Source organism: Delphinapterus leucas, chromosome 20 (genome assembly GCF_059928025.1).
Source record: "Delphinapterus leucas isolate spDelLeu-1000000601 "Yukka" chromosome 20, BTC_Dleu_Yukka2, whole genome shotgun sequence".
Classification (NCBI taxonomy): Eukaryota; Metazoa; Chordata; class Mammalia; order Artiodactyla; family Monodontidae; genus Delphinapterus; species Delphinapterus leucas.
Window position 1 is genome coordinate 3,916,190 of NC_143148.1, and position 260,977 is coordinate 4,177,166.

Sequence of the window (260,977 nt, forward strand, 5' to 3'; positions counted from 1 at the left end):
CCACTCCCAAGACTCTAAAACCAGCCTGGAGATCCGGCCCTGGGGCTCAGGCCCTCTGCGTGGTCCCCTCATCCCCAGGCATCCCATTCCTAACTAGGGGCTGGGGGTGTCTCCTCTCACAGGCTGGTCAACACTAGGGTGGTCCAAGTAAAGAGAGCCAGATCCTCTTCTCCGTGTGTCCGTGTGTCTTTCCTGCCCTCAGTCTGTCTCCAAGGGCTGGGAGAGGGGAGGGGCAGGAGTGTTCAAGAGAAGAGACTCGAGACCAGATTTCTGGGTTCCCAAGAGGGCTAGGGGTGAATTTCTCCGTGCTGCCTGCTGAGAGCCTGGGCACCCCACACCTGGATTCTCAAATAAATCAGCAAAATTTATGGATTGGCTAACAGGTTTGGGGCACTGAAACTGACCATAACATGGTAAAAAAAAGTTCTAGCCCTCAAGGAGAATTACAATTTAGTGAGGGGGCGGGGCCTAGACTCCTGGGTCTGAGGGAGGAGGACGTTGGGTTCCGAACTCTTGTGTCAGAGGGAAGAGGGGCTGGGGGCCTGGACTCCTGTGTCAGAAGGAGGAGGGTTTTGGGGGCCTGGACACCCATCGGGGTCTGAGGATGGAGAGGTTGGGGGTCTGGACTCCTAGGTGGGAGGAGGGAGGGTCTGGATTCCCAGGCCGCCAAGATGGAGGGGTGATCCAGCTGGAGCATGGCCCGCCCCAGCCCTCACGCGCCCCGTTATCTCGAATCCTGGGCAGGGAGGGGAGGGGGCAGCAATATATTTAGTCTCTGTCCTCGCCCTTTATCTCAGTGTCCTCAGTGAGGCTTGAGCAGACCGGACGAGACAGAAGCCCCAGGGGCCTTCAAGGTCACTCCGGACGCCCCCTCACTGACCCTCCAAGAGCCCCTTGTCCCCTGCTCTGCCTTCCGCAACCCCTGGCTTGAGACTCAGCATGGCGGACCGGTGAGTAATTGGTAACCGGGACTCCTGAGAACCGAGGCAGTGGCGGATAGGGGGGTGATCCCTCGGGTTCCTGTGAGGGGTGAGAGCTGCGAGGTTGGACTCCAGGCCTGAGAAGGGAGGTAGGGACAGGACTCCTGGGCATCGGAATGAGGTAAGAGTCTGGGAATCCGACCCATAGGAGCCGAGAAGCGGCAGCTGGCGGGCCGGACCCGTCGGTTAGAGGGGCCTCTGGGGTCCCTTAGGACACGGCGTGGACAGGACCCAGGCCTACCATTGATCCCCTTTTCCTGGTTTCTCTCCCTCCAGGAGCGGCGATGCGGTGAGAGTCGGCGTGGGCTGGACCCGCCTGGCCGGGGAGGGCGCTGCCGGGAGGGCTCTGGGGCGAGACGCTGCAGCCCTGGAAGACTGCATGGAGAGGGGCTGGGGAGGGGGGTCCATGTGATGACTCAGTTCCGTTCCCCAAATCCCAGGCGGAGGACCCGCCTCCCGCGCCACCCCCTGTACGACGCCGCTCCTCAGCCAACTACCGCGCCTACGCCACGGAGCCGCACGCCAAGGTGAGGGCGGGGCCAGCGCGGTGGGCGGAGCCGGGCGGGACTTCGCAGGATCTGGATTCGGATTCTTAGGTTACCCGCGGCTGGGGGAGGAGAGGCGGAGCCAGGGCCTTTACCGGACTTTGGTCGTGGGCGGAGCCCAAGCGGATGAGGCGCTTCAGGGGCGGAGTTTATCAGAGGGCTGGGCTCTGTTTGGTGAGAGCTTGCCTATGGGCGGAGTCCCGCTGCCCGTGGGAACTGAGATTGCTTAGAGATGGTGGAGGGAGGTGCGTAGCCAGAGACAGCACATTGGTGGATGGGAATGAGGGGCGTGGCTTCCCGTAGACTGAAGGCTGGAGTTGGAGGCGGGACTAAATCTGGACCTGGCTTGAGGGGGCGGGTTCTGAAGCTCCTCCCGGCGTCCTCCTTCGGATCCTCCTCGCTCATCCTTCCTTGCTCTGTCTCACCCCGGCAGAAAAAGTCTAAGATCTCCGCCTCGAGAAAACTGCAGCTGAAGGTGCGATGCGCCTGGGGAGAGCGCCTAGGTGTCTTCAGGGGGCGGGGCTTGGAAGTTGGGTGGGGCTTCGGAAGAGCAGGTGGGCGGGAGGCCCTGAAAGGGAGGGGCGGGGCCTTGGAATGATGGACATCAACCTTGGGGGGTTCAGGTCTCTGGAAGCAGGCCTGGGATTAGAGGGCGGGGCCCGGCGGGGGTGGCTATCCCGCTCTGTCCTCATCCCCATACCTGTGCTGCCATACCCGTCGTGCCCTCCCCAGACCCTGATGCTGCAGATTGCGAAACAGGAGCTGGAGCGGGAAGCAGAGGAGCGGCGAGGAGAGAAGGGGCGCGTTCTGAGCACGCGGTGCCAGCCTCTGGAGCTGGCCGGGCTGGGCTTCGCGGATCTGCAGGTACCGGCTCCAATCAGGGACTCCTGCCTAGCCCGGCATCCGAGGTTCCTACTGTCCGGTCTTGCATCCCTTAGGACTCAGGGGTACAGTTACTATGCCCCCTTTCTGCTCAGGACCTTCGGGTCCAATCTCCCAATTCTTACCCTCAGGAGTTCAGAAATGTGGCCTGCAGCTGCCTACAATCTCAAAACCCAGAGGTCGGTTCCTCCAACCCACTCCAGTCCAGATTCTCAGAACACCTGGCTCTGGAGTTCTGCTTTGTTCGCAGTCCCCCAGGGTCTGGCTTCAATCTACTCCTCCAGGACCAGATGTCCAGGTCCCCAGCTCCTCCTCCCTCAGACCCCAGGAGTCCAGAACCCCAGCCTTCCCCCCACCACGCACACTGCATTCCTCCACCAGGACTTGTGCCGACAGCTCCACGCCCGTGTGGACAAGGTGGATGAGGAGAGATACGACGTGGAGGTGAAAGTCACTAAGAACATCACAGAGGTGGGAGACACTGGGCCGTCTGGGTCGCTTCAGGATAGGAGGTGATGCCTGGGGCTCTGGTCTCAGCCTGGACCCTTGGCAGCTGCTTATGGCTGCAGACACCAGGAGACCCAGGGCAACTCTGTGAGCCTGGCAGGGAGGGGGCAGAAGGATGAGTACCATACGGTCAGGGAATGCTGTTCTAGGCAGAGGGAACAGCACATGCAAAACCCAAGAGGTGGGAAAGCGGAAAATATGTTTGTGAAAATGTGTGGCTGGAGCCTCAAGTGTTGGTAAGTGAGTTCAGGTGTGTGCCAGGGAACTGTGAGATGCATGTAGCTGGACTGGGATGTGTCAGTAGTTTTCAGAGATGAGGCTGGGGCAGATCAGGTTCCAATTTCAGGGTGGGGAGCTTGGATTTTGTCTCGAAGGTGGTAGGAGACTAAGCTAGGTAGAACCTGGATCGGGATAGGAGGGAAGTGCAGGGTGGAAGAGTGAGGCAAGGAGGAAGTGGAAGGAGGGGTCTCCACCTCTCTTTATGGCTGCTACCAGATCGCAGATCTGACCCAGAAGATCTTTGACCTTCGGGGCAAGTTTAAGCGGCCCACTCTGCGTAGAGTGCGCATCTCTGCGGATGCCATGATGCAGGCACTGCTGGGGACCAGGGCTAAGGAGTCCTTAGACCTGCGGGCCCACCTCAAGCAGGTGAAGAAGGAGGACACGGAGAAGGTGAGTGTGGCTACAGGTCCAGGAAAGGGGGTGCTTAGGGGAGAAGGTGTGTGTGTGTGAGCAATTCTAGGGACTAGCCTGAGGGCAGGTGGCAGTTGGAGTTGTGGGGAGAAGTATCTGGTAAGGGTCTTCCACAGGAAGTACAGGAGGGGCACAGGAAATGCAAGAGGAAGACAGAATGTAGAAGCAGAAGACAGGAAGTGCATTAGGGAGAATGGAAATGGCAAGGAGTCAGGAAGTGCATGATGTCTGCAGGATGTTTGTGAGAGAAAAGGAGTGCAGGAGGGAGACAGGAAGTCCAAGAGGGAGACAAGAAGTGCAGCAGGGAGACAGGAAGTGGGGCAAATTGGAAGGGATCTTCTGAGGGGACAAGAAGTGTTCCAGAACCAGACTGTGTGATGGGCATCCAGAATAGAGTGGCCCAGCAGGCGGGAGGGCAAGTGGAGGATATCTGAGAGCCTGTAGACCAGGAAGACACCCTAACCTCTGACCCATTCCTCCAGGAAAACCGGGAGGTAGGAGACTGGCGCAAGAACATCGATGCGCTCAGTGGAATGGAAGGCCGCAAGAAAAAGTTTGAGGGCTGAGCCGGCCTGTGCACAGCCCTGGCCCTGGCCCTGAGGATGGCCCCGAGGAATAAAGCTTCTCTCTGAGCTGGGAGTGGCTGTGTGTCTATTACCAGGGGCGCTTAGGTGTGAGAGAGGCGGGAGAACTGAGGGCCAGGCTCCCCCAAAGCCACAGCGCACATCAGGAGCAGAGCTGGGTCTCCACGTGGAGCTGCACAGAGGTGCCGAGACCAGGGCCCAAAGGCAGACACACAGAGACACGGACAGACTGTCAGCGACCCCGGAAGAGACAGCCAGGCAGAGACCCAAAGGGAGAGGAAAAACAGGTGGAGATTCATGGGAAGAAGTGCACAGAAAGGGGAAACAGACAGATATACACAGAGAGACAGAGAAGACCTCGCCCTGGAAGAGACAGAAATAAGGACCCACAGAGCGAGAACTGCAGATACAAAGAGACACCCCCCCACACACCACACACACACACAAGAACTAGAAAGATAAAAACAGAGCTAAAGACACAGAAACCGAGTCACAGAGAAGCACAGGGACACCTGGAGACACAGACCAATAGCCAGACATCAAGAGAGGGAGATACGCAGAGACACCCGCGGAAATGCAGAGAGAAAAACTGGCGGCACAGAGACAGGCAGAGTGAAGAACTCAGAGACAGAGATGCAGAGAGAGCCCCAAAGCCAACCCCTGAGAAATGCATAGAATGAGAAATGCGGAGAGAGACAGACACTGGCACGGAGGGGTGAGGAAGCCCCTAGAGTTCAAGGTTGTGGATTGGCTGGGAAGGGGGAGGGGCTACCAAAAAAGATCAGTGTCTGATGGAGGTGGGGAGTGTGAGGTCCTGTGGGCCTGACACACCCCCTCCCCCTCCCCTCCTCCTCCCCCTCACACACCTGTTTCCCCGCTTTAGCGCCTGTTGTCACCAGGGTGGAATCCTGGTGGCAGACAAAGGGATGGGGGTGGGGAGGGGGGGACAGAGAGATGGACAGAGACAGAGGTGGGGAGACAGAGAAGCTGAGACAGACACACACAGAGAAACACAGACGAAGAGTCACAGAGACAAAGGAGAGACAGAGACAGGGAAACGGGGTATGGGAAGTGGAGGCCCAGAGAGACACAGAGAAAGGGACCCCTTCATGGAGCGAGAAGGGGTCCCTTGTACCCTTTTCATCAATAAGCATCCTCCAAGGGGCTTCGGAGCATAGTGTGCCGTGTGATCTGGGAGATGTGGAGCCCGAGGGTGGCCTGACCCAGCCCGGGGTTCCTGGACAATGCTTTTGGGATGGAGGAGAGGCCTTGGAACAGCCAGGAGGTGCCTCTATCCCGAAAGTGGAGCCAGAGTGGGGGCAGGGCAGCCTCTGAGTGTGAGGAAAGGAATTCTCTACCCCTCCCTCTCCCCCTGGGGCGGGGCTGAGCCTCCCACTATAAACTGGGGGTGCTTCAGCCTGCCCAGCAAGACTGCCCCACCGCTCACACCTCTGCAGACGCAGCCTCAGGTAAGGGTCCCAGAGGAACTGGGGATGGAAGGGAACGTATTAGGACTTGGGGGTTACAGAAGCTGGGAGTGCAGGGTTTGGGTGTCCCAGAATATAACACCTTAGGACCTCAGAGGTCTGAGTCTGAGGGAATCTCAGAAACTGGGAGTCCCTGGGCTTGGATGACAGACAGTCTGGGTGTCAGAACTGGGGGGCAGTGTCTCAGAATCTGACGATTTAGGAATTGAGGTCGCAGAATCTCATGTCTCATGATGGGAGGTATTAGAATTTGTAATGTCATATTTGGGGGTTTCATGAATCAGTCCCCTGAGTTTATGCATCCAGATTTTGGGGTCTCACAGTCCTGAGGTTTCAGAATTTAGGGAATGTCAAGACCTAGGGGGTCAAGATTTTAGGGCACGCATAATCGGGAGTCTCGACAGTTGGAGTCTCAGAATCTGGAGATATGAGGAGTTACTGTTTTTCAGAATTCATAAGTTGGGGTCTCTCAACCTGGGTGCCTTGGGGATCTCAGAGATTGGGGAGTGTTAGTATTTAGGGGTCAGGATGAGGTCTGGGGACAGAAGCTGCTCTTATGTGTCCTGTCTCCTCCATGGCAGTGGGTGAAGGTGAAAGGAGGCGACAGGTGGGCAGATAACCAGCCAAAGGGGAGGGGACCTGGGGTGGGAGAGGGCAGCGGGTATGATTAATTCTCCTAGAACCCCCCCTCCACGAATACTTCTCAAGAGATGTCCTCGGTGTCACCCTCTACGACATCCCCCCAAAATAGACCCTGGGGGTGGGGCAGCTATTGTCTTCGGACCACTGTCCCTTCCCAAATACCTCCTCCTAATGCCTACTCAGATCAGGTTCCTACGGACTTGTCATAAGACAAAAGGGGACAGCTGTGGTCAGGGGGCGGGGGCTGCAGCCTTGGGGCTCTGCCCGGACCGTATCTCCCAATGCGCTGTCTTCACCCTCGGTTTAGGAGTCTTTAGGAGTTGGAGGTCCCCAGCCTCTCCTCCCTCAGACCCAGGGGTCCAGACCCCCAGCCCCTCCCCCCTCAGACCCAGGGGTCCAGGCCCCCAGCCCCTCCTCCCTCAGGCCCAGGATCCAGGCCCCCAGCCCCTCCTCTCCCTCAGACCCAGGACTCCAGGCCCCCGGCCCCTCCTCCCTCAGACCCAGGACTCCAGACGCCCCGCCCCTCCTCCCTCAGACCCAGGATCCAGACCTCCAGCCCCTCCTCCCTCAGACCCAGGACTCCAGGCCCCCGGCCCCTCCACCCTCAGACCCAGGACTCCAGGCCCCCGGCCCCTCCTCCCTCAGACCCAGGGGTCCAGACGCCCCGCCCCTCCTCCCTCAGACCCAGGATCCAGGCCCCCAGCCCCTCCTCCCTCAGACCCAGGATCCAGGCCCCCAGCCCCTCCTCCCTGGGACCCAGGGGTCCCGGCCCCCGGCCCCTCCTCCCTCAGACCCAGGATCCAGGCCCCCAGCCCCTCCTCCCTCAGACCCAGGATCCAGGCCCCCAGCCCCTCCTCCTCTGGACCCCACCCCACTCCGCCTGTTCTCTGCTTTTCATAGGTCGCAGCAGGACACCAGGATGTCGGACGCCGAAGAGCAGGAATATGAGGAGTGAGTGATGCTGGCAGGCGGGCTGGGGCCCTGGAGCGGTGGAGACACCTCCCACCTCCAAGGCGCCTAACTCTCCCCTCCCTCTTTCCTTCCCTCCCGGGTCCTCAGGGAGCAGCCTGAAGGTGAGTGGAGAGTGGGATGGCCTTGGGGGGGAGGGGACGTGGGGACACCTTGGCGCATCTTAGCCCACCCTGCCCTACGCCCACCCTCCTGGTCCGCACAGCCCGTGGTAAAGCTCAGTGGGCCCACTTGCAGCTGAGGCCCAGAGGGGTCCCCCCGTCTAGATGAGACTCGAACCTGAACGCGGGTCTCTGCGCACTCACGCACTCTTCCCCCCATCTGAAGCCTCTGCCGTCCCCCCCCCCGGGCTCTTCACGCCTCCTCTTGTCTCCCCCACCCCTTCCAGAAGAGGAGGCTGCTGAGGAGGAGGAGGAAGGTGAGGCCCTGGACTCCGCAGGTCTGGAGCTGGACGCGGCACCGGGGGGCTGGTGCGGTGGGGACGCTAGTCCACGGGGTGCAGGCTGGGCGGGGGCGGGGATCTCGATGGTCTCGGCCTCAGCTCCTTTAACAGCCTCTCCCCTCTCTCCCTTCTCTCCCCTTCCCGCATCCGGGCATGGCTGCTCCCCTCCCCCGGCTCCCCAAATCCTAGCTTCTCCTCCCGCCCCCTCCCCAGCCCCCGAGGAGCCGGAGCCGTTGGCTGAGCGAGGTAACCGCGGCTGCTTCGCTTCCTGAGGCCGATTTCGGGGGTCCTCAGGGCCCTGACCTCCAAGATGACTCCCTCCCCGCTCCCGTAACCCGTCCCCGTAACCCGTCCCAGGCCCGGTCCTTTAAGCCCCGGAGAGCTCTCGCGCTCTCCAGTGGCCAAGAAGGGAAACAGCCTCGCAATGGCTTTAACCCGTTCCCTTCCTTCTTAAAGGGACCAACACCCAAGCCTTCTTCCCCAGTCTGGAGGAATACTTATAGAAGGGTTGGATGTTTGCGGAGAGGCACCCCTCCTCCCTCATCTTCGCCTGTCTGTTACTTGTCTCCTTCATATACATTCAAAGGTTGGGGCGTGGGTTGTAGAAGGGACTAGCAGTGGGAGTCTGTATTCCTCTGTCCCCAAGGGGGAGGTGGCTGGGGACACAACTCCCGGGTCACCGAGTGAAGAGGGGGCTTGGGGCCTCCCTGCACTGCTAGATCTTGATGGAGGGCAGGAGCTCTGGGTATGTAGAACGAGGGTCTGAGGGTTTGTTTGTTTTTTCTCCTTATGGTCTGGCGGTTTGGACACCTGGGTTCCCAGAGAAATGGGAGGGGGATCCCCACACCAGTTCTGAATGTATATCTGATGCATGTGACCCTCTCCCTCCTTTATGGCCACCCCGATTTCCCTTATCCTCTTCCCCCCCCATACCCTTCCCCCAGAGCTGCAGGAGAAGGGAACTGGGCTTGTGGGGACCACGGCTTGGAGGCAGGTCCCTCCTTTGGATGTGTCATGCCCACCCCACGAACTCTTGCTAATTATCTTTTTGTATCCCTCCACCAGAAGAGGAGCGCCCCAAACCAAGGTGAGATCCTGGGGGGTGGGGCTCCCAATCATGTCCTCTTAAATATATCACCCACCTCCAGAGATAGGCTGCAAGAAAGGCAGAGAAGGGGAGTGGGGAAATGGAAACATAGAAAAGGACAGTGACTCCTCCTTTCCACAAACATTTCTGGTGAACTTCCCACTGTGTTTGGCAAGAGTCAGACTCTTGCTGTCCTGTTGGTGTAACAGACCCAGATACAGCAATGGTAGTGCAGAAGAGGGCCCTATCTGTGCCCTAGGATATCAAGGAAGGCTTCCCAGGGGAGGTGATGCTGAGTCCTGAGGGCGGAAGAGTTTGCTAGCTGAAGGAAGTAGAAGGGAGATTGTAGATGACGAAGCGGAGTGGTGTGTGCAAGGTCCAGTAGCTGGATCTTGGCCAGTGTTTCAGGGAACAGTTGCAGACACAGGTCATTCTGATGAGAAAGATCCAAACTAGGCAGACCAGGGAAGACTGTGAGAGCTCACCCTGGAGGGTGTGACACTGGGGACAAAGCTTGGAGATGCAAGGAGGCAGCAATCGAGCATGAGATGCAGAAATTCTCTGGGACACCGGGGAGCCATGGAAAGGTTCTGAGCAGAGGGGGCCAAGGATCAGATCTGGCTGAGAGCACAGGGGCACATGAAAGCACAGGTGTGCTTCAGCGTCAGGGAAAGCTTGTTGGAGGAGGGAAGGTCTCAGGGGTGGAGTATATCAGGGGAAGGGCATTGTAGGGCAGAGCAAACAGAGGCAAGGGGGCACAAAGGCACATGACATGGCCAGGGAACTGTAGGATGTGGTGAGTTTTCAAGGGGAAAAGGCCTAAGCTGGAGCAGAGGGCATAGGGTAGAAAGGGGCCACAGACTGAGAGACCCACAGGTTGATGAGCTCAGTTGGGGCAGGGTGTGTGCAAAGGCAGGAAATGTTCAGGAAGCATCTGTTTACTGGAGTCTGGGGTTTGGGAGAGAGTCTGGGCTGGAGACAGAGTTGGTGAATCCTCGGTAATTGATGATAATCGAAGTCACAGGAGTGAATGACATTAATCACAAGAGTGTCCCACGAATGAATCAAAGGGCAAAGCTCTCTTAATTTGGTTAATAGAAATTGTTGCTTTTTATTAAGCCAGGAAAGATGAAGCATAATTTGTTTAAAATTCTCTTTGATCATTGAGTGACCAAAAAAGGAAATAAAGAGTCAAATATATGAGGGATTTTTTCATTCCTTAAGTTAAACTTTAAAGCTGTATTTAAGAAATCAAATCTTACAAAATCCTGAAAGGTTTTGGTAACGATGATGATAATTTCAAGGAAATTAATAAAATAGCTATTGATTTTAAAGTGTATTTTATTCAATAGTTTTGGTATCTTGCCATGGAGGATACTAGCCCAGCCTAGCAGAAAAGTGCAATATGTAGAGCGTATTTTGACATTTTAAAAGTTATATTCCATAACCATTTTGAAATGCTGGGCAAACATAAAAAAAAATCCCATACAAAGTTATTTGCATTTAATTCAATTAATCAGGCAATTTGAAAGCTAATTGATTAAAACACTGTAATATGATTGAAATTCTGTAACACTTTAATGTTATTTTTACTCTACTGTGAAAAGTTTTTTATACGATATACACACCCTAGTTTATTTTTGCGTCTTAGTGTGGACTTATAAATTTACTACAGGTATCTTGAGCCAGGAACACAATCAGGTTTCAGGCCAGTTTGATACTGGCTCTTCTTAATTTTCATATGAGTGTAGGACTTCAAACCGAATGTTATGTCAGTGGGACTGTGCTGTCTGTGGAAGTTAATAAATGACATGATCATTTTCTTCAGACTGGAGGGAGAGTGATAAATAAGATTTGGAGTCATAGGATACTGATGTACAATTTAAGGATTAAAGTTTCTTATAAATCAATTGTGAACAATGAATTATTAAAAAATGTTGACTTCCTAGTATAAAACTGCAAGAATAAAAATAAATTCTCCAGCTTAAAAAAGAAAGTAAGAAAGAAAGAAAGAAACCAAAGGAAGAGAAAATTCCAAGAAGTGGGAGTGCCCAGGGCAGTCCCCCAAAGCAGCACCACCCAATACAAATACAATGCAAGCCACATATGTAATAACTTAAGAAACAATTTTTTTTTTTACTAGCAGCCTTTTAAGAAGTAAACCCAAACAGGTCAAATCAATCCCAATAGCGTATTTTACTCAACCCGTTATAGCCAAAATCTCAGAATTTCAACATGAATCCATATAAAACGTTATTAGTAAAATATTTTACATTCAGCAGGGAGGTCAGACTACTCAGTGTTTCTTCTCTTCTGTCCACTCAGCCGGCCCGTGGTACCTCCGCTGATCCCCCCAAAGATCCCAGAGGGGGAACGTGTGGACTTCGATGTAAGTAACAGACATCTCATCCCAGGAGGAGCTGCTAGCCTATAGGGTGCAAATTAGGAAGAGGTGCCCCTCCCTAGCCACTGTTTTTTGTTTGTTTGTTTCCTACCCGCTTCTTTTGGAATTGTGTCTTGGCAGCCCCTTAGTTTAGTGTCAGAATACGATGCTTTGCTGCCATCTGCTGGAAACACAGTGCATGGCAGACGTCTGTCCCAGCTGTCAACCCCACCAATTCTTTTTTTTTTTTAATTTATTTTTGCCTGCGTTGGGTCTCCGTTGCTCCCCGCGGGCTTTCTCTCGTTGCAGAGCGAGCGGGGGCTACTCTTCGTTGCGGTGCGCAGGCTTCTCATTGCGGTGGCTTCTCTTGTTGCGGCGCACGGGCTCTAGGCGCACGGGCTTCAGTAGTTGTGGCTCGCGGGCTCCAGAGTGCAGGCTCAGTAGTTGTGGCGCACGGGCTTAGTTGCTCTGTGGCATGTGGTATCTTCCCAGACTAGGGCTCAAACATGTGTGCCCTGCATTGGCAGATGGATTCTTAACCATTGCGCCACCAGGGAAGCCCAACCGCACCAATTCTTGCTGCAAAGGGCTCCCCCTCCTGATGCTTCTCAGAAGTGCTGAGAGGTTGGCACCCTCTTGGGGCACCACCTGGGGAATGACCGTGCTCCCACCCTCTGTCCCCTAGGACATCCACCGGAAGCGCATGGAAAAAGATCTGCTGGAGCTGCAGACGCTCATTGACGTGCATTTTGAACAGCGGAAGAAAGAGGAAGAGGAGCTCGTGGCGCTAAAAGAGCGTATTGTGAGTCAAGGGAGGTGGGGTTCCCCAAATTCTTCTCCCTCCTTCCATCCTTTGGGCCTTGGGAGATACGTTCCCGTCCACTACAGACCCAAGGCTGAAACTTTTGGGAAAGTACCCAAGTTGGTGCCCATCACCACTCTTGACCTACCCTGGGAAGTGATAAAGGGGGTGCGTGGTGGTCCCTGCACCCCCTCATCCTTCTCTCTCCCCCAGGAGCGGCGCCGGGCGGAGAGAGCTGAGCAACAGCGCTTCAGAACCGAGAAGGAGCGTGAGCGTCAGGCTAAGCTGGTGGTGGGTGTTTCCCCTCCTCCCAGAGCCCAAATGTTACTTTCTCAGCTGGACACTGCAATTTTCCACTCATGACATTCTCTGTGATCCCATAAAAGTCCTCATGCTGTATTATTCAAGGGTCTTTCTGTTGGAAGGGACAGAAACTCCAACCCAAACTGAACTTAGCAGAAAGAGAACTTTATTGGCTCATATAACTAAAAGGTCTAGGGCATGGCTTGCTTCAGGCATGGCTGGATCAAGGGACTCAAATAATATCACAAAGACCCAGCTTTTATCTTCCCATCTTGGCCAATATTTCTGTGGACAGTGTGTCCAGGAGGGTGAGCAACTCATCCTGGTTTGCCTGGTACTTTCCTGGTCTGAGCCCTGAAAATCCTGCATCCCATCAGTCCCAGGCAAACCAGATGGTTCCCAGGCAGGGGTGGCAAACGGCCACCAGCAGCTCTGGCTTAAACTCCTCTTTTCTCTGTCTCCTGCACAAATCCTGGGATGTTTTCAAATTGTTCACCTGTCCACCTTGGAGTGAATCACTGGCTAGTTGGGAGAGAGTGGCTAGAATGCTCCCATTGGTTTAACCCTTGAAAACATGACCTGATTTGGCATCAGGAGTGGCTCACTCAAACCACTTTTTTTTGTTTTTGTTTTTGTTTTGCCACGCTGCGCGACACGTGGGATCTTAGTTCCCCTACCAGGGATCGAACCCATGCCCCCTCACAGAGTCTTAACCACTGGACCAACAGCAAAGTCCCTCAAACCACTTTATTTATTTATCTATCTATCTATTTATTTATTTATTTTTGGCCGTGTTGGGTCTTCGTTGCTGCTGGCGCCGGTTTTCTCTAGTTGCGGCGAGCGGGGGCTACTCTTCGTTGCGGTGCGCGGGCTTCTCATTGCGGTGGCTTCTCTTGTTTCAGAGCATGGGCTCTAGACATGTGGGCTTCACTAGTTGTGGCATGCAGGCTCAGTAAGTGTGGCTCACGGGCTCCAGAGCACAGGCTCAGTAGTTGTGGTGCACGGGCTTAGTTGCTCCATGACATGTGGGATCTTCCCGGACCAGGGCTCGAACCCGTGTCCCCTGCATTGGCAGGTGGATTCTTAACCACTGTGCCACCAGGGAAGCCCCCTGAAACCACTTTTAAAGAACAGGAAATGGGTGGTGTGGTACGCAAAGGACTGGTCTCCCAAAGATGTCCACATCCTAGTTCCCAGAGACTATGAATATGGGAACCTGCCTGGCAAAAGGGACTTTGTAGGTATGGTTAAGTTAAAGATCTTGAGATCAGGAGGTTCTCCTGGATTTCCTGGGTGAGCCCAGTGTTATCACAAGGGTCCGTAAACAAGGGAGGACCTTTGAAGATGGGGGAAGTGGCCCTGAGCCAAGGGATGCAGGCGGCCCCTAGAAGCCGGAAGAGCAAAGGGAGTGAATCTCCCCTAATGCCTCCAGAAGGACCCAACCCTGTCCATACCTTGACTTAGCTCATGAGACCCAATTCAGACTTTTGACCTGCAGAACTATAAGCTGATAAACTTTCATTGTTTTAAGCCACTCTGTTTGCAAATTACAGCAGCGAGAGGAAATTAATTCAGGTGGGGAATCCTGGGCAAGTGAAATACCATCATGCCCATCTCACCTGCCTCTCCAGTGGGGATGGGGCTTTGGTCTGGACAAGCCACTAATTCTGGAACATGCAGTGCAGACTTTCTGGATGTGGTAATGCCTTAGTGAAGGCATTCTAGAACCTCTTCCTCAGGCTCAAGGCCAAGAGCCTCTTTACTGCCCCAAGCCCCCCGACTCCCATCACAGGTTACCTTCCATGACCCTCTGAGGACAGTCATTCTCCTCTCATGAGACTAAGGAAGAGTAAGTCCCAGAGAGGGTACGTGCCTGCACTGAGGTCACACAGCAAAGATCACCATTGGCCATTTCAGGCTGGAGCATGCAGAAAAAAGCAAGCACGTCCCTCCACTAGTTTAATATTTTCCTTGGGGGTGGTATATAAAGTCTCAAAGAGGAGGAAGGACTTGCAGGTGGTCACACAGCCGGGCCTGGAAAGGTGAGGAAGGGACCGTCAGCATCCTTGCCTGTTCTGATATTGACCTTGTTTTATGCTTGGGTCTGATTGATCCCTTCTTCACTCAGTGCAGAAGAGGGCCCCCTCCCACGTGCCCATCTCAGACCCCCTCCCCTCTCAGTCCAGGGTGCTGGAGGGAGGCCCAGGAATTAACCCCTTTCTTCCCACAGGAGGAGAAGATGCGGAAGGAAGAGGAAGAGGCCAAGAAGCGAGCTGAGGATGACGCCAAAAAGAAGAAGGTTCTGTCCAACATGGGGGCCCATTTTGGGGGTTACCTGGTCAAGGTGAGTTCAGCCTGCTAGGGCCTGAACAGGAAACGGGTAGTGTGGTACGCAAAGGACTGGTCTCCCAAAGATGTGGGAGGAGGGGCTGGGGCCCGGACCCTTGGGTCGGACGGGGGAAGCACTGAGGCCTGGACCCCTGGGTCTCTGGGGAGAGGGGCTGGGGTTCTGGGCTGAGGGAGGAGGGGGCTGGGGCCCGGACCCCTGAGTCTGAAGTGGGAGGAAATAGGGGCAGGACTCCTGGGTCTGCGGGGGGAGGGGCTGGGGGCCCGGACCCCTGGGTCTGAATGGGGAGGGGCTGGGTGTCTGGGCTGAGGGAGGAGGGGGTTGGGGGCCTGGACCCGTGGGTCTGAGGGGGGATGGTCTGGGCGGTCTGGGCTGAGGTGCTGGGGGCCTGGATCCTTGGCTCTGAGGGGGGTGGGGCTGGGGCCGGGACCCCGGGGTGTGAGGGGGGAGGGGCTGGGAGTGTGGGCAAAGGGAGGTGGGGATGTGGGCCCCGACCCCTGAGTGTGACGGGGAGGGGTTGGGGGCCCGGACCCCTGGTTCTGAGGGAGGTGGGTCTGGGGGTTCTGGGCTGAGGGAGGATGGGCTGGGAACCCGGACCCCTGGGTCTGAGGGAGGAGGGGCTGGTGGGCCGGACCCCTGGGTCTGAGCGGGGAGGCGTTGGAGGCCCGGACCCCTGGGTCTGAGGGAGGAGGGGCTGGGGGCTGGACTCCTGGGTCTGAGGGAGGAGGGGCTGGGGGCCTGGATCCCTGGGTCTGAGCGAGGAGGGACTGGGGGCCCGGACCCCTGGGTCTGAGCGAGGAGGGCTTGGGGCCTGGACCCCTGGGTCCTGATGTGCGGAGCCATCCGGTGGACCCATCCCCTAGTTCACGATGTCCTTTTCAACCGTCAGGCAGAACAGAAGCGGGGTAAGCGCCAGACAGGGCGTGAGATGAAACTGCGCATCTTGTCGGAGCGTAAAAAGCCTCTGAACATCGACCACATGGGAGAAGAACAGCTCCGGTAGGTGGGAGGGGCCTGGGTATGAGACAGGCAGATAAGGGGACGCCTGACCCAGATCCGAGTGGGCGGAAGCCCTGGTGCTGTGTGCCTTTGGGCAAGTGTCTCTCCCTCTCTGCGCCCCTGTAGACTCCCCTGTGGAATGTTTCACCGATATAGGCCCCACGTTTTGTGGGTGCCGAGACCTGTAGAGTCTGGGTGATAATACGGAAGCCAGACAACAGATCTGACCAAAATTTAGGAGATGATGGTGTTTTGATGGCCCCTGGGAACTCCGAATGGGCCCCATCTTTTACGTGAATTAAAGCCAGATGCACTGGCAACAGTTTTACAGCCACATCTCTTCTGGGTGGGGCTCTATCTTGCCCTTCACAGCTCACTGTCTGCACAGCCTGCATCCCGTGGTAAAGCCACCTGAGGGGAGGCCGGGGAGGGTCTTCCCTTCAGGGCCCTCGCCTGCGTCTTGACATTATCTGGCCCAGGCACAGAGTTTAAAGTCAGAAACATCCACCACCTCATAGGCAGCACAGTGATGGGGTTTGGAGCTCAACATCTGAAACCACTTGCCAGGGGCTCAGTGCCGGCTTCACCACTTACAGCTGGGTGATCTGAGGCATGTGGTTTACCTTCTGTGAGCCTTGCCTACCTCACTGGTAAAATGAGGCGATGATGACAAAATCTACATCAGGTCAGTATGGCAGCAGCAGCCCCCTGTGGAGGGCTTACAACCCCATGAGGTAGACACCCTCAAGCAACTGGAACATTAAAAAACAAAAAAAGAAAGAGCAACCCTAGGCACAGAGAGGTTAAGTAAGCTTTCCAGGGTTGCACACCTTGCAAGTGGGAGAGTGGGGATTTGAACCCAGGCAGTCTGGTGCGGTAGTCTGTGCTCTTCATCACTCTTTTACAAAGTGGTGTGATGGTAAGTGTTTAACAAGTGGATCTCCAGGGCCTAAAAGTCCACATCTTAGCATTTGTTCATTTCCACGGTGTAAATACTCCCACCATGCTGATGTCAAACTACCAGCGTGAGAACTGTGCACTCGGAGTCGGAGTCGGGAAAGGATGCGCGGATTTGGCTCCAGCCCAGCACTGGCGATGTGCCGTCCTTCCCCAGTCACATTATCACAGGGCCTAGCACTAAATAACATGTTGTGAAAGTTCCTTCTTCCTCCTCTTTCCTTCCCTCACCACACATCCACTCATAATGTGGATCTACTAATATTTTTTGAGGATCTCAAGTTATTTCAGTTTTATTTATTAGATAGAGGTCATATGATGGTCTCTAAAATTTTAAAGTAAAACACACCATGGAAGAGACAGCCTTTGAAGACCATTAGCTGGCAAAAGACAACAAAGACTGCTAGTAAGAATAAAAAGAATGATAACAACTAGCTTTGTCGAGTGTTTAGCACGTGCCAGGTACTTTATACCTATTCTCTCATTCTATAACAGTTCAAGGCAGTAGGTTTTTAACAGTTCGGAATAAGTCTGGCCTCTAATAACTGAGATCTGACTATAGCAGCCTAAAATATAGAGGTTTGTTTTCTCACATAGAAGAAATCGGTAGTCCATAGCTGGTATTTGAACCAAGGCTTTCTGACTCCAGGGCCTAGGCCCTTAACCATGCTCATTCTCCCTTAGAGAAACATGAGCTCTCTGTTTTGGATATGGAGAAGTGGGCAGAGATTTTAAAACCCCTTGCTGCAATTCACTTTGAATATCGTGGCCTCAAATATTAACAAAATGGCACCAATAATGTCGAACTCAGAGACTCGCTGTGTGGCTTTGAACAATTCCCTCAACCTCTTTGGGCTCATGGCCTGGCCTGGCTCCCTTCCATGATAGCCCTTCTGCCCTGCCAGGGAGAAGGCCCAGGAACTGTCGGACTGGATCCACCAGTTGGAGTCCGAGAAGTTTGACCTGATGGAGAAGCTGAAGCAGCAGAAATATGAGGTGAGACCCATCTCTGCTGGAGGCCAGGCTGGGCTGGGGATGGCTGGGTGGGGGGCTGGGCTGGGGCTGGGTAGGGGGTGAGCAGCCTGTCCCTTCGGCTGTGCCAGAATCTCCCCCCTGTCTCTGCAGATCAATGTTCTGTACAATCGCATCAGCCACGCCCAGAAGTTGTAAGTGTGAACCCGGCCCTGAGCCCCACACCCTCCATCTGACTCTTGGGACCTCTCTTTCCTTTCCTCTGGCTGTCCCTTACTCTGAGTTTCAGTTCTCCACCCCTTCTTGGGGGCTCTGTCTTTATCCCTCTTTCTCTGGGACGGTCTCAAAATGTGTCCTTTCCTCTCCACCCTCCAGCTCTCTTCTGGGGTCTCAATCCCTGTTTCTAGGTCCCTCTAAATCACTGTTTCTCAGGGCGGGGGTGACCTTGCCCCCGACCCCGGGGATATTGGGGGATGTTTCGAACCTGTTTGGGGAGGGGGATGCTACTGGCACCTGGTGGGTGGAGCCCAGGGCTGCTGTTCCACGTCCTACAACGCACAGGACAGCCCTCACCACAGAATGATCCGGCCCCCGAATGTTGCTGGTGCTGAGGTTGAGAAGCCCGGCTTTTCCTCTGTTTCTTGTTCTGTCTCCCCTGTGTCTCCTTCCCTCCCTCCCTCCCCTCTGCCTTCTGTTCATCTTCTCTCTCCATCTCATTTTCCATCTTTCTGTCTCTTTCACCCCAGCCTCCCCGACCCTCTCTCAGTCACTCACCCTTTCCTTCCCCCATCCCTGTACCCATAAATATTTATCAGTGCCCATATGAACATCCTGAGCTCACCCACTGACATCAACTCCTGCCCGCCTGTGGGCCTGTGACCACTAATCACGCCACTCCAGGCAGTGAACCCAATGAGAAGGCACTTGCCGGCCTCTTCCTCTGGCGGGGAGGGCGGGGATTTGGGGGGATGGACTCTCTGAATTGAGGACAGGGACCCATCTCAGAGGTGGGTCAGGGAGGCCTTCCTTTCTGACACCCCTCCTTTCCTACAGCCGGAAGGGGGCCGGGAAGGGCCGCGTTGGAGGCCGCTGGAAGTGAGGATCTGGGCACTGCCCCCCCACCCCCTCCAGGCACCCGGGAGCCCTTGGAGTGTGTGTCCCATCTGTGGCTTGAAATAAATGCTCCCCCTGCAGCACCTGCTGTTCTTTGATTGTTATTATTAGAATCTTCAACAATCATGACGGTGATGTGTAAGGTTGAACCCTCACACACAGCCGGCAGGAATGTAAAATGGGGCTGCCGCTTTGGAAAACATTCCAGCAGTCCCTCAAAAAGTTAAACGTAGAGTTACCATAGGACCCAGCAATTCTGCCCCAATAGAACTGAAAATCTCTGTCCTCACAAAAACTTGTACAGGAATCCTGGCAGCATTACTCACGATAGCCAAGAGGTGGAAAGAACCCAAACGTCCGTCCACTGGTGAATGGATACAAGGGAATATCCTTCAGCCATAAAAACGAATGAGGCTCTGACACAGGCTACAATGTAGATGAGTCTTCAAATCATAACGAAAGAAGCCAGACACAAAAGGCCACGCATTGTGTGATGCCACTGATAGGAAATTTCTAGAAGGCAAATCCATAGAGGCAGGGAGTAGAGTCGTGGTCTCCAGGGCCTCAGGGGAAGGAAGGAATGAGGGGTTATGGCTAAAAGGAATGGTGTTTCTTTTTGGGGGTGATGGGAGTGTTCTGGAATTAGACAGTAGTGATGGTTACACAACCTTGTGAATAGACTAAAAAAACAAACAAACCCACTGATCACACTGCTATATATAAGATAGATAACCAACAAGGACGTACTGTAGAGCACAGAGAACTATACTCAATATTTTGTAATAGGGTGGTTCAGTGGTTAGGATTTCACTGCCGAGGGCCTGGGTTCGATCCCTGGTTGGGGAACTAAGATCCCACAAGCTGCAGGGCGTAGCCTAAAAAAAATTTGTAATAACCTATAGGAGAAAAGAATCTTAATAATAATAAATAAATATATATATATAATAACTGAGTCACTTTGCTGTACACCTGAAACTAACACAACACTGTAAATTAACTGTACTTCAATTTTTAAAAATCCTTAAATAAAGGCACTGTGGCTCTTGAAAACAAAGCAAAACAAAAACAGAAAGCCAAAAGTGGATAAACCTTAAAAAAAAAAAAAAAAAGAAAAACCGCCATCGGAAAAAACAAAACAAACAAACAAACAAAAAAAACCTGCCATCGGGAACCGAGATGCCACCCGCCTTTCTGTTCTGCGTCGTCTGTGAGGTCACAAATGGGTCGCAATATGATTTCTGGCTCCGGGACTGCTATCCCCTTTGTGTCCATCCCGACGGTCTCCAGGCCTCACGGGATTTGTAGTTTATTATTATTATTATTATTATTATTTTTTGCACAAGCCCAGGGACTTCAGAGTGGGCAGGGCTGCTCTGACATCCCTTGGGAAAAAAGAATCTTACTTCTGTTTGGATTTCAGCGCCGTTATGCTGAAACGTTTGCGCTTTTTATGGGTCTTTGTTCCGGTCTAAAAGTGCCTGCCTCTTTCCCAATGAGGATTTAAGCGCAGAGTGCTTAACATAAGGATTATTTCATGCTTTATGGTGCTATGTATGAGGCAATTCACCCTCCACATCTGTTCGATCTCCTCGCCCTTGACTACAAATCCCAGCATGGCTTGCGAGGATGTAGAGCCCGGACTACATTTCCCAGCGTGCTCCACGTCCCAAGGAGACAGTAGCAGGGAGGGCCAGTGAAGGCTCTGGGGGAGCTGTCATTGTGGACCCCGTCTCTTCGGTTCCTTTCCCGATGTGACCCAGGGGTTCTATCAGGGACTTGGGGTGCTTTGGGACTCTGCCTAGGACCAACTGTGCCTTTAGGGGCGTGGCCCCGAGGACTACGTTTCCCAGCGTGCCCAGCGGCCGATCGCCGTGACCTTTGTACCGCAATCTTTACTTCCCAGCATGCCCCGGGAGGTCACCCAGGGATTGTCTTGGTCTAAGGGTTGCGGACAAAATTTCCCGTACTGTCCTGACGTTTCCCACGACCTAGGGAATCCATTCATTCATTCATCCAAAATACTATTTCCGATCGCGTTTTATTAGGCTCAGTTCTTGGCACTGGGAGCAAGTAGTGCACACGGAAGACAAAAATTCCTGTCCTCCTGGGGCTTATTTCTAGATGAAGCGAGCAGACTTTTCGGACTTTTAGTCCTTTTAGGACTCCCGGGCTGTCAAGTCCATTTCCTACTAGGTCCCCAGGGGACAGTTCTTCGTCCTTTTGATACTGTGAACTACATTTCGCAGCATGCCCTGTGGGGCACACCTGTAGCCTTTAGACTCCATTTCCCAGCACTCGCAGGAGAATCCTCTCAATCATGTTTCCTTTCGACACCTCGGAGCTGCGAACTTCCCAGTGTGCCTCGGGGCCGATCGAGGCCGGAGTGTTGCCAAGAGCAATTTCCGCTTATGGACTCTATTTCCCAGCGCTCCCCGCGGCCTTCCGTGAGGCGGTTGCCATTCGCCTCTCCAGGCTGAGGACTCCATTTCCCAGCGCGCCCCGGGACGGCGGGGTGACGTCACGCGCCGGGCGGGGGCCAGTGGATCCTTGGGCGGCGCGGGGCGGCGCGGGACGGTGCTGGGCGGGCGGTAGATCCCGGCGGCCCGTGGGCGGGCGGCGGCGGCTCAGGGCTCGGAGCTCGGCGCTCGCTCGCTCGTTCGCTCACGGGCTGGCGGTGCGATGTCGGGCGAGGATGGCCCGGGTGCGGGCCCCGGGGCGGCGGCGGCAGCGGCCCGCGAGCGGCGGCGGGAGCAGTTGCGGCAGTGGGGGGCGCGGGCGGGCGCCGAGCCGGGCCCCGGGGAGCGGCGCGCCCGCACCGTGCGCTTCGAGCGCGCCGCCGAGTTCCTGGCGGCCTGCGCGGGCGGCGATCTGGACGAGGCGCGCCTGATGCTGCGCGCGGCCGACCCCGGCCCGGGCGCCGAGCTCGACCCTGCTGCCCCGCCGCCCGCCCGCGCAGTGCTGGACTCCACCAACGCCGACGGCATCAGCGCCCTGCACCAGGTCAGCGCCCCCGCCCGGGCCCGTCCCGGGGACCTGAATCGCCCTGGGTCTGCGCCACCTCGAGCACCCTCCCTCCCCTGTCCGAAGTCACCGTTACTAGTCCTGGTCTGCGCCGTTGCTGCTGCTCCGGTCCCTGCCATCCCGTGCTGGCCCTCTTTTCCGCCCACCCACCTCGAGCTCCCTTCTTCCGATCCTGAGACACTTGAACTGACCCTGGTCTTTGCCACCCTGCGCCGCCCTCTCCCTGGACCCGAGCCATTGTTGACGGTCTCAGTCCAGTCCCTCCTAGTCTCGTCACTTCGCGCTGCTCTTTCCCGACCTTGAGCTCTCTTTACTAGTCTCGCCTGTGCCACCTCCACCGGTTCCACCTCTACTTTGTCATCTAATGCTGGACCTCTTTCCTGAGTCGGTGACACTTACAGCTCTACCGGTGCCCACAGTTTCCCCCTTCCAGGCAGGTATCACTTTCCTGGAGCAGCATCCTCCTCTTTCTTGGGCCTGTGCTGCTTCCCCCCTTGGTCTCTGGGCTGGGCCACCTCTTTGGCTAGGCCCAGGGCCTTCCATGCCACTTCTTTCATCCTTGGTCTGTGCCATCTGTTGCTGTCTAAGGATGCTTTTTCCTGAGCCCCTGCCTTCAAGGCTCTGTATTCTTTTTTTGGCCGTGGCTGGCAGCACGTGGGATCTCAGTTCCCTGACCAGGAATCGAACCCATGCCCCCTGCAGTGGAAGCTCGGAGTCCTAACCACTGGACCCCCAGGGAATTCCAGCTCTGTATTCTTGAAGGGGATGCTCCCCGGGTCTGGGTCACCTCATGCTGTCTCCCCGACCCCCTTCACCCTCATGGCCTCTTCATTCTCCTTCTGCGGGCTGTGCCACCTCTTGTCTCCCACTGTAGGCCTTCTCTCAGGGATGTGTCTTCTTCTCCAGGCACCTCCTCTCTGCCTCTCCTCTTGCCTTGGCCAGACCTGCATCATCACCCTTTTTTTCTGGGAACACTCAAAGCACCCACCTCTATCTGGCTTCGGGACACCTCTCTGTCCTTTGGTCACCTTGCTTTCGCTGCCTGGATCCCCTCCTGTGGATTTGGGCAGATTCTTTCTCCCGCAGCATGTGCCATTTCTCCCAGCCCCCCATCATATCACCTTCCCAAGGGGTCTAGCACCCTGTTTCTCCTCTCTGTCCACCCTGGGGCCCCCATGCTGTTCCAAAACACTCTGATTGCTGTCTCCAGGGTTGCTCTGAACTAGGGCCCCCCAAATGTCCCACAACTAGAGTTCTCTCTATTTCTGCGTGCTTTTATCACTCCTCACCCCCCTCCAGTGGGACCACCAGGCACAAGCCACAGAAGAGCTCTGTCCCCTCCCTCTGTCCCTGAGACTGTCTGCCTCCTAGTCTCCTCGAATTGGTCCAGTCCCCAGCCCTCTTCTGTGCCGGAACCGCTAGGGTTTGGTTACTTTGGGGCCCAGAGAGGACCCTGGGAAGGAAACCTTGGAAGGGGGCAGAGGAGTGGGGTGGAGGCAGGAAGAGGCCCACTTCTTAGGTTCCCAGGAAGAGGAGAGGCTCAGCAAAGCAGAGTAGTCCTGAGTTCTGATCTCAGTTGCTCGACTTTGTGATCTCGAGTTAGTGTCTTTTCTCTCTGTGCCTCAGGTTTCTCATCTGTTAATGGGGCCAGTAGTCAGCCCCTCCCTGGCAGGGCTCTGGCAAAGGAGGAAAAACACCCTTCAGGAAGCGGCTGTGGGCATCCAGTTGGGGAGTTGCAGCCCCTGGTCCAAGTACTACCCCTCCCCCCTTTCCCTTTCCCTACCTCCAGGCCTGTGCCCTGCAGAGGCCCTAGTGCTCTCTGGGACATTTTCCTCCATCTAGAGGAGGGCCTCAGAGCTTGGCACGCCCAGGAAAGGGGCCTCAGGTTTCATTGTCCCCCTTCCTCCGCCATCGTCCCTGCCCCTGGCTCCCCTCGACCTTCCCGAAGGGGTTCTTGGCCCTGCGTTGCAGGCCAAGGCCCATTCCCCGCTCTCTCCCTTGGCCCAGACCCTGCAGAAGACCACCCCGGCCTGGCCTGTTAGGTGGGATCCCTCTCCCACTCCCGCTACAGGCGAGCACTCGGTAAACGCCCTTGCCAGGACTTTGCAGGAGGCATGAAGGATTAGGGCATCTGAGGTTCAGAGAGGGGAAGTCCCCGCCTAGGGTCACACAGCCAGCAAGCAGGGGTGCTGGGGTTTGGGTCAGGTCTGGGCGTCTGGTGACCAACTCGTGTTGGTTTGCCCAAGACTGGCCTGGTTTTAGCACTGAAAGTCCCAGGTCCCAGGAAACCCCCAGACAGGCAAACCGGAGCAGTTGCCCACATTATCTGGGTGAGTCCTGCGGCTGTGGTTTCTGTTCTGCATGGAGCAGGTCCCCAGGCATCAGCTCCCTGCTCTGGTCGGGTCCCTAGGAGTTCTCGAGCCTCAGCCCCAACCTCAGGCTGGTTTGTCAACTGCTAGACGAGGCTGGTATATTCTACCCCCTCCCTAAAATTACCTTGTAATTAGTGGCCAGGGGTCTGGGGTCTGGAATAGGAAAGACTGTGAGCCAGGATTCTTAGTTCTCAACAGGAAGGGGTGGGGGAGTCTGGACCCCTGAGTCTGAGGGAGGGGGGGCTGGGGGCCTAGATTCTTGGATCCCTGGTGCCCAGGCCTCAGGCATCTTTCACATGGATGCCTGTGCCCGGCCAGGTCCTTGAAAGGGAAAGGCCCATCTCTCTCCTTGCCCCCCTCCCCCATCACCATGACAACCAAATGGAAATAAACGGAGCCCAGAGTTCATCCCGTTCCCAGGGCACGTGTGGCCCCCCTTTCACAGCCTGAGTTTCCATGACTTCATGCTCTTGGCCCTTGTAGCTCCCTCCCCCTTCTCCAGATGGATGGTTTTGGAGAGGTGAGGGAGCTGGAGGTTAACCTACCCTGAGGACCTGGGAGTCCAGGTCCACTCCTGTCCCTCAGCCCTTGCTCAGGTCCCAGCGCCCACCCAGTGTCCACATGCGCCCGGGGCTGAATCCCTTCTCTGGCCCCCACTTGGTGTGAGTGCTTGTCTCCTGGAGCTTTGATTCTTCCTCCATCAAACAGGACCCTGACAGCCGTAGGATTGGGGAAGATGCCCGTGCAAGCCCCTTGGTGCAGCGCCCTGTGCCTAGGAGACCCTCGGTGCAGGGGAGCTGCCTCTCCTCAGGCCCCAGGTCCCGGGCACACACTAACTCGGTCATGTCTCCCAGTGGAGGAGGCCTGCCCGGGACCCTCACTCTGTCCCAGGTTTCCAGGGACCTGGTGACTTTACCAGTCCTGCACAGCCTTGGGCCCCAGGGGTCCAGCAGTCTCCCCTCCAGGTACAAGGCAGGGCCATGGTCAGTTCTTGTAGAGTATCTGTTGGATCTGAGGGAGGGGCTGGGGCCCTGGACCCCTGGGTCTGAGGGAGGAGGGGCTGGGCCTCCTCCCTTCGGTTCATCACTGGAAGCCCCATCCTTCGGCGGTGACTGTGGGTGCGTCTCATCTAACAAGCACCGTTCAGGATTCCTACACCTGGGTGTGAAGCCCCCCTCTCTTCTCTGTCCAGTTCCTCCTCTCATGGTCTCCAGTAAGCCCCAGATGCCTGGCTGACCTAAGCACTGGGAAGCCGGGGGGTTTTAAACAGCTGGGTGGCTGGAGGGGCCTCCGGGGACAGGGTTGGTGCTTTCTAGAGCCATCTGGGTCTTCTCCTTGATTGTCAGGGCCGCTTGGCCCTGCATCTGCCTAGCGGTCCCTGCTGGGGGTCCTGCCGGCAGGGCATGCAGGGTCTGGACCAGGTGAAGGTGACAGCCTGTCCCGCCCCCAGGCCTGCATCGACGAGAACCTGGAGGTGGTGCGCTTCCTGGTGGAGCAGGGTGCCACGGTGAACCAGGCAGATAACGAGGGCTGGACACCCCTGCATGTGGCCGCCTCCTGTGGTTACCTGGACATTGCCAGGTGAGGCGGGGAGGGTGGGCGGGGCCTGATGAGAACGGGCCCGGACCCCTCCGCTCTGACCTCGCCCTGCCCCCAGGTACCTACTGAGCCACGGGGCCAACATCGCCACGGTGAACAGTGATGGGGACCTGCCCCTGGACCTGGCCGAGTCTGACGCCATGGAGGGGCTGCTGAAGGCGGAGATTGCCCGCCGAGGTGGGCCTCGGGGGCTGCTGCGGGGCGGGCCCTCCGTTCCCGAGGACCCTGACTCTCTGGGCCTCAGTCCCTACATGGGAAGCGGGGTGTGAGTACCTACCCCCAGGGTTATCCAGAGTAATTGGAGGAAGTGCTTGGCACAGAATAAGAGCGCCAACCACTGTTGGCCTGCACTGTCACTTTATCCTCGAGTGACTGAGGAAGTTGAGGTAGAGGCTTGTCCAGGGATTCATTACGTGATTGCAGGTGATCTCAGGAATTTTACTGGGGTGTGGGTAGGGGAATGCACAGGCTTCTGGGGAACTGGTCTGTCCCGTGCTCAGGATCACTGAGCCCCAGTGTCCTTAATATGGGGCCCAGGACCCCTCAAAACTCTGTCTGGCCATGCTCATTTTTCTAGGGGGAGTGTGTATTACTTCTAGCAGGTTCTCACCTTCCCCCTGCCCCGCTACAAATAGCCGTCTGGGGCCAGTTGGTGTGCAGTGTGCGTGGCTGAGCTGGGGGCGGAGGACACGGGGCAGGTCAGGTGGGGGATGGCCAGCAGCTTCACCGCTTCACCCAGTCTCCCGCCGGAGCCCTGGGTCACAGCCCAGCTGTGGAGGTGACTGTCTCATCCGCAGAGCGAGGGTGGCGGCAGCAGTGCCTCGCGGGTGGTCAGGGCTCAGTGGGTGGGAAGGTGTGAGCGCAGGGCCAGTGGGCCTGGCAGGTCTGGAGGGCTGCACAGGAGGTGCGGGCAGGCTGGTAAAAAGTAGATGCCGGGGCGTCCGAGGTGACACCCAGACTGCTGGCTTGGCTCTGGGTGGGAGGGACAAGGGCCCGCCCTTGGGCAGCTGTGTGTCGGTGGTCGTGAGAGCCACGCAGGGTATGGAGGTGCTGGTGGGCGAGCCGAGGTGGGCAGCTGAGGTCCAGGAGCCCTGCTTTGGTTCAGGTGGAGGGGAGTGGGAAGCAAAGGAAAGACAGAACCGGGGTTTTCTCCCTCCCCTTCTCCACCTTTTTATCTCAAAAAACCTCAAACTCAGAGGCAGTTTTCGATAGCAGTCCGATGAGTGCCCACATGACCTTCACTGAGATTTACCAGGGCTTTTCAGCAGCCTCATGGAGATACAATTCACAGTGTGTACAGTTCACCCTTTGGAAGTGTACGATCTGGTGTTTGTTTGTTTTTAGTGTGTTCACACTAAATGTTGTGCATCCATCACCACATCGATTTTATTTTATTTTTAAAATTTTTATTATTTTTAAAAATTTTATTTTATTTATTTAGTTTTGGCTGCGCGGGCTTCAGCAGTTGTAGCATGCGGGCTCGGTAGTTGTGGCATGCGGGCTCTAGAGTGCAGGCTCAGTAGTTGTGGCGCTCGGGCTTAGTTGTTCCGCGGCATGTGGGATCTTCCCGGACCAGGGCCCGAACCCATGTCCCCTGCATTGGCAGGCAGATTCTTAACCACTGTGCCACCAGGGAAGTCCCCACATCGATTTTAGATGATTTTGATCACCCCCAGAGAAATCCCACACCCCTGAGCTGTCATCCCCAGCCCTGCATCCCTCTCATTGGCTTTGTGTCTCTAGATTTGCCTATTCTGGACGTTTTGTATAAGTGGAATCGTAAAGTATGGACTCAGGGGTTTTTCACTTTTTGGCATGATTGCCCGTGCTCCCTCCCTCTCCTCTGGGGGTGGACCTCCCTGGGTCTCTCCCTGCACCTGGTTCTCATGTCACGTCCAGCTCCCAACACCTGGATCAGCCTTCGCCCTCCTCACCCCCCGTTGTTTCACACACGGCTCCCTCAGCTTGGACCTGGCTGTTTCTTCAGTTCTGCAGTTTTGGAACTTCTCAGCGAGTCCCTCCGGGAGACAGGCTCTGTCTCTCTGCCCCGTTACTGGTGATGTTAACCTGGAACCTCGTTCGGGGGGTTGCCCAGGTGACTCTACCGTGGAGGCATCTTCCTCCCTTTGTAGTTAAAAAGTAGTCTGAGATGGGGATGGACACATAATACACTAATGTGTATAAAATAGATAACTAATAAGAACCTGCTGTATAAAAAATAAATTAAATAAAATTTAAAAATAAAAAAAAAAAAAGTAGTCTGCAGGGCAATGCTTGGAGGCCACCAGGGGGTGGGTGATCTCTCGGACATCCTGTGTGTTTCTGCAGGAAGTGCCCAGAGCTCACATCACCTTCTCACAGCAGCCCATGTTCCCCTTCTGCGGGGCGAAGGTTGGGGGATGTTGGCTTGTAGGGCCGACCAGGCACAAAGGCCTGTGGTCCTACTGGGAGGCCCCTCTGCTGCACTGCTGGGGGTGGGAGGCACCTGCCAACAGCACTGCAGCCACCGCCTCCGGTGTCGGGTGGCTCCTGCCCCACGGCTCCGCGATGCTTGCCTTCACACGGAAGCCTCAGCGGAGCGTGGTCGGCAGAGTCTCTGCATTTTACCACAGTTTAAAAAAGAAGGGCTTCCCTGGTAGCGCAGTGGTTGAGAGTCCGCCTGCCGATGCAGGGGACATGGGTTCGTTTCCCGGTCCGGGAAGATCCCACATGCCGCGGAGCGGCTGGGCCCGTGAGCCATGGCCGCTGAGCCTATGCATCCGGGAGCCTGTGCTCCGCAACGGGAGAGGCCACAACAGTGAGAGGCCCGCGTACCGCAAAAAAATAAATAAATAAAATAAATAAATAAAATAAAATAAAAAAGAAGACAATTTATGGCCTTAGGTAACCGCGGTCTAGGAGTTACATGGACTTGAGGCGTGGTTTGATCGAGGTGCACGGTAAAAAGAACCCCTCCATCACTGCTGAACTCTGTATTGACTTCATTCTTAGACAGCTTCTCTCCGTGAGGCATTGATTCTTAGCATGGCTGCTAGCAGTGCGGGCTGGTGCCCCAGCGGAGCTAGAGCTCGACTCCTCCGTAGCCCCATCCACAGTCCTCTGACTGGCGCTCTTAGGGCCGCCTTGGCCACAAGCTTGCCCCTGAGCCCGTCACGGTGGCAAGGAGGATGGCCAGGCCTGGCGAAGTGGCCACCCATGGAGCCGGGCTGTGGGCTCAGCCACGTAGGCTGAAAGCAGGGGTCAGGAAAAGGCAGAAGTCTTCACGGAGGCAGGAGACTGGATGCCTGCAGGTCCAAGCAACAGCTCCACCGCAGATGCTGTTCCCACAGCCCGGGCCGCAGGGACACAGTCCAAGCACAGGACTCTCTGGCTGCTTGCTCAGAAGGGCCATGGTCGGACCCACAGGGACTTGGAACTGGGCAGGGAGGACACGTAAAGTGTTTCTGAAGCATTTGAAGCAATCACTTGAAATCCTAACATCAGGACAGTGGCCGTGGGGCAGTTACTCTCAGAGACGGGCAGCTCTGACAGTCAGTTCCGGTGATGGCAAGGCAGAGCACTCTTATCTCTGGCTGGCAGGAGTGCGGGTGATTCCAGCCACCGTGGGAACCAGCTGGACAGCATGGATTACAGCTGGAGATCCACATTCCCAGTGTTCCAGCACTCCTAGGCCACCCGATGGAGGCTTCAGTGTTGAGAGGATGTGGCCAACACCCAAGGGCGAAGGGATCAGTCAGTAATCTATAAATGAGTGATCCAAGCAGTGGTCGGCAAACGTTTTAGGCAGTAAATTTTTTTTTTTTTTTTAGCCACACTACATGGCATGTGGAACTTCCCCGACCAGGGATCGAACCCAGGCCCCCTGCCCATGGAAGCTCAGAGTCTTAACCACTGGACCACTGGGGAAGTCCGTAGGCAGTAAATATTTTAGGCTTTGCGGGACATGCTGTCAGGTTGCAACCACTCTACCCTGCTGCTGTGGGGGGGAAAACAGCCAGGGAGGATATGTAAATGAGTGGGTGTGGCTGTGTTCGGATAAAACTTTACTTACAAACACAGGTGGCTGTCCAGAAGAGGCAAGTCCGCAGTGACAGGAAGTGGATTGGTGGTTGCCAGGGGCTGGGGAGGGACTGCTTAATGGGGTACGAGGTTTCCATTTGGGGTGATGAGAAAGTTGAGGTACAGATAGGGTCAGTAGTTGCACATTGTGAAAGTCCTAAAAGCCACTGAGTAGTATGCTTTAAAATAGTGAAATTGGGCTTCCCTGGTGGTGCAGTGGTTGAGAATCTGCTTGCCGATGCAGGGGACACGGGTTCGAGCCCTGGTCTGGGAAGATCCCACATGCCGCGGAGCAACTAGGCCCATGAGCCACAACTACTGAGCCTGCACGTCTGGAGCCTGTGCTCCGCAACAAGAGAGGCTGCGATAGTGAGAGGCCCGCATACCGCGATGAAGAGTGGCCCCCCAAAAAAACAAAACAAAACAAAAAAATAAAAATAAAAAAAAAAGACTGGCCCCCACTTGCCGCAGCTAGAGAAAGCCCTCGCACAGAAACGAAGACCCAACACAGCAAAATTAAATAAGATAAATAAATAAATAAAATAGTGAAATTGGTAAATTTTATGTTAACCAAACTGGTGGCCCGCACGTGCAGGCTGTAGTTTGCCAACCCCCATGAAGAGCTCTGTTAATAAACATGGGCAAATCTCGGCAAAGAGCAAAGTTGCAGAAGGATGCGTTTGAACACGCAGGATACTAACTGTGGTTGCTGAATAAAAGATTGGCAAACTCTGCCCTTCCCTGCCTGCAGCAAGGCGCCTGCATCTATAATAGGACTGAATGTAGGTGATTCCCTTTGAGGAGGTCGGGGAGGAGAGAGGGAGGGGGGGGTCCCTGAGTCCCTGGCACTCTCCTGGCCTCCACCCCAGCCTGGGCCTGCGGGATGGGCCTTAGCCAGCCAGACATTCCTGGAATAGCTGCCCCTGGGAGTCCCCGCCAGCCAGGGGACCCTAAGGTAATCCATTGGAGTTTAGTCCGAGTGCCCAGGTGCCACCGGGTGGCGCCAGTGCGCAGCTGGACCTGGACAGATTTGGTCCGGGCGGGGATTGCGTTTCTGGGATCCTCCGGGTAGCCCCGGGGCAGCATTTCCAACCTGCAGTAAGGGTGTAACCAGTTTCACGTTCAGGAAAGCAGATTCATGATGGTGGTTACCTCTGGGGCCGCGGGGAGGGGCACCCTGTCATTGCCTCTGTTGCCTTGTACTGCTGTAAGCCAAGCGGCCGTACACCGCATCTTCGCCAGTGCTGTCCAGTGGAAAGCCAGAGTCAGCCACAAGCGTAATTGAGAATTTCCAAGTAGGTGCGTGGAAAAACAAAAACAGTTGAAGTTAATTATAGTAATATAGTTATTTAATCCAGTACGTCCGAGACATTATCATTTCAATATGTAATCAATATGAAAAACTATGCGTGAGCTGCCGCACACTCTTTTTTTCTGTGCTTCGAAATCCAGTGTATTTTACATTTACAAGGCGTCTCAGTGGGAAGTAGCCACAGTTCAGGGGCTCCGTAGCTGCACGTTGCTGACGGCTGTTGAGCAGGGCGGCTCAACTCTGTGCAGCGCTTGGGTGAGTGAGAAATTTCACAATCGAAAAACTAACAGCCAGTAATACACTTCCCAGGAGAGAGAGTACACATTCCCTAGAAGGGACTGTTTTTGACTCCCGTCTCAGTAGGTCATAACGTGCAAAGTACAGATTCTCAGTGACAGTCTAAAGGTAATATTCCAGCCTCACAAGGCTGCCCGTTTTGATCCACAGTCAACTTACGTTTAAAGTCATAACTTGCCTTTTGCATCCATAAATGCAGTACAGTTTTCCATGAGACCAGTTGACTACAGTGAAATTGGCGAGTGAGGAAGCATGGTTGCCTCGCACAGATGGTGCAGGTGACAGCAGGGAACAGCAGCTGGTGGGAAGGTGCCGCTGCCCCAAGGTACGGGCACTGTTTAGTGGCTTTTTGCCTGGTTTATCCTACTCATGAGTGATAACGGTGACAAAACACACAAAGATGCTGGGCTAAGGACTGTATCTGTAGTGATAGGAAGTGTAAGATGTAAGATTCCTGCGCCCTCCATCCTCCCAGCCCCCAGCAGTGACTCAGAGACCCTTAGTGGACCCCAGGGCTTCACGGAGCATGGTTGGGAAGTAACAGAGCTAGTTCAGAGCTAGTCCTCCCAGAGGAGGCTCAGAGCAGAGGGACCAGGCCAGGTGCCACTCTGTGCTTCCTGGGTCTCAGGATGGGAGTCCCACCTGTCCTCCCTTCTTGTCCTCCCAGGTGTGGATGTGGAAGCAGCCAAACGGGCCGAGGAGGAGTTGCTGCTTCACGACACAAGGTGCTGGCTGAACGGGGGCGCCATGCCAGAGGCCCGGCACCCCCGCACGGGGGCCTCTGCCCTGCATGTGGCCGCCGCCAAGGGCTACATCGAAGTGATGAGGTGAGCTGGGCCGGTGTAGACCCTCCCTCTTCCCCTGCCCCTTGCACTGGGCCAGCCTGTTGCTTCTCACTGTCTTACACCTTCTTGTGGATTTTGTCCCTTCCCTCCCTTTTCTAATTTATGTACCTAAGGCCATGCATTTCCCTCTAAGTACAGCCTTAGCTGCATCCATAAGTCTTGATGTGCAGGCTTCTCCCTGTCCTTCAGTTTAAAACGTTTTCCAACTTGTAGTCTTCCTTGACCCAGGGATCACTTAGAAGTATGTCGTTAATTTCCAAATACATGGGATTTTCTGGTCGTAGTTGAATTACATGCATGCCTCATTTCATTGTGCTTCGCCAATAGTGTTTTTTTGAAGATTTGTGGCAACCCTACGTTGTCAGATGAAGGTGAATGTTTTTTAGCAATAAAGTGTTTTTTAATGTATGTACATTTTTTTAAAGACATAATGCTGTTGTACACATAACGGACTTAACTTTTATATGCACTGGCAAACCAAAAAATTAATGTGACTCGCTTTATTTCAATATTTGCTTTATTTCTGTGGTCTGGAACCAAATCCTCAATATCTCCGAGATCTGCCTGTACTCACTTCCTGGCTTACTTGCACTGTGGTCAGAGAACAGGTTCTTTATGATTCCAGATTTCTGGAATTCATTGAGGTTTGCTTCATACCCCAGTCTGTGTAAGCTGGAATGCTTCATAACCCAGTCCGTAAGCTGGAAAAGAATTGTGTTGTTAAGTACAGCGTCCTATATAGGTTATTAGGTCCACTTTGTACTCATGCTATTTAAATCTTCTGTATCCGTAGTGATTTTTCCCCCCATCTGCTTATTCTCTCAGTTGCTGTGAGAAGTGCAGTAAAATGTCTCACGATGATTGGATTTTTGCTGTTTCTCCTTGTAGTTGTGTCAGTTTTTGTGCTGCATATTTCGAGGCCAGGTTATGTGGTGCATCTGTATTTTAAATTGTTGCAGCGTGTACTCTCTGCTCCTCATCCTCGCCTTGGTCTTGTCCATTTCTGAGTGCCTCACCCCTTCCTGTCAGTAGTTGGTTCTACTTCTTATCATCAGACTCCCCTGTTCTCTCTTTATTTTTTCCCTCTCTCTCATGTGATGTTATACTTTCTATTTAGTATATAAATGGAGTCCAGATGAATCTCTCCATCTCTGCTCACCTCTGTGTTAATGAATTTTTAGAAAGGTCTTCCAGGGGAATTCCCTGGTGGCCTAGTGGTTAGGATGCTGGGCTTTCATTGCCGTGGCCCAGGTTCAGTACCTGGTCGGGAAACTGAGATTCCGAAAGCTGCACGGTGCGGCTGGGGAAGAAAAAAAAAAGGAAGCTTTTCAGTGAGGAACTTAAGATGACGCCTAACAGCTCCAGGCTCATGTCCTGGCTGCTTCCCCTAATTCAGAGGTAGAGTGCCTCGTCCTCCGTAGTTCCAGCGAAAGTCCTGGGTCTGATACTCACTGGGCTACCTTGCACACCTGCTCATCCCAGGGCTGATCCCTGTGGCAAGGAGGGTGGGACACTGTGAATGGTCAGGCCCGGTGATGTGCCCAGCCCTGGAAGCTGTGCCCTCTTCTACCCGTGGCTTCCACCCCTGAGTCTCAGGTGGCTGCTTCAGCTCCTGCCATTGAATCTGTGTCCCAGCCAGCAGGAAAAAGCAGGGGGAAAAAGGAGCAAATGTCCATTTCTTTTAAAAGAACAGTCCAGAAGCGGCGTACATACTGAATACTGACATCCCATTTGCCAGACCCTTCTCAGCTGGCCACTCCTAGCTGTGAAGGAGACTGGGAGATTCTACTTCAGCAGGCAACCCACTGAAAGCTGGGTGCCATTTTTTTTTTTTTTTAAGAAGGGTCTTCCCAGGGCAGGGGCCCTCATCTTCATTCAGGGCTCTGCAGTGGCTCCCCACCTATTTATCTATTTATTTATTTGGCTGCACCAGGTCTTAGATGCAGCACACGGGATCTAGTTCCCTGACCAGGGATTGAACCCAACCCGGGCCCCCTGCATTGGGAGCACAGTGTCTTAACCACTGGACCACTGGGGAAGTCCCTGGGTGCCATTATTAAAGGTGGAAGGAGAGTGGATATTCATGGACAGCCTCATTCTCTGCCACAGAACTGAAACGCTTTGGCCTTAGAGATACTCACTGACTGTAATTTCATTTCCTCCCCTTAGTATGGGTTTATAACCGGATCTATGGACTGCATTTTTGGAAGAATGTAGCTGACATTCTCCTCGTTAAAGATGAGTGGCAGGGTAAAGGTGTACATTTCTTTGATGGTATTCACTCAACACTTACTGAGCACCTGCTGTATGCCAGGCCATCTTTTAGGTACTGGGGATATAGCAGCAAACGAGACAGATCTGGGCCCATGTGCAGTTCGCAGCCTTGTCGGGGAGGCAGTCAGACAAGTGACTGAGGAAGCCGGTCACATCACATGGCCCTGAGTGCTCAGAGAGGGGTCCTCAGCCTCCACCCTGGTGACGTGGGGCTGGATAACCCTGGGGGCCTGTCCTGTTCATGGGGGTGGGACACTGACCTCCACCCACTAGGTGCCAGGAGCCACACCCCACCGCAGTAACGACAACCAGGCACATCTCTGGGCGTTGCCCAACGTCCCTTGGGGGTCAGCGTCGTCCCCAGTTGAGAACCACTGGTCCAGAGGGATATAAACAGGGCAGTGGGGGAGAGCAAGTGTGGTGGGGAGGTCCCCTTCGAGATTCGGGGAGGAGGTTGTGACTACCGGGGAGGAGGTTGTGGCGCGTGCTTGGGGGAGGAGCGGACGCCCACACGGCTGGAGCAGAGTGAGCTGGGGGGCCCCACAGAGGTGCTTTTGTTTAAAATAGCTCCTTACAAGGTACCTCGTCTCTCCGCCTTTCCCACCTTGCTTCAGCTCTTTCTCACTGACACGGAACCTAAATGCAGTTCTCTAAAAGCAGGCGTGTCTACCCTACGCTGAGTTTGCAGAATTGCCCTGGACCAGATCGTGTGGTCTAAGGTGGTGATTATCTCACGGGAAAGAACCGTCTAAGCCAGGGGTTCTGTCTCGGCACTGGTGGCATTTGGACCAGATCGTTCCTGGCTGTGGGCCCATCCTCTGTGCTGCGGGATGTTTAGCAGCATCCCTGGCGCCGACCCACTGATGCTTCTGGCTCCCACCCCTACGTTGTGACATCCAGAAACATCTCCAGACATGGCCAGACGTCCCCAGGCGGCTATGTGGTCCTGGTTGAGAACCGCTGCTCTGAGCCAGAGGGGTCCTGGAACAGTGCTGCCCCCAGGCCGCCCCTTCTGGGGTCTCATCCTTTCTCTAGGCTTGGGTGCTGGGAACCCCTGCCCTCACCTCCCCTGGAGCTGCCTCACAACCAGGGGTGACGCTCAAAAGAGTTGAGCACTGCAGGTACAAGAAGCAGGGTTCCAGAGGCCACCTGCTAGGCCAGGGGAGGAGTCAAAGCGGTGGCAGAGAGGGTCACTTCCGGGAGGGGGCGCCTTGGGGCCATGGCGCTTCACCCCCTGGCCCAGGACCGTTTTCAGTACTGTCACAGGTGGTACTGCCACCACAGCACAGCTGGCCGACCTTAGCTCTTGGCCCCGAGCCCCTGTCCTGGTCCTTGACCTGAGCCTCCCTGGCCCCCAGGCTGCTGCTTCAGGCCGGCTACGACCCGGAGCTGCGGGATGGGGACGGCTGGACGCCCCTGCACGCCGCAGCCCACTGGGGCGTGGAGGACGCCTGCCGCCTGCTGGCGGAGCACGGCGGGGGCATGGACTCGCTGACGCACGCGGTGAGGGCCGGTCCGGGGCCCCGGGGACGGTGGGGGGTGGGAGGGCCTCTCCACCAACTCCTCACCTGCCTTTTCACCTCCCCACCCAGGGGCAGCGTCCCTGTGATCTAGCGGATGAGGAGGTGCTGAGCCTGCTGGAGGAGCTGGCCCGGAAGCAGGAGGACGTGAGTGTCTGTCTGCAGCCAGGAGGGAGGGCCTCCACGTCCCTGGGGACCTGCTCTTCCCTGGACGGTGACCTGGGCCCAGTGGGGATCCAGGAGGAGGGGCAGAGCTGGGTACTAGGGGGAGGCGGGGCCTTGGGCCCCGGGGGACCTTGGGACGCAGATGGGAGTCATCTATCCAGGCTTGGGCTGGGCCTTGTCACCCCTGGGACGCCCCCCCCGCCAGCACTGGGCCAGGCCTTGTTGCTGGAAAAACGCAGAATGAAGGGGTGAACGGTGCGGACTCGGGGTCTGAATCCCAGCTCTGCCATGGATTTGCTGTGTGAGCTCAGGCCAGTCACTTAACCTCTTTGGGCCTCAGTTAACTCATCTGTAAAATGGGGATGGGCGCACTTTATGAGTTACATGTTCTGTTACGTGGAGTACGTATTATGCTATGAGTGGTACATATGTAACTAAACAAAAGCATTCAGAGCCCTGCCTGGCACACAGTAAGCACTCTTAGGTGGCAGGAAACATCTCCTGAGGCCTTCTGGGGGCCAGGCCCTCTGCCTGGAGCTTCTGGTGAGTGGCAGGTAGACAGGACCAGACCCCCGTGTTTACAGCTTGGCTGTGGCAACATTGAGGGAGACGGTCCTGTTTCCGGCTTGGCGGACTTGGGCAGCTTCCTGGGGACCAGGGCTCGCACACTGTTGAGGGAGCAGTACGTGCAAAGGCTCAGGGGTGGGGAGTCGTATGGTATCCGGAATTTGGAGAGGGGCCGACCCTGAAGGGCCTTGAATGCCAGGGAGGAGCAGTGTGACGGTGAGGAGGCTGGGGGCTCTGGGAGGGCGTTTAGTGGGTGAAGCAGGGTCTCTGAGAGGTGGGGGCACAGACGAGGCCTGGGGGTGTCTGGGAAGGGAGACCTGCAGCACAAGGGGTTTGCTAGGAGGGGCGGGGGAACTGCTGTGCAGGCTCCGAGGTGTGAAGACACAGCAGTCGGGGAACTGCGCCCTGAGATGCCATTTGGGGGCTGGGCCTGACAGCGAGCCTTAAGGGAGGAGGCCGGGCCTGGCAGCCCGTGTCCGGTGTGCTGAGGGGTTGGGGAGAAGTTTGGGTAGCTCGCCCCTGGGAGGTAGAGGCCAGGAAGCCTGGGGGCCCCTGAGTACTGGACGACTCATTTGAGACCCAGGGCGCCATGTCTAGGAAAACTCAGCCAGTGCACAAATCATCTCATTCCCCCCTGTACCACCTCCACCCCGGCACAGTTGTATGTGGGACCCAGGAGGGTCTGCGTGTTCTGCCCCTCCCCAGTGGCTCCCTTCCCCCTTTCAGCTTCGGAACCAAAAGGAAGCCTCCCAGAGCAGGGGCCAGGAGCCCCAGGGGCCCTCCAGCAGCAAACACCGAAGGTAGGGGAGAGGCGCCTGGAGGGTAGGTGGGCTGGAGGTTCCCCAGGGCTTGGACCCCAACGCCCTCCCCTTCCCACCAGGAGCTCTGTATGTCGTCTGAGCAGCCGTGAGAAGATCTCCCTCCAGGACTTGTCCAAGGAGCGCCGGCCTGGTGGGGCAGGGGGGCCCCCAATCCGGGACGAGGATGAGGGAGAAGAAGGCCCCTCAGGTGAGGGGCTGGGGGTCTGGGGTCCTGAATCTGGAGAGGAGGGGGCTGCGGGAGGAAGGGCTGGTGCTCAGAGACCTCTCCTGCTTCCTACACTGTAGAGCCACCCCCTGCAGAATCCAGAACGCTCAACGGGGTCTCCTCCCCACCACCCTCTAGCCCTAGGAGCCCCATGGTGAGTCTGGGTTCCCGGAGGCCGTGCTGGCCTGGGAGGTTGTGGGGGGCGTAGCCATAAAGCCTGTGAACCTCTTGTCAGGGCAGGTGGGGTGAAGACTACAGTTCCCAGAATCCTCTGGGACAACTGACTGCCTTTTCCTGGCTGTGCCTGTCCTCCCCACCCCCCAGTTGTAGTTTGTGATGGTCCTTTTGGGGGTAACACTTGAAGTTCTTGAGAAGTAGGACCCGCTCCCTGTAACTGATACCCTTCCCTTCTCCAGACCCCCGACGAGGCCCCCTTCTCCACGCGCTTTGGCCTCCAGAAGACGGGGAGCTCTGGGGCCCTAGGTCCTGCGGAGAGGCGGGGCGCCGAGGGTGCCTCGGGGGCTGGGCTGCAGCGCTCCGCCTCCTCCTCGCGGCTGGAAGGAACCTCCACTCAGGTGAGCAGGGTGAGGGGCAGGGGACCAGACCCTGCCTAGTCAAGGAGAATAGCCCCCTCCTCTCCTCTCCCCGCAGGCCAGGGAGCCCCGTCTTGCCAGAATTACCCCCACCCCCTCCCGGAAGGTGCCGGAGTCCTCTGCCCCGTGAGTCTGGCGGCCCGGGTCCCGCCGGGAGTGGGGCAGGTCTGGGCCCCTGTCTTGTCAGCCTTTGCTCTCTGGGGTCTGGTCCCTGCCTCCCACTCTTGGCCTCAGTTTCCCTTTTGGTGCATTAAGTAAAAGCTCACAGTAAAACTCCAAGGCCACCGTGATCCGGCCTCCGGCGGCCCCCACCCGCCTCTCCAGCCCTCCGCCCTCCTTTCTGACGCGGGCTCGCTCCTGCCCGGGCCCTTCACTGTGGCTCCCCACTCACCCCCACAGGGCTTCCTTCCTCCCTCTCTCAGGTTTGTTTGAATGTCAGCTTCTCAGGGAGGCCCACCAGCCCCGCTGCACTCACTGCCCCAGCCTCCGGACACGCACACCTCCAGTCTCCTGTCCTTGCTCTGTCTTTTCTTCTCCAGGGTGCTTCATCCTTCTGACGTATCGTGTGGTGTCCTGATCTTTCTGTGGTTATCCTCTCTTTTGCTTGCATCTTTTCTGCTCAGATCTGACTCATCGGGGCAGAGATAATTTGTTTCTTTTTCTTGTGCTTCTTGCTGTATGTGTGGTGCCTGCCACGTAACGCAAGCTTGAGTAATATTTGCTGATTGAATGCATTCACACAGGTCTGAGATCTCCAGGCCTCCTCCTCCCTTGGATAACTCCACTCCTGCCTCCAGGATTCCGGAGCCTGAATCCCCAGTGAAGCCAAATGTCCCCGTAGCCTCTGCAGCGCCCCCAGCGGACTCCCGCGACCGCCGGAGGTGAGGTGAAGAGGCCTGGGGGCAGGAAGCAGCTGTCTCCCCAGCTGGGAGACAGCTGCCTTACCCAGGAGTCCCAGGGTTGGCGCTGAGGTCCTCTGGCCAAACTTGACTTCCCCTGAGAGTGTCAACCATGGGATGGGACAGGGTCCAAAGGAACCCTCTCTGAGGTCGGGGCCCTTCGCTCAGGTCCTACCAGATGCCTGTGCGGGATGAGGAGTCTGAATCTCAGCGGAAAGCTCGCTCTCGCCTCATGCGCCAGTCTCGGAGGTCCACACAGGTGTGGGATGGGGGCCTGGACCCCTGGGTCTGAGGGAGGAGGGCCTGGGGGCCTAGACTCTGTCCTGAAGTGGCTGGGCCCTGAGTCCTGGACCCCCTGACTGCCCCCTTCTCCGTGCCAGGGTGTGACTCTGACAGACCTTAAAGAAGCAGAGAAGGCTGCAGGAAAGGCCCCAGAGCCAGAGAAGTCGTGCCTGCAAAGCCTGGTGAGAGGGTTCAGGTGCCCGGGCAGGGGGTGGTACAAGATGCCCTCGTCCTCTGACCCCCGCGCCCCTCTCCCACAGGACCCTTCCCGGCGACCCCGAGTCCCCGGGGTCGAGAACTCTGATGGCCCTGCCCAGAGAGGTGAGGTCTGGTCTCTGGGAGGTGGTCAACCTGGGCCCACCGAGCCTCCTGCTACAGTCTTACTGTTTTCCTGGGGGTTGGGCCCAGAGACCCTGACCCTGCAGAGGGGACCCGTCCACAGATCACTGGGCTGACTCCTGCCCCTCCCCCAGCAGAGGCGCCCGAAGGCCAAGGGCAAGGACCACAGGCCGCCGAGGAGCACCGCAGAGTCAGCAAGGAGTGGCGGGGACCTGCCGAGGTGCGGGGCGGGGCCCAGGCGGGCCGAGCTGGGGCTGTGGGCCGGCCTTGGAGGTGGGCTGGGGGTGGAGCTAAGCTGAACCCCACCTCCGCCCACAGGGGGAGGAGGCGGAGCCGGCGCCTGCAGACCGCAGCCCAGGATCCAGGTACAGGGTGGGCAGGAAGGGTTTGGGCTGTCTGTGGGGTCGTGGGCACGCCCCATGACGCCCTCCTTGCCCTCACCCCAGCACTCCCGAGGGCGGCCCCTCTTCTCGCAGGCAGCGGGACCTCAACCCAGAACCAGAGCCAGAATCAGAAGAGCCTGATGGAGGCTTCAGGAAGGTTCGCGATCCCACCCCACGATTGTGCCATTAACCCCCACTTGCTGGTTTTTATATACCTGCCCTCCTGCCCCCTACTTAGTGGCTCTGCCTGACCGATCCAGGCATCCTGCTCTTTTCCGGCCCCACCTGAGCCACAGTCACCCCCCTTCCCCGCAAACATGCGGCATCTCAGCCGGCAAGCCTGACCCCCGTGTCCCTCCTCCTGGGGCCCCCAGCTGTATGCAGAGCTGCGCAGTGAGAACGAACGACTTCGCGAGGCCCTGACCGAGACCACACTGCAGCTGGCGCAGCTCAAGGTGGAGCTGGAGCGTGCCACGCAGGTGAGGACGCCGCGGCCCTGGAGGTGGTGGGAATTGGCTGGCGTGCCAGTGCTGGCTCCGGATTCCTGGGAGGTAGGGCCAGAGCGTCGAGGGGAGGGGCCTGAGTGGTGGGGGTACTAGGACCCTTGGGAGGAGGAGCGTGGGCAATGAGGGGCGAATGAGGGGCAGAGCTAAGATCTCGGAGGCGGAGCCTGGCCCAAGAGGGGCTGGGTTTGTGGTCCTGAGCAGTGGGTGGGGAGGTCTGGGCCAGCCAGGAGTCTGCCTTTCCCCCTCTCACTGCTGGTTTCCCCCTTCTGGCCATTGCGGTTTGGATGCTTCTCTGAGCCCTGCTCTTTTTGTGTCCTCACCAGAGGCAGGAGCGATTTGCAGAGAGGCCCGCCCTTCTGGAGCTGGAGAGATTTGTGAGTAAGGGTGGCTGGAGCGGGGCCAGCTGTGTCCCCAGCCTTACAAGCTCAGGCGGGTCTGGATGAAGAGGGCCACACTGACCTTCTAACGTGCCCCTCTGCCCGTTCCCCGCCTCTCTCAGCCATACTTGACCTCTGGCCCTCCCCGACCCCCGGTCCCTCGTCCTCACCTTCCCGTTTATTCCAGGAGCGCAGGGCCCTGGAGCGGAAGGCAGCGGAGCTGGAGGAGGAGCTGAAGGTGAATGCTAATGGGGAGCTGAGGGCAGAGCGAGGGTGGGCAGTGGGTGCAGCCTGCCCAGGGCCACCTGGCTGACCCGTCCCACCTCGCAGGCCCTGTCCGACCTCCGGGCTGACAACCAGCGACTCAAGGATGAGAACGCAGCCCTGATTCGCGTCATCAGCAAACTCTCCAAGTGACTCTGGAGGAGGCCCTTCCCCCGCACCCATATTTATACAGCTGCTTCTGCCACATGCACCCCTTCCTTTGCGTGAACACGAGTGACAGGGCTCCCGGGGAGTCTCTGAGAAGCCATAACCTCCCCTCGGGACCTCCAGACTGGGAGGGGAGTACAGAGTCCCCAGGAGCCAAGGGGGGCCATCCGAAGCCAGGATGGAGGCGGAGGCCGAGCCAGGTAGGGGGACGTCGCTGAGGGGGGACTGGGGCTGGAGGCGGGACCAGGAAGGAACCGAGGACCAAGAAACGCCAGGACCAGAGTGGCCGCCCAGAGGTCCCCCCTCACGTGTGATGCCACCCTCATCACCCCTCCCACTCGTGAACAGGGATCCGAGAATGTGCCAATAGTCCCTCCGGCCTCGGCCAGGTGGGCCTGTATATAGGGTCCGTGTGCAATAGGGAGGGATGTCTTCTATTTTTTGCTGCCCCCTCGCGGCCCACTGTCTGGGGCAGGGGGAGAAGGTATTTTCGAGATAAAGCACAGGCACCACAAATAAAAGTCGTGAAGTTGCCACTCAGTGGCTGCGTCCTTGGCTGGAGGTGGGGCACTGCTTCCCATTCCCGTGCTGGGGCTGTGCCTGCCCGTCACGGGGTGGGACAGGGCTTCAGGAAGAGCGGCCAGTTGGAACAGAGGTCCCAATCCAGGGCCCACGTGGTCACAAGTTGGCTTGGTACAGAGCAGGAAGGGTCAGCCGGGCGAGGGGTAGGGGCTGTGAATATTGGGTTGGGGAGCTTGGGTCTTGCCATCACTGCTTTTGAAACAAATTTGAGTCAGTTGCCAACATTTAAAACTTGGGGTAGTTCACATATAAAAGTCCGGGGTTTTGACTTTCCTGAATAAACAGGACTCTGACAGTGCGAGCTGTTCGGTCCTGCACGGCCGCAGTTGGCTGGAGCCAAGTAGGAGCTATCCTCCAAGCTGGGGCATTCATTCATTCACTCGCCCACTCATGGTCCTGTTCTCCTTGCCTGGCCCTGTCCTACGTGTTGGTGGTACAGTATTGCATGAGACAGGGAAAGATCCCAGACATTTCAGGAGGAGAGGCATGAGGCACCCAGTGACAAAATAAAGGCGTTGCCAGTGGTAGTGCCGCGGAGAGAAAGCAGAGGGGGCGGCAGGGGTTAGGGAGGCTGGTGTGCGCGTGTGCAGGAGTGCGTGCCTGGCGGAACACTGATTGGCCCAGAGGGGGCGTGGCAGACCACGGGGGTCCGGGATTGGTCCAAAACTGGGGCCTGTCTGATGGCAACCCCGAATGTCAGGCTGTGACATTTTGTACAGGGTGGTCAGAATAGACCTTACTGGAAAGCTGGCACTGGCAGGTACTTGAAGGCGTCTGGGAACGAGCCATGTGGGTATTTGAGGAGTCTTCCGGATGAGAACAGCGTGGGCAAAGGGATAAAAATGTGCCTGAAATGTAGGAAAGTAGCAGGGGATGAGGTTGGAGAAGTAAGGGCTGGCCTCGTAGGAGTGTGGCCCTGGTAAGGACTTTTTTTTTTTTTTGGCTGTGCTGCGTGGCTTGCGGGATCTAAGCTCCCCGACCAGGGATTGAATCTGTGTCCCCTGCAGTGGAAGCGCAGAGTCCTGACCACTGGACCTCCAGGGAAGTCCCAGGGGAGAACTTTTGTCTTGGGGAACTGCTTGCTTCTGTGGTTCTTTGGTTAGAAACAGGGGCCGGGGCACCAGGCAAGAGGCTGAAAGACTATTAGACACCTGCTGGGGCTGAGAGTATTCCGGGTGAAACGAACAGCATGAACTGAGGCGTGGAGACGGGAAGAGGGAAGCAGAGCACTGTGCTCGAGAAGCTTGTACGCTTGGCAGGCTACAGGCCCTCAGCTGCCGAGCCACATCTTGGATTTTATCTGGTGGGACATGGGGAGCCTGGGGAGGTGTGTGAGCAGGGGAGAGGGTGGGGTTGAGAAGGGAAGGGATCTCGGAGAGATGATGTGTCTGGTTCCCGAAGGAAGCAGAGGCGTGAGGGCGGCAAATAGGGGCTGAGGATCAGCTCCTGCCTGCCTGGGGCTGTGCCTCTGGTTCCTTCCGATCTGGTTTTGGAGGGCGCCATCTGGTGGCTCGGCTAGAAGCTGACTGAGCTCCGGGGGAGAGGCCAGTAGGAATTGGTTGGGGTGGGGAGGGGAGCTTGTTAGGGGACATTCTGGGGAAGCAGAAGCGTCCAAGCTGAACCAGGTTGGGATCCAGAGAAAACCAGTCCCAAACCAGCCTCGCCAGCCACCCAGATGACGGGAAAAAGTTGCTGGCTGGCCAGAGGGAAAAGGAGCTGTTGCTGAGGAGGTAGGAAGCTTCCTGTTAGGCCGTCGTCTCACAGGATGAAGAGTGGCCGGGAAGCCTGTGACACATTCAGGAGGCAGCCACTTCTCCGTAGCTGGACCCCTGGCTGGAGGTGGAGAACAAGGTGTAAAAGTGGATGCTGGGAGACTAACCTAGGGGATGAGGGCAGGCTTTTCCAAAGAGGGTATTTGAGCTGGGTCAGGACAGCTGAATAGGATTTCAACAGGCAGAGAATCGTTCCAGCCAGCAGAAACCAGCCATTGTTAGAACTCCAGTGGTTGAAGGGGTTTGGGGAGTGTGTGGAGAAGGGCAGGACCAGAATGCACTGGGGATGAGGAGGTGAGGACGAGGTTGGAGATGTAGGGACCAAACCACTCAGGGCCTCGAATGCCAGGCTATGGGGCTAAGACGGCGACGGGGAGCCAGAAAAGGATTTTGAGCAAGGGGTGGACTGGGGCCTCGGGTGTTCAGAAGATCCCTCTGGAGTGAACTAGAGGACAGACTGGAGGCTGGGAGGTCAGGAGGAAGCCTGAGTTGGGAGGATTCAGAGAAAGAAACTAAAGAGAGTGGGGACATCTGCTAGATTCCTTTCCTGTGAGGCTGTTGCTGGGGTGAGGGGCAGGTTCCTGGCCCCTGGTACCCGGGTAGAAAAGGGACAGCAGTTGACATCGCCTGCTAAGAGGAGGCTGTTTATAGACTGGGTAGCATTATCACAATACACAGGGCTCCCGAGCGCAAGCACTTGCCCTAAATTGTCTCAGTGCCCGTTCTCGGCCAATACGAGAGCACTTCTTAGGAGACTCCATTAAGGACGGGCCGATTTATCTAACCGGACGGGATAAGACCAAGGCTGGAACAGGTCGGCGATCCCTGGAGGGATCTACTTCCGTTGGTGGGGGCAGTCTGCAGAGTCCGTTCTCCCGCGGGGCTGCTTCCTGGAAACTTAGCGGAGGGGCGGGGAAGGATCAAATGACTTCCGTTTCCACCTCGTCTTCCATCCTCTTCTTTTGCTTCTTCATTACCGCCTCCAGCTCTGACACTTTCTCTTTGTCCTGGAGTGGGGGTGGGGGTGGAAAATCAGGACCTTGGAGGCAGAGACCTCAGCGCCCTCCCCAGTCCGGGCTCGAGGACGAGCGCCCGCCTCACCTCCAGCAGCGAGCGCTGCACTGTGATCTGGCTGTACACGCGCGCCCCCTCCTCGGGGCTCAGCGCCCGAAACTTATCTTTCTGCAGCGAGAATAGCTGCGCGCCGCTCAGTGCGCCTAGCGCGGCCACGGTCCTGAGCAGGGGCATCCAGGGCACAGTCAGGCCTGTTGGCCAATCACGGCTCAAGTCTCCTCAGCCCCACCAACCACTTTACGCCCGCTTAGCCCTTTGTCCAATCTGAGCAGCATTCTAGCTCTCAAGCCGGGGGGCGGCCGCTGCTGATGGCTCCTGAATCCCCATCCACCAATCATAGCGCGCCGTGGGGGTGGGGGGGGCCTGCCTTCCAAGGGAGGCGGGGCTTCCCTAGAGACTCCAATCGGAGCCTGGAAAAACATGCCAATCACAGCCCGACAGTCACAGTTGCTATCAGACAGACCCCCGTTTTGGACCAATCCCGGTCTCCCGTGGTCTGCCATGCCCCCTCTGGGCCAATCGGAGCGCTCCGCCCCTAGCGCCGGTATCTCAGGGTCCCCTAGCCGGCACCTGCCACACTCACCCTGAACTAAAGCCCTTGCCCTGCAGCCAGGCGCGGACCTCCGAAGCGTTGGAGCGCGGGCTGAGCTGCGGCTCCGGGGCGCGGAGCTCCGGGGTGCGGGGCCCCGGGGCTGCGCGGCTGGGGCCTGTGAGGCCCTGGGCCAGGCGTGCCTGCAGCTCCTCGTTGATACTGAGCATCTGGGAGAATTTCTCTGCAGGCGGGAAACCGGGAGGGAGGGGGGACTCAGGGCGAAGGGCCCTGGGCTCAGAGGGTCGGGGACCTCCAGCGTCCTCGTGATGGGTCGGGACTCCGTTTACTCTTTCTGAGCCTCGGTTTCTCTGCCTGGAAAGCGAGGACAAGGACCGCTCCTTCGAAGGGGTGCCCCCACCACTCACCCTTCTTGCCGGAGTCCAAGTTGTTGAGGCTCTCGCAGCTGTCCCTGGGAGACCGAGACGGAGTCGGAGCCTGGGTCCGCGCTGGTCGGGCACCGGGAGCTGGAGCCAGGGTCGGCACTGGTGCGGGAGGGGGCGGGGGGGGAGGAGCCGGGGCCGAGGCTGACGGGGGAGGGAGAGCCGGAGCCAGGGCGGACGCTGGTGGGGGGTGGGGAGCCGGAGCCGGGGCCGACACTGGTGGTGGAGGGGGAGAGGGAGTGCTGTTCTCCTGGAGAGGGGAAAAAGAGGAGAGCACCTGGATCGGAAAGAGGACTGGGTCCCAGTCCCCTTCGCCTGGAGGTGAATTTCCGAATCCTCAGCCACTTCCTCTGCCAGTGACTTTGACCCCTTATCCCTCACGCCTCTTGTTCCCAGGACCCAGGATCTGAGCCCAGCCCCTCTTCCCTCAAGACCCAGGAGTCTGCCCTGGCTCACCAGGCTGCGGCCCCCCCACGGCCCCGGGTGGGGTGTCAGGATATTATAGGGTACATATCCCTCCTGCCCTCTCTGGTCCCGAACCTTCCACCACTTGCGCTGGTCATCCAGGACCTGGAAGAGGGAAGGGTTCAGAGGCTGTGTCTGTAGCTAGGGCTGGGTGGACTCCAACCCCCCAGCCCCACACCCCATCCCCCACTCCTCTGACCTCCAATATGTCCCACTGCTTGACGGACAGCTCGCTGCTATTGCGCGCCTGGAAGTCATAATTACATAGGACCCACTTTCCCGCCGGCTCCAGCCCCTGGGGCTCAGCTTCTGGTTCCTGGTCTTGGTGACTGAGGAGAAGGGGAAAGGGTTGCGGGGTAAGGAGGTAGCCAGCTCCACTGCTCTGGACTGTAGGGTGTTGGTGTGAGCTGGGGTTAAAGCCAAGCAGGGGTCGAGGCAGGGGAGGCCGGTTAATACTGTTAACAGAGGTTTGAAATTGTAATACCGGTTTGAATATATTGTGCTCCTTATGTGCCTGGCACCATGCAGTAGGCACATGATATGAGTACTAGCATCAGCTCCATTTTACAGATGAGAACATTCAGGCTCAGAGAAATAGAATGACTCTCCCCAGATTACACAGCTAGAGACAGCTGCTATTTATTGAGCAACTACTGTGTACTTGACTCATGCATAATGATAACTCATAAACATAATAAAAACAATAGTTAGCACTTCTATAGCACTTATTACATGCCAGACACTGTTCAAAGTCTGCTACATGTATTAGCTGATTTGATGCTAGAGACAACACTTGGTAGAACCATGAGTTTGGACCCCCTAGTTCCTTCCTCCCTCCAGAGACCCAATTATTATTTCCATTTTACAGGAAAGGAACAGTGATATCAAGTGACACGGTGATGTAAAGGTCACAGAGCAAGGAAGAGGTGTAGTCAGGCTGGGACCCGGGCAGGCTGGCCCCAGAGCTCATGTCCTGAGTAATTCCATTCTACTTGCACACAGCTGGATGTGAACCTGCGTGCTCCCATGACCCTGAGCTCCTAACTGGCAGCCTGTACAAACTCACAGACTTCTCCCTCTTTCAGGGAGGGATTATTATTTCCATTCCCCTCCTGCCCTCCGCAAAGAACTTGAAGCGCAAAAAAAAGGTGAGTTAAAAGCTGTGGGTGTCAAGCTCAAGGTTCAGAAGCACACCGAGAGGGGGGTCCGCTAGACCAGGCAGCTGGGGGGAGGGGAGCAGACTTTTAGCTCTGACAACCCAGTAAAAGGGACCTCAGCCCAGATCAGGCCTACCTGTGCAAGGGAGAGGGGAGTCTTCAGGGCCGAGGCACCCCCTGTGTGGGGCCGGCGGCAGCTCCCAGCACGCCGCCGTCTCTGCTGAGACTCTCTGCCCGAGCCCTCACCCAGACCCCCTTCTGCTCCTCCAGACCTGCGGCTTTGTTGTCTTCTCATCCCACGCAGCTTCCCTCCCATCTGCCCCCCGACATGCCCAAGGAATCCTAGCTCCTCTAGGCCCTTCTTCCCCCGGGACCCAAGAGTCTGCACCACCATTGCTTGTTGGAACTATGAATTTGCACCCCCAGTTCTTTCCTCCTCCAGAGACCTAGGAGTCCAGATCTCAAGCTTTAATTTCCTCGACCTTTTCATGCTTAAAAGGTCCCAGTGTGACACCCAGCAGGGACTGAGACAACTGCTCTACAGCCTTGGGAAAGCAAGGGTCCAGCCTCCCAGCCTTTACCTCTCTCAGGAGCCCAGAGATACTACCACTTCCTAACTTTCCCAGAAATTTGCCCCTTGGCCCTTTAAGTCTCAAGCCTACTTCCCTGGGTCTCCAGGGTCCCAAGCACCAGACTTGAGCTCTTCTTCAAAACCCAATATCTAATTCCCCAGCGTCTTCTCTCCAACACACAGGACTCTGTCCATATAGGGACCCAGGCAGGGAGCTTCCCAGGCCCTGGGAAACCAAACTGCCTTCTTCCAGACCTTTGGGGATCTAGGGGTCCCTCTCAGACTTTACCCACTCCCAGCACCCTCCTCCCTTAGACCCTGGAATCTGGGCCTCCAGTTCCCTCCTCCCTAGAACCCAGAAGTCTGGGCCCCACTCCCTCCCTCGTTGATCCTCCCCCGTGTCCCAGCCCGGGCCCCTGCCTCATCGCCACCTCACCCACCTTTGAAGAGCCGGGAAGACAAAAGGAAAAAGAAAAAAGGGGAAGCGGAGTCAGCGCTGGGACCCCCCAGGGCGCACCCGTCCTGGACCCCACCTGACCCGACTCACCCATTGACAGCGACCTGAGGAGTGCTTTGCTGCAGGAGATGAGAGCAGTAGATCAGGTGGGGCCCGGCCTGCGCCCCAGAATTCCCAGTCACGGCCCCCCTGTGTCACCTGGGGGAGCTTAAGCCTTAGCCTCACCTGCTGGCGGCGCCGCTCGTGCTGTAGCTGTTTCTCTACTGGGTCCTCCCAGGTGCGGCCCTGTGGGTCCGTGGCTGTGGGCTCCCAGCCGCTGTAGAACTCAGGTCTGTATGGGGGTCCCTCCTCTGAGGGTAGCTCCATCCTGCAGCCAAGGAGGGGCAAGGGATCCTCAGGGATCCTGGTATGACCTCCCTGTCAGTAACCTCATGAAGTTTACCCCCTCCCCTTAAGCCTCGTTCTATTCCAACAATTCTAATCCTGCCCCCTTTTGCCAAGCCCTGCCCTTGCCTCTAAGCTGCATCCACGACATCAACTATATTTGTAAATACCCTGATTCCATTCATGCTCCGCCCTGGCCTCTGAATCTCACCTCTGATTCCAAACCGTGTTTCTAGCTACACACATCCCGTCCCTTTCCCCTAAGCCCAGCAGCTAGCTCTGCACCTACTCCCTTGAAGCTCTCAGCCTCCAAGCGCAAAGACTGCTCCCCCTTTCCAAAACCACAGACCAAACGTTTCCTAAGCCCGCCTCTTCGGCATAGCCTCACTCCATTCCTCTAAGTCCTGCCTTTTATTCCGGTTTGAGGTTGTTTTCTTTTTAAAATCATGCTACGAAAAACCTAACTTTAAGATTTATTTTTGCAACTTTTTTAAACAGAGGAAACAACACACTCCTTGGGGAAAGGTGAGTGACTAAGAGGACAGGTCCTGGGTACAAATTACTACCACAGAGCCTGGAGTTGACAGGCCTGCCTAGGAGAGAACCACCGGCACTGCCACACCACCAAAGGGGGTAGCTGCTGTCTGAGGCTCAGCAGACAGTTTCATACGCCACGCAAAGCTGCTCGCCTTCCCTCATCGGATCGTGGCATTTGACCTAGTCCCACCTGAACTTCAATTTCTTTGGCGACACCCTCTAGCTAAGCCCCACAACTAACCTACCCTCCTAGCCCCATCTTTCCAACAGCCCCGCCACTTCCTCCCAACCCCACCCCTAAATCACCAGGCCTCCTGCTTCCCAGCCCTGTCCCTCCAATCACCACGCTCCCAGCCAGCTCCGCCCCTGGATCACCACGCCTCCTGCCTTTCAGACCTGTCTCTCCAATCACCACGACCCCCGCCCCCCCGCCCCGCCCCTGAATCACCACGCCTCCTGCCTTCCAGGCCTGTCTCTCCAATCACCACGACCCCAGCCTCCCAGCCCCGCCCCTAAATTGCCGCTCCTCCAGCCTCCCAGCCCCGCCCCTTACCCCGGGCGGGTCCAAGAGTCCCCCAACGAGGTCCAGAGCGTGTTTTCAAGTTGGGTGACGTTGTCCCACAGCAGCGCCACAGCCTCGGAAGTCAGATGCGGCCGCCGCACGCAGCTCGCGAACTGGGGGCCGCCCGAGGTGTCCACAATCTGGCAGCGGCACAAGAGTGGGCAAGCTATCAGACCTTCTTGAAGTGGAACCCTCCTGCTGCAGGCAGCCCTCAGGCCGGGGGTGTCTCACCATTTGCAGAGGTCCGAACAGGAAGTGCAGCAGTTCTGGGGAGGAGGGGTTGGCGATGTTGCTGCGCAGCCGGGCCTGTGGAGCCGGGGAGGTTCTGGTATTAGTGCGCGGACAGGTCAGGTTTGTTATTCCCCTCGCCCCCTGACGCCCCGGGATGAACGCGTCCTCACCAGCAAGCTGAAGGCGTACTTGATTTTCTGAAGCACATCAATGAACTCGGCCTCTGAGGGCGGCTTGGCCCGCAGCGTCAGGAGGCCCTCTGTGGGTAGAGAGGCACGCGCGGTGATGGGGCACATGCAGACAGCGTCCGGCAGGGTCGAAGAGAGAGGCAGAGACCCAGTGAGATCGCGATAGGGAGTCAAACTGGCAGGGGGTGCAAGAGGAGACCCAAGGGAGAGGATGGATATTTGGGAGTGAACAGGAAGGGGGTGTTCAGGATTGCCACTCGGTGGCGCCTCCTCACCCCCGGCCTCCCGGTGCCGGGTCCTGCGGCTGCGCTCTCGGTGCTCCAGCACTCGGGTCGCCTCGGCAGACTTCTGCAGCCTTGATACGAAGGTCTCCACGTCGTCGAACACGTGGTTCAGGATGTCCTGGGGGGCAGAACAGGGGGATACGTGGGACCCCTGAATCTTGGACCCTCATCACCCCTGTCCAAGCCCTCTCAAACCAAGAGCGCTTAGGCATTTAGGCCAGGCCACGCCCTCTGATGCTTGACTCTGCCCCCATTCTGTCCCCTCCGGCCACCCCCCCAGAAGTCTGACCAAGTCCCCAGAACCAAGCCCCACCCCCTGACAGAAGATTCACACCTGCAGCCAGTCCCACCCCGGCCCTAGCCCCGCCTCACTCACCACTTCCCGCTCCGCCTGCAGACTGGCCAGGTCTGGGCCGCAGGGGCCCAGGTCCCGATAGGTCGGGTCAGCGCTGCTGCAGACCTCCGCCCGGCCCGGCCTCCGCATCTCTGCAGTCTCTGGGATGGGGTCCGCCTGGGGTCGCCCGCGGCCCGCGGCCGGCTCCACCGTGTTGATCGCGGCGCGGACCGTCGGGCGGTGCTGCAGGGGCGGTGTCTCGGCGGCGGGCGAGGGGTGGCACTGCAGCTCCTTTCGCGTAGCCCTGCGGGGGAAAGGGAAACTGAAGCTGGGCACACCGAGGGGTCCGGGAGGGGAGAAATTCGGGGCTTCAATCTGAAACACTGTGGCCCAAGGGGGTCAAATCTAGGCTCTCAGTGGTAGGGAGAAATCCGATATATGGGGGATGGGAGAGCACCTCTCCGGAGGGAAACTGAGGCAGAGGGAGGAGAAACCGAGGGGAGGGGAGTACACTTGGTACAGGGTTTGTTTGACTCCATTTAAAACTCGTTCTGCTCTAGGCTAGTGGTATCCACCGATTTCTCGGTTGGGGAAACTAAGGCCCAAAGAGGGGAGCCGGCTCCCCAGAGACCTCCCCGTCGTCTCTTCTCCCCAGCTTCCAGCCCGGCCGCCTTACCTGAGCGCCGCCGCCCTGCGCTCCCCGCGGCCCGAGCGATAGTTGTGCAGAGCCCCCTGGATGTCCTCTCGGATCAGCTCCGCCTGTCAATCACGCCGTCAGGCCACGACCGCAACCCACCCACTGCCCGCCCAGGCGGCTCTCCGGATCGATTCCTCAGCTCGGCCCCAGACCACGTCCAGTCATAGTTCACGCACTGCGCCCACGCACGTCCACGCCCTGAACTCACCCCCCGGCTCTTAAACTGTCCCTGCCTTAGGCCCCTCCCCCAACCACGGAAGCCCCGTCCAGATGGCGCTTCGCCCCTGACCACACTCACTCCCATCCTAGTTCTGGCTGCTCCCCCAGACCCTCACTTCCATGTTCTGTCCACGTTCTGTCCGAGCTCTTAGCTCTTAGCCTCCGTCTCCATTCGGCCCTCTCGATCCTTCTCGACCCTACGTTCAATCTGTTCTCAAATCCCCCTCCCTCCCAGAATTCCTTTACAGGTCACGCCCCCTCCGCTGGCCCTGACCCCGCCTTTGCCGTACACCGTGCCCCTCGTCTTAGAGGCCCCGCCCCGTTGGAGGTCCGGCTCCGGACTCCGCCCAGTTTCAGCTCCGGGTCCGGAATCCGCAGGGTCTCAGTCTGTGGCCCCGACCCCCGCTCGCTCACCCCCAGACGCAGGCCCTGGAAGAAGTGCACGTCGGGCTGCGTGCGCTCGGGCTCCTGGCACACGAGCAGCAGCAGTGAGCAGCTCTGGCCCGGCGGTATCACCGTGTCGCAACGCACGATGGCGCTCAGCGGGTAAGACTCCAGCTCCTCCTGTGGGGTGGAGGGTGGGACAGCGGGTAAACTGAGACCCTGAGCCAAGGATACTCCTAAGTGGTGACAGCAGTGCCAGCACGTACAGGCACTGCGCAGGGCAACCTCCACCCCAAGTTGAGGGGCCAGGGATAACGCCCCTGTTTAATAGATGAGGCTAATGAGGTTCAAAAAGGGGGCGGGGGTCCCTTGCCAAAGTTCCTAGAGGAAGGACGTGCAGGAATCAAGATTCACACTCAGATCCCTGAGGTCCCTAGGGCTCTCCATGCCTTGGTGGGCTCAGTCCAAGCTGCTCCTTCCACCCGTGTGCCCCGTGGCACCTTGGAGACTGGGTCCAGCAGCGCAACGTGTTTGGGAGACACGCGCAGCAGCATGTCCTGGGCCCAGACGCGGCCTTGGCTGTCCATGAGGGCCAGCTTCCGCGAGGCGTCCTCCACCGTGTGCACGCCATCCTCCTCACCCAGGCAGAAGGTCACCAGGTGCTGGAGAAAGCAGTGAGTCCCAGGATGAAGCCAGGTGGGCTGAGAAGCCCCTGGAATCAGCCTTATAGCCTGCGACTACGCACACCTCCTCTGGGAAGCCTTCTCTGATCACCTGCGCCACCTCCTCCCAGTGCCCTTTGTGTGTCTTCCCTGGGTCTAGCTCTCCAGCTAGACCCCTTGAAGGCAGAGAATGGTCTGGATTATATCTAGTTCCTTCTAAGCAGCTCTACCTCCGTTAGAGCACCTGGCAATTTTGCTGGTACCTCTGGACCTTGTCTGACCCCTCCTCATCCAGGATTGCATCTGATTTGTCCCTGTGGTCCAACTATCCAGCACAGGAGCTGGTCCAGAGGAAAAGTTGGCGGATTCAAGTGGAACTGAGTTCCTCCACTGAATGCCCACATCTGAGGCAAGGCAGAAGAAGTCCACTTTGCAGATGAGCAAACGGAGTTTCCCAAGTTCTTGCTGCTTGGAGGTCCAACTGCTTTCAACTCCCCCATCTCCTCAGGCCTGCCTTGCCTCCTGCAAGACCCCCCGTGGCAACACAGACCCCAGACTCACATTGACTGGATATTGGGAAACATCGGCCATAACCTCGGTGGAGTAACGCTTCCTCTGTTCTGTGGGGGAAGAAGGAGAATGGCTGCAGGAGACCCAGCTCCCAGCCCCTTCCCCCTCAGACTCAGGAGTCCAGACCCCCAGCCCCTCCTCCCTCAGAAAAGGAGTCCAGACCCCCAAACCCTTCCCCCATCAGATCCAGGAGTTCGGGTCCTCAGTTACCTCCTCCCTCAGACCTAGTTTCTCTTGGCCCGGGGCTTCCTTGCCCCTCAACTCACCATAGATAGACTTGGCACTCCGTTTGGGAGAAGCTTCTGGACTAGTGAAGGAAAAGAGGGGTGAGAGGGGCCATGGGAATTGGGGGCAGATCATGGGAGTTTTGAGTGCCCAGCAGAGCTTGTGAGGGCGGTGGGGAGCCATGGAGGGTTTTGAGCAGGGGAGGGCAGGGCCAGAGCTGGACTTTAACGAGACAAGTATGGCAGTGGTACTGGCTCGTGGTGGCGAGTGTGGTCTCTACTGTCACACAGACCTGGGTTCGAATCCCCTGTCAGCTACTGCTTTGTCATAAGACCCCGGGTGGGAGACGATCTCTCCTGCTTCAGTTTCCCTTTCCACAAGACAGGGGTTGGTTACCCTATAGTGTCCGTTGGGCGAATTCAATGAGGTGATGCAGTTGGAATGTTGTGCAGCCTTAGTAACTGTTATTATCATCATTAAGGTGATGCAAAGGGCCTAACACACAGTAGTTGCTCAATAAATGGGATTTTTTTTTTTTTTTTTTGTGGCTGCGCTGTGCTGCGTGGCTTGCAGGATCTCGGTTCCCCAACCAGGGATTGAACCTGGGCCATGGCACTGAAAGCGCCAAATCCTAACCACTAGACCACCAGGGAACTCCCAATAAATGGGATTTTTTACAATAGCATTAGTATTGGGAGTAGATGGAACGTTATCTTCTTCCCCTCCTACCCCCACGGGCCAGGTTCTTTTCAGCCAGATCTTTCTCTGAGAATTCTCGAGTCCCCATTTCCACAGAAATAACAGCTCAGAGCTTGGTTGGGGTCGGAGATGAGAGAGGAAGGACGAGAAACTCTTTTAGTCAAACCTCTGCTCCTCTTCCTGCCCTTGTCAGTCAAATCTCCCCACAATTTGTTTACCTCTGGGCTGGAGAACTCACTCCCTTCCATCTCCCATGCAGCTATTCCCACGCTTTTCTCTTTACCCTTCTCCCTTGCTCACTCCAGGAGACTTGACCCTTCATTATAAACAGCCCTGAGCTTTTAGCAAAGGGTCAATATTTAATAATAAGATATAACAACTGGGAATTCCCTGGAGGTCCAGTGGTTAGGACTTGGTGCTTTCAGTGCCGTGGGCCCGGGTTCCATCCCTGGTTGGGGAACTAAGATCCCAGATGCCACGCAGCGCAGCCAAAAAAAGAAAAAGAAAAAAGGTAACAACGATGGCCTAGCAGCTCTCATGAGTTGCACACCTGCTGTTGGTCAGATGCTCTGCTAGGTGCTGTATGTGCATTAGCCTGTCGAGCTCTCAGAATTGTCCCTGCTTCATGGAGGAGGGACTGAGGCTTGAAGAGGTGATGTCCTGTGGCCAGGGCCACACCACTGCTGAAAGTTAGTGCCCGGATTTGGACCCAGGTCTGTCTGCTTGGCAGCAGGCAGCTCAGGTGGTCCTCGGAGTGTCCAGGCCTGGGCTGCGGGTGTGGATGAAAGGGTCGGGGGGGAAGGGCGGGGCGGCCGGGGGACCTGGTGGGCGGGGGTACTTACCCAGTGGTGGAGCTCATGGTGCCGAGAATGGGGAGCTCCTGCCACCTGGAGCCCTGGGAGCCAGCAAAGAGGTGAGGCCGGACCTGATCGCAGGACCTATGATTTCTGCCCCAGCACCTCCCCGCTCAGACCAGGAATCCGGGCCCCCAGCCCCTCCTCCCTCAGACCCAGATGTCCAGGCCCTCAGGCCCTTGTTCCTTAGACCAGGAATCTAGACCTGCAGGCCCTCCCCCCTCACACCTAGTACACTGCCGCACCCCCAGTTCCTCAGGGCTCCATGCATTCAGCTCCCTAACCTGTGTGTACCCCATTTTCCTTCCTCTACCCAGGGATCCTGTCTCCCTGTCTTCTAGCCTTTTACCTTCTCAGGGGCCCAGGAGTCCAGAACTCAGAGCTCCTTGTCCCTTGGAACTAAAGGGTTTGGACACCAAGTCTCCTCAGAGAACCATTCATCCAATTCCTCAGCCCCTACGACCCATAGTCTTCCCTTAGGTGTTCGGGTCCGATCTCCAGCCCCCAGCTCTTCAGAACTAGACTTTAGTTCCCCCAGCCTTTCCTGTGTCTGGACCCAGGAGTCTGGGCCCCCTGCTCCCCTCCCCCAGACCCAGGAGTCCCCACCTCCCATCCCTCCTCGCTAGGACCCAGCTCTCTTCCCTGGGCCCCCTCCTCACCTGCTGCTCAAGCTGTGTCAGACGCGAGGCTCTGAGCTCTTCTCTCCCTTCCCTACAGGGGCCTCTCCTTCCTGCTCACTCCCAGGGCCCTCCCTCCTCCGCATACCTGAGCACTCACCTGGTACAACCTGGCCCCTGGGCGTGGCCCCTGGGCGGGGCTGGCTGACAGACCCAGGGCGCCGGCTGGGCTGTCCTCAGGGGAGCCAGAACGCTTATTGTCTCCATCACAACAGGAGAAACTACAGTAATTCTCGATGTCAAACTCCTTCACGCGTCAGAAATACCCCCTTCGAATTCTCCTGGTATCTCTGCGATTCTCCTGGTATCTCTGCGAAGTTGATTGCTGCTTGTTCATGGTCAATGTGGAAGGAGCCACCTTTCCATCTCCAGGGCTGGTGTCCATCCCTGCTCTGTGCACACCTCCTGTCTGGCGTTCCTATCTCCACCGGTGCCCTCGGCCCCCAGCCCTCCCCTTCCCTCCTCCTTTGGAAATGTCCCTCAGTAATTCCCCATAACGATGACAGCTAAGACTCAATGCCCAACACTGCTCCAAGGGCATCACAAAAATGAACAGGCTCCCCAGGCATAAAAATCTCCTTTCGAGAACTTCCCCTGTGCCATGGTCCTCGCTAACTGAGTTATACACACCGCTTCTTCCCCGAACCCAGTGAAGTGAGTGTTGGGGTGTCTCCATTTGGCAGATGAGGAAACTGAGGCTCACAAGGGCTCAGAGACTTGCTCAGAGTTACACATGCAGTGAGTGGTCTCCCTGCCGTCTTCCTCCCCAGTCCGGTCTCAATGCATGGACCCCATAGAAACCTAAATCAGCTTACGTCACTCCACTCTCAAAAGGCTTCGGTGGCTCCCCATTTCTCTGGATAAAAGAGAAGACCTTCTACAAGGCCTTAAGTGATGGTACCCTACCTCATCTCTTCCTTTGCTCCTTGAGTACCCAGATGCCATTCTGCCACAGGGCCTTTGCACTTGCTGTACCCTTTGCCTGGAAAGCTCTTCTCATATCCTCAGATGAGAAGAGGCTTGCTCCCTCATCTTCTTCAGGTCTTTGCTTGAATGGCACCACCTCGGGAGGCCTGGCTGGCAACCTTGTTTAACATGGCAGCACCTCTGACCCTTCCCTCCTTCAGAGTCTCTTCCCTCTCCCCCAACATTTAGTTTATCTCCAGATCATTTATCACCCTGTAACACACTATATTACCTGTTTATTTTGTCTGTTTTATGTCCTCCCCATTAGAATGTAAGGCTTCATGACAACAAAGACTATTGTATGCTCAGTCCCCCAATGTATCTGCAGCATATAGAATAGGGTCTTGCACGTAGTAAGTGCTAGAGTGACATTTGTTGAATTACTGAGTTTTTGTATTTGGTGCGCTCATGTGCATTATTGCTTCACTGAACACATGTTGACCCCACAGTCTATACTAAGAGAGGCTGGAAACCAGAGAAGGCACATCCTTGTCCTGGATTGATGGGGAAGAAAGAACAGACAGAAAGAGAGATAATCCTATTGTGTGGTGTGATCATAAAGAGCCCAAGTGGGTGTGGGTTCGAGTCCTGGTTTGCCACTTAATAATTTTGGTAATACTTATTGTGTGCTTATATCCTCTTCTGAGTACCTTGTGTGTGTGTGTGTGTGTGTTTGTATAAACCTCACAACGTCCTAGGAAATGGGTTCAGTTATCCCCATTTTATACATGAAGAAACCAAGACATATTAAAGTTAAGTAACGTGTCTATAATCACACAGCTAATAAGCGGTAGAGATGGTTGAACCCAGGCCATACAGTTTAGACACTGCATCTTGGTTGTTACTCTGTGCTACCACCTCATGGTCCAGGCCCCTATCTAGCTGTGTGACCCTGGGCAAATTACTTAACCTCTCTGTGCCCCAGTCCCCCATCTGTAAAATGGGGATAACAGCACTGGGAAGATTAAAGGGGGTTACGGAGAGGTCTTAGTACAGTACTCGACGAAGAGAAACTCCTAGGGAAGAAGTGTTAGCAACCACATCGATGATGTCTTTCTTTCCACAGGTCCTATCATGGCAGATGCTAAGGGTGCCTCGGAAGCCTGGAAGCGGCTCCTCAGAGGGTCAGGGCAGGCTTCCTGAAGGAGGAGGGGTGGGGTGGCCAGAGCTAAACCTGAAGGGCAAGTTTGGCAGCCCCAGGTGGCCTGGAGGATGAGGGAGGAGTGTTCCAGGCCAGGAACTGCCTGAGCCACGGAGGGGAGGGCCATCTAGCCAAGTCTCAGTGGCTCCGGGCCATGACAAATGCAGATCCGGCTGAAACCAGGCCCTTTCTTCGTGTGCAGGTGGAGAGAAGTGTCCTTGTAAAGGCATGCAGTGGGAGTCGGGGGCCTGGACCCCTGGGTCTGAGGGCCTGGACTCCTGGGTCTGAGGGGGGCGGGGTTGGGGGCCCGGAACCCTGGGTCTGAGGGGGAGGGGCTGGGGGCCTGGAACCCTGGGTCTGAGGGAGGAGGGGCTGGTGGCCTGGTCCCTGGGTCTGAGTGGGGAGGGGCTGGGGGCCTGGTCCCTGGGTCTGAGGGAGGAGGGCGGTGGAGCGCAGGCGCCCCCAGGCCCCACCCACAGCAGCTTCTTTGCGCTCCGGAGCAGCAGGTGAGACCAAAACCCAGCCTCCGCCCTCGTTCAGAGCCCAGGGCCTCCTTCCTTCTTCCCTGCCACAAAGGAGGCGCCTCCCTCTCTCCAAACCATAGCACGTGGTTCCCAAATACCAGTGGAGGCTCACACCCCTGCACAGTCTGCCTCAGTAAGCCCTGGGTGGAGGCGCTCACCGGGGGGAACCCGGCACCAAAACACCGACAGTAGAGCGCCTTTTACTGAGTGAACTTTAGGACTCTGTGGGTCTGAATTTGCCTCTGTCCCTGAACTGGGATAGCTTTGTTATTGGGGAACTGGATCGTTTATTCTCTCTGTTGGGAGATCCCAGGAACCAAACAGAATTCTCACTGCTGCTTGTTAAGCCAAGATCCTCTGTATGTCATATCTGAAACCACCCCATCTCTTCCCTCATCCTCCTCGCCCAAGGCATGCCCCCCACATCTGTCCCCCAACTGTAGGATTTGCTGATGAATTCCTAGGACAAGGAGGGAGGTCGAATTCACAGGTCTGGCAGGGCATATAAATAAGATGGGAGCTGGGTCTCAGGGAGATACAGTTACTTACATATTTGTCCATTCATTCATTCATTCAATAAATGGTCCCTGAGACCTAATTGTGCCTCATCCTTTGGCCTCAAGAAGTCAGGTCGGTTGGGGAAATAGACCCTGCTGGCACCCACAGTAGCAATTCACAGTGACATGTGCACTGCTGGAGGTGGCAACAGGGCATTGAGTGTCCCCAGAGGAGACACTTATTCCAACTTTGTGATGGGTATGTGAGGCAGTCAAAGAAGACCACCCAGGTTAAGTGATAACTGGATGGGGTTCTGAAGGGTGAATAGGAGTTCACCAAGGGAGATGCGGCAAGGAATGATATTCTAAGCTTGGGGAGTGGCGTATGCAAAGTCCCAAAGTCATGTAGTAGCAAATACTCAAGCACCTACTGTGTACCAAGCACGTTCTAAGTGCTAGGCAGACAAAACCCCTGCCCTTGTGTTGTTGTCATTCTAGCGGGTGTGGTGGGAAGACAGAAGATAAACAGGTAGGGACACACGCATGAATAAGACTTTCAGATTGTGGTAATCTCTGTGGAGGAAATAAATGTGAAGAAATGGAGTCACTGAGGGACAGGCAGGTGTGGCCACTTCTGGTGAGGTAGTCAGGGATGACCTCTCTGACGAGGTGTCATGGGAGCCTTGACCTGAATTTCAAGATGGAGCCAGGAATGCAGAGAGGGTTTTAGGCTGAGGGAACACCTTGGGGAGGCTGGGCAGGTGGGGGTGTGGCTGGCCAGAGGAGATGAGACTGGAGACAGCTATGAGGATGGTCATGATATTGGTGTTGACCATGACAATTGCAAAGGATAGGGTAGCCAAACTTCAACTCAAATGCACTTGCCCCAAGCCTGAGTCTCAAGAAGCTCCCTGTCTGGGTGGGGAGGTGACTTAAACATGGGTTGCCTGAAACGTGCCATAAACGGAGGTTGCTCTGGCAGTGTAGAAGCTCGGAGGAGTTCTTCCTGGGACCTGAGGGGTTAGGAAAGGTTGTTCCTTGAAATTCCTCTGAGACCGGCTGGCCCTGGAGAGGGGGCGGGGAGTAGCACCAGGAGGGTGAGTCTAAAAACTGGCCTGGCCAGAGGAGGGAGGCTGGTGGTGAGCTGTTTATTCTCTGGGCGGGATCTAGGGCAGATGTGTCTCCTGAAGCTGAAGGCGTTTGGCTTCCGTGTTGGGGGACTGCATCCAGGAGGCAGTGATGGGGAAAGGGCTCCAGACAGACTTGAGTCTGGATCCTGGGTTGAAGCAAGTGACTTTGCTCTCTGAGCAAGTAAGCGGCTCTTCGATTATTCTCATTTCTTCCTCCCTAAAAGGAGCATAAGCCCTGGTACCTGCTGTAAAGGCTGGTGGGAAGACGAGGTGTGAAAAGACGTGTAAAGTGCTTAGAACAGCTCAGTGCTCAGCCAACGGAGGAAGAATAGACAAAGGAAAAAAACGATAACTAAATGACCAGATCCACATGTGGTGACAAGGGCTGGTTCTGCAGACACGCAGCTCTGCATTCCAGCGCCTGCTCGGACACCTCAAGCAATGGACAGCCTCCGCCCTAAGCTTCCAGTGACCGTTCATTTATTCAGGACATTTATCCATTCATTCAACAAATGTTTATTAACCATCTACTCTACACCAGGCACTGTTCTAGGTGCCAGGGAACTCAATGGCCCCAGACCGGTCCTTATGGAGTTTACATTCCTGTAGAAAACAAAATAAAAAAATAAATGTGTAGAATGTCACATGGTGGTCATAAAGCAGGGAAGAGCGCCAGGGAGGTCCAGCACGTGTTTGGGGGGGTTTTATTTGTTGGGGAGGTCCTCCTTGAGACTATGATATTTGAGTGAAGCCCTGGAGGGAGTGAGGTGTGAGCGTATCTGGGGAAAGGTTTTCACGCAGGGGCAAGGGCCAGTGCAAAGGTCCTGAGGCGAATGCTCACACGGCAAGGCTAGTGTTTATGGAGCAGAGGGGTAGGACATGAAGTCAGAAAGGTGATGGGGGTGGATTGTGGGTTCCCAGGGTCACTGTAAGGATCAGAAATTGACAGTACTATAGAAGTGTTTTGATCAAATTTTTTAAAAAAAATTGACCTGAAATTAACCATCTTTTTTTTTTTTAATTTTTGATGTGGACCATTTTTAAAGTCTTTATTGAATTTGTTACAACATTCCTTCTGTTTTATGTTTTGTTTGTTTGGCTGCAAGGCATGTGGGATCCTAGCTCCGCGATCAGGGATCGAACCCGCACCCACTGCATTGGAAGGCGAAGTTTTAACCACTGGACTGCCAGGGAAGTCCCTGAAATTAACTATCTTAAATTGAACTGAACAGCATTTAGTACACTGACAATGTTATGCAACTATCATATCCATCTAATTCCCAAACATTTTCACCCTCCCCAAATAAAGTCCATACCCATTAGAAGTCACTCCCTATTCCTTCCTCCCCACAGCCCCTGAAAACCACCATTTGCTTTCTGTCTCTGTGGATTTGCCTGTTCTGGACATTGCCTATAAATGGAATCATACAATATGTGACCTCATAGTGTTTTTGAGGTTCATCTATTTTTTTTTAACATCTTTATTGGAGTATAATTGCTCTACAATGGTGTGTTAGTTTCTGCTTTATAACAAAGTGAATCAGCCATATGTCTGTTGTATTGGTCCAGTGTTGAAATAATTTCAGACTTGTGGAAAAGTTGCAAAAGCATACAGAGAAAACCTCTGCCGAGTTTCTGTACATTTTTTCCTTTGTAATTAATAAGTATCTTGTGGAGAGCTACTTTGAGACTATGTAAATATCCTGTGTGTCATGAAACTTTAACTCATTAGTTTTGACATCTACGGATGCTTCCTGCCTGAATCGAGTATGACCAAGATGGTTCCCCAATGGCAATTGAGTTAAGTTTCAAAAGGATTCCCTAATTTCTGTGTGGAGAACAGGGGGAAGCAGGGAGACCAGCTAGGAGGCTTTCATATTAATCCGGTGAGAGATGGTAGCAATGGACATGCTGAGACATGGTCAGATTTTTGGATATATTTTCAAGGAAGAGCTGGCAGGCATTGAGAGAAAAAGAGGAGATAAGCATGACTCCATGTTTTGCTCTAGGCAATGGGAAGACTGGAGTTACTATTTTCTGAGATGGGATCGCTGCTCTAACAGAAAGACCTGGACTATTAGTGGCTTAAATCGGGTTGAAGTTTATTTATTGCAGTTGATCCAGGGCCCATTTGGCAGCTCCATAATCATCAGGGACCCAGGCTCTTTCCATCTCATTACTCTGGCAAAATAAGGTTTCCACCTCGTGGTCCAAAATGGCTGCCTCAGGTCCTGCCATCAGATCTGCCTTGCAGCCAGAAGAAAGGAAGAAAGGGGGCAAGTGTCTTTTCATTTTGAGTACACATGTCCTTTTTGCTCACATCTTGTCTAAGTCAGAACTTAGACACATGGCCACAGCTAGGTGCAGAGGAGGCTGGGAAATGATTCTTTGTTCTATGTGCTCATGTGCCCAGCTATAAACCAGTGGCTCTAGTATTATGAGCAAGAAAGGAAGAATGTATATTTGGGGAACAACTAGTCAACTTTCCCTAATGGGTCCTGAATGCTGCTCTTCCTACATCCCTTATGTCCCTCTCCAGTCTGTATTCTACATCTCACCTGGAAACAAAATTCCTAGAACATAGATCTGCTCATGACCTTCCATGGCTCATTACTCTTTCATGGGTCTCCAGTATCCTCTGAATTAAAGCCAAGTTTCTCAGCCTGGCATTTGAGCCATAATCTGGCTCCACCTTCCAACCACTCCAGCCTCATTCCTTCCACCCCATCCACACCTTACACTCCCACAATAACCGCACGTACCTGTGTGCTACCTTTTCCTTAAGCTGATCCCACAGTCTGGAGCATCCTTTCTGGCCTGAGGAAATCCTTTCTGTTTGTATCACTGTGATCAACACCACATCCTGCAGGAAACTTGCCCAGCCTCCTTACAGTGGGGCCCTCTGCCTCTCACAAACTCTCAGAGTCCCCATCACCCCATCCTAGCGGAGAGGTCAGCTATTTGTATGGTGCCTGCTTTACTCCAGGCAAACTCACTAAGTCTTTCCTTTCCTGTCTTCCTACCTTCTCACCACCCTTCCCTCCTGTCCACACTCTGCCCCTCCTCCCTTTTGCCTTCCCTTCCTCCCAGTTATGGAGCATAAAAGCGCTGCACTCAGCACCTGTACTAAACAAAGAATCAATTTTTCCAGTTACTAAGGTCATGTGACAAATCATTCCAAGACCTAGTGGCTTCAGACAACGGCCACATTTAGTTTGCTCACGAACCTGCCATCTGCACAGGGCTTGGTGGAGGTGACACATCTCTGCTCTACATGGTGACAACGGGGGTGGGTTGGAAGCTGGGGCAGTGTCTTGGATGGAAAGGCTCAAACAGCTGGAGCATGGACCAGTTAGGGCTCCTCCACCATCTGACCTTTTCTCTATGTGGTCTGTCCAGCATGGTAGCTTCAAGGTAGAGAAACGTGTTTCTTACATGTCAGTTAAGGTTTCTGAAAATGCATGGAGAGAGACAGAGAGAGAGAGAGAGAGAGAGAGAGGGAGGAGAGAGAGAATGACGGGTATGATAAGCCCTCTGATGGGGGAAGAGTCCTCTCAGTACCTGGAACAGCACCCAACATTTATCAGGAATTTATTAACAACTTCAACAATGATAAAGGGATGCATAGCTTACCTGGTAGCCGAAAGAAGAGATATTCTAAACACCTTGGGTGCATATGGGAATCACGTAGGAGGTCCTCAGAGGAAGGAATTTGGATGCATTGTTCTGTTTATAGTAACAACATTACAGCCATCAATGCTCTGGCATTTACTGTGGGTTAGATCTTTGTCATGAATTACTTTCTGTCATCCTTCCAAACTTTGTGACAGGGGCCAGCAAACTGTGTCCCTCCACTTGTTTTTGTAAATAAAGTTTTATTGGAACACAGCTGTGCTCATTTGTTTGTATACTGTCTGCGGCTGCTTTCCTGCTGTAATGGCAGAGTAGTTGCAACAGGGACTAGATGACCCCAAAAGCTGAAATTATTTGCTATCTGGTCCTTTGCAGAAAATATTTGTTAACTCCTGCCCTAGAGGTAGGTATTAGGAGACCAGTTTATAAAAGAGAAGAAAAAGGCTCAGAGGGGGATGCTTTATTCGAGGTTGAGAGAGTCAGCGTCCGTACTTTTTATTTATTTTCATTTTATTTTTTTTGCAGTATGCGGGCCTCTCACTGTTGTGGCCTCTCCCGTTGTGGAGCACAGGCTCCGGACGCGCAGGCTCAGCGGCCATGGCTCACGGGCCCAGCCGCTCCGCGGCATGTGGGATCTTCCCGGACCGGGGCACGAACCCGTGTCCCCTGCATCGGCAGGCGGACTCTCAACCACTGCGCCACCAGGGAAGCCCCTTATACAATTTTTTAAATACAATTTTTAAAGGCTCCACTGCATTTACAGTTATTACAAAATATTGGCTATATTCCCCGTGTTGTACAATAAATACATCCCTGTAGCCATCTAACACCCAGCAGTTTGTACCTCCCACTTGCCCACCCCTATATTGCTCCCGTCCCCCCACTGGTAGCCACTTGTTTGTTCTCTATGAGATGGTGATTCATGACAGCTTTGGGGTTGTTTTTATCTCTTGTTTTTGCTTTTGAGTTTGCAAAGTCTGTGTGTGTGTGGTTAATCCATTTGATAACCCACTTGGGCTCAGCTACTGGTATTCCTCATCTGTGGATGATGGAGCCAAGAGGTGATGCTTCAGAGTTTCTAGATTTTCTCTACCCTGGACATCCCCATCTTAGAGACAAACCTGGAGCTTGCTGTCCAGGTGCTTTCAACCTGTCCCCAAGAGTTCCTGCTGTTGCTGAGGGCAGGGCCTCCCTAGACTTGTTGGGACAAGCCTTCCCTTCCTGGTCAGGACTCTGGAGCCCCCTGTGGCTCTTGAGCCTCATGTAGCTCCAAGGAAAGTGGGTGATAAGTTTCCAAAGAACTGCCCACCTCCAAGACTTCTGGATCCTCCATCCTGAGTGCTGTGCTGACCCCTGGCCCTCTCATCTCCAGCTCTGTACACTTCTGCCGTGTCCTGCCCCCACTCACCAGTTTTAACTAAATAAGCATGTTTTGTCTTGCTAAAAAACCAAAAACCAAAAACCAAAAAAACCTCTTGGGACATGTGGAAACAATTTATCGGTCAGATATTTGTCATTTCATAAGTATTCTGAAGTATGCCTGTGGATTGTTGTCAAACCTGATCCAATCATAAATCAAATGAGTTACTCGGAGTCAAATAATTTCCAAAACAAAATTATGCAAATCTTTTCAGTGTTTTTTTTTCAGCTTTATTGCACTATAATTTACATGCAATAAAATACACTATTTTTTTTTTTTTTTTGCGATACGCGGGCGTCCCACTGTTGTGGCCTCTCCCATTGCGGAGCACAGGATCCGGACGCGCAGGCTCAGCAGCCATGGCTCACAGGCCCAGCCGCTCCGCGGCACGCGGGATCCTCCCGGACCGGGGCATGAACCCGTGTCCCCTGTATCGGCAGGCAGACTCTCAACCACTGCGCCACCAGGAAAGCCCTAAAATTCTCTATTTTTAAGTGAACATGCTGATGAGATTTGACAAATATGTCATCATGTATATAAACACCAGTGCGGTTTAGAGATTCTTTCCAAACCCCCAAAAGTTCCCTTTGCAGTAATCACTTCCCCCAACCCTTCTGCCCTTGGTAACCACTGATCTTCATTCTCTCACTATAGTTTTGTTTTTCCTAGATTGTCATGTAACTGGAATCATACATATTGTGTAAATACCAGTAGTTCATTCCTTCTTTGTGTGTGGGGGAAGGGGCCCACACCACAGGGCATGTGGGATCTTTGCCGACCAGGGTTTGAACCCATGCTCCCTGCATTGGGAGCTTGGAGTCTTAACCACTAGACCATCAGGGAAGTCCCCATTCCTTTTTATTGAGTACATTATATGAAGTTATTATAAATAACTTATTCCTTTAGCTGTCGATGGACATATCAATTACAAAATTGGGTTGCTTCCGACTTTTGGGTATTATAAGTGGGATGGGTTGAATTGCCTTGCCCCTCTCCCCCCACAAATTCATATGTTGAAATCCTAACCTGCAGTAGACCACAGAATGTGACATTATTCGGAAATAGGGTATTTGCAGATGTAATTAATTAAGATGATGTCGTTTTGAATTAGGGTGAGCCTCTCCTCAGGCCCAGGAGTCCCGGTCCCTAGCCCTTCCCCCCTCAGACCCAGAGGTCCAGACCCCCAGCCTCTCCTCCCTCAGACCCAGGGGTCCAGGCCCCCAGCCCCTCCTCCTTCAGACCCAGAGTGTATGCCCCCATGTCCTCCTGCCTCAGGACCCAGGAGTTTGGGAACCTCCCAGGCTAGTAGGTCTTGGATTCTGAGCATTGAAATTATCAAATTGTCCCAGAAAGTCTACGAGGAACACATATATTTATGTTCCTTATTTATTTTTATTGCAGTATAGTTGATTTACAATATTATATTAGTTTCACGTGTACAACATAGTGATTCAAAATTTTTATAGATTATATTCCGTTTACAGTTTTTATAAAATATTGGCTATAGTCCCTGTGCTGTACAGTATATCCTTGTAGCTTATTTTATACATAGTACTTTGTAAGGAACATATTTTTAGAAGAGGAAACATGCTGGTACATTTGAAAGACACAGAGGACCGAAGTCCGGAAGCAGCAGCCGCTGGATTGGGATCGTGGGGTCCCTTCAGCAGCTGTGCGAGTGTGACATTATTGGAACTGCGTGTAGGCCCCGCCCCCGAGACCACGGCCTCGCCCCCGGCTCCGGAAACTACCATGCCCAGCTGCAGCTGCGCTCACGGCCCCTCCCTATAGGTCCCTCCCCCGGAAGTTCCGCCCCGCCCGTTTCCGGAAGCCGAGGGTTCCAGCCCGGCCTGCACTTCCCCACGTGAATCCCAGGCAGCGCGTTCCTAGGACTGACCCCGGGCGCGCGTCTGCGGGCGGCTGCAGTGGGACCCCCCCCTCCCCCCACCAGCTCCGGCCCGTGATGAATCGCTACATTCTGCCGCTGTCCGTGCTGGGCACAGCGGTGGGTGGCGCCGTGCTGCTCAAGTAAGTACGTGCGGGTCCCGCAGGCGCGGTAACGGCTGGCCGGTGGGCAAGGACGAGGGAGGGAAAGCCGAGTGGAGATTGCCAACCCTTGGCCCACCCAGGAGTCCTCCAGCTCACCCGTCCAGCAGTGCTCCCAGAGAATGCGGGGGCAAGCCTGGTCCCCGAGAGGGCAGGTCATGGCCCAAGGTCACCCAGAGAAAGGAGCGGATCCGGGCCCTGGTAAACATTTTGGTCTAGTTGCTTCTGGACTTTTAATGGATTAATTCTTTAATTCAGCGGACGCTTATTGAGCACTTCCCATATGTCAGGTCGTGGCCCAGATGCAAGGAAAGTGTGTACCACCTAAGCTCCCGTTGTCCGAAATTAGAGAAACAAATTAGAATTGTCCAAGTCAGTAAGTGAAAAGATCGTATTGCGTGGTATATAGACATACTGTAGTTCTTTCTTCTCTTTCCTAGGCTAATTCGTTTAATAAAAACAAGACAAAACGGGACTAAGAAGTAAAAACTATTAGATATAAAATAAGCTACAAGGATATATTGCACAACCCGTGGAATATAGCAAATATTTTATGTTATAAATGGAATAGGTTATAAATGGAATATAACCTTTAAAAATTGTAAATCACTATATTGTACACCTGTACCTTATATAATATTGTATATCAACTATACTTCAATATAAAAATCCCCCCCAAACCAAAAAACAGCTACCAAATATTCTATAGGAGCATCGGTCAGTAGAACTTCCTGTGATCATCGAAATGTTTTACATTTGCCCTGTCCATTATGAGCCATACCGTGCGACTACTTTTTATTTATTTATTTTTGGCTGCTTGGGTCTTCGTTGCTGCGCGTGCGCTTTCTCTAGTTGCGGCGAGAGGGGGCTACTCTTTGTTGCGGTGCGCGGGCTTCTCATTGCGGTGGTTTCTCTTGTTGTGGAGTACGGGCTCTAGGCGTGCAGGCTTCAGTAGTTGTGGCACGCGGGCTCAGTAGTTGTGGCTCGCGGGCTCTAGAACACAGGCTCAGTAGCTGTGGCGCACGGGCATAGTTGCTCCGCGGCATGTGGGATCTTCCCCGACCAGGGCTTGAACCCACGTCCCCTGCATTGGCAGGCAGATTCTTAACCACTGCGCCACTGGAGAAGTCCCTCGGCTGCTGTTATTTTTATTCATGCTGATGCCTTTCAGTTCTGAAAAAGCTTAAAAATAAAAAAGGGCCAGCATGGGAAGAATAAAAGAAAACTGAATGCCCTAGGGGGGAAAGTATGACTATTGTTTTTTTTTTTTTTTTTTACTTTTTATTTTTAAAAACAGTTTTATTGGAGTATGGTTGCTTTACTATGTTGTGTTAGTTTAGACTCTTTATTTTTAATTAAATTAAAAAATTAGCCTCAGGGGACTTTCCTGGTGGCGCAGTGGTTAAGAATCCGCCTGCCAATGCAGGAGACACGGCTTCGAGCCCTGGTCCGGGAAGATCCCACATGCCGCGGAGCCACTAAGCCCGTGCACCACAACTACTGAGCCTGTGCTCCAGAGCCCACAAGCCACAACTACTGAGCCTGTGTGCCACAACTACTGAAGCCCGGGTGCCTAGAGCCTATGCTCTGCAACAAAAGAAGCCACTGCAATGAGAAGCCCGCGCACCGCAACAAAGAGTAGCCCCGGCTCACCGCAACTAGAGAAAGCCCTTGCGCAGCAACGAAGACCCAATGCAGCCAAAAATAAATATAAAAAATAAATTAATTAATTAAAAAAAAAGAAAAATAATAGCCTCTGGTGGCTGGTGGCTACCGTGTTGTACGTTGCCTTTCTTTTGTGTGGAGATAATATTGTTTATTTGGCCAGTTCCCTGTTGGTGACATTTGGTTGTTTCCAGTATTTAGCCTCTGGAATGTGGGCATAGTAGCAGAATAAGGGCCCCCAACGATGTGCATGTCCTAATTCCCAGAACTTGTCAAAAGGGACTTTTCAGATGTCACTGTGTTAAGGGCCTTGAGATGGGAGATGATCTGGGTTATCCAGGTGGCCCAACATCGTCACAACGGTCCTTATAAGAGGGAGGCAGAAGCATCAGAGTCAGGGGCTTGAAGATGCTGTGCCGCTGACTTTGAAGGTGAAGGAAGGGGCCACGAGCCAAGGGATGCAGGCGGCCCCTAGAAACTGGAAAAGGTATGGGGACGATTCTCAGTTCTCCCTGGAGCCTCCAGAAGGCACACAGCTCTGCCGACACCTCGATTTTAGCCCAGTGAGACCCATTTCGGACTCTGACCTGCAGACTGTAGGAAATACCGTTGCATGGTTTTTTTGGGTTTTTTTTGCGGTACGCGGGCCTCTCACTGCTGTGGCCTCTCCCGTTGCGGAGCACAGGCTCCCGGATGTGCAGGCTCAGCGGCCATGGCTCACAGGCCCAGCCGCTCCGCGGCATGTGGGATCTTCCCGGACCGGGACACGAACCCATGTCCCCTGCATCGGCAGGCGGACTCTCAACCACTGCGCCACCAGGGAAGCCCCGTTGCATGGTTTTAACCCACTGAGCTTGTGGTGATCTGTTAGAGCAGCCACAGGAAGCGAATACAGGGGGTCTTTCTAAAATGACGATTGTCTCGCTGTGCACGCTCCCCGCACCAGACCATGCTGAGTCCTTTACCTGTACCACGACACCGGTCCCATGGAGTTATGCGATGTCGCTTCCATCTTTCCGTTGGGGGAACACAAGCTCAGAGAGGTCATTTCCCTGAGATCACAACAGTCAGGGACACCTGTGGTGAGAGAGGACAGACAGACCGAACTGACCTGCCGTTTTTTATCTCCAGGGACTTTGTCGCCGGCGGGGCTTGTCCCAGCAAGACCACCATTCCCGGGAAGACCGTCATTGTGACCGGCGCCAACACGGGCATCGGGAAACAGACGGCCTTGGAGCTGGCCAGAAGAGGTGAAGTCCCAGTGGGCACCTGCTTCTCTGCCTGGGGCTCGGGCGTGAGATCTGGCGGTGGATGGTTTGATTTCCCAGGGAATGTTAAGGCATCTGATTCTTTTGGTTGCAAGTGGCAGAAACAAACTCAGGCCGGCTTAAGCCCGAAAGCCTTGTGTCTCTGGAAGAGGGAAGGGCAGGTTCAGGGTCTCAGAGGAGGCCGTGGGCGCCCAGCAGTTATTGGTTTGGGTTTTTCTCTTTGCATCGGCTGTGCTCTTTCCTACTGTAGTTGGACTCAGTCCTAATGGCTGGGTCGGGGCCTAGGTCAGAGGTTGGGGGTCAGGCTCTCCCAAGCTTACTGGTCAGGCGTTTTGTAGAAAGAACACCCTTCGATTTGGGTCTGTTTGACGTTTTTCTCATGGTCAGACTGGGCTTATGGAGAAGTGCCCTCCTCAGCACACGCAGATGTCTTTTGAACTTGGAATCAGTGGGGTTTCCTGTGGGTTCAGGTACGAGAAAGGGAGGAGTTAAGGTTTTGTTTGAACAGCTGGAAGACCAAAGCTGCCTTGGCTGGGACGGGGAGGCCAGGGCAGGGCACGCGTGAGGGCTGGGGTGACTGGAAACTCTCCTTGGGCTGGTCGAGTCGAGGTGACCAGTGAATGGGTCCCTGATGGACTGACCAGGCCTGAGCTGCCTGTTCACCCCTGAGGTGAGAGTGGTGGGGGGCCATGAGGGCAGCCCCCCTGCCCCCCCACACCACATGGGGTTTCCCCAAGGGAGGGACAGGCGCTCCTTTCAGGAAAAAGCGAGAAGGGAGGGACTTCCCTGGTGACGCAGTGGTTAAGAATTCGCCTGCCAACGCAGGGGACGTGGGTTCGAGTCCTCGTCCGGGAAGATCCCATGTGCCGCGGAGCCACTAAGCCCATGCGCCACAACTACTAAGCCCATGCGCCACAACTACTGAGCCTGCGCACCACAACTGGTGAAGCCCACGCCCCTAGTGCCCGTGCTCCGCAACAAGAGAGGCCACCGCAATGAGAAGCCCACGCACCGCAACAGAGAGTAGCCCCTGCTTGCCGCAATTAGAAAAAGCTCATGCGCAGCAACAAAGACCCAACGCAGCCAAACATAAATAAATAGACAAATTAAAAAAAAGGAAATTAAAAAAATGAAAACAAAAAATAAGACAGCTAATTTATTTAAAGAAAAAGAAAAGTGAGAAGGGAAATTGGGCCAACATACCCACTGTGGTCCCTTGAGAGCCAGGCTGCCACTGGGAGGACAGACAGATCCAGGACTTGATGAGTCCATTCTGGACTGTGTGTTGGGGGGGCCAGATGTGTAGGAGGCAGCTGGCCCAGCTGTGGAGGATGAGCCCTGTAGACCCACGCGATTTGGCATCCTTGCTGCCCGTCCTCCTCTCCATCCCTGTTTCTTCTCACTTTTCTAATTTGAAAATAAAAGTTTAAAAAAATTAAATTTTTTCCTTTTTTTTTTAAATTTTGGCTGTGCTGCCCCGGCATGTGGGAACTTAGTTCCCCGACCAGGGATGGAACCTGTGCCCCCTACAGTGGAAGCACGGAGGCTTAACCCGCTGGACTGCCAGGGAAGTCCCCCCAAAGTTTTCTTTTTAAAGGCTGTATTAAGATTTAATTCACACATTTAAAGTGTACACGTCCATGATTTTTAGTATATTCACAGAATTGTACAACCGTCACTGGTCTCCATTTTAGAACATTTTTCATCACCCCAAAACGAAACGTGGCTCCTCTAAGCCATCATCCCCTAATTTCCCTTCCCCGCCAAAGCTAGGAAACCACTAATCTTCCTTCTGTGGATTTGCCTCTTCTGGACGTTTCAGATAAATGAATCATGCACTCTGTGTCCTTTTGTGTCTGGCTTTCACTGAGCATCACGTTTGTGAGGTTCATCCATGGTGTAGATAGGTTGGAATTTCCTTCCTTTTCATGGCTAATATTCCACTGATGGACAAACCACATGTCACTTATTCATTCATCCCTTAAAAATTTTTTAAAAAAATTTTATATTGGACTATAGTTGATTTACAATGTTGTGTTAGCTTCAGGTGTACAGCAAAGTAATTCAGTTATACATATACATGTATCTGTTCTTTTTCAAGTCCTGTTCTCATTTAGGTTGTTACAGAATATTGAGCAGAGTTCCCTGTGCGGTACAGTAGGTCCTTGTTGGTTATTTATTTTATGTATAGTAGTGTGTACATGTCAGTCCCAAGCTCCCAATTTATCCCTCCCACCAATATTCATTTATCCCTTGATGGACATTTGGGTTGTTTCCACCTCTGGCTGTTCTGCACAGTGCTGCTGTACACATGTGAGTACACATTTTTGTGTGGACTTATGTTTCCATTTATCTTGGGTATCTATACTTAGGAGTGGATCTTTTTTTTTTAATTTTTAAAAAATTTTTATGGGAGTATAGTTGATTTACAATGCTGTTTCAGGTGTACAGCAGAGTGAATCAGTTATACATATACATATATCCACTCTTTTTTTTTTTTAGATTCTTTTCCCATATAGGTCATTACAGAGTATTGAGTAGAGCGCCCTGTGCTATACAGCAGGTTCTTATTAGTTACGTATTTTATGCATAATAGTGTGTATATATCAATCCCAATCTCCCAATTTATCCCCCCCATCCCCTGGTAACCATAAGTTTGTTTTCTACATACGTGACTCTACTTCTGTTTTGTACATTACTTCATTTGTGCCCTTTTTTTTTAGATTCCACATATAAGTGATATCATCTGATACTTGTCTTTCTCCGTCTGACTTACTTCCCTCAGTATGACAATCTCTAGGTCCATCCATGTTGCTGCAGGTGGCATTATTTCGTTCCTTTTTATGGCCGAGTAGTATTCCATTGTATATACGTACCACATCTTCTCTATCCATTCCTCTGCTGACGGACATTTAGGTTGCTTCAGGAGTGGACATTTTTTTAAAATTCCATTAAAAGGTTTTTTTTGGTCTGGCTCTTCCAGGAGGCGCCATCATTCTGGCATGTCGAGACTTGGAGAAATGTGAGGCAGCAGCCAAGGAGATTCGAGGGGAGACCCTTAATCACCACGTCAACGCCCGGCACCTGGACTTGGCCTCTCTTAAGTCCATCCGAGAGTTTGCAGCGAAGATCATTGAAGGTAAGAGGAATGACGCTGGCCTTGTGGGGTGAGGACTTGGGCGGCCAGGCTGTGAGGAGGGAGTTATACCAGGCAGGCCCTAGAGCCAGGTATTGGTCGCCACCTGTTTTCGTTCAGCCTTTGGGTAAAGATTTTACTTTTTTTTCCTCTTCTGACATTTTCACGTTTACATATTTTTCATTTTTACATGGGGGAAAGAAAATTAAGAGAATAACATTTCATGACATGTGACCATTATATGGAATTCAGATTTTATTTTATTTTGGCTGTGCCACATGGCTTGTGGGATTTTTTAAAATAAATTTATTTATTTATTTTTTGCTGCATTGGGTTTTCGTTGCTGCACGTAGGCTTTCTCTAGTGTGGCAATCGGGGGCTACTCTTCGTTGCGGTGCTCTGGCTTCTCATTGTGGTGGCTTCTCTTGTTGTGGAACACGGGCTCTAGGCGTGCGGGCTCAGTAGTTGTGGCTCGCGGGCTCTAGAGTGCAGGCTCAGTAGTTGTGGTGCATGGGCTTAGTTGCTCCGCGGTATGTGGAATCTTCCCGGACCAGGGATTGAACTTGTGTCCCCTGCATTGGCAGGTGGATTCCCAACCACTGCACCACCAGGGAAGTCCTGGGATTTCTTTTTTTTTAATAAATTTATTTATTTATTATTATTATTTTTTTTGGCTGTGTTGGGTCTTCGTTGCTGCGCGCAGGCTTTCTCTAGTTGTGGTGAGCGGGGGCTACTCTTTGTTGCGGTGTGCAGGCTTCTCATTGCAGTGGCTTCTCTTGTTGTGGAGCACGGGCTCTAGGCACACGGGCTTCAGTAGTTGTGGCGTGTGGGCTCAGTAGTTGTGGCTCGTGGGCTTTAGAGCGTAGGCTCTAGAGCACAGGCTCAGTAGCTGTAACGCACAGGCTTAGTTGCTCTGCAGCATGTGGGATCTTCCCGGACGAGGGCTCGAACCTGCATCCCCTGCATTGGTAGGCGGATTCTTAACCACTGCGCCACCAGGGAATCCCTGGCTTGTGGGATCTTAGTTCCTGGACCAGGGATGGAACCGGTGCCCTTGGCAGTGAAAGCGCAGAGCCCTAACCAGTGGACCGCCAGGGAGTTCCCAGAATTCAGATTTTAGTTTCCATAAAGTTTTATTAGCATGCAGCCATGCCCATTGATTTATGTATTATCTGTGGCTGCTTTAGTCCTGGGAGGGCAGAGTTTAGTAGAGACAGACCATATTGCCTGCAAAGCCAGAAATATTTACTACCTGGTCCTTTACAGAAGAAGTTAACTGACTGCTGTCTAGGAAAACTAAGTCCTCTGTGTGCTTGGATCCTACAAGAAGCAGAGGCCAAGGAGGGAGGAAGAGTTAGGTGGAGAAGGGCACAAACACTGGTTCAGCCAACATTTCCGGAGGCTCTCTGACTCTTGGGTGACGCAGGTGACACAGACGTGAGTCAGATTCAGGCTCTGCTTCTGAGGAGCGCCCGGGCTGCTGGGGGACATGGCTGTGACAATAGGTAACTAAGGGTTAGTGCAGAGAGTCTGGAGCTCCCACATTCTTTCCTGGGTGTTTCTTTTTGCAAATCCAGGGATCAGGCTGGCATTTCTCTGCACTTCCGTCACGTTGATGCCTGACTCACTCTTTTTGCTCCCCACCACGTGGTCTCAGAACCACTTAAGAATTTATTTTTTTTCAAACAGGAATAACATTTGGAGGGTTAAACGTTCAGAAAGTGCAAATGGGGATACAGCAAAACATCTTCCCGCCACGCCTGCCATTAGCTCCCAGCATGCCGTCCTCAGATGTGTTCAGTGCTCTACCTCTTGTGTGTCCTTCTGGGGACCATTTATGCATTTATAAAGCAAACGGGGATACACTTCCCCTTGGCTTTTTTGTACAAAGCGGAGCCTGTTACATACCTGGTGCTGCCCCTTGCTTTTTCTCCCCAGTTCTATCTTGGAGATCATTACAGGCAGAACTTTTCCCTTCTTTTCTTGTGGCTAGCTTGTGTTTTTTGGGGGTTTTTTGGTCTTTTTTTTGGCCACTGCGTGGCATGTGGGATCTTAGTTCCCTGACCAGGGATGGAACCTGTGCCCCCTGCAGTAGAAGCATGGAGTCCTAACCCCTGGACTGCCGGGGTATTCCTATGTGTGTATTTTTTAAATTTTTATTGAAATATAGTTGATTTACAGTGTTTTTGTAGTTTCAGGTGTACAGCAAAGTGCTCCAGTTATATACACACACGCTCACACACACACACACAAATTCTTTTTTAGATTCTTCTCCATTATAGGTTAGTACAAGATATTGAATATAGTTCCCTGTGCTATACAGTAGGTAGGTCCTTGTTGGTTATCTATTTTATATATAGTGATGTGTATATTTTAATCCCCAGCTCCTAATTTATCCCTCCCCCGCTTCTCCTTTGGTAACCGTAAGTTTGTTTTCTATGCCTGTGAGTCTATTTCTGCTTTGTAAATAAGGTCATTCGTATCATTTTTTTAGATTCCACATGTGATATCATATGGTATTTGTCTTTTTCTTTCTGACTGACTTCACTTTGTATGATAATCCTCTAGGTCCATCCACGTAGCTGCAAATGGCATTATTTCATTCTTTTTTATGGCTGAGTAATATTCCATTGTATATAGGTACCACATCTTCTTTATTCATTCCTCTGTTGATGGACACTTAGGTTGCAGAAAATACTTGTCGAATAGATAATAACGAAGCTGTTCTACCCAGCAGGTTGTATTATAACCCCTATTACAGAAGGGGAAACTGAGTCACACATTTGTCCTCACCCCTGTCTTCTAGAGGAGGAGCGAGTGCACATCCTGATCAATAATGCAGCTGTGATGCGGTGCCCCCACTGGACCACCGAGGATGGCTTTGAGATGCAGCTTGGCGTTAACTACCTGGGTGAGGCTGCAGGCTGTGTGGCATCAGCCTGGGACGTGAGCAGGAGCCCCCGTGGGCCAGACACAGGCTCCGGGAGGGGTCTTCCTCTCTCCATGTGGCCAGGCGGCCATGAGCAGGGTCACCTGGCAGCTCAGGGAATCGCCTGTTCATCGCTGGACCCTCAGTCCTTCGGACCTTCCATCAGCCTCTTGGCCATTCGTCCCTTTGTCTGTCTGTCCCCCAGTCTCTGTCTGTCCTTCTCTCACTGTGTCAGTTTATCTTTTGTCACCCTGAATGCATCTGCAGTCTGTTAGTAAGGGTGATGGACGTTGGGTGGACACCAATCATATAGGACTAAGGCCCACCCTAATGACCTCACCCTAATGGCCTCATTTTACCTTGATCACCTCTCTAAAGACCCTCTCTCCAAATAAGGTCACATGCTGAGGCACTGGAGGGTAGGGCATATTTTTTTAGGGGGGTTGGGGAGGGTGACACAATTCACCCATAACACATGTGACTACCCTTCACCCCCTTTGGGCTGGAACTCAGTCATGTGACCTGATGGAGCTGCAAGGGAGTCTGGGAAATGTAGTTTTTCACTGGGCAGTCTCATGCATAACCCAAAATTCTATCACTGAAGAAGAAATGGAGAAAGGATTTTGGGAGACAGAAGGCATCTCTTCTCTAGCTGACCTCATAGAGGGTTATCACAGGGCTTTGTGACAATTTGTTATCAGGAATGTCTTGTACATTGTAGGTTTTTTTTTTTTTTTGACATGCCACACGGCTTGTGGGATCTCAGTTCACTGACCAGAGATTGAACCCTGGCTGCAGCAGTGAAAACCCAGAATCCTAACCATTAGGCCACCAGGGAACTCCCACATTGTAGGATTTTTAGCAGCATCCCTGGCCTCCACCCACTAGGTGGCAGTAGCACTCCCTCTACTGTCCACAATTGTGATGATCAAAATTGTCTCTAGGTGGTGCCAAATGCCTGCTGGTGGGGGGCGCAAAGTTGGACCCTGTTGAGAAAAATGGGTTATGGGAGGATGAAATAAGGTGATGTTCTCAGTATGGTCCTGTGCACGGGACAAGAACTCAGTGAAAGTTATCTTTTCATTTTCCATCATCCAGGTCACTTCCTTTTGACGAACTTGCTGCTGGACAAGCTGAAAGCCTCTGCTCCTTCGCGCATCATCAACCTCTCGTCCTTGGCCCACGTTGCTGGGCACATAGACTTCGAGGACTTGAACTGGGAGAAGAGGAAGTATGACACTAAGGCAGCCTACTGCCAGAGCAAGCTGGCCGTTGTCCTCTTCACCAAGGAGCTGAGCCGGCGGCTGCAAGGTGTGTGTGTGGCGAGCCTCGCTGGTCTCCCCTTTCCTTTAGCTCTGAGCCTGAAACAGTCCTGCTGTGACTCTGGGTGGACGGGAGGTCAAGCATTGGCTCCAGGACCGAGTAGGCAAACATATGACACACTCACCACCACGCTCCCTGCTGGTGCCTGAAGCAGACATCACTAATCAATCACAGCAGTCTTCTCTGCTTATCCCGGACAGGCACCTGAGCCTTTGGTGATCTAGACCAGTGAAGCTTTGGCAATACCTGGAGACATTTTTAGCTGTCAGTTTGCGGAGCAGGGGCAGGTTGGGTGATGTTCCTGGCATCTAGTCAGCAGAGGCCAGGGATGCTGCTCAGCTTCCTACAAGGCACAGAATAAAGAATCATCTGACCTCAGTGTCCATAGTGCTGCAGTTGAAAAGTCTGCCCTTTGCCTTTGCTTCTCAAAGAGTCAGTGGACCAGCAGTGTCAGCTCACCTGGGTGTTTGTCGTAATTGCAGCATCTCAGACCCCACCCTGACCCACTGCTTCAGACTCTGTGGGGTGGATCCCGGCGGTCTGGGCTTCTCAAGCCCTCCAAGTGATTTTTACACACTCAGGTTCAGAGGCTCTGCCCTGGGCAGCCATGAGACAGAGCTGCCTTGCAAGTGAAACTGGGGATGTGGAGGTTTCAGAGCAAGAGGGTGACATGGATTCAGGGGGAGCCCCCTAGGATGGTTGGTATCAGCCTTCCTGGTGAGGGGTGAACCTGACGTCTGCCTGCCTCACTTTTTCCTTCTCTCCCCAGGCACGGGTGTGACTGTCAATGCCTTGCACCCCGGCGTGGCCAGGACAGAGCTGGGCAGACACACGGGCATGCATAGCTCCACCTTCTCCAGCTTCACGCTCGGTAAGTCCCGTCCCAGTTTGGGGTCCCTTAACTGAACCCCTGTCCTCCTAGCTTGGGGCTCAGGACCCTCCCTCAGTGTATTAGGGTCTTCCTGAGAAACAGAACCAATAGGATGTACATAGATATTTAGAGAGATTTATTGGGGGGATTGGCTCATGCATCTGTGGGGCCTGAGAAGTCCCAGGATCTGATCTGTATGCCAGAGGCCCAGGAAGGCTGACGGTGTAGTTGCAGTCCAAACCCAAAGGCCTGAGGACCAGGGGAACCGATGGTGTAAGTCCCAGTCCAAGTCGAAGGCCAGGAGCGCCAGTGTCTGAGGCCAGGAGGAAATGGATGTCCCTGCTCAAGGAGAGAGAGAGAATTCGTCCTTTCTCCACCTTTTTGTTCTGTTTTCACCCCCAACTAATTGCATGGTGCCCACCCACATTGGTGAGGGTGGATTTTACATAGTCTGTTGATTCAAATGCTAATCTCTTCACACCCTCACAGATACCCCAGAAATAATGTTACCTGCTTTCTGGACATCCCTTAGCCCTGTCAAGTTCACACATAAAATTAACATCACACTCAGAGACTATCTCAGGGGCTTTGCTCTGCCCCCTGCCCTGTATCTTCCCTGGTACTGAGTCACTTTCATATGTCTACCCAGCCTGCCAGCCTGAGAATAGCCCCGGGAAACAGGCCAGAGCCTGTTTGATGAGACTGTTTCAGAGGTGGAGGTCATGGAGCTGACTTCCTGGAGTCCGGCCATGCTTGGGCTAACTCCAGTTTCATCCCAAACTAGCTGGGCCACCCAGCAAAGTGACTTCTCTCCGAACCTCTCTTTCCTTATCTGCAAAATGAGGGTCATAATAGTACCTGCCTCAGTGGGGAGGATTAGATGAGACCTCCCTAAAAGAGCCAGCACAATTCCTGGCCGAATAAATAATTAGAGCTTTATAACTAGTGTTTATAATCCTGAAAAACATTTAGTTGGTGGGGGCTAGGTATCAGAGACCTTAAGCTGAAGCTGGCACTGGAGACACTCAATACACAGAAGCTACTTTAAAGAAAGATCGGGTGGGATGAGGACTTGGGGCTGACATAGAGGAGGGGGACCTTCTGTTTGCCTGGGAAAAGCCAGGGGGGCTTCCTGGAGGAGGCAGCTTTCAAGCTGGTCCCTGCATCTGGAATTATTTGTCTGGGCAGTGCCAGGGAAGGGAGCTCCTGGTGTTGGGAAACAGAGGGGTAAAGGCCTGGAGGAGAGCTCTGTGGGACTCCAGGGAAACTTCTGGCCTTCGTGGGCCCTGAGCCACCTGGGGTGGTGCTGGGCTTTCTGTATCTTCCTCTCTGAATGTGTGGACTGAACTCTCTGTGGGCCGATGCAGGGCCCATCTTCTGGCTGCTGGTCAAGAGCCCCCAGCTGGCGGCCCAGCCCAGCACCTACCTCGCTGTGGCGGAGGAGTTGGAGGGCGTTTCTGGAAAGTACTTTGAGGGACTCAAAGAGAAGGCTCCGGCCCCGGAAGCTGAGGATGAGGAGGTAGCCCAGAGGCTTTGGGCTGAAAGTGCCCGCCTCGTGGGCTTGGAGATGTCCTATGGATCCTCTGAGAGGGGACAGCGCCTCCCCAAATGACTTCTTGGAGCAGGTATGAAAGCCACCAGGGAGGCAGTCACCAAGATGGAACAGCAACCAACCAAAGCTGGCTGCCATGCCCGAAGCACCCTCTAGGTGGCAGTATTGGCCAAGGAATGCTGGCTGCCATGGCCACTGCACCCTCCAGGTAGCAGTCTTGGCCAAAGAATGCTGGCTGCCATGCTTGCAGCGTCCTCTAGGTGGCAGTATTGCCCCTTTTCTGGCCACAGTGGATTGGAGAGCAGGTGAGCTCTTGACCCAGGGGCTGGCTGGTACAGTGTGCCCTGCTGCCAACAGGTGAGCTGGCCCATCAGATGCCTCCCTTGGGAATCCAAACCAGGAATTTTGGGGTGCGGCATCAGCTCCCTCTGGTGTGGGCCATGTCGGGGACTGGATGGCCATGGGCAAGTTGTCTGGCTGATGCTTGAGTTCATGGTCCCCCGTTGGACCTTGCACACCTCCAGTCTCCTCTCTGAGCCTTGGTTTCTCCAGCTGTAAACTGTGCAGGATAATCTGACTACCTCATTGGATGGCCGTGAGTTATCGCTTGGCTTGGAGAATGGCAGCTGCATATTCCTTGCCGTTGGGTGTTTACTGAGGACCTTCTGTGTGCCAGACCCTGGCAAGGTGCTGGGGATGCCCTCCAGGAACAGACCGACTCAGATCTGGCCTTGTTATCTCCGCGTCACGCTGGGGACAGCATGGTGGGGAGGAACCACTGAGGAAACAGGATGCCTGGGATCACGACCTTCCCTCCCATCCCTACTCGCCAACTGCCATGCTGTGGGCGGCCCTTGGAGGGACCCGAAGTGGGCCTCTCTGGGCTGAAAGCAAGGAGTGAACAGTTCTGAGAGAAAGACAGATACCGTATGATATCATCATATGTGGAATCTAATTAAAAAATGATACAAACGAACTTATTTACAGAACAGAAACAGACTTACAGATATCAGAAAACAGACTTACGGTTACCAAAGGGGAAACGTGTGTGTGATGGGGAGGGATAAATCAGGAGGTTGGGATTGACATACACACACTACTATATAAGACAGCTAACCAACCAGGCCCTGCTGTATGGCACAGGGGACTCTACTCAGTATTCTGTGATAACCTAGATGAGAAAAGCTGAAAAAGAATGAACACGTGTGTATGTATAATTGAATCACTTTGCTCTACACCTGAAACCAACACAACATTGTAAATCAACTGTACTCAAATAAAAGTAAAAAAAAAAAAGAGTGAACAGGTATGGTTCCTTCTGGAGGCTCCCAGGGAGAACCTGTTTCCTTACGTTTTTCCAGCTTCTAGAGGCGCCTGCACTTCTTGGCCTGTGGCCCCTTCATCTGCAGAGCAGACAATGGCAGGCCAGGTCCTTCTCACGCTGCCATCTCTCTGTTTCTCCCGCTTCTGCCTCCATCTCCTGTTTTTAAGGACTCCTGTGATATCACTTGGCCCATCCAGATAATCCAGGATCATCTTCCTCCTTTAAAGTCAGCTGATGAGAAACTTTAATCCCATCATCCACCTCAATCCCCCCTTTGCCTTGTAAAGTAACAGGGTTCTGGGGAATAGGATGTGGACACATTTGGGAGGACCCACTTTTCTGCCTACCACTCTGTCCTTTTCAAAATCTGCTTCCTTAGCACCCCCAGTGTACTTCCCATGCGTTCCCTTCTGCTCAAATAAAGAGGAATAAGCTTCAGGGACTTCCCTGGCAGTCCAGGGGTTAGGACTCTGCGCTTCCACTGCAGGGGGCATGGGTTCGATCCCTGGTCAGGGAACTAAGATCCCACATGCCACATGGTGAGGCCAAAAAAAATTTTTTTTAATTAAAAAAAAAAAAAAAGGAGTCAGCTTCACTAGTGTGGCTTGCAAGCAAATCAACTGAGAACAGATTTTTAAAATCACAAACTCCCTACCCGCTAAAAAAGAAGAAAAAAACTTGGGGGTGTGTTAGCAAGAAGAGGAATTCAAAGTCTGATTCTAGAACCCACTTTCTTTTTGGGGGCAGCGTTAGAGGCCTAAGTGCCCAGGAGAGCAGCTAATCACAGGGAGATTTGTCTATTATGTAGATGTGAGCAACACACCTCAGGGCTAATTCTAACCACAAACCTTCACAACCAGTGTCTGCTTCCTTTCTGAAACAGAAACCCCAAGGAGCACAAATGGTGACTCACACATCAACCTAATCCCCGTCTACTTCTCTGAAGGCTTTGAGGTGATTCACAAACCTAGCTACGACCTTCAGACTGATGAAAGATGATAGAAACCAATCTCAAACAAAACAATGCAAAACAAAACCCAAAGCCACAGAAGCCCAGAGAGGAGATGGTGCAAAGTAATAAACAGACCCAGGAATGCAACGTGAAAGGACAATGCTTCGGGGGTGGGTTCTTCACAAAGGGAAAGCAAGTCAGGGTCAAATCCTCAAACCTCACTCTGGGGCTTGGGAATTCTGTCAGGATGCCTTGGGCTGCTGGTGACAGGACATACTCAAAGGATGTAAGCTGAGCTGACTTTCACCCCAGGCAAAAGCAAGAAGGAACGCTATTTCACAGAAGTAGAAGCCCAGGGGTGTGGCAGGCTTTGAGTTCCGGAACATCATCAAGATTCCTACTGCAAGATGACGGTCTGACAGTTACCAGTGCAACGTCATTCCAAGGCTGGGTGTTTGTAACAGGTTGAATGGTGGGGTGCCTCCCCCTAAAAGATATGTCCAAGTCCTAACTCCCAATACCTGTGAACGGGAGCCAATTTGGAAAAAGTTTCTTTGCCGATGTGATTAGGGATCTCGAGGTGAGATTGCCCTAGATTATCTGGGTGGACCCTAAATCCAACAAGTGTCCTTAGAAGACAGAGAGAGCAGAGGAAGAAGCAATGAGGGGATTGAGGGCAGAGAGAGGGATGATGGAGCCTCAAATCGAGGAATGGCTGGAGCCCCCAGAAGCTGCAAAGGGCAAGGAACAGAGTCTCCCCCAGAGCTTCTGGAGGGTGAGTTCCCCGCCCCGCCACTTTGAATTTGGACTTCCGGCCTCTGGAAGTGTGAGAGAATACATTTATGTGTTCTAAGTCACCAAGGTGATGGTATTTGTTACAGCAGCCAGAGGAAGAAACTAGTGCAGTCTCTTTGTGGGGTGGGTTGCGAGATGACTGTCAGAGCCAATCTGGGCCACTTGTTTTCTTGTTTTTTGCCCAGTGACGGGGAGAGAAGCATTTCTCTTTTATTTGTCAAATTGGGCTCAGGTCATGTGCTCATCTTAGAACCCACAAAAGCCCCCCAAGGGAAAGGCAGAAGGTAACGGACTTCAAGCAGGGTTTCCCAACACCAGCGCTGCTAACACTTGGGGCCGGATAATTCTTTGCTGTGGGGCAGGGGTCCGTCCTGTGCGCTGTAGGATGTCGAGCAGCAGCCCTGGTCTCTATCCACCAGATGCCAGTAGCCCCCACCGGCCGGGTGAGACCCCCAGAACTGTCTGCAGACATTGCCACATGTCCCCGAGGAGGGAAACTGGCCTTCGGTCGAGAACCACGGATGGAGGCGGATCTGGATATGTTTGCGGGTCTGTGAGCGAGCCGAGGGTGGGGTCAGGCGGAGCTAGTCACCAGCACACGGGGGCCTTGCTTGTTCTCACCTGGGCTTCATTGGGGTGGAGTGCAGCTGACAGGCAAGGTGCTGGGAAACAGGTCGTAATGGAAACAGTACAGGTGACTGACTCAGGGCAGCCTATCTCCTATGGAAGACACGCCACGAAATCCAGAGGTCCTGAAGCTGCAGGGCAGGTGCTGCTGAAAATCCGGCAAGGGGTCTTGTTATCACAGTGGCAGAGCTTCCAAGGAAATGCAGTAAGCATTCTTGGAACCCACCTGAGACCTGGGATTGGGTCATTGGTGTGGACGAACCTGAAGATCTTGAGCTGCTCAGTTTCCCTGAGAACACCCCCGTTGCTGGAGACCAGCACCCCTTGAGGGAAGGTCGTGGTTCTTCCTCAGGCAGGTGCCTCACAAGATGACGTTCCTCATCTCGAGGTCCGCCCCATAAGCTGCGGCGAATCCCGGCTCACATGCTGGGTGCATTGCAGGGTCTGGCTGAGGTGAACCTGGGGACCATACCTGGGAGTGGATTTCGGGGGAGTTAGACGGGGGATGAAATATGAGACCAGCTGTGGAGAATCCATGTGCAGAGGGTCACTCATCTATAATGAAGGTTTTATTTAATGTTTTGGGCTTTCTGGGTAGCTGGAGACTGTGGCAACTGCATGAGAACGTGTCTCCCACATAACCTCTAAAGACGGTGCAGCCCTATATTAATATCCTGATTTCGGTGACTGCACTGTGGTTACATACGAGAACGTCTTTGTTTGCAGGAAAACCCATCAGGATTTAGATGATGGGGCATCAGGTCTGCAACTTAGTCTCAGACGGTTCAGGTAAAAGTCCTTTGGACTTAAAATTGAAGTATAGCTGATTTACAATATTATATGAGTTTCAGGCGTACAACATAGTGATTCACAATTTTTAAAAAAAATTTATGTATCTTTTGGCTGCATTGGGTCTTTGTTGCTGCGTGCGGGCTTTCTCTAGTTGCGACGAGCGGGGGCTACTCTTCCTTGCGGTGCCTGGGCTTCTCATTGCGGTGGCTTCTCTTGTTGCGGAGCATGGGCTCTAGGCGCATGGGCTTCAGTAGTTGTGGCATGTGGACTCAGTAGTTGTGGCTCACGGGCTCTAGAGTATAGGAGTTGTGGCGCACGGGCTTAGTTGCTCCGTGGCATGTGGGATTTTCCCGGACCAGGGCTCCTAACCCGTGTCCCCTGCATTGGCAGGTGGATTCTTAACCATTGCGCCACCACGGAAGTCCTGTGATTCATAATTTTTAAAGGTTATACTCCATTTATAGTTATTATAAAATATTGGCTATATTCCCTGTGTTGTACAATATATCATTTTACCTTATTTATTTTATATATATGTGCGAAAACCACCACCAGAAAGAGAATGGTGTGAAAATAGTAAAAAAGCATTCAGACACATCAGGGCACTGACTACTATGGTCTTGGAAACGTGACCCTCCTTTGAGAGAAGAGAACTGAAATTAAAGGGGAGCGGTACCTTTTGTATACTGCATGGTGAAGGGAAAAAGGAGAGAGAAAGAAAAATTAGGATTTTCTAAGAAAAAAAGGAAAAAAAAAATCAAGGACTTAAAACTCCACCTGTTTGCTAGTCATCTAGTAAAAAGCTGTACTTCACTACCCTGACAGCAGAGGGCATCCTTGTACTAAAAACTTTACAGTAGCAATCACGAGCATTAAATATATATTTAGGAATACATTGAACAAGAAATGTGCAAATCACCCCAAAGCCAACAGCTCTCTACATAGAAATACATGGGCACAAATAGGAATTATCAAACACTGCCACCAAAAGAAGCCACCCCCCCCCACCTCCAAAAATGAGAATCTAAAAATTCAGTTGATATACAACTAAGAGCAGAATTGCTGTCATGTGGTAACAACTTGAGGAACTGCCAGATTGTTTTCCACCCAAGTTCGGAAAAACATTATTCACGACAGCCAAAAAGTGGAAGCAACCCAAGTGCCCATCACCAGATGAATGGTGGTCTATCCATACAATGGAATATTATTCAGTCATAAAAAAGGAACGAGGGCTTCCCTGGTGGCGCAGTGGTTGAGAGTCCGCCTGCCGATGCAGGGGACACGGGTTCGTGCCCCGGTCCGGGAAGATCCCACATGCCGCGGAGCGGCTGGGCCCGTGAGCCATGGCCGCTGAGCCTGTGCGTCCGGAGCCTGTGCTCCGCAACGGGAGAGGCCACAACAGTGAGAGGCCTGCGTACTGCAAAAAAAAAAAAAATTAAAAAAAATTAAAAAAGGAATGAAGCACGGACACATGCCATAACATAGATAAGCCTTGAAAACATTATGCTACGTGGAATTGCCACCTGGAAATATATTTATGGAATGCCTTTTCTGTATTTAAGAGGGCAAATCCTTGCACTAGGCAAAAGAATCCAGTTTAAAAAAAAAAGGTATATGCAGGAGAAAAACTTCAGAATTTAATGAGCGGCCTTAAACTAAATACATAATGGAGCTTAAGATTTTCAGTGAAAGATAACATCTTTGGGGGGTTTTGCCCTTCACACTCCAGCCCATAACGTGGAGTGAAGCCAAAGCTGTGACCAGGCTTGGGGATAGTTTTTCCATTTATCTCCCCCGCTTACACACACCATCAAGTACTTCCTCAGGGCAGAATCTCCTTGTTGGTATCTGTTCAATTTACAGATGCAGACTCAGCAATTCCTCCCTCAAAATGTAGCCTATGAATATACATGCATGTGGGAAACATGATGTGTTGATTACATTTGTAAAAGCATGTCAGTTGCATTTCTTTAATACAGCAAGGCTGGAAACAACGTAAAAGCCAGCAATACGGGTCATCTTAAGCAAATAATGGCGCATCCAAGAAAAGGAACATTTTGCAGCTGTTAGTAAGCACCAACACTATTTTGCTGTTATTTTTATTTTATTTTATTGCTGTTATTTTAAAACACATCGTATGGGAGAAGTGTTCAATGAGGGCATAGTGAAATGTGGGTGGATGGGACTTATGTGCCTGGACCCCAGCCAGTGGGGACACCATAGCACCTGCAGCAAGAGAGTAGAGAGAGGGACAGGAGATAAACACAATACCTCACGAATAGGCACTATTTTCCCCATGTGGCCAGGAGCAACCATCATTAACATGTGTCCAACAAAGAGCTTAAAATGAGAGTCTGTCCAAGGAGCCCTTTGGGGCTGGAAATTCAGGAGTGGGGTCATCTCCTTAGAGGTGACACACTAGGAGGATATTCCCGGGGTTGGATGGCGTGGCAAGAGAAGGTATAGGTTGACGGAGAAGATTTGGTGGATCTGATGAAATGGAATTGAGAAGAAGAAAAAGCAGAGGGGGGTGAGTCAGAGAGAGGAGAAAACTTGTCTTGAACCCCAAAAGCTGAGGATAGAAGATTTCGGAAGAGCCTGGGATCACAAGTGCCAGAGAGCGTGGAGAAGCACGGGGAAGCTGACGTGGGGAGAAAAGTTGTGGGTTGAACCAAGGGCTGATGACTCCTCCTTGCCAACCTCCACCGTTGTCTTGACGTCTTCCGCTCCAGGGTCTCCCCAAAGGGAACACGAGCAGTGGCCAGAGCTGTGCACTCGAATGAAGCATTGTGCAGTGGAGAATCTTGGGGTGTGGGTCACAGTTATGAGGGCTCCTCCATGGTCGGCTGAGGCTAACGAGCTCTTGACTTCCTCTTGAAATCCTTTCTGCTGAACCAGGCATCAACCAGGAAGACCCCCAGGATCACCAGAGACATTGCAGCCAGAGCGAAGCGGACGACGTTCTCTGCATCGTGGTTCCCAGGGGCAGCATCTGGGGACAGAGACAGAGAAATTCCTGATGTGGAAACTTGCCCAGTCTAACATCAGAAACCCCAGACTCTTTTTTTTTTTTTTTGGCCTCGCTGCTGGGCATGTGGGATCTTAGTTCCCTGACCGGGGATGGAACCCCGTCCCCTGCATTAGAAGCACGGTGTCTTAATCACTGGACCACTAGGGAAGTCCCCAGAAACCCCAGACTTTAAAAAAAATTGATTTATTTATTTTTGGCCGAGGCATGCGGCTTGCGAGATCTTAGTTCCCCAACCAGGGATCGAACCCATGCTCTTGGCAGTGAAATTGCGAAGTCCTAACCACTGGATGGCCAGGGAATTCCCAAAAATTGTTTTTAAAAATTGAAGTATAGTTGATGCACAGTATTATATGTTACAGGTGTACAGTATAGTGATTTACAATTTTAAAAGATTATACTCCATTTACAGTTATTATAAAATGTTGGCTCTATTCCCCGTGTTGTACAATATATCCTTGTACCTTATTTTATACCTAACAGTCTAAACAGAAGCCCCAGATTTGAAAATCATCATAGTTTCCTACAGCTGCGGTAACAAATTACCACAAACGTAGTGGCTTGGAACACTAATGTCTTATGATTCTGGAGGTCAGAAGTCCAAATGGGTCTCACTGGGCTTAAATCAAGGTGTTGGCAGGGCTGCGTGCCCTCTGGAGGTTCTGGGAAAGAATCTGTTTTCTTACCTTTCCCAGCGTCCAGAGGCGGCCTGACCTCGTCTGCTCACGGCCCCTTCCTCCATCTTCACATCTATCAATGACGAGTTGAGTCATTCCTATATCACATCACTCTGACACTATTTCTTCTACATTCAGAAACCCCTGTGATGCACTCAGCCTGCTGGGTTAATCCAGGGTGGTCTACTTATTTGCAACCTTAAATCAACCATAATTCCCCTTTGTGGTACCGGATTCACAGGTTCTGGGGAGGAGGGTGTGGACATCTCTGGGGCACAATTACTCTGCCTAGTATCACGATTGTTTTCTCATCCGCTCGGTTTGATCATTCTCAGCCGGGCAGCCCTGTTTGAACTGAGAACTCCCGAGTACCAGAATCATGGCATGGCCTTGTTCAGGTTGTTAACTGCGTAAGAGCAGTCGGTCAGCGGGTGGATAGGAGTATAACTATTCTGCTCTCCTCTCGCCAGATCATAAGCCCTAGCTGAAGGCAATGGTTGCTTCTAGGACTGATTTTTTTTTTGGCCACGCTGCACGGCTTGTGGGATCTTAGTTCCCCGACCAGGGATCGAACCTGGGCCCTCAGCAGTGAGAGCACAGAGTCCTAACCACTGGACGGCCAAGGAATTCCTTAGGACTGATTTTTTTCTTCCAAGTAATGAAGCAACATTTTAGGGGATAATGACTTGTAGTGGGTTGAACAGCGCCCCTCTCCCCTCCCAAGATGTGTCTGTCCAGAATCTCAGAATGTGACCTTATTTGGTATTACAAGTAAGGGTCTTGAAGATGTAATTAAGGGAAGGATCTTGAGTCCTCCAGTCCTGGATTAGGGTGAGTCCTAAATCCAATGATGAGCGTGCTTATTAGAGGCAGAAAAGGAGAAGATGGAGGGCAGAGAGTGCAGTGACGCATCTACAAGCCAAGGGAGGCCAAGAATTGCATCCACCAGCTGCGGGGATAGAGGCATGGCATGGATTTTCCTTCAAAGCCTCCAGAAGCAACCAACCCAGACGACACCTTGATTTTGGACTTCTGGCCTCCAGAACTGTGAGAGAATAGGTTTTTTTATTGTACATTTTTACAATTAAAAATTTTTATTTATTTTAAAAACTTCCATTTTTTTATTGGGATAAAATACATATAACATACATCTACCGTCTTGATCCTTTTTAACGTACAGGTCAGTGGTATTAAAGACTGTTGCGTGACCCTCAAACCACCATCCGTCTCCAGAACTCTTTGCATCTTGCAAAACTGAAACTCTGTATCCATTAAATATTTCCTCATTCCTTTGTCCCCATCCCCCCAGGCCCTGGCACCCACCATTCTATTTTCTGTCTCTGTGATTTTGACCACTCATAGAAGTGGAATTATACAGTGTTTGACTTTCTGTGGCTGGCTTATTTCACTTTGCATAATGTCAGTTTCCTGTTCTTTCAAGCAACCAACTTTGTGGTAATTTGTAGGACAGCACTAGGAAACTAATACAGGGCTCTTCTAGTAACTTATCGATACTGTATGGAGGTGAAGGTCTAAAAGGATTATGAGAATTATGATCAACAGCTGGGGCTGCCGCTGATTTCCCTCACCTCAGACTATCTTCTCCTGGAGCAGGGGATGCCCCAACAATATTACTCACTGTTGCTTTTATTTCTTTTAAAGGTGGAGTTTTTTTTTAAGATTTTTTTTGATGTGGACCATTTTTAAAGTCTTTACTGAATCGGTTATAATGTTGCTTCTTTTTAAAAATAAACGTATTTATTTATTTATTTTTGGCTGCGTTGGGTCTTCGTTGCTGTGCGCGGGCTTTCTCTAGTTGTGGCGAGCGGGGGCTACTCTTCATTGCAGTGCACGGGCTTCTCATTTTGGTGGCTTCTCTTGTTGCAGAGCATGGGCTCTAGGCGCGCGGGGTTCAGTGGTTGTGGCACGTGAGCTCAGTAGTTTGCAGGCTCAGTAGTTGCAGGCTCAGTAGTTGCGGCACATGGGCTTAGCTGCTCCACGGCATGTGGGATCTTCCCAGACCAGGGCTCGAACCCGTGTCCCCTGCATTGGCAGGTGGATTCTTAACCACTGCACCACCAGCGAAGTCCACATTCCTGTCAGGCATGTGGGAATCTTAGCTCCCTGACCAGGGATCGACCCTGCACCCCCTGCATTGGAAGGCGAAGTCTTAACCACTGGACCACCAGGGAAGTCCCTAAAGTTGGGAGCTTTAATTAATGGAATTAATTTTTTAAAACCCAGCTTTTGGTTAGTTTTGGGTTTTATGAAGTTTTTTGTTTTTTGGTTTAATACCTTTTTTTTGGCTGAACCTTGTGGGATCTTAGTTTCCTGGGCAGGGATGGAACCTGTGTCCCCTGCAGTGGAAGCTTGGAGTCCTAACCACTGGACAGCCAGGGAAGTCCCTCACTGTTGCTTTTTCAGGGCTAAGATCCCCTCCATCTCTGCCCCATGTTTTCAACCCCAGTAGCACTGGGTCTGCAATCCCCATCAGGGACTCTTTGGTCACAGGTCAACAAGCTGACATTTGAAAATGGCTCTGCCCCATAGACCCTCATACAATGATGGAAATGTCCTTTATCATTTGAGTTTTACTACTGATTCTCTAGGGCTGTGCTGTCCCATATGGGAGCCGTTAGGCACTCAGTGGCTGCAGGGCACATCACGTGCCTATTGCAGCTGAGGAAGTGAATTTTAAGTTTTATTTAATCTTCATTAACTGAAAGCAAAGGAACTGCCTCTAGCCAGCTGCTGCCATAGTCTGGGAGTCCCGGGAGCAGGTGGGAAGCGTGGGGACCCTCACCTCTCTCTGGGAGCATCAGGACATCACTGGGTTCTGACCAGAGGTAGGGGAAGTTCTTGTGTAGACCGTGGTAGCATCTGTAGGTCCCCGGGTGCATCAGGAAGATGGCATTCACAGGAAAGTCGGCCTCAAAAGCCCCAGCTCTGTACTTGGAGCTTAGGTTCTGGGCAAATTCTACTCTTCCATTCCTGGAAAGAACGAAAGCCTCACACCAGGTCTCTGAGTGATACCGCAGACTGAGCTTCTTAGAGGGGGTCTTCTTGGAGAAGGTGCCCCAGTGAGCCGAGAGGGAGGGTTTTCTGTCCACACCTGGGAAGGAAGAGAGCCAAGGTGGTGAGTGGGCGGGCGCCGCTCCTCGCTCCCTCCCGATTTAACCTGAGCACATCTTCCTAACGCCCAGAAAGCATGCTTCCTGTCTTGCTACACTTGTCAGAAGCTTGAGGCCTCTCCAATTTTGTCCTTGTTTCCTCTGTGTCTCTTTTTCTCCCTGATTCATTCAGTCTCCATTACTGTTCCTCTCACCCAGGAGTCCTTACTGTGACTCAAAAGGTCCTACAGGGGGGCTTCCCTGGTGGCGCAGTGGGTTAAGAATCCACCTGACAATGCAGGGGACACGGGTTTGAGCCCTGGTCCGGGAAGATCCCACATGCCGCGGAGTAACTAAGCCCATGCGCCACAACTACTGAGCCGGCGCTCTACAGCCACAACTCCTGAGCCCACGTGCCACAACTACTGAAGCCCGAGCACCTAGAGCCCGTGCTCTGCAACAAGAGAAGTCACCGCAAAGAGAAGCCCACGCACCGCAATGAAGGGTAGCCCCCGCTCGCCTCAACTAGAGAAAGCCCGCGTGCAGCAACGAAGACCCAATGCAGCCCAAAAAAAAAAAAAAAAAAAAAACTTGTGGAAAAATAATCTGCCTGCATCCCCCTGTGTGTTGCAGTCTTCTCAAAGGCATCCCTGCGCCCCCAGGGTTGCCCAGGCGTGGGTCAGGCACCTAAGGGCTTCAGGAAATTTTTACTCGATACAGGCAGTGAATCTGGGTTTCCACTTGGCCTTTTATGTCACACACCAACATGGAGGTGACCCAGTCTGAGAAAGGGCCTGGGAAGATCATAGGCTGATAACACACCCCACTGCAGGGAGCTGCCTTTTCTTCTCCCACAGCCTGAGCGAGTCCGTTTAGGGGTCCAGGGAGTTCACAGGGATGGAGAGGGTGTCCGAGCCGTAGATTCCTTACCTGTGACTATGAGCTTCAGTGGTTTACTGGAGCTTTTCCATTTATAGGGGAAAGTCTTGTACGAGCCATACACCTGTAGATCCCGCTGTGGGCTGCTGTCACTGGGGAGATGTGGAATCTATTATAGCTCTGCTTGATGCAGTTCATGAAGTCACCTTCACCATGTTGCTTGGACAGAGTAAAAAGATCATACGTAGATCCTGAATTACAGTATAGGGTCCCAGTTTCTCCTAAAGTCACCACAGGGTGTGGCTGGGCAAAGAGTGACAGTGCACCTGTGTACACATCTGAAAATAAGGAGGAACTGGCATTTACCATAAGCCATCAACAACTCTCAAATATTTGATAGAATCTATATGTATAAACGCTCAAAGCAATTCATTTCAGTGTTACATGTAATAACAGGAATATGCTCCTACTATAATTTCCTGACAAATGAAAATGATATATTCTGTGGAGGAAGAAGGTCACAAGATACTCAGATTTTCATACATGATGTCCAGGATTCATTAAAAAAAAATTACCTCCTATATGTCCAAATCCATCAAGATGTAGACGTTAAATATGTAAAAATTTATTTGCATAGCAATTACACCTCAATAAAGGTTGAAAAATTACTTGCTATGTTAGGGGTAAGAAAAGATGTTCCGGACTTCCCTGGTGGCGCAGTGGTTAAGAATCCGCCTGCCAAGGCAGGGGACATGGGTTTGAGCCCTGGTCCGGCAAGATCCCACATGCCGTGGAGCAACTAAGCCCGTGCACCACAACTGCTGAGTCTGCGTGCCACAACTACTGAAGCCCGTGTACCTAGAATCCATGCTCCGCAACAAGAGAAGCCCGCGCACCGCAATGAAGAGTAGCCCCCACTCACCACAACTAGAGAAAGCCTGTGTGCTGCAACGGAGACCCAACAGAGCCAGAAATAAAGAAAGAAATTAATTAAAAAAAAAGAAGCCTATATAAGACATCAAATACTCAGGAATTTACATGTTTCTCAGATTAAAGGAAGGTCATTTATCATCCCAAGCAAACTAAAACACTCATTTCTAGTGAGTTGATATTAATGCCCCCATCAGAGATTTTTGGTCAGGACATAAACCTTGGAATGCAGCCATTCAGGAAAAATTTACTCTTAGCTGAACCTTTTCATACCCACTATTACTACAGAGAATCCATATCCTACAAAAGATCTGGTCTTCCAGGCATCTTCCCTGGACCCACATTGCTCTCCACCAAATTCTCTAGTTTGATTTAGGTCTGCAACACCATCCCTAATAGCTTCATATATTAGATTCAGTCTTTTCGAACTACATTTCACCTCATTTTTGGGGGGCTGGGTAAAGCTGCCTTCAGTTCTTCTATGGTAGATAAACAAATCATTGTGGAGAGCATGGCACAAATCTCCCACGTCTTTGTGGCTGTAAGATCACAGCAGGAAACCCACAGAGTAACTCATGCCCAGCGGGGTGATATGGTGGAGGGTTGAGAGGCAAAGCCTTAGTCTTGCACAAGGAGCGGTTCCCCTTTATGTTTAGCAGGGGATGTTGTCACTCCTCGGCAAGGGGTTTAAAGCCCCAGGCTGTTCCATCCACGGGCGTGTCCTGCTGCGAAGATTTGCTGCCCAGTTGGCTGTGCTGCATGGTGTGGAGCTGTGGACTTAGGCACTGCCATGTCCCTGGGGGTCATTTTTCTTCTTGGACTTGGTGAGTGGGGCCAGGGAAGTTGTGTGGGAGGCTGGTGAGGGAAGAGGATGTAGATAAGAGGTTTATAACCTGGGTTCCTCTTGTGGGACTCTTCCTTTATGAGGTCCTAGGGTCAGTGACTTATAGAGAGATCACCCATAGGGCCACTTTTCTTCAGTTTGGTCTAGATGTGATGCCCTGAGCTCAGGTGTTTGGGAATCATGTATTATCAGGAGACATCTCTTACCAAGTCTTTCTCTGTTTTAGTGTCTTGCTGGGATCAAAGGATTTGGGCACAAACGGGTGAGTGTTTTCTCCCTTTTCTGCCTAGAGAACTCTGAATTGGGCCGAGTGGACTGAGGGATGAGCTTGAGTAGCCTTGAAAGAATCCCAGCCTTTAACCTGCACCACCTCTTCATCCACTCGTCGTGTTATTTATTTTTAATGTTTTAATTCTTCACCATTATGCCAATCTTTGGTGGAAAACCTCTCCCCTTCTCTGGAAAGCTTCCTGATCCCCTGCTCTTCCCCATCAGCACAGATGAGTCAAGAAGGGAATGCCCAGGTTTTCAAATAATGCAGAAAGGGAACACAGTTGAGGTCGACATTCATAACGCAGACACAGAGAACTGGGGACATTTGTACGGGCACCAGACCCCACTGTGGGTATGGGACCATCACCCATTGGGTGTGTTGTGTGTCCTTTCCATTTGCTATCACCTCAACTGCTTCCATCTCCCTCATCTATGGAAGGTTTGTTTACAGGAAGGTACTCCTGCTTGGGAGGCAGACTTGCAGCAAAATGAAGACCTCGGGCTTCCCTGGTGGCGCAGTGGTTGAGAGTCCGCCTGCCGATGCAGGGGACACGGGTTCGTGCCCCGGTCCGGGAAGATCCCACATGCCGTGGAGTGGCTGGGCCTGTGAGCCATGGCCGCTGAGCCTGCGCTCCGCAACGGGAGGGGCCACAACAGTGAGAGTCCCGCGTACCACTAAAAAAAAAAAAAAAAAAAGGTATTTAAAATGAAGGCCTCAACATTTACTGGTTCTGGGACATTTTGCAAGCAGTTTCCTGCATTTGGGTCCCAAGTTCCTTCTTTCTAAAATGAAATAACGGGAGTTCCCTGGGGGTCCAGTGGTTAGGACTTGGCGATTTCACTGCCATGGCCCAGGTTCAATCCCTGGTTGGGGAACTAAGATCCCACAAGCCACGGGGCATGGCCAAAAAAAAAAAAAAAAAAGAAGAATGGTGTTGCATCAGTTAAGATACAATGCATGTCAAGCTCAGACAACAACATTTTGCTCAGATTAGGGGTCATTGCGTAATGTTAACAATTGCTAGATAACATTTATTGAGGTTTTCCCATTGCCAAGGGCTAGTCTTAGCTTTTGTATATATGATCTCATTTTAATCTTATTAACTCCACCAAGAGGTAAGTTGATTTTTTCATGTTCCAGATATATTGAGCCCTGGATGTGACCTTGACATTGTACTATGTGTTTGGCATAGGTTTTTAATAAATTAATTAAAGTATAATTGAAGTACAATGTTACATTAATTTCAGGTGTGCCACATAATGATTTGACAGTTATATACATTATGAAATGATCACCACAATAAGTCTAGTAACCGTCTGTTCCCAAATAAAGTTATTAGCACATTATTATTGACCACATCCCCTGTGCTGTATATTTCACCCTTGTCATTTATTTATTAGATAACTTAAGGTTTGTACTTCTTAAACCCCTTCACTTATTTTGGAAGCTACCCGTTTATTTCTCTCTGGTTCTGGACTCTATTTTCATTTTGTTTGTTTTGTTCTTTAGATTCCACATATAAGTGAGAGCGTATAGTATTTGTCTTTTCTCTGACTTATTTCACTTAGCAGAATACCCTCTAGATCCACCCATGTTGTCACAAATGGCAAGATTTTTTTTTTTTTTTTCGGTATGCGGGCCTCTCTCTGTTGTGGCCTCTCTCCTGTTGCGGAGCACAGGCTCTGGACGCGCAGGCTCAGCGGCCATGGCTCACGGGCCCGGCCACTCTGCGGCATGTGGGATCCTCCCAGACCGGGGCACGAACCCATGTCCCCTGCATCGGCAGGCGGACTCTCAACCACTGCGCCACCAGGGAAGCCCAGCAAGATTTTTTTTAATGACTAATATGCCATTGTATATACCTATATATCACATCTTCTTTATTCATTTACTGATGGACAATTAGGATTGATTCTATGTCTTGGCTATTGTAAATAGTACTGCTATGAACATCGGGGTGCATGTATCTTTTAGAATTTGTGTTTTCATTTTTTTCGAATGTATACCCAGTAGTGGTAGTTCTATTTTTAGTTTTTTGAGAAGTCTCCATACTGTTTTCCATAGTGGCTGCTCCAGTTTATGTTCCCACCAACAGTGTATGAGGGTTCCCTTTTCTCCACATCCTTGCCAACACTTGTTATTTGTGGTCTTCTTGATGATAGCCATACCGACTGGTGTGAGAGAATGTCTCGTTGTGTGTGTTTTATTTTTTAATTAATTTATTTATTTTTGGCTGCATTGGGTCTTCATTGCTGTGTGTGGGCTTTCTCTACTTGCGGCAAGCAAGGGCTTCTCTTTGTTGCTGTGCGCGGGCTTCTCATTGCAGTGGCTTCTCTTGTTGGGGAGCACAGGCTCTAGGCACGTGGGCTTCAGTAGCTGTGGCTAACGGGTTCTAGAGCGCAGGCTCAATAGTTGTGGTGCACAGGCTTAGTTGCTCCGTGGCATGTAGGATCTTCCCGGACCAGGGCTCGAACCAGTGTCCCCTGCATTAGCAGGCAGATTCTTAACCACTGCGCCACCAGGGAAGTCCCTCGTTGTGGTTTTAATTTGCATTTCTCTGATGATTAATGATATTGAGCATCTTTTCGTGTGCCTGTTGGCCATCTGTGTGTCTTCTTTGGAAAAATGTCTATTCAGTTCTTCTGCTAATTTTAAATCAGGTTGTTTGGGGTTTTTTGCTGGTGCTTTGTATAAGCTGTTTACATATTTTGGGTACTAACTCCTTGTTGGTCGTATCATTTGCATATATTTTCTCCTATTCAGTAGGTTGTGTTTTCATTTTTTAAAAATCTTTATTTATTTATTTATTTTTGGCTGCATCAGGTCTTAGTTGTGGCACGTGGGATCTCTTGTTGTGGCCCACAGGCTCTTCGATGTGGCATGCAGGCTTCTCTCTAGTTGTGATGCGCAGGCTTCAGAACACGTGGACTGTGTAGTTGTGGTGCACAGGCTCCAGAGCGCATGGGCTCTGTAGTTGTGGCATGCGGGCTCTCTAGTTGTGGTGCACGGACTCAGTAGTTGCGGTATGAGGGCTTAGTTGCCCCGCGGCATGCGGGATCTTAATTCCCCGACCAGGGATCGAACCCAAGTCCCCTGCATTGGAAGGCAGATTCTTGACCACTGGACCACCAGGGAAATCCCTGTCTTTTCATTTTGTCATTGTTTTCTTTTGCTGTGTGAAAGCTTTTATGTTTAATTAAGTCCCATTTGTTTATTTTTGCTTTTTTTCCCTTTGCTTTAGGGAGATAGATTAAAAAAATATTGCTACAATTTATGTCAAAGAGTGTTCTGCCTGTATTTTATTCTAGGAATTTTATGGTTTCCAAGCTTACATGTAGGTCTTTAATCCATTTTGAGTTTATTTTTGTATATGGTGTTAGAGAATGTTGTAACTTCATTCTTTTACATGTAGCTGCCTGGTTTTCCCAGCATCACTTATTGAAAAGACTGTCTTTTCTTCATTGTATATTCTTGCCTTCTTTGTTGCAGATTAAGTGGGTTTATTTCTGGGCTTTCTGTCCTGTTCCATTGATCTATATGTCTGTTTTTATGCCAATACCATACTGTTTTGATTATTGTAGCTTTGTAGTATAGACTGAAGTGGGGAGTGTGATTAAATCCAGCTCTATTCTTCTTTCTCAAGATTGTTTTGACTATTTGAGGTCTTTTGTGTTTTCATAAGAATTTTAAAATTATTTGTTCTAGTTCTGTGAATAATGCCATTGGCATTTTAATAGGGATTGCATTGAATCTGTGGATTGCCTCAGGTAGTATGGCTATTTTAACAGTGTTAATTTTTCCAATCCATAGACATGATGTATCTTTCTCTCTGTATCATCTTCAACTTCTTTCATCAATGTTTTATAGTTTTCTGAGGGTCTTTTATCTCCTCAGGTAGGTTTATTCCTAGGTATTTTATTCTTCTTGCTGTAATGGTAAATGGGATTGTTTACTTAATTTCTCTTTCTGATGTTTTGTTGTTAGTGTATAGAAATGCAGCAGATTTCTGTATATTAATTTTATATCCTACAACTTTACCGAATTCATTGATGAGCTCTAGTATTAGTTTGGTGGTGTCTAGGATATTCTTTTATATATAGCGTCATGTCAACCGCAAACAGGGAGCTTCACTTCTCCTTTACAATTCAAATGACTTTTGCTTATTTTTCTTGTCTGATTGCTGTGTCTAGGACTTCCAATACTATGTGAATAAAAGTGGTGAGAATGGACATCCGGGTCTTTATTTCTGATTTCAGAGGAAATGCTTTTGGCTTTTCACTGTTGAGCATGATGTTGGCTGTAAGTTTGTCTTATATGGTCTTTATGTTGAAGTATATATGTTCCCTCTATGCCCACTTTGCTGAGAGTTTTTATCATGCCAAGCAATGATATTTGTTCTTAAGTTGACAGGGAAGACTAACATTGGATTAAAATGGGTAGATTAAAGATGATCTGCTTCAGTTGTCCAGTATCTGCTGATGGCTATCAAACTTATCACTCACTCCAGTCAAAAATGCTCCTGTGAATTTCTTATCCAATGGAATCTTTGACATCTGCTCAGACACCTAATGAGAATCTCGGCAGAACTCCCAACACATCTCAGAACCTCCTCCTTGTATTGGTCTTCCCATCTCAATAGATGCCATACATCCTATCCAATGATCAATTCATTGAGAATGATATATGATGCTCCTCTTTTGCTCTCAGTGCCCATCTGCTCCATCTCTAAATCTCAAAGCTCATCATTTCTATCCTCAAAAACTCAAATCCATTCCCTTCTTTCTTTCATCACCACCGCATTGTCATTACATGATCATTTGTCATGTAGCTGCCTGTAGCATGTTCCCTAATTGTCCCTCCACTTTCCACCTGGCCCCTTAAATCCATTTATCACACCAGAAATGTAATTTAAAAAATTACAAGCTCACTGCTTGTTAATCCCTTTGTGGGTCATTATTACATTTAGACTTAAATCCAGACTCTTCTCCTCAGCTTCCAATGTTTTGGACCTTTGCTGATATCTCCTGACCTTTCTATCTTTACCAAGAGCCATTTTTCACATTATGTACCATTTGTCCTTTCTGTGTGTGGGTCACGCAAAACTCCTTCTCACCTCTGAGTTTGCATATGTTGTTCCCTCTTCCTGGAAGGCAGTTCTTCTTGCACTTCGGAGATCTATGTGTTTCTTATCCTTCGGGGATCATCTCCCCAAAAAATCTCTCTTATAATGCAGGGTAGATAGTTTTATCATATAATAAGAGTAACAACTTCTGTGTATTGGTTCACATGTCTAGACTCTGTTATTGGGTAGGTTCACTACAGTTTCCAAAACATCCAATAACTTGCCTCATATATGGAAGACAGACAATAAATATTTATTGAATGGATGAATTAATCCAAGAGGAGATCAATAACAGATCTTCACTGTTTACTAATTCCTAGATCTACCTGAAGTCTACCTAAATCCTCCTGGAGATGAATACCTTCCCACTGTGATTGTGACCTCAGTCATCAGCATTCTACCTTTCCTCTTCCTCCTTATCTTTCTCCTCTGCTGGTGCTGGTGTCGAGCCAAAAACAGTACGTCCTGGAGGGGGAAGGGTTAACCTGGGAGGAGTGTGGGGAGGGGCTTTGTGGGTCCCCTACCAGGACTCTGATCACTGACTCTCTGTAGGAGCCACTGAGGATGACACCAAGGGCCAAGTGAATGATAACAGGTAGGAACATTTGGACTCTCTCAATAGAGAATGCTGTGTCTGTCTCATTTCTCAGACCTACCTGAATGCGTCTATCTCCTTTCCCTTAGCTCCAGCCCAGACATGGACTTCCAGGAAGAAAATCAACGTAAGAGGAGTGAGAAGTAGGGGTAGCCAGGGTGGGGAAGATAGAAGGCATCCTAGAAGAAGCCGAGAAGGTTGGGGGCAAACCTCACTGGGTGTGACGTCACCGCCCTTCCCCGATTTCAGTCATCCATCTCTGAAATATAGATGGCAAGACTGGGTAATCTGAAGGCTCTTCCTGGAAGCCTCTCCTCTCCTCTTTTCCTGCAGATGACGTCTCAGTGGATATCCCGCCTGAGGAGGACAGACAAATGGACATGCATGTGAGTCTTTCCTCCTTCCCCTGCCCCCTCCCCCAGGTGTTCTCCCCTCACTTTGTATCTTCATGCGGGCAGGTCCACACAGAGGAAGACCCACCGGAGTCTTCTGAGTCTTCTGCTCAGCTACACCAGGACCCCCTTACAGGGAGCGGGGATTCACTCCCGTCCTGTACCACTGAGGATTCCATAAAATAGCCCTGTGTGTATGCCACCTTCACCTTGTCCAGAGAGCAGAGCCAGAGCTGGCTGTGTGGACTCCAGGGTTCAAGTGCCCCTTAAGGAAAATGGGGCTTCGTGAGTTGTCCTACTCATGTACCCACGCCACTCATCATCCTGGAGCCCCCGCAAAGGCTCAAGAATAGAGAAGCCTTGTCAACCATAAAGAAATTCTGGGACGCATCACATATCTCTCAACGGATTCCTGGTTCCTTGTGTATTTACCCACTCATTTGCTTATTTAACAAATGTTCACAGAAGCTGACGATATACATATTAGTAAGATATAGCTTCTGGTCTTTTTTTTTTTTCCTTCTATTTTGCATATTGGTTTTTATTTCAAATCAATGTCAAAGAGAACAATTGCAAAAATAGGACAAAAACTCCAATTTACCCTTCACTTGGCATAGCTTCTGGTCTTAAGGAGCTCATGGTCTACTGAGAGAGGCAAATCACATGATCTGGCCCTTAGAAAGCAAAGAGGGAGCAGGCATTAAGGATGAGTTGGGTCACTGAGCAGGAACAATTGTCCAAGCATGTTTAAGGAGAACTCACTGGTACCAAAATACAAGGAGAAGCCAAGAAGTAAGAGTCGGGCTTCCTTGGTGGCGCAGTGGTTATGAATCCGCCTGCCAATGCAGGGGACTTGGGTTCGAGCCCTGGTCAGGGAAGAGCCCACATACCACGGAGCATCTAAACCCGTGCACTACAACTACTGAGCCTGCGCTCTAGAGCCTGTGCTCCGCAACAAGAGAAGCCAATGCAATGAGAAGCCCACGCACTGCAAGGAAGGGTAGCCCCCCTACTCGCCACAACTAGAGAAAGCTTGTGTGCAGAAACAAAGACCCAACGCAGCCAAAAATAAATAAAATAAATTTATAACAAGAAGTAAGAGTCAAATTGGGCAAGGAGGAGGGCCTTTTCTGGCGGTCCAGTGGTTAAGATTTGGCACTTCCACTGCAGGGGGCACGGGTTGGATCCTTGTCGGGGAACTAAGATCCTGCATGCCACATGACAAAAAAATTGGGCAAGGAGGCAGTTCCTAATGGCGTTTCAGTCTAACGTTCTAGGAGTTTCTGAGAGCTGAAGCCTTCAGAGCAGCAAAAAATGAACAAGGAAATGTTCTTTGTAAAGGAACCAAACTGCAATAATTCAACTACAGACTTGGGGAAGGGAATGATGCAGAGGGTGTTTAGGCCGGGGATTTATGGTTTTTCCCTAGTTTTGGTGAACTTCCCCCTTTAGTTATGCAATTAAAATAAATAGAACACAAACTTAAAAACTTTTGCACAGCAAAGGAAAACGTAAACAAGACAAAAAGACAACCCTCAGAATGGGAGAAAATATTTGCAAGTGAAGCAACTGACAAAGGATTAATCTCCAAAATTTACAAGCAGCTCATGCAGCTCAATATCAAAAAAACAAACAACCCAATCCAAAAATGGGCAGAAGACCTAAAAAGACACTTCTCCAAAGAAGATACACAGATTGCCAAAAATCACATGAAAGAATGCTCAACATCATTAATCATTATAGAAATGCAAATCAAAACTACAATGAGATATCATCTCACACTGGTCAGAATGGCCATCATCAAAAAATCTACAAACAGGGCTTCCCTGGTGGCGCAGTGCTTGGGAGTCCGCCTGCCGATGCAGGGGACACGGGTTCGTGCCCCGGTCCGGGAGGATCCCACATGCTGCGGGGTGGCTGGGCCCGTGAGCCATGGCTGCTGGGCCTGCGCATCCGGAGCCTGTGCTCCGCGACGGGAGAGTCCACAGCGGTGAGAGGCCCGCGTACCACAAAAAAAATAAAAATAAAAATAATAATAGTAATAATAATAATTCAATACGTTTTGATGAGAGGAAGTAGAGAAGAAAGTTAATGGTAGGGTCAGTGAAATACAGCCAAGTGGTTTGGAGTGGAGAGTAGAAGAAATAGAGGGGAATTGAGAATGTGTGTTGATTGATGGAAATAGACCCAGGGAGAAAAATAATGTGGACGATGTTGGGGAGTGACATTTGGTGGGAGAGCATAGTAATAAGAGCTCAGAGTCTAGAATAGATGGGTTAATTAGGATTCACATTCTCTTCTGCACCCACTAGCTGAATGATCGTGTACACATTTAAAAATTATTCTCTTCAATATCCTGTAATAATCCATAATGGAAAAGAACATGAAAAAGAATATATATACGAGGCACTTCCCTGGTGGCACAGTGGTTTAGAATCCACCTGCCAGGGCAGGGGACATAGGTTTGATCCCTGGTCCAGGAAGGTCCCACATGCCACAGAGCAGCTAAGCCTGTGCACCACAACTACTGAGCCTGCGCTCCAGAGCCTGAGAGCCACAACTACTGAAGCCCGTGCGCCTAGAGCCTGTGCTCTGCAACAAAACCCACCGCAGTGAGAAACACACGCGCCGCAACTAGAGAAAGCCTGCGCGCAGCAACGAAGACCCAACACAGCCAAAAATAAATAAATAAAATAAATTAATATATAAAAAAAGAATGTATATATGTATAACTGAGTCATTTTGCTGTACACCAGAAACTAACACATCTTCAATCAACTATACTTCTATTAAAAATTAATAAAAAGATAAAAAATATAAGACAAGGGACACCAAAGATTGCCAGCAAGTCGCTAGAAGCTAGGAGAGAGGCACGCACCAAGTCCCCCCCACTCTGCCCCTACCTCTACCCCGCAGTTCTCAGAAGGAAATCTGCCAGTATCTTGATCTCAGACTTCTACATTCCAGAACCATGGCACAATAAATTTCTATTGTTTGAGCAACTCAGTTTGTGATACTTTGTTATGGCAGCCCTAGGAAGCTAATATACCATCGTACTGGCAAAGATTAGAAGGCTGGGTAATCCCACATTTTTAAAAACTTCTTACTTTATATTGGAGTACAGTTGATTAACAACGTTGTGTTAGTTTCAGGCGTACAGCAAAGTGATTCGGTTATACATAGACATGCATCTACTCTTTCAAATTCTTTTCCTATTTAGGTTGTTACAGAGTACTGAGCAGAGCTCCCTGTGCGGTACATAGGTCCTTGTTGGTTATCCATTTTAAATATAGCAGTGTGTACCTGTCAGTCCCAAACTGGGTAACCCCACATGTTGGGGGTATTGGGGAGGTATGGGGATCCTCTTGCACTGTTGTGGGGGAAGAAACTGGTGCGGCGAATGCAGAGTTCAGTTTGGCAGTAAGTAAATGAAAGATACACTTAAGAGCTGGTTTGCCGTTGGGTGCATGTTTCAAGGACATTTCACATATGTCCACAGAGGCACATGTAGAATGATATTTAGCTCAGAATTGTTTATCTTGGAGATATTTGGATATGATGTGGCTGTCTGTTACTGGGACAGTGGAGGGATAAATGTGTTGGAAGCAAATCAATATTCTACAGATCTATGAAATCTCTGTGGGCAATGGAAAGACGAATGACTTCCACGGCATTGCACAATTTACAATACAGTATACATTTTGCACGGTACGAAATCACGTTTTGCAGAAATGAACTAATTCACATGAGATATTGTAGAGTTGTTCCTTGGAGATGGAGAAAAGAAATGAGAACTAAAGGGCATACGTAAAGTAAACAAGGGAGAGACTCTGCCTAGATCCATGTGAACATGTGCTAAACCAAAGGAAAATGATTTATTTGGCTCCCAGCACCCAAGCTTCACCTAGAAAAGCACGTTTTCTTCTAAGCTCAAGTTTTCTCACCAGAATGGGACTAAAGCAGAACCTGTTTCTCAGCCTTGCGTGAGGATCATATGAGGGAATGCTTGAGAAGTGAGGAGTATTATAAAGGGATATTTGTGCATCCAAATTTATCTTGCCCTCTAAGTCCCTGAATGATGTAACCCAACGGTTCTCAACTGGGGGTGATTCTGCACCCCCCCAGGGGACATCCGGCAATGTCTGGAGACGTTTTTGGTTGTCACAACTGGAGGGGGCATAGCGCTAGTGACATCTAGTGGATGGAGACCAGGGATGCTGCTAGCCCTATTAATACACAGGACAGACCTCCCCTACTCCAGCAGAGTCACCTGGTCCAAATGAACTCATTTACAAAACAGAAATAGACTCACAGAGAAAACAAACTCATGGTTACCAAAGGGGGTAGCGGGTGGTGGTGGGGAGATAAGAGTTTGGGATTAATAGATACACACTACTTATATATAAAATAGGTAAACAACAAGGGTCTACTGTATAGCACAGGGAACTATACTCAATATCTTGTAATAACCTATAAGGGAAAAGAATATGAAAAGGAATATACATACCTACATATATATACATACATACATGTAAGAATACACATGTATATGTATGTATGTATAACAATTGCTGTGTGTACAAGTGAAACTAATACAACATTGTAAATTAACTATCCTTCAACTAAGAGAAATAAAAGACAAAAGGAAAAGAATCACCTGCAAAAGTTGGGCCATCCTGATCTGACCCTTATAATCGCTTCAGTCTTAGTTTTCTGCTCACTTAAGTCCAGCTACACCAGTCATTTTCTGGTTACATGAAAATGCCAAGCTCTTTATTTCATCAAGACTTTAGGGCAGGCTGAACGTGCTGCCTTTCCTCTATGAATATTTCTTACCATCAGGCATGCCCTCAAACATCACCGCTCCAAAGAGAAGTTCCCTGAAACCATGCTATTACAGAGATCCGTCAGACAGTATTCCGTGTCAGCACCTTGCTCAAAACACTTATCAAAGTTTCCATGCATTTTACGCCGGTAGAGGTCTAAAATGGTGCCTTAACTTCCCATTCTCCCTTCCCGCAGCCCCTGATAACGTCCAGAGCCCTTTCTGTCTCCATGAATTTGCCTATTCCGGATATTTCATATAAATGGGATCATATGATGTGTGGTCTTTTGGGTCTGGATTACTTCACTTAGCCTAATAAAGGTTCATCCAGGTCGTAGCCTGTGTCAGAATTTCGTTCCTTTTAAAGGCTGAACAATATTCCACTGTGGTATGTATACACCACAGCTTATTGGTCCTTCCATCAATGGACATTTGAGTTGTTTCCATTTTGGCGATTGTGAATAATGCTGCTGTGAACAGAGGTATACAAATATCTGTTCAAGTTCCTGCTGTCAGTTCTTTTGGGTATATACCCAGAAGTGGAGTTGCTGAACCATTCACTGCTTGACGTTTTGAGGAAATGTTTTCCACAGCGGAGGCACCATTTTATACACCTACCAGCAAAGCATGAGGACTCCAACTTCTCCATTTCCTCACCAACATTTGTTAATATCTGTCTTTTTGATAGAGCCATCCTCGTGGGTGTGAAGTGATATCTCATTGTGGTTTTGACTTGCATGTCCCTAATGAATGCCAGGGAGCTTCTGGGAGTATCAGAACGCAGACGATGCCTCGCTAGGCAGACCTGCTGGGACACTGGGCTGGTGACGGGAGATAAGCCAGGCTCCTTGGAGCTTGTGTGCAAGTCATTCTACTGAGGGGACGCCTCCAGCTTGATGAGTCTCAATGAGGAAAAGCCAGGCCGATGGGGGAAGGGAGGAGAGCATTCTTCATTCCCATCACATCCTGTATCTCTGCTCCAGCCCGCACCCAGGGCTTCCCTCCTGGCTATACAGCTCAGGACAGGCCGAGGAACCATGTCCCCAACCATGGCTGCCTTCTTCTGTCTTGGTGAGTCAATCTGCAAAATGCTGAGGCATAGGCAGTGGGCTATGAGACAAAGAATTTTTTTTAAATTGTATCAGTACAAGAGGCAAGAGGAAACTTTCAGGGCAGGAGGTGACCAAGGGTCACCGCATTTATTTGTTGGGTGGGAAAACTGGGAGATGGTGTTTGTCTGAATTACTCTAGTTTATTCATGGCTGAGTTAAAAAATAAATACAGGTTTCCCAGTGTTGACTGCAACGTTCCCACTACTCCATGCCGTTTTAATTTTAATTAATTAATTAAAATATAGCTGATTCACAATGTGTTAGTTTCAGGTGTACAGCACAGTGACTCAGATATATACAAATATATGTTCTTATTCAGATCTTATAGGTTATTACAAAATATCGAGTATAGTTCCCTGTGCTATAGAGTAGGTCCTTGTTGTGTGTGTTTCTTTTATTAAACTGTTATTAGATTCTTTATAAAAGTTTATGCTTCTTTTTACAAGTTGTAAGAGAACATATAAGAAAATAAATTCTGTTCTAAGCCCCCCTTAACTCACCAACAGTAGCCAATACTAGTTTATCCTTCTACATTTATCTTAATTTTTTAGTACAAATGTGTACACATATGTACATAGAGTTTTTTCTTATAAAAATAAGAACATATGGTACACATTCTGCAGCTTACTTTTTGACACATAGCAGTAGACATGTATAATTTTTAATTTATTCTTTTAAATAGCTGAATATTATTCCACAGTATTTAAACATTTCCTTGGCTCTTCGCTTTTTCTTGTTGTTGTTGTTGTTGTTGTTTTTTTTTTGCGGTACGCGGGCCTCTCACCGTCGCGGCCTCTCCTGTTGCAGAGCACAGGCTCCGGACGCACAGGCTCGGCGGCCATGGCTCACGGGCCCAGCCGCTCCGCCGCATGTGGGATCTTCCTGGACCGGGGCACGAACCCGCGTCCCCTGCATTGGCAGGCGGACTCTCAACCACTGCACCACCAGGGAAGCCCTAGTTGTTAATTTTTATTGGAGTATAGTTGATTTACAATGTTGTGTTAGTTTCAGGCGTACAGCAAAGTGAATCAGCTATACATATAAATATATCCACCTTTTTTAAGATTCTTTCCACATACAGGCCATTATGGAGTATTGAGGAGAGTTCCCTGTGCTATACAATTGGTCCTTGTTATGTTTTAATTTTTAATTTTGTTTAATGTGGATTTGGTATCAGGGCTAGATTACAGATTTAGCTTGTCAGTATCCCTCATGATACTGGTGCAAACAATTCTGCCATTTGTGACAACGTGGACGGACCTTGAGGGTAGTATGCTGAGTGATATAATCCAGATAGAGAAAAACAAATACTGCAGGATCTTACTTATACATGGAATCTCAAAAACCCACAAAAGCGGAGAGTAGGTTGGTAGATGCCAGGGGCTGGGGCAGGGGGGTGGGGGAAATGGGGAGGTAGATGTTGGTCAAAGGGTACAAACTTCCAGCTATAAGATGAAGAACTTCTGGAGATCCAAATTATAGAATGATAATCATAGCTAATAATACTGTAGCATATACTTGAAATTTGCTAAGAGAGTACATTTAAATTTCTCACCAAAAAAAAAAAAAAGATAATTACGTGAGGTGATGGATGTGTTAATTAGCTTGATTGTGGTAATTATTTCACAAGTCATCATGCTGTAAACCTTAGATATATAAGATTTCTGTTTGTCAATTAACCTCACTAAGGCTCTAGTAAGAGTCCCCCTTAACAGGACTGGGGGTGGGCTCAGATGCGTTTTTACTGCCTTCTCCGTATCAAGCTTTATTCTGGGCACGTGTGTGCATTATTTCCTTATTTCTTCAAAAGAACTTTATCGCTAAAAGGACCAGAGGCTCCAAGCGGCTAAGAAGGAAGGAAACAGTTGGTGTTACTGGGGATAAGAGTGTATACTATGAAAACAAACTGCCTCTCATTCACTTATTCACTCTTTAAAGACACTCATGTAGCACTTACAGATACATTATTTTATGTTTTTAAACGGACACTTACTCATTTAATCCCCATAACAGCCTGATGAAGTAGGGCCTACGATTATTCCCATTTTACAGGTGAGAAAACTGAGGCCCGGAAGGATGAAGTAACTTGTTTAAGGTCACACAGCTATGGCTCGAATACAAACTAAGGAATGTTTGCACCAAATCCACATTCTTTACCACGAAAATATGCTGCTAGTGTTTGAATCTACCTGGTCGTGGGCCTCATGGGACCTACTATGCAATATATGCTGTATATTATTTGTTGTTTACCTGAAATTCAAATTTCACTGGGAGTCCCATGTTTTTATTTGCTAAATCTGGCAACCCTAGGGAGACTTAAATTGTTAATGCTACTAACTCAGCAAAACGGTTTAAAAAAAAAAGTCTTAGCTTGAGAGAAAAAGGGCAGTTTTTCAACCTAGAGAAGAATTAGTTCAGTTAGAAGAGAAAATGGGGTAAGGCACCTCCAAGGATAAAAGTGGAATTTATAGATGATGCAGTTTGATAGATGTGTAAAGTTACATGGAAAGGCTATTGAAAATTGTGAAAAGAATTAGATATAGGTTCAAGGAACACTATGTGGATGGAAATAAACCATACAATTATTGATCCTAGGGAAAATAAATAGAAAAATAGTATGTAGGTACATTATAATGCTCAGGTGTGAATAATATTTGCACAGTCATAATAATGACTTAACCCAAAAGCACAAAATAGGGAGAATATTGATTTAACCCAAAAGCATAAAACAGGGAGGAATCCAGTATTAATGCACCCTGAGAGCCCTTGACTTACGATTTAATGCAAGACACCACATCGGGATCTAATATATAGCATGGTGATTATAGCTAATAATACTGTAATATACACTTGAAAGCTGCTAAGAGACTAGATCTTCAGTGTCCTCACCACTAGAAGGAAATAGCAACTATGTGTCCGGCTAGAGGTGTCAGCTAGTACTATGGTGGTAACCATCCTGCAACAGAAAAATGTCCCAAATCAACACTGTCACACGCACACCATGTTACATGCCAATTACATCTCTAGGAAACTGGAAAAAAGTGAGAGCCCCCTTCTACCACCCAGCTCCCACCACTCCAAAAGGAAACCTCATACCCGTTACAATCACTCCCCAATCCCCGCTCCTCCCGTACGGTACCCGCCACCCCCCTCCCCCATCTACTGTCTCTGGACGGATTGATCCATTCTGGATGTTTCATATAAATGGAATCATACAATCATGGCCTTTTCTGGCTGGCTTCTTTCACTTCGATTACATGCATGTGTGTCTCTGAAAAAAAATTATGACGAAAGAAAGCGAACACCTGAAACTAACACGGTGTTAATCAACTATACCCCCAACATAAAATAAAAATTAAAAAAAAAAAAAAAAAGCCAATGCATGCAAGTTTCTCATCCCGGTGCCCAGCACGCAGGAAGTGTGGATTCATGCTGAGGTCCTGGTGACTGACCCTTTGCTTCTTTCCTCAGGGCTGTGTCTGGGGCAGGTGATACAGGCTCAGAAAGGTGAGTCCAGATCCCTCTTCTGGGTTCAGCCAGCGAGAGGGCAGGAGGGGGTGGGAAAGCCCAGGAGGAGGCTCTGTTGGAAGCTGACCTCTGCTAGACTCTGCTTCCCTTCCAGGCCTGCTGCCCAAGCCTTCCCTCCAGGCCCGGCCCAGCTCCCTTGTGCCCCTGGGGAAGCCGGTGACCATCAGCTGCCAGGGCCCTCCAGGCGCGGACTTGTACCGCCTGGAGGAACTGATATCCCGGAAGTATTTGGACCAGGCGGAGCTCTCCATCTCGGCCATGGAACAACGCTTCGTCGGACGCTACCGCTGCTCCTATCAGAGCGGGACCAGCTGGTCTCCCCCCAGCAACCAGCTGGAGCTGGTTGCTACTGGTAACTGGGCGTGGGGTGCGGCTGGATTTGTAGCCGCAGGGCTGCGTGGTCCTCAGTTCTGGGCTCAGACAGTGGGGGTTATGGTGACCGTAAATCCAAAGTCCCAATCCAGAGTCCCAATCCAGAGGCGTTGGGCTTAGGGTGGGGCAAGCGAGGCATTGGCTTTAAGTGCTAAATTTAGGTGCCAAAAAACTCAGTAATCAACATAAGTAATACGTTAATGCAATATCTTTAAAAAAAACCCCAAAACCCAAATCAATGCAAAAACATCCACGATGTACACAATACCGCAATTTTAAGTAAAGACAAATTCCAGGAATGCCGTTCCAAGCCACATCCAAACCTGACACAAGAGGAAAAATGCGTACCCCTCTAGCCACATTTATGCACTGAAAAAATAAATTTATTTATTTCTTTATTGGCTGCACTGTGCAGCATGCGGGAGCTTAGTTTCCTGACTAGGGAGCCAGCCCATGCCCCCTGCAGTGGAAGCACGCAGTCCTAACCACCGGACCGCCAGGGAAGTCCCACGTTTATGCCTTTTTATTTTTATTTTTTGATGGAATAAAATGTTCTCAGCATATCCTTTTCTAGCTAATGCATTTTTAAATGATTATTTTCTGAAGTGGCTTCAAAAAATATTGAGTTTGCTTCCATCAAAGCCAGGAGAGTAAAATGAAAATGAATTCTGTTTATTTTTTGTATAAATAAAATATTTAAACTTAAAATAATGTGAGTTTTAGTAATCTACTTTTAAACTTTTCAGTCTTTTTTCAGCTATGTTCATAACGTGGAAAAAATGAACCGTAAAAAGCCATAAAAACGTTTTGAGCCTTTTGCCTCCAATTATCAGGCAACTTTCACTGTTGTGGGTACTTGTGTGCCAGGCGTGGATTGGGATGCTCTGTGATGATAATAATAGCAAGTTATATAGCAGGGTAGGTTCATGTTTCAGACTTCAACATGGCTCCCCTGGGCACAGGTGGATTCTGTCTTTGTTTAAAATCTTGATATTTTGTTTCCTGTAAATGTGTTTGCATTCATTTTTATTTTAAAATTTGCGTTAAAATAATATTTATCTTGATTACTGAAGGTTTTTTTTTTTTCATCCGAAGAGAGTGCCTAGCTTGCCTCACCCTAACTCCTGACTACTTGAGGTACAGTGGTCCACCAGTGTGCCTTGGGGGCTGACTCAAATACTATCTTTTTTTAATTTAATTTTTTATTTTAAAAAGAAGGTAGCTTATTTATTTGTTTATTTATTGGCCTCACCACGCAGCATGGGGGATCTTAGCTCCCCCACCAGGGATCAAACGTGCGCCCTTGCACTGGAAGTGCAGAGTCTTAACCACTGCACCGCTAGGGAAGTCCCCCATCAAATACTATCTTCTCATTATTTCCCTCACCACCCTACTTAAAATTCCATCTCGATTTAAAATGGCACTCATCATTATCTGGTATGCCATGCATTTACTTATCTATTTTTTTCTTAACTTATTTTTATTTATTTATTTTTGGCGGTGTTGGGTCTATCGTTGCTGCGCACGGGCTCTCGAGTTGCCGCGAGCAGGGGCTACTCTTCATTGTGGTGCCTGGGCTTCTCAGTGCGCTGGGTTCTCTTGTTGCGGAGCCCGGGCTCTAGGCGTGCAGGCTTCAGTAGTTTTGGCACGTGGGCTCAGTAGCTGTGGCTCGTGGGCTCTAGAGCACAGGCTCAGTAGTTGTGGTGCACAGGCTTAGTTGCTCTGTGGCATGTGGGATCTTCCCGGACCAGGGCTGGAAACCGTGTCTCCTGCATTGGCAGGCAGATTCTTAACCACTGCGCCACCGGGGAAGCCCTACTTATCTATTAGCTGTTGGCTATTCTTTCTTCCTGACGGGATTTTTTTTTTTTTTCTGACGGGATTTTTATTTCTAGAGACTAATACATAATAGTTGTTCAGAGGAAAAAATTGTTGAATGAATGAATGAGCCATAATTATCAGGCAACTTTGGCTGTTGTGAGTATGGCTTTCCAGGCGTGGCTTGTGACGCTCCATGATGATAATAATAATATCAAATTACATAGTAGGATAGGTTCGCCTTTAGGAGCAGACAGCCTGGAGCCAACCTCCGTGATTGCAAATTTCAGCTCCGCCACTTATACTATCTTGTGACCTCGGATAAGTGATTCAGCATTGTGGACTTTAGTTTCATGTATAAAGTGGGGATATTTATAGGAATGAATGCATAGGTCTTTGTGAGGGTTCAGTGAATTGATAAATGGCATGGTCTCGGAACAGCACCTGGAATCTGGCACTCTAATACGTTTACAATATAACTATTGTATACTGTAATACAAGCTTACGGTATAATATCAGGTTAAGCTAGTTTGTTACTACCATTATATTTTGGGTGCTTGCTATGCACTCCGTATTCTGTTAAATGCTTAATACATATTGTTTCATCCAATCATTCCCGTTTTATAGTAGAGAACACGGAGGCACAGATATAGGGGGAGATTCGTCCAGCCCCTAAGCTGCAAAACCAGGATTTGAGCCTGGGTACCGTCATGTCACTCCTGTCATGCTCCCTTAACCACTTTGTGAGCTGGTGGTGGGAAGAGTAGCTTCTCTAGGCTGGATACAGCTGGAAAGTTCCCTAGCCTGTAAAGAGGTGGGGGAGCCTTCCCAACCCCACAGCTGAGACACTGGCCACCATCTTTATTTATTTATTTATTTTCAGTTTTAATACTTTTTTAATGGTTTACAATGGTGTGTTAATTTCTGCTGTACAGCAAAGTGATTTGGTTTTATATATATATATATTCTATTTATTAAAATATTCTTTTCCGTTATGGTTTATCATAGGATATTGAATATACTTCTCTGTGCTATACAGTAGGACCTTGTTGTTTATCCATTCTGTACATAAAAGCTTACATCTGCTAACCCAACCTCCTACTCCATCCCTCCCCTAGCCCCTTCCCCCTTGGCAACCACCAGTCTGTTCTCTATGTCTGTGAGTCTGTTTTTGTTTCATAGATATGTTCATTTGTGTCATATTTTAGGTTCCACATAGAAGTGATATCATGTGGTATTTGTCTTTCTCTTTCTGACTTACTTCACTTAGTATGATAATCTCTAGTTACATCCAGGTTGCTGCAAATGGCATTATTTCATCCCTTTTTATGGCTGAGTAGTATTCCATTGTATATATGTACCACATCTTCTTTATCCATTCATCTGTTGATGGACATTTAGGTTGTTTCCATGCTTTGGCTATTGTGAGTAATGCTGCTATGAACATAGGGGTGCACGTATCTTTTTGAATTAGAGTTTTGTCCGGCTATATGCCCAGGCGTGGGATTGATGGATCATATAGTAATTCTATTTTTAGTTTTCTAAGGAACCTCCGTACTGTTTTCCACAGGGGCCACCATCTTTAATACCAGAGTTTTCTTCTCTCCCAGGAGTTTTCACCAAGCCCTCGCTCTCAGCCCAGCCCAGCACGGCAGTGGCCCCAGGAGTGGACGTAACTCTACGGTGTCACACCCAGTATAGTTTTGACCAATTTGCTCTGTACAAGGAGGGGGACACTGGGCCCTACAAGACACCTGAAAGGTGGTACCAGGCTGATTTTCCCATCACCACGGTGACTGCTGCCCACAGTGGGACCTACCGATGCTACAGCTTTTCCAGCAGATCTCCATACCTGTGGTCGGCCCCCAGCGACCCCCTGGAGCTCGTGGTCACAGGTTAGGGGTGCAGACCAAACCGTTTCCCCCAGCCTTCACAGGCCCTGGTGGAAGCTCCAAGGGGAGGGAGCAATAGGCATGAAGAAAGTGGGAGGGCAGGAGAAGACAGAGGCTTTGGAGGGTGTATGAGTGTCTGAGTGCTGCTGTAACAAATCACCATGAATTCACTGGTTTAAAATATCACAGATTTATTACCTTACAGTTCTGGAGGTCAGAAGTCAAAAAGGGGTCCTGCGGGGATAAGACAAAGGTGTCAGCCAGCCTTCTTTCTGGAGGCTCAAGGGGAGGTTTCTGGTGCCTCTTCCAGCTTCTAGAGGTGCCTACATCTCTTGGCTTCCATGGTCCATTGCTCCATCATCAGAGTCAGCATCATAGCATCTTCTAATCTATCTCTGACTCTTCCTCCTTCCTGCCTCTCTCTTATGCTTTTAAGGACCCTTGTGATTGGCCCCACCCAGGTAGTCCAGGGTAATCTCCCCAGCCCAAGATTCTTTTTAAAAAATTTTTTATTGAAGTATAGTTGATTTACAATGTTGTGTTAGTTTCAGGTGTACGGCAAAGTGAATCAGTTATACATATACATATATGCAGTCTTTTATTTTATTTTTATTCTTTAAAATTTTGTTTCTTCCTTTTTCCTTTTTTTTTTTGGCCGCACTGTGTGGCATGCGGGAGCTTTAGTTCCCCGACCAGGGATCAAACCTGTGCCCCCTGCAGTGGATGCACGGACCCCTGGACCACCAGGGAATTCCCTACTTTATTTTATTAATTAATTAATTTATTTTTAGGCCGGGCCATGCAGCGTGTGGGATCTTAGTTCTCCGAGCAGGGATCGAATCTGCGCCCCCTGCATTGGGAGTGTGGAGTCTTAACCACTGGACCACCAGGGAGGTCCCTTATTTTTATTTAAAAATTTTTTTTTATATTTCATATTGGAGTATAGTTGATTAACAATGTTGTGTTAGTTTCAGGTGTATGACAAAGAGATTCAGGTATACATATACGTATATCCACTCTTTTTAAGATTCTTTTCCCATACATTACAGAGTATTGAGCAGAGTTCCCTGTGCTATACAGTAGGTCCTTATTAGTTGTCTGTTTTCTACATAGTAGGGTGTAGGCATCGATCCCAATCTCCCAATTTGTCCCTCCCCCGCTTTCCCCCGGTAACCATAAGTTTGTGTTCTATGTCTGTGACTCTGTTTCTGTTTTGTAAATAAGTTCATTTGTACCCTTTTTTTAAGATTCCACATATGAGCGATATCTTGTGATGTTTGTCTTTCTCTGTCCTGCTTACTTCGCTCAGTATGACAATCTCTAGATCCATCCATGCTGCTGGGAATCAGCCCAAGATTCTGAATCATATCTGCAAAGTCCCTTTTGCCATGGAAGGTACCATAGTCACCGGTTCTGGGGATTAGGATACTGTCATATTTGGGAGGCCATTATTCTGGGTATACACACTAAGAAAAATAAATTTTATTTATTTATCTATCTATTTATTTATTTATTTTTGCGGTACCTGGGCCTCTCACTGTTGTGGCCTCTCCCGTTGCGGAGCACAGGCTCCGGACGCGCAGGCTCAGCGGCCATGGCTCACGGGCCCAGCCGCTCCGTGGCATGTGGGATCTTCCCGGACCGGCACACGAACCCGCGTCCCCTGCATCGGCAGGCGGACTCCTAACCACTGCGTCACCAGGGAAGCCCTAAATTTTATTTTTAAAAATGTTTTGGTCATGCTGTGCAGCTTGTGGGATCTTAGTTCCCCAACCAGGGATTGAACCCATGCCCTCAGAAGTGAAAGCACAGAGTCCTAACCTCTGGACTGCCAGGGAATTCCCAAGAAAAAAATGTTCATTGCAGCTATATTTACAATAGCCAGGAGATGGAAACAACTTAAGTGTCCATGATCGGATGAATGGCTAAAGAAGATGTGGCACATATATACAATGGAATATTACTCAGCCATAAAAAGAAACGAAATTGAGCTATTTGTAATGAGGTGGATGGACCTAGAGTCTGTCATACAGAGTGAAGTAAGTCAGAAAGAGAAAGACAAATACCGTATGCTAACACATATATATGGAATTTAAGGGAAAAAAATGTCATGAAGAACCTAGGGGTAAGACAGGAATAAAGACACAGACCTACTAGAGAATGGACTTGAGGATATGGGAGGGGGAAGGGTAAGCTGGGACAAAGTGAGAGAGTGGCATGGACATATATACACTACCAAATGTAAAATAGATAGCTAGTGGGAAGCAGTCGCATAGCACAGGGAGATCAGCTCGGTGCTTTGTGACCACCTAGAGGGGATAGGGAGGGTGGGAGGGAGGGAGACGCAAGAGGGAAGAGATATGGGAACATATGTATATGTATAACTGATTCACTTTGTTATAAAGCAGAAACTAACACACCATTGTAAAGCAATTATACTCCAATAAAGATGTTAAAAAAAGAAATTTTAATACTATGAATAATGCCTTGTGACTTGTCTAGGTAAAAAAAAAAAAATCCACAAGCAAGCAGCAAGGGTGGTGCGAGGGGAAAGCGAGGCTGTGTTTTATTCCTTAGGCAGTTCCCTTTTCTCCCCACGTGGGATGCCTGTCTTCCCCAGATGTATCCCATAGTTTCTGTCTCCTCCTCTGCTTCCCAGGAGGCAAGAGCCCGGTTTGTTCCCAGGGAAGGCAGGTAAGTAAGACGGCAGGTCACAGAGATCCAGAAGAAAGGAAAGCACCGAGGTTCGAGAAGCAGGGAAGGCAGCTGCAGGGAGTGTCATTAATCAGCCCCAGAACGTGCTAGGTGTGCCTTTCAAATGCGATTTAACACCCACGACAGTCCAATGATGGAAGCATCTTTATTTTTATTTTCCAGGTGAGGAAACTGGGTTTGCTCAGGATCCATACCTAACAGAGCACAGAATTCTCTGTCTTTTCTTTTTCTGATTTCTCAGGGACCTCTTTTACCCCCAGCTGGTTGCCTACAGAACCACCTTCCTCTGTGACAGGTAAGTTCCGGAGGATTCACCCTGGTTTCTGTGGTATAAGGCACATGGACCCCCTTTTCTTTCTCCTCTTTGTCTAGATTTCTCAGTTCATTTCATTTGCCTCTTTCACAGATTTGCTTTATTTTTAAAAATTCCTTATTTCTGCTTGTAAAGAAGGTATAATAAATGTATAGATATGACTATCCCCTCTTCTCTCCAGCCTTTCGGGGATGGTTTATGATGTCTAACCTGTAGAAGAATAAGCAGGGTGGCTTGTAAAATTGTAGATTCCTGAGCTCCAGTTCTGAGTCTCTGATTCCATTGATCAGTAGTTCTCAAACTGTAGTGGGCTTGAGAATCACCTAGAGAGCTTATACAGGACAGATTCCTAGACCCGTAGAGTTTCTGATTCAGAGGGTCTGGGGTGGGGTCCAATAATTTTCAAGTTCCCGGGGGATGCTGATGCTGCTGGTCTGGGGATGCTACTTTGAGAACCACTGCACTATCTTTTGTGTGAGCCATGGTCTTCCCAATTTTCATGGCATCTCAGCTGCTTCCGGCGGTATCGGATGTCAGCCTGTGTCTTAAGAAATAGTACGCTAGGTCTTCCCTGGTGGCGCAGTGGTTAAGAATCCACCTGCCAATGCAGGGAACATGGGTTCGAGCCCTGGTCCGGGAAGATCTCGCATGCCGCGGAGCAACTAAGCCCGTGCACCACAACTACTGAGCCTGCGCTCTAGAGCTCGTGCTCCACAACAAGAGAAGCCACCGCAATGAGAAGCCCGCGCACAGCAACGAAGGGTAGTCCCCGCTCACCGCAGCTAGAGAGAGCCTGCACATAGCAACAAAGACCCAGTGCAGCCAAAAGTAAATAAAATAAATTTTAAAAAAAGAAAGAAAGAAATAGTACGCTAGGCTGTGACATCTCGAAATGACACCTGACACCTCATTTCTTATTAAGCCACTCAGAAGTAGAAGGCAGTATATTTTGGGCTTTTTGAGTTTGTCTTTCCTCTGTGTCTGGGCAGTGTGTGTTAGAGAAACGGGTTCCAGGGAGACTGGATATCTGAGAAGGGGTATGGAGAGTAGGGACTTACTGGGCAAACCTGGCATTACCCAGTTCCTTATAATCTTCTTGCTTAGAATTCTCAGAAGCCTCCAAGAAACTGAACCACTCACTCGTGAACGAAGTTGCCACCACTGGTGAGTAGCCAGGCGCCCACTGCTCAGCAGAAAGGAGTTGGAGGATTGGGCTCTCTTCCATCATCTCAGGCTGTAGGCTTTTTTTTCTTTTAATTTTTAAAAATTTTACCATGTTGTGTTTCTACTGTACAGAAAAGTGAATCAGCTATACATATACATATAATCCCCTCTTTTTTGGATTTCCTTCCCATTTAGGTCACCACAGAGCACTGAGTAGAGTTCCCTGTGCTCTACAGTAGGTTCTCATTAGTTATATATTTTATACATAGTATCAGTAGTGTGTATATGTCAATCCCCCTCTCCCAATTCATCCCACCCCACCCCCGCTTCCCACCTTGGCGTCCATACATTTGTGCTCTACGTCTGTGTCAGGCTGTAGGCTTTTAATCTGCTTCTCAAAACCACCTGATTCTTCCCAGGAAAGTCCTGGGTTTGAAGATGAGGATGGGATGGAGATGGGCTCTGAGTTTGGGGGCAGAAGAGTGTTCTGGGTAATGTGGCTCTTTCCAAGATGGCGGCACCAAGGCTATCATGGGAAGGCCATTGCTCGTCCCTACACATTGCTCTTCTGACTTGGCTCTGATCCATGTGTGTAATCTCATTCCCATTGCTTCCAGGCAGAGCCCATGCTTCAGCCCCAAATAGATCATAGTTACCTGGACACAGTACATTTTTCTTATTCCTCCAGTCCAATGCAAATATGCTTCCTTTATGTTGCCATTCTCTTTGCCCTTGGCTTCCCCAGAAAAAAGTCTCCATTTCCCCCAAGATGGAAGACCTTTGACAGATCCCCAGACGACAGGTTAGATATCTCCACTGCGTCCACACAGCTCTAGCTTTTTTTAGGTTCCTGATGCCAGCAGGGTCTTTCTAAGACCCTGATGAGATTCCTCTTCACCCTTTGTTCAAAACCTTTCTGGGTTCCCAGTCACTCTCAGGACAGATAGGAAAACTGACTCATACATGTGAAGTCATTTGCCCGAGACCCTGCATCTAATAAGTGATGGGTCTGGGGTTCAAATTGGAACACCCTGACTCTACAGTTCATGCTCTTCTTATAACCCTGGAATTCCAGCTCCCAAGTGCATGTGTTCAGGATAGCGGTAGAAGCAGGGGTAGGAGAAGAGATGGTTCCACCCCTTTACACTTATCCTTTTTGTTTCCCAGAAACTTCTAGGAATATCACCATCCTTCCAAAGGAGTCAGACCCTCCATCTGGTGAGCAAGTGTCCTTCTCTGGACCAACTTCCTTTCCCCGTCCCATGTCTTTACCCAAAGCTGGCTGCTTTCCCTACACAGAAGCTGCAGCTCTGTGATCTTGGGTTCTGGTGTGTAAAGTATGAAGTGGAGGGGGACTGTTAGTGTGTGGAGCTCCGAACTGGGCAGGGATCAGGTGTGAAGGTGACCTTCTCAAAGGTCATCTCTCTCCCCACCCGTTACAACTGTCTCCTGATCCACAATTAGCCAAATAACCAGGTAGTGTCTGTGTGTGGGGTGAGGCTGTATCAGAGGCCTGCGAGGGGGTTTATGGAAGAGGTGATACTTAGACAATTGGGCTTATTTAATCCTAACCTGTGTGTGGGGTGAGGCTGTATCAGAGGCCTGTGAGGGGGTGTATGGAAGAGGTGATACTTAGACAATTGGGCTTATCTAATCCTAACCCTTGGTGAGGAGGAGAGGAACCTTCCAGAAAGGAGACTGGCATCCTAGCTAGCCGGGAGTAACAGAGCCTCAGATGAGGGATACGGCTATGAGAAACCCAATATGCATGTGGGTCTTGGAGAAGGGCTTTTTTGTTTTGCTGCACCGTGCTGCATGTGAGATCTTTTTTAAAAAATTGATTATTTACTTATTTATTTTCTTTCTTTCTTTTTTTTTTTGGTTGCGTCAGGTCTTAGCTGCGGCACGCGGGGTCTTTGTTGAGGCATGCGGGTTCTTTCATTGTGGTGCGAGGGCTTCTCTGTAGTTGTGGCGTGCAGGGTTTCTCTCTCTAGTTGTGTCACTCGGGCTCCAGGGCGCGTGGGCTCTGTAGTCGTGACACGTGGGCTCAGTTGCCCCACGGCGTGTGGGATCTTAGTTCCCTGACTGGGGATCGAACTTGCGCCCCCTGTGGAGATGGGCTTTTATCATCTGCTCCTGTCTCTTGTTCCTCCAGGTCTTGCCTTCCAGTATTACACTAAGAGCAATCTGGTCCGGATATGCCTCGGGGCCGTGATTCTAATACTCCTGGTGGGGCTTCTGGCAGAAGATTGGCACAGCCGAAAGAAACCCCTGATGCACCGGGTCAGAGCTGTCCACAGGCCGCTCCCACCCCTCCCTCAGACCCAGAAGTCACACAGTTGTCAGGATGGGGGTCGATCAGATGAGCATAACTGAGGATACCATCATTAGAATCCCAAGGCTTGGTTGTATCTGAGAGATAGGTCATGGGAGTGGGGAGGGGACTTGGTGTGGAGTGTGAGAGTAAAAGGATAGAGCCTACAGCTGTGGAAAAGGAGGGCGGCGGCGGGGGATGTTCTTCTTGGTGCCCCATCAAGGAGTTGAGTCAGTGTCTATTTGGCTGTATGTCCTAGGACTCTCTTTGTTTGGGATGGAAGGAATCTAGTGGATGCCATAGTCTCCTCACCGATATCTTGCTCATTGTGGACATTGTGGCACCTCACTTGGGCCATCACACTTATCTCTTTCTTCAACCTTCCCTAATACGAGTTTCAGATCGACTTCTAATATTCCCACCTCTCACAGCTGACCTGTTCTATCCTTTGCACAAAACTCTCCCACGTTTCCCCCGTGCACACCCCGTGCTTTTTTTTCTTTTCTTTTTTTTTTAACTGGAGTATAGTTGATGTACAATGTTGTGTTGGTTTCTGGTACAGCAAAGTGAATCAGTTCTGTGCTTTTTTTCCTGATTATCCCCAAACCTAACCCTTGCTCTAGCCCTATCTTAAGCTGTAGTCTGAAAAATCTCCTTTTGTTTCTCGAGATGTGCCTGGTTCTTTCAGGCTTTGGGGCATTCTGTTCTTTCCCCTTAGAATATAATAATAATTATAACCAACATGCCAGTGGCTTGCCTTTATATTAGAAAAAAAGTCCAAAGTCCTAAGTTTGTGCTAAAGGCTAGAATATGTAAATCCATAGAGATAGAAAACAGAGTGGTTGGTTGACAGGGGTTGAGGGGAGAAAGGAATGGGAGTAATTACATAATCAGTATTTTTTTTTTTTTTGCGGTACGCGGGCCTCTCACTGCTGTGGCCTCTCCCGTTGCGGAGCACAGGCTCCGGACGCGCAGGCTCGGCGGCCATGGCTCACGGGCCCAGCCCCTCCGCGGCATGCGGGATCTTCCCGGACTGGGGCACGAACCCGTGTCCCCTGGCATCGGCAAGCGGACTCTCAACCACTGCGCCACCAGGGAAGCCCTAAGTGTGAGTTTTGAAAAAAGGATGAGATGTGACTTTTTACACAGTGAAGGAGAAGTATATTTTCAGGGTTTGTGTTGTATGTGTGTGTATAGAAGCATCAAAGTGCCAGGTACTTTTTATAAATAGTAAGTTGACACATAGCAAGATGTGATTTCACTTCCCATTGGCTTAGGCTGATTGATAAGGGCAAACATAATATTACACAGTTTAATTTATTTTCAAGGGACACAGAAAGAAAAGTTGACAACAGTTATCAAGGTTTTTCTCCTATGTTTTGAGTAAAAATATCCAGAACGTCTCTGGCCAAAGATCTTTCAGTTTCAGCAAATCAGGGCAAAATAGAAAACACTTCTTACACACACACACACACACACACACACACACACTGTGTGAGGTGATGGATGTGTTAGCTTGATGGCGGTGGTCATTTCACAATGTAAATGTATAACAAAATATCACACTGTACACCTTAAATATATAAAATTTCTCTTTGTCAATTATATCACAATAAAGCCGGAAAAAAAGCAGACTCATGTAATAAAGCAAAATGTAAATATTTCTAGGGAAACCAAAGAAATAAAATCAGAAATTTAAAATCTCCCTCGGTAACTCCCACTTCTAGCTATCCCAGGTGTATCAGACCAAATGTCTCACTGAGAATAACTATAATAAACATTGGATTAAAATCACACAGCTGTATCTGTCACTTATATATCAGCCAAGGCTACAAGATCCCCCTAATGTCTGATGAATCCTTGTGTGCAGCATTGGGAGGATATGACCTCCTTCTACTGTTAGAGAAGAATTTTATTGGAGAGAGGTTTTAATATCTTTCTGTTCTGGGTTTATCTGCCCTGATAGTTCTGAGACTTTTGTCAAGCTCTGCAATGTCTTTGGACTTCAATTCTCAATAGTATAGTTGAAATATTGTCCTTTTCACAGATGTGTGGTGGAGATTTCACATGTTTAATTATGTAGAGAACCTACTGTGACCTGGAGAATGTCCTTGACATTAGTTAATTCTCATTTCTGTCTTCTTTATTCCTTTAACTCCTTTCCTCTCCCCATCTCTCTCCCTCACCCTTTCCCTCTATTTCTCCAATTTAAAATAGAAAGTTGAGAATAACAGACAACAGCAAGGACCAGCAACCTGTGGCCAGTGGCTGAATCTGGCCCACCACTTGTTTTTGTCAATAAAGTTTTATTGGAACACAGTCAGCCCATTCACTATATATTGTCTGTGGCTGCTTTCTTTCTGCAATGGCAGAATTGAGTAGTTGCTACGGATAATATATTTCCTGCAAAATTGAAAGTATTTACTATCTGGCTCTGCAGAAAAAGTTTGCTGACCCCTGGTTAAGAGTATGTGCTCTAGGGCTTCCCTGGTGGCGCAGTGGTTGAGAATCTGCCTGCCAATACAGGGGACACAGATTGGATCCCCGGTCCGGGAGGATCCCATATGCTGCAGAGCAACTAAGCCCCGTGCTCTACAACTACTGAGCCTGTGCTCTAGAGCCCGTGAGCCACAACTACTGAGCCCACATGCTGCAACTACCGAAGCCCACGTGCCTAGAGCCCGTGCTCTGCAACAAGAGAAGCCACCGCAGTAAGAAGCCCGCACACCTCAACAAAGAGTAGCCCCCACTCGCGGCAAGTAGAGAAAGTCCGTGTGCAGCAGCAAAGACCCAACGCAGCCAAAAATAAATAAATAAATTTATTAAAAGAAAAAAAAAAGAGTATGTGCTCTAGATTTTGACTGCCTTTCACACTGTTTCAGGTGTACAAAACAGTTATGATAATAGTAATACCTGCCTCATATTATTGTTTGAGAATTGAATGAGATAATATATGCAATGGGCTTAGAATGTACGTGACATGTTATCATCACTAAATTTTATGGTTTTAAAAAATTGAAGTAGGGGCTTCCCTGGTGGCGCAGTGGTTGAGAGTCTGCCTGCCGTTGCAGGGGACACGGGTTCATGCCCCGGTCCGGGAAGATCCCACATGCCGCGGAGCGGCTGGGCCCGTGAGCCATGGCCGCTGAGCCTGCGCGTCTGAAGCCTGTGCTCCGCAACGGGAGAGGCCACAACAGTGAGAGGCCCGGGTACCGCAAAAAAAAAAAAAAAAAAAAAAAAAAATTGAAGTAGAGTTGATTTAAAATATTGTTAGTTTCCGGTGTACAGCATAGTGATTTAGTTATTTTTTTCTGATTATATTCCATTATAGGTTCTTACAAGATATTGAATATTGTTATTTAGCCACAGGCTATTTTCCAGTCATAGAGCCTGGAGAGTCCTCAGGTTTTCAAATTTTTTCCTTGAAAAACATTGGCTCTCAAAGAGGCAAAATGAGTTAAAATTAATACTTATATAAGAATTGATACAAAATAAGTGACATGGATGCACACTTAAATGTCAACAGTAACTAATACCATCAACTGTAGAACAGATGAACTTGACCATTGTGATAGATACATTTTAGTTAACATGGAATATGGATGCATTTCAATATCCTTGGTGTGATGGAGTCAGCTAATTGCACCTGTGTCAGTGGTTCTCAACCAGGGGTGATTTTTGTTCCCCAGCGGACATTTGACAAAGTTCGGAGACATTTTTTGTTGTCAGAACTGGATGGTGCTACTGGCATCTAGTGGGTAGAGACCAGAGATGTTGCTAAACATCCTATCATGCACAGGACAGCTCCCCATAACAAAGAATCATGCATCTCAAAATATTGCTAGGTGCCAAGGTTGAAAAACCTGACCTAGTTGGTCTGGGAGAGAGATTGCACATTAGAATTGAGACAGGCTGGGGAATCCCCTGGTGGTACAGTGGTTAAGAATCTGCCTTCCAATGCAGGGGGCGTGGATTCGATCCCTGGTCGGGGAACTAAGATCCCACATGCTGCGTGGTAGCCAAAAATTAAAAATAAATAAATATAGTAAACAGCAATTTTTAAAAATTAAAAAAATTACAAGAATTGAGATGGGCTGGGACCTGGGACCCTTTGCTGCAATGCTTGCACCTGGACTCCTCGAGCAACAAAACGCAAAGAAACTACATGGGACTAAAAATAACTGCGTGCCTACCTACAGGTGGGGCAAATTCTGGACAAAAGATACAAAGAGACCAGAAAACGCAACTGACAATTTTGAAGAGCCCGGAGCAAAAGCGGGGGGGCGGGGGGTTGGGAGCAAAAGCAGGGTACTGAGCATGCCCCCTGCACAAAACACCACCTCATGGGTGGGCAAACCACCTAAGCCCCCCTCCAGCCCGAACCCCTGGACACACCCCTACCCTCTCCCCATATAAGGAGAGAGCTCACCCCTCCCCCTGCCTTGGGGAGCAAGCCAGCAAGGGAACGTGAAGTTTGTTCTCTCTCCCCCCAGCTGCAGCAAGTGCACCAATAAAACCTTGCACGAATTTCTTGTCTGGCCTCTGATCAATTTCTATTGCTTGGGGAAGGTCAAGAACCCTGGTCAGTAGCAGAATCACCTGGGGGGCTTTTGAAGGCTTCTGGCTTCTTAAAGCCCACCCCAGACCAATTCAAGTAGGATGACCAAGGATTGGACCTGGGTAATTTCAATGTGAGTCTCACTTTAAAGATTGAGAACCACCGGTTGACCATTATAAGGAGAGCCATTTCACCCTGGGCAGGAAGTCCTGCCCTCCCGCCAGGTCCCATGGGCCAATCACAGAGTGCGAGCTGGTAGAAGAATTCCTCTTGGTGGAGGTTTTGCTTTGCGTGAGATAACCCACAGGTTGCAACTGAGTCGTAGCCGAAGGGAGGTGAGTACCTACTCTTGTACCTGTTTCTCTGTGTGATCTCTTAACTCAGTGGCAGTTATTGGTGGAGTCTCTAGCACAGAATGTTGCGAGCTTGAATGGCGGCGTGAGACTTTGAGAAGGTTTTTGCAGGCCTCAAGTTGAGCTCTCTCTTTATAAGGAGGAGACGAGATTTGGAGGGGGGACAGCTGCCAATGATTTCATGTGTAACTCTTTTTTTTTTTTTTTTTTTTTTTTTGCGGCACGCGGGCTTCTCACTGCTGTGGCCTCTCCCGCCGTGGAGCACAGGCTCCGGACGCGCAGGCTCAGCGGCCATGGCTCACGGGCGCAGCCGCTCCGCGGCATGTGGGATCTTCCCGGACCGGGGCACGACGCCGTGTTCCCTGCATCGGCAGGCGGACTCTCAACCACTGCGCCACCAGGGAAGCCCCCAATGCTATTTTTAAGTGTTTCTTTAAGGTATGATTTCCATCTTGCAAAACCCACCCATTTTAAGTGACTTTTAGCAGACTTACAACAGAGTTGTGCAACCATAACTATAACCCAATTTCAGGACGTTTCCATCACCCCAAAGAGATCCCTCAGGCCCACCTGCGGTACCTTTGCATTCCCACTGTAATTTCGAGCAGAGGACTACTGTGTCAGAGCCTCAGTTTTGCATCTATAATTTGGGATGGTATCACTCCTTGATCTCAAAAGACGGATGCAAGTGTCACTGTCATGAAGGGTAGGGGACAGCAACGTGGTCATGAATTTATAAATTTGTATTTTTTTCCCCCCACATGCTTGTGGCGACAGAGCATCAAGGGGAACTACTGCTGCTAATTAGATGCAGAGTCCTGAGCAGTTCTGTAGTTCCAGGCAGCAGCATATCGCTTCCTTTTCAGCAAGTGCCTTTGCTTTTATCTTGCTGTCACAGCGGAGCCTTTCAGGCTTGTTCCAGCTCAGGTCCTAAGTTTCTCAGCACTGGTCTTCACCCTTACGTTGCTCATACCTATTTCAAATAAAGAACTGCTTGGGACTTGCCTGGCGTCCAGTGGTTAGGGTTCTAAGCTTCCACCGCAGGGGGCACGGCTTCCATCCCTGGTTTGCGAGCTAGGATCCCACGTGCCCCGTGGCACGGCCAAAAAAAAAAAACAACCCACCAAAACAAAGAACTGCTTTCCGCTAAGGGTAAAGCTATTCACCTGTAGTCTATTTGACTCCATCAACTCATTTTGTTATTCATTTTTCAAGGCTACCTCTCAGGTCCTGCTTTTATCTGCCTATGAATATGCCCGAGTCACGGACTACCCCCTTTTCCCGTCACCCATTCAGTCTGGGTGGGAACAATCCGCTTTCACGATGGTAAGAGCAGAGAGAATGACCTAAGCGGGAGTGTCTCTGCCGCTGTAATCACAAGGCATCTTCACTCAGGGAAGGAGCCGCTATATTCCTGGCATCGCATGGTTTCAGGTGTGGCTCTTGGCCAAACAGGCTTAGCAGTGGGAACTGGAAATTAAATGACTTATCCAGTTACTTGAGCAGGGTTAGGGTAGGAAGCCAGAGGTTTATGTCACTCTCCACTCCGGGGGTTCTCACATGTACATGTTCATCCTTACCCACTTGTACGGAACCAGAAATTCCTCTTTTGTTTCCTTCTCTGACTTCATTCGGGTTTCCCCCCAATATCTCCTTCAAGGAATTATGCTCCGTCTCCTGGGGGGTCCAGAGAGCTAACTACCTCTGTGCACCCTTTAGTCTTGGGCATTTACCTTCCTTGTTTTCCCACGTGGCTCTAATGCGGTTTTGCTGTACTGGGCTACCTCGTTTAGTCAACGAGCGGCTCGTGGTGTTACCTGCAATCCTAACTGGTCGTCCTTCAGTTACGTGAGAACCACATTACTGATGTGTAAGCAGTGCCCAGGCTGGAGCGAGATGGTGACTTTCGGCCTATTTTAATGGTCCGCTTCATTCACGCTGAGCTGCTGTGCGCTCCGTCTTCGGATGCAAAAGCCTTCTTCCTCGTCACTGTCTGATCCAAAATTCCAGCAGCTTTTGTGCCCCCCTCCCTATGCTTGTCGAGGACCTTCACCCCTCCCTTCACCTGTGGGCTCTTAAACCCGAAATGTAGGTTTTCACTCTCCCTGTCAGGTTTCTAAGAAGAGCTCTATGTGGCTCCAAGTCGCCGTCACTCCTGTGTGTCCCAGTCTACTCCGTCTGGCTTCTAACCTCATCACCCGCCACCTTCCTGGAATTTCTTCCTCCTCATCTCAACTGGAAAACATGACAGGCGGTGTGTTTACCCTTTGACTTTCTATGATCTGGGTGACTCATTTCCCTTTAACATTTTTTCTTCCCCAAACCAAATGCATGTTCACCAGAGGCAGCATTGAAATAAAGGGACAATATCTGGATAAAATCATCCATGGTATGGAAACTCAAACACAGTCGTTGGGTTTTGGGGGTGTATATGCTTCCAGCACTTTTCTGGCTGAGGAGGTGATTGTCTGTCTTGCTTCAGTTGGCACGTTACAGGTGTGATGACGCTTTTTAGTTATTGCGCTCTTCTGACTTAGCATTTTATTTTATTTTATTATTATTATTTTTTTGCGGTACGCGGGCCTCTCACTGTCGTGGCCTCTCCTGTTGCGGAGCACAGGCTCCGGATGCGCAGGCTCAGCAGCCATGGCTCACGGGCCCAGCCGCTCCGCGGCATGTGGGATCTTCCCGGACCGGGGCACGAACCCGTGTCCCCTGCATCGGCAGGCGGACTCTCAACCACTGCGCCACCAGGGAAGCCCATGACTTGGCATTTTAGCATGAGCATTTTTATATTAAATATAACAATTGTGAGCTCTTATCATATGTTGTGATTTGAAACATTTTTCACAATAAATCTTCTAATTGGGTGTAATTCCCCCCACGTACTTACTTAACAGTGTTTTTCTTTTTGTGAATCTTCCCCAGTGTTGCCCATTTAATGCCCGAGGATGTAAGGATTTTTTATTTATTTGCTTTTTGTTCCATTGAGGAAGTGCCAGTGGTTGAGAGCACAGGTTCTTGAGTTAAACTCCTGGATATAATCTTGGCTTCAGCTTGAGCAAATGTGAGTACTTGGGCCTTTGTTTCTCTATGCCCGTGATTCTAAAACTAGCATTTATCATAATCACCTGGAAGCTTTGTTAAAACACGGTTTTCTGGGCCCACCTCCAGAGTTTTTGATTTTGTAGGGCTGGGGATAGGGCTGAAGAGTCAGCATTTTCATGAGTTCCCAGATGATGCTGTGGTCTGCGGGCCATACTTTGAGAACCACTTCCCTAAGCCTCAGATTCCTCATATGAAGCATAGATAATAGAATTTACCCAGTAAGATGGTTGGAAGAAAAAAATATGATCTATAGAAGAGCTTATAATAGTTCCTGTACATGGTAAATACTCAGATGTTGACTATCATAGTGGCTCCTTAGAAAGACAGGGATTACAGAAAATGTAGAGGAGATTATCCAGATAAAGGGGGTATGTTTATAAAGTGAACATCTTATGTAGGCATATTTTGTCTTTTATCCTGTCATTTCTCAGTTAAAAAGCTATGCTAACTTCCTCTTGAGTTTTTGAAACATTTTTTCGTGTGTGCATTTGTATATGTATAAATCTCTGGTTGTACATATTTACTATCATACTTAATTAGCTAATCATACTTGATGAGAGATTACATCAGTGTATGTTCATGTATATAGTCACACTCCCATGTAATCACTTACCAGGTCAATAGACAACTTTTCCAGTGGAGGTTTACTCTTCTCTCTGAGCTGTTTGGGAAAGGCAACCTCTATTCTGACTACTACCACCACACGTTAGTTTTGCTTGTTGTAAACTTCATATACATTGAATCAACTCAGAGTTCTCGTTGTATGGTTTCTTTTACAAGTACAGTTTGGGGACATGAAGAATAAAGGTTCTGTGAACAGATGTGCGTGCATCTTTTGCAGACCTAAGCACTGATTATCGTGGGGTTTCTAATTGGAGGTAAAATTGCTGTGTCATAGAGCACATGTGCTTAGTTAGCTGTAGCGAAAACCACCCGCAAGTTTGGCAGTGGTGTTTTCTCAATTTAAATTTACCTACTTATTTATTTTTGGCTGCGTTGGGTCTTCGTTGCTGCGCGTGGGCTTTCTCTAGTTGCGGCGAGCGGGGTCCACTCTTCGTTGTGGTGCCCGGGCTTCTCTCTCTTGTTGCAGAGCTTGGGCTCTAGAGTGCAGGGTCAGTAGTTGTGGCTCGCGGGCTGTAGAGCGCAGACTCAGTAGTTGTGGCGCGCGGGCTTAGTTGCTCCACGGCACGTGGGGTCTTCCCGGACAAGGGCTCGAACCCGTGCCCCCTGCATTGGCAGGCGGATTCTCAACCACTGGGCCACCAGGGAAGTCCCTGTTTTCTCCGTTTAACTCGTGCCAGCATGTAAGAGTTGTCCTTCATTGTGTGAAGTGCTTGTGCCCGTCTTTAATTTTAACCATTCTGATGGGGGTGTCGTTTTTTCTGTTCATCAGGTTCTTAATTTGTATTTCTCTGAAGTCTAACAAGGTTGAAGGTCTTTCAATATGCTTATTGGCTATTTGGCTGTTCCTTTTTTGAAGTGCCTTTTCCACATCTTTTGATTTCTTTCCATTGAGTTTTATCTTGTTTTAATATGTCAGGGAGGAAGAAATGTTCCTCCACCCTTCTAGGTTCTTCTGGCTGGCCTAAGAATTGACCTGGGACTGATAAACAAGAAAAAAATCTGACAGTTGTTTAGCACCATATGTATAAATGGGAGAGAGTCAGGGAGACTGCGTAACTGGCCATTAATGGCCCAAACCCTTACCTTAAGTACCATCTTCAGCTAAAGACTGTCGACTAAAAAAATATTTTCACCACCTAAAAGTTGAGAGTTATGTTATATTTGGGGGATTTGCTGAGGACTTCAAGCCTGGGAGTCAGGGTCTCAAGTAACCCTGAGAGAACTGCTGTGAGGAGGTGAGGGGGGAGCTAGGATATACAGGAGTTTTGCAATAAAGGGCAGGTGGTAGGAACAAAAGGTTACCGTTGATAAAAGACAACCAGGTATCTCGAGTTAAGGCACTTAGCACTTTTCTATGTATGGGAAGATGCAAGAGTCTGGGCTCACTGAAACCATTCCTTTGACAGGCACCTCGGCTGAGGTCAGTATCCCGCGTTTTCTCATCCTGAGTTCCCTCAGGGCTCACCGTGGGGACTGGCTGCAGTCTGATGGCTGCTAGATGGCGGGTATCCTTTGTTTCCTTCCTGAGTTCCCTCGGGGCTCACCAGCTCACTGGTGGCTGTAATCGCTGATGACTGGGGCATCCTTTGTTTACCGATATGGCAGGAAATACTCCATTTCTCAAGGCAAAAGGGGATGTTGTGGGTAGCGGTTTGGGACTTCAAAGGGGAGAAAGGCAATTCACCTGAAGACGGAAAAGCAAATGTTTGGTAAACAAGTGTTTGCTGGGCCAGGCAGGAACGTAGAGTGGCCTCTGATCTCCAGGCCCTGCTGAGTTTCCCCTGTCACACTTAGCTCGTGTTCTTTGCATATACCTCTGGTGGCAGCTCTATTCCAAGAAGAGACCCTCTGTCTAAAATTTTTTAGGAAGTTAGGGGGAAAGTCATAGTTTCTTCCTGAGTCTTTTGGGCCTCCATTGTTTTCAGCTCGAGGTAATGCACATGCTCCAGAGACGTTTTGGGGCACCAGGTTTTGCTCCCCTACAGTGGAAGCTGTAGAACAATTTGGAAAGAATGGATACTGTAATGCAGAGCCTTCCAACTCATGAATGTTATTTCTCCATTTACTGATGATTTCTTTTGTTTCTTTCTTTTTTTTTTTTGGGTGCGCCACATGGCGCAGCTTGTGGGATCTTAGTTCCCTGACCAGGGATTGAACACAGGCCCTTGGCAGTGAAAACACGGAGTCCTAACCCCAACATTTTTTTTTTTTTTTTTTTAACAAACTTGTGGCTCTCAAGGGAGAGATCGGATGCATGATCCTAGACTTATTCTTAGGTATTTGGTGTATACGTATGTAACTCTTCCCCCCAGCATATAGACCTGAGCAATTCAGTCACTTCTAATAGCGTGTGTATTCTTTGGGTTTACTTTTTTTTTTTTTTGGCGGTACGCGGGCCTCTCACTGTCGTGGCCTCTCCCGTTGCGGAGCACAGGCTCCGGATGCGCAGGCTCAGCGGCCATGGCTCACGGGCCCAGCCGCTCTGCGGCATGTGGGACCTTCCCGGACCGGGGCACGAACCCGTGTCCCCTGCATCGGCAGGCGGACTGTCAACCACTGCGCCACCAGGGAAGCCCGGGGTTTACTTTTGACGTCATAGTTTAAGATGGATGAGCCAAGAAGGCAATACAGACTTAATAGTAGAGTCTCTATGAAACTCACATATTGTGCTAAGTGAAGGAAGCCAGACACAGAAGGCCACATTTTATAATTCCACATATGTGAAATGTGCCCAATAGATAAATCCACCAAGACAGAATGCAGGTTATTGATGGCCAGGGACTGGGGAAGGGGGAAATGGGGAATGAATGCTTGATGCATATGGGGTATCTGTTTGGGGCGATGAAAGTCTTCGAACTAAATAGTGGTGATGGGGTTGCATAGCTCTGAAAATGTTTTCAATGCCACTGAATCGTACACATTAAAGTGGTTAAAAATGTTGTGTATTTTACCATAATAAAAATAAAGTAGACTCAATACTTAAAGTTCTCTATCTACAATAATGTCTAATCTAGGAAGCACAGATAGCCCTGTGGGTCGAGCTTTCATCCACGTGGGTTTAACGAAGTGTTCACAGTACAAAGAATAGATAACTCAAAGCTAGTGCAGCCGGATCTGGCCTCTACCCCGATACCGAATTAAATCTCGGAGACAGAGTTTTGAGTGACGTAGAAAAGAATAGCTTTATTGCTTTGCCAGGCCAAGGGGGCCACAGCGGGCTCATGCCCTCAAAGCTGTGCCCCCCCCGCCCCCTTGGAGAGGGTAGTGAGAAGTTTTATAGTAATGGTTCAAAGAGGCTGTGATCAGCTCATGGGCATTTCTTCTGACTGGTTGGTAGTGAGGTAAGTGGAAGTCAGCGCCATCAACCTTCAAGTTACAACTGGGTTGGGGTGTACATGCTTTTGGGCAGCATATCATCATTAACTGTTAACTTCTCCCACCTGGAGGGGTTTCAGTATCTGCCAAACAGCTCAGAGATGTTGTTGTGTGTATCCCTTGATGGGGAACCGGGACCCTGCCCCAAGGCTGCGCAAATGTTTCTCTTGACTGTTTCTCCCTGGTCTCACATCCCCTCCTTCCCCCTAATTAACAACTGCTTGAATCTGCTTCTTGGAACCCAGGGAAGGTCATGGAGGCTGAATGAAGGCTATTTCCTGTAATCAAGAAATGGGGGGACACAGAAAGGCTTGGTGCCCAGGAGTCCCACAGGGCCCTGCTAGGTATCATTGGAAGAGGCAAAAGGAGACTTGGGGGTTAGAAAACGCAGGTGGAGAACTACTGCTCCCCCCGCTTTTCTTTTTTCTTTGGCCATGTAGCGTGCAGGATCTGAGTTCCCCTATCAGGGATCGAACCCACAACCCCTGCGTTGGAGTCTTAGCCACTGGACCGCCAGGGAACTACTGTCTTATAGTCATAGCTTTGGTGTTCGGTCGTGTGCGTGGTAATTTTCCTCTTCTTGCTTCCTCATTTCTGGTGTAGGGGAGCAAAACTTAGCACCCCAAAATGTCTCTTTGGCCTGCAGATTATTTCAAGCTGAAACGATCGAGGCCCAAACTACTCAGGAAGAAACTTTGACTTCCTCTTAACCACCTTAAGACTTCAGATAGAGACCCTATTCCCAGAACAGAGCTGTCACCAGAGATGTCTGCAAAGAACGTGGGCTAAGGGTGGTGGGGAAACTCAGCGGGATCTGGAGACCAGAGTGCACTCTGGGTCCCATAGTTCCTGCTGGCCCAGCAAACCTTTGTCTACCGAATATTTGCTTTTCCATTTCCAAGTGTATTTCCTTCCTCCCCTTTGAAATCCCAAACCATTACCTTCAACATCTTCCTTCTTTTGTTTAGCTGAGATGGTATTTAAGGTGAGCGTTTCAGCCATTTTGGTGAGTAACTCAGTGCTCCTGGGTCATGTATATGTTATTAAAATTTTGTTTTTTTCTCTTGTTAATCCATCTCATGTCATTTTAATTCTTAGACCAGCCAGAAGAACCCAGAAGCGTAGAGGAACATTACTTCCTCCCTGACGCTGGTCCTTTACAGTATGAGTTTTTCCAGCTACGTGTAGTCAGTGGTACCTCAATTCTTTCCCATTACAGGTCAATATAGGTGAAGAGGAGAGAGAGAAACACGATGGAGAAAGTTTCTATCTGGAAGAATACACTTTGGCCAGGAGATGATGGTGGCTTCCACAACATTACCCAGAGAAGCCCAAAGTTGATATCATACTTGAAGCCCCAAACGTCCATACAGTCGATGCCACTTACGGTGGTGCTGCATGGTCCTGCCGGTGTCGGGAAAACCACAGTGGCCAAACAGCTGATGCTGGACTGGACACAGGACGACCAGGCAGAGACATCCAGTTCCGCCTTCTATCTCAGCTGCAAGGACCTCAACCACAAGGGGACGTGCACTTTTGCAGAGCTGATATCTGCGAATGGGCCGGATTTACAGGATGCCATTCCAGGGATCCTCACCCAAGCACGGAAAATCCTGTTCGTCGTTGATGGCTTTGATGAGCTGAGAGTCCCCTCGGGGGCGCTCATCCATGACATATGCGGCGACTGGAAGAAGCAGAAGCCAGTGCCCGTCCTCCTGGGGAGTTTGCTGAAGAGAAAAATGTTACCCAGGTCCACTTTAGTGATCACCACTCGACCGGGGGCCCTGAGGGGGCTCCGGCTCTTGGTTGAACAGCCACTCTTCATAGAAATCAAGGGGTTCTTGGAGCTGGACAGGAAGGCGTATTTCCTGAAACACTTTGAAGAGGAGACGCAAGCCCTGCGAGCTTTCGAGTTGATGAAGGAGAACGCAGCTCTGTTCCACATGGGCTCAGCGCCTGCTGTGTGCTGGATTGTCTGCACGTGTCTGAAACGGCAGATGGAGAGGGGGGAAGACCCTGCCTCGACCTGCCGGACCACCACGTCCCTGTTCCTGCGATTTCTCTGCAGCCAGTTCACAGCAGCTCGCAACAGCTGCCCCAGTGACTGTCTCCAAGCTTCGTTGAAGTCTGTGTGCCTCTTGGCTGCTGAGGGCATATGGACACAGACATCTGTGTTTGATGGAGAAGACCTCAGGAGACTTGGGGTAAAGGAGTCTGCCCTCTGTCCTTTCCTGGACAAGAATATTCTCCGGAAGAGCAAAGACTGTGGGGCCTGCTACTCTTTCATCCACCTCAGCGTCCAGCAGTTCCTTGCCGCCATGTTCTATGTCTTGGAGACGGAGAAGGAGGACGTGGGTGGCCACAGGTGCCACATTGGGGATGTGCAGAAGCTGCTGTCCAAGGAAGGAAGACTGAAGAACCCCAACCTGACCCAGGTGGGCTACTTCGTATTTGGCCTCTCCAACAAAGAAAGGGCCGTGGAGCTGGAGACGACTTTTGGCTGTCTGGTATCCACGGAGGTCAAGCAGCAGTTACTGAAATGCAGATCAGTGCCCCATGGGAAGAAGCCCTTCTCAACCGTGGACGCGAAGGAGGTTTTGTATTGTCTTTATGAATCTCAGGAGGAGGAGCTTGTGGAGGATGCAATGGCCCCCGTCACGGAGATCTCTATCCACTTGACAAGTACATTGGAAATGATGCAGTCTTCTTTCTGCCTTAAACACTGTCAAAACTTGCAGAAAATCTCACTGCAGGTAGGAAAGAGGATATTCCTGGAGAATGATACCACGTTGAAATCAGATGCTCAGGTTGAGAGGTAAGAACCCATTTAAAAAAAATATATATTTTTTAATGTTACTAGTTCTCCCATCTTCAGTCTCAGCCCACACTCTTTTAGGAAGAGGACAGAGTCCCTACTGCTCCCTGTGGCTTAGGGTCAGAATTCTCTGGGATGCCTGGCTGAAATTTCTTTCTGCCAACTCACCATTAAAGTTGGGAAACACGATGTTCAGATTAGGAATGGGAGCTTTGGAACCTTACTTTGTTTTAGTATCATAGTTTTATAGTATACTACTATATATTATATATACTATAATACTATAGCATAGTATACTATAATACTGGAGTACAATACTGTAGTATTATAGTTTCCGTGTGGCAAATGGGCTCAGGACACTCCAGACATTTCATATAACTTCCCTCCCTGCCAGTTCTTTCAAAAAATTTGTTTTAATACATAGCCACCATGCTGTACATTACATCCCAGGATTTAGTTATCTTATAACTGGGTGTTTGTACCTTTTGATCAGCTCACCACTTTTTAAAAAAATAAAATAAATTTACTTATTTATTTTTGGCTGCATTGGGTCTTTGTTGCTGCGCACGGGCTTTCTCTAGTTGTGGCGAGTGGGGGCTACTCTCCGTTGCAGTGCGCGGGCTTCTCATTGCGGTGGCTTCTCTTGTTGTGGCGCACAGGCTTAGTTTCTCCCTGGCACGTGGGATCTTCCCGGACCAGGGCTTGAACCCATGTCCCTTGCATTGGCAGGCGGATTCTTAACCACTGCGCCACCAGGGAAGCCCGTTACTTGTCTTTCCGATGATAGTCATTCTTACAGGCGTGAGGTGGTATCTCACTGTGGTTTTGATTTGTGTTTCCGTGGTGATTAGTGATGTTGAACATTTTTCATGTCCCTGTTGTCCATTCATATGTCATCTTTGGAAAAACGTCTATTCAGGTCCTCAGCCCACGTGTTACAATCGTTTTTCTTTTCTGTTGTTGAGTTGTATGAGTTCTTTATAGATTGGAGATACTAACCCCTATCAGACATACAGTGTGCAGACATTTTCTCCCATTTAGTAGGTCCATGTTTATTTTGCTGATGCTTTTCTTGGCTGTGCAGCCTACCCGTTCTTGTTGCTTTTCCTGTACGTGCTTTTCATAGGTGGTCTTGTCGATGCCTTTCTCCTAGGTCACAGCACGACCATCATTCTCTTCACCTCTGGGCAGATCTCTGCTCTGTGTTCAGTTCAAACAAGAACCTGAACTTTCTGGATGTGAGGGAAAGCTTTCTGAGTCAATCCTCAGTGAGGATTCTTTGTGAGCAGATAACCCATGTCACCTGTCATCTCCAGAAAGTCGTGTAAGTAGCAGCTGACCTTGCAATGGTGATCCCCAGGTGTTTTAAATGTGGGAGCAGTATTGGAATGCCCAACCAGGCTCTGACCAGCCAGGTGCTCAGAGTGCAAAGAAATGAAATGGTTGCTATCCTTAAATGTGTCTAGTTGGAGAATCATATTATGTTGAGTCATTTTTATGAAATTTGGCCAGGAATTTGGATGTTCGCATACATCTGCTGTGGGGCGTATTCAAAACTCAGCCTATAGAAAATATAGCCACATGCATGTTAGGAGAACTGGGTGGGAATTGGGGAAATATTCCAGAGAGGAAAGTTTCAGATATGTGAGTAAGAATGTGTTGATGAAGCGGGGGTGCACTTATGACTAATGTGTGGGATGGGATCGAGAAATTAGTCTGAGCAGAGTAGGTTGTGGCAGAAGCAACTTAAGACGTGGGTCACCTGGGCAGGTGATTAGCACATCCTTTTAAACCAACACATGTTCTTTTTGATGATAGCCATTCTGTCAGGTGAAGTGATATCTCATTGTGGTTTTGATGGGCATTTCCCCAATTAGTGATGCTGAGCATAATTTTCATGTGATTATCTGTTGGCTATCTGTATGTTTCCTTCCGAACAATGCCTGTTTAGATCCTCCACCCATTTTTATTTTTATTTTATTTATTTATTTTTTTGTGGTACGTGGGCCTCTCACTGTTGTGGCCTCTCCCGTTGCGGAGCACAGGCTCCGGACGCGCAGGCTCAGCGGCCATGGCTCACGGGCCCATCCGCTCCGCGGCATGTGGGATCTTCCCGGACCGGGGCACGAACCCGTGTCCCCTGCATTGGCAGGCGGACTCTCAACCACTGCGTCACCAGGGAAGCCCCCTCCACCCATTTTTAATTGGATTGTTTATTTTTTGATATTAATCTGTATGAGTTCTCTATTTGGGATATTAACCCCTTACTGGATATATTGTTTTGCAAATATCTTCTCTTATTCAGTAGATTGCCTTTTTGTTTTGTTGGTTTCCTTCACTTTGCAAAAGCTTTTCAGTTTGTAGTCCCATTTGTTTTCTGTTTTGGTTTCCTTGTCTGAATATACAGATGCAAAAAAATATTTCTAAGAGCAGCGTCAAAGAGTACTGCGTGTTTTCTTCTTGGAGTTTTATGGTTTCAGATCTTAAGTTTAAATCTTTAATCCATTTTGAGTTTATTTTTGTATATGGTGTGAGGAAATGGTCTGGTTTCATTCTGTTACATGTAGCTGTCTAGTCCCCCAGTCCCCAAAGGAAAAAAAAAAAAAAAAAAAGGAAAACACAGCACATATTCAGGGGATAAACTTTACAAGTTATGTTTAAAATTACACAGATACATTGAAACTTCCCCCAAACCAACATACCTTAGAAGGCTTAATTAAGCCACTGGAAAGGTTGTGTTATTTCCTTGGACAAATTGCTATGCCGAACGTCAGCTGACTGTACCTGCTGATGTCAGGTGACATGTATCTGGTTCATCACAGAATGCCACAGGACTTGTGTGTATAAGGCCACAAAAATCTAACATAGGTTGGTGCCAGCAAAGGTGGCAGTTCTTCTGTATGACTTTGAAAAGTTTACATTGTTCTGGCTTTATAAGGTGTGCATGAGAGAATGAAAACTAGGAGGTACATTTAATTTTTTCCACTAAGAGTTTAGGACCCTTTAGGCAGGAGCTTTGAACAGTAGCATCTCCCTTATTCTGGCTCTCTCTGTGCTGAAATTTAATTTTGAACTTCTTCTGAATGAGCCACAGGGAATGTTCATTATCTAAAAGCGAAGCGTTGAGGGTTATAAGACCAAATGCTTGTTTATGGAGAAAAGTATTTCATAGTGTGTGTGGGGGGGTGAATTGCCAGGTTTGGAGGTACTAGATAAAAACAGATTAAGAGGACTTTCCTGGTACCGCAGTGGTTAAGAATCTTCCTGCCAACGCAGGCGACGTGGGTTCGATCCCTGGTCCAGGAAGATCCCACATGCCACAGAGCAACTAAGCCCACGTGCCACAACTACTGAGCCCGCGGGCCTAGAGCCCACGCTCTGCAGCAAGAGAAGCCACCGCAGTGAGAAGCCCGCACACCTCAATGAAGAGTAGCCCCGCTCGCCGCAACTAGAGAAAGCCTGTGCGCAGCAATGAAGACCCAACACAGCCATAAATAAATAAATAATAAATAAATAAATTTATATTAAAAAAAACAGGTTAAGAAGCTCTAAAAACAAAAACGAAAATGAAGATCTGAAGTAAAATTGTAGAGGAAGAGGCAGTAATCCAGATGTTGATTTTTTTTTTTCCCCCCTCAAATTAGGGTGGATTAAGCATGCTTTAAAAAGAGGCCCTGACAAAAGTCCTTTCCCCAGTTATTTCCTACTATCTGCACAGGAAAACTTATGAGCTAGCTTCATTATTGTATAACATGAGGTTGACAGAGTCTTATTCTCAAGAAGGTGGCACAGTTAGGTGCTGGGAAAATCTTTTTTAAACACTGAAATGTTTCTTGAAGCCCAGAGTTTGATTAGAGAAAATTATGTTCCACTTAAGATTTATTCAAATCCCAGTTAAAATCCTACAGTCATGCTAGATGACAAGAAAATAAAAAACAAACAATGCATTTAAAAAAAAAATTATTGTATAGTTGATTTACAACATTGTGTTAATTTCTTGTGTACAACAAAGTGATTCAGTTATACATATGTATTCTTTTTCATATTCTTTTCCATTATGGTTTATTACAGGATATTGAATATGGTTTCCTCTGCTATACAGTAGGACCTTGTTGTTTATCCTATATATAAATAGTTTGCATCTGCTGATCCCAAACTCCCAATTCTTCCCTCTCCCACCGCCCCTCCTCCTTGGCAACCACCAGTGTGTTCTCTATGTCTCTAAGTCTGTTTCTGTTTCGTAGATATGTTCGTTTGTGTCATATTTTAGATTGCACATATAAGTGGTATCATACGGTATTTGTCTTTCTCTTGGCTTACTTCACTTAGCATAATAACCTCTAGGTCCATCTATGTGGCTGCAAATGGCATTATTTCATTCTTTTTTATGGCTGAGTAGTATTCCACTGTATATAACTACCACATCTTCTTTATCCACTCATCTGTCGATGGACATTTAGATTGTTTCCATGTCTTGGCTATTGTAAATAGTGCTGCTGTGAACATAGGGGTGCATGTATCTTTTTGAACTATAGTTTTGTCTGGATATATGCCCCGGAATGGGATTGCTGCATCATGTGGTAACTCTATTTTTAGTTTTTTAAGGACCTTCCATACTGTTTTCCATAGTGACTGCACCAATTTACATTCCCACCAACAGTGTAGGAGGGTTCCCTTTTCTCCACACCTCCTCCAGCATTTGTTACTTGTAGACTTTTAAATGAAGGCCATTCTGACCGGTGTGAAGTGGTACCTCATTATAGCTTTGATTTGCATTTCTCTAATAATTAGCGATGATGAGCATCTTTTCATGTGCGTATTGGCCACCTGTATGTCTTTTTTTTTTTTTTTTTTTTTTTTTTTTTTGCCGTACGTGGGCCTCTCATTGTTGTGGCCTCTCCCATTGTGGAGCACAGGCTCCGGACGCGCAGGCTCAGCGGCCATGGCTCACAGGCCCAGCCGCTCCGCGGCACGTGAGATCTTCCCGGGCCGGGGCACGAACCCGTGTCCCCTGCATTGGCAGGCAGACTCTCAACCACTGCGCCACCAGGGAAGCCCTGTATGTCTTCTTTGCACAAATGTCTGTTTAGGTTTTCTGTCCATTTTTCAATTGGGTTGTTTTTGTTGTTGTTGTTTATTGAGTTGTATGAGTTGTGTACTTTGGAAATTAAGCCCTTGTTGGTCGCATTGTTTGCAAGTATTTTCTCCCATTCTGTAGGTTGTCTTTTCATTTTGTTTACGGTTTCCTTTGCTGTGCAAAAGCTTGTAAGTTTGATTAGGTCTCATTTGCTTATTTTTGATTTTATTTTTATTGCCTTGGGAGACTGACCAAAGAAAATGTTGGTATGATTTATGTCAGTATGTTTTGCCTATGTTCTCTTCTAGGAGTTTTATGGTGTCATGTCTTATGTTCATGTCTTTAAACCATTTTGAGTTTTTTTGTGTATGGTGTGTGGGTGTGTTCTAACTTCATTGGTTTGCATGCAGCTGTCGAATTTTTCCAACACCATTTGCTGAAGAGACTTTTTCCCATTGTATATTCTTGCCTCCTTTGTTGAAGGTTGACCATAGGTATATGGGTTTATTTCTGGGCTCTCTATTCTGTTCCAATGATCTATATGTCTGGGTTTTTTTTTTTTTAAACATCTTTATTGGAGTGTAATTGCCTTACAATGGTGTGTTAGTTTCTGCTTTACAACAAAGTGAATCAGTTATACATATGTTCCCATATCTCTTCCCTCTTGCATCTCCCTCCCTCCCTATCTATCCTTTATGTCTGTTTGTTCCTATCTATTTAGGTCTTCTGCCCATTTTTGGATTGGGTTGTTTGTTCTTTTGTTATTGAGCTGCATGAGCTGCTTGTAAATTTTTGAGATTAATCCTTTGTCAGTTGCTTCATTTGCAAATATTTTCTCCCATTCTGAGGGTTGTCTTTTGGTCTTGTTTATGGTTTCCTTTGCTGTGCAAAAGCTTTTAAATTTCATTAGGTCCCATTTGTTTATTTTTGCTTTTATTTCCATTTCTCTAAGAGGTGGGTCAAAAAGGATCTTGCTGTGATTTATGTCATAGAGTGTTCTGCCTATGTTTTCCTCTAAGAGTTTTATAGTGTCTGGCCTTACATTTAGGTCTTTAATCCATTTTTTTAAAAATCCATTTTGATTTTATTTTTGTGTATGGTGTTAGGGAGTGTTCTAATTTCATACTTTTACATGTACCTGTCCAGTTTTCCCAGCACAACTTATTGAAGAGGCTGTCTTTTCTCCACTGTATATTCTTGCCTCCTTTATCAAAGATAAGGTGACCATATGTGCATGGATTTATCTCTGGGCTTTCTGTCCTGTTCCATTGATCTATATTTCTGTTTTTGTGCCAGTACCGTACTGTCTTGATTACTGTAGCTTTGTAGTGTAGTCTGAAGTCAGGGAGCCTGATTCCTCCAGCTCCATTTTTCGTTCTCAAGATTGCTTTGGCTATTCGGGGTCTTTTGCATTTCGATACAAATTGTGATGTTCTAGTTCTGTAAAAAATGCCAGTGGCAGTTTGATAGGGATTGCATTGAATCTGTAGATTGCTTTGGGTAGTGGAGCCATTTTCACAATGTTGATTCTTCCAATCCAAGAACATGGTATATCTCTCCATCTATTTGTATCATCTTTAATTTCTTTCATCAGTGTCTTATAATTTTCTGCATACAGGTCTTTTGTCTCCTTAGGTAGGTTTATTCCTAGATATTTTATTCTTTTTGTTGCAGTGGTAAATGGGAGTGTTTCCTTAATTTTACTTTCAGATTTTTCATCATTAGTGTATAAGAATGCTAGGGATTTCTGTGCATTAATTTTGTATCCTGCTACTTTACCAAATTCATTGATTAGCTCTAGTAGTTTTCTGGTAGCATCTTTAGGATTCTCTATGTATAGTATCATGTCATCTGCAAACAGTGACAGCTTTATTTCTTCTTTTCCGATTTGGATTCCTTTTATTTCTTTTTCTTCTCTGATTGCTGTGGCTAGAACTTCCAAAACTATGTTGAATAAGAGTGGTGAGAGTGGGCAACCTTGTGTCGTTCCTGATCTTAGTGGAAATGGTTTCAGTTTTTCACTATTGAGGACGATGTTGGCTGTGGGTTTGTCATACATGGCCTTTATTATGTTGAGGAAAGTTCCCTCTATGCCTACTTTCTGTGGGTTTTTTTATCATAAATGGATGTTGAATTTTGTTGAAAGCTTTCTCTGCATCTGTTGAGATGATCATATGGTTTTTCTCCTTCAATTTGTTAATATGGTGTATCATGTTGATTGATTTGCGTATATTGAAGAATCCTTGCATTCCTGGAATAAACCCCACTTGATGATGGTGTATGATCCTTTTCATGTGCTGTTGGATTCTGTTTGCTAGTATTTTGTTGAGGATTTTTGCATCTATGTTCATCAGTGATATTGGCCTGTAGTTTTCTTTCTTTGTGTATATGTCTGTTTTTTTGTGCCCGTACCATGCTATTTTGATTACTGTAGCTTTGTAGTATTGTCTGAAGTCTGGGACGGTTATGCCTCCTGATTTTTCTTTTTCCTCAGGATTGCTCTGGAAATTCTGGGTCTTTTGTGGTTCTGCATAAATTTTAGGATTATTTGTTCTAATTCTGTGAAAAATGTAATGGATAATTTGATAGTGATTACATTGAATCTGTAGACTGCTTTGGGTAGTATGGCCAATTTAGATATATTAATTCTTCAAATCCAAGAGCGTGGGGTATCTTTCCATTTCTTTGAATCGTCTTCAGTTTCCTTTATTAATGTTTTGTAGATCTCAGCATATATGTCTTTCACCTCCTTGGTGAGGTTTATTTGTAAGTATTTTACTTTTTAAATGTGATTTAAAAAGGGATTGTTTGTTTACATTTGTTTACATTTCATTGTTAGTGTAAAAAAATGCAAGCGATTTCTGTATGTTAATCTTGTATCATGCTACATTGCTGAATTTGTTGATCAGTTCTAGTAGTTTTTGTGTGGAGTCTTTAGGGTTTTTTTTAATATAGTATGTCATCCTCATGTAGTGACAATTTTACCTCTTCCCTTCCAATTTGGATTACTTTTCTTTTTCTTGTCTGATTTCTGTGGCTAGGACTCCCAATACTATGTTGAATAGAAGTGAGAGTGGGCATCCTATTCTTGTTTCAGATTTTAGTGGAAAGGGTTTCAGCTTTTCACCATTGAGTATTATGTTGACTGTGGGTTCATTATAAATAGCTTTTATTATGTTGAGATATTCCCTCTATACCCACTTTTGTAAGTTTTTATCATGAATGGGTGTTGAATTTTATCAAATGCTTTTTCTGCATCTATTGAGATGATTATGTGTTTTTTGTCTTTTCTTTTGTTGATGTGGTGTATCACATTGATTTTGCATATGTTGAATGATCCTTGTGACCCTGGGATGAATTTAACTTGGTTGTGGTGTATGACCTTTTTTATGTGTTGTTGGATTTGGTTTGCTAATATTTTGAGAATGTTTGCATCCATATTCATCAAAGATATTGGCCTGTAATTTTCTTTTTTTTGGTGGTGTCTTTGTCTGGTTTTGGTATCAGGGTGATTGTGGCTTCATAGAATGTCTTTGGGAGTGTTCCTTCCTCTTCATTCTTTTGGAAGAGTTTGAGAAGGATCAGTATAAGTTCTTCTTCGTTAGTTTAGTAGAATTCGCCTGTGGAGCCATCTGGTCATGGACTTGTGTTTGTAGGGAGTTTTAAAAATTATGGATTCTATTTCACTTCTAGTGATCAGTTTGTTCAAATTATCTATTTCTTTTTGATTCAGTTTTGGTGGGCTGTATGTTTCCAGAAACTTGTCTGTTTCTTCTAGGTTATCAAATTTGTTGGCATATAATTGTTCATAGCATTCTCTTATGTTTTTTAGTATTTCTGCAGTATCAGTTGTGATTTCTCATCTTTCATTTCTTCTGTTTATTTGGGTCTTCTGTTTTCTTCTTGGTAAGCCTGGCCAGAGGTTTGTCAATGTTGTTTACTCCTTCAGAGAACCAGCTCTTGGTTTTATTGATTGTTTTTTCTATTTTTTAATCTCTATTTTATTTATTTCCTCTCTGATCTTTATTTCCTAACTTCTGCTGATTTTAGGTTAGGTTTTGTTCTTTTTTTCTAATTCTTTTAGGTGGTGGGTTAGGTTGTTAATTTTAGATTTAGCTTGTTTCTTGAAGGCCTGTATCACTATGAACTTCCATCTAAGAACTGCTTTTGCTGCATGCCATAGGTTTTGCAGGTTTTTTTTTTTTTTTGCAGTACGTGGGCCTCTCACTGTTGTGGCCTCTCCTGTTGCGGAGCACAGGCTCCGGACACACAGGCTCAGCAGCCACGGCTCACGGGCCCAGCCGCTCCACGGCATGTGGGATCTTCCCGGACCGGGGCACGAACCCGTGTCCCCTGCACCAGCAGGCGGACTCTCAACCACTGCGCCACCAGGGAAGCCCTTGCAGGGCTGTTTTCATTGTCATTTGTCTCAGGTATTTTAAAATTTCTTCTTTGATTTCATCATTGACCAATTGGTTTTTTTAGTAGCAACTTGTTTATTCTCTATGTAATTGTTTTTTCTTGTTTCTTTTTCTGTTGTTGATTTCTACTTTCGTGCCTTTGTGGTCAGAAAAGATGCTTGAAATAATTTCTATACTCTTAAATGTGTTGGCTTTTTTTGTGCCCTAGTATGTGGTCAATCCTAGAGACTGTTCCATGTGTACTTGAAAAGAATGTGTATTCTGTTTTTTTGGGGAGGGGGATGTAATGTCCTGAAAATATCAATTAAGTCTAACTCTTCTATTGTATCATTTAGGATCTCTGTTGCTTTATTGATTCTCTGTCTAGAAAATCTGTCCATTGATGTCACTGTGGTGTTAAAGTCTCCTACTGTTATTGTATTCCTGTCAATTTCTCCCTTTATGTCTGTTACTATTTGTTGTATGTATTTGGGCACTCCTATATTGGGTACATATATGTTGATGAGTATAATAGCTTTTTCTTGTAATGATCCTTTTATCATTATATAGTGTCCTTTATCTTTCTTTATAGCCTTTGTTTTAAAGTCTGTTTTGTCTGAGTACTGCTACCCTTGCTTTCTTGTCATTTCTGTTTGCATGAAATATCTTTTTCCATCCCCTCACTTTGAATCTATGTATGTCCTTTGCCCTTAAGTGGGTCTCTTATAGGCAGTATATTGTAGGCTCTTGTTTTTATCCAATCTGCCACTCTGTGTTTTTTTTTTTAAAAGGATAGTTATCTTTTTCAAAAAAATTAATTTATTTTTGGCTGCGTTGGGTCTTCTTTGCTCCGTGTGGGCTTCTCATTGCGGTGGTTTCTCTTGTTGCAGAGTGTGGGCTCTAGGCGTGTGGGCTTCAGTAATTGTGGCACGTGGGCTCAGTAGTTGTGGCTCACAGGCTCTAGAGCACAGGCTTAGTAGTTGTGGCGCATGGGCTTAGTTGCTCCACAGCATGTGGGATGCTCCCAGACCAGGGCTTGAACCCGTGTCCCCTGTATTGGCAGGTGAATTCTTAACCACTGAGCCATCAGGGAAGCCCCCACTCTGTGTTTTTGATTGGAACATTTAGTCCCTTGACACTTAAGGTAATTATTAATAGATTTGTATTTATTGCCATTTTAAACCTTGTTTTCCCTTTGTATTTCTTCTTTGTCCCTTCCTTTTTCTTTTTGTCTTTCCTTTTGTGGTTTGATTTTCTTTTGTATTATACTTGTGTTCTCTGTTTGGTTTTTATGAAAAATATGGAATGCTTCACAAATTTGCTTGTCATCCTTGCACCGGGGTTATGCTAATCTCTGTATCATTCCAATTTTAGTATAGGTACTACTGAAGTGAACACCAAACAACTCTCTTTTTTTTTTTTTTTTTTTTTTTTTTGCGGTACGCGGGCCTCTCAGTGTTGTGGCCTCTCCCGTTGCGGAGCACAGGCTCCAGACGCGCAGGCTCAGTGGCCATGGCTCGTGGGCCCAGCGGCTCCGCGGCATGTGGGATCTTCCCGGACCGGGGCACGAACCCGTGTCCCCTGCATTGGCAGGCGGACTCTCAACCACTGCACTACCAGGGAAGCCCAACAACTCTTAATGGTACTTACTTTTAAGGAGTCTGTAATTTATTTGCTAACTTATAAACCACAACTTACTGTAGCCTAAATGAAAACTGCTTTGTGGAAATGCACATGACCACATGGGGATAAAGTAGGAAGTGATTTATTCTTACTGGAAAAAGTCAGGCATTGAGGGAGGAGGGAAAGTTGTATGTGAACTGAATGTTGAAAGAAATAAAGGATAAAATGTTGTCTGAGAGGAAGAAAATTTTCTCTGTACTTCTAGGTTCTGGCTGGTGTAAAAGTGAATTTGACATGAGACAGATTAACAGGAGAAAATCAAACATTCAATAGCGTGTGTACATGGGAGAGACCCAGAAAAATTGAGTAACTACCCCAATGGCTGAAATCTTCACGTTAAATACTACCTTGAGCTAAAGATGATAGAGGATGTTGGGGGCAGTTGTTTGAGGCTTCAGAGGAGAGGAAGGCAATTCACATGGGGATGGAAAAGCAAATGTTTGCTAAACAAATGTTTGCTGGGACTTGCAGAGACAATGGGACACAGGGTGCGCTCTGATCTCTAAGAGTTGACCCTACCACACCTAGCCCATATTCTTTGCAGAGATCTCTGGTGATAGCTCTATTCCTGGAACAGTCCCTCTATCTAAGTTATTCAGGAAGTTAGGGGAAAGGTCAAAGTCTCTTCCTGAGCATTTTCAGCCTTGGTTGTTTTCAGCGTGAAATAATATTCACGTCAAAGAGACATTTTGTAGGGGAGCAAAATGTGTCACCCCAATACAAAAAATAAGGATGGGGATATTTTCTCTGAAGATCGGCGTGAGCAAAGACAAGGGCGTATCAAGCCCTTTGCCATCCAATTCCATCTTCCTTCCCATCACCACACACTACATCCGTTGGTAGTCTGTCCTCCTCTATCCAGCTATCGCTCGGTTGACTCGTCCTTCAGTTCAGCTTACCAGACCAGCTCGCCATCCCTGTCTTGACTTGTGACTTCTCATCCCACTGTGTGCTCTCAGCACCAACCATCTACAGCACCCAAGATGGAATGAATCCCTTCTTTTTATTTTCCCTAGGATTAAGAACGTCTCCCCTGCCGATGCTTATCGGGACTTCTGTCTGGCTTTCATTGGTAAGAAGCCTCTGACACACCTGGTTCTGGAAGGCAGTGTCCACGGTGATGAGATGCTGTTGCTGCTGTTGAGTGAGATCCTGAAACATCCAAGATGTGATCTGCAGCATCTGAAGTAGGTCTCCTGTCGTTGCTGTTCTCAGCATGGAAAGGATGCTGTGAGCTCTGTAAACAGGAAAGAAGAGGGTGGCCACTCTGATTGGGTACCACGTTAAACGGGAACATATTCTCACATAGAATGTGGATGGCATGGCAGCCTGTAGTCTTTCCCCAGCCAGCTAGCCTTCTGCATTGAATAATGAGTCCTGAATGCAAGCAAACACTCGGAATTCTGTGTCATCTTCTAGCTTAGGGACATGGCATCTCAGGTTGCATGTTACCTGCCTGTTGTGATTCAGAGTAGCCATCAGCCTTAATTGGTCACTCAGTGATGCTCTAGAAACATCGAGTGTTCTGGTTCCTGGTAGCTCCCTGGTTTGACAGATTCCCTTATCCTCAATGAGATCTCGTAATGAGTGCTCTGATTATCATCACCCATCGTTAGGGTACCATTCCATCCCCCTCTACTTAGTTGAGTAGCAACGTGAGGTACTGGCTAGTGACACAGGTTTTTGGATTTGGGAACCTTGCTTTGACCTTTATGACCTGTATGATGTTGAGCTGTTCCCTCATCCATGATATGGGGTTTTGAGGACTGAATGAAACATGGGATGTGAACTGCTTTGCATAGGCACCAGGCACAAATGTCAGCTCTTACCATTATGGATGATTCCTGATGGTGCTGTCTTTCATTAAATTAGAAAAAACATCTATTACTCTGAAGTGTGTTTTTGTTTGTTTGTTTCTTTAGATTTTTATTCGAACAAGTAGAGTTGACGCAAAAGAGTCTTGAGAAATGTGGGTAGTGAAATAACAATTGAAAGTACACGTTTTAAGCATGATATTAAAAAAATCAGATTACAGACTTAGATTTAGTGTTTGTGTGTTTTATAAAATCTCAAATTTATAGAAAACATGCGTTTTGAAATTCTTGAGGAAATTATACTTCATAATTTGTGGCAAAGATGTTTACTAGTTGACATAGTGTAAAAGTAAATGTTTACTCTGAAGTTGTGATAAATGACATTTCTAAGTGGATATACCGAAGCTCCAGAATGACAAATGGCTGGTGCAGAATCTCCTGTTTTTTAGCTCATTGATTTGAGACACTTTACATTCTACCTTGTATTGAAATTACGTAAACTTATAATGTCCTTGTTATAGGTTAAGCTTTGAGGGAAGAAAGGTACTGATCTTAAGAACTCCAGTTTTGCTTATGACATACATTCTAATAGGTAGAGTATATGGATTGATTATATCCTTTATTTGCGTGGCAAAGTATCATCTCTCCCCAAAGAACAGATGAAGGGAAAAAAGAATATTAAAAAGCTTAACTAACGTGAATATTTTGAACATTAGGGGCAGAGCCATTATTCAAACAAGCTTGTCCTGGAGTCCTGTACTCTGATTTGTGTCTACAAGAGCAGCTGAGTTTCCAACCCAGTATAATGGATTGCCTCAATGTTCTCTAAAATAGCTGTACCACATTCGTATTTTCCATCAACAGAAGGAGTTTGCAGTTATTCTTGTTCTTGCAACACAAACTCAAACTTGGGACATGGCTGCCTAAGTGTCAAATTGTATCTCCTTGTTTTAATTAACATATTCCCTAATAACTTACGAAATTGAACTTTTTGAGTTTCAGGCATCAGTTTTTTTAAAAAAGTTTTTTTTTGATGTGGACCATTTTAAAAGTCTTTATTGAATTTGTTACAATATTGCTTCTGTTTTATGTTTTGGTTTTTTGGCCCCGAGGCATGTGGCATCTTAGCTCCCCGACCAGGGATCGAACCCGCACCCCCTGCATTGGAAGGCAAAGTCTTAACCAGTGGACCACGAGGGAAGTCCCCAGGCATCAAATTTTTTTTTTTTCAATAGAATCACATTTAAATTTAAGTGGGATTGGGATAGACTCAGGTCAGGGAAAGTGATATAAAAAGTGGGGTTTGAGAAATAGGCCATGTTGGTGAAACTTCACACAGAATTGTATTACTGATTGTTATTTTCCTCTTAGAGATGAGGCTGGATGATGATCAAATGGCCACAGAGATACTTGAAGAAGCAAAGGAGATCAGTTCTCTAATAGTTCAGGCCAGGGTCTGACGCATGTTGGAGTAGAATGACGTGAGAATCAAGGATACAGTCTCCAAGCATAATTAGCTGACGGGGTCTCTTTGTCCTCCCAGAAGAATGACTTTCCCCCATGTATCCCGCAGGTTGGGTTCTTGTTCTGACACCCCTCAGCGGTGGGCTGATTTCTCCTCGGCCCTCAAAATCAACCAGTCCCTGAAATGCCTGGATCTCACGGCCAGTGAGTTTCCGGATGAGGGTGTCAAGTTGCTGTGTTCGACTCTGAGACACCCAACGTGTTTCCTGCAGAAATTGTCGTAAGTCTCTCCTCTCTTCCCATGAAACATCTTCATTTTAGGTCTGGGGCCACACAGAGAAAAGCAATGGGAAGACCAGACTTACAGGGCAAACCCTATGGGACCTCTTACAGATGGAGACCCCTGGTGCCCATTTTGGTCCCAGGTAGATGATGCATGCATTTTTGCTTGCCCTTGTCTCATTTCTGGTCCTTCAGGCTTTGATCACTAGCACAGCATAGAGAGGGTGGAGACTTGCATTAAGGGCTGTCAGCTGGGAAGTTTGGACTTTGGAAATGTCTTACCACTTACGTGTTGCTTTTGCAGGTTGGAAAACTGTCACCTTACAGAAGCCTGTTGCGAGGAGCTGTCTTCTGCTTTGATTGTCAACCAGAGGCTGACCCACCTGTGCTTGGCCAAAAACAACCTTGGCGTTGGCGGGGTGAAAATTCTGTGTGAGGGCTTGAGTTACCCCGAATGTCAACTACAGACCTTGGTGTAAGTCCCTGCTGGCTTGTGTGTGTGTGTGTGTGTGTGTGTGTGTGCACGCACATGGTGTGTATTGTGTGTGCATGTGTGTATATCGTATGTACATTCACACACCTGGATTCAAGTAGGACAGAAACAAGAGTACTTAGTAATTCCACTTGAATGAAACCAGCAAGATCCTGGTGGAAATTAGGGAAAGAACAGTTAGAAACAGATGTTAATGTTTGCATGTCTTGTAAGAGTAAGGTTGACCTTCCAGCCTCTTCCTCTTCTGAGAATTTGAGATAAGCAGCTGGTTCTCAGGTCCGATGTTCTGTGTATATTCTGAAAATTCACATGACATCTTCCAGCAGGTGGGAGTGGATTGAGTTATATAGTAGGGTTCAAGACCGGAGAGGAAGCCAGGTATGCAATTTATAGTGGCAGAGAGAGAAAAGGAGAAGGTCATATTTCTGCTTCAACGGTATTCATTAGAAGAATATAAAATTTTCCGTATGACGTCACTACATAGGCTGCTCTGTTTTACAGAGTTGCTTTAGGCGTCTCCACAACAGCAAACGTCTGATACTTGTAAGCGCTTATTGTGTATCAGGTGCTCTACTAAATTTTGAGACTTTTTAGTCCTTACAACCACAAGCAGTAGTTACCTTTGTTTCAATTTTTCCAATTAGCTAATTAGAAAACCAAAGTTTAGTCACTTAGTTTGCCTATGGTCACATCTGTGTAGTGGGTATGACGCCCCCTCTATGAACTGAGGTATCAGTGATCACTACCTTAAATACATAAAGGCAATGTTTGACCAAACCTCCAGTTTGTAGGCTGTCAAAACTTAATTTTAGATTTTGTTTTAACTTCTCTCCCCAAGCGCCCTAGATTCAAGTATGGTTTTCAGGTGTCACATCATACAAAGCATGGCATCTTTTGGTCCAGTTATCATCCACCTGCTGTTTGTCATGTCACTTCAGGCTCTACAGCCTCTGTCGCTGTTATGCCGTACGTGGGGCACAAGGCTTTTTAGGGATGATTGCAGTCCACCTGCCTAACTGTACCATGGGAACGTCCTTCTCTATGGTCAGGAGGAGCTGTAGGAGTCTAAGCTTGGAGGAGTCTGCAGTGTTTAAATTAGAGACATAGCCACTCGTATCATGAATGTTGTGCATTTGATGTACCACGGTTATGCTGGGACAGTTAAATACAGGACTTGAAATAAAACATAAGACAGGGAGAATGGAATCCCAATGACCTAACCGTGCAGAAAATAAGTGAGGCCTCAGATCCAGTCTCAGGTCTGTCTGAATCCAGAGCCCTTCACCTATGTGATATGCTATCATGCTAGGAAAACCTGTATCTTAGGAGATGCGTGTCTGTTTCTCCATAATAACAGGTGGCAGACAGAGGCCAGTTTAACACTACCATCTAGGCAGGGTCGACATAATGTAACCATCATTCCATGTGTTTTATGTTTCTGTGTAGCCTACCTGAAAGCGTATGGCTCAAGGCGGCATCTAAGTGATGCTGGAAGTAACAGCCGTTTCACAGGATGTGTGTCACAGAGGGATAATAGACTTCTCTTCATATGACTGTAATTGTAGGTTGTGTCATTGCAACATAAACAGACATGGCTGCAAATACATCTCAAAGCTTCTCCAAGGAGACTCCAGCCTGACAGACTTGGACCTGAGTTTCAACCCCATAGCCACTGGACTGTGCTCTCTCTCTGAAGCTTTGAAGAAACCAAACTGTAACCTGAAATGTCTAGGGTAAGTTGCTTTCTTCATTTTAAAGGTGTTTGGGAAATATTTAATCTTTCGGAGATTTTGGAACACAAACTGCGATAGTATCGCTTTGTCCAGTTTTAGGAGTGGAAACTGAATACAGGTAACTGGGTGTTTACAAAGTTGATCAGAGGGCCAGAGGGAGTGGTTTTAAGTGGGAAGAGCCTCCAGTGAAGTAGACTTCAGATCACGCTGCTTCTGGTGGGGTCCAGTGATCAGGACACAGTGGGCCTACTCCAGTTCAATACCCAGGGAACCGTAGATGGATACTACCCTCAGGATAGGCAATGGCCCCAACAGGATGGCGAGCTTTGAATCACTTCTCTCTTCCAAGTCTGTCAAAGGTATCTCATTGACGCAACCTGCTTTGCAACCAGAAGCCTACTGGAAAGAGAATCTGGGTTATATAAATGTAAAGACTTCCTGAGCCTTGAGCAGAGAGCACACTAGGATATACGGTGGTTTTGTTTACTATCCTGGCATCTTGGCTGTGCCTGGGGAACTTAAAATTCTTGATGGTCATGCTTCCCCCAGATGAACTCAATCTTGGAGGAAGTGGAGCCCAGGTAGCAGGATTTTTAAGGATATTCTGGTTGGTTCTAATACTCAGTCAAGTCTGAGCTCCTCTGAAGTAGAAGTTGGAGAAAATCCGTGGTATCCACAGATGGGAATTCATCTCTCTGGATCAGTGAACACGAGCCCAGCACCATAGCGAAGGCATTGAACAGGGGCTTTGACATCAGAAGTTGGTTCAGATCCCATCTGATATTAATTGGCTGTGACTTAGGACATTTAACTCTTCCCTTACAGAATGGACAAGTCTTCTCTATGACCCATCCTGATAACAGCACAATTAATGCACTGGGTGAATTACTTTGTAAACTCATCAGCCTTATTGTACACATTTTTTTTTTTTTTTTTTGGTGGTACGCAGGCCTCTCACGGTTGTGGCCTCGCCCGTTGCGGAGCACAGGCTCCGGACGCGCAGCCTCAGCGGCCATGGCTCACGGGCCCAGCCGCTCCGTGGCATGTGGGATCTTCCTGGACCGGGGCACGAACCCGCGTCCCCTGCGGACTCTCAACCACTGCGCCACCAGGGAAGTCCTCATTGTACACATTTTTATATAACAAGCATGTGAATCCATATTTGCTACCAAGTCTCAGACCATTGTCTATGAGGGACCCCCCTTCCCGTCTGTCGAACTCCATCTCACGCTTTTCTCCCCACCTTGGTGTGTACGTCACTCAACTAGCCCCTCAGTTCCCAGAACCCACCCAATTCTTTCTCTCACTGCAAGGTCTTTGTCCTTAGTGTTTTAAAAAAATTTTTATTGAATATAGTTGATTTACAATCTTGTGTCTCCGGTGTACAGCAAAGTGATTCAGCTTTATATATATATGCTTTTTTGGATTCTTTTCCGTTGTGGGTTTTTATAAGATGCTGAGCATACTTCCCTGTGCTGTACAGTGGGTCCTTGTGTGTTATCGATATTATATATAGTACCGTGTATATTTTCATCCCCAACTCGTAGTTTATCCCTCCCCCCACCTTTCCCCTTTGGTAACCATACATTTGTTTTCTATGTCTGAGTCTATTTCTGTTTTGTAAATAAGTTCATTTGTATTTCGTGGGTTTTTCTTTTTCTTTTTCTTTTTTTTTTTGACTAGAGCACACAGACCCTGGAGTTTGCAGGGCTGTCTGCCAATACTCCTCACCTTAGTTATTTTGGGGGAGAACAAACTAGTTTTGATAGTTCAGAGGTCTTCTGACTATCCTATTGCAGCATGATCTGTTCTCTATAACAAATAATAAATTGACTCTAGTATTGTCCTGCCCAGTCACCAGCACTATACATTTTTTAAACACTTATTTTTATGGAGGGGGATATTCACACGACGTAAATGAACCATTGTACGCTCAGTAAACAGCTCAGTGGCACCGACTATACTTGTGTAACCACTGCCACCGTCCAGTTCTAGAACTTTCTCATCATCCCCAGTGGAGAACTATTCCCACGAAGCAGTCACTCTCCATTCCCTTCCACTCCTGGCAACCGCAAATGTGTTTTCTGTTCTAAAGATTAACTTATTCTGTATATTTCATATGTGGCTTTTTGTGTCAGGCTTCTTTCAGCTAGCATAATATTTTCAAGGTTTTATCCACATTGTAGCAGGTGTAAGCATGTCATTCCTTATATGGCTACGTAATATCCCATTGTATGGATATACCATGTTTTGTTCATCCGTTTACTTGTTAATTTTATTTAGAGAGAAATCGAATCTATTTTCTGTATCTCCAGTGGCTACCATAGTGCCTGTTGCAGCACAAGGATGGTTAGAGACTCCACATATAGGTAGAGGTGCAGGTGGTGCAGCGGTCAAGGGCATGTGGCTGAGGGGTCATTCTGGCTTGAGTTGGCTAACTAGGGTATATATAAGCTGGCATGAGCTGTATCTACCCCAAAGAGTGTCTCCCTCTGTCCTCCACCGGCAGAGACATCTTTTGGTCTAGAAGGAGCTCTGGGAAAAGGAGATAAGGAATGGAGGCCATGGTAACATAACGCATCACTAGCTTAAATAACTCAACTAGCTGTAACGTCTAAGAGAATACAACCCTATTCTGTTCACTGACTCTCAGGCTTCTGCTCTTTTGTTCCTTTCATCATTTCACAGCTCACATTCAAACCCTCTTGAGGCACCTCTTTCCAGATACCTACGAGATGACCATCTACCACCCCACCACCTATACCACTAATGCTTCATCTGGGTTACCAGCTGTCGTAGGGATTTTTAAATTTTTTATTGGACTAGAGTTGATTTACAGTGTTGTGTTAGTTTCAGGTGTACAGCAAAGTGAGTCAGTTACACATATACATATACCCACTCGTTTTTATATTCTCTTCCCATATAGGTCATTACAGAGTTTTGTTTTTTTTTTAAAGAAGATGTTGGGGGTAGGAGTTTATTAATTAATTTATTTTTGCTGTGTCGGGTCTTCGTTTCTGTGCGAGGGCTTCCTCTAGTCGTGGCAAGCGGGGGCCACTCTTCATCGCGGTGCGCGGGCCTCTCACTATTGCGGCCGCTCTTGTCGCGGAGCACAGGCTCCAGACGCGCAGGCTCAGTAGTTGTGGTTCACGGGCCTAGTTGCTCCGTGGCATGTGGGATCTTCCCAGACCAGGGCTCGAACCCGTGTCCCCTGCATTAGCAGGCAGATTCTCAACCACTGCGCCACCAGGGAAGCCCCCATTACAGAGTATTGAATAGAGTTCCCTGTGCTATTCAGTCGTTTCTTATTAGTTACCTGTTTTATATATAGTGGGGTGTATGTGTCAATCCCAATCTCCCAATTTATCCCTCCCCGACACCTATCCCCTCTGGTAACCACAAGTTTATTTTCTACATCTGTGACTCAATTTCTGTTTTGTAAATAGGTTCATTTGTACCGTTTCTTTAGAGTCCACATGTAAGCGATATCATATAAAGATATCTGTCTCTGTCTGTCTGACTGACTTCACTCAGTATGTCATCTGGATTTATTGCATTATCTCTGAATGTAGTCTGCACGTTTCAGTTCTTGATTTCCCAGCGTTGGTTCTCAACCCATCACCCCCGAGGTGTCTTTCAACTTGCAAGCCAGGCCATAGCACTTGTCTTTCAAAAGCTCCTCGTATCACTAATAGCCTACAGGATTCTCCGGGATCCTATAAATAGTTATGAGCCGCTCTTTCTACTTTCCTGCTAGCTTGGCATTTCAGCTACACTGGCTTCCTTCCCCCAAATGTCATAATGGTTCACCCTGTATTTTACTTTCCCCCCTCCTATCATCTTTGCAACGTGGAATTCACTGACCATCACAAATCTGCTTAATCCTCCTCTGTCCTGTTAATACTAATCCTGTTTATTTTGTTCGGACACTGTTATATCCCGTCTTCAATACAGCGTGTCCTGATGTCACTAAAATAAGCCCCATGAAGAAAATAAGTTTCATTTCTTTGCTGCTAGGTCCTCAGCAAGTAAGAGTACGCCTGGCAACACGGTAGATTCTCCATAAGAGCTCGCTTAAATGAGTGGGTTTCTGTACTTTCTCAACAGGCTCTGGGGCTGTTCCATCACCCCTTTCAGTTGCCAGGATCTCGCCTCTGCTCTTATTAGCAACCAGAGCCTAGAAACTCTGGACCTGGGCCAGAACACCTTGGGGCAGAGTGGCATAATGGTGCTCCTGGAGGCTTTAAAACAGAAGAATGGCCCCCTAAGGACACTCAGGTTGAAGATAGACAAACCTACCGTGGAAATCCAGAAGCTGTTGAAGGATGTGAAAGAAAGCAATCCACAGTTGACGACTGAATGCAGTAATGCCAGAACAGCCAGGTCCTTATGTTGTCACTTCCTTTCCTGAAGGAAGATAACTCTCTCGCGTGTCCCCAAAGAGGGCCGTCTGATATCTCTAAGACATCTCATTAATGAAGGACGTCAAACGTTAATTACGTTTGACGTTCAAATCAAAATGTAGATCAAAATGTAGAATTGGGCACTGGTTTTTCACCCTCTGGTTTCTGGTAAATTCCGCACAAGTCACGTACCCACTTGATGTTAAAATGTTTTCTCTCACAAGGATAATAAAAAGCAAAGCACTTTGTTTGATGCTGTACTTATTAATATGCCCAGCAGCTAACTTAGGGTAAACTTGGCTTACTTAGTCTAGGAACAAATGTTACCATGTTCATAGATGATTACGTGGGTTTCTTGTATTTTTCTGCCCTCGTGCAGGTATTTCTTGGCCTAATATAATAGTTGCCCAATGAGCCTACATGATCAGTGTGGCTTGTGGTTTTCTTTTTTTATCAGTTTTATGATATTCTAATCCAGGAGTTGGTAAGCTTTCTCTGTAAAGGGCCAGCTAGCTAATACTGGGTTAGTCAAAAAGTTCATGTGGGTCTTTCCATAAGATGTTATGGAAAAACCCAAACGAACTTTTTGGGCTAACCCAGTATTTTGGGTTTTGCAGGCTCTATGGTCTGTCATAACTATGCATCTCTGCCATTATAGTGTGAAACAGCCAAAGACAAACACATAAGTGAGTGGACGGGGTTGCATTCCAATGAAACTTTACAAAAACAGGCAACAGGCCAGATTTGGCCCATGTGTTATGGTTTGCCAGTTCCTGTTCTGAACTATGCTGTTATTGAGAAGCATACACCTGACCACATCACTCTTCTCTTTAAATGTTCAGTGATTCTGTGTGTACGTAATCCGTACCTGTTGCTGGTAACTCGTAGAAAAGGCTGGAAAGCCAGTCCAGAACTTTAAAAAATAAAGTCACCATTTGGTGCTAATTTCTAGGCACTGACAAAAGTGAGTAATCGCTCCTTTCTTAATATGTCCACCAAACTTAAGAGGTAGGTGATAAGACTACCTTAAGTAGTCTTATACAGGAGTCTTTATCGATAGGGAACATGATCATAAAGTCCCAGTTACAGAAACAGTGGCCTATAGTTAGTGATTCAGGTTGAAAGCTTAAACGACACAATTTGTTTTGGATTTAGGATAACGTTTTCAGTGAACTTTTCTCCCTGACAGTTTTCACCTGATAACTGTAAAACCCCCAAATTTCACATTTTTAGGTGAGATGAAATGTATTTTTAAAACTTTATTCTTGGCACTTCCCTGGTGGTGCAGTGGTTAAGACCGCCTGCCAATGCAGGGGACACAGGTTCGAGCCCCGATGCCACGGAGCAGCTAAGCCGTGTGCCACAACTACTGAGCCTTTGCTCTACAGCTGGTGAGCCACAACTGTGGAGCCGGCATGCCACAACTATGGAGCCGGCGTGCCACAACTACTGAAGGCCATGCACCTAGAGCCCGTGCTCTGCAATAAGAGAAGCCACCGCAATGAGAAGCCCACACACTGCAACAAAGAGTAGCCCCTGCTCACTGCAACAAAGAGTAGCCCCTGCTCGCTGCAACTAGAGAAAGCCTGTGTGCAGCAACGAAGACCAAACGCAGCGGGGGCGGGGGGGGGTTGGGGGGGGGCCGGAAACCTTGAATAATTTAGCTTGTATGCACTTGAAAGCTAACAGGTGTTATCCCTCAACATTTTGAAGATATTATTGCATAGGTTTTAGCTTTCGTTGTTGCTGTTGGAATATCTGCTCTGGGTCAAATTGGCATTTCTTTGTAGCATTTCTCTGTAGTCAGTCACCCCTTTATTCTGGCTGTTGAGAAGTTCTCTTCGATTTGTCTTTGAGTACTGACATGTTTAAGTATGGATATTCCTTTTATTTCCTATTTTTTATTTTATGCTAGGGATTCAGAACTCTGGGAAAAAATTTGGCTTTTATCTCTTTATATATTGTCTCCCATTTTCTATGTCTCATTTTACCTTTCATATCCCTTTCACATTATTCCTTCTGTGCCATATTTTTTGTGGGTTAAACATCACATTGGTTCTTTCAACCCATCAAGTAGAAGATAAAGACCCCAAGTTAACATAGATCTATGAACTCAAGTATGGAGGTAGTATGGCTTACCTTAGTTGCTCGTTGATCCCAGGAAGGATCCAATTTCTTTCTCTGTGTTGCATTGCCATCCTTAGCAGGCCCTTATTAAGATAAATCTGCTCAAACACTCAAGGCTGCTGTGGTATTTGGGGTGACACTCAGCTGATACTAACTTAAATCAGGCTTTTGGATACCGGTGTTTAGTGGGACATGGTTAGGCAAGGATTTCAAAGGGATAGATGATGGAGGAATTGAGTATGGATCAGAAGGAGTGATCACGGTATCAGAGGTGAGGCTGACGGAGTCAAAATTCAGCATTCTCCTTGAGTACAAAGCTCTTGGGTAGGATTTCTGTTCTTTAAAAAAGATACAGGGACTTCCCTGGTGGCGCAGTGGTTAAGACTCTGCGCTCCCAATGCAGGGGGTCTGGGTTCGATCCCTGGTCAGGGAACTAGATCCTGCAACTAAGAAGTCTGCATGCCGCAACTAAGGAAGGGGTGAGCCGCAACTAAGGAGCCTGCCTGCTGCAACGAAGACCCAGCACAACCAAAATAAATAAATAATTTAAAAAAGATACATATATAGTCGAGAGAGGTTGTGGTTGACAGTGTCTGGGCCAGACCCTCCCAGAATTTTAAACACATTCTGATTGACACTCTACAGCAGTTCATTCCCCCCTGCCCTCCAAAAACCATGTTATTTTATCTATTTATAAAGAAGGAAACAGGGAGAGGACTCCCTGCCACTGAGCATGACTTTGCCCCCAGTCTGGCAATATCTGGAGACTTTTAAAAGATCATGGCATGATACACATCACATCAACGGTAGCATTTTCGTCGTCTTCAAGTAGCATTCAGTATGTTCAGAACATTTGTGCCACCATCATGTTCCAGGACCTTTTCATCACCCCAAAAGGAACCCCTGTACCCATTAATCTACTTTGTCTCTACGGATTTGACTACTCTGGCGTTTTCTGGGTCACAGCCGGCGGTGCTGCTGGCTTCTAGCGGGCAGAGGCCAAGGGTGCTGCTAAACGTCCAACGATGCACACACGACACTCATCACCCTGAGGTTGAAAACCCCACTGCAGCTGGACAGCATGTGATGTCTTCAGGATACTGCACCCTCCCACGGCTCCCCAGCTGGGTAAAGTAAAGACCTAGGAGGGGTAGTGTCTCTTCCTTCGAGAGAGCAGGCGTTAAAAACCTCAGCCTTGTGGTGACAGGAGGGCCTCCCTCAGCATCCCAGCCTCAGTCCCTTCATGGCTCAGCTCTGCTGGGGCCAGAGGGCTTGAATGGTTGCAGAATCATGGCTCATCCTCTCACCATTCTGCTCAGCCTTGGTGAGTCCCAGAGAGAAGGTGGGGGACACCTATTACTAGAAGTGGAGGCGAACTCTTGGCTTTGGGGTTGGTCTCACCAGGGCTCTCTTCCAGGCCATGCGTATGAACCAGGAGACCAAGGCATGGGAAGGCGAGTCCTTCCCCCAAGGGGATACTTATCTAACCTCTTGTGAGTTTTTTTAGCAGTCAGAACACACAACATTTATCATTTTCTCTCTTACATAGGTGTAGTTTTTGGTACCCCAAAATCATTACAATGGTAACATCAAGGATCACTGATCATGGATAATAATAAGAATAAAGCATAATAATATTTAAAAAGTTTGAAATAAGGCAAATATGACCAAAATGTGACACAGAGAGAAAGTGAGCAAACACTGTTGTAAAAATGGCACTGGTAGACCTGCTCGACAGAGTTGCCGCAAACCTTTAATTTGTAAAAAAAAAAACAAAAGAAAACCTGCAAAGCATAATCAAACAAGGTATGCCTGTATTTCAGTAGTTCATTCTTTTTTATTGCTGAGTTCACTGTTTACTCTTTTTTTTTTAAGATTTTTTTTTTGGTGTGGGCCATTTTTGAAGTCTTTATTGAATTTGGTATAATATTGCTTTTGTTTATGTTTTGGTTTTTTGGCTGCGAGGCATGTGGGATCTTAGCTCCCCTATCAGGGATCGAACCCACACCCCCCGCAATGGAAGGCGAAGTCTTAACCACTGGACCGCCAGAGACGTCCCAGACTCTGTCTGTTTATTCTTTCACATTATGCTGTAGAGACAAGCAAAACTCATTCTCCTGCTGATGGACTTTGGGCCGTTTCTATTACCTGTTGATTTAGAACTGTGTTCTGAGGCACCTCGGCGGTATGCAAGGTACACTCGGGATTAGCTGCTAAAGCAGAGGTCAGAACCGCCATGTTACACCTCACTGGGAAAGAGTTGACTAGCTTTCCAGGGGCTGGGGTTCCCTTGGCTTTTTTGCCCTTGGTGCAGCATCAGTGTTAAGGGAGAGGCGACCAAGGTTAAGTCAGAAACCAGTAAACCAGAGGCAGTCACAGCTGCCTGATGAGTGGCTGATGGGAACCTCACCTTCTTCTGGAGTTTAGGTAATGCTAAACACTAAACAAGTAACACTCTTGTTTTGCACAAGGCGCTTGTGAAAGACAGAGTTGGGGTTATAAAGTCACTTCTATAAAAGGCTCAGTAAGAAGGATGGCATGGAGAGCTGAATCCAGGGAGACTCAGGGCTTGATACTTCTTTCCAGGATTACTTGCCAGACCTTCTCTTTCAGCAGTTCGGATTCCTGGATTCCGAACAAGAGGTCTGTGATCACCAAGTGTCTGGGTCCTCCAGAAGTGGAACATTCCATCATGGTCCGGGGGCGAGGGGTGGGGAAACCTTCACACTTAAGGTAGAGAGAAACCTCCAGTGTCCAGAGCACAGACCCAACGCACATCTAAGAGATGGATCCAGATAGAGCGGGGAGATACCATTCTTTCTATGGAGGCAGAGGACCCTGATCAGAGCTCAGTGACCCAATGGAACAGTCGATGACGGGTGAGTGGAACTCACACGGACATTTAGGTCAGGGCTGGGCTGGGATCTGTTGTCTCCAGCAGATCCACTGCCTGACATCCCATCCTAAATCTCAATCCATTTGGGTCGCATTGACTCTTCAGTCAGAGCATGCCCAGCTCCTGTTCCGGGACCCAGGCTAGATTCCGGGATCTCTCTCCAGCCCAGTAGTTCTGAAATGGGGGTGATTCTTCTCTCTCCTCGCCCGCACGTCAAGAGACATTTGGGGCTGTTACAACTCGGGGAGGTGGTGCTACTGGTGGATAGAGTCCAGAGATGCTGCTAAATGTTCAGCAATGCGCACTACGGCACCCTCCCCCACTCCGTGCAGCGAAGAATTATCTAGCCCTGAAAGTCAACAGTGCCAAGGTTGAGAAACCCTGGTTTACAAGGTTCTTGCCCCCAAAGTAACCACCATCTTTGACCACTCAATCTGGGGCAAAAGGCAGGGTTCCAAGTCTGGGGCAATTCTGCAAACTCCGCTTAGGGTAAGACACCCCCCTTTTTAAAGGACTGGCAATAGGGTCCACGTCAATGAGAAGAGAGGAAGCAAAGCTGGAGAGGATAAATAGACCGAGATAGTTTACAAAGAAAATGATGAACCAAAAAGTCCTTTATTTGGCCCTGCTGACCTCTTTGCTCCCCTTTCAGCCGGGTTTCCCCTTGCTCGCTCTGTTGCAGTCGTGCTGGGTGTCTTGCTACTTCCCTGCCTTGGGCTCTCCACCTGCTGTTCTTTCTGTCTGCTGGGTGAGCATTTTTGAGGCATTTCAGTATTTGATGTGACCGCCCTTCTAAGCACAGTCAACACGTCCTCACCCAGCTGACCACCAGATCTCATGGATGTCCGTCCCCCATCACACCTACCTTTTTCCATCACCCTATTTATGTCCTTACAAGCCAGGGGTTCTTATCTGGGTGGCTCTTAATTTTGTCCTCAAGGAGACATTTGGCACTGTCCAGAGAGACTTGGTTGTCACACACTGGGTGGGTGGGTGGTCCTGGCGTCTAGTGGGCAGAGGCCAGGAATGCTACTGACGCCAAGCAATGCTTAGGACAGTCCCTGCTATGCACTGGATTGTGTCCAAATGCACATGTTGAAGCCCTAACCCACCAATGTGACTCTATTTAGAAGAGAAACAGGGCTTCCCTGGTGGCGCAGTGGTTAAGATCCCGCCTGCCAATGCAGGGGACACGGGTTCAAGCCCTGGTCTGGGAAGATCCCACATGCCGTGGAGCAACTAAGCCTGTGCGCCACAACTACTAATCCTGCACTCTAGAGCCCACGAGCCACAGCTCTTGAAGCCTGGGCGCCTAGAGCCTGTGCTCCGCGACAAGAGAAGCCACCACGATGAGTAGCCCCCGCTCACCGCAACTAGAGAAAGCCCGCGCGGAGCAATGAAGACCCAACGCAGCCAAAGACAAATAAATAAAATTTTTAAAAATATTAAAAAAAAGAGAGAAACAGATTTGGGCATCTATCATAGAGAAATTGAAACCATGGCATTAAATGAAGTCAACCAGGCTTGCATTCAGAGAAACGTGGGTCCACCATAGAACCTTAAAGCTCTGGCGTTGGAGAGCCCGAAAACTCGGTGGTGGAGGGACTGTCAGAAGTGAGTAGGGACAGGTGTCAGAAAAAGCCATCGAAGTGACTATTTCAAGGAGGAAGTGGTCGTATGCAAGTACCAGAAGAACAAAATAAGGGTTGAGGAGTGTCCACTGAGAGTTCCAGGAAACACATTAGTGTTTGTGACAAAAGCAGCTTCTGAGGAAGTGTGGGGTGAGAAACCAGTTTCTAGTGGTTGAGGAACAAGTGTGAAGAGGCAAAGCAAAGACCGCCCATGTGGGGAATATCTCAGGGCAACTGGTCGCCCCGTCCATGGACCAGGAATAGTAGAAGGGGATGGACATTCTCTGAGTAATCGTATCCACGTTCTGAAGCTTTAGTTCCTTTTCCTAACTCAGAGTTAGGAAACTTTGGTGCCAGTGGTGATGGTGTAACAACTGTGGAGCACTGAGAAATCCCTAGGATGGGGGACTTCCCTGACGGTCCAGTGGTTAAGACTTCGCCTTCCAATGCAGGGGGTGCAGGTTCGATCCCTGGTCTGGGAGCTAAGATCCCACATGCCTCGTAACCGAAAAACCAAACCATAAAACAGAAGCAATAGTGTAACAAATTCAATAAAGACTTTAAAAATGGTCCACATCAAAAAAAATCTTAAAAAAATAAACCTGTAGCATGATGTCATGAACTCATATATTACTAAGAAGGAGAGATTGTTCCCTCCTTTCGGCAAATGTAAGGTGAAGATAGAAAGGACATATCTTGCCTCAGGAACACAGGTGTTAATGGAGGTCGAATTTGGTCCTTTCCCCCACCTCCTGATTCTTCCGTGCACCTGTTGTATGAAACGGGGTGATGGAAGCAGGTAGGGAAGGCAGGCTGGAGATCCAGTCTTAGTGTTGTAATGGGGAAGATGAAAGAACTTGGGGGTAAACACAGAAGGAAGAGAGGCAGGGCTGGGGTAGGGAAAGGAGACGCCATCTCAGCCTTCAAACCTCACCTTTCCTAATACCCATGAGTCCAGGCAACTGTAGCATCAACCTGCAGAAACAGATCACCAAATGTGAGGGCACCTTGAGAAGGAGAGAGAGGTTAGATCAGTGCTGTGATGGAGTGATGAGTGAGCCTGCTTAAAAAAAAAATTATATATACATACATAATTCAGTCATGAGAAAGAAGGAAGGAAATTTTGCCATTTATGACATAAAGGATGGACCTTGAGGGCATTATGCTAAGTGAAATAAGTCAGAGGAAGACAAATACTGTATGATATCACTTAAATGTGGAACCTAAAAATCCATACTCGTAGAAACAGAGGGCAGAATGGTGGTGCGTAAAGGCTGGGGGGTGGAGGAAGTGGGGAGCTGAGGTTTAAGGGTACAGACTTGCAACCAGTAGACAAGTAAGTCCTGGAGACCTAGCGCGCGGCATAGTGATTACAGACAACGGCGTCGTGTGATCATCAGACTTGGTAAGAGAGCAGGTCTTAATTATTCCAACCACAGAAACGAAGTGGCAGCTACACGATGTGGCAGAGGTGTGGGCTGACGCTACAATGGCAATCCTTTTACAATAGGTCAATGTATCAAAGCAACACCTGGCATACCTTAAACCTACACAATGTTCTATGTCGATTATATTTCAATGAAAAGGAAAACACTTTTCAGTTTGGGACAACAGAGGCTCTCTGATGTCTCTTGATGTTGCCCCAAATGTATCCTTTTCTTATCACACCTATCGTGGTTCATCTACAATATCAACGCCAGTGGGTGGGCATGAGGGCAAAAAAGGTCCCCTTTGTCCACCCAGGTGCCCAATTTACAAACTTCAGAGTTTCTTTTCTTAATTGGAGTGCAGTTGATTTACAATGTTGTGTTAGTTTCGGGTGTACAGCAAAGTGAATCTGTTATACATTTATCCACTCTCTTTAGATTCTTTTCCCGTATAGGTCATTACAGAGTATTGAGTAGAGTTCCCTGTGCTCTACAGCAGGTCCTTATTAGTCATCTATTCTATATATAGTAGTGTGTGTGTGTCAATCCCAGTCTCCCAGTTCATCCCTCTCCCCCTTACCTTCTGGTAACCATAACAAACTCAGACTTCTTGTTGACCCTGCCACCTGCCCACCCATCATTTCTAAACAATAAAATGAAGTACGGCTTCTGTGCCTGAAATATGTCAAAGGTGTCTACCTTCTCAGAGTGGTTATCGACTTTCACCTGGAATAATGTAGCAACCTCCTAACTGATCTCACTGGATATGTTCCTTCTTATTTTTGAATGGAAACAAACTTAGCAAAAGAAGAATACAAAGGAATTTTCTATGGGACAGTGAGTATCTACAAAAAATTATAGCAATTAGCTTACTCAAAGGTAAGATATTAAAAATACTCCCCATAATATTGGTACTAAGAAAAGGGCACCTGCTATCACCACTCCTATTGATTAATGTACTGGAGGTTCTAGCCAGGTAATAAGACAGTAAAAAAAAAAAAAAAGAAATTAATTTTGGAAAAAAATCCTAAAAATGTTTGAACCTAAAAATAATCTTAGTCTAAAACGGTTAAGATTAAGAAGTGAGCTTTGCAAGACACATTCCATATAAAAAATCAATTTTATTTTTATACTACCAGCAACCAACAGAAGCAATAAAGTTATTTAAAGAATGATACCACTTACAAAATAAAAGTCATGTAAGTAGGGATCTCTCTGGAGGAGACGTAACTGGTGGATATTTCTGGTGGGTATCTAACAAAAGATATGCACATTCTCTACATGGAATAATACAAGATATTATTTAGAGAAGTTACTGAACATGAAGTTAAATGGTGAAATATACCACATTTAAGGTTTGAAACTTCCAAGGATGGAAAGATTGAAGAGGTGATGATTCTCTGTAAATTGATCCGTAGCTTGGATACGATCTCATGCGAAATCCAGGTGGGTGTTTTGTGAACACTGATACCCTAAAGTTAGTATTGAAATCCAAAACACGCAGAATAATCAAGGCAATCTTGAAAAATAAGGACAGAGCTAGAGAATGTGTTACCAAGTCTCAAGACCTACGTGTACCTGTCACTCACAGCTGGACCTCCATCTGGGTTACCAGTATTAGTTATGGAACCTATATCGTTCTGGTTGTCAGCACTAGAAATAGGTGAGCCATTCTCAACTCTTCTGTCTCCCCCCACCTACCATGCTTTTGTTTTCTTTGCATATGTCCTTCCTCTCACTGCAACCAGAAGGGTCTTCACACAGTGTAGAAATCATCATATTACATCCATGATCAAAATGCTTGGTGAGCTCCCTTTGCCTTAAGGATAAAATGTGCATTTATTTATGTGGCTTCCATGGCCATGCCCAGCATCGTCCACAGCTACTCTTTTCTGTCACAATCAGAGCTCTAGTTATACTGAACGTTTTCACCCTCTGTCTTACATCTGAGCCTTTGGATACATTGGTACAGACAGCTGCCGTCTTCCCCTTTCTTCACCCCTGCATCTCCCTCAATGTCTCTATATAATGGAATCTTTCACAGGAAGGGGCTCCAAGGGCATCCTCTAGTTCCTCTCTCACGAGACATTTATTTTCTCACTTCTTGAAGATCTCTACTCCTGGACGATAAATCCTGTTATGGTGGGGATAATGTTTGCCTTGGTGTGTTGTACTCTCACCAGTGCCTGACACATAGTAGGCTCTTATGACAAGGACTGGAATTGCTTATTACAACTCTATTACCTTTCACTTCATTGGTAATGGAAGTACAAATATTCAGCTTGCCACAGAGCTATTTGGAAAAAAGGCTACATCGTCAACCTCCCTTGCATCTAGGTGTGGAAAGCTGTTAAGTTCTGACCGTGGGGAAATAATTGAAAGTGTTTTTGGAGTGTTTCCAGTAAATCATCATCACAAACAATTGGCCAGTACTTTACCCCCACCCTCCTCCCCTCCCTTCCTCTCCTTCCTTTCTTTCTCCCCGTGCTTCATTTTGCGGTCTGAAATACAAGCCATGTTCAATATTTCAGAAAGAGCGTTGCAATACTTGACCATCTGGCATTGACCCATTGACCAGTTTTGGAAGATTTTAACTTGGACTGCCAAGGACAACATAGGGCCATGGTGGTAAAGACCCCTCCATCCCCTTTAGGAGCCTCCTTTGCCCAAGTCAAGCCCTGCCTTTATATCTTGACCCCTAAAATATTTCTACCTGACCCATTTTTTCCTTGAGACTCTAGGTTTCTTGCCATAAACTAGAATATGGAAAGGTTGGAATGTCCTGAACCCACCCCAAACAAGTCCATCTCATCTTGAGATGAAGACTATAAATGGGTATTAGCTAGAAAGTCTTGGACCTTAGAACACCTGGTAGGTGAAGCCCAGAAAGGAGAAAATTCAGTATTGGGGCCACTAGTAATGAGGTAACACTTGGTATGAGTTTTAATTGCCCTTAGTATCAGGAATAATAATGGTTACCGTGCATTGAGTAACGTACACATGTCAGAGCTTATGCTGGTTTCTGGATATTCTTGATCTCCAGATCTTCATGTTATCCCTTTGAGGTTGGAATTAATATTCGCTGATATTTAACAGAAAATGCAGATTTAAGAACGAATTTGACCTGTGTAAGGTGTCACAATATTGAGAGGAGGCGGGGACCCACATAATGGGTATATTAGTGGGTTGACCAAGTCGAAACTCTCAAAAAGGAGAGCGTTTGTGATGCCCAGACAACATTTCAAGGACCATGCATAGGAGTCTCAAGTTCCAAGTGGCACTCTGACCCCATTTATATATCCATTTGTTCAACATATATTTCCTGAGAACTCTCTGAGTAGTGGGAACTACGAACACAGCCATTACACCTGACGTAAATTTAATTCACATGAGTTCGCAGTCGATACAGGAAAATGGATACGTAGGCAGTATTAGGGTCCAAATGCTGTTGTAGAGAATTACAGGTGCTTTGGGACTATGAAAGTAGTATCTTAAGTCAAGCTGGAGGATTTGGGAAATCATCTTGGAGGAGATGATATCTACTAGGAGACCCAAAATACAAGGCAAGGTGTGGATAAAGAAGTGGAGAAGAAGAAATCCTGCAAGGGCATAGGATAGAGGGAACTGGGGCATGGCTGCCATCCAACCAGGACACATTGGTATAGATGTGCTGTTTGTTTATAAGCCTGCATCTCCATTGACTGGTTGTTGCCTCTCCGGCTCTGGTTCTGTTTGATAAGTGCACCTATTCTGTATTGGTGGTTAAATATTTTGAATGACATGTGCAAGAGACAGCAAAGAAGAAATAGGGATAAAGACAAAAGTAGGGAGGAGATATTCCCACGGCCATGCCGTTAAAGATGTTTTCAGGAAAGACCAGAGTGGTGAAAAGTTTGGTTCGCAGGAAGCAAGTGCAACAGTACTTAGAACCTCGAAGAGACAATGGGTTTTGCCTACAGAAGAAATGTAGCGCTTTCATCCCCAACCCTCTGCCAAACTCCGTGCAGTTCTCCCTTAGTTTTCTGCGATGACTCTCTCCTCCACGGGCTCAACTCGGAGCTCCCACAGCCCAAGGTCAGGGTCAGCTTGCAGCTTTACCTGTGGCCACTGCATCTCTCGGTCATTTCTCCAGGGCTTTGTGCTCTGAACCTTCTGCATTCCTGACTTGAAGCCCTGCTGGCTCTCTCTTGAGGCTTCTTCCTGTGAAGCCAGTCTTCAACCGGGAGCCACACGAGGGCCACCAGGACCAGGAAAACTAGGCCAATCCGAAGGAGATTCTGGGCATTGTGATCCCAGAGGACAGGATCTGGGGTCAGAAGAACAAGAGTGATCGCTCACAGGAACCTACCAAGACCACTTCACCCCATCTGTCTTCCTCTTTCCTTTCCCGATCTTATGTCCTTTAGCGCCTACAGCCCCCGCTGCTGGCTTACCTTCCTGGAATTGGGTCTCTGTGGTTAACATGTAGGAGTCCCAGTGGTCTGCAGAGGATAAGGAAAGAGGAGACGTGAGGAAAAGAGATGATGTGGCCTCTTCCATCCCAGGCTCTCCTACCCTTGGTTATACTCCGTGACGTTCTATAGCTTCTCTAGGTCCACCCCTCGCACTCCAGGTCCCAGTGGCTTCATCTGGCAGGTGGAGTGGAAGAGGGCAAAGACATACTGTATAGCACAGGGAGCTCTACTTAATGCACTGTAGTGTCCTCAGTGGAGGGGATATATGTATATGTATGGCTGATTCATTTTGCTGTGCAGTAGAAGCTAACGCAACATTGTAAGGCAACTATGGTCCAATAAAAATTAATTAAAAACAAAACAAAAGACAGACAGACCAGAGGGAGAATTCAGCTCTAGGACTCATAAGCGTGTGTCTCCAGGCATATCTTCTGTGTGAGCCTCCGTTTCCTCATTAAGTCAATCGCCATCCTTTCTTCTTTGTCCCACTGGTGACGTTATTCAGTCTTCTTTTGTTTTTTTTTTTTATGATTCTATATATACGGCATTCTTTTTTTTTTCACACACACACTGTATTTTATTTTTACAAGAGATAAATAAACTGACACCAGGCATGGGAAATGGATGACCACCACAGAAGCAACAATGATTGCAACTACCAAACACGAAACATGCTCACACTATGTCATGATATTGACATTCAGTCCAGGAATCCTCCACTGTACGTTATTCAGTCTTAACCAAACTTCTTCAAGGTCCTCAATGAGCTGCCCCAGCCCACCACAGCCCTGCCATCCCCCCTCTGACATCATTTCCAGTCCACTGGGCTCCTGGCTGTTCTTTTATCACCCTGCCCATCTTTCTGCCTTAGGGCGTAGGCCTAAGGACTCATGCCCTCAACTTTTTCAGCTCTTTTCTTCCTTCCTTCCTTCCTTCCTTCCTTCCTTCCTTCCTTCCTTCCTTCCTTCCTTCCTTTCTTTCTTTCTTTCTTTCTTTTCCCCTCCCTCCCTCCCTCCCTCCCTCCCTCCCTCCCTCCCTCCCTCCCTCCCTTTCTTTCTTTCTTTGTCATTATTGAATTTGTTATAGTATTGCTTCTGTTCTATGTTTTGGTTTTTTGGCCTCGAGGCAGGTGGGATCTTAGCTCCCCGGCCAGGGATCGAACCCGCATCCCTGCATTGGAAGGTGAAGTCTTAACCACCGGACCGCCAGGGAAGTCCCTCAGCTCTTTGCTTGAAGCCTCCTTCTCTGTGAGGCTAGCGTGGACAACTCTGTTCAATGCTGCCACCTGCCCTCCTCCCCATCGCCGTAATGCCGTTCGTTCTACATTGTCCTTTTCCACACCGTCATTTCCTCCTTGTGTGCTATGTCATCGATTGATGTATCCTGACTTAGATTCACGGCCTGCCTTCTCCCGCTAGAGTACGAGTGCCACACAAGCAAGGATCTCTGGTTGACTGATAGAACTGTAGTTCATGGCATACGCTATACACTCAAGGGATATTGTGAATGAATGCCAGGGTTTTAGTGTCACTGGGAGGCTTTGAGTCCTTCCCCAAGTTTAGAAGTCCATGTTACTCACCAGAAGAGGTGTGCTCTGTGGGCGCAAAGGTGGTGTCCCTGGCATCTCCTGGCAATGGAGACAAGGAGAAAAATCAAGGGATCTGGTCTTTCCACTTATTCTCTACACTCCGCCCCCCGCCCGCCATCTCTCTGGCAATATTCCTCATGAGCTATCAACTGGGCCTCTGGGAGATCAACGTGGATGAGGGCATTGGTGAAAAGTACCCCCTGTGCGTCTTCCCACCTGCCTCTTTGCTGCCTCTCTCGTCATTATTTGGGGATCAGTTAGGGATCCAGAAAGGACATGGGGTAAAACTGGGGGGTGTCCTCACCATTGACCAGGAGCTTCACAGGCTCACTGGGGAAAGACCATGCATGTTTGTTATAGGAGCCAAAACATCTGTACGTGCCTCTGTGAGCTGTGCTCACAGGGCCCATGGGGAACTCCGCCTGGATATTCCCATATCTGCGCTGTGGGCGGCTGGATCTTCCCTCCTTGAGCAGAAAGAAGGTGCTTGTTGCTGTTTCTAGGCGGCAACGGAAGGTCACTTTCTCTCCTGAGATCACCTCAGGTCTGGGTTGAACTGAGAGGGTGGGTGTGTCATACAGTCCTGCGAAAGAAGGTGGCTGGTAGGTAAAGAACATAATTCTTTTTTTGGCCAGGCGGCATGTGGGATCTTGAACCCACGCCCCCTGCATTGGAAGTGTGGAGTCTTAACCACTGGACCACCAGGGAAGTCCCGGTAAAGAGCATCTTTATCCTGCTTCCTATATCCCGCATCCCTCTTCTCCTTAGGACCGGGATATCGCTCCCCAGAATCTTGGTCTCTTCTTCTGTTTCCTAGGTTTGTCTCGGTCATGGACATACCCTCCCTGATCTCTCCCTTCACGACTGAGACAGTTGCTCCCCTAGCTTCCAGGAGTGTTAAGATGAATCTCTTTCTAATGATACAGATGAACTTATTTGCAAAGCAGAAATAGAGGCACAGATGTAGAGAACAAATGTATGTATACCAAGGTGGCTGGGATGAATTGGGAGATTGGGATTGACATATATACACTATGGATACTATGTATAAAATAGGTAACTAATGAGAACCTACTGTGTAGCACAGGGGACTCTACTCAATGCTCTGTGGTGACCTAAATGGGAAGGAAATCCAAAAAAGAGGGGATATATGTATACGTATAGCTGATTCACTTTGCTGTACAGCAGAAACTAACACAACACTGTAAAGCAACTATACTCCAATAAAAATTAATTTAAAAAAAGATGAATCTCTGGGAATTGCCCTACATCATTGGTCCTCAGCGTTTGGTCCTTGGGACCAGCAACCTCAGCATCGTCGGGAACCTTGTTAGAAATGCAAATTGCCGGGCTCTACCCCAGACCTACTGCCTCAGAAACTTAGGAGAAGAGCAGCCATCTGTGTTTTAAAACATTATTATCACTTTTAGTCGTAGTAAAATATACATAAATCTACCCTCTTAAGTTTTTTTTTTTTTTTTGGTGGTATGTGGGCCTCTCACTGCTGTGGCCTCTCCCATTGCGGAGCACGGGCTCCGGACACGCAGGCTCAGCGGCCATGGCTCATGGGCCCAGCCGCTCCGCGGCATGTGGGATCTTCCCGGACCGGGGCACGAACCCGTGTCCCCTGCATCAGCAGGCGGACTCTCAACCACTGCGCCACCAGGGAAGCCCCATCTTAAGTATTTTTAATTGTGCAGTTCTGTGGTATTAAGTACATCCACATCGTTGTACAACCATTATCACCATTAGTCTCTGGAACGCTTTTCATCTTGCATAACTGAAAGTCTGTACACATTAAACACTAACTCTTCACTCCCCCTTCCCCCAGCCCCTGGTAACCACCATTCTCCTTTCTGCCTCTGAATTTGAGTATTTTAAGTACCCCATGTAAATGGAAATGTGCACTTATTGATCCTTTGAGGACTGGCTTATTCCACTCAATATAACGCCCTCAAGTTCATCCATGTTGTATCATGTGTTAGAATTTCCTTCCTTTTTAAGGCTGAATGATATTCAGTTGTATGGATGGACCACATTTTCTCCATCTATTCATTCACTGATAGGCAAAGGATGTTTCCACCTTTTGGCTATTATGAATAATGCTTCCATGAACATGGGCTTACTGAAGTCATCTGTGCTTCTACAAGCCCTACAGGTGATTCTGATATTTACTAAAGTTTGAGAACCATATCCCTCAACTGAAGGGAACTATCTGACCCAAGCTTACCTGGCCAGCCAGTCACCTTAACCCCATTTACTTTGTCTTTTTTCCATACCACCGTTTCGCCCTCACATGCTATATAATTGATTTGAATTTCCTGACTTTGACTCATGGTCTGTCTTCTGCTAGAATACAAGAACCACAAAAGCAAGGGTATTTGTCTGCAATCTCCCTAAGAGTGGTTCCCAGCCAATCACTGTTTGATACAGCGGGGGGTACAGAGCTTCCAGCCTCATTTCGATACTATTCTGAAAGGTCACCCAGGTCCAGAGTCCCACATTTGCTCGGCCGAGGTCTCAGGTGAAGCTGCATCACAGTCCAACTTCCCCTTCTGCCCAGCCTGTCCCCCTCACTCATCACAGGTGTGATGTTTGAGGACACTCCACAGTAATCCCCTCTGTGCACGAATATCCATCTCAGAGCCTCTTTTCTGAAGGACCTAAGACAAATCTGCTTCTGGGACATAGAGACAGTTCTCTAAAGATAATCCCTGTAGGAAATAATCAACCCTCTACATTACCCTCAAGACAAATACTAGTATCTGAGTGAGGCTTGGAAGAGAGCAAAGGAGATGAATAAGTGATGACCCTGCCCAGGAGTCAGGCTGAGGAGTTGACTCTACAGCTATGCAGTGGGACAGTTACCTGTTACCACCAGATCCAGAGGGTCACTGGGCTCTGACCAGAGCTCCCCACTTCGATAGAAGCACCTGTACTGCCCTGCAGTCTGTGAGGTCATGGACGGGATGGGGAACTTTACTCTGTTCGACATTCCAGGTGACTTTGGTCTCTTGAAGGCAGAAAGGCCTCCCTCAAAGTGCAGTTGGTATTCAGCGGCCCCGTGAGTTCCTTGACACCAGATGATGGCCAGTTTTCCTTCTGGAATCATGAAACTGGGTTTGGCCCAGATGACAGGTTTCGAGAGACTCTCTGGAAAGGAATCAGAGGCTGGAGTTCCAGATAAAGGCCCTGCTCACCTTACTTTCCACCCAGCTGCTGGTCTCAAGCCCTCCTAGCAAGCCAGAGCCCCTGCCCTCTCTTCCAGTTGTTCTCACGTGGATACTTAGTCTCAACCCAGACGCTGGGGCTTTGAAGGAAGGACTCACGCTTCTGGGTGCTGGTCCCCTGGCTCAGAGACAGCCCTGGAAAACAGGAATCATGAGATATATCGCCCCATCCACACGAGACCCCTGAATTCCATCTCTCTTCCGTGCAAGAACTCACCAAGAAAGAGAAGGGCAGCAAGTGTAGAAGGCATAGCTCAGATTGTGCCTCGCTAATATGGAGAGCTGGGGGGAGACTGAGTCCAGCAGGCCAGGGAGAGGCACAGGATGTGGTGACTGAAGCCCAGCGCCAATCACCACGGGACTTTCACACTGACTTTTTTATGAGAAGATTCAAAGATCTCCCCCCACCTCTGGCCATCGGGTATAAGGAGAGGAAGTGGTCCCCATGACACATCTGATCATATATGTGGTTTCTAACCAGAACCTCTGATAGTTGTCTGCCCGAACTGAAACTCATTTCGGGGTCAACTTCTAAATTTTGAAATATGGACATTATGCCCAGGGAAAGCATAGGGTAGTGTGCAGAGTAAAAGCCTCAGAATGATTTAAAAAAATAGGTGTTTGGGCTTCCCTGGTGGCGCAGTGGTTGAGAGTCCGCCTGCCGATGCAGGGGACACGGGTTCGTGCCCTGGTCCGGAAAGATCCCACGTGCCGCGGAGCGGCTGGGCCCGGGAGCCATGGCCGCTGAGCCTGCGCTCCACAACGGGAGAGGCCACAGCAGTGGGAGGCCTGCGCACCGCAAAAAAAAAAAATAAATAAAAAAAAAATAGGTGTTTAACTTTGGCTCCCTTGTGTGCATTCATATGCTTGGATGTTAACTGGTTCCATCAGAATGGAATGGTAATACTGCCTTCTTCAAAGATTTGATATAATGTTTCAATAAATAATATTTTTAAGCAATGACAATACTGCCTTCTTCAAAGATTTGATATAATGTTTCAATAAATAATATTTTTAAGCGATGATAATACTGCCTTCTTCAAAGATTTGATATAATGTTTCAATAAATAATACTTTTAAGCAAAAATACATTTTATTTGTTACATAATGACATTCCTTTAGTCTGTTATAAAGCAGAAATTAAATATTAAAATATTAGTACTTTAAAATATTAAGTACTTAAATATTAAGTGTTAATATTCAAATATTAAGTAGTATAATAATATATTAAGTACTTAATATATTTTAAATGCAAAATGTGTCCATTGTTCTTTTTTTAAGGGTCTAAATAATTTTAAATTAATTACTTAATTGAAGTATAGTTGATCAACAGTATTGGATTTGTTCCAGGTGGACAGCACAGTGATTCACTATTTTTGCAGATTATCCTCCATTATAAATTATTACAAGATAATGGCTATAATTCCCTGTGCTATATAGTGTATTCTTGTTGCTTATCTATTTTATACATATTAGTTTGTATCTCTTAATCCCATACCCTATATTTGTCCGGACCCCCTTCCCTCTCCCGTTTGGTAACCACTAGTTTGTTTTCTATGTCTGTGAGTCTGTTTCTGTTTTGCATATACATTCATTTGTATTATTTTTTAGAGTCTACATGTAAGTGATAGCATATAGTATTTGTCTTTCTCTGTCTGACTTATTTCACTAAGCATAATATTCTCTAGGTTCATCTATGTTGCTGCCAATGGTAGAATTTCATTCTATTTTATGGCTGAGTAATATTCCACTGTGTGTGTGTGTGTGTGCATGCGTGCTTGCGTGTGTGCGCGTGTATCTATCACATATATCACATCTTCTTAATCCAGTCGTCTGTTGATGGACACTGGGGTTGCTTCTGTGTCCTGACTATTGTAAATAGTGTTGCTATGGACGTTAGGATGCATGTATGTTTTTGAATTAGTGCTTTCATTTGTTCCGGATGTATACCCAGGTGTGGAATTGCTGGATCATATGGTAGTTTTATTTTTAATTTTTTGAGGATCCTCCATACTGTTCTCCATAGTGCCTACACCAATTTACATTCCCACCAACAGTGTAGGAGGGTTACCTTTTCTCCCCACCCTCTCCAGCATTTATTATTTGTAGACTTTTTGATGGTGGCCATTCTGACAGGTGTGAGGGGATATCTCAGTGTTGTTTTGATTTGCACCTCTCTGATAATTAGAGATGTTGAGCATCTTTTCATGTGCCTGTTGGCCATCTGTGTGTCATCTTCCCTGTATCTGTGGTGCACTGGTAGGTTGTGTGGACCCTTGCCTGTTTGACTGTCAGGCCCTGCCTCGTGTGGTGGCTGCTTACCCACTGGTGGGCAGGCCCAGGTCCCAGGGTGGCTTCTTGTGGGACCCCAGGGATCCTGGGGCTGGTGGTGTCCCACTGTGGATGGTTTCCTTTGCTGTGCAGAATCTTTTTAGTTTTCTGTAGTGCCACTTGTGTATTTTTGCTTTTGTTGCCTGTGCTTTTGGTGTCATATCCAAAAAAATTATTGACAAGATCAATGTTGAGGTACATTTTTTCTTATGTTTTCTACTGGGAGTGTTAGTGTTTGGGGTTTTATGTTTAAGTCTTTTTAAAAAAAAATAAATTTATTTATATATATATTTTGGCTGCGTTGGGTCTTCGTTACTGCATGCGGGCTTTCTCTAGTTGTGGCGAGCGGGGGCTGCTCTTCATTGTGGTGCGCAGGCTTCTCATTGCAGTGGCTTCTCTTGTTGAGGAGCACGGGCTCTAGGCACACAGGCTTCAGTAGTTGTGGCATGCAGGCTCAGTAGTTGTGGCCCACGGGCTTAGTTGCTCCGCGGCATGTGGGATCTTCCCCGACCAGGGCTTGGAGCTGTGTACCCTGCATTGGCAGGCGGATTCTTCACCACTGCACCACCAGGGAAGTCCCTGTGTTTAAGTCTTTAATCCACTTTAAGCTTCTATGTGTGGTGTAAAAAAGGGTCGAATGTGGTGTAAAAAAAGGTCGAAAAAAGAAAACACAGATGTTTTCTTCCAGTCCGTGGCTTTTCATTTCTCTTGATACCGTCTATCACAGAGTAGCATTTCTAAATTTTAATCAATCCCAGCTTATCGATTTTTCCTCTCATGGATCCTGTCTTTGGTGTTGTATCTAAAAAGGCATCACAAAACCCAAGATCGTCTATGTTTTTTCCTAAGAGTTTTGTAGATTTCGTTTTACATTTAGGTCTGTGATCCATTTTGAGTTCACTTTTGTGAAGGGTGTAAGGTCTGTCTAGATTCATGTTTTTGCATGTGGATGTCCGGGTGTTCCAGCCCCGTTTGTTGAAGAGAGCCTCTTTGCTCCACTGTATTGCTCTTGTTCCTTTGTGAAAAATCAGTTGACTATATTTATGTGGGTCTATTTCTGAGCTATCTATTCCATTCTATTGATCTATTTGTCTATTATTTGGTCAATAACACACTCTCTTGGTTACTTATAGTAATTCTTGAAGTTGGTATGGAAATGGGGGCGAGTGCTACCCCCACATCACATAATAGTAATGATACTTTCCTTCTCTATTTTCTGCTATGGAGCTCACCAACTCAGAGTGGAACAGTTTATTCCAGCAGTGTGCAAAGATCTGAAGATAAAATCATCTTGAGAGGCAAGGTTTCTGGTAACCAGACTTGAAAAACATTTCCTATGTGTAGGCACTGTTCTGAGTGGCTGGCATCATTCATTCATTGAATTCTCATGATAACCCGATGAAGTTGATAGCATTTACTCCACCATTTCCAGATAAGGAACTGAAGCACAAATAAGTTAACTAAATGCCATGTTTTATCCAGCTCATTAGAGGGGTTGGGTGATCATCTTAGGGGAATATGCTCTGAACCTGGAGTGTCTTCCCTGGACACCACATACTAAGGGCAATCATCCCATCCATTCTCCCTAAGTTTGCCTCTGGTTTCTCAGGTACTTCTCTGTATCTGTTTAGTCCAGCCCCAGTTTTCACCTTAAGCTCACACCTGTGCTCCTAGGACTATCCCCGTATGCACACTGTAAGCCCTGTTGGAGATGATGGATTTCAAGTCATGACTCAACCACTGAGGGTGTTACTAATAATTTAATCATTTTTGATAGTTGAAGAAACTCAACTTAATTGAGATATAATTTACATACTATACAATTTACCATTTAAAGTGTAGAATTCAGTGGTTTTTATTATATTGAGAGTTGCTCAACCATCACCATAATCTAATTTCAGAACTTTTTAATTACCCCCCCCAAAAAAAACCCCTCCAATACCCACTAGCACTCACTGTCCAATACCCCCTCACTCTCCCAGCTTTGGGCAACCACTAATCTACTTTCAGTTTCTATAGACCACAAAGAACTTTTTAAAAATTGTGGCAACACATACATAACACAAAATTTACCATTTTAACCATTTTTAAAAGTTTTTTAAAATTATGGTAAAAAGCTCCACATACATGAAACTTATCACCTTTACCATTTTTTTTTTTTTTTTGCGGTACGCGGGCCTCTCACCGTTGTGGCCTCTCCCGTTGCGGAGCACAGGCTCCGGACGCGCAGGCTCAGCGGCCATGGCTCACGGGCCCAGCCGCTCCGCGGCATGTGGGATCTTCCCGGACCGGGGCACGAACCCGTGTCCCCTGCATCAGCAGGCGGACTCTCAACCACTGCGCCACCAGGGAAGCCCGCCTTTACCATGTTTAAGTGTACAGTTGAGTGGCAACTGGGACATGTACATCATCATGCAATCATCACCACCATCCATCTCTAGAATTTTTCATCTTCCCAGACTGAAACTCTGTGTCCACATCTTCATATCATTATCCAAATCATACCATTCCCGAGCCTCTGTTTGCTCGTGTGACATGACTGTCACGATTGATTTAATTAAAATTGATTAAATTAAAATTCACGGCATTACAGTATGCTCATATAAATGAAACGACCAGCATAATGCCTAACATAGAACCGAAAGTCATGTATATGGGAAAATAATCTAAAAAAGAGTGGATATATGTATATGTATATGTATAACTGATTCCCTTTGCTGTACAGCAGAAACTAGCACAACATTGTAAAGCAACTATACTCCAATAAAAATTAAAAAAAAAACCTTAAAGTCATGGATTATAAGCCGCCATACACCTTGCCCTTAAGCAAAGACCTTATACTTAACTTAAATCAGTCTAATACATAAACTGCCAAAGGCTAATGCACTCGCTACTCAGTGTCTGAAATAAGAAGGCAAAGCCGAATTTATAATTACCGTAGTAAGGGAGAGTTATGCTGGACAGACATGGTGTCTCTGAGCAGAGCCTACTGCTGATCCTATACAGGGTTTTTGGGAAATGTGGATTTTCAGGGGCTCTTCTGGTTTGAACATTATCCGTAAAAGCATGTTTGTTCGACGGAGTCTATTTGGATTGGCTGTCTCTCACCGGTGTGCTTACTGGAGTGAACCTGTTTCTGATTGGCTGACAGTGAGAAGCAGGGAGCTGTCTGATTGGTTGAATGGCCAACGTGAGTGGTCGTTGACGATGGGTTATAAACCCATTCTGTTGGCCACTTGTCATCGTGGCTACAGAAAGATCAATCATTTTCCTAGGAGTGCAGGCCCCTTTTATTCTCAGAACCCCTTTTCCAAACGAGGCCCTACCATAGACAAAACCACGTATGTGAAGCTAATCTTTTCCCTCTCTTGGAAACAAACTGCCTTGCATTTCTCTGGTCGGTTTGGATGTGATATAAAGACTCTCATTAGTCCTCCTCTGCAACTGTGGCACTTCCCTGTTGTTTATTCGGCTGAGCCACTAACATTTCCTTGTTTATCTGGCTCAGTCACTAACTTATTTATTCATGATCTCAATAAATAGATCCAGTACTTCATGTTTTCTAGACGTCATGATGCATACTACAAAAAGATGAATCGATAGACTGAGTAACTTGAAGTACTGAGATGATCCAAAGGAGATGCTTGTTTGGCTGCTTTCACAAGTCTGTTTACTTTGCGTTGGAGGCATGAGACATTTTGAAGTGGGTTAGTTTCATAAGAACAGGAGAGTCTTCTTAAGAGTCGGAAAAGCATGTGTTAACACAAATGTTACTGTAGGGAAAGCTAGAAGCACAGTTATGGTGTGGAATATATGGTACGTTGAGTGGACAGTATTCATAATTAATTATTAGCCTTTGTAATTAATGGAATTCTAGGTGTTAAGGTCTTCTATCAGGAGGATGTAATGGTATTTGGTTTTGCTGATAAGTTCAAGACAAAATGAATGTATGAGCCAGAACTTGTGTGGAGGAGGGGTGAAAAACAGCAAGGAGAATTGAGAATGCTTTGCATTATTTTTTTAATCACAGGAAAAGTTAAGCAAAGATTATATTGATATTTTTAAAAAATATTTATTTATTTATTAGGTTGCACTGGGTCTTAGTTGCGGCAAATGCGCTCCTTATTTGCAGCTTGCTGGCTCCTTAGTTGCACCACGTGGGGTCCTTAGTTGCGGCAGGCGGGCTCCTTATTTGCACCACGTGGGGTCCTTAGTTGCGGCAGGCGGGCTCCTTAGTTGTGGCATGCAAACTCTTAGTTGCGGGATGCATGTGGTATATCTAGTTCCCTGACCAGGGATTGAACCCGGGCCCCCTGCATTGGGAGCGTGGAGCCTTATCCACTACACCACCAGGGAAGGCCCTGTACTGAGAATTTTATCACCAAAGTCTAGCAGGGTGGGCTGCAAATATATCAGATTCATATAAGAAAATACCATTTGATTGGTTTGCAAAGGGATCCAAGCTGGTTAGCACCTCGTTCTCCCTTGTGTTCTCCATGGAGCTTTCCAGGACTCCACAAGTGCTGGCTGTTGTATTCAGTGCCTGGTGTCTACCTGGTGACCCTTTGGAGTTAGTCCAAAGGTCCATTCTGTCTGAGTTTTCTGTCTACTGCAGCTCAGTTCAGGCAGTTCTTGCTGGTCTTCCTTGTGTGGAACCTGACGGCCAAGCCAATTTTCAGCCAGAATGACCAAGAGAACCACCAGGGGCAGCCCTGCCATGCCCATTCGAATCAAGTTCTCCGTCGTGTAATCTTGGTTCGTGGTATCTAGAGACGTAATTAGAAGAGATGAATGATCACTGGTCATGTTTCATTCCATCCCATCCCAAGAGCCCTGGAAGGGGAGCTCATTTCCCTATTTGTGGTTTCACTGGGACCCCCTCCTCCACACGTGCATGCATTCATGAGCACCCTACTTCATATTAAACGTAGGTCCAAGGGTGTGGTTCCCCGGGGAGTCTTATAAAACGGGGAGGAGGTGGGTATGAGCATGCTGTGTTTGCTTTTCATTCCCTCCTCACGTGGCAGTGTCACTGACTGTCTAATCATGTCCCTGCAACATCTTCATGGATCCAGAGTCTGAAAGTCTCTCCTCTACGTCATCTTCACCCCACAGAACAATGTGTGTTCCTTTCTCATACATGACAAAGGGTACAGGATGGCTGGTATCTGGGAAGCAAGTAGGAGAAACATTTCAGATAAGCTTAGAGAAAAATTTGGGACTTCCCTGGCCATCCAGGAGGTAAGACTCTGTGCTTCCACTGTAGGGGACACGGGTTCAATCCCCGCTCAGGGAACCAGGATCCCGCATGCCATGCCGCCGAAGAAACAAAACACAAAAAACAAAAACAAAACAGAACGCAAAAACTTAGGGAAAATTTATCTCCACTATTGTGTGACCTTTCACCAGACATTTCTGTTCACTGAACCTTTAAAAAGATTTCTCCATTTGTTTTATGGACTTCATGGGCCTCTATTCCTCTCAAGATGTAATAAAATAGTGTGAAATTACAATGCTGAGAAATCCTAGTAACTCGCTCCTGTTAAAATATAGAAATCAGTTCCAAGTGGATTTGGAGTTCCTAACTGCGAAGTGCAAAATGTTTCAAGTTTGAGAAGGTAATACCACCTTGATGTTGGATAGGAGGTGATTTCTAAAACAAGATTCACTGATTATCTACTCTAAAGGAAAAGGCTAATGAATTCACCCCTCCTCCCCTGTTTCCCAGTTGTCCCTGCAACATTCGTTGAAAAGACCATTCTGTCTGTGTGATCTCACAGTGCCATGACTAGCATATTTGCTTAGCTTGTAGAATGACTGGACAAGGTACATAAGAGAGACAAGTGTGGTCACTCCCACTCAGCAGTTAGCAGCTGCTTTCCTCTGCTGTGACTCTTCGTTTTCTCCCTCTGGGCGGTGATGCGTGCAAACAATATAAAAATGAAACTTTTTTTTTTTTGACCACACCGCGTGGCTTGCAGGATCTTAGTTACCCAGCCAGGGGGTCCATGGCAGTGAAAGCCCCGAGTCTTAACCATTGGACCACTAGTGAATTCCCAAAAGTGAAGCTCTTGATAGAGGGTTTTTGTTTTTTTTTTTTTTTGGCTGCACAGCACGGCATCTGGAATCTGGTTTCCCGACTAGGGATGGAACCTGTGCTGTCTGCAGTGGAAGCGCCGAGTCTTAACCACTGGACCACCAGGGAAGGCCCTCGATAGAGTTTTTTTAGAGTCTTCCTCAGTCACCCACTCCGAGTGGATTCTAGTATTATAGGTTAGTTTCAGGATTCTCAGCTGCAACTAAGCATGTGAAAAAGGAAGTGGATTCGTCAAAACTTGTGTCTGGCATCTCCTATCTCAACAACACCCCTTAATGTGACTCCAAACGTTGGCCTCTCCTTTCTCAACAGGCCATGTGTTTTCAAAGGAAACTGGAAAACTCAAGGAGAGCATGTGAAAGTCAAATGTGATGTGGGTGAGAAGTGCTTCTTCTCTCTCTCTCATTTTTTAAAATATTTATTTTATATTGGAGTACAGTCGATTAATAATGTTGTGACAGTTTCAGGTGTACAGCAAAGTGATTCAGTTATACATGTATCTATTCTTTTCCCATTTAGGTTGTTACATAGTATTGAGCAGAGTTCTCTGTGCTGTACAGTAGGGCCTTGTTGGTTATTCATTTTAAATATAGCAGCGTGTACCTGTCAGTCCCAAACTCCCTAACTATCCCCCCCGCTTCCCCACTGGTAACCATAAGTTCGTTCTCTAAGTCTGTGAGTCTGTTTCTGTTTCGTAAATAAGTTCATTTGTGTCATTTTTTTAAAGAAAAGATTCCGCATATAAGCGATATCACACGATATTTATCTTTCTCTGTCTGACTTACTTCACTCAGTATGACAATCTCTAGGTCCATCCATGTTGCTGCAGATAGCATTATTTCATTCCTTTTTATGGCTGAGTAATATTGCATTGTATATATGTACCACATCTTCTGCCAGAGAGGGTGTGGAGAGAAGGGAACCCTCCTACACTGTTGGTGGGAATGTAAATTGGTATGGAGGCTCCTTAAAAAACTAAAAATACAGCTACCGTATGATCCTTCAATCCCACTCCTGGACATATATCTGGAGAAAGACATGGTCCGAAAGGATACATGCACCCCAGCGTTCACTGCAGTGCTTTTACAATAGCCAAGACACAGAAGCAGCCTAAATGTCCATCAACAGAAGAATGGATAGAGAAGTGCTTCTCTCTTCGTGGTGCTCTGAGTAATGACTCTCTCCTGCCCCACTGTTCTTTCTTAGTGCATCTCTTTGTATTCCTGCCTGATGCCAAGGCCCTGAACAGTCAGCCAGAGCCCTGAGGAAGAGGACATACGTGTGGGCGGGGGTGCACTTACCTGTGACCACAAGCTGCAGGGCATCACTGGGGGCTGACCATACATAAGGGCTGCCACTGTACCAACTGTAGCATGTGTAGATCCCTGAGAAGCTGAGGTTCACAGGACCCAGAATGAAGTCACCCCAGCGTCCCCCGTTTTGGTGCTGTGACAGAACGGCCCTTCTCTCCTTGCTCAGTGAAAATCTATTGAACGAGATGTGTGCTGAGCTGCACCGGAGGGAAACATTCTCCCCTGGCATCACCACGAGGTACCCATTAGTGGAGAGGGAGGGTTTGTCATACAAGCCTAAAAGAGCAGGGAGTGAGCTGTTAGCAAGATTTTGTGTCATCCCCCTGGATCCCCGCCGCTCATGTTGGATCCATGCTAAGAGAAGCGAAGAAGCTGACATTTCCTGCTGCAACGGAACGGGAGGTGGTAACATCCCATTTCACTACTACAGGATCTATACTCTGTCCCCAGTTACTGTAGATAGAGCTGATCAAGCAAGCAGATGAGATGCCATCTTCGAGAGAGAGAGATCTAGTCTCTAAAGCCAGAAGTGCCACACGATTCTGTTCCCAATTGCAGTGTGTGGGTTTCTCCCCACACCCCCGAGCAATTATGAGACCCCAGCTGGGCATCTCACAAGTCAACTCAATTATTTATTTATTTATTTTTTGCGGTACGCGGGCCTCTCACTGTTGTGGCCTCTCCCGTTGCGAAGCACAGGCTCTGGACGCGCAGGCTCAGCGGCTGTGGCTCACGGGCCCAGCCGCTCCGCGGCATGTGGGATCTTCCTGGACCGGGGCACGAACCCGCGTCCCCTGCATCGGCAGGCGGACTCTCAACCACTGTGCCACCAGGGAAGCCCAAGTCAACTCAATTCTGACACTCTCTCCCTGGAAATAACGTCAGATCCCCCAGGTTTAGGGCTCCAGGTTAAGAGCTCAGTCCTACAAGACCACCCCCACTTCAGACGCCAATCAAAAGCCTAGGTTGTCACCTGTGCTTCTGACACAATGGCTATAAATCAGAAGTTCCCAGGACCCAGTTCTTGGGTTCAATTTATTTGCTAGGGTGGCTTACAGAACTCAGGAAACCAGTTTACTTACTAGATTTTTGGTTTATTGTGAAAGCATGTATCAGGGACAGCCAGATGGAAGAGGTGCATAGGGCTTCGTTACATAGGCAAGACTCTTTAAGTCTTTGGCCATTGGTGATTGATTTAACCTCCAGCCTCTCTGCCCTCTCTGGAGGTCAGGTGAGGTGGGGCTGAAAGTTCCAACTGTCCCATGACCCCTGGCAACCAGCCCCCATCTTTAGGTGCTTTCCAAAAGTCACCTCATTAACATAAAGTCAGGTGTGGTTGAAAGGGATTTCTTATGAAAATGAAGACACCTTTATTGCTCATCGCTCAGGGAGTCCCAAAGGTTTGGGGAGCTCTGTGCCAGGAACGAGGATGAAGACCGAATATATGTTTCTTGGTATAAGTTACAGTATCACAAGCCATATGTTGGGGAAGAGAGGGAATGGTATCCGGAGAGTCTGAGGAGTTATGGCAGGGGCTGAAGGATATTCTTTTTATTCTTTGTATAAGAAGAAAAGGTAGAAGAACCTGGAAACTCAGGGTGCAACCTTCTAGAAACACGGGGTTAGGCCACCCTGAGGACAGAGCTTCAAACTGAGGGCTGGACGCATACCGCAGGAGCGTAACTCCTCACTCCTTAGGTATGCAGATAGTGATTTCCTTCCACATGGAAAGGGAGGGTGGGAGGAAGAGACGTGTTACAGTGGAGAAGCCTGACAAACACCGTCTCAGCCGGGTATGCGAGCTCAGCGTCAACAGCCGTATTCACTGGTATAGTACGTACCCTTGCTATGATATGATTAAAAATGGCGCTGGGGCTTCCCTGGTGGCGCAGTGGTTGAGAGTCCGCCTGCCGATGCAGGGGACGCGGGTTCGTGCCCCGGTCCGGGAGGATCCCACGTGCCGCGGAGCGGCTGGGCCCGTGAGCCGTGGCCGCTGAGCCTGCGCGTCCAGAGCCTGTGCTCCGCAACGGGAGAGGGCACAACAGTGAGAGGCCTGCGTAGCGCAAAAAAAAAAAAAAAAAAAAAATGGCACTGGGCCTTGGTGGTCATCTTCACCGTGATCCATAGCCCCTGTCTTACCATGAGTAAAACATTAGACAACGTCCAATAGTGGGGCATCCTGAAAAACACCAGAGCAGCACCCCTCAAAACTGTCGAGGTCATCAAAGACAAGGAAAGTCTGAGCAACTTCCACAGCCAAGAGGGAACTAAAGAGACATGACGACTAAATGCAGTGTGGGATGGGATCCCAGAATAGATGAAGGAGGTTGGGTAACCACGAAGGAAATCTCAATGAACGTTGGCTCATTATACTGTATCAATATTGGTTCATTAATGGTAAGGGGTGTATCATACTAAAGGAAAATGTTCGCACCTGGGTGCTGGGTATGTGGGAACTCTGTTGTATCTCCTCCGTTTCCCTGGAAATCTGAAACTGTTCTAAAAATAGCATCTCTGAAAAGATAAGCAAGGAAAAAGAGCTGAGGGTCAGAGACAGGCCTTACCTGTCACTACCAGCTCCAGGGCTTCACTATGCACTGACCAGCTGTACTGTTTTCTGTATCGGCACTGATAACGTCCTGCAGTATTTGTATCCATGTGTTTAATGACAAACTCAGCTGTCTTCTGAAATCCCCATTTCTTCTCCACCACTTTGTATGTGGAGTTTCCCAGGATCTCCAGTTGGTACAGGTAAGACTCAGGAGTTCCCCCACACAGGATCTTCACAGACTCATTCCAGGGAATCACAGAACCGGGCGTGGCAGATATGGTAGGAATGGAAAGATTCCCTAGAAGAAAATAGAGCCCAGACTCAGGTGCCCTGCCATGGAGAAACCATACTTCTTTCTTTCACTAGCGGGGAACAAATAAATTAAGGTGTGATGGACTTATATTTCCTGCCTTTAAAATATTTGTTTTTAGTATTTTCTAATTGTGGTGAAATAAAATGTGTTATTAAACACAACATTTACTATTTAAACCGTTTTTTTGGCAAGGGAGGGGGAAGCTGGTGCGAAGTGAGAGTAGCATCGACACATACACACTACCAAATGTAAAATAGCTAGTGGGAAGCAGCAGTAAACCAATTTTAAGTGCACAGCTCAGTGGCATTAATTACACTCACCCTATTGTGCAACCATCACGACCATCTACTTTCAGGACTTTTTCATGATTTCAAACAAAAACCCTGTAACCATTAAGCAGCAACTCTCCACTCTCTCTTTCCTTAGGCCCTGGTCACTTCTAATTGACTTTCTGTCTCTATGAATTTCCCTATCCTACGTACCTTGTGTCAGTGGAATAACACAATATTTGTCTTTCTGTGTCTGGCATATTTGACTTCGTGTAATGTCATCAAGATCCATCCATGTTGTAGCCCATGTCAGAATATCTTTCCTTTTTACGGCTGAATAATATTCCACTGTTTGTATAGACCACGTTTTACTTATACATTCATGTCAATGGCTATTTGGGTTGTTTCCACCTTCTGGCTATTGTGAATAATGTTGCTATGAACATGGGTGTATAAATATCTTGTTAGAATCCCTGCTTTCAATTTCTTTTGTTATATATATGCAAGTGGAATTGCTGGATTGGACATTTAGCTTTTAAGAACTGAAGGATTTTTTGAGGAACTGAATTCCTTCCTTGTTATATATATTTTTTATTCAGATGAAATTTACGTAACGTAAGGTTAACCATTTTTAACGTATGCAATTCGGTGGCATTTAGTACATTCACAGTGTCGTGCAGTCATCACCTCCGTCTACTTCCATTTTCATCGCCCCGCAGAGGAGACCCCATCCACGTTAATCCTACCCTCTCTGCAGCCCCTAGCAACCGCTGGTCTGCCCGGCAGTTTGTTTGGTGTTTTGTTGCCATGGTAATCCTTATGAGAATGCAATTCTGCTCTTCACTCTAACGTAAGGGTGCTGAAGCTTGGGGAAACCGTGCCCATTGCTCAAGACCACAAACTGAAGAGTGGTGCAGCCTGGTCTGGCAAACTAGGACTGTCTCACTCCAGCTCCTCTGCAGATGGGGGAGAGCTGTCTCTCCTGCAGCAGTTAGAGAATGCAGTGTGGGGGACAGCCAAGTGTCTGACGGATATGGTGATTAGTTCTGTGAGAGAGGGCGGAAAGGCTGGGACTTGGAAACTCCTGCTCTGGGAGTGCGGTTTAGGATGGAACGGGATTTGGGAATGTTTTGGGGTACCCGAAGGTGCGGGTTAGCTTCTTGGCACCAGTGCATTCACACGGAGTGGCGTTAAGCGAGTGACTTTGCATGTTGAAGCTTCTGTCCTTGGCTTTAACCCCTATACAGAAACTAGCAAACGGGGGGAGGGATACCCAGAATCTGCTGGTTCCCTTTGTCAAGGTGTATCATCTGTTTTAGACCTGATAGTGATGTGCTCAACTGCAGCTCTGTGAAGGGGAAACAAGGGAGTTTGCCGTCCTCAGCAGGACTGTTGTGAAGCAAGACGAGCCCTGCAGGACTTCCTTACGTCCAGTAGCGTTCACTCACCAATACCTCCCACGTATTTGTTATTCCGAGATACACAGAGAGATGCCTCCATTAACTCAGCACATTGTTTATCTACTATCATGGCTTAAACCAGTGGCGCTCAACAGGAGACAGACAGTTCTCCCTGCCAGGGGACAGTCTGTCAATATCTGGAGACATCTTTGGCTGTCACAGTTGTGGTGGAAGATACTATTGGCATGTAGCGGGTAGAGGATGAGATGTTGCTTAATATCCTATACTTCACAGGACTGCCCCTAAAACAAAGGATCATCCAGTCTCAAATGTCAATAGTACTGAGGTTGAGAAATGCTGACCTAAACAGACCCCTACCTTTAAGAATGATGATGTAGAAAAAAGTCAGATATTAATTTAAAAAATAAACCAGGATGCAACTGTAGGTCATGATGTATGGTCTGCAGTTCTGAAGGTGTAGAACTTGGAGATCTGATAACAGACATGAGCGTTCAGCTGCTATGTGAGGATGAGGAAGAATTGCCTAGGCAGGGACTTCCCTGGTGGCGCAGTAGGTAAGACTCCGCACTCCCAATGCAGGGGGCCCAGGTTCGATCCCTGGTCGGGGAACTAGATCCTGTATGCATGCTGCAACTAAGAAGCCCACATGCCACAACTGAGAAGTCAGAATGCTGCAACTAAGACCCAGTGCAGCCTTAAAAAAAAAAATTTGCCTAGGCAACGTGGATAGGAACGTTTGGAGCCTTGCAGTTAGATAGAAGGACAATGGAGGACATCCCCGAGTTAATAAGGTGCAAGGAGTGAAGGAGAAGCTAAATTAAGGTCAGCACGGGTGAAAAGCAGAGAGAGTCAGAGGGAGAGTGGCAGGTGAGCTGGACGGGTAGTCACAAGCCAGGTGGGCAGAGCTTGAGAGACCTGGGGAAGTGGGTAGGTTTATCTGAAGATTGACTACTGAGGACCTTTAAGAGGGAGGTAAATATATTCGTATTTTAAAGACACAAATAATCCAGGCTACAGTCTTTAGAAGGAGCTGGAAGAAAGGAGACATGGATGGACAAGCGGTTTCACCCCTTAGGAGGACGAGGTAGTTGGGGCGACAGAATATACAGCAGCAATGTAGTACTGCTCAGTGCTTGCTACTGTACTACAGAAGAATATGCAGGTTCTACAGGAGGGTGCGACTAAGGCAGTGTCCCTTTATTTCTTATTTTATTTTTTAGCCCAAAGTCACATTTTTATTTATAATTTAAGCATCCATTTTAGATAGAACTTGGCTTACTCATTGGGGAAGATAGGAGAGTAAATAAAGTAAGTGCGTCTTCTCAGAAAACCTTATGTTGTATCATTAATTAGCATTAAAAAGTAATGAATCAGGGGCTTCCCTGGTGGCGCAGTGGTTGGGGGTCCGCCTGCCAATGCGGGGGACATGGGTTCGTGCCCCGGTCCGGGAAGATCCCACATGCTGCGGAGTGGCTGGGCCCGTGAGCCATGGCTGCTGAGCCTGCGCGTCCGGAGCCTCTGCTCCGCAGCGGGAGAGGCCACAGCAGTGAGAGGCCTGTGTACCGCAAAAAAAAAAAAAAAAAAAAAGTAATGAATCAGGACTTCCCTGGTGGCTCAGTGGTTAAGAGTCCGCCTGTCAATGCAGGGGACATGGGTTTGAGCCCTGGTCAGGGAAGATCCCACATGCCGCGGAGCCACTAAGCCCGTGCGCCACAACTACTGAGCCTGTGCTCTAGAGCTCGTGAGCCACAACTACTGAGCTCACGTGCCACAACTACTGAAGCCCGTGTGCCTAGAGCCTGTGCTGCACAACAAGAGAAGCCACGGCAATGAGAAGCCCGCGCACCGCGATGAAGAGTAGCCCCCGCTCGCCACAACTAGAGAAAGCCCGCGCGCAGCAACGAAGACCCACCTCAGCCAAAAAAAAAAAAAAAAAAAAGTAATGAATCAAGGAAAGTGGAGACTTGGGCCTTCATATAGAGTCCAAGTACCTTTTTTATCCCCCGTGATCACCTTCATCCTCATCATCACAGGTAACACACTTACCAAATACGTGACTGACTTTATTTACATGGTTTATCTCGATTAAGCCTCACAATGATCCAATGAAATAGATTCCATTATTATTTTTATTTCTCTTTTATAGATAAATTGGTTCTGAGAGTTGAAGCTACTTGCGTAAAGTTCTCTAAGGCAGTGTCCCTTTAAATGAAGCAAAGTGGATAGAAGTGGGGAGAGTTAGGTTGTGAAAGCAGGTACATTTGATATAGGGAGGCTGCTGGACAATGGAAGATGGTTCCCGACTTTCTCATCCCTGCAGTCGTGAACATTCAGTAAGATGCACACCTCTGATGGACAGTCAGCCTAACAGAGGCAAAGGCTAAATCCAGGTCTGAGCACGATGCGTTTGAGGGATCCCAAGATACCAGAGTGAGGTGGAAGTTATGCAAGGGGAGCACAGCAGAGACAGCTAGAACAAAGAATAAAATTGGAATTCGTCTGGGCTTTAGACTGCTTCTCCTGCTCTTCTATCCTGGAGCTGCCATGAGGGTATAGGGCGACTGGAGGAGACTTAGGGCAACACTTACCATCCTGTGCCTCAATCTTCTGGCCAAGACAGAGCACTGGAAGAGAGGCAGCCATGAAAACTCAACCCGCACATCTCCAGTCTTGATTACAAACCACCCAACATAATGACACACAGGTGGCATTTTAAAAAATGATTTTATTTTTTGGCCACACCGCAGGGCCTGTGGGATCTCATTTCCCTGACCAGGGATCGAACCCACACCCCCTGCAGTGGAAGCGTGGATTCTTAACCACTGGACTGCCAGGGAAGTCCCACAGTTGACCTTTCTTTCTTCTATAGCAAACATAGTAAACAAGACATCTTTTAGTTTTATCTTCCAGATTCCAGCCCTGAGGCTCTCATCTGTAGGAACTCTGGAACCATCATGGGTCTCCAGACAGCATGGCATGGGTTGAATGAACCCCACAAGGTCAACTTGACCACTTGATCATGGAGCCTTACAGGCTAGCATGGAGTTGAGACTTGGGCAGATGTAGTTACAGATACCTGGGCAAAGACCGTCTCTCTCCACTAAGGAGATAAGAATCTCCTCTGCAGCTCCTAAAATCACTGAGTTCTCATGTTGAGAGAGACCTTGACTATTTGGGGATCCCCCCATCTTTCCCTCTAACCCACTTGCATTTGAGGACTCACCGAGGCAGAAGAGGGTGGTGTCTCTGGGGGCCATGGTTCCGACACAGCCAGCCTCAGCCCCGTTAGCCACTTGTTGGTGCACGTCAGCAGATGACAGATTCTCATGAGACAGTAAGATCCACAGGAAATATGACAGCAGAGTTGCTCATCAGAGAATTTCTACATCTATTGCTCCACAGGAATGGTTCCTTTCCAAAGAACTTCATTTTGGGGAGCTCTTGGGTGGAGTCTAAGAGGAGATCAATCTCCCTGTTTATGTTTCAGATGAGAAGTGAGTGTTTTCCTTAACCAGTGTCTAATGGGGCTCAAATCCTTCTTTGGACAACATCCCACATCTAAATGGAAGAGCTTGGGACAGAATATTAGATGGGTGCCATACAGACAGAGGTATTTCTTCATTGACCCGTCAGTCAAAAGCCAAGTGGCCTTGGCTGTTACGGATCCACATGTCCTCCCCGGAATTCATGGACCAAGTTTGGGCTCAATCAGGCAGGCAGTGTGCTCTTATGCTTTGGATTATCTCGATGCCAGCATGCAGAGGAATTGTTTTTCAGGAGGTATTCACCATCTCTAAAGAAAGAACTTCCTATATCTATATCTGTATCTATATTTAAACCTGTAATCTATAGATAGATGGTGGATTGATAGAGAATATAGATTAGATAGATAGGTAGATAAGTAGGTAGGTAGGTAGATAGACAGATGGGCAGACAGATCAATTTGGTTACAGATACCTGGCTATTACTAGTTCTTCAAGTATGAGAAGTCAAATATTTCACATCAGACTTTCTACTGGCTGTCTCATTTTCATTGCAAGGCATCACTCTTTCTCAGCTTTATGGAGATGTAACTGACATAGCATTGTGTAAGTTTAGGTGCACGGTATGTTGATTTGTTACACTTCGGTGCTGCGGAACGAGGTCCATTGTGGCATTAGCTAATGCCTCTACCACCTCACATAATTGCCATTTCTTTGTGTGTGTGTGTGGTTAGATCTACTGTCTCAGCAACTTTTAAGTATAGAATACAGTATTGTTAATTATACTCACCATGCTATACATTGGAGCCTTAGAAATTATTTATCTTTTTTTTTTTTTTTTTTTTTTTGCGGTACGCGGGCCTCTCACTGTTGCGGCCTCTCCCGTTGCGGGGCACAGACTCCAGACGCGCAGGCTCAGCGGCCATGGCTCACGGGCCCAGCCGCTCCGCGGCATGTGGGATCTTCCCGGACCGGGGCATGAACCCGTGTCCTCTGCATCGGCAGGCGGACTCTCAACCACTGCACCACCAGGGAAGCCCTATTTATCTTTTTAAAAATAAATTTATTTATTTTATTTATTGATTTTTGGCTGTATTGGGTCTCTGTTGCTGCACACGGGCTTTCTCTAGTAGCGGCGAGCGGGGGCTACTCTTCGTTGCGGTGCGCGGGCTTCTTACTGCAGTGGCTTCTCTTGTTGCCGAGCACGGGCTCTAGGTGCACGGCTTCCGTAGTTGTGGCTCACGGGCATAGTCGCTCCGCAGCATGTGAGATCTTCCTGGACTAGGGCTCGAACCCGCGTCCCCTGCGTTGGCAGGCGGATTTCTAACCACTGCGCCACCAGGGAAGCCCCCAGGTTCATGTTCTTTTTGACACATCAGAACCCCTGGTAGGAGGTAAAAATTAAGCAGTAAGGCAGGGACTACAGCACCTCTCAGTGTCCCTCCAGCCTGTGCCTGTGGATGGGGGGCAGGGCAGGGGCTCATCTCCTGCCATGCCCGTGCCTTCTCCATGGTCCCTGCTTCCGTGGGGGCACCCCTGAGACTGGCACTATGAACACTGCCCCCTCCTTATGTCACTCCAGCCTAGTGGTGGCACCAGCGTCCTGCCCTTACCTATTGCTGGGCAGCCTCGCTTCCCCTGTTTGGTTTCCTAACTCATCCGTCACCTGGATACCTGTATTGGTTACCTATTGCTGCCGTAAGAAATTGCTACAAACATGGTGGCTGAAAAGAACACAAATCTATGATTTTGTAGTTTTGGAGTCAGAAGTCTGACACAGGTTTCACTGGGTTAAAATCGAGGTGTCAGCAGGGCTGTGTTCCCTTCTGGAGCTCTAGGGGAGAATCAGTTCCTGTACCTTTTCCAGCTTGGAGAGGCAGCTCGAATTCCTGGTTTCATGACCCTGTCCTCTATCTTCGAAGCCAGCGCTGGTGGGTGGCGTCTTTCTTATGCGCTGTTACTCTGATGCTCACGCTCCTGCCTCCTTCTTTCTCTTATATGGACCCTTGTGATCACACTGAGCCCACCTGGATAACCCAGGATAATCTCCCCATCTCAAGGTCAACTGCTTACCAACATTAGTTCCATATCCAATTTCGTTTCCCTTGGAATGTAACATACCACATTCATAGATTTGGAGTATTATGATGTGGACATCATGGGGTACAATTATTCTGCCCACTATAGTACCCAAGTTCCTGCATTAAATACTCTTTAATCTAAAATACTTGGAGTGCTTCCTGTTGTTCTGACTGAACCCTGACTGACACTTCCACCAGGAAACTTTGGGATTAGGAAGATTGGCTCAACGGGTAGCTATTCTGGACAAGAGCTCTCTGACCTGTGACCACGATCTCCAGGGGCTCGCTGGGTGCTGACCACACAGAGGGGAAGTGACTGTAATAACCGTGACATCTGTAGGGCCCTGCATGTGCTGAGGTCACAGGGCCCATGAGGAAGCTGTTCTGAAATATTATGTCTGGGAGCCCAGGGACATGGGCTCCATCATCCTTGTACAGGCTGAACCTGTCAAAGCCGAGATGGGAGTCTACTGAAGAGTCACTTGCTGCCCTTGAGGAACCATAGGGTTTGGCCGAGCTGACAGGGAGGGCTTGTCCTGACCACCTGGGGGAGAAGGAGGCACAGCTTACAGAGGAAAATGGGGAGCCCCTTCCCCTCCCTGTGCTCAGAGGTTCCTCCTCCTTCCCACGTCTCTAAGGCTCCTTTCCAACCCAGGGGAAGCCATGCCCCATGGAGATTCCTACACCACAGAGACATGGCTTCTCCTACAAGAAAAACAGCTGCTGAGAACTTTGAGCAAGTGCCGACTAGCGGACTCGTACTAGATGTTGATAATGTAAAATTAGTTGCATAAGACAAGACAGAGTAGACAATGAATAGAAGAATAACCTGCGTTGAGTGAAATGATGTCAGCTCACGCGAGAAACACGTGACACGGTGGAGCCTACAACACAACCTCCTGGAGTCTCAGGGGCATGGTATACGGTTCTCCCCCTCTTCTGAAAGCAGGACAGCAGCAGTAGTACCTGCAGTGCCTGCTCTCATGGAACTGCTGGAGGACTTGAGTTATTGCCTTGTCCTCTGAGGGGCTGTTGTTTCTGGCACTGCTTCCTTCCCTCACTCCGATAACACTGATTCCTCCCAGACACGCCAGGTCTGAGCATCACAATCTTCTATTGGTGCCCTAGAGCCTGGCTCAGCAGAGGGAAGAAGAGTGTCTAGGAAGGGTTTCTGGACCAGAATCGGGGGCTAGACTTTCCTGGGCCCCACTTTCTACTTCCCAAGAGACTCACCCTCATATTGTTATGACGTCCCACCGTCAACCCACCACCCTACCTTCTGTGCTATATCCCCTCCTATTACAGGAAGGTCTTATTTGAGGTGGATGGCAACCCAAGGTTTGGGGAAAAGACTCACCCCCTTGTGCCCAGATCCTCTGGATCAAGAAGAACCCTGGAAAGAAAGGCTTATGACGGACAATCCATCTCATGTAAGACCTGGCCCCCCACTCCTGCTTCCACCTGGCCTGGGAGCCTCGTTGGCCAGGACTGTGCTCGGCTGAAGATGCACTCAGCCATCAAGGTCCACCTTGCCCCCATGGAAGCAGGGCTCTCTGCTGTGGAGGACTCAGTGTTCCAGCCCAGTGTGTCCACCAGAGAGTTCCCTGCCTGACCCACCAAGACACGCCAGGCTGGTGATGGTGGGCAGCACAGAACTGCTTCTGCTGAAGAGAAGGCGGTGACCCAGGAAACCTGAAAAGCACACAGGATGTTATGATGGTGGCCCAACTAATGTCGTGTACAAGTTGACCACGGGACGGACACCTGGTGACTCACACAGGCTCTTCTTACCTTAAAAAAGTCAGTGTGGGGGGCCCAGCTGGGGGAGGAATTGGGCTTCCTGGAAGATTTTCGGACTAGAGCTGTCTCTTCAGATCATTTAACAATGGCCAGGCTTGAAACGTAATCTCTGACTCAACCCACCTATGACTACATTGTTAAGTTTACCAGAAATTTATTCTTCAGTATCTAATCTGCTATTACCTTGATACATTGAATTATTTTCTTTTTTCATATTGGATATGATTTTCATAGAATTTCTTATTTCCTTCTTTCCTACGTTTAAAAAAATTCCCAAACGTTATATTTTATCTTGAATGCTCAACCATCTTTATGATAGTAAAATTTCTTTATTGAAAATGCTAATTTTATGATTTTTTTAAATTTATGGATTTCCTTATACTGTATCATCTTTTCCCTGTATGTATGTATTTCCAAGTTCCTTGAACACCTAATAATTTTTAAAAATTGACGTATAGTTGACTTACAATATTATATTAGTTACAGGTGTATTACACAGTGATTCAATATTTTTATAGATTACACACCATAACAAAGTATTATCAAATATTGACTATATTCCCTGTGGTGTACATTATATCCCTGTGACTTACTTATTTTATAACTGGTCATTGGTATTTCTTAATCCCTTTCACCTATTTTGCTCCCCGCCACCCCTCTTCTTCCCTCAGGTAACCACTAGTTTGTTCTCTGTATCTGTGAGTCTGATTCTGTTTTGTTATATTTGTTCATTTGTTTTGATTTTTAGATTCCACACATAAGTGAAAACATATAGTATTTCTCTTTCTCTGTCTGACTTTCTTCACTAAACATTATACCCTGCAGGTCCATCCATGTTCTCTAACGGCAGGATTTTGTTCTCTTTTAAAAATTGAGGTATAGTTGATTGAACAATATTATATAAATTTCAGGTGTACAACATAGTGATCCACAATTTTTTAAAGATTAACTCCATTTAGTTTATTCTATGTAGTAGTTTGTGGGCTGTTTGTGAAGACACTGATTAAATTAGAAAATGAAAAATTAAGGGTAAGATTGGAGAGTTCCGCAAAAGCCACCTTCCTGAGTGTATTGTGTACTAAGAATAGATGCGTGGCTTCTCTCCAGAAAACGATGGGTGCTAAGAAAACGTGTAAGCACGAGGTGATATTCTTAGAGTCTGGGTGAAAATATATCCGGCAGAAATTTTCACGGAGCTGAGGTGATAAGTCCTTCCAGGAAGAGATTCTCCTTGTTACTTACATTCCACTAGGTATGGTCATCTCGTAATATTATGTTAAGTATCATCACTACCTGTAGGTCTCTTCCATCAGACTGAGCTCTGTGAGAATATGGATTCTGTCTTCAAATTGGCGTCATCAATCTAGAACGGCTATTGTGTTCTACAACGATGAAAGTGTCACGTATTTGCTGTGTTCCATGTGGCAGTGAGCAGGTATGTGCGGTTTCTGAGCACTTGAATTTTGGCTAGTGTAGCTGAGGAACTGAATTTTAAAATGTATTTAATTTAATCTAATTTTCATTTAAGTACCCTTGTATGGCTAGTGGCCACTGTACTGGATACCTCAAACAGGAAATGCTTCATCTTTTTTTTTTTTAACCTACTTGCATTGCTTTTATTTTTTCATGCAAAGGCATTTTATTTATTTATTTATTTATTTAAACATCTTTATTGGAGTATAATTGCTTTACAGTGGTGTGTTAGTTTCTGCTGTATAACAAAGTGAATCAGCTGTACATATACATATATCCCCATATCTCCTCCCTCTTGCGACTCCCTCCCACCCTCCCTATCCCACCCCTCTAGGTGGTCACAGAGCACCGAGCTGATTTCCCTGTGCTATGCGGCTGCTTCCCACTAGTATTACATTTGGTAGCGTATATATGTCCGTGCCACTCTCTCACTTCATCCCAGCTTACCCTTCCCCTTCCCCGTGTCAAGTCCATTCTCTAGGTCTGCATCTTTATTCCTGTCCTGCCCCTGTATGCTAACACATATGTATGGAATCTTAAAAAAAAAAAAAAGGTTCTGAGCCATTTTATTTCAAATATAGCAGTGTGTACATGTCAATCCCAAACTCCCAATCTATCCCTCCCCCCACGCTGCCCCCCTGGTAACCATAAGTTTGTTCTCTAATTCTGTGAGTCTGTTTCTGTTTTGTAAATAAGTTCATTTTATACTTCATCTTTGTAAAATTTTACAGAAGAGTTGTTGTTGCTGTCGTTGTTTTAACTGAATAGTTTGAAGTATCAACTGGCAGATCTTCTAGATTTGCTTCAGTGGAATTTCAGAAAAAGGATGATAATGATTTGCTATCCAGTATGTGCGGGTGAGTGCAATAAAATCTCTGGAAATGGCTGGATAGTTATAATAGAGTCCTAGAATAGCTGGGAGATTACTAAGGGGTTGTGGGATTTTGAAGACCATCCTACAAGTCTTGAGACTCCACTGTTAGCCTCAGAGCTGGGGGGCTGGGTTTGAGGAGAAGGAAGAGTGTCCATGGAGGAGCCCCTTTAAAAAGAGGTACAGGCCCTTGCTTTGTAACACTCTGTGTGCTCAGAGCCTGGGGCCAGGTCAGGTCTCAGCATGGTCTTGGTTTACATTGAGTCCCATGTAGATACTGGACTCAGAGGAGGAGGACGTAGGGCTCAGGGGAATGGGAGTGAATATTGTCTCTGAGAGGGTGCAGCGGTTCATGTGGGCATGTATCACATCCTGTGTGTCTTCTGCTGTAGGGTCCTGAGAGGAGAAGGGTAAGAATGATGTACTGAGACATGATATCTGAAGGCAGGAGCGCTGGATATGTGGAAGGGCTCAAGTTACGGTGCGGGTCTGGGCTGGGAGGGTTCACCTCGCCATTCATCATTCGGTCTTCCATGGACTCTGGGTCCACAATGGCGACATCTGCAAACGGAAGCGAGTCAAGGCTTCTGGGGGGATTCTTCCAGATCCCCACATCTTTGACAGGGACACCAAAGCCAGAAAAAGGTAATGGTGTACCCGAGGTTGCTCAGCCTGTCTACCCCAGTAAGTCAAAAAAAACATCCCATATACAACCCCAGGCGTACACTGACTCTCTGGATCCTGTACAGACCCATGGATCCCATCCTACATCTTCTGTTATAGACCATCCTCTTCTGCAAGTTAGCAGATTCCCCAGCACCGAGGAGTGTACAGGGGAGAAGGAGGGATGGTTGTAGGTTGAAGGAAAGGAGGGGATCCATGGGTCTCTGGAAGATGTTCCATCAAGGATCTCAACAACAAAAATCACCGTTTAACCTACAGGAAATGAAAATGCAATAATAAATTTATTTATTTGTTATTTATTTATTTTTGGCTTCGTTGCTGCGCGCGGGCTTTCTCTAGTTGCGGCGAGCGGGGGCTACACTTCGTTGTGGTGCGCTGGCTTCTCATTGCAGTGGCTTCTTTTGTTGCGGAGCACAGGCTCTGGGCGTGCGAGCTCAGTAGTTGTGGCTCCCGGGCTCTAGAGCACAGGCTCAGTAGTTGTGGCACACGGGCTTCAGCAGTTGTGGCTTGTGGGCTCTAGAGCGCAGGCTCAGTAGTTGTGGCGCACGGGCTTAGTTGCTCCACGGCATGTGGGACCTTCCTGCGCCAGGGCTCAGACCGATGTCTCCTACATGGGCAGGCGGATTCTTAACCACTGCGCCATCAGGGGAGTCCCGATGTATCATATCTTCTTTATCCATTCATCTGTTGATGGGCACTTAGGTTGTTTCCATGTCTTGTTTATCATAAATAATGCTGCGATGAACACGGGGGTGCATATATCTTTTCAAATTAGTGTTTTTCTATTCCATCGATAAATGCCCAGAAGTGGAATACCTAGAGCATATGGTAGTTCTATTTTTAATTTTACAAGGAGCCTCCATACTGGTTTCCACAGTGGCAGCACCGGTTTACATTCCCACCAACAGTATATGAAGAATAGCTTTTCCCCACGTCCTCACCAACACTTTTTATTTCTTGCCTTTTTGATAATAGCCATTCCACCAGGGCCGAGGTCTCATAGTGGTTTGGACTTGCATTTCCCTAATAATTAGTGATGTTGAACATGTTTTCAACATGCCCGTTGGCCTTCTGTATGTCTTCTTTGAAACACTGTCTCTTCCCTTCCTCTGCTCATTTTAAAATCAGGTTGGTTGTATTTTTGTTGTTGAGTTGTATGAGTTTTTTAAATATATTTTTGTTATTAACCCCTTGTCAGATACATGATTGGAAACTCTCTCTTCCCATTCCATAGGTTGTCTTTTCATTTTGTCGATTGTTTCCTTCGCCGTGCAAAAGATTTTAGATCGATGTAATCCCGTTTGTTTATTTTTGCCTTTATTTCCTTGCCTGAGGAGACAGATCTAGAAAGGTATTAACATCAGTGTCAAAGAGCGTACTCTGTTTTCTTCTAAGAGTTTAAAGTTTCTAGCCTTACATTCAAGTCTTTAATGGATTTTGAGTTGACTTTTGTGTGTGGTATGAGATAGTGGTCTATTTTTATTTTTATTTTTGGTGTGGCTGTCCAGTTTTCCCAACACCATTTATTTATTTGTTTGTTTGTTTATTATTTTTTGGCCGTGCCACGCGGCATGTGTGATCTTAGTTCCCTGACCAGGGATTGAACCCGCGCCTCCTGCATTGGAAGCACGGGGTCCTAACCACCGGACCACCAGGGAAGTCCCCAACACCATCTACTGAAGAAACTATTCCTTCTCTATTGTATGTTCTTTGCTCCTTTGTTGTAAATTAATTGCTCATATATGTGTGAGTTTATTTCTGGGCTCTCAATTCTGTTCTTTGATCTATGTATCTGATTTTCTGCCACTGTGATACAGTTTAGATTTCTATGGTTTGTGATAATAGTTTGAAATCAGGGAGTGTGATACCTCCAGCTTTGTTCTTTTTTCTTAAGCTTGCTTTAGCTCTTTGTGGTCTTTTCTGGTTCCATGGGAACTTTAGAATTTTTTTTTGTCCTATTTCTATGGAAAATGTGCTTCGGATTTTGATAGGGATTACACTGAATCTGTAGATTGCTTTAGGTAATATGAACATTTTAACAATGTTATATTCTTCAACACCTAAGCACAGAATAGCTTACCATTTATTTGTGTCTTCAATTCCTTTCAACAATGTCTCATAATTTTCAATGTACAGGTCTCTCACCTCTTTAGTTAAATTTACTCCTAGGTATTTTATTATTTTTATTGCAATGGTAAATGAGATTGTTTTCTTAATTTCTCTTTCTGCTAGCTCATTTTTAGTGAATAAAAATGCAACAGGTTTTTGTATATTGATTTTGTATCCTGCAACTTTACTATTTGTTGGGAGTTTTCAGGGTTTTCTATATATAAAATCAAGTCAACCAGAAATAGTGACAGTTTTGCTTCTTTCTGTCAAATTTGGATGGCTTTTATTTCATTGTCTTGCCTAATTGTTTTGTCTAGGACTTCCAATACTGTGTTGAAGAAGAGTGGTGAGAGTGGGCACCCTTGTCTTATTCCTGATTTTACAGGGTTCGCTTTCAGTTTTTCACCATTGAGTATGATGTTACCTGTGGGCTTGTCATTATGGCCTATATTGTGTTGCGGTAGGTTCCTTCTATACCCACTTGAGTGAGAGTTTCTGTCATAAATGGGTGTTGAATCTTGTCAAATGTTTTTTTCTACATCTATTGAGATGATCATATAGTTTTTGTCCTTCATTTTGTGAATGTGGTGTATCACATTGGTTGGATTATGGATGTTAAACCATCCTTGCATCCTTGGAATGAATCTCACTGGATCATGATGTAAAGTCCTTTAGTGTAACATTATACTGAATGGTGAAGAGCTGAATTCATTTCCTCTAAGATCTGGAACAAGAGAAGATGCTCCCTTTCCCCATTTTTATTCACCATAGTAGTAGAAGTCCTAGCCACAGCAATTAGTCAAGGAAAAGAAATAAAACGCATCTAAACTGAACATGAAGAAGTAACTATTTGCAGATGGCATGATACTATACATAGAAAGCTCTAATTACTCCACCAAAACCTATTAAAACTAATAAATGAATTCAGTAAAGTTGTAGTAAAGTATACCAAATTAATATACAGAAATCTTCCGCTTTTCTGTACCTTAAAAATGAACTATCAGAAAGAATATCAAGAAAGCAATCCTGTTTAGAATTACTTCAAAAAGAATCAAATACCTGGGAATAAACTTAACTGAGGAGGTGAAAAAGCTGTGTTCTTAAATCTATAAGGCGTTAAGAAAGCAGTATGTTTTTGGATATGTCTCCTTAGGCAAGGGCAACAAAAGCAAAAATAAACAACACGAAAGAACAAACAAAACAAAACGGAAACAGACTCATAGGTACAGAGAACAAACTGGTGGTTGCCATAGGGGAGTGTGGGAGGGGGGAAGGATGAAATACGTAGAGGGGATTCAGAGGTACAAACTTCCAGCTGTAGAAGAAATAAGTCATGGGGATGTAATGTACACATAAGGAATATAGTCAATAATACTGTAACAACTTTGTGTGGTGACAGATTGTAACTGGTTTTATTGTGGTGATCATTTCATAATGTTTAAAAATATCAAATCACTGTGTTGTACACCTGAAACTAGTATAATATTGTATGTTAATTATAAAGCAATAAGAAAGAAATTCAGTGAGAAATTACCAGTTTTCCAGAAGACCCTGTGGCTTCCATCTTGAACTAAAGCTTCCAGCATCACCATACAGGTTACCACCCTAATGAATTACATGGAAATCGTTTTCTTCTTTTACTGTAGGGTCAAGATTAGTTATGCCTCCCTAAGTCGTAAATCTTGTCTCCTCTTGAACATTATGTATGTAATGGAGTAATATTACAGTCATGCTTCTTAGAATTTTCTTTTATTTATTTAATTCCATGTTTCAAAATGGATCTTTATTCTGTCTGTAGTTTCAGTTTGTGAATTTTTACTGCCATATAATAGTCCATTGCATATATATAAACCACAGATTTTTAAAAATGAACAAAAAAATTTATTGAAGTACAGTTGATTTACAGTATGTCAATTTCTGCTGTACAGCAAAGTGATTCAGTTATACCTATATATACATCCTTTTTTATATTCTTTTCCATTATGATTTATCACAGGATATTGAATATAGTTCCCTGTGCTATACAGTAGGACCTTGTCATTTATCCATCTTATATATAGTTTGTATCTGCTAATCCCAAACTCCCAATACCTCCCTCCCCATTGGCAACCGCAAGTCTGTTCTCTATGTCTGTGAGTCTGTTACTGTTTCATAGATATGTTCATTTGTGTTGTATTTATTTATTTATTTGGCTGCACCTGGCCTTAGTTGTGGCACATGGGATCTTCACTGCTGCGTGCGGGATCCTCTCTGAGGCATGCAGGATCTTTAGTTGTGGCATGCGAACTCTTAGTTGCAGCATGTGGGATCTAGTTCCCTGATCAGGGTTCAGACCTGGGACCCCTGCATTGGGTGCATGGAGTCTTAGTCACTGGACCACTAGGAAAGTCCCTTGTGTCATTTTTTAGATTGCACATGTAAGTGATATCATATGGTATTTGTCTTTCTCTTCCTGTCTTACTTCACTTAGTATGATCATCTCTAGGTCCATCCACGTTGCTGCAAGTGGCATTATTTCATTTTTTTTCTTTCAATTTTTTTTTTTAAAGAAGATGTTGGGGGTAGGAGTTTATTAATTAATTAATTTATTTTTGCTGTGTTGGGTCTTCATTTCTGTGCAAGGGCTTTCTCTAGTTGTGGCAAGTGGGGGCCACTCTTCATCGTGGTGCGTGGGCCTCTCACTGTCGTGGCCTCTCTCGTTGCGGAGCACAGGCTTCAGACGCGCAGGCTCAGTAGTTGTAGCTCACGGGCCTAGTCGCTTCACGGCACGTGGGATCCTCCCAGACCAGGGCTCGAACCCGTGTCCCCTGCATTAGCAGGCAGATTCTCAACCACTGTGCCACCAGGGAAGCCCTCAATTTTTTAAATAGATCTTTATGGGGATATAATTGTTTCACTAATTATTGTGTTAGTTTCTGTTGCACAACAAAACGAGTCAGCCATATGCACACACACGTCCCCATATCCCCTCCCTCCCATCCTCCCTTTCTCACCCTTTTCCATTTTTTTTATGTCTGAGTAGTATTCCATTGTGTGTGTGTGTGTGTGTGCGCGTGCGTGCGCGTGTGTGTATATATGTATACATACACATACGACATCTTCTTTATCCGTTCATCTGTCAGTGGACATTTAGGTTGTTTCCATGTCTTGACTATTGTAAATAGTGATGCTATGAATATAGGTGTACATGTATCTTTTCGAATTACAGCTTGTCTGGATATATGCCCAGGAGTGGCATTGCTGGATTATATGGCAACTCTATTTTTAGTTTTTTGAGGAACCTCCATACTGTTCTCCATAGTGGCTGCACCAATTTGCATTCCCACCAGCAGTGCAGGAGGGTTCCCTTTTCTCCACACCCTCTTCAGCATCTATTGTTTGTAGACTTTTTAATGGTGGCCATTCTGACCGGTGTGAGGTGGTACCTCATTGTAGTTTTGATTTGCATTTCTCTACTAGTTAGCGGTGTTGATTATCTTTTCATGTGCCATCTGCATGTCTTCTTTTAAACCACAAATATTAATTGTGCCATTGATGTCTATGGTTTTTGTCTAAAATGAGTGACACCTCTGCCAAAATTCTCATGAATGTGCTCTGAGTCCAAGCTCATATTGCTCGCCATGGGACAGAGAGATGAGATATTGGGGCAACGAATAGTGACTTTATTCAGAAAGCTGGCAGACCTAGAAGGTGGTGGACTAATGCCCCAAAGAACCTTCTTACCCGAGTTAGATGGGGTTTTTTGTGGGGGGGGTGTCAAACAGTATTTATTAAATGTAAAGTAGCCCTTGCCCCATGGAGAAGAAAATTCCAGGGAGAACAGAGTATAATACAGATTAAACACCCACCTGTGCATTCACACTTTCCCACACACATACACACACACACACAAAGCAGAGGACGTGTGGCTGGTTGTTGCACACTTTTTGATGCTGGAATCCTTTGTTCTTGCAGCTGTCCATGTAGCTCTGGTCATAATGTTCCTTTAAACCTCCAACAAGAAAAGGTTACTCTCTGTTCTGCAACTTTTTATCTCTGTATGTATGAAGTGTTATACCTTTAAAGGTCAGAGTCTTGAGAATGGGCTATTCTGTATATTTCAAGCTATAGGCAACGTCCTTTTGCAAAGGTGCATGACTGAGCACAGGCAACAGAGCACAAGGGTTGGAGCTAAAGGAATAGGTCCAATATGGAGTCAGGTTTGTTCTTCTCTGTTACAAACATGTCATATGCATATGCACACACTTTCCTCTAGGGTACACAGTTATGGGCTAGAGACGTGTGTCTCTTCCTTTTAATGGATAATTGTTATCTACTTTCCTCATTGACTGTTAACAATTTGAACTCCCACCAGTTACATATTGGGATTCTAGGCACTCAGTATTTTTTCCCACAATTAACATTGCCATTGTTTTCTATTTACCTTTAATGTGGATGTAATACAATTTTGGCATCATGCTTTCACTATCACTGTGGCATGACATTGAGGTGGAAATTACCATAAATTTTAAACTTCCTTTTTTAAATTAATTAATTAATTAATTATTTGTTTTTGGCTGTGTTGGGTCTTTGTTGCTGCGCCCGGGCTTTCTCTAGTTGCAGTGAGCGGGGGCTACTCTTTGTTTGCGGTGGCTTCTCTTGTTGTGGAGCATGGGCTCGTGGCATGCGGGCTTCAGTAGTTGTGGCACGTGGGCTCAGTAGTTGTGGCTCGCGGGCTCTAGAGCGCAGGCTCAGTAGTTGTGGCGCACGGGCATAGTTGCTCTGCGGCACGTGGGATCTTCCCGGACCAGGGCTCAAACCCGCGTCCCCTGCATTGGCAGGCGGATTCTTAACCACTGCGCCACCAGGGAAACCCTAAGTTTTAAAATAGAAGACGACCTGTGTGTGCACTGAGATCCTCAGTGAGTGTGCTGCAGCTGGTTTATACTCACTTGCACATTCCAGCTCTGCAAACAGTGCATTCCCACTGGCACCGTGAAGTTGGCCAAAAGAGAGTATTTACACCAAAGAAACAGACGATTGCCACAGTTAGGGCTTTTGAAAAAGTGATACATTTTTAGAGCCATTTTAGCAGTACACCCACTGGCTGTCACTTCAGACACCATTGTGCTCATTCAAACACCTTGTGTTTCTGGAGAAACTGTACTAGGTGTTGTCTCATGAGGAGAGAATAGATCGATGGGTCCAGGAAAAGTTTTAGGGAATAGTTTTAGATTTACCTGTTCCAAACTGGAGACTGTTTTCACCCACTTATTCAGTTATTAAAACAGAGTCTGTGTTATGGGATGAACGAATAAGGGTCAATGACACACATTAGCGAACGTGGAAATTAAAAATAAAGAAACATGTGTTTCATGATAAGTGAAACAGAACATGAATATGTATAAAGGTAAGGACCCAAACCTGCTGTGTGGGATGTGACTCACGTCACAGGGGTGAGAGGGGACGGGGCAGTCAGGGAGAGTCATCACTGGTGGGGAGAGAAGGCATCATGGTTATCCGAGGCCCAGTCCTCCACAGGGACTCCCAGGCCTTCTCCTGCACCCACACCATGTCTCTCCCTCCCTGGTCAGACAGTTCACACAACGCGTGCTGCAGATTCTCTTCCAGAACCTCCTGGGCACATAAGGTCATGTCCAGGGCTCCACCACTCGGGACGGTGCACGGTCCCCTCTTGTGTTCAGCTCCTGGCTGCATCTTGGGCTCCTCCGTGGCCATGTTGAGCCTGAAAGAGCAGAATTCCGAGGCCCAGCAGGACTGAGCCAGCCATGCCCATCCGGATGAGGTTCTCCACTGTGTAGTCTTGCGGGTGTGAGGGTAGGAATTCTGGACAAGAGATCACAAGGTCAGAGCAGATCCGAGTCACCCTAGACTCCAGGATGTCCACCCAGGGAACCTGCCTCTCCTTGACAGGACATGACCCTCGGAGCCCAGCCCCATAACTGAGGATTTCTTTTACTAATCATTGCTGGTGTCTGACTTGTTTTGTGGCGGGTGGATGGTGTCACCTGCTCATGAGAATCATAAAGTGAGGGTGTGAGTGAGGAGTTGGGGAGACACGAGCCCTTCTCCTGGGTTCTGTGGCCTCAATGCCTCCAATTCTCATATTACAGCTTCTACACAGTTCCTTAATGAACCCTTCCTCTAATATGCCAGGCTCCCTCTGCTCTCCTCATTGGATTCTCTCAGCCTCCATGTGTTCTTTGAATTCAGAACCTGCTTTTGAATCACTTTGGAACAGAGTTGGCTGTGCCCCCGGTGCTCAGGACTAGTGAGAAAAGTGCTCTTAAGACAGGAATAATTGAGTGCTGTGTGCTCCGTGTTCAGCCTGAGATCGAACCCTGTAATCTTATTCTCCTGCTTCTGGGAGTTCCCACTGATTCAGCAGCTGAGGACCCAGGATCCAGTGATGAGACTTTGGAGTCAGGGGCCATTGAATGTCCTCCTCTCTGGAGGCCCACTGTGTCCCCTCATTCATTACTACCTCAGACATTTCTGGGGACAGAGCCCTGAGCTGACTGAGTCAGAGAGGACAGGGTCAGGGTCTCTCACCTGAGACCGCGAGCTCCAGGGGGGCACTGGCGTGTGACAGCAGGTAGGGGTTACTGCTGAGTGAGCTGTAGCACCTGTAGGTCCCATTGTGGGCTGAGGTCACGGGACTCATGGAGAATTTGGCCTGCAAATGCCCACCTCGGTACTTTGATCTAAGACGCAGTGGGGGCCAGGCTGCCCCCTCCTTGGACAGAAGGAAAGTTTCCTTTGTGCTCCCTGACTGACACAGCAGGGTCACGTTCTCTCCTGAGGCCACCACGGGGCCCGGCTGCACCGAGAGGGAGGGCGTGTCAGGGAACCACCCTGGAGAGAGGAAGGGGGGTGAGGAGCTGCCCGCCCCCTGGTTCCTAACTGCGACTCAGCAGGGCCTCCCTGAGGCCCCTCATCTCTGTCTGTCTCTGTTTTCTCCGAGTCTCTCCCTCTCCCTGCCCACCCCCGTCTCTCTGTCTCTCTCCCTCCCTCCCTGGGGACCCCTCACGCCTGGTCCCAGCATCACCAGCTGGGGCTCCCCCGGCAGGGCCTGTGCAGAGTCTGGGTCCCTGACTGACCCGCTGGCTCCTCACCTGCCACCAGGATGTCCAGGGGGTCACTGGGGGCCGACCACTCGGAGGAGAGGTTGTGTCCACCGTAGCATCTGTACCGGCCCGCGTGGGTGTTGGTCACCGGGCCCAGGGGGAAGTCGGCCTGAGACAGCCCAGCCTGGGGCTGCCGGCCAGGGCGCTGGGGGAGGGCCTGTCTCCCTTCCTGGGACAGAGCGAATCTGTCATAGCCGACGTCAGAGCGACACTGGAGGGTCAGGCTCTGTCCAGAGGCCACGACAGGGCCCTGCGGGGTCAGGAGGGAGGGCTTCCCAGACACACCTGGGGGAAGACCAGCCCTGGGCTGTAGGGGCTGGTTCCTCCCATGAAGCCCCTTCTCCCATCCTGGTCCCCAGGCCTCACTGTCGCTCACACTGTCCTGTGCGCCCCGCTCCCCCCTCACCCCACCCTCTCATCTGGGGCAATCCTGGGAGAAGAGCATCTAATAATCTGTCTCGTGCCTCCAAAAGTGCGTGAGGCCAGGGTGGGACCTCCTCACCTGGGACCAGGAGCTCCAGGGGGTCACTGGGGGCCGACCACACCTGGGGGGTGTCCCTGTAAAAGCCGTGGCATCTGAACATCCACCTGTGGCTGGGGGTCACGCGACCCACGGGGAGCAGGGCCTGGGTCTGCCCATGGGGGCCTCGCTGTGCATCCAGGGTCCAGGAGGACTTGGGTTCTCCTTCCTTAGTCAGAACGAACCTGTCCAGTCCCTCCCATGAGCCACACTGGAGGGTCACGTTCCCTCCCGAGGTGGCCACAGGGCTCGGCAGGGCTGAGAGGGTGGGTTTGCTGTGGACCCCTAGGAGAGAAGGAGGGAGCTTGTGAAATGGGGTTCACACCATCCTCTCCTCCCCCAGGGCTGGGCTGTGAGAGGGACACACCCCTAAGAGCAGACCCCCTTCCTGAGGGCAGAGACTGAGGCTGGGACCCCCGAGTGTCCTCTCACCTGTCACCACCAGCTCCAGGGGGTCACTGCTCTCTGACCAGCCAGTGGGTCTGAGGTAGTAACAGTGATATCTCCCTGCATAGTCCTGTGTCATGTGTGGGATGGAGAACTTGCCCTTGTTCCCGGGCTCCAGTGAGGGCTGTCTGTCCCCGGGAGGTGAGCTTCCCTCTTTATCCAAATGGAACTCCCGGACCCCCAGGGTCCCCTGACACCAGATGGTCACGGGGCTCCCCCAGGGGATCACAGAGCCTGGCTCAGCCCAGATGGTGGGTTTGGGGAGGGTGCCTGGAAGGACATCAGAGGCTGGGTCACAAGACATTCTCACCCCCAGGTCCCCAGCTCTCAGCCCCCAACCTCCCAGACTCCCCCTCCTTCAGCCCAGAACTGCTGTTCCCCGGGGTGGCCCCTTGTCCCCATGATCAGGAGGGAGGTGGGACACCTGGGGACAGACTCACCTGCCTGCTCCTGGGTCCTCAGGCCCACACTCAGCCCTGGAAGAGAGACCCCTGTGAGAGGCTCGCCCTGAATCCTGAGCAGCGCCTCTCCTACCCGTGAGCCTCCTGAGTCCTGGGGTGTCCTGACAGAGCAGCCTGGCTGTGGGGAGGGGTCCCTCCCTGGCTGGGGCTTCCCCTCCCCCTCCTCCATCTCACCGAGGCAGAGCAGGGCCGTGAGGCTGGGGGTCATGGCGTCTCCTTCCCGTGGTCCAGGCGGTGCAGATGGAGGAGACCACGGTGCCCTCAGGACGGAGACCCGAGGGTGTGTCCACTGGTAGGCTGGTCCTCCCCGTCACGGGGCTGTCACATCAGCAGCCGCACAGGAAGGGGAACTGCCCCTCCCCAGGAGCCTGGCTCTCATTCCCATGACAGACCCGGTGTCTTCCTGAGATGTCCCTTCCAGGTGAGGGTGACCCGAGCACGTCTTTCTCTCTCAGAGCCTCCCCGTCCTCAGCTGGTCCATCAGCAGGTCCCTGTGGGGTCCTCACCATGGACAGGGATCACCCAGGCCCTGGCAATGCTTCAGGGAGGATGCAGGTTCCTGCTGCACCGCAGAGCTCGGATCAGCAGAGACACACGTTTAACATCTGCCTACAGCTCCGTGGAGGTCAGTGTGGCAATGAGCACAAAGGAGAAGTTGGGGGAAATAAGGAAGGAAACATGCCCGCTCCCTGGCCCCAGAGTGTGGGTTTGCTTTCTTTCTCAGCCCCCTTCAGGGACTTCTCCCTTTATCTTGAAACAGCGTCCACCCCACCTTCCTGGGAACAAACCCCTGAGTCGTTCCTGCCTGCTCGGTGGCCCTTGATCCTGGGACAGGGCTCTCCTCCCCGTCCTGTCATCCTGCCTGGAAGCTTAGGGGACCTTGATTTGAGTTAGAGGTCTCACTTTGAAGGAAAACATTTCTATTTAAATCTGGCCCCACTGCTCTTGTAGCCGTGAGGGCAGTGCCCTTTCTGAGCCTGAGTTTCCTCCTCTGCATGTTGTCACGAGCCCCACTCCTCAGAGTGGCTGTGAGCTCAATGGTGTCAGGTTCATTGCAGGATCACCATTGTTAATTTCCAGAGCAGGTGACAACAGCAGTGGGTGGGACATGAAAGGATTCTGGTCTCAGACTCCACGGCAAAGTGGGTGATTGTGGTGCCCACCTAAGAGCCCTCCTCTGCTCCTAACACTGAGAAATGCTATTTTGAATATTTCTGAAACACGTACCCGCAGACACATGCAGAAAAAGAGAAAGTTCCCCAAATGGAGAGGGAACCAGACCAAAGAAGAGGGAACTAGGTTGAGTGGCACCCACTGACCGGGATCATCAAGGGGGTCATAGGGAGGAGGTTCCCACCTGTGTGGACAGAGAGAGGGACCCAGGTCCTCACAGGCAGGGAGGGGTCAGGGCTCCAGGTGAAGGTTGAAGCTGCGGCCCCACTTCCCCACGTTTCTGGACGGGCACGGGGATAGCTCTGCTCACTGCCCCAAGCCCGTGGTCAGCATTGAGCCACCTCCCCTGTGTGGCATGAAACAGACTCAGTCCACGATTGTCAGCCATGGGCGTCCACCCTCGTGAGAGTGTGAGGGTCCCATTGGACCATCCCTGAGGCCGCAGCTGTGAGCAGAATGCTAAGTCTGAGACGGTGGGCAGCAGGGGGTAGAGCAGCTGCAGCAGCCTCCCCTGGTCAGCCTGACTCCCAGGACAGCCCCGGGGAAGCCTTCTAGGAGAGACCGGGGGTGTGAGGGCGGAGCCTTTAACAGGAACGGACATCACAGTGCCCCTAGTAATGAGGACAGTGCTACGGACAGCCGTCTGCTGACGAATGGGGGTGTCCTAGGCAAGGAAACAGAGTCAGTAGGAAACCAATAAAGAGGTGAAAAAAAATATAGAACATACTTGATGTGAATATCTTGATTGTATCACAACACAATTAGTGGCTTTGCTGAAATAAAAATATGAAAAAAAGAATCAGTAGGAAAATATGACAGTCGATTTAATTAAGCGTGTTTAAGTATCTGAAAAATAAAGGGAGGCAACCATATGGATTATTTTATAGAAGAAAGGGCAGTTATTAAGAGTTAGAAAAGGTAGAGGTGACAAATCCAGTAGAATGAACACATTAAAAAACGTCATCCCATCAAGGACAAGACAGCTGAGGTACCAGTTATGGAATTGAATACAATATCGAGGAAATGTTCCACAATGAAGGTTAGAGAGACCAGAAATGGAAATTCAAGATACTTGGGGAATAGAATGAGGAGGGCCCACGTCATATCTATTGTAGGTGTCAGAAGGAAAGGTCGTGACGTATAACAACGGCCAAAGAAATGAAGAATTGAACATTTTTCAGAGATGAGGACAGGCCAACTAAGTGCTAGGACGCCTGTATTTAAAAGTGACATCTGGGCTTCAAGATGGCGGAGTAGAAGGACGTGCTCTCACTCCCTCTTGCAAGAGCACCGGAATCACAACTAACTGCTGAACAGTCATCGACAGGAGGACACTGGAACTCACCAAAAAAGATACCTCACGTGCAAAGGCAAAGGAGAAGCCGCAATGAGACGGTAGGAGGGGCGCAATCACAATAAAATCAAATCCCATAACCGCTGGGTGGGTGACCCACAAACTGGAGAACACTCATACCACATAAGTCCACCCACTGGAGTGAAGTTTCTGAACCCCACGTCAGGCTTCCCAACCTGGGGGTCCAGCAACGAGAGGAGGAATTTCTAGAGAATCAGACTTTGAAGGCTAGTGGGATTTGATTGTAGGACTTCAACAGGACTGGGGGAAAGAGACTCCACTCTTGGAGGGCACACACAAAGTAGTGTGCACGTCAGGACCCAGGGGAAGGAGCAGTGACCGCATAGGAGACTGAACCAGACCTACCTGCTAGTGTTGGAGGGTCTCCTGCAGAGGCAGGGGTGGGGGGCTGTGCTCACCGTGGGGACAAGGACACTGGCAGCGGAAGTTCTGGGAAGTACTCCTTGGCGAGAGCCCTCCCAGAGTCTGCCATTAGCCCCACCAAAGAGCCCGGGGAAGGCTCCAGTGTTGGGTCGCCTCAGGCCAAACAACCAACAGGGAGGGAACTCAGCCCCACCCATCAGGAGACAAGCAGATTAAAGTTTTACTGAGCTCTGCCCACCAGAGCAACACCCAGCTCTACCCACCACCAGTCCCTCCCATTAGGAAACTTGCACAAGCCTCTTAGATAGCCTCATCCACCACCAGAGGGCAGACAGCAGAAGCAAGAAGAACTACAGTCCTGCAGCCTGTGGAACAAAAACCACATTCACAGAAAGATAGACAAGATGAAAAGGCAGAGGGCTACGTAGCAGGTGAAGGAGCAAGATAAAACCCCAGAAAAACAACTAAATGATGTGTAGATAGGCAACCTTCCAGAAAAAGAATTCAGAATAATGATAGTGAAGATGATCCAGGACCTCAGAAAAAGAGTGGAGGCAAAGATCGAGAAGATGCAAGAAAGGTTTAAGACCTAGAAGAATTAAAGAACAAACAAACAGAGGTGAACAATACAATAACTGAAATGAAAATTACACTAGAAGGAATCAATAGCAGAATAACTGAGGCAGAAGAACAGATAAGTGACCTGGAAGACAGAATGGTGGAATTCACTGCTGTGGAAGAGAATAAAGAAAAAAGAATGAAAAGAAATGAAGACAGCCTAAGAGACCTCTGGGACAGCATTAAACGCAATAACATTTGCATTATAAGGGTCCCAAAAAAAGAAGAGAGAGAGAGAAAGGATCTGAGAAAATATTTGAAGAGATTGTAGTTGAAAACTTCCCTAACATAGGAAAGGAAACAGCCACCCACGTCCAGGAAGCACAGAGAGTCCCAGGTAGGGTAAACCCAAGGAGAAAAACGCCAAGACACGTAATCAAATTGACAAAAATTAAAGACGAAGAAAAAATATTGAAAGCAACAAGGGAAAAACAACATACAAGGGAATTCCCATAAGGTTAACAGCTGATTTTTCAGCAGAAACTCTACAAGCCAGAAGGGAGTGGCATGACATATTTAAAATGATGAAAGGGAAGAATCTACAACCAAGATTACTCTACCCAGCAAGGATCTCATTCAGATTCGACGGAGAAATCAAAACCTTTACAGACAAGCAAACGCTAAGAGAATTCAGCACCCCAAAACCAGCTCTACAACAAATGCTACAGGAACTTCTCTAAGTGAGAAACACTACAGAAGAACAGGACCTACAAAAACAAACCCAAAACAATTAAGAAAATGGGAATAGGAACATACGTATCGGTAATTACCTTAAACATGAATGGATTAAATGCTCCAACCAAAAGCCACAGGCTGGCTGAATGGATACGAAAACAAGACCCATATATAGGCTGTCTACAAGAGACCCAATTCAGACCTAGGGACACATACAGACTGAAAGTGAGGGGATGGAAAAAGATATTCCATGAAAATTAGAAATCAAAAGAAAGCTGGAGTAGCAATACTCATATCAGATAAAATAGAGTTTAAAATAAAGTATGTTACAAGAGAAAAGGAAGGACATAATGATCAAGGGATCAATCCAAGAAGAAGATATAACAATTATAAATATATATGCACCCAACATAGGAGCACCTCAATACATAAGGCAACTATCAGCTATAAAAGAGGAAATCGACAGTGACACAATAATAGTGGGGGACTTTAACACCTCACTTACACCAGTGGACAGATCATCCAAACAGAAAATTAATAAGGAAACACAAGCTTTAGATGACACAATAGACCGGAGAGATTTAATTGATATTTATAGGACATTCCACCCAAAAACAGCAGATTACACTTTCTTTTCAAGTGTGCACGGAACACTATCCAGGATAGATCACATCTTAGGTCACAAATCAAGCCTCAGTAAATTTTAAAAAATTGAAATCATATGAAGCATGTTTTCTGACCACAACGCTATGAGATTAGAAATCAATTACAGGGGAAAAAGATGTAAAAACCACGAACACGTGGAGGCTAAACAGTATGTTACTAAATAACCAAGAGATCATGGAAGAAATAAAAGAGGAAATCAAAAAAATACCTAGAGACAAATGACAACGAAAACACGACGACCCGAAACCTATGGGATGCAGGAAAAGCAGTTCTAAGAAGGAAGTTTATTAGCAATACAAGCCTACCTCAAGAAACAGGAAACATCTCAAATAAACAATCTAACCTTACACCTAAAGGAACTAGAGAAAGAAGAACAGACAAAGCCCAAAGTTAGCAGAAGGAAAGAAATCATAATGATCAGAGCAGAAATAAAGGAAATAGAAACAAAGAAAATAATAGCAAAGATCAATAAAACTAAAAGCTGGTTCTTTGAGAAGATAAACAAAATTGATACACCAGTAGCCAGACTCATCAAGAAAAAGAGGAAGAGGACTCAGATCAATAAAATTAGAAATGAAAAAGGAGAAGTTACAACAGACACTGCAGAAATACAATGCATCCTAAGAGACTACTACAAGCAACTCTATGTGAATAAAATGAACAACCTGGAAGAAATGGACAAATTCTTAGAAAGGTATAACCTTCCAAGAGTGAACCAGGAAGAAATAGAAAATATGAACAGACCTATGACAAGTAATGAAATTGAAACTCTGATGAAAATTTTCCAACAAACAGAAGTCCAGGACCAGATGGCTTCACAGGTGAATTCTATCAAACATTTACAGAAGAGCTAACACCCATGCTTCTCAAAGTCTTCCAAAAAATTGCAGAGGAAGGAACACCCCCAAACTCATTGTATGAGGCCATCATCACCCTGATACAAAAAAACAGACAAAGATATTACAAAAAAAGAAAATTACAGACCAATTTCACTGATGAATATAGATGCAAAAATCCTCAACAAAATACTAGCAAACAGAATCCAACAACACATTAAAAGGATCATACACCATGATCAAGTGGGGTTTATCCCGGGGATGCAAGGATTCTTCAATATATGCAAATCAATGTGATACACCATATTAACAAATTGAAGAATAAAAACCATATGATCATCTCAATAAATTCAGAAAAAGCTTTTGACAAAATTCATCACCCATTTATGATAAAAACTCTCCAGAAAGTGGGCACAGAGGGAACCTACCTCAACATAATATAGGCCACATATGACAAACCCACAGCAAACATCATTCTCAATGGTGAAAAACGAAGTATTTCCTCTAAGATCAGGAACGAGACAAGGTTGTCCACTCTTGCCGCTTTTATTCAACATAGTTTTGGAAGGCCTAGCCACGGCAATCAGAGAAGAAAAAGAAATACAAATTGGAAAAGAAGAAGTAAAACTGTCACTGTTTGCAGATGACATGAGAGAATACATACATAGAGAATCCTAAAGATGCCACCAGAAAACCACTTAGAGCTAATCAATGAATTTGGTAAAGTTGCAGGATACAAAATTAATGCACAGAAATCTCTTGCATTCCTATAAACTAATGATGAAAAAGCTGAAAGAGAAATTAAGGAAACACTCCCGTTTACCATTGCAACAAAAAGAATAAAATACCTAGGAATAAACCTACCTAGGGAGACAAAAGACCTGTATGCAGAAAACTATAAGACACTGATGAAAGAAATTAAAGATGATACCAACAGATGGAGAGATATACCATGTTCTTGGATTGGAAGAATCAATATTGTGAAAATGACTGTACTACCCAAAGCAATCTACAGATCAGTGCAATCTCTATCAAATTACCAATGGCTATTTTTACAGAACTGGAACAAAACTTAAAATTTTTATGGAACCACAAAGGACCCCAGATAGCCAAAGCAGTCTTGAGGGTAAAAAATGGAGCTGGAGGAATCAGACTCCATGACTTCAGACTATACTACAAAGCTACAGTAATCAAGACAGTATAGCACTGGCAGAATAACAGAAATATAGGTCAATGGAACAGGATAGAAAGCCCAGAGATAAACCCACACACCTATGGTCAACTAATCTATGACAAAGGAGGCCGGGATATACAATGGAGAAAAGGCAGTCTCTTCAATAAGTGGTGCTGGGAAAATTGGACAGCTACATGTAAAAGAATGAAATTAGAACACTCCCTAACACCATACACAAAAATAAACTCAAAATGTATTAGAGACCTAAACGTAAGACCGGACACTATAAAACTCTCAGAGGAAAACATAGGAAGAATACTCTTTGACATAAACCACAGCAAGATCTTTTTTGATCCACCTCCTAGAGTAATGGAAATAAAAACAAAAATAAACAAATGGGACCTAATGAAACTTCAAAGCTTTTGCACAGCAAAGGAAACTACAAAAATGATGAAAAGACAACCCTGAGAATGGGAGAAAATATTTGCAAACGAATCCACAGACAAAGGATTATCTCCAAAATATATAAACAGCTGATGCAGCTCAATATGAAAAAAACAACCCAATCCAAAAATAGGCAGAAGACCTAAATAGACATTTCTCCAAAGAAGACATACAGATGGCCAAGAAGCACATGAAAAGCTGCTCAACATCACTAATTATTAGAGAAATGCAAATCAAAACCAAAGTGAGTTGCATCACCTCACACCAGTTAGAATGGGCATCATCAGAAAATCTACAAACAACAAATGCTGGAGAGGGTGTGGAGAAAAGGGAACGTTCTTGCACTGTTGGTGGGAATGTAAATTGATACAGCCACTATGGAGAACAGTATGGAGGTTCCTTAAAAAACTAAAAATAGAATTACCACATGACCCAGCAATCCCACTACTGGGCATATACCCAGAGAAAACCATAATTCAAAAAGACACATGCACCCCAATGTTCATTGCAGCACTATTTACAATAGCCAGGTCATGGAAGCAACCTAAATGCCCATCGACAGACGAATGGATAAAGAAGATGTGGTACATATATACAATGGAATATTACTCAGGCATAAAAAGAAATGAAATTGGGTCATTTGTAGAGATGTGGATGGATCCAGAGACTGTCATACAGAGTGAAGTAAGTCAGAAAGAGAAAAACAAATATCGTATATTAACACATCTATGTGGAACTTAGAAAAATAGTACAGATGAACCGGTTTGCAGGGCAGAAATTAAGACACAGATGTAGAGAACAAACCTATGGACACCAAGGGGGGAAAGTGGCGGGGGGTGGAGGTGGTGGTGTGATGAATTGGGAGATTGGGATTGACATATATACACTAATATGTATTAAATGGATAACTAATAAGAACCTGCTGTATAAAAAAATAAAATAAAATTCAAAAAAAGAAAAACAGCCCAAATATATTACCTTACGGCTCTTGGAAGTCAGGAGTATACAATCAGGTCACTGGTATAAAGTCAGGGAACAGGGAGACGTTCATTTACTTCATCTCAATCCAGAACCGGAAGTCTCAAAGGCAGTTGAATTCTATATATTGACCATGTATGCAGCGATGCAGGAAAACTTTTTAATTAGAGTAGAAGATCTTTACATTATTTGGGATTTTCTACGAACACAACTGTGCAGTCTCTTAGTAATACAATTTTATTCTTATCCACTTCAGAGCTTCTCGCCTTGTTTTGTTTCACTTACTTGGTTGGTGCCTCGAGGGCCCTGGTGAATACAAGTGGTCATACGGAACATACTTGGATCATTGCCAGTCGTAGACGAAAGGACCTCAGGTTCTCACCTGTACAGATGACGTCTAGTGTTGATTGTTAAACATGCCCTCATCAATGAAAGGGAATTCCCTTCTATTTCTGATGCGATTTTATTTTCACCAGGAATTGTTGGTATGTTTTATTGAAGGCTTTGTCTGCATCTATTGAGATGATTATTTTTTACTTGTTCTGTTAGTGTATTGCATTATGTAATAGATTTTTTAAATTTTAAGTTACTCTATCCTTCGAAAAAAAACCCCACAGTATGGTCATGAAGCAATGTCCTTTTAATATATCACTACATCTCATTTGTGTACACTTTGTTTAGGGATTTCCATCTAAGCTCATGTGAGAGATCTTCCTGTGACTTCCCCATGTATAATTCCCTTGTCAGGTTTTGGTGTGTTGAGGTATGTTTCTTCTTTTTCTGTTCTCGGGAAATGTTTGTGCAATTTTGGGGTGTGTGTGTGCATGTGCGTGTGTGTGTGTCCTTCACGAGTACATAAGTGCTCGGAAGAAATCACCAGTGAAGCCGCCTGAACTGCACACTTATACGTCGGACAATGATGACCGTCCGAGCATTTGTCCGCATCCCATCACACAGTCGCCATTTCTTTTTTTGGTGAGAACATTTGAGATCTGCTCTCTTCAAAACACTCAAGAGGGGCTTCCCTGGTGGCGCAGTAGTTGAGAGTCTGCCTGCCGATGCAGGGGACACGGGTTCGTGCCCCGCTCCGGGAAGATCCCACATGCTGCGGAGCGGCTGGGCTCGTGAGCCATGGCCGCTGAGCCTGCGCGTCCGGAGCCTGTGCTCTGCAATGGGAGAGGCCACAAGAGAGAGAGGCCCGCGTACCGAAGAAAAAAAAAAAAAAACACTCAAGAATGGGATACAGTGTGATTAGCTGTAACCACCATGCTGTATATTAGATCCCCAGAACTTATTCATCTTATAACTGGAAGCTTGTGCCCTTTGACCAATATCTTCCCATTTCCCCCTCGCTCTAACCCCAGTAACCAGCATTCTACTATTTCTTTCATTTTGACTTTTCTAGATTCTATATAGTTCAGTCATGGGTAAGTTTTGATTGGAGTCAATGTATAAGATGATAGATTTTCCACTTACTTTGTCCATTTAGTAAATTGTACACTGAAAGATTTCCATTCCATCTACATTTTCTGTATGTTGGCATCAAATTTTTCATAATGTTCTGTTACTATCTTTATAACGTCTGTAGGATTTGTAGTGCTGTCTGCAATTCCTTTCATGATATTAGAAGTGTGTGCCTTCTCTTTCCCTCGGCTGTGGTGGCTAGGATTCATGAATGTTTTCAAGAATGAGTATTTTTTGCCTTAATTGATTTTCTCTACTTTTTGGTTGTCTTCATTATTAGCTACCCTTGTCATTATTATTCCCACCTTCTACCTTCATTTGAAATAATTTGCTATTTTAATCCTAAACTCTTGGTGTGATATGTTAGGTCATCGATTTTTTTAAAGGCTTTTCTAATTCATTCATGATTCTTAATTTTCTCAATTCATAGGTTTGATGTGTATTATTTACATTATCATTCGTTGAAAACATTTTCCCACTTCTGTTTTGTTTTTTTGTTTTTTTTTTTCGTTTTGATTTCGGTTTTCAGTTCACACATTGATTTTTGAGAAGGCTGTTGCATTATTTCCCAAATGTAAGGATATTAGTTATCTTTGAGGGTAGAATCAGGTGACTGCCAAAGGGTCCCAGGGGCTCCTGGTGGTCTGTGTTGGGAGTCCAGGCTGTCTGATGGTCGTTAGGTGGTGTCCACTGCGGGCAGGCAGCTCCTGTGCCTTCCGGGGTCCGTGCAGTCTTCCTCCCTGGAGCGTGGGGTCTGGGTCCTTCCTGGGCTAGCGGACGGCGAGAGCAGCATACACGCTGGGCTCTTCTGGGGGCTCCCCTGACTGGGGGGCAGGGGGTGCAATCTCCTGTCTGAAGGTCGAGTGGTTCAGCTGGGCATAGGTCACATCCTGGGGGGCTTCAGATGCGGCGGCCTGCGGTGGGGGAGAGGGAAGGTGTGTGGTTGGGGTGGGGGAAGCCTGGGGGCTCGGACAGGATGGGACCCACCTGACCATCCCTCTGCCCGTCCTCTTCCACTTGTCTGTCCTTCATGTCCAGCAATCTCCCCGACAGGGAGGAAGGAGAGGTGGCCACCCCCCGCCTTAGTCTTGATCTTGAGTGGTTCACCTGGGCGTACGTCCCCTCCTGGGGGTCTGCATCCTGCCTGTTCTGCTGGAGGGAGAGAGTAGGACAGAAAGGGGACTTCCTGTGATCTCCTTCCGTCAGCTTTCCACTGTGTTGGCAGAGTGATGCTTTAAAACCTTAGGTCAGGTCACTTTCCTAATGGAAACTCCGGGGACCTCCTAACACCTTGGAGCCTCTGGATTCTTTCTACGGTTCTGATTTCTGTATTAACATGTTATCTCCCTTGCACATTTGGCTCCAGCCGCACGGCCATCTTCCTGCAAAAGCGTCCCTGCCTCAGGACCTTTGCACTTGCTGCCCCCCCACCATGTACTCTGTAACCTTCTCTTGCTTTACTTTCCTTATCGGGACCTTGCATTCTAGGACACTACCTGCTTCTTTACATATAGTCTTCTCACCCACCAGGTGAGCTCCCTGCTGCACCTGCAGCACCTACAGGGAGCCGGGGGGATGCGCTGTCCTTGTGCACCGCTTTTGGGTGAATGAAGGAAGGGGGGCCTGGGGACTTTCAGGTGATTCACAAATCCTCTTGAGACGTGGGGCTTCTCTGCAACGCCAGAAGGTCAGACAGAGGACGGGGAGCCAGGAAAGGGGACCCCGAAGGAGGGGCCATGAGGTCACAAGGAAGCAGGAGGGGTGGAGTCACAGTAGGACGACCCAGGAAGCCCGGAAGGAGAGGTCAGTGTGGGACGCTGCTGGAGCTGGGATGTGAGGACAGAGACGTGTCCATTGGACTGAGTTTGGCAACAAGAAGGTCTCTGGTGGCCTGGACAGGAGCAGGGGTCTCACCGGATGGTCCAGCTGCACCCCGTCCTCAGGCTGTGTGTCCTTCACGGCAGCATCTGCTGGGGCGGAACAGGGTGTGTATCGCTTGGCGGGATCCCCTGAGATCCCTCAGGGCTGGAGCCCCCGCAGTGCGTCCAGAAGGGGCCACTGAGACCCAGGGGTGAGGGGAAGTGTGGGGTTTCAGTCCGCACCCCCTGAGCCCACCCCTTCCCAGCCGTCCCCTCCCCCACACAGGTGCCTCCAGAACCCTGTGTCCCCCACCCCATCCTCTTCTGCTCACAGAGGGCCTGGTCCTGGGTGGCGGCGGCTGGGCAGGAGCTGGGGAGGAGGCGGGCGTGTTAGGGGGAGAATGAGGGGGAGCTGCGGGCGGGGCGGGCCTGGGGGTCTTCGGGGCGGGAGTTACCTGCTCTGCAGGCCTGTGTCCTTGGGCTCTGGGTCTGCAGCCCCTGCGGGAGGGTAGAAATCAGCCTCGCCCTGGGCTGGGGCAGATGACAGAGGCTCGGCCCTGGGACTCTTACGACCCCCGCCCCTCACTCGGGATTCAGGAGGAAAGAAGGAGACCTGAACTCATACTTGCGTACATGTTTCAACACTTCATGAGATTGAAAAGGAGGAAAATACCTTAAATTATACATGTCAGCTGACAGTACGTGTTTTCTTTCTAGATTTTTGAGTTTCAGACTCTGGACAATGTTTTTCTAAGCTGACCTTGCCCATCTCTTAGGTTTCCCTTTGGCTGGTGCCCTAAGCCCACCACCTCCAGGGGCCTGGGTCACCCCGTTCCCTACTCACCCGACTTCCTGCGTCTGCTCTGACCCCAGTGTCGGACGAGGAGGATGAGGGGCAGCAAGACGAAGGCCACCGAGACCCCAATCAGGACGTTCAGGTACCATTTGAGACCTGGGGCACCAGTGACGTCATGAGTGAGCCCAAGATGCCATTTAATTGAGTGCCTACTGTGTGCAGGCTCGTGCTGGGGTCTGTGCATTCATCTCCTCTAACCCACCCCACCCATTTTACAGATGAGGAAACTGAGGCACAGAGAGGGAATTCACCAACCCCAGGTGACCCAGTCTGGAGGTGGCAGAGCTGGGATTGGAACCCAGGGCTGTGGGCTCCCTGAGCTGTCCTCCTGCCGTGCCCCGTCCAAGGTGGACACCAGCTTTGTGCTCTGGGGGCTTCTCATCTGCAGGGGGGCCTGTCCGAGGGTCTCATCTGGAGCCGAGGGTCCTTCCTTGTTACCCTCCCCTCCCCCACCACAACAGGGACTAGGGGAGGGGCCGGCTGCGTGCGGTGGACACTTCATCTTTCCCTCCCCCTCCCCGGACAATGCCACCATCACTGCGGCACTGGGGACAGGCCCCCGTACAGTCACATCCTCAGGGGCCTCCCTGTGAGGCCTCCTCTCCTGGGGGGTCACAGCCAGAAGTCAGAACTGAAGGAAATCTAAGCTCCGGGCCACGATTCTCTGCTTTTACACTTGGAGAAACTGAGGCCCAGGCAGGGGAAGGGGGTCCAAGTCAGCGTCTCCAGAGGTGCCTGAACCAAGGCCAAAACTGAGCCCTGCCCCCCTGGACCCAACACCATGTCCCACAGACCCTCACTCACCCATCTGCGGGCCTGGCTCTGTCGGGGGAAGGGCCCCAACTTCAGAGCCTCCTGGGGGTCAGAACAGAAGGTGAGGGTCGGGAGCTGCTTCTCCCCACGTCAGCCCACTGCTCCTCCCCCAGGATGGACCCCGAGAAGTCATTCACTCTCCATGAGCCCCACCCTTCATGCACCAGCCGCAGAGTCCCTGGAGCCCTGGGGTCCTCCTGGCATCTCTGCTTGACCCCCAGCCTGTCCTTGAGGATCTGAGGGCATTAGATCCTCCCAGAGACTCTGAAACTGCCTTGGGGTGGCCTGTGCTCCCTCTGCAGAGAGGCCTCAGTGACTCCCCAGTTGTTGAACTGGGGCCTGTCGGTGGGGGGCTGGGGCCCCCAGAGGGTCCTGGGAATGAGGACGGGAAGGGGGTGGGGCTGACCCTGGAGTCCCCACCTCATGAAACCTTTCGCTTACACCTGCCCTGTGGTCTCTACAGTCATCAGGTTCCGGATTCCAGGTGAGGTGAGAGGGTGTGGAGGGGATGGGAGGGCCTCTGAGGGGCAGATCCCCCTCTGGGTGACCCTCCGCCACAGTCCCCTCACTCAACCCCAGCCCAGAGTGCTCGGGACAGAGCCCTGAGCTGACTGAGTCAGAGAGGACAGGGTCAGGGTCCCTCACCTGAGACCGCGAGCTCCAGGGGGGCACTGGCGTGTGACAGCAGGTAGGGGTTACTGCTGAGTGAGCTGTAGCACCTGTAGGTCCCATTGTGGGCTGAGGTCACGGGACTCATGGAGAATTCGGCCTGGAAATGCCCACCTCGGTACTTTGATCTAAGACGCAGTGGGGGCCGGGCTGCCCCCTCCTTGGACAGAAGGAAAGTTTCCCCTGTGCTCCTTGACTGACACAGCAGGGTCACGTTCTCTCCTGAGGCCACCACGGGGCCCGGCTGCACCGAGAGGGAGGGCGTGTCAGGGAACCACCCTGGAGAGAGGAAGGGGGGTGAGGGGCTGCCCGCCCCCTGGTTCCTAACTGCGACTCAGCAGGGCCTCCCTGAGGCCCCTCATCTCTGTCTGTCTCTGTTTTCTCCGAGTCTCTCCCTCTCCCTGCCCACCCCCGTCTCTCTCTGTCTCTCTCCCTCCCTCCCTGGGGACCCCTCACGCCTGGTCCCAGCATCACCACCTGGGGCTTCCCCGGCAGGGCCTGTACAGAGTCTGGGTCCCTGACTGACCCGCTGGCTCCTCACCTGCCACCAGGATGTCCAGGGGGTCACTGGGGGCCGACCACTCGGAGGAGAGGTTGTGTCCACCGTAGCATCTGTACCGGCCCGCGTGGGTGTTGGTCACCGGGCCCAGGGGGAAGTCGGCCTGAGAGAGCCCAGCCTGGGGCTGCCGGCCAGGGTGCTGGGGGAGGGCCTGTCTCCCCTCCTGGGACAGAGCGAATCTGTCATAGCCGACGTCAGAGCGACACTGGAGGGTCAGGCTCTGTCCAGAGGCCACGAGAGGGCCCTGCGGGGTCAGGAGGGAGGGCTTCCCAGACACACCTGGGGGAAGACCAGCCCTGGGCTGTAGGGGCTGGTTCCTCCCATGAAGCCCCTTCTCCCATCCTGGTCCCCAGGCCTCACTGTCGCTCACACTGTCTTGTGCGCCCCGCTCCCCCCTCACCCCACCCTCTCATCTGGGACAATCCTGGGAGAAGAGCACCTGATAATCCGTCTCGTGCCTCCAAAAGTGCGTGAGGCCAGGGTGGGACCTCCTCACCTGGGACCAGGAGCTCCAGGGGGTCACTGGGGGCCGACCACACCTGGGGGGTGTCCCTGTAAAAGCCGTGGCATCTGAACATCCACCTGTGGCTGGGGGTCACGCGACCCACGGGGAGCAGGGCCTGGGTCTGCCCATGGGGGCCTCGCTGTGCATCCAGGGTCCAGGAGGACTTGGGTTCTCCTTCCTTAGTCAGAATGAACCCGTCCAGTCCCTCCCATGAGCCACACTGGAGGGTCACGTTCCCTCCCGAGGTGACCACAGGGCTCGGCAGGGCTGAGAGGGTGGGTTTGCTGTGGACCTCTAGGAGAGAAGGAGGGAGCTTGTGAAATGGGGGCTCACACGCCCCTCTCCTCCCCCAGGGCTGGGCTGTGAGAGGGACACACCCCTGAGGGCAGACCCCCTTCCTGAGGGCAGAGACTGAGGCTGGGACCCCCGAGTGTCCTCTCACCTGTCACCACCAGCTCCAGGGCGTCACTGCTCTCTGACCAGCCAGTGGGTCTGAGGTAGTAACAGTGATATCTCCCTGCATAGTCCTGTGTCATGTGTGGGATGGAGAGCTTGCCCTTGTCCCCGGGCTCCAGTGAGGGCTGTCCGTACCAGGGAGCTGAGCTTCCCTCTTTATCCAAATGGAACACCCGGACCCCCAGGGTCCCCTGACACCAGATGGTCACGGGGCTCCCCCAGGGGATCACAGAGCCTGGCTCAGCCCAGATGGTGGGTTTGGGGAGGGTGCCTGGAAGGACATCAGAGGCTGGGTCACAAGACATCCTCACCCCCAGGTGCCCAGCTCTCAGCCCCCAACCTCCCAGACTCCCCCTCCTTCAGCCCAGAACTGCTGTTCCCCACCCCACTGCCTGGGGTTGGCCCCTTGTCCCCATGATCAGGAGGGAGGTGGGACACCTGGGGACAGACTCACCTGCCTGCTCCTGGGTCCTCAGGCCCACACTCAGCCCTGGAAGAGAGACCCCTGTGAGAGGCTCGCCCTGAATCCTGAGCAGCGCCTCTCCTACCCGTGAGCCTCCTGAGTCCTGGGGTGTCCTGACAGAGCAGCCTGGCTGTGGGGAGGGGTCCCTCCCTGGCTGGGGCTTCCCCTCCCCCTCCTCCATCTCACCGAGGCAGAGCAGGGCCGTGAGGCTGGGGGTCATGGCGTCTCCTTCCTGTGGTCCAGGCGGTGCAGATGGAGGAGACCACGGTGCCCTCAGGACAGAGACCCGAGGGTGTGTCCACTGGGAGGCTAGTCCTCCCCGTCACGGGGCTGTCGCGTCAGCAGCCCCACAGGAAGGGGAACTGCCCCTCCCCAGGAGCCTCATCCTTGTTTCCACAGGGCTCAGGCTGGAGTGGGCAGCGGGCCTCTGCAGGCTGCCGTGTCCCTGGACGCAGCCCCTCCCATCTTCCAAGCCAGCAGGCGCGTCTTTCCTCCTTCTGCTTCCGAGTCCCATCGACCTTGGCTCTGACTCCTCTACCTCGCTCCTTCACTCATCAGGACCTCGGTGGTAATGTGGGCCCCCCCCCAGGGTAATCCAGGACTGTCTCCCCATCTCCAGCACTTAGAAGGTGCCTTGGGGGGATCTTCAAGGGAAATTCAGGGCTCGTCCTAAGAGTACAAAATGATAATAATACAAATAGAATTCAGTATCCTTCTGCGCGGAGTAAGGTAGAGCAGGTAGTGAGTTTTGAAATCACAGTGACTTTCCTGCCCACCCCGGCTGAGCAGAGGGACAAGAGGACAGAGCCTGGGAGGCGCCGCCGACTAAGAGGATACCTCGGGCAGGTGCCCATCACCCCCAGCGAGGGTTTCAACACTAAAGGTTTCACAGGAAGCAGAGCAGCTATTTCCCTACACGTCAGTCTCTGTTACCATCCCAAGTAAGATGCATGACGTCTCCTTTTTCAGAAAACAATTTCTGCGCGTCATAAACCCCAAATGTGAGCTCCAGACACGGTCCAAATACGCCATCAAGTGCCGAGAGCCTGATGCTGGCTTTCGAGCTGGACGGTCAGAAGATCAATGGTTCCTGCCCAAGGTATTTCCTCTCCCCACACTTCAGTGGTTTGTGTTCATCTCCAAACGCTCCTAGATCATGGAATCCTGTTTGGATTAATGAGATTTAAAACAAGCTCACGAATGGAGATGTTGGGTTCTTTCCTTCACAGCCTTGGTCATACTGAGGTTGATGAGAGACATGACTGAGGGCTCCTGAGGAAGGGGAGACACTGCAGAGAAAGGAAGCGTGATGCACACAGAATAGGAGCTTTGCCCAAAGCACTTCCTGGTTAGATGCAAGTTGTGCATTTTGGGGTGGAATACCACTCAAGCCATATTGGCCTTGTTTTTCCTTTTTGGTGATTTGGTCTTTCCTAACTTGGTTAATTCGGCATGCCCCAGGTTTCTCCAGAGTAAAGCTGTTATTTCCCCTTTGTAATTAATCACTGGTCTGTGGGGAGGTACTTTGAGAGTTTGTACGTATCTTGCTCCTTATTAAATTTTCACTTTATAAGTTTAGCAGCTACTGACCCTATGCCACAGCAAAAGCTTCTCTTCTCCCAAATGCACCCATTCACATGGAAATCACCTTGTTTATAATATCCCAGTACTTTTAAATGCCTGTAAGATACGGCCAATCCTTCTTGTGTTTCTTCTGTCATAATAAGCAGGCGCATCTAGGCTTTCTTATTTCCTCACGACTCAGAGGCTGTATGGTGTGTTTTAATTTCTGGTTGATCTCGTCCCCACTACCCGCATAGCTCTTCTCTTTGTGTGTTTTCCTAAGTATTCTTACGTCTTTATTTTTCCATGTGGAGCTTAGTATCAACTTGTCTAGTTCAAGAAGAAAAGCTTGTTAAACTCAAAAGCTTTTGCACAGCAAAGGAAACCATAAAACAAAAAGACAACCCACGGATTGGGAGAAAACATTTGCAGATGACGTGACTGACAAGGGATTAGTCCCCAAAATTTACAAACAGCTCATGAGGCTTAATATCATCAAAACAAACAACCCAATCGAAAAATGGGCAGAAGACCTAAATAGACATTCCTCCAAAGAAGACATACAGATGGCCAAGAGGCACATGAAAGGATGTTCAACATCGCTAATTATTAGCGAAATGCAAGTCAAAACTACAATGAGGTATCACCTCACACCAGTCAGAATGGCCATCATCAAAAAATCCACAAACAATAAATGCTGGAGAGGGTGTGGAGAGAAGGGAACCCTCCTGCACTGTTGGTGGGAATGTAAATTGGTGTAGCCACTGTGGAGAACAGTATGGAGGTTCCTTAAAGAACTAAAAATAGAGCTACCATCTGATCCTGCAGACCCGCTCCTGGGCATATATCTGGAGAAAAACATGGTCCAAAAGGATACTAGCACTCCAATATTCATTGCAGCACTGTTTACAATAGCCAAGACCTGGAAGCAACCTAAGTGTCCATTGACAGACGAATGGATAAAGAAGATGTGGCATATATGTACAATGGAATATTACCCAGCCATAAAAAAAACGAAATTGAGTTATTTGTAGTGAGGTGGATGGACCTAGAGACTGTCATACAGAGTGAAGTCAGTCAGAGAGAGAAAAACAAATACCATATGCTAACACATATATATGGAAACTAAAAAAAAAAAAAGGTTTTGAAGACCATAGTGGCAGGACAGGAATAAAGACGCAGACATAGAGAATGGACTTGAGTTCACGGGGAGGGGGTAGGGTAAGCTGGGACGATGTGAGAGAGTAGCATGTACTTATATATACTACCAAATGTAAAATAGCTAGTGGGAAGCAGCCACATAGCACAGGGAGATCAGCTCGGTGCTTTGTGACCACCTAGAGGGGTGGGATAGGGAGGGTGGGAGGGAGACGCAAGAGGGACTAGATACGGGGATATATGTATATGCATAGCTGGTTCACTTTGTTATAAAGCAGAAACTAACACACCATTATAAAGCAATTATAGGCCAATAAAGTTGTTTAAAAAAAAGTGAAAAGGATAGGGCATTCTCTGGAGGGTTTGTACAAAGTTTAAATATGCTAATGTTTGCATAGAACTAAAAGAGCCATTGCACCATTTTAAGAGCTGGCTGAATCTAGGTTGAATTTTTAAAATATTCTTAAGATATATAAGAACATTTTAAATACCAGGCCTGTAACAGGCATGCAGGTTTCTTATGTTTCTATCAAAAAGATACACAAGACGAAAAAATTGAGAACTCAATGCTGGCGCCCCCTAGCGGGTTTTCAGGCTAACGTTTCGTTTTTTTGTTGTTTTTTGTTTTTTGCGGTATGTGGACCTCTCACTGTGGTGGCCTCTCCCATTGCGGAGCACAGGCTCCGGACGCGCAGGCTCAGCGGCCATGGCTCACGGGCCCAGCCGCTCCGCGGCATGTGGGATCCTCCCGGAACGGGGCACGAACCCGCGTTCCCTGCATTGGCAGGCGGACGCTCAACCACTGTGCCACCAGGGAAGCCATAACGTTTTGTTTTAATCCGAGTGGGAACCGCAGGTCTGACCCCTAAGTAGGGCGGTGACCACCTACACGTCCCAATCACAGCGAGATCGGGGCTCTCCGGGCGAGGGGCTCCCGGGGACCCCACGTCCTTGGCGGCGCAGCTGGTCCCGCTCCGGAGACGTGGTCGTGCAGATCCCAAGTGTTTCATGTTGAGACAGCACGGAGTGGCCTTGTTTAGAAGCCCTGTAGCTTCGGCAACAAGGCTAAGTAATCAAGTGGGCTATTGTGGACGGACCTAAATCTGTGTGAACTGACATGAGGAAAGAATATATTTGGTTATATCTGTTCATATAACACGTCCATGAGGCCCGCCCACGTGTCAGTGATGGAGCGGGGGCGGGGTCAGGGAGAGAGGCATGAGGTCTCCCAGGTGTGGAATTCAGAGGGCGCTGGGCGGACTGACATTGTGCACGTGGAACAGAAGATGAAGAGCAGACTTAGGCAGATATGGGGATCTGCTTTCTGCGCAGCCAAGGCATGGTAAGCCCGTACCCGGGCGGAGGCCTTCTCACTGTGCGTTTCAGCTGTGTAACTATTGCAGCCAGTAGACCCAAAAGTGTAACGACTCACGTGGTAGGAATTAGTTCATCTTCCATGAAACAGGTGAAGCTGATTCCAGCTCAGCAGGGAGGTGCTTTAAAATACTGTGTATTAATTCTAAAATGTGAGGGAGCAGATCAGGAGACGCCTTCCATTGAAGAGATATTTCATCACAGTTCCCAGGAGGAGGGGGCATGCATGCCACCCACCAGGGCCACGTAGGGAAGCACCAGAGACAGAAAGGAGGAGATGGAGTGAGGGGAAAATGGGAGCCTTTACTGTGGTTTCCACAAGAAGGAATGGGCAGGAAAGGGTAAGCAGGCATGGGATTAGCTGGATTAATGATTTCAGCGGGTTCTGGGGTGGAGGGGGTGTCCCTAGTTGTCATGTGCTTGGCCCTAGCATGACAAGGGCAGGTGGATCGTGGCCCAGACTCTGGACCCCCATAAAGGAGGGGGTGCAGTGTGGACTCTGGGTTGACTGGTTTGTATTTTATAAGTGCACCCCAGGAAGAGGATTCTTGGTCAGGAGCTGGGGCAGGGTGGGGGGCAGTGAGGGAGGAGGCGGGAGGACAATGTAAGTGACTCAGGCATATTATTGGGTCATCTAGGAAAAGGTGTGTCCAGTGTCGACCTTAAAATTAAATGTTATTTTACTGGCAAAATGAGTTTATTTAGGAATGGCAGAGGAATTGCGATTCAGGACATTCAAACTATGGCAAACCACAGTCAAGTCCAGAGAACAAGGAAGAGGAATGTTACTTTACAGAGAAAAAGGAGGAAGCTGGAAGGGGCTGCTTTGACTGAAAGTCCCTTGGAGAAAACCAAGAGGTCAGGGTGGTGGTGGTTTCTCATTGGCTGGGCTTTGCTGTTTCTCCTTGGCTAGGTTGTGACTGTTTCTCATTGGCTGGGCTGAGGCTGTTTTCTCATTGGCTGAGTTGTTGCTGTTTCTCATTAGCTGAGCTGGTGCTGTTTCTCATTGGCTAGGTTGTGACTGTTTCTCATTGGCTAGCCTGTTGCTCTTTTCATTGGCTGGGCTATTGCTGGGCAAGGAGAAAATCATCTTTCTTCTGAAAATCAAGCTTCTTCCTGCCCAGGAATGTAAAGTAAGCTGCAGCAGAGGGTAGGGGTGAGAGAGCTCCCCTTTAGGGCTTCCCAACTCCGTTTTAAATTAGGTTTCCCTTTATTAATTTTCACACTAGCATATGCACGTATGACACATATTAAAGCATCAACTTTATAGAAACCTGAACTATGACTAATACAAGGGGTACAGCAGGCTCTATTCTATGGGGTCATCCTGGGAACCAGGTGCCACACTCAGCGTGTGGGTCCATGGTCACCCAGGGCATCCACATCCATCAGCAGAAGGGAAGAGCCGTGAGGATCTTGTGTGGCAGGTTCATGGGCCAGGCTTGGAAGAAGCTCCGTCCATCCAGCTCACATGCCACTGTGAACTTCATCCCAGGACACACATAACTGCAGGGAGGCTGGGGAGATCATCTCGCTGGGAGCCCAGGAAGGGAGGACACGGTGCTGGTGAGCAGCCACAGTCCTGTCGCACAGGGACCACCTGTCTGTCACTTTGAGCACCGGGTGGGGGTGGGGGAGTTAACGGGTTGTGGGGTGCGTTTCCAGTCTCCACTGCTTCCTCCCCGACCTCCTCTTACGTAGAGGTTCTAGGGACACAAGAAATAGACTCTCAAACATTGATCATTTCACAAGCTAGTGGAAGAAGGAAACATTCCTGCAAGGAGGTACTTAGAATTCAGAGTGAGGCATTCAAGCCCAGAGGAGCCCACAAGCGGAGGTGGTGCTGAGGCCCAACACCCACTCAGGTAGACAGAATAACAGCCCCAAAGATGTCCGCATCCGACGCCCTGGAGCCAACTGCTGTGTTACCTTAGGTGCAAAAAGGGTCTTTGCAGGTGTGATTGAGTTAAGGATCTCGAGGGGGGGAATGAGCTTGTATGTTCCAGGTGGACCCAATGTAATCACCACGGTCTTTGTAAGAGGGAGGAGGCAGGTGAGAGAGAGGGAAGGAGGTGCGACCACAGAAGCAGGGGTCCTAGTCAGAGGGAGGATTTGCAGAGGCTACAGTTCTCCTTGAAGTTGGAGGAAGGGGCCCCGAGCCAAGGAATGCAGACGGCCCCCAGACGCTGCTAAAGGTAAAGGAATGGGTTCTGCCCTGGAGCCTTCAGAAGGAGCGCAGCCCTGCTGACCCCTGATTTTAGCCCAGTTTAACTGATGTTAGCCTCTGAGCTCCTGAACTGTAGGATAATAAGTTGTGTTGTTTGGTGCCCCTATGTGAGGGGTTCGTTACAGCAGCAACTGCAAGCTTGTTGGGATGAACAGCCTCCAATCCCAAACCTGAAGGGCATTAGCCAGGTGACGGGGTGAAGGTCAGATCAAGGACAGTGTCCTACAGCTGATGGGTCCTCTTGTGTTTGGAGAATGCATGGCGTCCAGTGGGGATGAACTGAAGTAGGGGTGGGAAATGGGGACCTGCGTGTTCCTCTGGGTGGACCTAAAGCCCGAGGGACCCTCCGTGTGCAGTCGTGGTCTCATCAACTCTCTCGCCCACTCCACACGTGTCCGTGCGTGTGGGTGTGTGCATGTGTGTGTGTGTATGCGAGCATTCGTGGGTTGTGCACATGGCGGGGGGGATGGGAGCTGTATCAGGTGGGGCAGGCCTGCGCCTTCACCCAGACACAAGTCCCCTCAGACATCTCCCTCTCTCATCCCTGAGACACACTTGAATCAGAAAACACGGATGCCCTTTTTGTCGTTTCCCTCACTAAGTTTTGAGTGACTGTGGAGGCAGAGACTGAGACCTAGAACCTGTGTACCCCAGCGCCACACGCAGGGCTGATGCAGTTGGGCCTGTGAGGACATTTATTGATGAACAAGGCGAAGCATGATCCAGAAAACAGGGTATCAGCACTGAGCTGCATAAGTATAGCCCAGAGTCAGGATCAACACCTGAACTCTAGGAAGGCTTGTACAATCAGCTGAGAAAACAAAACAGATCTTTGGGGGCAGGGGAGGATTCACAGAACATATCTGGAATCAGCTGGGTGACTGTAGGACCATAGCTGGGTCTCTAGAAACAGCCAAGAGACTGCAGCTGGGTCTCTGGAAACAGCCAAGCACTATAGCTGGGTCTCTGGAAACAGCCAAGGGACCACAGCTGGGTCTCTGAAACAAGTGCTACACGTCCTCTCCAAGGAGCTAGTTGATTGTGGGAGGGGCCACATGGTGAATGAATCTCCTAGAAGTTGATTGGGGGTCTCAGGACTCCAGCTCTTGCCAGCAGGAGAATTGACCGGATGACTTCAGGAAGGGCCGATTCCACAGGGAAACCTTCCAAATGTCCACTGCAGGCTTTTGCAAGAGTGCCCTCCTGTGTCTTTAGTGCAGAGGCCAGGTGGGCCTGGGGTCAGTTTCTGGCAAGGGCTGCATACATGCTGGACTTGGCTGTGGGCTCTGTGGACAGTGTGGACACAGCTCTGCCCACCCTCTGTGTGAGGGCCGGGTGGTCCAGCTGGGCATATATCACCTCCTGGGGACCTCCTGCAGCAGAGGCCTGAGGAGAGAGACTCAGGGTGAGTATGGGTGGCTGAGGTGAGGGAGGGGCTGTGGGAGGGGAAGACTTTGGTCGCCAGACGCCAGGTGCCCCCGCACATCCCACCTCCTGAGTCGCCGTTGTGTAGTCCCCTCCCGTAGAGAAGCAGGGTTGGTCTGTGTGACCAATAGAATATGGCAGAGTGAGGGCCACCTGCAGGGGAGGCCACAGAGGACAGTGTGCCTTCTGTTCCTCCCTCTTTGGGGTCCTCCCGCTGGAGGAGGCCGGCCGCCATGGAGAAGCCCGTGTGGTGGGGAAATGGGGCTCCTCCCCACAGCCAGGGGACTGAGCCATCGTGGAAGTGGATCTTCCAGCCTCAGTTGAGCCTCCGATGAATGCAGCCCTGGTTGGCATCTTGACAGCGACATCAGGACAGACCATGAGCCACCACCGCCCAGCTGGTCCGATTCCTAATTCCTGGCCCAGGAAACTGAGATGGTTTTGTTAAGCTGCTAATTTCAGGGGCTTGGGTACCCAGCAGGAGGTGACTAGCACGAGCGCTTACTGAGGTGTCCACTTCCCCACTCTTCTCAGGAAGTCTGTCGACAGTGGCCAGATCTGGCAGGGAGAGGACAAGGGGTCAGTTCTCTGGGGTGGACCTTAGGAGGCAAATACGTCTGACCTCATAGCTTCATATTTGGCCTCCCACCCCATCTGGAACATTCTAGAATGCTCCCGAACGCCCCCGACCACATTGCTTCCTGATGGCACTGAATCCCCACTTCCCCGCTCCCAGACCTGTCCCCCATCCTTGTCTTTACCTGGTGTCCCATCTGCGACGTCAACAGCTGGGCTGAGCCTGAGGGGAAAGAACACGTGAGCCCTCGGGGCTGCCTGGGGGCAGGGGGTTGGGGGCCCCGGGGTCACTCCCAGGAGCCTCACCTCTCCTGGGGCCTCTGCTCCTCACCTTTGCTTCTTGGGGGCCCTGGGGACAGTCGGGTGTGAATTCAGAAGAGAAGCCTTCTTCCCAGCACCCCGCCCGGGTCACCCCACCCTGTCCCTGAGACCTACCCCGTGTTCTCTCGTGCCGACGATGGAGGAGGAAAAGGCCCAGGAGAAGGAGACAAAGGAGAAAGGCCACAGGGACCCCAATGAGAATATAAAGATGCTCTGTCGGCAGGCCTGCGGGAGGTGGGAGGGTGGAATCCGATTACCAGCAGCATGCATTTATCGAGCACCGGCAGCATGCCCATCACGCGCTGGGCGCTTGTCGTGTCCCCACTTACACGTAAATCTCTTATGCCCAATAGTCCTGTGACATGATCTCCACTTTACAAAACCGGGTCTGAGCGCTGGAGTCCTCTGTCCACAGGGCACTGGTCAAACTGGGATATGACCGGCACCAAAGCCCCTTCTTTCCCCCTTTCCCCAAAGAGCACCACCGGGCTCGTGCTTCTGTGTCCCCCTCGCCCATCAGGACGGTCATTGTCCTGCGGATGCGTCTGTGTCTCCGAGGAGTGGGGAGGGTCTGGGTCAGAGGCCTGATCTGGACAGAGAAGCTTCTGAGTCCCCCATCCCCACCTCCAAGGGGTCTCCTCCCCGGACCCCGACCTGCTCCCTCTGGAACAGCCCCATGGACCTTTCTGTGAGGATGGTTACCACCACGGTAGTCACGCGGGACAATTTTCACTGAAATTTAGGTTAACTAAACTTAAAAGTCAGATCGCCAGCTGCACTAGCCACTGCGCTACCCCTGGCTAATGACACCCTCCCGGGATGACGCAGATACACAGCATCTCCTTCCTGCAGGAGGCTGCGTGGGACAGCGCTGCTCTCTGTGCTTTGTGCACCTTTACAGAGACGATAACCCAGTAGGAATCGAGAGCGGGAACCTCTGCCTGCTCACCTCCTTCTGGGTTCCCACCCCAAACACAAGAATCCCCATCTCTGATCTCTTCTGTTTTTCGCAGCAATCCCTGATGGGGCGGAAACGCTCTTCTGCGAGTGAAGAAGCCAAGACCCGATGTCCTCGAGCTGCCTGAAGCCCAGCCTTTAGCAGGTGAGAGGATGCAGCACCCGCCATGAGCTGCACTCCACGCATGCGCCTTTTGTCCATCACCTCCTTTACATCTCCTAAGTGCTGTGCTCAGTATGGCTCATTTTACAGGTGGTCCAGCTGAGGTCTTGGGGGCTGGTACACCCACAAGGTCGGAGCGCTTCATCCCCTCTTCTGGTCAGCGCCCCCTCCCTCCCACTGCTCCAGAGGTTGAGTCCTCAACATCCTTTAAAATAGAAAATTTCATTTCTTGGAGCATCCTTTCCTCAACACTGTGTCCTTGGTCCAGGATCCACGACCCCATCCTGCGTTTTAACGCCATTGCTGCTTGAGCTTCCCCTGATGACATTTACTACGATTTAGAATAGCATGTATGTTATACACGTACAAATAATATATAGCAATATGTTTACATCTATAATGTATATTACATATTATATAAATTTAATGCTTAAATAGTAAATATAAATATGTTTTAAATTATGTGTTTTTAACTTACATATGTATAATTTAATTTATATGAATAATTTAAATTATACATAATTATTCTATACATAAAATATATCAATTATACATATTTAATATATATTATGGTACACATTTTAATATTTACATATACAGATTATAGTAATACATAATACATGATAACATAATATATACCACACATTACTCATGTAACAATATAGTAATGTATATTATATTGTATTATATATTTAATAGTGTAACTGTATTCTAATTTACTTAAATTATAGATCTGAAACTTTACATTGTAAGTTATATGTGTATATTTTTATATGCCCATATATACTTACATACATCCCTATTATTCATTCTAATGAATTCTCCCGCTAAAGTTTGGGAAGCCAGGGACCCTTTCTCCTCACTCACCACGTACATCAGTCCCACGGCAGGAGGGTGTCTGGTGCACACGCGGTGAGAAGAAAATATTTCCTCGGTATTAATAAGATTAGCACTTCTCCAGGTTGTCCCATTTGGCAGCATATTTAAGCGGGTGTCCTGTGTACGTGAACTCCTGTGTCCCCTAAGCAGCACGGTGGGGTCGGTGCCCCAGGAGGGTGCGGAGGGGGTCAAAGTGTCCCCAATGGGCGCTGACTCCAGGACATCCTGGGGGCTGACTGCACACAGGGACAGGGACAGCCTCATCCCAGAGGTCCCCCAAAGCACCATCCAGCCCTGGTCAGGGGTCTAGGACCATGTGATGTGCCCGATGGAGGGTGGGCCACACCACAGGGGACACATGGCCTAGGGGGCCCACAGATTCTCACCCAGTGGAAAGGACAGTGAACACTATCTGAGGGAAAAGACACAGGTTCCCTTGAAGGGGTCTGTCCTCACCCCATCCCGCCAGCCCAGCAGGGACAGCTCTGTGCCCACCCTGATGCTGGGGCTGAGTGCCCAGGTCACCGTGGTGTCCAGGTGAGACCAGGCTCCAGGGACCTGAGCCAGGTGTGAAGGCAGAGAGATGTGTGTGCAGAGGGAAGAGGAAACCAGAGGGCTTGGGGGTCAGGAGGGGGCAGGGGAGCCTGTGGACGGAGGACACAGCTGGGGACAGGGTCCAGGGACCTGGGGCAAACCTGAGGGCAGAGCAGAGACCTCCTCACCTGTCACCACCTGCTCCAGGGGCTCACTGGGCTCAGACCAGTGATCACCTTTTCGATAGAGGCACTGATAATGCTGGGCAGTGTCTCCATTCACAGCGGTGATGCCGAATCTGGCCTCTGTCTGGTTTGGACCAATTTGAAACACAGTTTTCTCATCCTTGAAGTCACTCCTATCTTCCTTCCTCTCCAGACGGAATTCCTCAGCCCCAGCAGGGCCCCTGCACACAATGGTCACAGGCCACCCCTGGGGGCTTACAGAGTCGGGCTCAGCCCTGGTGGAGCGACTGGGCAGGGTCCCTGGGATGGGTAAGAGCAGAGTCTCAGCATCCATTACGTGAAAATCGTCACATCACATAATTCACTCATTTTTGTTGCTCAATTCAGTACTTTTTTTTTTTTAAACTTGCAAAGTTGTGCAACCATCACCACAATACAATTTTTTTTTGGCTGCACTGCATGTGGGATCTTCGTTCCCCAACCATGGATCAAACCCACACCCCCTGCATTGGAAGCATTCAGTCTTGACCACTGGAACACCAGGGAAGTCCCACAATCCAATTTTAGACCATTTCCATCATCCTCCCCCAAAAGACCCCCCCATGTCCATTCTATGAGCATATAAATTCCCATCACTGCGGAGTGATTTTCCCCACTTGACTTAAGGACCCTGAGACTTGGTCACGTCTTGCTCAGGGTGACATGGGAGGTGTCAGAGCAGGCTGGGCCCCCAGGCATGTCTGCTGCAGGGGGCGGCTCCCTCCCTGCCCACGGCCACTCTAGGGGGACAGATAGCTGGGAGGGTGGCGCAGGATGGGAATGATCGGGTCATTCCTGGGACAAGGAAAGCAGGGGTCTCAGTCGGTAGGAATGATCTGGGCTGGTCTGAAGGGCAGCTGCCAGTCCCAGGTGGGATTGTGTGGGGTGAGGGACGCAGTCTGCAGAGCGGCAGTGGAAGAGTGTGTGTGTGTGTGTGTGTGTGTGTGTGTGTGTGTGTGTGTGTGTGTGTGTGTGTGTGTGTGTGTGTGTGTGTGTGTGTGTGTGTGTGTGTGTGTGTGTGTGTGTGTGTGTAGGAGCTGGAGCACAGATCTGATCCCACATTCCCCAGCAGGCGAGGATCTCTGTGTCCAATGCGAGTCTTCTGTGCTTTCATCCCTGGGTTTTCTCTGTATTTTTACCTTCGTCTCAGCTCATTCCCATTTCCTTATTACTGAGGCTCTGGAAACCCCAGATGTCTCAACTGGGCTGGGGGCAGGGGGAAGAGCGGGTTTGTAGCCCTGAAACAGGAAGCTGGCCTCTCATTCAGCAAAATCCCATAGAGGCAGGGGGCTGGCAGAGGTCACTCGTTCGCTCTTTCTTTCTTTTGACCACACCTTAGCTCTCATCTATCTGTTTACTGATGCCTCCATGTACCACTGGTTCCACAAATATGAGAAACACCCAGGATGCCTGCCCTCTTGGGGCTGAAAGTCTAGAGAGAGGATAGCCATTGACAAATAATTGTGCAAATCCACGGGTACAAACGGTGATACATGCCCTCGGGGTGAGTGTGGGAATCTCGGGGGCAGACAGGAGGCAGAGCTGCTGTCCTCTGGGAGGTCCGAGGGAAGAGATATCTGAGCCAAGATCTGAAGTCAGGGATGAATTCCCCAGGCCGAGGGACAGGGGACACCGGGCATTCAGGGTGGTGCGGAGGTCTGGAGCTGAGTGGGAAGATGGCCTTTAGAAAGGGAAAGAAAACCAAGGTGACTGAGATAAGTGGGCCAGACAGCATTGGGACAGACAGATCCAGACCAAAGAGAGATGCGTGGGTCTCAGTCTGTCTGAAGGTAAACTGTGAGAGGACTCGAAGGAAGATTACGGTTTTCCTGAAGATAAATTATATACTATATAGATATTTAAAGTTTTTAAGTAAAACTTTTAAATGATCATTTAAAACCACATCATTGTGTGATACAGTCCGTACGGGAGGATGGAGACGGTGGGATTGAGGATGATTCTGAGTCTGCCCTTGGTGAGGTCATGTTCTCTGCCCAGGGGCTGCCGAGGGAGATCTGGGCTTGTGCGGGGAGAGCTCGTGGGTTCAGCCTGGTCTGTATGATCTGAATCGTCCCTGGGGGCCATCAAGAGCAGAGGGGGAGAACGCGGGAGAGACCTGGGCGAGGGTTATACATTGGGGGTTGTTTGCAATTCGAGGTGTATGTCAGGGCCCCCAGGATCGGCTCCACTCTCAGCTACATCTGCCTGCGGGGTGCAGAGGGGATTGGGGAGAAGACTCACCCGCCTGTGTGTGCATCGTGTGACCCAGACAGAGCACTGGAAGAGAAGTTCTAGTGAGAAAGACGCCCACTGTACGGTTTCCTCATGGGGCCGCAGTCAAGCGGGGGCCTTGAGGAGCCAGCGGGGTAGGGGGTGGTCATCGTCCCATACTTTCCCGACACCCCGGTCAACACTGCATCTGAGTACGAGCCCCCTCCTTGCTCTGAAATAGTCTCAAGACAAACCCCCAACCCCTCTTCCAAGCAGGTGTTCCTCCCTGCCCCCCAGCCCTTCTCAGTCTGAACTCAACCCCATACCCAGGCACCATTTCCAGCACTGAACCTTCCATGGTAAGACTTAGGTCTTGGCCAGAGCTGAGGGGGACCACTTTGCCCCGCTAGGGCCCCAGCGTCTTCTGGGCTGGAGTCGGGACGGAGCTGGGAAGCAGAGCCCCTCTGCCCCTGGATTCCTACCCCTCCATTCCAGGACTCACCCAGGCCCAGGAGGGTGGTGGGACGGGGGGACATGGCCCAGACCCTGCCCCCGGCACCGTCCTGGAGTTTGTGAGTGAAGGAGAGAGCCTGTAGGCGACACGAGAGAAGAGGATGTGGTGGCTAGGGCCCCTTTCTGGGGTTTCTACATCAACGGCCTCACACAAAGGGGAAGAGCTCTCTCTCCCCTCCCATCCACGCTTCCCACTGACGAGACAGAGGTGGGGCCTGGCTTCCAAAAGTTGTTTGTTCCCCCTGTGCACTGAACTCATCTCTGGATGCACCCCTTGAGGTGGGAGCCTCATTCTCAACCTGTGGGGCGAGCAGAACACGGATTTGTGCGGCAAACTGACTTGACTGTTGGTCCCAGCTCCACACGATAGCCATCTGTTCTTGGGCAAAGAGTCACACCACTTTATGCCGACATCTCCTTGTGTTTAAAATGGGAAGCCCCAAGCCCCCTCCAGGTATTTAATATTACAATATATGTTACATTCCCAGCAAGGTATTGAGCTCATTAAAAATATCTCACTAACATGGGTTCTCTGCCTATCTTCCCGAAGTGGCATGGGAACCAGGGAAAGGGAGGCTGGTCCATCAGCACATGCAAAATCCTAAAGGGATTGGATGATCAGGAGACAGACCTTGGGAGCTGGCCCTGGGCTTGGGATCAGGTGGGGCACCCAGCTGGGTGCTGAAATAAAGAGCAGGACCAGGGATGGGGAGGGCGTTTGTGCACACGGAGCCCAGTAGGACAGGAGCCCCATCATGGAATCTCACGTCCACTGCCCCTGAGGCCAGGCAAGAGCTGCTTCTCCCAGGGGGTAGCTGTGCCAGACATTGATGTCTACACAACAGCCGATGCTCACTTTTTCCTTATTAACAGAAACCTAGTTCTGTTTGAGTGGCTATGTTCCAACCCTGGAGCTGAGGGATGGGGGGAGTGCAGAGGATAAAATTTGGGTTAAGGCAATCCAGCAATCCCATTTGCAGTGATTGGTCCAGAGGGGGCACATGAGCATATATGGCCAATGATACTTAAAGCAGGATATATCAGGGTTTCTGGGAATCATATTTGTCTCTTAATAACAGAGAGTCTCATAAGACTTTTGCCTCCTTTTCTCCTGTCCATGGGCAGCTATATCATGATGATGTGATATCTGGAGCTGCAGCAGCCATCTTGCAACCATGAGGCAACAAGCTTGACTACAATAGCAGAAATACTGAACAAACTGAGGGGAAAGAATACAAGATCCAGGGTTCATAGAAGGTCCCCAAATGCTGAACCAGCCCTGGGACTGCCTATCCCTGGAATTCTTAATAAGTAAACAATAAATATACTAGATTTTCTGTCAAAATTTCAGACTAAATCTGTGGACCATGCTCCATTTTAAAATAATAATTATTTTAAAAACTAAAATTGCTTAATAGACTATTTTAAAGGTCTTCTTAAATGCCTCAAAGAAATGAACACTAAGTCAAGGCTATGTAGTCAAAAATTAAAGGAAGACAAGATTCCCCGGAGTCAAGTTGAAGGCTGAACATGACTCTCACCTTGACAGTGATGCATTAAGTTTTATTTTCATGGCCTTGCAGATGGTAGAGGCTAAAGGATAAAGTCCAGGGGTCACCCTCGTTGATTAACACCAGCCAGCCCTATGTATCCGTGTTTTTCTGGTCTCTCTCTCTCTCTCTCTCATCTTCATTAGTGGCTTTTATCAGGTTTATTGAAGGATAATTTGCAGACAACCAGCTGCATCCATTAAATACGTGCAATTCAATGAGCTCTGGTAGTTGTGAAACCACCATCATAGTCAAGATTTCCATCACCACCAGGATTCCTTGTTCCCTTTGTGAAAATAAGCAAAGTAACCTCATTTAAAATGGAGCCGGGAAGCCCTGAAAGGGGAACTCTCAGGCATGTAGCACTTGGTGCAGCCTGCACTCGCAGTAGGGAGAAGGAAGATGAGAATTATTTAGACAAGGGAGGACATTAATTACATGGGAATTTCATCCCCTGCTTTAAGAAAAAGAAGGAAGATCCTTCCGTGCCCCAGCAACAATGCTCTAACCACTGCTTCCAGCCAATGAGAAAATGTCAAACGTCTAACGCTTGTTCTTCAGTGAATTTCTGTTCAAAACAGTCCTTCCCCGTTTCCTCCTAAAACCCGATAAGAGGTGACCTCCCTTTTATCTCTTTAGACTTGCCTGTGATCCACCAGAGCTGGCCTGTCCCAAATAGCAATTTTCTGCGATTCCCGAATAAACCATTTTGCTGCTAAGGAAACTGGCTATTTTATTTTTATGGTCGATACTCTTTGGTCCCAGGTGCTCACTGCCAACCAAAGAATGTCACTTTCTATCTGGCTCTACAAGGATTGAGTCATTAGTCACTGGAGTTACTCACTTTCGACACACCCTGAAGGGTGTTCAAGGCAGGGATCTGGAATGAGGCATTGTGTGCTCTGGGAAAGCTGGCAGAACAGGCCTTCAGAGAGTTAGATATTTTCAGGAGAAGATTTTATGAACCCAATTTCTTGCAACTTCTCGTACTTAGAAAAGCACTAAAGTCATTAACTAAGGTATCTGTTCCTCGTGAGTAGCAGCAACTTTTTACGTAGACGTGTGCTTGACGGCATGTACGCCTTCTCCAAGATCACATAGATGCTGATATCGGAGCAGTTCCTCAGAGCTCTCTGAGAGGCTGTCTCATGGGCAACAGTCCTCAGTATGTCCCCAGATAAAACAGAACCTCACAGCTCTCACTGTGCATTTTGTGCATTTTTATTGCAGTCAACACCATTGATCCTTCTTTTCTTTTTAGAAAATATGTATCTGCTAACTTATTTTTTTATTGAAGTATAGTTGATTTACAATATTGTGTTAGTTTCAGGCGTACAGCAAAGTGATTTGGTTTTATATATATATATATATATATATATGGAAAAAGAATACGTGGGTGTTACGTATTCTTTTTTTTCAATTCTTTTCCACTATAGGTTATTATTAGACTTCCCTGTGCTATACAGCAAATCCTTGTTTATCTATTTAATATATGGTAGTGTGTATCTGTTAATCCCATACTTCTAATTTATCCCTCCCCTCCTTTCGCCTTTGGTAACCATAAGTTTGTTTTCTGTGTCTGTGAATCTGTTTCTGTTTTGTAAATAAGTTCATTTGTACTATATTTTAGATTCCACATGTAAGTGATATAATATTTGTCTTTTTCTGTCTGACTTCACGTAGTATGATAATCTCTAGACCCATCTAAGTTGCTGCAAATGGCATTATTTCATTCTTTTTTATGACTGGGTAATATTCCATTGCATATATGGACCGCATCTTCTTTATTCATCTGTCATGGACTCTTAGGTTACTTCCCTGTCTTGGCTATTGGGAATAGTGCTTCAGTGAACATTGGGGGGCATGTATCTTTTCCAATTAGAGTTTTCATCTTTTCCAGATATATGCCCAGTAGTGGGATTGCTGGGTCATACGGTAGTTCTATTTTTAGTTTTTTAAGGAACCTCCATACTGTTCTCCATAGTGACTGCACCAATTTACATTCCCACCAACAGTGTAGGAGGGTTCCCTTTTCTTCACACCCTCTCCAGCATTTATTATTCATAGATTTTTTGATGATAGCCATTCTTTTCTTTCCTTCTTTCTTTCTTTCTTTTTTAACATCTTTATTGGAGTATAATTACTTTACAATACTGTGTTAGTTTCTGCTGTATAACAAAGTGAATCAGCTATACATATACATATATCCCCGTATCTCCTCCCTCTTGCGTCTCCCTCCCACCCTCCCTATCCCACCCCTCTAGGTGGTCACAAAGCACCGAGCTGATCTCCCTGTGCTATGTGGCTGCTTCCCACTAGCTATCTGTTTTACATTTGGTAGTGTATGTATGTCCATGCTACTCTCTCCCTTCATCCCAGCTTACCCTTCCCCCTCCCCGTATCCTCAAGTCCATTCTCTACGTCTGCATCTTTATTCCTGTCCTGTCCCTAGGTTCTTCAGAACCATTTTTATTTTTAGATTCCATATATATGTGTGATGACAGCCATTCTGACAGGTGATACCTCATTGTAGTTTTGAGTTACATTTCTCTAATAATTAGCGATGTTCAATATCTTTTCATGTGCCTGTTGGCCATCTTTATGTCTTCTTTGGAGAAATGTTTGTTTAGATCTTTGCTAACTTATTTTTTAAACAAACCTACCTTGTCATAATTTTAGATTTGCAGAAAAGTTGCAAAGACACAGAAAAATCCCATATGCCCTTCACCCAGTTTCCCCTAATGTTAATGTTTCGCATAACCATAGTACATCTGTCAAAAACAAGCAATTAACATTGATTCAATCATTAACTAGTACAGACTTTATTTGGAATTAACCCGTTTTTTCACTAATGTTCTTTTCCTGTGCAAGGATCCAATTCAGAGTAACATTTGGATTTAGTTCTCGCTGTTTTAAATACAGAGAAGAGTTTCTGTTTTCCTCGTTGGATCCTAATTACTATTCCCATCGTACCTGAAGGGCATATGTAAGGAGGATATGGGGACAGGCTGACTACTTAGGAAAAGAATGGCTAAAAGAATTAACATCTACAGGGACTTTACTGGTGGCGCAGTGGTTAAGAATCCGCCTGCCAATTCAGGGGACAGGGGTTCAAGCCCTGATCCGGGAAGATCCCACATGCCGTGGAGCAACTAAGCCCGTGCGCCACAACTTCTGAGCCTGCGTTCTAGAGCTAGCGAACCACAACTACTGAAGCCTGTGCACCTAGAACCCGTGCTTCACAACAGGAGAAGCCACCGCAATGAGACGCCTGTGCGCCGCAACAAAGAGTAGCCCCTGCTCACCACAACTAGAGAAAGCCTGCGTGCAGCAACAAAGACCCAACGCAGCCAAAAATAAATAAATTTATATATATATATATATATATATATATATATATATATATGCTCAAGAATTAGTATCTACAGCTTCCTCCTAGGCCAGCAGGTCCATCAGGGCAGTTATTCTGGTTTTTTCTTTCCGGAAGTTGATGTGGAGCTGTCATCCCTCACTATTCACAGTAAGGCCCCCAACCTTTGCATCCTTCTGACACATGGATCTCCAACTGGAGAACATTCATGCCCAAGGCTCAATACAGGTCAAAATGATTTTTGAAATCAAATACAGAGTAAATGTGTGCTAATGTTCTATTAATTCATTAACGATGGAATCATCCTTCGAAATTCCTATCTTTACTCAAATATTTACCCTTTCCATGGTTCTTCCTTCCCTCCTGCATGTCTCTGTTTCTACTGGGATTATTCTCCTTTTGCCTGAAACTTTCATTCTTTTGGTGCCCATCTGTTGGTGAATAATACAATTTTTCATTGCCAAAATGTCTGTATTTCACCGCCAATATTGAAGTTTTCTCTTGTAGAGTTCTAGGTTGGCAGTTTTTGTTTTGTTTTGTTTTTTAGCGCTTAAATATGGTATTAATCATTTTTGTTGCAAATGAACTGTAACTCTTCTCGTTGTTCCTTTGAAAGTAATGTATCCTTTTTCTTTCAGTGCGTTTAAGATTTTGTCTTTGGGGTTCAGCAGTTTTCCTCTGATGTATCTCAGGGTGTGTGTGTGTGTGTGTGTGTGTGTGTGTGTGTGTGTTGACTTTATTGATGTGTACTAGATTAAAAGTGCACATATCAGGGACGTCCTGGTGGTCTAGTGGTTAAGACACTGCGCCTCCACTGCAGGGGGCATGGGTTTGATCCCTGGCTGGGGAACTAAGACCCCGAATGCAGATCCCCGGTGGGGGAATCAAGATCCCACATGCACGCTTCCCTGGTGGCGCAGTGGTTGAGAGTCCGCCTGCCGATGCAGGGGACGTGGGTTTGTGCCCCGGTCCGGGAAGATCCCACATGCCGTGCGGCGCGGCCCCCAAAAAAAAATTGAGCACTCTCATGTTTTCCGGTAACTTCTCTCCAAAGGTAATGCCTACACTAACTTCTAACAGCATGGGTTAAATTTGCTTGTTCTGGTTCTTTACGTCAACATGAAACTTCTCTGCGCTCTGTGTGTGTGTGTGTGTGTGTGTGTGTGTGTGTGTGTGTGTGTGTGTGTGTGGCTTCTTCTGTTCAACCAAATGTTTGTAAGATTTGTCCATAATAATGCAGGGAGCTGTAGACCTTCAGCTGTGGTTGCTCTGGAGAATTCTACTGCGTGAATCACCACAATGAGTATATCCATCCTAGTGTAAACAGGCATTTGCTTAGCTTCTAGTTTAGGTTATGATGGAGAGTGCTGCTTTGAATTTCTTAATACAGGTGAAGTGATGAACATATATGTGCATTTTTTGTTGGAATAAACCTACAAGTGTAACTGCTGTGTGTTGTGCTATGCATTTATTCAACTTTAGTAGGTACTGCTGAACGTTTTTCAAAGTGATTGTATTAATTTAATCAATACGGATTAATTAATTAATCTGAGTGTCTCGTCATTCCACATCCTCACCAACCCCTCCAATTTTGCATCTTTTTATTTTAGCCACGCTGTGATGGGTGGTGGTACCTTTGTGGTTTTACTTTGCATTTCTCTAATGACTATGGTTTTTGGTCATTTGAATATTCATTTTATTTTTGTGAAATGTCTATTTGAGTCATTTTCTCATTTCAGAAAATTGGGTTGACTTTTTTACTAAACAATAGGAAGCTTTCTCTTTTTCTTATTATGCATGTGAGTCCTTTATCAGATATGTTCATTGTGATTATTCCTGGTCTAGCTGGGGTTCACTTTCTTATTGGGGCATTTTGAAGAATAGAATTTCTGAATCTTATTATAGTCCAGTTTATCTAATTTTTATTTTATATTTAGTGCTGCTGCAAAATGCGAAGAAGCTTCCTGTGTATTCCTCCCAGAACTATATATGTACTTTCTGTTATTTTTTTTTTTTTTGCAGCACGCAGGCCCCTCACTGCTGTGGCCTCTCCCGTCGCGGAGCACAGGCTCCGGACGCGCAGGCTCAGCGGCCATGGCTCACGGGCCCAGCCGCTCCACGACATGTGGGATCTTCCCGGACCGGGGCACGAACCCGTGTCCCCTGCATCGGCAGGTGGACTCTCAACCTCTGTGCCACCAGGGAAGCCCTATATGTACTTTTTAGATTTATATCTTCAGTCCTTGGGAAATAATGGTGTGTGTGTATGTTGTGTGCTAAGAGTCCACAAACATTTTTCATGTGGAAATCCGATTGATACAAGCACAATTTATTGGAAGGACCATCCTGTCCTCATTGAGCTCCTGGATATCCTGTGTCATATAGCAGGAGACTGAACGCATCTGTTACCAGCCTTTCTGTTCTGTTCCAATGTTTAGTTCGTGTATCTGTGCAGCCATATCACATGGATCCAGACACTCTAGCTTCATGACACCTAGGAGTGTGCGTCTTCCAGCTTTGTTTTTCTTTTTCAAGATATCATTGAATAATTTTGGCCCTCGGTATGTCTAAGAAAAAAAAACTCCCTGGGTTTTATATATACATAGCAGTTTGTATCTGCTAATCTCAAACTCCTAATTTGTCCCTCTCCCCACCCGTTCCCCTTTGGTAACCAGAAGTTTGTTTTTGTCTGTGAGTCTGTTTCTTTTTTGTAAATGAGTTCATTTGTATCATTTTTTAGATTCTACATGTAAGTGGTATCATATGGTATTTGTCTTTCTATGTCTGACTTACTTCATTTAGTATGACGATCTCTAGGTCCATCCATGTTGCTGCAAACGGCATTATTTCATTCTTTTTTATGGCTGAGTAATATTCCATTGTATATATGTACTACGTCTTCTTTTTCCATTCCTCTGTCGATGGACACTTAGGTTGCTTCCATATCTTGGCTATTGTGAATAGTGCTGCTATGAACACAGGGGTGCATGCATCTTTTTGAATTAGAGTTTTCATCTTTTCCAGATACATGCCCAGGAGTGGGATTGCTGGATCATATGGTAACTCTGTTTTAGTTTTCCCCTGGGTTTTGATTGAAATTTCATCAAATCCACAGACTCCTTTTGGGACTATCAACATCTTTACAATATTGAGTCTTTCTATGCTCTATTTAAAATTTAGGACTTCAGGGTTTCTCTCAATATGTTTTGTAGTTCATTGTGGTGGTCTTACACATCCTTTCTTAGATTTATTGCTTTAATTACATGTTTTTAGATTATTGTGTATGTCATTGGTTTTTTTAAATTTTATTTCTACCCCCCCTTTGTTTTTTCTTTTTGCTGTTATGAAGAAACATGGTTGGGTTTTTGTGGACCTTCTATATAACAGCCTTGCAAAATTCCTTTATTAATTTTGATAGTTTGTATAGTCTCTTGGATTTTTTATATATACAACAGTATATTCTATTTTCAGTGACAGTTTGTATTACTTTGTTTCCAATACTTATGGCTTTCATCCCTTTTTCTTGCTTTTTTGTACCGGCTAGAATCGCTAATGAATATAAATGATGACATCAAGATTTCACCGTTTAATATGATGCTTTTTGTAGGGCTACTTACATCTTCTTTACCAGATTAAGAAATTTCCTATTTTATGGTAGTTTGTATTTTTTTGTTCTGTTTTGTTTCCTTTACCGTGAATGGCCATTTAATTTTCTTAAATGTGTTCTGCATCTGTCATATGTTCTGCATATAATTTACCTCTGTCAATGAGGAAAGTTATAGTGATGTGGTTTTTTTATTTTATGGTTTTTTTTGGCTGTGTTGGGTCTTCATTGCTGCGCCTGGGCTTTCTCTAGTTGTGGCGAGCGGGGGCTACTCTTCGTTGCAGTGCACAGGCTTCTCATTGTGGTGGCTTCTCTTGTTGTGGAGCATGGGCTCTAGGCACGTGGGCTTCAGTAGTTGTAGCATGCGGTCTCAGTAGTTGTGACGCACGGGCTTAGTTGCTCTGCGGCACGTGGGATCTTCCCGGACCAGAGCTTGAACCCTTGTCCCCTGCATTGGCAGGAGGATTCTTAATCACTGCGTGCCACCAGGGAAGTCCCTATTGATGTTTTGGGGCTGTTTTGGTGGTACATGGGCCTCTCACTGTTGTGGCCTCTCCCGTTGTGGAGCACAGGCTCCGGACGCGCAGGCTCAGCGGCCATGGCTCGGGCCCAGCCACTCCGCGGCATGTGGGATCGTCCCAGACCGGGGCACGAACCCGCGTCCCCTGCATCGGCAGGCGGACTCTCAACCGCTGCGCCACCAGGGAAGCCCCCCCTGATGTGTTTTTAAATGTTAAGTCATTCTGCATACAAGGTATAAATCCCACTTGGTTATAAAATAGTATTGTTATTATATAACTATATTATTTGCTCATTTTTATTAAGGATTCTTGACAAGATTAGTTTGTAATATTTTATCACGTAGTATCCTTAGTTGGGCTTTGAAATCAAGACTTTGCTCGAATTCCAAAATGGGATATAGAAAACAGTATAGATCTTCCTCAAAAAATTAAAAATAGAACTACCATATGACCCAGCAATCCCACTTCTGAGTATATATCTAAAGGAAATGAAAACAGAACCTCTAAGAGATTTCTGAATTCCCATGTTCATTGCAGCGTTATTCATAATAGCCAAGATATGGAAGCAACCTAAGTGTCACTCAACAGATGAATGGTTAAAGAAGATGTGGTATATTTATAAGTGGAATATTATTCAGCCATGAGAAAAAAGGAAATCCTACCATTTGGAAAAGTAAGGATGAGCCCTGAGGGCATCATGCTGAGTGAAGTAAATCAGACAGAGAAAGACAAATGCTGTACGATCTCACTTCTATAGGGCATCTAAAAAAAGCCAACTCGTAGAAATAGAGGGTAGAATGATTGTTTTTTAAGGGCTGGGGTGGGGAAAATGGGGATATGCTGGCCAAAGGGTACCAGCTTGCAGTTGTAAGATGAAGAAGTTCTGGGGATCTAATACATAGCATGGTAGTTAGAGACAACAATACCGTACTGTAGACTTCAAAGTTGCTAAGAGACTAGATCTTGTTCTCGGCACAAAGAAAAAGAGAAATGGCAACTGTGTGATGGGATGGATGTGTTAGCTAATGCTACAGTGGTAATCAAGGTGCAATATTTAAATGTATCAAATCAATATACTGCACACCTTACACTTAAACAATGTTATATGTAATTATGTCTCAATATAAATAAATAGACAAATTCATGGGATATAAGGTATATTCTCTCTTTTTCTCACTGAAATGTTTTTTATAAGATTGGTGTTATTTTTCCTTTAAAGTTTGGATGAATTCACTTTGAAGTACTAAACACTGTTTTATACGTACTTATCTTGGGTTTCTCTGAGCTTCTGGAAGCAGTGGCTTGATGGCTGATCCAATTTGGGAAGCAAAATGGATCACTTTGTTTTCTTGTTTTGGTTTGGTTTGGTTTGGTTTTTGTTTTTTGGCCGTGCCATGCAGCATGCAGGATTGGGTTCCCTGACCAGGGATCGAACCCGTGCCCCCTGCGTTGGGAGCACTGAGTCTTAACCACTGGACCACCAGGAAAGTTCCCAAAATGGATCACTTTGGATAATTAAAAGTTGGATAAAATTAAAATTAGATAAAACTGGATAATTTCTAGGTCATTATCTCCTCAAATATTGCTTTTTCTTCATTCTCTCTCATCTTTGCTCCTAGGGCTCCAGTTAATCAAACGTAGAAATTTTTCCTGTGCTCCACAAGTCTCTTAGAATTTTCCTTTGGGTTTCCATTTTCTTTTCTGAGTACTTCAATCTGGATAGATTTATCTTATGTCCAGTTTATTGTTTTTGTGCTCGCACTGTTCCGGCCCCCCATGACCATGAAGTCAGGGTCCAAAACTCATTAGGATCCAATGACACGAGAGGTCGTTGTCAGAAAAGCCATTGTGACTGGAGATGTCTTCAGTGACTGAAGTCACAAAGTTCAAGGGAAGCCAGAAAAGCCACGGTCTGCTAAGCAAGACCTGGAACGTTAGCTCATCTCTCTTAGGACAGAAAGGATAAGTCACACCAGGTCTCTGAGTGATGCCTCTTGGTCATACGCGCTCCGGAGACTGTCTGAGCATCTGCTTCGGGGAAGATGCCCATTTTCCTTTGAGTCTCCTTTGCGAAGAGTGTGGGGTGTTAAGGTGGCCAGCCAGCTCCCTAAACCAGCACTGTCCAATTAAAATACAATGTCAACCGCAAGTACTAGCCACATGTGCGTTTTTAAATGTCCACACTAAAAAGCAAAACGAAACTGATGGAAAGTAATTATACCTATGTTTCATTTAACCCAATCTGTTTTAAAACGTTATCTTTTCAGTGTAAAAAATGACCAACGACATAGCTCACACTCTTTCTTTTTACTATGTCTTCCAGGTCCCGGGTGTGTTTTATAATTGAAGCACATCGCGGCTGAGACTGGCTTTGTGTAGATTGATCAACAGACACCTGTGGGTAGCGGCCACCACGCTTGATGGAGCATCTCTAAACACACCCTTGGTGCCTGAAGTAAGTAGAGGTCTCCTTCAGTCAGTACACCTGTCTCTGGCTCTTCCTCTCTTCTGTCTCGCTTAGTCTGACTTTATGCAAATTCTCTGTCTCTCCTTTTTTTTTCTCTCTCTCTGTCTCTGTCAGTGTCCTTCTCTCCCACTGAGTCTGGAGGGCCTCTCTGTGTCCCCAAGAACCTAAGGTGGACCTCCCATACATGTCACTACCTGGGTAAAAAGCTTAAAATAGCCCGTCTGAGCCCCACAGAGGACTGGGGCTAGCTGGGCATGCTCACAGGTGATCACAAGCCTGGGGTATCAGTGGGAGCCCATTGTTCCTAGGAGGATTGATGTTCACCATCCATCATTAGCATCTGAAAGTCCTTGCAAGGGCAGAATCACAGAGCCTGGGGAGAAAGCAGCCCAGGGATGCTCATCACCAAGGGAAGCTCTCCAAGGAGGATCAGGGGACAGAGCGAGGCCGGCAGGTGCTGTCCTGTCCGTGACCAGCATGTGCAAACAGAGGAACCGAAACAACCCAACTCGACAGACAGGTAGGCAGTGGAGCCCAACTCGACAGACAGACATGCAGGGTATGATGTGCAGAAGCTTAACCCCAAGTATGTCTCGGTTTTCCTGTTGATTTTCTCACAAAAAGGGAAGTAACTCCTTTCCTTGAGCTTTGTCCTTCTCACCGCCACCCCCATCAGCAGTGAGGGCTGCTTCTTAGCATAACAGGTGTTTCAGCAGCTTTGCAAGCAAACCGCTGCTCACTTATCTGAAACACCATCCGCGACCCACCATCAAGTTCAGATGGGTAATTTGGTTCTTTTCGCAAATGAATTTTATTTCTTAGACTAGTTTTAGGTTCACAGCAAAATTGGGCAGAAGAGGGGCCTTCCCTGGTGGCACAGTGGTTAAGAATCCGCCTGTCAATGCAGGGGACAAGAGTTCGAGCCCTGGTCTGGGAAGATCCCACATGCCGCGGAGCAGCTAAGCCCGTGTGCCACAACTACTGAGCCTGTGAGCCACAACTACTGAAGCAGAAGATACCAAGGTTTCCCATACACCCCCCTGCCCCCAGACATGCACAGCCTCCCGCATTATCAACACCCTGGCACCAGAGTGGTACACGTGTTACAACTGATGAACTCATATTGACACATCATAACCACCCAAAGCCTGTAGTTTGCATGGGGGCTCACTCTTTTTCTTTTTTTCTGAATTGTTTTTTTTAATACAGCAGGTTCTTATTAGTTATCTATTTTATACGTATTAGTGTAAGAGGGCTCACTCTTGGTGTTGTACATTTTATGTGTTCGGACAAACGTATAATGCCATGCATCCACCACTGCAGTATCATACAGAGTAGCTTCACTGCCCTCAAATTCCTCTCTGCTCCACCTGTTCATGCTTCCCTCCTTCCTAACCCCTGGCAACAACTGATCTTTTTACTGTATCCATCGTTTTTCCTTTTCCAGACTCATAGAGTTGGAATCATGCGGCATGTAGCCTTTTCAGATTGACTCCTTCCACTTGGTAATAAGCATTTAAAGTTCCTCCATGTTTTTTCATGGCTTGATAGCTCGTATCTTTTTCGCACTGAATAATATTCCATTGTGGATGGACCACGGTTTATTTATCTATTCACCTGCTGAACAGCATCTCGGTTGCTCCCAAGTTTTGGCAGTTATGAAAAAGCAGCTGCAGTGCAGCTGTGTGCAGGTTTTTGTGTGGACATAACTTTTCTGTGTTGTTTCTTTTTAACATCTCTATTGGAGTATAATTGCTTTACAATGGTGTGTTAGTTTCTGCTTTATAACAAAGTGAATCAGTTACACATATACGTATGTTCCCATATCTCTTCCCTCTTGCGTCTCCCTCCCTCCCACCCTCCCTATCCCACCCCTCTAGGTGGTCACATAACTTTTCAGTTCATTTAAGTAAATACCAAGGAGCACAACTGCTGGGTCGTATGGTAGTAAGCCGGTTGAGTTCGGTAAGAAACTGCGAAATGGTCAAAATGTATCCTTTTGCGTTTCCCACCAGCAATGAATGCGAGTTTCTGTTGCCCCACATCCTCGCCGGCCTTTGGTGTCAGTGTTTTGGATCTTGGCCACGAGTAGGTGTGTAGTGGAAACTTGGTTGTTAAGATATTGAAAGAAGTGCAGAGAAGTCAGACGGAATGAGATCTTCCTCTGTCTCCTACGGCAACCTTGGACAAGTCCCTTTCCTCATAAACTTTCATAAATGTGAGTTTTGTGAGCTCCCTTTCTTCAGGAGCCAGTTGACCAATATTTAGTCATTGCCTGTCATGCGCTTGGTGTTTGGGATACAGAAGTGAACAAGACAGGTACGGTCCCTGTGCTCAGCAGAGCTTCCATCCAGTGAGGGGTTAGAATCAATCAATTAGTTAGCTACTCATCAATTATTTAGCTACCATTGTGATATGAAAGAGGGGTAGCACTCACCCCTGTAACAGGTCAACCCTGAAATGCCAGTGTCTTAACACAAAGGGAGTTTGTTTCTTACTCATGACCAGTGTGGGTCTTCCTGGGAAGAATCTGAATTTCCTGTCTTAGGAGGTCTCAGGAACCTCAGCCTCTTCCATCTGTGGCCCCACCATCCTCGTGGGCAACAGTGTCCTCTGCTTCCAACCAAAGGAAAGAGAAAGAGAAAGCAGAAAGGGTATGTCCACCTGTAAGTCGCTGGCCTGGAAGTGATACACGTTATTTCTGCCCAACTTTCTTGGCTATATTTACTTACTACAGTCACAAGCAGATGCAAGGGAGACCAGACAATAAAGCTGCTTGTGGGTAGCCACCTCCCAGGAGCATGGATAGCCAAGGAGCATGTCATTATGACCCCTCCAGCTGATGCACCATCTGAGCTGATGGATGCCCCAGTACTAGAAGGAACCAGCTACACTGGAGTTCTGAGGAACATTAAAGGCATGCATTTCCACGTTCTCTCCAGAAACCCACCCAGTGCTGGCTAAGCTGAAGGTAGATGTCACGAGCAACCAGAGGACCGGGGGGTGGCCGTGTGAAGGGGGGTTGGTTCCTCGCCGCCCTCGCCCTCTGTTCTTGTCTCTGCGAAGGGCTCCTCCACGTGGCCCATTCATTTCCCCCTTGATCCGAACACGACGGGCGGGACCTGAGCCTGGGCAACCTCTGGATAGGCGTCCAACCTGAAATCACCAGCCGTGGCTTCGGCTGCCGTAGTGACTGTGGCGAAGGCCTGAATTGTCTGCTACCGTGTACTATGGGTAGTTGGGCGATTTGGACATGTTCCTGAACTCTGGTGACATCTTTATCCCAGAGCTCAGGATTTCCATCTCTATCCAGACAGAATTCATCAGACCTGGACAGCTCCCAGCCCCAGAGGGTCCTGAAATTCTTCTGGTCCGACACCGAGTCTGGATCACCCAGGAAAATGACTCTAGAGTAGCTTTCTAGAAGGGGATAAAATCTAGAGCCTCACGGGACTCCCCTGGTGGCCCAGTGGTTAAGACTGCATGCTTCCAATGCAGGGGGCGCGAGTTCGAGCCCTGGTCAGGGAACTGTGATCCCACATGCCGTGTGGTGCAGCCAAAAAAAGAAAAAACCTAGAGTCTCACAGAGTCCAAGCACTTTAGAGTTTAGACTCCAAAAGCACTCCCCAAATACGCTCACCATCCCAGCCTTTTCTTATCCAGTTCCGGCTCTGCTGGTGAGAGTCAACTGCATTGACCCAGGATAGACCTTAGCACTTTAGGACACAGACATACTCTCTCGTATCCAAATCTTGTGGCCCAGACTCAGGCCTAGTAGAGAAATCCAGGTTTAAAGGGCTCCATTCTTCACTCAGAATCCATATTTGATTAAGCCCCTAAGCTTCTGGTTCAAGGCCGGGGCCGGGAAGCCTGATGCTTGGGTAGACAGTACCTTCTTTTCATAGTCTCTGCTCCCCCTTGAATCACTAAGGTCCCATAGCATTGATCCAACCAGGACTATGGTCTAGGGAAGGACCTGGATTTTCAGCATCCTGGTCCCCCAGCCCAGAGATCCCCTCCTGCCATGTCAGAACTCACCAATGGAAAACCAAAAAGTAAACATGGCAGGCACGATGCTGCCTGCCCCAAGACTCAGCCTTGCCAATAGGACAGATGTACGGGCTGTGGTGGTCAGAGACTCAGTGCAAACCATCTTGTGGTTTTCTTACTAAGTGGTTTAACAGAAAGTTCATCCACATGATCTAGTTCCTCCTTCCCTTGACTGGGGGTTTGGGAGAGGAGGACTGTTCCAACCACGCTCATGCCCTACTTGAATCTCCCATCCAAACACCGCATCCAGATTGGCAAGGCTGGCCCTAGGGTGTGAGGGGGATTCTGAGCACCGACAGGAGTTAGACATAAATGATACTGTAATGCCGGCTCTGTCTCATGTAGAACATGGGGCCTGAAGCGAGTCACCTTCCTAGGGAGGTGTGATTCGGCGGCTTTCCTTTTTTGTTGTTTCAACAAATACATATTTATTGGGTGTCTCTTAAGGACCTGAGTCTGTGCCAAACATTTGAAATATGCAAATTAGTGGAGCTTCCGGTCTAATGAGGAAGACACACGTCAAAGTTCTCCAAAAATCATGTGATTGCAGGGGTGATATCTAACCTCTAGTAACACTAGATTTTTCTTCCCACACACATCAGCCTCAAAAGTTCAGTAGTTTGTCTCAGTGGAATGTCTTATTTCTCGCTCATGTAACCCTTCAGTACGGGTGCCCCCAGCTCGGCAGTTGGAGTTCCTCCATGGGGTGACCCATGCTCCCAGGATTCTTCCAACTTTTGGCCCCAGCACCCACTAAGATCGTGGAGTACTCTGCTACCAGAGAGGGGAAGGAGAATGAGAGAGTGAAAATGGCGCATCCATTTCTTTCTTCTTCTTTTTTTTTTAATTAAGTTATTTATTTTTGGCTGCGTTGGGTCTTCGTTGCTGCGCGCGGGCTTTCTCTAGTTGTGGTGGGCGGGGGCTACTCTTCGTTGCGGTGCGCGGGTTTCTCATTGCGGTGGCTTCTCTTGTTGCAGAGCACGGGCCCTAGGCACGTGGGCTTCAGTAGTTGTGGCATGCACTCAGTAGTTGTGGCGCGCCGGCTTAGTTGCTCTGTGGCATGTGGGATCTTCCCGGACCAGGGCTCGAATCCGTGTCCCCTGCATTGGCAGGCAGATTCTTAACCACGGCGCCACCAGGGAAGTCCCACATCCATTTCTTTTTTTAAAAAATCCTGAAGTGGCAGGTATGACCTCTGCTCTCATTCCATTGATGAGAATTCATCACGAGTCCACAGCTGGGTGTAAGAAAGTCTGGTAATACAGTGTCTTGTGGGGCAGCCGTGGGGCAGTGATAACACAATATATGAGAAGCCATGAAAGTGTGGTGCATGGTAAGCCATAGCTGCTCACGTCGTAGGCGCTCCAAGGGAAAAAGTGGCTATGACTCTGTGTAAAAAGGGGACTTGACCTTGAGTGCAGACCTCGGGGAAGGCACCCCCATGATGCTGAGCTTAAGTAGGAGTGTGAGGATGGATGAACTGTCAGCCGAGCTGAGAGTTGAGGAGAATCTAGGCAGAATCCTGACTCTAGCCCTGAGTCAGGAAATAATTTTGCAAGTTCTAAGAGGTTGACACAATTCCCAAAGCACTGGAAATTGGAAGACATTGGGGAGATGCTTCAATAGGGATTGAATGTGCAGGGCTTTGTAAAAGGTGATGTAAAGATTTGGGATTTGATCTTTAGGATAATGGGAAGGAAAGGTTTGTTGCTTTTTGTTGTTTTTGGCGGTACGCGGGCCTCTCACTGCTGTGGCCTCTCCCGTTGCGGAGCACAGGCTCCGGACGCGCAGGCTCAGCGGCCATGGCTCACGGGCCCAGCCGCTCCGCAGCATGTGGGATCTTCCCGGACCGGGGCACGAACCCGCGTCTCCTGCATCGGCAGGTGGACTCTCAACCACTGCGCCACCAGGGAAACCCAACGGGAAAGGTTTTCAACGTAAGCCTGGCATAATCAGGTTTTTGTCTAAGATATATCTGTATGGCTACTTCATGGAGACAGAATCGGAGAAGGCAATAAAAATAAGAGCTCACATTTTCTGAGCACCTATTATGTGCCAGTCACCGTTCTGAGTCCTCCATATGGATAGTTTTCTTAATTCTCACAAGATTCAGTAGAGGAGTAGATCTGTTTTATAGGTGAGGACAGGGAGGCTCAGAGGGGCAACTAATGTGATTAGTGCTGTGTGTCAGGTAAGTGTTGGAGCTGGATTTCAACCTGGGAGGACCCTATGTTCTCACCTATTATTGTGATACTATATTTAGCAATAATATATAATATAAATGGACATTTTATAGTTATTAAAGAAAACAAAAACCGTGTGTATAGACCAGTTAAGGAGCTCTTGCCCTCCAGGAAAGAGTTGAGTTGCTTGGGGTAGGGTGATAGCTGTAACGGTTTTTTAAAAATGCACGGTTTCAAGAATGGAAACTAGGCTGAAAAGAAATGCTGATGGAAGTTTGGTTCCCAGAAATGTCTGACTACGTTGTTTTAGATTAAACTTCCCACTGCAAAAAAATAAAACAAACAAAAACAGAGAAAAAGCATAGAGAACATCTGTTTGTCAGCCTTGGAGAGCTTCCAAAGCAGACAGAATTTATGGTTCCAAGTTACAAAAGGGGAAGGAAACCAAGAGAGGGGGATTTATCACTTGGGGATAGTTTTACACTGACAGTTTTTTGTTTTTTTTTTTTACACTGACAGTTTGCTGATACTAAAAGTAAAAGCAGCAGAGAAGAGACTGAAAAGCTGATGGAACTTTTGGCCGTCGCATTAAACAATATTTTCAAATTGAGGGCATCAGGCAGAAGGGTCCATCAGGAGGAAGTACCCCATAAACATCCCTGAAGGGTCACATCCTGGGATGAAGGTGATCTGGGCATTAGCAAGACCTCAGAAGGGGAGAAACCCAGTTTTAAAAAGTGAAAAGGACTGGTCTTTAGTCCAAGCAAAAATATATCCTCTCTGGAGGAGAACAACCATACAGAGTGGCAAAGTATCCCCAAAAACATCACACGCAATTTTCGGCACAAAACCAAAAGCAATAAGGCATCATGTGGTTAAGATTAGCCCAAAGAACCCAGAGGGGGAGAAAAGTATGTAATAGAAATAGACCACACTGGGCTTCAAATAACTATAACCACTATGTACAAATAAATGGCAAGATAGGAAATTTCAACAAAGAACTAGAAAATATGAAAACAGATAAATACAAATTCTAGAATTGAAAAATGTAGTTACTGAAACTGGGAACTCAACTATGGGGTTAACAGCAAATTGGACTCAGCTGAAGAGAGAAAGAGTGACCTGAGACATAGGTCTCAGAGACCTACCCAGACAGAGGTACAGAGAGACTGAAGAATAAATATTCAGAAGAGGGCATGACTTACCTCAATTAATAAAATAAAGGGCATGAGACAAGTATGGGGCATGCTAAAAAGGTCCAACATATGTGTAACTGGAGTCCCATTAAGGGGAAGAGAGAGCAGAGGGAGGGATGGAGAGAAGGAAGAGAGAGAGAGAGAATTGCAGAATTGCAATCTCATCTCACCACTTCTGCTAACACAACCCTGGTCTGAACCACGTCAGCTGTCACCTGGATTGTTGCAAGAGCCCCCTAACCTCCCCTGCCGACTTGTTATTGTTTTGTTTGGTTTGAGTTTCTAACATTCTTTTAATTCTTTTCCATTATGGTTTATCCCAAGATATTGAATATAGTTCCCTGGGCTATACAGTAGGACCTTGTTTATCCATTCTATATGCAATAGTTTGCATCTGCTAATCCCAAACTCTCAATCCATCCCTCCCCCTCACCCCCTCCCGCTTGGCAACCGCAAGTCTGTCCTCTATGTCTGTGGTCTGTTTCTGTTTCTTAGACAGGTGCATTTGTGGCATATTTTAGATTCCACATGTAAGTAATATCATATGGTATTTGTCTTTCTTCCCCTACTCATTTTTTACCTCCCCCATTTGGTCTAATCTCAACCAAGCAGCAGTGTCACCCCGTTAAACTTAACAGTTCCTCCCAGAATTGGGGCCAAGCCCGGCAGATAGGGGAGGGCGGACACAGCCATGGCTGCCAAAGCACTAGGGATGCCAGCCAAGCTCGGTTCTGGAGTTTGGGCAGATCTAGATGAGAAAAAATGACTAGCCAGCATTATGGCTGTCATTCTCGGAAGTCATTTCCTTGAGAGTAAAAATCTGTTGAAGGAAAAAGGTGGATCTTACAGAAATGATGACGAGGCAACCGAGAAAAGCTAGCCAAAAGCTGATTCCTATGGAACGTTTTATTATTCCTGGGAAATTATGGGATAAAATAGGACTTTGGCTTTGGGCGGAGGCCTCACTGAGCAGAGCAGCAGTAGAGGTCTTCACAGGGAGAGACGCTTACTGTCGACCTCCAGTCCCCAGAGCCGGGACGAGGCTGCCAAGAAAGACCCTGTTCTGTCTCCTTTGAGAGGGAAGGTCTGAGGGGTACGTCACCAGTTCCCAATTACCAGCCCTCAGAATGGAGGTGCAAGAATGATGTCTGGGTGTCCACACTGGACTGAAGGCAGCTCTCCTGAAATGGTTGGCACTGTTTCCATATATATAATACACCAGTCCATTCATGAAAACCAAATCTCTTGTTCCTCAAAAAACTAAAAATAGAACTACCATGTGATCCAGCAATCCCACCTCCGGGTATTTATCCAAAGGAGACAAAAACCCGATCTCGAAGAGTTATCTGCACTCCTGTGTTCATTGCAGCATTATTCACAATACATGGAAACAACCTAAGTGTCCATCAATGGATGAATGGATAAAGATGTGGTGTGGGACTTCCCTGGCGGTCCAGCGGTTAGGACTCTGCACTTTCACTGCTGAGGGCCCGGGTTCAATCCCTAGTCGGGGAACTAAGATCCCGCAAGCCATGTGGTTCGACCAAAATTAATAAAATCACTTATTTTAAAAAAAAGATGTGGTGTATATATGAATACTACTCAGCTACCAGAAAAAATGAAGTCCTACCATTTGCCATAACACGATGGTTGGATCTTGAGGGCATTATATTAGGTGAGATGAGTAAGACTGAGAAAGACAAATACTGTATGACATCACTTATATGTGGAATCTAAAAAAAGCGAAATAGTAACAGAGAGTGGAATGGTGGTGACCCGGGGCAAGGGGGTGGAGGAAATAGGGAGATGTTGTTTAAGGATACAAACTTGCAACTAGTAGATAAGTCCTGGAGATCTAACGCATAGTATAGTGATCATGGTCGATAAAACTGTATTCTAAACATTAAACCTGCTAAGACACTAGACCTTGAATGTTCCCACCACAAGAACAAATTATAATTATGTGACACAACAGAGGTGTTAGCCAACGCTACAATGGCAATCATACCTCAGTATAAACGTATCAAATCAGTATGTGGTTCACCTTACACAATACTTACACAATATTATATGGCAGCTGTATCTCAATTTAAAGAAAACGGGGTGGGGGGGGACTTCCCTGGCAGTCCAGTAGTTAAGACTCTGTGCTTCCACCGCAGGGGCACGGGTTTGATCCCTGGTGGGGGAGCTAGGATCCCACATGCAGCATGGCGCGGCCAAAAAGAAAATAAATAAATAAATAAATAATAAAAATTAAAAAAAAACAATGGGGACTTTCTCCAAAATACAAGCCGGATTCCATGGAATAAAGCACGCGGATAATAAAATACAAGTTGGCAATAAAATGCAACCAAAACTAGCCACTTTGTATCACTCTGCTCAGAATCATTCCAGGGCTTGCCATCTCAGTCAGATTTACAGGGCTCTGCATCTTCTGTCATTGTATCTCCTCACTGGCTCTGCTTC

The 260,977-nt window shown here is 48.4% G+C and overlaps 11 protein-coding genes, 1 non-coding gene and 1 pseudogene across 66 annotated transcripts; 6 read left to right on the forward strand and 7 right to left on the reverse strand.

The window, feature by feature from the left end:
- The first annotated feature begins 883 nt into the window (after nt 1–883).
- Nucleotides 884–5,417, forward strand: TNNI3 (troponin I3, cardiac type). Of its 5 annotated transcripts, XM_022586050.3 has the most exons (8): nt 884–950; nt 1,257–1,269; nt 1,421–1,507; nt 1,959–2,000; nt 2,258–2,389; nt 2,789–2,878; nt 3,410–3,586; nt 4,090–5,417. In XM_022586050.3, the coding sequence occupies exons 1-8, from the start codon at nt 940–942 to the stop codon at nt 4,171–4,173; spliced, it is 636 nt and encodes a 211-aa protein (XP_022441758.1). In that variant the 5' UTR covers nt 884–939; the 3' UTR covers nt 4,174–5,417. The 5 variants fall into 5 exon arrangements, with proteins under 5 accessions (XP_022441758.1, XP_089758226.1, XP_089758225.1 ...); XM_089902100.1 differs by having other exon boundaries at nt 2,258–2,878; XM_022586048.3 differs by lacking the exons at nt 884–950; nt 1,257–1,269; nt 1,421–1,507 and having other exon boundaries at nt 1,545–2,000.
- A 1,934-nt stretch (nt 5,418–7,351) lies between these two features.
- On the forward strand, nt 7,352–20,014 carry TNNT1 (troponin T1, slow skeletal type). 4 transcript variants are annotated; one of them, XM_089902114.1, is made up of 12 exons: nt 7,352–7,393; nt 7,678–7,707; nt 7,921–7,977; nt 8,797–8,818; nt 11,144–11,207; nt 11,887–12,003; nt 12,217–12,294; nt 14,537–14,650; nt 15,543–15,652; nt 17,515–17,605; nt 17,735–17,775; nt 18,635–20,014. In XM_089902114.1, the coding sequence occupies exons 6-12, from the start codon at nt 11,905–11,907 to the stop codon at nt 18,678–18,680; spliced, it is 579 nt and encodes a 192-aa protein (XP_089758240.1). In that variant the 5' UTR covers nt 7,352–7,393; nt 7,678–7,707; nt 7,921–7,977; nt 8,797–8,818; nt 11,144–11,207; nt 11,887–11,904; the 3' UTR covers nt 18,681–20,014. The 4 variants fall into 4 exon arrangements, with proteins under 4 accessions (XP_089758240.1, XP_089758241.1, XP_022441722.3 ...); XM_089902115.1 differs by lacking the exon at nt 7,921–7,977 and having other exon boundaries at nt 7,370–7,393; XM_022586014.3 differs by lacking the exons at nt 7,352–7,393; nt 7,678–7,707 and having other exon boundaries at nt 7,746–7,977.
- A 1,255-nt stretch (nt 20,015–21,269) lies between these two features.
- PPP1R12C (protein phosphatase 1 regulatory subunit 12C) lies at nt 21,270–42,098 on the forward strand. Of its 5 annotated transcripts, none has more exons than XM_022585914.3 (22): nt 21,270–21,694; nt 25,538–25,668; nt 25,745–25,863; nt 32,022–32,181; nt 35,832–35,976; nt 36,066–36,140; nt 37,452–37,525; nt 37,606–37,733; nt 37,832–37,905; nt 38,168–38,326; nt 38,403–38,470; nt 39,088–39,225; nt 39,412–39,502; nt 39,624–39,707; nt 39,786–39,846; nt 39,999–40,084; nt 40,183–40,229; nt 40,311–40,404; nt 40,622–40,798; nt 41,077–41,127; nt 41,318–41,368; nt 41,461–42,098. In XM_022585914.3, exons 1-22 carry the CDS (start codon nt 21,374–21,376, stop codon nt 41,545–41,547), a joined length of 2,421 nt encoding a protein of 806 aa, XP_022441622.1. In that variant the 5' UTR covers nt 21,270–21,373; the 3' UTR covers nt 41,548–42,098. The 5 variants fall into 5 exon arrangements, with proteins under 5 accessions (XP_022441622.1, XP_089758183.1, XP_022441623.1 ...); XM_089902057.1 differs by having other exon boundaries at nt 40,622–40,726; nt 41,077–41,160; XM_022585915.3 differs by having other exon boundaries at nt 40,002–40,084.
- Nucleotides 42,099–44,547: 2,449 nt separating this feature from the next.
- On the reverse strand, nt 44,548–56,206 carry EPS8L1 (EPS8 signaling adaptor L1). Of its 22 annotated transcripts, XM_030761282.2 has the most exons (20): nt 56,102–56,205; nt 55,431–55,483; nt 53,931–53,971; nt 53,656–53,714; nt 52,933–53,094; nt 52,463–52,612; nt 51,809–51,891; nt 51,175–51,436; nt 50,790–50,916; nt 50,497–50,585; nt 50,327–50,401; nt 50,087–50,235; nt 48,838–48,979; nt 48,703–48,731; nt 46,627–46,756; nt 46,419–46,532; nt 45,948–46,212; nt 45,574–45,763; nt 45,018–45,150; nt 44,710–44,923 (listed from the first exon to the last, which is right to left on the reverse strand). In XM_030761282.2, exons 2-20 carry the CDS (start codon nt 55,445–55,447, stop codon nt 44,837–44,839), a joined length of 2,304 nt encoding a protein of 767 aa, XP_030617142.1. In that variant the 5' UTR covers nt 55,448–55,483; nt 56,102–56,205; the 3' UTR covers nt 44,710–44,836. The 22 variants fall into 22 exon arrangements, with proteins under 22 accessions (XP_089758174.1, XP_030617142.1, XP_089758166.1 ...); XM_089902040.1 differs by having other exon boundaries at nt 48,838–49,015; nt 50,497–50,916; nt 52,882–53,094; nt 56,102–56,206; XM_089902042.1 differs by having other exon boundaries at nt 48,838–49,015; nt 50,497–50,916; nt 52,882–53,094; nt 55,431–55,535; nt 56,102–56,189.
- Nucleotides 56,207–67,273: 11,067 nt separating this feature from the next.
- RDH13 (retinol dehydrogenase 13) lies at nt 67,274–87,822 on the forward strand. 4 transcript variants are annotated; one of them, XM_089902105.1, is made up of 8 exons: nt 67,275–67,458; nt 68,903–69,628; nt 70,273–70,391; nt 73,393–73,548; nt 76,352–76,456; nt 77,573–77,785; nt 78,567–78,668; nt 80,036–82,421. In XM_089902105.1, the coding sequence occupies exons 2-8, from the start codon at nt 69,600–69,602 to the stop codon at nt 80,278–80,280; spliced, it is 969 nt and encodes a 322-aa protein (XP_089758231.1). In that variant the 5' UTR covers nt 67,275–67,458; nt 68,903–69,599; the 3' UTR covers nt 80,281–82,421. The 4 variants fall into 4 exon arrangements, with proteins under 4 accessions (XP_089758232.1, XP_030617189.1, XP_089758231.1 ...); XM_089902106.1 differs by lacking the exons at nt 68,903–69,628; nt 80,036–82,421 and adding an exon at nt 87,609–87,822 and having other exon boundaries at nt 67,274–67,458; XM_030761329.2 differs by lacking the exons at nt 68,903–69,628; nt 80,036–82,421 and adding an exon at nt 82,428–87,704 and having other exon boundaries at nt 67,274–67,458.
- Nucleotides 87,823–91,544: 3,722 nt separating this feature from the next.
- On the forward strand, nt 91,545–120,676 carry GP6 (glycoprotein VI platelet). 2 transcript variants are annotated; one of them, XM_089902079.1, is made up of 15 exons: nt 94,082–94,158; nt 94,405–94,440; nt 94,903–98,751; nt 99,895–100,032; nt 100,127–100,169; nt 100,259–100,296; nt 100,503–100,555; nt 106,370–106,457; nt 109,970–110,005; nt 110,121–110,378; nt 113,827–114,111; nt 117,065–117,118; nt 118,241–118,300; nt 119,468–119,518; nt 120,456–120,676. In XM_089902079.1, the coding sequence occupies exons 6-15, from the start codon at nt 100,272–100,274 to the stop codon at nt 120,674–120,676; spliced, it is 1,131 nt and encodes a 376-aa protein (XP_089758205.1). In that variant the 5' UTR covers nt 94,082–94,158; nt 94,405–94,440; nt 94,903–98,751; nt 99,895–100,032; nt 100,127–100,169; nt 100,259–100,271. The 2 variants fall into 2 exon arrangements, with proteins under 2 accessions (XP_022441685.1, XP_089758205.1); XM_022585977.3 differs by lacking the exon at nt 94,903–98,751 and having other exon boundaries at nt 91,545–94,158.
- NLRP7 (NLR family pyrin domain containing 7) lies at nt 118,207–237,840 on the forward strand. 6 transcript variants are annotated; one of them, XR_016390821.1, is made up of 10 exons: nt 133,885–135,447; nt 136,601–136,771; nt 147,624–147,794; nt 149,995–150,165; nt 150,472–150,642; nt 152,226–152,393; nt 221,901–222,062; nt 225,845–226,013; nt 226,415–226,544; nt 235,103–237,840. XR_016390821.1 is itself a non-coding variant. In XM_030761286.2 (9 exons), exons 3-9 carry the CDS (start codon nt 133,886–133,888, stop codon nt 156,802–156,804), a joined length of 2,718 nt encoding a protein of 905 aa, XP_030617146.1. In that variant the 5' UTR covers nt 118,207–118,300; nt 119,468–119,518; nt 133,852–133,885; the 3' UTR covers nt 156,805–158,409. The 6 variants fall into 6 exon arrangements, 5 of the variants coding, with proteins under 5 accessions (XP_030617146.1, XP_089758161.1, XP_089758160.1 ...); XM_030761286.2 differs by lacking the exons at nt 221,901–222,062; nt 225,845–226,013; nt 226,415–226,544; nt 235,103–237,840 and adding exons at nt 118,207–118,300; nt 119,468–119,518; nt 156,501–158,409 and having other exon boundaries at nt 133,852–135,447; XM_089902035.1 differs by lacking the exons at nt 221,901–222,062; nt 225,845–226,013; nt 226,415–226,544 and having other exon boundaries at nt 235,103–235,189.
- On the reverse strand, nt 146,219–146,322 carry LOC115802604 (U6 spliceosomal RNA). The gene has a single exon (XR_004023106.1). It is a non-coding gene; the product is annotated as a U6 spliceosomal RNA (small nuclear RNA).
- Nucleotides 165,979–174,415, reverse strand: NCR1 (natural cytotoxicity triggering receptor 1). The gene is made up of 7 exons (XM_022586001.3): nt 174,367–174,415; nt 174,249–174,284; nt 173,788–174,072; nt 171,224–171,502; nt 170,911–170,958; nt 169,311–169,358; nt 165,979–169,183 (listed from the first exon to the last, which is right to left on the reverse strand). The coding sequence occupies exons 1-7, from the start codon at nt 174,398–174,400 to the stop codon at nt 168,972–168,974; spliced, it is 942 nt and encodes a 313-aa protein (XP_022441709.1). The 5' UTR covers nt 174,401–174,415; the 3' UTR covers nt 165,979–168,971.
- On the reverse strand, nt 180,484–191,776 carry FCAR (Fc alpha receptor). Of its 4 annotated transcripts, XM_022586023.3 has the most exons (6): nt 191,668–191,763; nt 191,033–191,068; nt 186,455–186,739; nt 183,879–184,166; nt 181,518–181,648; nt 181,137–181,246 (listed from the first exon to the last, which is right to left on the reverse strand). In XM_022586023.3, the coding sequence occupies exons 1-5, from the start codon at nt 191,699–191,701 to the stop codon at nt 181,521–181,523; spliced, it is 771 nt and encodes a 256-aa protein (XP_022441731.1). In that variant the 5' UTR covers nt 191,702–191,763; the 3' UTR covers nt 181,137–181,246; nt 181,518–181,520. The 4 variants fall into 4 exon arrangements, with proteins under 4 accessions (XP_022441729.1, XP_022441730.1, XP_030617191.1 ...); XM_022586021.3 differs by lacking the exon at nt 181,518–181,648 and having other exon boundaries at nt 180,484–181,246; nt 191,668–191,761; XM_022586022.3 differs by lacking the exons at nt 181,518–181,648; nt 191,033–191,068 and having other exon boundaries at nt 180,484–181,246; nt 191,668–191,776.
- On the reverse strand, nt 206,518–209,999 carry LOC111171149 (leukocyte immunoglobulin-like receptor subfamily A member 6). Its single transcript, XM_089902128.1, has 7 exons — nt 209,674–209,999; nt 209,479–209,514; nt 209,024–209,308; nt 208,574–208,876; nt 208,060–208,356; nt 207,497–207,799; nt 206,518–206,770 (listed from the first exon to the last, which is right to left on the reverse strand). The coding sequence occupies exons 1-7, from the start codon at nt 209,705–209,707 to the stop codon at nt 206,625–206,627; spliced, it is 1,404 nt and encodes a 467-aa protein (XP_089758254.1). The 5' UTR covers nt 209,708–209,999; the 3' UTR covers nt 206,518–206,624.
- On the reverse strand, nt 217,839–225,727 carry LOC111171404 (leukocyte immunoglobulin-like receptor subfamily A member 6; annotated as a pseudogene). The gene is made up of 12 exons (XR_016390822.1): nt 225,632–225,727; nt 225,437–225,472; nt 224,969–225,253; nt 224,004–224,820; nt 223,439–223,741; nt 222,785–222,835; nt 221,969–222,076; nt 221,580–221,622; nt 221,457–221,494; nt 221,180–221,235; nt 220,253–220,417; nt 217,839–220,179 (listed from the first exon to the last, which is right to left on the reverse strand). The product of XR_016390822.1 is annotated as a leukocyte immunoglobulin-like receptor subfamily A member 6 (transcript).
- Nucleotides 232,449–239,844, reverse strand: LAIR1 (leukocyte associated immunoglobulin like receptor 1). 10 transcript variants are annotated; one of them, XR_016390824.1, is made up of 10 exons: nt 239,560–239,844; nt 239,088–239,123; nt 238,344–238,527; nt 236,811–237,107; nt 236,077–236,324; nt 234,204–234,314; nt 234,100–234,117; nt 233,954–233,991; nt 233,698–233,750; nt 233,048–233,153 (listed from the first exon to the last, which is right to left on the reverse strand). XR_016390824.1 is itself a non-coding variant. In XM_089902085.1 (10 exons), the coding sequence occupies exons 1-10, from the start codon at nt 239,827–239,829 to the stop codon at nt 233,123–233,125; spliced, it is 1,311 nt and encodes a 436-aa protein (XP_089758211.1). In that variant the 5' UTR covers nt 239,830–239,844; the 3' UTR covers nt 233,048–233,122. The 10 variants fall into 10 exon arrangements, 9 of the variants coding, with proteins under 9 accessions (XP_089758213.1, XP_089758211.1, XP_089758212.1 ...); XM_089902085.1 differs by having other exon boundaries at nt 234,075–234,117; XM_089902087.1 differs by lacking the exon at nt 236,077–236,324 and having other exon boundaries at nt 232,449–233,153; nt 234,075–234,117.
- Between the last annotated feature and the right edge of the window lie 21,133 nt (nt 239,845–260,977).

Excerpts from the sequence above, each read along its gene's own strand:
- TNNI3 (XM_089902099.1), top strand. The coding sequence starts at position 1,800 with ATGGGAATGAGGGGCGTGGCTTCCCGTAGACTGAAGGCTGGAGTTGGA. Across the intron at positions 2,879-3,409 it reads TCACTAAGAACATCACAGAG|ATCGCAGATCTGACCCAGAA; the intron begins GTGGGAGACACT and ends GGCTGCTACCAG. Across the intron at positions 3,587-4,089 it reads AGAAGGAGGACACGGAGAAG|GAAAACCGGGAGGTAGGAGA; the intron begins GTGAGTGTGGCT and ends CCATTCCTCCAG.
- NCR1 (XM_022586001.3), bottom strand. The coding sequence starts at position 174,400 with ATGCCTTCTACACTTGCTGCCCTTCTCTTTCTTG. Across the intron at positions 174,073-174,248 it reads GGGGACCAGCACCCAGAAGC|AGAGTCTCTCGAAACCTGTC; the intron begins GTGAGTCCTTCC and ends ATTCCTTTCCAG. Across the intron at positions 171,503-173,787 it reads TCTGGATCTGGTGGTAACAG|GACTGTATGACACACCCACC; the intron begins GTAACTGTCCCA and ends CTTCTTTCGCAG.
- TNNT1 (XM_022586014.3), top strand. The coding sequence starts at position 7,815 with ATGGTCTCGGCCTCAGCTCCTTTAACAGCCTCTCCCCTCTCTCCCTTC. Across the intron at positions 7,978-8,796 it reads GGAGCCGTTGGCTGAGCGAG|AAGAGGAGCGCCCCAAACCA; the intron begins GTAACCGCGGCT and ends TCCCTCCACCAG. Across the intron at positions 17,606-17,734 it reads TGAAGCAGCAGAAATATGAG|ATCAATGTTCTGTACAATCG; the intron begins GTGAGACCCATC and ends CTGTCTCTGCAG.
- GP6 (XM_022585977.3), top strand. The coding sequence starts at position 94,125 with ATGTCCCTGGGGGTCATTTTTCTTCTTGGACTTG. Across the intron at positions 110,006-110,120 it reads GGTGATACAGGCTCAGAAAG|GCCTGCTGCCCAAGCCTTCC; the intron begins GTGAGTCCAGAT and ends CTTCCCTTCCAG. Across the intron at positions 118,301-119,467 it reads GAACGAAGTTGCCACCACTG|AAACTTCTAGGAATATCACC; the intron begins GTGAGTAGCCAG and ends TTTGTTTCCCAG.
- RDH13 (XM_022585999.3), top strand. The coding sequence starts at position 67,394 with ATGAATCGCTACATTCTGCCGCTGTCCGTGCTGGGCACAGCGGTGGGT. Across the intron at positions 67,459-70,272 it reads GGTGGCGCCGTGCTGCTCAA|GGACTTTGTCGCCGGCGGGG; the intron begins GTAAGTACGTGC and ends TTTTATCTCCAG. Across the intron at positions 77,786-78,566 it reads GCTGAGCCGGCGGCTGCAAG|GCACGGGTGTGACTGTCAAT; the intron begins GTGTGTGTGTGG and ends TTCTCTCCCCAG.
- PPP1R12C (XM_022585914.3), top strand. The coding sequence starts at position 21,374 with ATGTCGGGCGAGGATGGCCCGGGTGCGGGCCCCGGGGCGGCGGCGGCA. Across the intron at positions 21,695-25,537 it reads GCATCAGCGCCCTGCACCAG|GCCTGCATCGACGAGAACCT; the intron begins GTCAGCGCCCCC and ends TCCCGCCCCCAG. Across the intron at positions 32,182-35,831 it reads GGCTACATCGAAGTGATGAG|GCTGCTGCTTCAGGCCGGCT; the intron begins GTGAGCTGGGCC and ends CCTGGCCCCCAG.
- LOC111171149 (XM_089902128.1), bottom strand. The coding sequence starts at position 209,707 with ATGACCCCCAGCCTCACGGCCCTGCTCTGCCTCG. Across the intron at positions 208,877-209,023 it reads CCTGGAGCTGGTGGTGACAG|GGGTCCACAGCAAACCCACC; the intron begins GTGAGAGGACAC and ends CTTCTCTCCTAG. Across the intron at positions 208,357-208,573 it reads CCTGGAGCTCCTGGTCCCAG|GTGTGTCTGGGAAGCCCTCC; the intron begins GTGAGGAGGTCC and ends GTCTTCCCCCAG.
- LAIR1 (XM_089902085.1), bottom strand. The coding sequence starts at position 239,829 with ATGAGTTCAGTGCACAGGGGGAACAAACAACTTTTGGAAGCCAGGCCC. Across the intron at positions 236,325-236,810 it reads CCTGGAGCAGGTGGTGACAG|TCAGCCCCCAGGATGTCCTG; the intron begins GTGAGGAGGTCT and ends CCCTGTGTGCAG. Across the intron at positions 234,118-234,203 it reads TCGGCACGAGAGAACACGGG|GGCCCCCAAGAAGCAAAGGT; the intron begins GTAGGTCTCAGG and ends GACTGTCCCCAG.
- EPS8L1 (XM_030761279.2), bottom strand. The coding sequence starts at position 54,072 with ATGGCTCCCCACCGCCCTCACAAGCTCTGCTGGGCACTCAAAACTCCC. Across the intron at positions 48,732-48,837 it reads ACGAGCGGCGCCGCCAGCAG|CAAAGCACTCCTCAGGTCGC; the intron begins GTGAGGCTAAGG and ends CATCTCCTGCAG. Across the intron at positions 45,764-45,947 it reads CTTGGACTCCGGCAAGAAGG|AGAAATTCTCCCAGATGCTC; the intron begins GTGAGTGGTGGG and ends TCCCGCCTGCAG.
- FCAR (XM_022586021.3), bottom strand. The coding sequence starts at position 191,701 with ATGGCCCCCAGAGACACCACCCTCTTCTGCCTCG. Across the intron at positions 191,069-191,667 it reads CACCACCCTCTTCTGCCTCG|TGCTCTGTCTTGGCCAGAAG; the intron begins GTGAGTCCTCAA and ends CCTCTCTTCCAG. Across the intron at positions 184,167-186,454 it reads CCTGGAGCTGGTAGTGACAG|GCTTGTATGACAAACCCTCC; the intron begins GTAAGGCCTGTC and ends CTGCTCTTTTAG.
- NLRP7 (XM_030761286.2), top strand. The coding sequence starts at position 133,886 with ATGGAGAAAGTTTCTATCTGGAAGAATACACTTTGGCCAGGAGATGAT. Across the intron at positions 147,795-149,994 it reads TGTGATCTGCAGCATCTGAA|GTTGGGTTCTTGTTCTGACA; the intron begins GTAGGTCTCCTG and ends TGTATCCCGCAG. Across the intron at positions 150,643-152,225 it reads TGTCAACTACAGACCTTGGT|GTTGTGTCATTGCAACATAA; the intron begins GTAAGTCCCTGC and ends CTGTAATTGTAG.